Consider the following 284164-nt stretch of genomic DNA (forward strand, 5'->3'; position numbering starts at 1 on the left):
GCAGATGGAGAAATGCGCCTTCAGAGCTGCTCCTTGTCATCTGTAATACTTTTCAAACTGAGTGAACAGTGCCATCTACTGGGAAGACTGGCGAAGTCTTCAAATATCAGAAGAACAAAATGAGATCCTATTTTTAATCACTGCAAATTTGTGTCAATACTGCAGTTACATTCTCCTATTCTCCAGCCGTTCGTTGTGCTGTGATGGAAAAAAAACTAATCAGATCATTCAAATTGAAGAGGAGGAAAAACATTATGAAGGAAACAGAAAAAAAAAAAAAATAGTTGGGTTCCTCTTTACTTTGTTCTTTATTACACATTAAATAGGAGTGGTGAGATTTATGGCAAAATAGACTCATTTGAGATTAGATCACCACTCTACATTGCCCACCACAGGTATGATGTAAAGTGGTCATTCATTCACTTCCCTAAACCTGGACCCCAGTCACACTCGCTGTTCACATACAGAGAGCGGAGCGAAACTCCATTAAAGCAACATTCATGTAGACACAAATGAAATGAAGCACAATTTACAAAATATGCACCTCTCATTATCACAACTATACAAAGGTTGTTAAAATACGATCCAGGTATAAATGATACATTTCAGAAATCAGCTGTTGGCACCCATTAAAAGGAAGAGGAATATTTCAAACATTACAGTAAAACTACTTGTGAAACAGTATTGTGGACAGGAGGGTTCCATAATTAAAAATTGCATCAACAGTTATCATCTACTTCATGAAAGAAAAAGAAAAAAAGAAAGCAAAAGAGGTAATAATAAACTGGGTCAAAATCCATTAATCCTGAAAGCAAAACATCACTTTTTGTGGGAATAACAACGCTCCCCTAGAAGAGCATTTTGTGTATCTCTAGAGTACACGGGGGAAAAATAAATGATGTTTCGGCTCTTCCAACATCTATATGTAGCACCTAATGCAAAGATAAAAGGCAAATTTAAAAAACCCAGATGAGCAGTTTGTAAATACAATGGAAAATGGTGAAATTGGGGTTGACCCCAGAAGGAAACTGGACTTTTTATTATTTTTGTAATAAAGTCAGACGATTTAATCTAAGAACCAATTTTATGGCAATTATTGCCTCATTTACAAACATCCGTTCCAGTTGCATCGCCACGCTAAACACATTTTATGAGAGAAAAAAAAAAAAAAAGAGAAGAAAAATTATTTTGCTGGACAATCATTTTTGTTGAAAGGCAAGCCAACAAACAATTTCAACACTCAAGCAAAAGAATCCAAGGAGTAGGAGAGAGAAGGGAAGAAAGAAAAAAACAAAACCCTCTTCGAAAAGCTAAACAAAATCTGAAAATTTATTTGGACAACATTTTGAACAACCTCTGTGACTCCACACCAAGACAAATATTCTTGACAGCTGCGTAAAGGATTCGTTCTGCTTTCTAGCTGCTCACAAGCAAAGAAGTTAGTGCGCAAGACACCTCCGTGGCCTCTTATGTTCTGCTGCTGGACAAACCTTAAATTATGCAGTGAACCTAAACATTACGGTCAAATACGAAGTCCACAAGGAGGAGGACAGCTGTTAACAGCTGTTTTTGAGCATATATTGATGAAATGATTATTTGTCAGGATGAATCAAAACAATCCTACAGTCAAATCTTAGCCTAAAGAAAAGCAGGAAACTTTTAACCGAAGTCAAAAAAGGCAACACAAAATGACCCTCATAATGTGGCTGCTAGTCCCATCTTATTAAGACAAAAATGGGTTCAAATATATATCTTGCTTAGAATTTCTGCTTTAAAAAAAAAAAAGAAAAAAAAAAAGGCAGATTTATTTCTCACAAAAGCAAAAAACTACTTTCAAAAAAACCTGAAAAACTAGACTATGTCCAACCGAGTCAGAGTTCTTTATCGCTGGCTTCGTTTAATCCATCGACCAGAGGCAGTTTACCCATGTCTTCTAGGACATAATTCATGCAAAAAGGAAAAAAAAAAAAAATCTCTCTCACCTCATGGCAAGAACACACAGTACTAAGAAAAGACAAATTAATTAATAACTAATGAAGGTGTTAAAACATTCAGAGATGAGTAGGAGTTTGCATGCATACTTATCAGTGGCATAGCTAAGTCATACCTAGAGGTCGTTAGAGACGGGGACAAAACACGGGGGCTGGGATTGGATCTCATCTGGCTGACTGTTGGTCCTTTCTTCATATCCATATTGTCTACGTGAGCGGGATGAAAATTCATTCTTTGGCATCCCATACTTTTAAAAAGGTCATTAGAGAACATGACCTTTCAAGCAAAGAGAAAATTAACTCACGGTTTAATGAATAATTTGTTAAACATAATTTGCAATGCAATTGGCTCCCAGCTCTGTAAAATGCTCCAAATCAGCATTATCATTTAAAAAAAATAACAATCCTAAATTCATCAGGCTCTTGAACCCATATTGTGGGCAACTGGCACTAAACTGAAAATGAAGCTTATTGGTGTCCAAAGAAGCAAATAAGAAGAGAAAAAAAAAAAGAAAAGGCAGAAAATTCAGTTCAGGTTTAGTATTGTGTGGGTATGGAGAAATAGGCTAATAATTTAGTGTAATGTACAAAATGTATTACTTGAACTGTTCAACATAGTTGCATTTTTTTGTCTTAAAAGGGAATCATTATTCACATAATTGTACACTTTGTCTTGGACTTCTTTTTCTTCTTTTTGCCCTCCTTGCTCATCTTCTCCTTATGCTTCCGGATTTCTCGCACTAACGTGTAAAAGGCATCGTCGACGCCCTGGAAAACAAGCAGAGAGTGTGCACCGTTAGAGTTAAGAAGCTTTGTTCATGACTGCACTGTGTAAACTTGTCTACTAAAAGTGAATCAAAATCTCCAAATAAAAAGTCTGTCCATTTTAAATACACCGTTTTCTGATTAAGTGTACATTCTGTAAATGAGACACAATTCGGGGGATCAATCCGATTCGAACCATTTAGGACATGCTGAATAAAATGTGTTTCAGAATAAAAGTCAGTGGTGCTTCCACTGACATCAAAGACAGTGGCTGCAGTTACATGGGCTTCATTTCTCAATGTCATCAGCACAGTCTGGCACCAGTACAGGATTTAAAATGTATGTACCTGAAGTATTCATAAAATATAGTTCCAGTGGAAAAGATGCACCGCTGGGAAAAGTGCTCTCACAAGCAATGAATAAACAAATTTAAATTAGCCCTTTTAAAAAAAAAAAAAAAAAAAAAAAAAAAGAAAGAAAGAAAAGAGTTAAAGGGGTAATAAAACTTTGTTTTGTTTTTATATAAATACACCAATTTATTCTGACAGAGGTATTTAAATTAGGCTTTTATTCTCTCACAAAGATCCTATTCAGATTATTGGTGAGTAACAGGCTCCATGGAAATGCAGCAAGTGTCGTTTTAATGGCACACTGACGTAAATGTGTGATGAACATTTTGAACGGTGTGTAAATGTGACAATAATCTGTAAGGAGCAGTAGAGTAAAGAGCCTGAGGCCAATTTAAGGTTTTGACAAAGACAGCAGGAAAACAAAACAGAGTAAAGAAGAAGGGATTTATATCAGCAGGAAAAATTGCCTTAAAACCACACGCACACAATTTGTTGACGACACATCTCTGCCATTTTCTCAAAGCGCATCCTTCGCAGAAACACATTCCAGCAAATGATTCAGTCCAATGTTTGCAGTAACATCCTCTAATCACACATGATGGCTAAACCAGCCCAAAAACCCCATTGTTCATGCTGATTTCAGCCCATTAGGACACTTTCACACTGGTAGTCTGAATCTAGGAACGGTTAGCCTGGAAATCTGACTGTGTGAACACAAGTGCAGACCCCTTTCCAGGTTGACTAAAAGGAAAAGGTCTGGCTGCCAAAGTGCAGAAAGAAGGTTTCTTTCATTATAGGAAAATGTATTTCAGTAGTCGTGTTTGGATTAAAACAGGACAGAAAACAGACTCCCAGCTTTACAGTCGGAAAACAAACCCAAACCTGGTGCTGTGTTAGTTTTTATGCTCGAGTTGAGCAATAAGGTAGGCACTTGTTTGGGTTTTTTTGTAACATTTCTCACTCTATGCAGACTGTTACTTCAGTCGTGCTTTTTCTACTTACAGCGTTCAATTTTTCTGACATCTCTCAATAAGCACAGTCATCATTCATAATGGAAATAAGGGGAGAAAAAAAAATCCCCACCCCTATATGAGGAAGGCATAATGCAAATGTCCACCAGTGTGAAAGTAGACTAGCTTGCATAGATCAAAGTTCTTTAGGCTCAGTAAACCAATCCAGTGTGAAAACAAACTCAATAAAATCAACCATGATACACAGAAACACTGAAAGGACAGGAATCATCAGCTGCCTCAGCCTCATGTTAGACTCACACCACAGCCCCAATAGAAACCAGCAGGTTAGCTTTGAGAACATGTGAAGCACCAGCTCCTCACTGAGTGTCTTCTTCCATTTCCTTCACCACAATTCCCACTAACAACACACACGCAGAGCTGGTGGGTGTGCGGCTGCATACACTTACCCCTTCACATCACAACACACTTTTTAAGCTTGACACAGCGCGGAGTCTTTTCTTCCTTGCTGATCTTATTGACCCGGTACAGCCTGATCTCCCGTACCAGAGTGTAAAAGGCATCTTCCACTCTCTGCAGTATGAAACACAACTTTCCTCAATGTTGAGGAATACACAGGAGGAGGGGGGAGGACATACTATTTGGATGCATTTGTTACAAACTACAAATACGAAGGAGTAAAGCAAACTGGCGGTGCAGGTCTACTTGCAAAGTTTGCCCTGCCTAATCCTCTGCATAACACTTTATTTCAAAATCTTGGGATATGGATGAATATAAATGTTGATTTCCCCCCCCCCCTCCATATCTTTAAAAATATAATTTGAGTGTTTTTAAGGAGAGGAAATAAATATTAAGTCATTCAGAAAACAAATACTTTGATTCAGTATGTTGCCTGACCTGACTACTATTAAGCAATGATGCACTGTAGTCTCCTTACTTTTCCATCCACATTGAAACTGACAGAAGCAGTGTATTCAGCTACATCAGTCCAAAACAAGTGCAACGCATTGAGTATATGTATACAGTTGTAGTCAGAAGTTTTAATTCACTTATCATGGGCATGAATGTCCTGATAATTTTGGGCCATTATTTTTTTCTTTCAATTGATTGTACAGCATACATCTTTAAGCTTGAGCTTTGAGTTCATTTTAGTTTTCTCTAATCCACACAGGCTCAAATACAAAGACACGCCCCCACTAATATTTGGCTAAATGTCCCTTCTTGAGTTGCACCTCAACCAGACACCAGCCATCAACACGCTTCTGGCATAGTTCTGGCTGGATTGCTGACCACCCTTCTTGGCAGAATTTGTTGAGTTTGTGTAAACTTCTGACCACAACTGTAAACAGACAGTGGAGAGGTGTAATATGGTGCAGGAGTGGTTCAGAATTTTGATTACCAGTGTGGCTGCTCTTATTTTCACCTTCTGAGTACATGTATGCAAGTGTTCTGTGATGGTAAATAAGATCCCTGAGACATCTACTGTAGTGAGGACTAAGACAAGGCGGCTCTCTTTGCTTTAGCTTGTGGTTTTATATCTGCTTGTGGACAGATTGTTATGAATATGATACCTTTACAACTATGTAAGACGCAGTTAAACTTTACAGTCATAATAAAAATGTCACAATACGAATATATTTGCTTTTTTTTTTTTTTTTAAATTGCATATTTAAAAAAAAAAAAAAAAAAAAAAAAAAAAAAAAAAAAAAAAAGCAGCAAAGCTCAAGCCACCAGATTTTAATTTAGCCAATTATCCCCTCTGGCCTCTGCACCACAGCCAATTTTAGATGATTCAGTGAAAATCTCATTTTTAGCAGATGCATTTGGGAATCTGAAATGGAGTTACCATTACTTCCAGCAGAACAAGCTTAAATGCTTCTCTAGAACTTTATTTTTCAAGATGACAAATGCGGCAAGCAGGGTAAGTCGTGAGCGAGGACTGTGTTGGTGTGTCCAAAACCTCCTTCGTTATTCATGTAACGTGTGCAAGTTCCAAAACTGTATGACGTTTTAAAAACAGACACCTTCCAAGCTTGCAGTGGGCGAGTGGTAACAGTATTTGTTTGGTATCATTTAAAAATTGTATATTGTGCCCATCGTGCATTTCCAGAGAAGATTAAATTATTTAAGAGTAGCCATGAGTGGCTTCAAATAAATGTAATAGTTCCGGTTCTAATAGAAGCAGCACTGTGTGGACACTGAACTTCCCTGCACCAAAAGGAACTATGATTCACCCCAGATCAGAGAACACTAAAATGCACTTACAGATCACTCCAATAGCCAGTCTGCTACCTAAAGCCATGCCCACAACACACACACCACTGATATCACAGCAAAATCTTCCAAAACCCCAGACACAGCAACCAGTAAGCAGAATCATTAACCCTCTGATTAATTTCCGACACTTTGCCCTTTCATGCAGAGTCCCTGACACCGATTTGCTGATTATTTATAAAGCAGGATCCTTTGCAGGTGGGCTAATAATGATTTAATTCACATATCCGTGACAAAGCAGCATGCAATGATTACATTGTCACCCATTAAATTTAAATTAACCAAAAAAGATTTAATGATGCACAGCGTGTTACCTGAGACAATTTCAAGCAAGATAATCATTTAAGAAAAAAAAAAGAAAAAAAAAAAAAAAAAAAAAAAAAAAAAGGGACCAACAGAGATAGCAACACAAATCAATAATCCCTCATGATACAATCACATTCTTGTGATCCATTTCCCAAAATCATCCAGCTGTGTTACCAAAATTACCATTAGCTTACCTTTTCTGAAAAAACAATTTGATACGAAAGGAACATTTATGGAAATGACAAAACGACCAATAACCCTGAGACCACATGCACCTCCACACCATTTAACATGCTCTCCATACCTCCAGTTCAATCCCACAACAGTTTAGTGACAGAGTTGACAAATGAGCCACTTTGAGTCTTGAGGACAACACTCAGTCTGTTGTTGGGATTCTCACCTGTCTGGTTTTGGCTGAGGTCTCAATAAAGGGAATGCCGTAGCTACGTGCTAAGTCCTGAGCCTGCTTTGTGTCCACTGTCCGGGACGGGAGGTCACACTTGTTCCCCACCAGCACCATGGGGACGTCCTCAGAGTCCTTCACCCGCTTAATCTGTTCTCTACACATTCACAGCCAGAACAGAATTGCAGTTTTAGTTTCATTTTACTTGTGTAGTACTCCATTGGTTACGTAATACGATGTTAGAAAACACTGTACAAACAAACCACACTGAACACACAAAACACTTGTAGTGTACAGAATGACTTTCTATAAACTGCAAGTGTTGCTGTAGTTTTCAGAAACAAGAACATTAATGACTTAAGCTCAGCCCCTTACAGAACACTGATACACATATTCTGCTGTAGTTGTAATTCCTACAGTGTTTTTGTACATTTTAATAGAAGATCCCATATATAAACAATATTTTAGTATATCAGTAAGTTGGGGGCGGGGGGGTTGCTACAGTAAAAAAATAAATGAAACTAAATAAATAAATAGCAATGATACTGGTATCGATATTGAACCGTTCGATACAGTGCTTTCGGTTCGGTACGCATATGTATTGAACAATAAAACATTTATTTTATCAACTCTTCTTCTGACGATGCTGTCTGTGTTGAGCGCTCAGTGGATCTGTGTTCGACTACCCCGCCTAGGCTGCACTGTCGAGTGCAGATCCACTGAGCGCAGCGCAAGCTAGCAAGACAGAAGCTAAGCTCCTTGCAACATGGCAACTGCCTCAATGCTACCTGAAATTGAACCTCCCCCACCCTCATTCAGATCTGGCGTTTGGAACCATCTTGGTTTTCATGTGAAGCATGACCCTGATGGTAAGCGCGTCATGGACAAAAGTAAAACAGTATGTCGGATAGAGGTGGGAATCACCATACATCCCACGATACGATATTATTGCAATTTTTTAAAATATTTTGCAATAGTTAGATTCTGTACATAAAGGTAAACTTTATCAATATTCATTTTATCTAATATCAAAGTCTCGCACTCAGTCTTTCTCTCATTTCAGTCAGTTTTATTGTTGACAAACTGAACGGTTTGTATTACAGTCTAGTCCAACTTAACTGAATGCAACCATCTGGTACAATTATAGCTATTCTGAACTATGCAATTTGTGAAAACTATGCACCCCATTCAGCAACTGAAGAATTTGAAAGTAAATTAAAACAAAATATAATTTTACATTAAATAAAAAAAGTTTTAAACTTAATTTAAAAAAAAAAAACATGTCTTAAATTAAAATAAGTAAACAAAATATCACGATACTACACAGTATCGATTTGTTTCCCCCACCCCTAATGTCGGATGTGCCACGCAATGCTCAATTTGTGGGAACTAGTGCGTTAGCGCAGTTAGCCGTTTACGTGTTGACGCCGTCCAGCCCCACGCACGGAGCGATCCGCGGTAACTTGTTAACGGAGATTTGACGCGTTATGGTGTTAATGTCATTTTAACAAGATTAACGCTGACAGCACTAGTGGGAACAACGAATATGACTGCACATTTACACCGACATCATCCTAGTGCAAAGACAAGTGGAAGCAGGCAAAAACAACAAGCACGCATGCTACAAACTTTAGCCGAGTCATTTAGACAGCCTTTAGTACATGATTCTCCTTATGGGGACCTGATATGTTTAATATGCTGCTGAGAATATACCCCAGAAGAAGGCTATAGTATAGCTTTTATTTTGGAAAGAGCCATTTCTCTGTAATAAACTCTCTTTTCCAAAGATGAGTGATTTCTCGATCAGATAGATTTTTTTTATTTTGTTGTTTCAGCAACATTAAATTTAAAAACTGTACTTTTGAGTTAAAATATACATTTATAATTTTAATAAATTAAAAATTAAAAAGGCATGAACATTTTTTGTATCGAAAAAATATCGAACCGTGACACCAAAGTATCGAACCAAACCGTGAATTTTGCGTATCATTGCACCCCATATATATAAAAAATATACATTTTTATATATACACTTTAGTGACTTCAAAATACAGCATGTTATTTCTTAGTTTTAAGTAAACTACTACATACTGGTTACAAAGACATGAGGCAATTTCTCCCCTAGCTCACCTATAGTGGTGAATGTCTTCAAAGGACTTGGTATTGTTGATGGCAAAGACACAGAGGAAACCCTCCCCTGTCCTCATGTATTGATCCCTCATGGCGCTGTACTCCTCCTGACCTGCTGTGTCCAGGATGTCCAGTAGACATGTCTCTCCGTCAATGACTACCTGCTTTCTGTAAGAGTCCTGGAAGCAAAACACATGAGAATCCTGGAATTTAGTGGTTTTAAGAGATGTAATACAATGAGATGATAGCTTATTTAATAATTTTTAAATAGATTTTAAGTTACTCTAAATGTGTCTGCTGAGTGTGATTTACCGATGATATCGCATTTTTAATCTAATAATTACGATACTTAAAGTTATGAGATGATTTCAATAAAAGATACCACAGGGCATCTTCTGTTCACTACACCAGTAGGGCACTTCATTTTTCAGCAGACCTCATATTACAATGAGCTCATTTCTACCGTGTCGACGTACTCCAGCTTTTTATTACACTGATAACTACACTCAATCCCATCTAACACAAATAATTACTCTTTGCTCCAGTGAACAGCCATACCTTTGGATGCCATCTTCTATTTAATCTATATCAATGGTCTAACCTCCAGCAACAAATCAATAATTGATTGAAATCATGATGGGACTTAGTTTGATCACTGGCCTTTTGAGAGCTCGGGCAGGAAGACATCCATTGAAAGTTCTAGAAAACCTGTTTGGAGTCTCTCTTTAAAGCTTAAACCAGTAAAACCTGTTGCAACTCATTTTTGTGAATATATACACATATATATATATAAAAACAGGACTTACAACTTGTGCTGCCCCCTTTCATATGTCGACACATACACAAAGACACAGGAACAGAAACATTCTATATTTTTCCTTTACCTCAATGGTGGGGTCATATTCATCCACGAAGTGATTCTGGATGAGCTGAATGGTAAGTGCGCTTTTGCCAACGCCACCAGCTCCCACCACAACCAGTTTATATTCTGTCATGATTCACCTGCAAGTTAAAAAAAAACAAAAATACAACCTCATTATATGATTATCTTCAGTGAAAGTCAAATGGAAAGTATTAGTTTATCTGGTGCACAATCAATGCCTCGTGCATTTTCCACTTAAAACAATTTTACAATCTAATCGCATTCAAACATTGTCATTTCTGTACAACAACCCGTTTGTTTACTGGAAATCTGCACACTCAGGACTGGCAGAATGAGAAGATATTAATATATGAACACCACTTCCAGTGAGTAACTCAACTCGCCCTCAGCTATTCGTTTAATAACACACCTGAATCACTGGGAAATTAGATTTCACACCAAGTTTAGTTTGCTTTTCACAGAGAAAATGCCCATTTTAGTATTAACCAAGAGGCTTGTAGAAGAAGCTTGCCACAAACACAATAGATGGTTAATCTGCATGTGTTTGTATGCAAATGGAGGGTATAAACAGAAAAAACCCAAATGGATTCACAAAAAGCTGCTATATTATCAAATATTCTTTAAATAATCAATTGAAATTGCTGTCTCTGAAAATTGTCAGAAACATCAAACGTGAAATAAAATGCATAAAGATGAGATTATGCGTATATATAATTAAATGTCTAAATTCAGTAGTGTTTTCTGAGTGACAGCTCCACAACAGACGCCAACCCCAGGCAGAAATCCATGACATTACATTAAGGCTCCAAAATTGACAGGCAACTGGGAGGGTCTCTGCTGTCTGTCTGCTGTGTGGAGCGGAACACATCAATAGTAGTTGCTGGTCTTTTCAGAGGCTACAGCACAGAAAGCTCAGCTGAGCCTGCAGTCAGGGAGGAGTGCCACTAAATATTATTGCTATGTCTAGAATGCTATGCATTTGCCCAACTACTAATAAACTAGTTTGTGCTCACAACACTTTTCTTTATAAAATTGTCCCCCATTATTTCATCTACACACTAAGTGATTTACACATGTCATTGATGAGGATGCCATCTGTAAAGAAACAACCTCATCTTTAACCTGAACAGACAAGACCAATTCCAGTGTCAATGGAGATTCCTCTGAGTGTGCCACATGGCTTTCACGTCTCTATGTCTATGCTGTCACTTTGCAGCATACTAGTCAGTGAAAGTGGAAAATGAATGAATACAGCAAGCTGTCAAGCAACAAACAACAATTTAAAAATAAGGAATTTAGCTCTTGTACTCCAGTAAGAAAATATAATTTGCGTTTTAAGGATTGAGATTCTTTTTTTTAATTTTTTAATACAGTGAATGATATCTGCTTCAAACTGTGGCAAAGTTTTGAAGCTGTGGAAGGTCGATGGAAACCTTATTTCCTTAAGATAGGAGTGTGCCACTCGTGGCTGTAGCTTGCCTTAAACTGAACCCATTAATGGCATGCAGTGCATCCAACTTTATGTTGACATTCCTGAAATCAAGGACATTCCCAATAGAGGAAGAAGAAGAAAAAAAACCCCACTGAACTGAATATCACTGCGGGAGAAAAAAAAAATATCACCTATTTCACAAGAAGACTTGTCGATATTTATTAGCAAACATATCGTTATGCTAGTTTGGAACGGTTAGCCGGCTACGTGATTTAGCTTTTCAATGAAAGACCACCTATCATGCTTCAACAGGTAGAAGCATCAGTAGCATACTTAAAAGTCAACAGGGATTTTGATTTAAATTCACCGCTTTGCGACTACAGGGTTACCATAAAGGCTGTGTGAAACCGTCTGAGCACCGGGCTGCTGTGCTGCTAGCAAGCTTAGCATTGGAGCTCGCCAACAGCCTCGAAAGTAAACTCACCATGAGACCACATCAGCTAACTTAACGTATTATAAAAATGTAATTCATTAAAAGGAGCACTGGCTGCACCGCCTACCCCGACACACTCGTTATCATTCATTCAAAGGGGAAGGGTGCCAGATTTTGAAGCCGCCATTGGTAAGCTAGCTCACAGGTCTGCGTTGCAGGGCCAGACGGTAGGTTAACAATTGGGCGTAGTTAAGTTCAAAAAACCGAAAATGAATAATACCACTATAGCGGTGTTGTTTAGTGTTTAGATAGCGGGCACGGTGACCGACTAACTACATTAGTGAAAACAATGTTTCGACAAGCACTACAAAAAAAAAAGGAAAGGGGGCCCAACATGTAATAATCTCCTCCATTTGTTTTACCTTTTACTGAGTGGAGTTCCGCGTCCGAAGTAGCGACCGAGTCAAGCTGATATTCCTCTCGTTTCACACGATCTCTGCATTTCCTATTTCTCACCAAAACCCCCGCATTTAAGTTGATCTGTCGTCGGTTCACAAGCAAGAGAGAACATGCGAAAAAGTGAGCAAATTAATCGATTGAACTTTCCATTTGATCCAGCGCCCCGGCCTAGCTGCTCCGTCTGGCCTGCTTTACGCGTATATGGGCGGATACCAGGCGTACTTTTACCCATAAACCATAGCAGGATTTCAACCGGTCTGGGGCATTTATCTCTCGATGTGTGTATGTGTCGCAATATGAGTTGTAATACACTGTACTTTGTCATTTGTGTGCGCATTGCGGCTCTTTTACACAGTTTTCATTTATGACTAGATTTATATAAGCACTGATTATTCTACTAGTAGTGGAGATGTTACCTGTCTTTTTTAATTCACATATGTATGTTTTTAAAATTATTATTTTTTAACCAGAGTGAGAGGTTCATATCAATACTTTAATGATTGAAATGATTAATGATTTCATTGATATACCCACAAAGGTCACAATTTGTAGGACTTGTGCTCTGACTGCTGCTGCCTGCAGTCAACAAAGCCTAGGGGGCACTCCACGAGCTTATTTATAGGCTCTAAATATAACTGGAATGTGCAGGACGGACGTCATTCCCAGGCAGGAAAATGATTTGGCAATCCCTTGTCAGTTTTCCTACGTGTTCACAAGGGTTCCTCCTGCGCACTGCATGTGCAGGCGTTCGTAACAAAAGACGGACACAAAACCCAAACTTATGTTTAAGGATAAAAGGAAAGAACAGCATATAGCATGTTTTGTTTGTTTCTTGTTTTGTTTTGTTTTCTCTTTTAGTCATGAGGATTATTGCCCATTGTACCAGAAAGGTTGTTTTTAGTGGATTCTGTCTGGGACCTTATACTAATAACATTAAATAAATAACATGCAGCAAACATAATACGTTCTTGTACCGTAAAATAATATGACGTTGTTTTTAAAACCCAATGCATTGCTTTCACATTGTACAACAGACACGCTAGAGGGCACTATTGAGCTCTCAATTCCATGTGCTGCTGGATTTAGAGATCATCTGTGAAACAAATGTGTAAATTGAGAATATCTGAATCACTTTTTCAATTTTTAATCACTTTTTCATTACTTTAAAAGATGCCAGGTCAGAGAGGTGCAGGTAAGAGGTAACTTTACAGCTGAAAAAGACTATAATCAAATGCTCAAACGTATTAAGGTCGCATCATTCATTATACTGTGAGCAAATAACAGTAATTATCATAATCTGTGCCTGGAATTTTACATTAGTGTCAGAGAAAATGCTGCATTGTATCTACATCTCAAAAAAATATACAGTGTGTAAAACTAAGGAAGTAGTTAAAAGAGAGAACTCTTAAGTTCCCTCTTTTCAAAGTCATACACGGTTCAAATGTTAATTGAACAAAAAAAAAAAAAACCTCCTATCTACCAACGAAACTCTAACTATAGTATCACCATTGAACTACACATATCAAAGGCACTGTTATTTGCAGACATGAGAGCAAATTTTGGACAAAAAGTAATTTCCACAGTGACAGGCATGTTCCAGCCACATGTTCATCAGTAAAATCACGTCCATAAGTTTTTGGACAAAGATACAAATTTTTTAATTTTGGTGGACAATTGTCATATTAATGAAACGCTTTAATTCTTCAATAGTTAATGTCTTTTTTCTTTTTTTGCTAAGCTAAAAATCTGTACTCAAGTCACATCTTGATTGTTTGATTTAGATTCTACAGTGGTGTCACACAGGGGCAAAACTACAAAAACCAATGTGTCACTCTCCAAGTATTTAACTGCACATTAAAGAAGCTTCTGTGCTATGACACATTTTACTCAATTTGAGCACTCAAAGCACTTTTTACTTAAGTCTCGTTCACACCTCACTTTTATATATGACTAAGGAGTTCTTGTCTAACAGTCACACACACACAGTCCAACTGATACAAGGATATCTCAACACATGGACTAGAAGAGCCGGGAATCAACCAAGCGACCTTCTGATTAGTAGATGGTCTGAACTACCGCTGACCCCCACATGTAGTGTCTCATTTCTGAGAACAAAATCATCAATCCTTCTAGGGCTGGATTAAAAAAAATAATAACAACAAAAAGTGTTCCATAACTTTTTAGATCAGTATATGTTGGTCCTACAGTCAAAGTACCCTAGTACCCAAGTCCATATCAGAATTTTAGCACCTAGCCATTGATCATAGGGTTGCCTTGTGCAGCTGGTGATATATCCAATGAAAAGACACCTAATGTAGAATAAAAAGCTTGTGTACAATAATCCAAGAATATAAAGTGACTAAATATATATTTTAAAGATCACAATATATGTTGAAAATGATCTAACAGACCTTTATATATATATATCAGACATTATACTTGCTGACACAGTCCACTGTGCTTTAGTTTTGAAAGCAATTTGGCAAAGATCAAATTGGTTATTACAAAAGCGATTATGCACATCAGTAAAATAAAAATGTATACATTTATACCAAACCTCTGATGAAGTAATGTAAACCTCACCAGACGTGTTGGTTAAGAGCACTTAAACCACTGATTGCACCACTTCTCTGTCCTTAAGAATTTAAGAGGAAAGTCTGTTTTGTCACAAGAGGGCACTAAGCCTCCGTTTATACGCGGTCTCACTGCTGTAGGCTCATCTTCATCATTTGCATCAGTTTGAATGCATCTACATGCTGTGTATTTGCAAGAAACTGAGGGAATGCAGCCTACAAATTCATTCACGTGATTTCTAATATGAATATTTGACAGTGTAAATGATGTTGTTTGAAAATAAAAGTGTTCAGAGCACCAATTTGACTTTTTTTTCAGTTAGATGATACAATGATGATTTATCAGCTCTTTATGTGAGCTTGCCTTTATGGTGTCTCAACAGAACTGGAAGTAAAACACGATGGTGTTTAAATGTCTATTTTCACTCTTTTGGTGCAGTCTAACTGTAGTTCAAAGCTTTTTCGCTCTCTCACGGGCAGATTTTCAGTCACAGCCTACGCGACATCCCCCCTTATCCCAGTATTTCCTTATGTAAGAAAACCCTGCATGGTATCTTTCTTCTTCTTTTAAAAAGTCTGCGGATCTGTAAAAGTTGGCTGGAAGTCATCCTCCCCCTCACAGTGTATTGCAGCTTTAAAACAGTCCACAATGCCTTGCGGTGCGTCCCAGTTCCAATGCGACTCCAGCAGGAGTAATGAAACGGGGGAGAGGGGCTTTTTCCGCAGCTTATTGGTGAGACCGCAAAAGACTGTGTGCCTAGAGAGGACTGACACAAACTTTCGGACCGCGGATTGAAGCGACAGTTCATCTGTTTTCGGTGGGTTTCCTAAGCCTCTGTTTTTTTTCTGTTTTCGAAACGTGACTTTGTCGCAGTTCGTTGGTAGTGATTTACTGGGCAATGCTGAAAAAGGAGGACGAATTTTGCGGAATTCTCTCCTCTACCTGTGTTTTCCCTCTAAACTTCGGTCCGGACAGGAAGGACTAACTTTAATCCAGCAAAGGTAAGACCGTTACGCAACGTTGATTATTCGCAGATTGCGCCGCAGCTGAGTCCGCTGTAGTTGCGTGTAAGGCGGAGATAACGGAAACATTTCTGTAGTAGAATTTAGTTAGACTGCTCAGGACCCACTACAGCCCACTATCGCCATTTCTCGGGCTTCCTCCCACTCAACACCCACTACAGCTCGAGCTACACAAGCAGCTAGAAGGTGCTTGTTTTTGAGGTGTTTCAGCTCACAATGCTCCTTGCGTTCTTTCATGTGAATTTTAGAAATATTGTCAGTTACAATCATGTGACGTGCTCAAAGTCTATGTTTGCCCGTGTTGTGTTGGCTTGCCCCGGGTTTTTCCACAATATCGGGTAAGCTGCAGCTTCTTCTGCAAATATGTCAAGCTCGTATGGTCTCAAAAGTATGTATGCATGTTTAATAATTTAATAATCTGCATATAGAGCCACTTGGTTTATTGTGTCTAAAGCTCCAGTGCTTTAACCACTTTGACACACACACACCAAGTGCAGCAGAACCAACCTGTAGAGTTGTTGCACTTGCACAATGTCTTATTCTCTGCAGCCTTGGAGCATTACTTGGGTTTTGTAGCGGAATCGAGTCATTTGGTGGTCTTTTCTGCATTCTGTAAAGAACCATGAAGACCAGGCTGAAAACAACCACCTACAGACTGGAAAAATATATATATAATTGGCACATTTTTTTTTTCGTGGCTGCCACTTCAGTTGCTCCTGTAAAAACCATTTGAGTTCTATAAACGCATACGCAACAGTTTGACTCACAGCTGCAGCTTTGCAAACCACAGTAACATGTAAAAGAAATTGGCCAAAGGCCTCTGGTTGCCCCGCTGAGCCGCCGCTGTGCTGCCCTGCTGCAGGAGCCTGCTGCTTGGCCCTCTGGCTCTTTAAAGCTGGCTAGTGAGCAGAGAATATGGCAAGGGAACAAAGGCGGCATTATTGCTGGCTGAACGTGCTGTCCAGATGTTCCAGATTCTGCCAGCACTGACCTCCCAAATGGGGGAGGTTGCTTCAGCGCTTAATAGTTTAATATCAACCAGACAGAAAAAAAGAGAGAGGAGTAGCTCCAGGGCAAGGGGCCACTGGAGACATCCCAAGAGCTGTGGGTGCTGGGTGTAGCCTAACTGGATGGGGGTTTAATCCCAAACTCTCCTATCTTCAGAGCGAAAACACAAATTCTGAGGAAGTGCTGGAAACATTTTTGTCCTTATTTTTGGGGTTACTTTGGTGGCTTGGGGCATTTACTTAAGGCACACACATTTAAAAAGCTTCACATGTAATAAGTATGTTGAATGCAATCCATTATCTTCTGCTACGTTTTCAGCGGATTTAGTATAGGTGCAATAAATGGACAACAACCATCAATTGGGAATCCTCAGTTTGAGCCTTGCAAACGCAATTTTTCTGACCTTGTAATTATTATTATTGTAGGTTCATGTTATTTAGGTGCCATTACCTACTGTTGTACTTTCCATAGCCACCAGTATCACTATGCAAAGGACCCCATAGCTTTCTTATCTCTTAGTCATGGCCTATTGGATTCTCACAGCCCAGGAATGCATACCCTGTATGTTATCAGTTTTCACTCTCCAGGATCAAGGCTTTTCTCTGGTCCTTACCATGCTCTGTGATGTTTACAGTTGCACAGGACATTGTACACACTCTAGGCTGGCATATCTGTGAACAGGAACTTCTTTATCTGGTCATCAGTGCAAGATGGATAACTTTTAGCCACAATTGTTCCATGATGTCAGCGTGTCTTACATTAATTAAAAACTTTTGCCTCACACAAGTGATTTAAGGCCAGGGATTATACTTGTTTATGTAGTTGTAGCGCTTGACTAAAAGGGAAGCAGTAGATTACTCCTGTTTGTTCCAACCCAGTCGCCTCCACGATAAAACCATCATCTGTCTCTGGCTGCTCACAGTGATCTATTTCACAACAGGTCTGTTACCAATTACAGCAGAGTATAAATTGCTACTAATTACATGCTTCCCTGCAGGGTGTGCAATTTGAATTAAAGTTTGGTAAGTAATAGGCTGGAAGGTTTAGAGAAGACTTTTGTTGCTCCAGTCTGTAAGAAGGATGCTATTGTATTTAGTTAACAGCAGTGTGGGGGAGTTTTAAATCTCAGAAGGCTTCTGCTATAAATCTTTATTAATAAAGATGCTGAATACGAATTCCAATAATGCCTGAATGCCTGAACCTCTGCTAGTAGCATTGTTTACCACCTTGTTGAACAATGGTTAGCAAATATAGACAGGAACTGGAATTTTATAAGAACAATTTTATTTCATAGTCTTGTGTTTTGTTTTGTTTTTGCTGCTTTACAGGCCTTTTCCTTGGTGAAGCACACTGGCTTTGATGTCTCCTTGTTCAGCATACTGATAAAATGCACAATACACCTGCCAGATCGCGATGGCTGACAGACTGTAAATCCAAGACGCAGTTCCGTATTTAAGCTCTAACATTGAAACTCCTACAGTATTTCTGTATACTGTATGTTACTGAAATGTGTTGGTTGTGCTGAAACACCCACAGGAGCATATGGTAGCTTGTTTACAGCAGCAGCCAGTAGAAGCCTTTTCCCTGCCAGCTTGGTGTGCTCCTGTAGGTCTGGAGAAGTGTCATCAGCAGCCGGCCAGGCAGGCTGCTCATTTCTGCTCGTACACCTCACTACTCAAAGAAGACTACTTAACCAATACCAGACCGAAACAAATGTGAGCGGTCACTAAAGTCATTTGGGGTTGTTGTTTTTTTTTTATGCAGCTGATCATGGCTCAAATGGGCTTAAGCAGAATTTGCAGAAATTCGAGTGTTTCTCTGTCTTGTGAAATGCTTCTCTGGCAAAACACAAGCTGCCCAAATCAGCAGGCGGGCATCTCCCCAGGCTGTGGCTTTGACTGGCCAGAGGAATGGAGCTTGCAGGGCTCAGGATGGCACTCTGCCTCGCACCGCTGTGCCTGTATCATCAGTTGGGTTTTCTGGGTTAATGGTAATGAATACAAATGTTGCAAGCCTGGACTAAACCGAGTGACATTTGTAAATTCCCCTCTGAGTCTTATAGAGCTTTTGCAAAGAAGAAGCCCTGAATCAGCCAGCAGATATTTCTAATGCCAGTGAAATACAAAGTGTTCCATGCAGTGGTCTTTTTAAAATCCTTTTCAGCCAGATGCCATTAGTCTGGAAGTGTTGCTATAGTTTTTTTTTTTTTTTTTTTTTTTTTCTTTTTTTCTTCCAATCAGAATGGCTGATCACCTCTGGCTGCTCCACTATGACTGCTTTGCATCAAGACCTAATCAGTGCCTGTTACTGTTTCTACGCCCCCCTGGAAAAAGGTCTTTTGGGTGATGGCAGAAAAATCTAAGCGTCTGCATGTGTTGGCCGTTATTCATGTTCCTCTACGTCCTTCAAGCATGTAATGCCATTTAGGTTCTGTTTTAAAAGAAGGATAATAGCACTGAAACTAGATGACACTAGTGCACATACATACATAACACACACTGCAATGAAACTACCTAGGGTTTTTGCTTTTCTGCTTTTTGTATTGCAGATAGGTAGAAAATTCTTCAGTCAGTATTATGAAAATTGGAGGATTAAAAGATTTTTTTAAATTTTTTTTTTTTTTAATCCAACACTTTGACTGTTTTTAGAAATTTAAAAACAGTCAATCATTTTAAAAATATCAACTTAAATTTCTGATAGGCTTTGAGGACCATCTTTTAAAACAGTAAATATTATTAAGAAGTCTACTTCTGTTTCTCTATTCTTGCATACCATACCTTGTAGCACTGCACAACGTCTTGACCATATTTAGAAAACTATTGGCGATGGTGACTTTGTGGTTGTGGACAGGGGATATGTGGGGCGTACAGGAGGTTTAACGGCGGGGCGGGGGGTGAACAAAAGAACCTTTTGACACAGTAGTGTAGGTGCATTGAAGGTTAGATTCATGGAGAGTGATACAGGTCTGCAGAGAAAGTATGCATTCATTCGGTTGCTGTCCTTGAAGTGCATGTCGACAGATGCCTCCATGTAGATTCTTGTTTCTTGTGTGGTGTTTTGTCACTGGTTATTTACATCTTTGTGTAAGTAACCAGCTTTCATAGGCATAGCCACATAGCTGTTGGTATAAATCAGTCAATGTTAATATTAAACAAACTTCACGAGGATACATCTTTTCTTGTATTTTGCTGTATTGTTCCACAGTGGAGAATAAGGGATTCTGTCAATACGATATACATGCCACGGCCATTTTACAGAACCGTGAGCACGCATCCAAAACGAATCTCTACTCCCCTGTGTTGTAATTCTTTCTTTCCTTTGTTTTAAATTACATTTACATTCCTTCTCTGTTTCTGTCCACCCTGCTAACTGAGTTAATCTTTCTTTCGTCGCAGCTGTACAAAAGCAGGAACTGGCCTTGGGAATGTCTCCTGGCACTCTCTTCCTGCACCCCCAACAGACATGTACCTATTCATAGAGAAGAACAAAACAACAGCGTTATGGCCAGCTGGCCCTGGCATGCCAGTCTCTTTGAGTCACTCTCACTGGATTATTTCTTACCTTAACCTACTGCGAAAATAGCGCCACTCTACCTCCACATTATTATTTTTCCCTTCTCAACTGGGTTCTTGTTAACAAGTAGGAAGTATACACCTTTGGCCTTGAGTACATGCAGACTAAAGACTTCCTGTTTCCCCTTGTTCTCTCCACAGCGAATTAATCAGAGGGGCTTCCGCTGCCCTGCCATTGCCACCTTCAGTAATGTTGGGGCCAGCACGCAGCACCCGGCCCCCTTGCTTCTGACCCAGCATGGAGCTCAAGGTATGGGTGGATGGAGTCCAGAGGGTTGTCTGTGGGGTCACTGAGGCAACCACCTGCCAGGAAGTGGTGATTGCTCTGGCACAGGCCATAGGTAAATAATCCCTATTTTATGAAAGCTACAATAAGCACACCTAAAGAAGTTCATTCAAAATGATTCAAGTAGTGTGAATGTATTAGTATTGTCATGCATCAGTAAGTAACTGATTTCTGCACAAAAATGTCATCATGAAAACATGAAAGGTTACACCTGCTGTAAAAAGACACTGATAATTGGCTAATATTAATAAATTCTTTTTCTTATACATGTTGGCCCAATGGTTGAATAGTTTACAAATATTTTTTTAATACCACAAACACTGAACAGACATTAACTTTCATCAAGTGTATTTTTATGCGTTAGCCAACCCACAAAGCTTTAATCTTGGTTTAAATCCCCTAAATGCCAAGTAAGTCCTAATGAAGTGAAAAAACAGACTCTCCTGCCTACATGCTAAGTCCCTGCAGAGATGTAGTGGGTCATAGGCTTCATTGGTACTTCCTTAAATCTCAACACCCTACTCTCTCTTTCCATATGGTTCCTGCAAGAATAGGGGCACTTGAGCATACTGTATTGACATCACTCTCCACAAAGCCCAGGGTAGGAGGAGGGGGAGGAAGGAAAGTCTGACTCATCCCTCAGTCTCCTGCCAAACTGAGAAAGCAGCACTTCTGAGCCCCCTCCTTTGCTTTTTAACGCCATGTTAAGTGATCAGACATCAGTATTGATCTGGTACTTAAACCTTTTCTGTCTGCACTCTACTACTAAGTGTTGTGTCTACGTTTTCCCTAAACAGCAGAAAGCAGTTTCTTTGTTATAATCATTGAATGAAATGTACTGTGAAAGAATTGCTCATTGAGCTGAAATCGCTTAATAACACCCCAACAATGCAGATCTGTGCAGCTCGCATCCTGTTTAGGCTGAATGTTCTGTATTCCAGACAGTATTTTTACAGTATGTTCAGACTGTACTCTATAGTGTGAGACTCAATGCTCTTGCTGCAGTTATAAAAACCACTATAAGGTGTTTCAGAAACCATGTAAATAAGCTGGGTGAAATTGTTAACTGTTATTGTTAATGCAGCCAGAAAAATCATTCCAATGAGGTCATCATTCTAATCTGTGTGTGCTAATGGTTTAAAGGTTGGAAAGATTGTAAACACCAATCAATTAAAACCACTTGCATAATATTTGTAGGTCTCTCTTGTCCTGCCAGAATATGGTGTGAAAGTGGGACTCTTGGCACTGGTTTGCTGGTGGCAGGTCTTTAGGTTCATAAGGTAGTTTTTCCAGCATTTCCCACAGATACCTGATCAGAATGGGATCTCTGGAGTTTGAATGCTAGACGCACATCTTTCAGACTTTGTCGTCTCAACATCCAGTTGAATATTAGGACCCAAGTTTTCTTAGTTAATGTTTGGTGTATGTTGATCACATCACAACTGCATTTCTATGACTTTGTTTTAGAGATTTTTTTCTAGCAGCAGTTGTCACGTAAATGTAAATGTGCTATACTGTGTTGTTTTCAGGTCGCACTGGAAGATACACTCTTGTAGAAAAATGGCGCGACACTGAGCGTCACTTAGCCCCTCATGAAAGCCCCGTGGCTTCCCTGAACACTTGGGGCCAGTATGCTGGTGATGTCCAGCTGATCCTGCACCGCACAGGCCCTTCACTGACTGAAAGACCCCCCTCAGAAGGGCCCCCTCTCAGGGGGCCAGAACGCGGTTTGCATCGACAAAGCCTCCCTCCGCTTGCAAAGCTTCGTCATCCCAATGATCGCTCCCTTCGCCGCCGTGAACCCCGCCGCAAGTCTCTTACATTCACTGGTGCACCCAGAAGCCTTAGGGAGATACTGAGCGGAGGCCGGATTGGTGAAGCCGAAGCCAAACGAAGGCTTCTTCTAGGAAATGGAGGAAGTCTTCACCATGCTGGACCCACTATCGGGACCACGTCCCCCAGCCTTTGGGCCTGCCGCATGGAAGATCTTGTCAGGCTGGTCGGTCTGCAGAGAGAAACTCTCAACGTGTTGGAAAAAAAGCTTGAGGCCTATGAAGCTGAACTTCAAGTCTGGGCTGAAGGACGAGGGGGGCGAGGTGAAGGGTGCGCTGGGAACCCAGGTGTAGGTGGAGGGTTAATAGAGGAGATCCTGAGGTTGGAGAAGTACCTGAGGAAGAATGACGTGGAGATGGAGGAAGAGGAGTTTTGGGCCACTGAACTACAAATTGAGCTTGAAAGTGAGAGACAGCTGGAGGAAAGGCTGCAGGAGCTTCGTGGGCGTCTGCAGAGCTGTGAACTGGAGATTGAGGAGAAACTGGCAATGGTGCAGGTGTGTTGTATGTGGGAGCTTTTTTTGTTAGATTGGATTTGTGGGCAGAAAATACGTTTTTATCATTGTTTCAAAGGTTTTACAGACTTTCTAGTCATCTTTTCTTCCTTCCTTTTCCTGAGTAGTTTAGTTTCTTTCTTTTTCTTCCACCTTCAGGGTGTAGAGGCAGGCCTGGAAGAAGAGAAACTGCAGAGAGAGCGGCAGGAGACCCAGTGGGTCAGTGAGGCTGAGGCTCGGGCTCAGGTCCTTAGGATCAAATCAGAATTGAAGGCCCAAGAAAGACAGGCTGTCCAGCTGGAGAGCAGTTGCAAAGCTGTGGACAGGTCGCTTGGACAGAGTAGCAAGAAATTGCAGGTGACTGATTTGAATGCAGTGTGCAAACTTTCTATGAAAACACTGCTGCAGAATGATGTAATTATAACACAACTCTATCAGCAAGCTCTTCTTTAGCACTGTTCCTCTAAGCTGTGAGGAACAGTGATAGAGGAGTGCTGAGTATTACTCACTCAATTTAGAATCAATAGGAAACACTGATAACAAACCACAGATAACAAACAAGTGCTGTTGTTCTATGTGATGGTTTTTTTTTTTGTTGTTGTTGTTTTTTTTTTTTAATTAGTCAAACATTTTGAGCATTTGTCTGAACTTTTCATGGAAAAAGAAGCTGTCTGAAGCTGCTGGTAATGCTTTGCGGTCTTCTGAAAAATAATTTCTCCCACTGCTGCGTTTTTTTATTGAAGGACATGCAGCATGACCTGGAGCAGCTGACCAAGGAGCTGAGGCAGGTTAACCTGCAGCAGTTCATCAAGCAGACTGGCACCAAGGTCACTGTACTGCCAGCTGAACCTGCTGAGGAAGGAAGTACCCACAACAGCCCCGGTATAGGTATTGAAATTTTCTTCCAAACATTGAATAAGTAGCTGTTTCGGGTCTTCTGGGAAGTTTTCTTTGGAGTAAAATATGTAACTACAACTCCGTATTGCAATATGGATGCTTTTTTTTTAGCCAAAGTGTGGAGTCTGTAACAGTGGTTTCTTTGAACTAATGGTATGTCAAATTGCAGCGTGCCTTTGGTGGTTTTTCACATGCTTAACATGTGATCTTTTTTTTTTTTTTTTTTTTCTTTTAATGAAGTAAGAAAGCTGAGATTGAGTTTGCCTGTGCATTAATACAGTCAGTCTGTTCCATCAAGGTGCTCATTATTCTGCTGCCTCGTGTCTTAACAGCATGCTGAGTGAAAATGACTCTGCTGTGTGTTTAAGTGTTTGTTTTCTTTGAGCTTAATCTCATTGTAAACTGTAGGGATTGTATTCACCTTGGACCAGCAGGTAGAGACTAACTGCTGAGGGCCGAGACTTGGTTTTAGGGATTCAAATTAGATTACTGGTAGGTAGAAAAAAGTATCTCGATGGCTCTCCCTCACCTTGTCCCATCAACTGACTCGTTAAACTGGGAAGGCAAAGGCTCAAGGCAAGGTTGCTAGGGAGCTCAGTATGCCCATGTATGTTCATAGGGAGCAAGAGTGAGAGTTCTTTATTATGTAGGATAAAAGCTTAAGTGTATGTTTGCGTGAGAGAAAGAGAGAGAGATTATCCTGCTGAAAACTGTGGTAGGTAAAGGGCTCAGACCTAGTTTATTACCCCCTTCAGTGGCAGTTTTAATCTTCACATCAGTCTGGATAAAGGGAGACCTAGTATCAGTTGTTTGCTACGTTTATTTATTCTTGACTCCTTCACATCTTCAGAGGTTTCTGTGGTGGGTCATTGGACCAAAGCTATCTCATCCTACAAGAAACCGTCAGACAGCTGACACATAAATTAAGAGCACTCAGTGAGAAAGTAATGCAACAAAGGAAATGAACCATCATCCAGCTAGTTGTTAAAAACTTTACGATACCAACCCACAGTTGGATATAACTCTTAAGTTTTGCAATTCAGCCTTTGTAAAAACATTAAAAAAACAACCTCAGAACCAAATGTATAAATGCAAAGGCATAAATATGATAATAATTAAGCCTTTATTCTCATGCATAGGAATGATTTTGGTACTCCACATTCACACCTCCTTAAAAACTGAGCATTTATTTTTAAGTAAATAAAAACCTGGATTTCCGTTTATTAATACTGAATATTGAATCGCTTTATTTAAATGAAGTCATTCATCTGAATGAATTCCATTTACTGTGCATATAGTGAAGCTGGTTATATAGTTTGGTTATACTGATGGTGTAATAATGTATGCCACATTGGATTTGTGCTAATTGAATTGAACTGTTTACACCATTGGATCTCTTAGATGCACTTCATGGTAATAGTTTCTCATTATGAAAAGTAATAATGGAGGGTTGATGATGATCTTCTTGTAACCTTCAGTGCAGAGTGTAAATCAACAAAGGCTTTAGTTCCTGGCCATTAAAATTAACTGCACTGGCTGATTCTTTGCATGGCCCAATCCTGCCCCCTGGTGCCCGTTTAGCAAAATTACACTGCATTACATCATCAGCATGTGTATGTTTTTAACTAATGGTTGTCATTTGGAAATCTCACCATTAAAATTTGCATTTATTCATAAGCTTTGGGGCATTAGTTGATCATAAATCAAGTTTTCAATTAAAAAAAAAAAAAAAGCTAAATGTTAGTCTTTGATGCCGCTTGCCACAGTCCAATGCTTTTATTATTAAAATTTTGAAATGCTCTTGATAATTATTGTTTCTCATTTTGGTGATGTTTTTATATTTGTTGTTAGATTTAGTGCCCCTGTCTGGCTCGTTAAAGCGCCCTGTGTCAACCCACCCAATGCCCAATCATCTCCGGGCCCTTCACAGTCCTCTCAGCTCTGGTCTGAACCCAGAAGGGATCTATGTGTGAGACGGTTCTGCTGTGGAAGCAACACATCTTGCCCCCGTGCCAACAGCCAGTTTCACCCCAGAACAGTTTTGTAAGTTGATATTTTAGTACAGAATGCCTCCGTAGCACACTACTATGCACTGTTTTTGTTTTTTTTTTCTCAATTAAGGCAACCTTTACTTTGAAGATGTAATCTTTGACTAAAAGGCATGGAGCACTTGGTAGGAATGAGAGATGGTTAGCAGCTATGGCATGAAAAAAAAAAAATGATAACAGAACCAATAAATTACCATGTAAACATCTGGCTTTTTGTTATAAACATATCCACCTGATGTACTCTCACTTCAGTACCTGCTGAGTGATGTTTATTGTTTTCTGCATAGCATGGTGAATCAAAACTATTGCCTTTGGAATTTTGGGTATGTGAACCTATGAACCTTGTGTCTTTAAAATCAGCTGATTCTTAAATAAGTGAAGGATCTACTTAGAGTAAAATTGTGAACAATCCATCATTTTGCATATCAGAATCTATTCCTGCAATCTTTGTTCAAATTAAAACTATGCACAAATGCTTTCCTTACTGTAGAATGTTGCATTCTGTATGCACCAAAATGATGGCTTATTGTAAATATGTTTTCTTACTTTTCATCTTTATTTAGTGGATTAGTATATTTTATTACCAAGCGGTGCATTTACCGTCATACCAATGCTGTTCCTCATTCCTGCAGTAATATCTGCACACTGAAATGGTGTTATTAATCCTTTTACACTGATTTTTGTTTTTTGTTTGTTTTTTTTCTTCATTTTGTGTCCTCACACTATATTTTTGCCAAATGTGTTATGCTTGTTTTTCTTGATTATCATGTGGCCAAAGATAGGCAGGTCTTGATGCATGATTATGTTGTCCATATATGAATGTGCACAGCAACCACACTCCATTTAATCTGTTAGTTATATCTGAAAATGGAGGCATGTAGTAATAGGGTGGATAGTTCCAGCTAAGCTAGTGTGTCTATTAGAGTTTGTTTGTAACTATGCGCATCAAAATAGCCAAGGTATGAAGCCCTTATTAAGTAGTAAAGTGTGTGTGTGTGTGTGTGTGTGTGTGTGTGTGTGCACGCGTGTGTGTGTGTGTGTGTGTGCACGCGTGTGTGTGTGTGTGTGTGTGTGTGTGTGTGTGTGCACGCGTGTGTGTGTGTGTACGCGTGTGTGTGTGTGTGTGTGCACGCGAACACAAACGTGTGAACTCCTTGGGTTGTAGTCCAGCTGCTAATTACATCAAAGTGCCTTATATCAATTCCACAGTGGGTGTATTCAAATAATGTACAGTAAATCTTTAGTGGGGCCATTTAAGGAATGAGCCAGTTTAGACCAAATGTGAGTAGATATTAGTGAGAGAAGCTAAAACGGCACAGCAGCAAAGAGTATATAGTATTTTTTTTCTATAGTTGTTGTTTTTTTGTTTGTTTTGTTTTTTGTGTCCCTGTGGAAGGAAAGTACATTCGTTTTCATGCTTTTTTTCCCCTTGGTGTATTATTGTCACCATAACAGTAGTGCTGTAAAATGAAGTAAACATTAGTTTAGATTTATTACTTGTCATGCAGCACATTTATACTGTAGGTTGGATCAGTACTGTCTCATAGTTATGGTCGTTGTTTACAGCTGCATATCTTCTAGAAAAGCGTAAGATGTCGACTGTACATAACCTGTTTTTTGTTGTTGTTTTTTCTTCTTCTCTGCCTTAATATACTGCAAAGTGTTGACAGATGTATGGCTGTAACAGGTTGCTGATATGACATGGATTGCATGGTTCAATAAACCATCTGACAAAATTAAATGTGTCGCTGGTGCTTGATGTAAGTGTTAAAAACAGCCCATGGGTGTAAATGAAAAAGATTCTGTACTACGTTGTATAGTATTTCCGCTTTTCACCAGTAGGGGGAGACATTTACTTTGTAATTGAGGCAAACATGGTGGGAAATGCTCAGGAGTTGGGTATGTTTACATGCAAAAGAATGCAGTGAGGAAAAAGAATAATGTTAGAATATGAAAATGAGCTGTTTAGAAAAAGTATGTTTTTGGTGAAACTTCATTTCACCAAAAACAATCTAAACTTTCAAGGGTTTTTCTTTTTTGTACCATAATAATGACTTTTTTTGAATTTTGTTGTTGTTGGATTTGTAGTGTGGGTCTTATTCCATCAACAATGATGGAACATGTATAATGAACTTGTTTATACCGTTACCAAGATTGCTTCAAAAAAAAAAAAAGAAGGTGAGAAACTGGAATGCCATGTTAATATTAAAATGATATTGCGACAAGCCAATTAACGGCAACAACAAAGACGGGTTTTAACCTTGTTTAAAGCTTTTGACAGGTTGGAATGAGGGCCCCCTGTTTTTCTTCAGCCTGTACAGACAGACTATAATCTCACTTCATCACCCCTTTTATCACATGACTTTTGTTTAAAGCCTTGGCTTACTGTACATTCCTCTGCTGTGACCTGTCAGCTGATGTGTAGCATTACATTCCACCCATTGAACTTCTAATATTTTTATTATTCATTAATCCCATTATACTAATGCTGTCCAATATTTTGTATTGTTTCTCGTGACCTATGTTACACGTGTATGTACTTGTTGCTTATTAATAGACAATGACCGAAGCTGGATTTTATTGCACGTAAGACTGTGAAGACATGAAAAACTGGTGTAGAATAATAAGTAATCTGCAATGTTCAGATTTTGATATTTATTTTACAACTCATCAGCAATAATTTAGAACAGCATATGTGTAAAGCATTAACGAAATGTGCAACAGTTGCTCAGTTAAGTCTTTAAAAAAAATCCATAGACTTCTACAACATTGACAAAGACATGTATACTTCTTGATATATTCACAAAAACCTATTTACAAACACACATGCCACTTTATAGAACAGCTGATAACAGATCTGAGGCAAAAACCCAGCTGAGGAAAACTACAAAAGCAATGTCATGTAGGCGAAATACAATGAGAAATCTGAAAAAGCAGAACAGCACTATACTTAGTGGGAATTATTTATAAAAAAGAGGCCAGGATAAAGTTCTTAAAATGACCAGACTTTCTTTCCCAGTTTTAGACCATTTAAAAAAAACAAAAAAAAAAACAACTATGGTTTTACATGATGATAGCACAGTATCCCAGATGATGACCTGATGTGTAGTTGGGTTCAGGGTTTTCAAACTTGATTGTGATTTTAACCCCTGAAAGAGCTAGAAATCAGTTTTTTGTAAAATCTGGCAACTTGGTTAACTCCCACTTTACTGCATGGAATCATCACAAAATATCCAATATCTCTTTTCATTGATGGAACAAAATCTTTTTTTTTTTTAAATTTCAAGACAACACAATAGAAAGGTTCAAAGAGAACTATAATGATTTACTTTAATGATGAGATGACTTTTCAGGGTGGAGTGGGTAAAAGCAGAAAAAGTGCACTTAAAAGAGTAACTCAAAGAGCAATGCCATTCTACATACAAACTTTAACAGCTGGGAAAATACAGGTACATTCAATATCAAAGATCTTTAAGGTGCTATCCTACAATGTTTCCTGGAGGTACAGAAGGTCACTGCATCTCTGTGCAGAAATGCTTCAGTCAGGGGATGTACAATATGCTGGTCAAGCAAATCCTTATGAATGAAGGCTTTGTCTCTCCATTAATGGTTTTATTACATCTGTTTCTTTCTTCTTTTTATTTCTTTTTTTGCCACAAGGATACAGAAAGCAACGGAAACCAGAGTAACTTTAGTGGGAGTGAAATGAAGGAATTTATGCATAACACCTCTCCCGTGAATGTATTACAAATGTTTTATTAAAACATGAGACTTTTATATGTGTTGTGTATGATGGAGATGCTGTCTGTGTATGTTCTGAAAGGGGGATGCGTTTCAGTTCTCAGGAGGTACAGTAATGTGCCTCCCAGCTTACCCATGCAAAGTTGGGGATAGATGCACTTCCAGGACCACCCATTTTATAGGCCCCATTTAGTACACATTTACATGGTAATGAATCTTTCAGGTAATAATATTTACAGTCAGAGTCAGCCAAGTTATTAATAATCTTGGCAGAGGTCAGTTGCAACTTCATACATCCAAAGAGACTCATTGACTGGAATATTGCGCACTGCTGCAGTACTCAAAGTTTTGGCACCAATGCTGCCATGTCAAAATAGTTTATCAAAGAGGATAAAAAAACTAACTCCAGCACAACACGGCCATGTAGTGTCAATCATTGTCGATAATCATTCAGATTGTTTAATCTAGCATAAGTGCAAAAGGCACGCGCCGTCACAACTGTCCTCTCTTTCGCCAAGATATTGTACACGAGCAACTCTCCTGTGAAACCCCGTTTAAAACTAGCCTAATTATTTTAAAAAAATGAAGATACATAAACTCCTCGAGAATGCGCAGAGAGGTAACACGGACTAATTAGCTCCTCTGACACCCAGAAAACTGGTCGTGTGAGCTACTCTTGCTCTCGTGGGACGTGTCGCCTACGTCACCCTCTCCGTCGTCACTAGCGGGACTCTCCTCGCGCTCCTCAGGTGAGCCCTCGTCAGCCTCGAGTGACCCGTCGGTGTCTAGAGAGGGTGAGTCCTTGGACTGAGAAGCGGCTCCAAAGTGCGCAGACAGGCCGGGGAACGCGGCAGCAGCGGCCGCCGCCGCCGCCGCTGAGGCGTGAGCGGGATATAGCCAAGGGAAAGGGGAAGCAAGGGCGGCCGCCGCAGGGTACATGTACTTTTCAATGTTGTTCTTGTCGAAAAAAGGCATGTAAGAAGCAGCGGCTGAGGGGTTAATGAAGTAGAAAGGCATGCAAATCGGTGTCTGCTGTCCCACACTGCTTATTCCCATCAGAGAGTTCATAAACGCCACGTCGGGCCTGGTGAGGTCTGCGCCCCCTGCCCCGTTCACAGGCCAGCTCATCTTTGGTTTTTTGGCAGCCCGCTCATCTCCGAACTCTTGCTTGATTTTCACTGCCTTTGGTCCCTGCGCCTTATTGCGCTCACATTCTTTATCTTTGCCATCGCTCTTTTCTGCCTCGCCCCCGTATCCACTGTCCGTGTCTGTGTCATTCTCGTTGAGCTCTCCACCCTGGGTCCTCTGGATGACGGGGACACAGTTGGCTTGGCTGTCAGATTTCTGACCATCCTGTGCGTCCCCGGCGGGCAGCTGGTGTTGTAGTGGCTGCGCGCCGGGCTGGAACTGCGCCAGCACCTTGTGAAGGTGGTTGATCAGCTGCGCGCACCTCTGCTCCCGTGCTGTCCAGTTCTCAAACTGACTCAGGTATTGCAGGACCTCTTTGGCACAGGCCTGGAATCCGGAGTGGAACGCATCCAGATCAGCGTGAATGGAAGATTTCATCGACCGGTCTCCTGCGAAGCAAGGAGTTTGAAGAGTAACAGATCATTATTCTGTAAGATGCTCATCATAACTAGTGACGAGACGAGGCTAGCGACTCAGACAAAGTGAACAGATGCGGTATTAATAGGAAGAATCTTGAAATACACAATAAAGCATCCAAGCTGAGTCTACTCTAGCTCCTCTTTCTTCAATTCTGCTATTTTAAAAACGGAGATTAATAAAGTTTCCCCAAATCCGGTCAGTTAAATGATAAAAACCCATATCCATTTAATTATTGTCAAGAAGTGCAGTTTCTTTACAAAACTTTATGTATATGAGGATTGAGTTCGTTCATCTTACCATTCTGCAAAGCAATAATCTTCTGGTGCTGCTGCTCAGTGACAGCAGTCAGCGCGTTTAAGTGTTTCAGCGTTAACTCCAGGACGACTGCCTTCTCCAAGTGCCCGAGCGTCTGTGGAGAAAATCAGAGGTTGTGTTTGGCTGTTTACGAGGTCTCTGTCATGTAAAGCCATGTCCTGAGCACGTATAAAACTTTTCATGATTTCGTGATCTCACCGACAGCTTGAGATGTTCGGGTAACAAATCCTTCAGCTGCCCTATACATTCGTTGATTCTGTCTCTCCGCTTCTTCTCTATCAACCGGTGTGGTAACTTGTATGCGTCCTGCTGACAAAATACGAGTGTTTAATTAATCAGAACAGGAACACGCTAGTAACACTATAACACTAGTTACAGTGTGTTTCATATCATTTGTGGTATTTTTAAGGAACAACTGTGAAAACAAGCTACATATTGGAATAATAATTTTTTTTTTTAAAAAAAACAACGCGCGCACCTTCCCACCATCCTCTCGCTTTATTCCTCTTTTGGATTTACACATGTAGAGTGAGGGGTAATCCACCCTACGGACACGGGGAAAGTGTCAGATTATTCACCAGGTCATCATGACAGTTTATTAGGCATACTTTGACAGAGTTTGCCAAAAGCGATACTCACCCCAAGAAATCCGCGTGCTCCATGAACTGTCTGTCCTGTAAATGCGGTATTCGTTCATCCATCTCTCCTCTGCTGGTTCTTTGCTTCTTCTGAGCTTCTTTTGGGAATGTTTGTTATTCCAACGACCCACGCGTGGACGGCTGAGGCAGATAATGCACAGTGCGTGTCCTCCAGTGGAGCTGCGCGTCAGACTGATGTCTATAGTTCCCTGAGCTGCCACTTTGCAAAGCCGTCGGCTCTGTGGTTAGAGCGCACGCGCGCCGGTTGGGAACAGCTTCCGACTCACGTGTAGGCTGCACCAGCACAAAGTCCGGTAATTAGACCTTGTCTGTAATATTGCAGCTATCGACGCTGCTTCTATGGCGACTAAGTCCAGGCCATTTTGACCAGGCTGCTGAAACGTGATTCGTGCGCAAAATGCAAAGGAGCAGACGCAGGCGCGTGGAGCGAGGTAGAATAATGATCCTCAGATGCAGCGGTTTTGCATCTAGTTTTATGGGCTACAAAACTTCACAGCTCGTGTTTGCTGTGCAAGCGCTGAGCTGCCGGAGCGAGACACAGACTTCTAAACTGATCACGAATAGTCGCACTTCGGGAAAGAAGCCTCCGCGAGATAAAAACAAGAACCGGTCACGTAACGTGACCGAGCCTGAACAGCAGACAGGTTATTGTGGCGTAAACACGGAGCGTAAACATGGGGGTGTGAGCTTTTTAAAGTCCACAAAATGTGTGCGCTCATGCGTTTTCATGCACCCTGCACCCTCTATGTACGTTGTTGTGCGACAGGACAACCTTAGTTGTACATCAATTCCCCAAAGCTGCGTTGTCAGTAACCATGGCACCGGCCCAGCTGTGTGCTGAAACACGTGCGTCGCAGTTCTTTTATTAGTCTCGGGATAAAGTTTTATGACTTGTTAGTCCGACGTGCTGAAAATGATGAGTGATCACAGTCCCCTTCAAACACCTCGGTTTCTCGTAAGCCCGTTAGTTCTCTGTATTGACCGCGATAAACACGTGAAGCGTGAGGATAAAAAGAAATAAAAACCTTTTATATATAAATGTGTTACTGCATATTTATAGTTTAACCACATAAAGTTCATCTGTTACTGACACCTGCTCCTCCCTTGCGAACGTTAAAATGATCCAAAAACACTAAAATCTGCGCCACTGTAATGCCCTCACATGCCTTGTGATCACATTACTCGTTCCTGTAAGTCATGTGACACGTTCTGGCTGGCGGCATATGGTTGTCTTGTGTAACTGCTGACAAAGAATGAAACAGTCACTTGGCTCTTTAATGAAGTGTCACCTCCTCTGTGCTGGCTGTTCATTAACTCATACCTGCTGATCCCTCTCTGTACTTTCCCTTTTTTGTTTTTAATGTGAGTACACGATAAATCATCTTATTGTCGTAAGTTGGAATCCCCCTTTGTGTCTTCCTGCCTCCCATCCCTCCTCTTCCTTCCCTCCTCAGTATGCTGCCTGCTCTATATGTGGCACTGGAGCCGCGTTAGGATTCCAGTCCAAATGTTTTCCATATTAGTTCAGAGCCTTCTCTGATTCCAAATAGCAGCCATAGCTGTGTTTATGGTGAGAGAGGGCAGGGAGGGGAAGGGAAGGGAGGGAGACCGCAGGCGGGCTCATACACCCCAAAGAGTAAAAGTCGTGTAGAGACACAGGAAAAGAAAGTGAAGGCAGAAAGAGAAATGAGACAGACACAGAAAGATTCCTCAGACAAGAAGGAGGGCAAGAAGAAGAGAGAAGAGAGCCCAACACCAGAAGATGGCCATAAGTGCAGAGTCTGTCGTTTCCCTCTGCTCATCGCTCTGCTCCAGCTGCTGTTGGGGGTGGCTGTCACAGCCGTGGCCTTCCTTATGTTGGCTATCAGTCCCTCACTTTTGGCCAGGGAGACTCCACACTGGGCTGGGATCATTGTAAGCTGCATACTTTACGCTCTATCATCATCCGCTACACTCATTTGTTTGCATGGAACTTCCGGTTTCTGATACTTCTGCATGAGCCTCAGCAACACACCTGTGTTGTACATCTTTAGCACACTGTATGTCAACACCGGCCCCCACCAGGCTGTCTCTGCCAGACAGGCACCGTAGCCATGGGAAATCACTAATATTGTCATGTGGTAACAAATCTCCATCTGTCATATTCACCTGAATGCATACACCTGCATTTCCATTATTTCTCAGTCACATGCATCAGCTTGCACCTTCTGTTGTTCACACTGCATGTCCAAGAAATCTTAAACATCTGGACAGATGAGATGAGTCATCCAATAACAGCATGCCGCATTCCAAACTAACCCACGAACACCCACACAGTGTCAGAAGACCTCATTATTATTTGCAAATATGATGTACATCTTTTTGAGTACCTCTGCATCCTTGCCATCCGGTCTCCCCCACATATACACGCACACATCACATATAGTTTCACACAAAAGTAAACTTTTACGATGCAAACAACAAATGAAAGATAAGTTGCGTGTTTCATTTAGGTTAAGACGAGAAGTGGAATTTCAAGAGAAATTAACAAAAAGGTCACGAAAGCACTGAAAGTTTGTTAATGTTGAAGTGTAACTGACTGGGAGCATCAGTTAAACTGTAAAGCTTTGAGGTTTCAGCTCACAAAGGTGAACTTTGTTAAGAGTAACACGTAAAAAGTGGATAAACTGTAAGTTGAAGTGTTACAAATGCACGCACTTTAACTTGTATAACCAATGAGGCACAAAGTGTTCATCTTTCCTTGTGAAATGTGTAATAAAAAAGGGGGGAAGGCAAATTTACTTATTATTATAGTTTGGGCTAAGACTTCAGGTCACCTTTCAGTGATATATGTTTAAAAAAACGTGTTTTTTGTGTCTGGGCTCTACCCCAGCCTATCACAGATGCCATCTGCCTTCGAAAACATCCCTGGACATCAACATCCCGAGTTAGATCCTCACGAGATTCAGCCAAGTGAAAAACATTGAGGTCATCAAGAACTTTCCAGAGAATCCTGAGTGCTTAAGAACCTGAGAAAAACATTTAAATAAGATGCCTCACGTTAGTCACAAGACTCCAATTGCACTGAAGACACAGAGATAGAGTGTGAGTGTGTTTGTGTGCAAGAAAGAGAGAGGAGGGGAGTGAAAGGGAAAGACAGAGTAAAGTAATCAGATGGCAGCTTACTGCTGAATCATGTAATACCAGGAAACACCTCTGAAAACCTGGGGGAAAGTATTTCTTTTTCTTATTCATGGTCTAAACTGTATGTAAATGTATGATTTACAAGTCATTCATATATGCTATATATATGGATGAAATGGATCTTTGTGGCGCTTAAAAATCATGTTGTCACAAATCATGTAGATGTTTTTAATGCCTTGATGACTGAGTCTATCCAAATAATGCTAAACCCTTTTTTTCTGTTATGTTTCAGCTGTGTTTAGTTTCCATCCTGGGCTTTGTCCTGTACTGTATCACCTATGTCCCTGATGAGAGAACATCGAAGCAATTCATTGTCAAGGTGAGCTTAGCGAAAGCCTGGTGACTTAAAACATTTGCTTATTAATGCGAAAACAAGTGTCTGAAATTGTCCCACGATTTGTAGAATCAGTCAAAAGTATGACCAGGCTTAGTGTTCAGACAGAAAACCTCTGCAGAAAACATTATTTTACTCCCTGTTAAAGTACAAAGCTGGTCTCAGGGAACTGCAACTGTCAGAAGCATAGAGAGAAAAGCATTTAACAGCATTCCTGTTTAAAAGTGCTCTGCAGGAATCCGTGTGAGCGGAGGAGTGCTTTCATTAATGCGACTTGATTGTACAGCTTAATTAGCCACACAATGTATGCAGCTGGAATTTCAAAGCAATTAAAATCAGCCGATCATTGTTTCCTGGGAAGGGGCATCCTTTTTTTATGTCTGGGTCTTCTGTGCATACCAGGTTCAAATATGTAAATGATGTAAAGACAGCATACTTCAGCAGTATTTTGTATTAGAAAATGCTGCTAATTTGCAGAAAGGCTTGTTAAAAAAACAAAACAATGCTAGCATGTCTATTTTGTGTAGCTTTAAATGTCATCGATGTACCTCAGTCACCAGAAAGACACAGATTCTGATCATTTGCATTTTTAAGTTCACAAACTAGTGATATTAGCCGATCCCTAAATGAGACAGTATTGAACTTGTTGAAATTTGACTGCATTGTTCATTTATCCATTTGTCTTGCATAGCAGCAAAGTATAGTGCTGTGAAAAAGTGTTTGGCCTCTTGATACAATGAGTCTTTCACATCGCTGTGGAGGAATTTTGGTCCACTCTTCTTTGTAGAATTGTTTTAATTCAGCCACCTTGAAAGGTTTTCATTCATGAATAGTCTCAATTGGATTTGAGTCCAGACTTTGACTAGGACACTTCAAAACCTTCCTTTTTTCTTTTGAGACATTCAGAGGTGGACTTGCTGTTGTGTTTTGGGTCATCGTCCTGCTGCCCAACTCAAGCGTTCTCGAGCTTCAGAGCACAAATTGATGAACATTTAAAAATTTCTGCTGAAGAGAATTTTTTTTGATTCCATCAATTACAGCAAGTTACTCAGTTCATAAAGAAGCAAATAGCCCCAGACCATTAACCCACCATTGGTCATGATGTTCTTTTTCTGAATTGCTGTGCTAGTTTTATGCCTGATGTATCGTGACATAAACCTTCCAGAAAGTTCAACTTTTGTCTCGCCAGTCCACAGAATATTTTCCCAAAGGTCTTGGGGATCATTAACATGTTTTTTGGCAAATGTGAGACAAGTCCTTGTGTTCTTTTTGGTCAGCTTGAACTCTCCCATGGATGCCATTTTTGCCCAGTCTCTTTCTTAGTGTTGAATCATGAACACTGACTTTAACTGAGACACGTGAGGCCTGCAGGTCTTGGGTTCTTTTTTTGGCCTTCTGGAAAAGTTGTGTTGGTCTCGGATGATAATGGCTCTCATTGTGGTTCACTGGACTCCCAAAGCCTGGGAAATGGTTTTGTAACCCTTTCCAGAGTCAATGACTTTGTTTCTCAGCTGTTTCTTTTGATCATGTGTGTTTTGATATCTTTTAGCTTACTAAACTTTGTCAGTCAGGTTCTGTTTGTGCTTCTTAATTGATTCAAAGGTCTGTTGTAATCAGGCCTGGGTGGGGCTGGTGAACATAATTCATTAATCATAGTTAATTCAAGATTTTACAATGGGGGCAATTACTTTTTCAAACAGCATCAGGTAGGTTTGGATAGCTTTTTTTCCTTTAATAAGATAAGCAATCATTTAAAATCTTTGTTTTTGTTTACTCGGGTTATCTTTGTCTGATATTAAAATCTGCTTGATTATCTGAAACATGTAAGTGTGACAGTTACATAAAAAAAGAGATCAGGAAATGGGCAAATATTTTTTCACAGCACAGTATGTCCTTATGTCAGGTGTCATTTCTTGTAGTTTTTTTAGCCAAAAGTTCTATGTAGAAGAAAAAACCTCCTTGTCTGGCCTTCAAACAGCCCTCAAACCAAAACAAATGTGTTTTAATTTGTTAATTTACTTTGTCAGTGAATACGCGACTACACTGTCTCTCTTTCTGAAGAATCTGTGGCCTTGCAGTGAACTTGTTTATTAATTCCAGTTGCCCGTGGTTCAAAGAGAGAGCAAAGGGAGAGGGAGCCGTTCTCACATTAAGTGTTAACTGTGTTGTTAGATAGGGACTCATATGACCACTTTATTTCTCATTAACTGTGTAAAAACACTCGTGACTATGAGTTTTGAAGTGCTCTGTAAAAGTGGACAGCACATAGACTCTTAACAACGACGACGACAACAGCATCCTTACTTTCAACTTTGGGCTTTCCGATCACCTGTTTAGTGAAGCCCACACTGTTCAGCAGAGTGCTTGTTGATGCACTTGCTTTACATGCATCTCCCCTGTAATCATCCATACTCTCCATCTCACAGCTGTTCCAAAATTAACATAAATGCAGTTTCAAATCAAGCACCACTCATCACTTGCATAACTCTATAAGCAGCATGTAACTGAAAGCAAAATACACCAGCGAATGAGCGCTCCTTTTATATAAGCGGTGGATTAAGATGAAGGTTTAGTGTTATTGCAATCGTGCAGTTGCATAAACAGCACAAAGCCTCTGTCACATTTTGAAACTGTATTTTTAGATGCTCTCTGCAAGTATTCTCACACAGGACATCCACTAAAGGTTGGAGGTGGCTGTAGCTGCAGGTCACTGGAATATATGTGATATCTCCCCTTCGTGCTAAGAGCTGGACCAGTACCTTTAGGGTCAGAGTATTCTGGGTAATCTCTTTGAACTTAATTTGCCATAGGCACTGAGCCAGCACGTCTGTTTCTAAGCTACAGTTTTGGCACTGTGGGGTAATCATGAGACAACAGGCTAAAGTGGGAGCCGGATTAGAATATAAAAACATATTGAATAAAAGATAGAAAATGTTTTCTGATGAAAGCTTTCATAGTGTCTGGTCTCACGCTAGCTTTCTGCCCCTACAGCTCCTGTATTTTGTCCTGTGCATGATTGGCCTGGTCATCTCTGTGCTGGTCATGGCGTTTGCTGCCCACCATTACGAGCAAACCAGCAGCTTCATCTGTGAGCAAGATGTAGAAGCCTGCGTCTGCATACTCGATGAAGAAGATCTACTAGCTCGCACCTTCACTTACGAGGGAGTCAGTGACTGCGAGGTGATCACCGGTACACTCACACTTTACTTCCTGATCCAGATCTTCCTCAATCTGGCCCAAGCGCTCATCTGTGCCGTTGGTGCCTTCATCATGTGGAAGCACCGCTATCAGGTCTTCTTTGCTGGTCTTCAGATTGGCTCTCCCTCAACCCAGCAGTGGCAGAAAGTTTAATTGAAGATGGCAAAGCTCACGAGGTGCCTCTGGTCAGTCAGCTCAAGAGGGAGGTTGACTTAACTCTGGCGGACTGGAATATTTGTCTTTTTGTGTGCCTTGGCTTGTTCTCTGTCAGCCAATCACGTGGCAGCAGCTCAATGTATTTATGCTGGAAGTTGTATCAGCTTTGTAACAGCTTTTTGTATTTTATATAAGTAAAGTTCTACTTCCAGTTTCCAATTTTTAGTCCTTGAAAAGAAGTTGTAAAGTCAAAAGCAGCTTATTGTGTTTCATATTTTTGTTAGTTATGTTTTCATCTCATTCACAGAAATTTCATAACCACGACACCTAAAACACATCGAGTTCTTGTGCGATGATTCTCAATTACAGAATGAAACTGCCTCAAAAATTAAAAAAGGATTGTTCACACATTAGCAAATATTAGTAAGATGAATCTTAAACCTTAAAATGAATGCTTTATTTATTGTTACTGTTACTGCATAAAATCCCCTTTTATTAAAGCCTTGTTTTGTATTATGTGCATTTTGAGGTTCGTTTTCAGGGTTTTTTTGATGAAAATCATTTAGTTTATTAATTTTGCCACTAAACATATGCAGCTCGCTAAATACAGACTTCACTCCCCTGACAAAAAAAACGTTATCAAAGTCCTTTTCAGCTGGTACAAGTAAATGCCACACAGTTCTGAGTGCAGTAGCATAACCTGAGCAGGCTACACTTCATAAGACTGGTTTCAGACTGAACTGGGCTGTGGTGGAAGGTGGCCAGCAGCCAGCATGAGTCAAACAGCCTGTAGGAGTGGAACTGCTGCAGCCACAAAGAGAGGAGGGGTGAGACGGGGTGAGGAAAGGGGGGACTCAGACTGGCAGCTGGACTGAAGTGACCTATGGTGAATCATTTCACAGTGTTTGAGCTGTGTTAGGAAGCGGGAAAAAAAATAAATGGTGGTTTTTATTTTTAAATGAAATACGTTTCTGTGTTATTTATTACTACTCTAGCAATATTTACCTGCAATCTCAACATGCTAAGCAGGAAACGTAAGCATGAGTCAGTTTCCATATGAATGAAATGTATGCGCAGAGGAAGAGTGTAACTAGTACTGGATCAAATACACCCTACATTGTTTTGTCAGTGATAAAAGGTTAATTAACTGAAATCTTAAATTTTATGAATTAATTTCATGTGGATAAAAAAATGCCAGTAGTTACTCTTTCAAGACTGTCTTAACATATTTGGGCACAAATAGAAACCTTTTTGTCAGCTGTATGCAGTTGCAGTTTCCCTTTTTTTGTAATTACATACACAGGTACCAGGCACTTTAGGTAAAGTGTTGAGCTGCCTATTAACACAAAGGTCTAATCAGCCAATCACATGGCAGCAGTTCCACAGGTGTTGGTGTAATGGTGTGGGGGACATTTTTTGGCACACTTTGATTCGCTTAGTACCAGCTGAGCATCATTAAAATGCTGCAGCTTTCCTGAGTATTGTTGCTGCCTATGTCCATCCCATTATGACCACAGTGTACCCATCTGTTAATGGCTGCTTCTAGCAAGATAATGCACCATGTCACCATATTGTCATCTCAAACTGGTTTCTTGAACATGACAATGAATTCACTGTACTCAAATGGCTTCCACAGTCACTAGATCTTAATCCAATAGAGCACCTTTGGGATGTACAGTTGACAAATCTGCAGCTGTGTAACGCTATCATGTCAATATGGACCAATAACTGAGTCATGTTCCTAGCACTTTGTTGAAGCTATGCCATGAATATTTAAGGTAATTCTCAAGGCAAAAGGGGTCTAATCTAGTACTTGCACACTGAGCCCAATAGTGTCTAATGAGTGTATATAGATATCAAATGAAGACTGAACATTGCATTCAGAATAATTACTTGGTCTTTACATTAAAACATGTATTATTATTGCTGAAAACAGAGTAGAGTAAGCTTTACCTATGCTACCTGCAAGTTACGCCAATCTATACATCCATTCACAAGCCACAGCATATCCAGGCAGAAGGGCAGCCTATCATGATAATGTAAAACGTAAAAGCAGGCACTGAAACTTGTTGTTCGTTAACAAAATATGTAGTGATCATAATTTACATGTGACTGCTCACATGTGGCTTTCCTCAAAGACTATGGCACAACTTAAAAAATATTAACTCAGTGTGTCATTTATTGTAGGAATGATTTATTCATTCTGTTTAATGATTTATTCACACATATTGCACGATACACAACTCTGTGTGTGTGTGTGTGTGTGTGTGTGTGTGTGTGTGTGTGTGTGTGTGTGTGTGTGTGTGTGTGTGTGTGTGTGTGTGTGTGTGTGTGACGGCAAACAATATTCTCCATGTGCTTGTTTTCTGTGATATGATGTCAATGCATCATGTGACCAGAAACAACTCAACTTCACTGCCATACAAAGGAAGTCACATGCCAGTCGTCATGAGGCCATGGTTATTTATAAAAATGAGTGTGATGAGGGACCTTCCACCCACCTCTTTGGAAGGTAACAGCTTTCTGTGTGGTCAGTTTGTCTTTCCAGGCAAAACAACAACAAAAAAGCATTGTCTGATATCTGACTCTGGTGGCCACTGATGCTGCTGAGAGTCTTTAGAGAAAACTGCAGAAGACAGAAGATCAATATGTGTATTGACAAGAAGGAAAACGATGCACTCTGCATCTCTAAAATAGACTGAACAACATCAAGTGTTTTTGATCATTTTACATGCAGATGCTCTTTATATCCAGCTAAATATGGCTTGATTAATTCTGTGCATTGGTGTCAAAATGCCTTCCAGGCACAGAGGTGTCTCAGATGTTGCCTTATATTTACTGATCTGGGTGTTTTCCTACTTGCTCTAGTGAATACACAAAAGCTAAGCATGTGACTTGAAGATGATCCAAATGTGTCTGAGGTTGTGTTCATAAAGTAAACAAAACACTTCTCATGTGCATTAAAAGGGCTTTGGTAATCACCAAGGATGAAGTTAAGCAGACTGTAGAGTCTAGGCTATTAGCCATTAATAGTAAATGGACATCAAAGTTAAATGGTTTCTCTCCAGGGTCACAGCATAAATATTAGCTGATCAAATTTAGGAAGTGATGCAAGGTGAAGCGGTGGTGTTACAATATAGCATCAAGAGTTTTGCCAGACAGCAGTGATGGTCCTGATATTAGCCTCTCCCTCCTTTCCATTTCTGAGTGCAACACATTCCAGTGAAGCTGCACTTAACCCTTCTTGTCTGCGCAGTGACAGCTGCTCGCCATTATGGCACTGCGTGAACTAATTTTAATGGCTGTCACAGGCAGCAGGAGCAAATGCAGGCCTGCCAGCGTAAACACTGAACTGAAGCCAAGAAGGATGGGCTTCTCTGCAGAGGGTAAATGGCAAGACAGGATAAGAGACCAGTTTACTTTCTGAGACTTGTTAATCATTTCAAATTTCATACAGACGCACAGACAGACGCAGAGACGGGTTTGAGTTCACCACCTCCTCAAGTGATGACTGTGGAATTACCAGTGGGGATTTCCATGTGTGGAAACAAAGCTCAATGTAGCTAATGCTTCAGTTCATTAATGCCGTTAATATTTTTCTTCTTAAAACCATCACCGTTTAGCTTTTGGCGGGGTTAGTTTTTACACCAACATTTTCCAAATTACTTTTAACTATTTTTACATATCCAAGCTGAGGTGTTACAGCTTAATTTGTTAAAATAGGTGCAATTAATGAATAATTGCACCTATTTTGCTTTCCCACCACACGTTCACTGATAGTTAATTACTGCTCTAGAAATCCTGTACAATCTTTTATTTTTGTAGTTTAAAAACTATTTTTTAAGTACTGAATTAAACTTAAATAAATCTAATTAGATGGATGTGATTATTTGAAACTATTCATTAACCGATATGACGGATTGAAATGACAAGGCTATCTAATTAAACATTTGGTATCTCTGATTGCTAGACAGCTAAGCGTACAGATTCAACACCGCTCACCCATTTAATTCAGCTATTGCACATTTTGAAACTATAGATACTTAAATCCACTATTCAGGGAAATGGTTGCAAACTTTATAAGGTCAGGCAGCCATTCATCTCACACATGAAGAGCTGCAGACTTAATAAACTACTTGATAAAAATCTGATGATGATTCTGTATTGAATGAAAGGAGGCCTTATGCTTTTTTTTTTTTTTTTTTTGCCATTTTCCATCATATTTATTCATGGATACTTATATTATACATAGTCAAAGGCTCATTTAATGTAGACAACATCTTTACCAGGCGCAGACAGTCAGTGGAAAGTTAACTTAAAGGCAAAGCAAGTAAAACAGCTTGTTACAGACAGACGATGAACCACGAGGCTGCACTATACTTAGATATAAGCAAAATTAATAAAGATTATTTTGTAATTTGAATCACGCATAGCTACTCAAGTACAGCACAAGAATAAAAATACTGGGCTTGAAATGTACATAATTAGTCCCCTTTAAATACAAGGGGTGTAGCAAAGCTGGAAGAAGTAAATTTGTCATAACAGTCATGAAACTGAGCCGAAATATTAGCTCATCTAAAAGAAGACGTGACATCTTGCATCCCCCTCATGGACGAGCACAAGTAAGTTGAGACTGGTGTACAGGGGCTCACAGTGAGTACTCATCCATTTCCAACAAGAAGATTTGAACTGAACTTTACTAGAGAGTTGAAACATTTTTCTACACACTGCCTTTCAGCTAACAGTGTCTCAGGACATTGAGTGATGGAGTACGCCACAGTCTGGTGTTCATCTGTGCAACTTTAAAATAACTGCAGACTTCTCAACTGCACTTCACGAGGGACTAGTGAAAATTATTTACACTAAAAGACACTTTATAAAACAGTAGGAGATGGATGTTAGAGCAGATACAGTAAATTACAGTATTAGCTTACATCTCTATAAACACAAGGATGTTCATAACGTAACAAAAAACTGTGAGCTTACCATCTTCAGTCAAGATGTATCAATATATGATTTAAGACCATCAAGAAAGTTTTGCACAGGAAATAAGTTTATTCACATTTATATATATATGACATAGAAATCTGTAAAAGGCAACTGAAGTGGTGCGGTGAATGCGTATTTAAACAGAACAAAGCATTCAAATAATAATAATAATAATAATAATAATAATACCTCAAACCAACCTGTTACTGTTTGCAGTTAAAGGTTTTTACCCTTTTTTTTATTTTAAAAAGTGCACTTTCAGCAATCGCAATGTTCCATTTATAAAAGTTAACGAGTAAGGCAGCATGAGTCTTTTTTTTCCCAAAATGCAAAAATACTCGTCCAGTTATGAACCAACAATTTTCTCATAAATACCAACAAAAATCTAAAACGGTAAAATTCTTGATCTTAGTGTGCACACTCTTCCTCTGGAAGCCTGCGAGCCAATCATTGACCTCTGTGGGGCTGGCTGATCAGCACTATGACAGTGGTGGAGCAGAGGCCAAGACAGCTGTCCACAGGCCTGACAGCACTTAACCATTAACCTACCTTAACATTTCCCTCAGCTTCTGTCTGGCACGCTATCACTACATTGGAAGGTGTGTGCTGTGCCTGGTCAATCATTGACAGACCAGTTTTTCTGTACACAAGGGCCCTTATGGCTGAGTGGGCACAAAAGGCACACTGTCTCCAAATAAGGCCGTGTTTGTGTCACTTTGTGTCACAGAAAAGGCACTATGTCTAAAATTAAGCATCAACACTTGCTGGTCCCTTGCAAATTTTGACATCAGTAATTGTAGGTGTACATTTGAGTACAAGTGTTGTTCTCAAGGCTGCAGTTCATGTGTCTGCGTTTCTCTCTGGCTTTATAGTGAGCCAATAGCAGCGCTCAGTGAGTTGGAATGTGATGATTGGGCTGAGGAGGACCCAGGAATCCGAGCCTCTGTTTGTTCTTCCTCTGTTCTGTCATCTGTTGAGGAGAAGGGGAGGAAAACAAAAGCTGTAAGGTTTGTATATTCTGTATGTAGCACACACAGAAACTTGGTTTCTTGCCATTAATGTAGTAGTACAGTTATATATATATATATATATATATATATATATATATATATGAATGAATAAACTTGCAGTACATGTAGATTTCTCCTCCAAGAGTGAACAAACTGTTTTAGTTTAGACAAAAATCATTGAATTTGTCATTTCAGAAGTTGCACAGTTATTCTACAACATTCTTCTATCAATTTTAAATCGCCTGAGATGTAATCTTCTGCACGGCTGCATGAAAATAACCTTGTTCAACACTGCCGTTATGACTGGAAACTAAAATGTCCCTTGGAAACTTCATTAGAGGACACAGTCATGTGTGGGAGTGTGCAGAACTGTGACCTGCACAGTGGATGTATAAGAGTAAGTGCGTGTGTGTAAATGAATCAGAAATGCTGGTTCACATTTACAGTGGTTTCCAGTGTTGACGTCACAAATGGGGTCCATGGGTTCTGTGAGCCGTAAACTGTATATGCAAAATAAAGGGGGCGAAAAAAAAGCAGGCTGTGCAGAAAGCCACACTGCTAAGTAGCGACACACATAAACCTACACAGAGTCTCAGCTGTGATAGTGTGCAGAGGTCAGCAAAAGGTTGTAATGAAGGAGGAGCTGCAGGAGAACTTTCCTCCCAGTGAGAAACAGTCTTGAGTTCATATCTGGTGTGAGACCTGCAGACCTCCCTTGTGACTGCAGAGCTGTGGTTGGGCCTCACCTAACCCTCCATAAACACACTCACCTCCTGTGGCGTAAACTACACTTTCTGTTTACCATATAGGTGGAGTAGTATTCATGCTAACCCTATGATTCCTTATTAGTCAGAATAGAACCGGCAAACTTAGATTAGAATAGGTCCGCCTGCAGCTGACGCAAAACAGATTCAAAGATAATGCCTTGCCATCTTTGTTCAACCGTGCTGTAATAAAAGACATATTGAGCTGTTACTGGGGGTTACATGAGAGATCCCAGCACACAGCGAGATGTTACCAACTTTACTGCTTGCAGAGGTCGACAGTAGCTGTTCTCTTTTTTTGTTGTTTTTGTTTTTTTTAGTGAAGTGTTATTCTGCCCCATAAGGAGCTGTTTTCACACATTAGGCAGAAGAGGAACAAGGACAGGCCTGTGACTGGAATCACATGCAGAGGAGGCAGGTGATGAGAGTGATCAGTCACACTGCAGCAGCGGTGCTAGTCATCCAAACAGCCAGAGGCTCACTGGCGGCTCTCAGTCGTGTCGACTGCTGACGTGATAGTCACCTGTCGTGCTGCGTTCAGTAGCAGAATCCATCTGCATGAATAAACTGAGAGCATAGGGACTCTGCTAAAGCTATGTCTTTTATGTGACCTCCTCCCCTGTTGGTGTTACGAGGAGTCATGTGATGTGGACTTCACAGCACATGCGTGGCAGTCAGCTACCGAACAAGACGCAGTTTTACTTTGTGCTATTAAGCAGTTACAAAGAGCACAATGCTCAGAAGAGACCTTTTCCACAAGAGCATGAAAAATGCCTGAAGTAGCATTCTACCTGTTCTTTGAGCTCAGCCAGCTGGCCTGAGAGCTGAGCCACCAGATTGGCAGTGTTCTCCAGTTTCTCCTGCAGAGACCGCATCTCATTTTGCTCGTTGTCTCCCTCGCTGCTCACCAGAGACATGGCTCTCATACGAGGGAACCAGTCCAAGTTCTTCTCCTGGAGGAAAGGGGGAGAGAGATGGTATGTATGAGAAACTGAGAGAAAGGTGAAAAGAATAAACGCCTGAAATAAAGCTGACTCAATAGGTCAGAAAGATGGAAGCAACAGTATGTTGGCACACATGCAAGATTTGCATAGACACGTCAGGAGCATTACAGTGCTGAAGCCAGACTGCAGGAGGAGAGTAAACACAGAGGTAGTGGTAAGTGAAGACAGGCATGGAGGTTTAATATTAATCATTTCATCAGAATGGAAGCTGCTCTCCGTTTTGCACCTGACAGTGTAAATTTTTTTAAGCACCATTGCTGTCTCTTGGATACAGCAGATAGCAATAATACACTAAATGAACAGTAACTGGCATTTCAATTCTCACCCACTCCATAAGCACACTGTTGATGCACACAGGAGATGAGTCACTGTCGTCTATCAAGAACACAACTGGGAGTATAGTGTTACTTATGCGCTCGCGCGCGCGCGTGTGTGTGGTCACATGCAAAACGCGGATGTTTATTTTCTGTTTTTCTAACAGCGCAGCAGCAGCAGAGCAAACACTCTGCAGCAACGGTATAAGAAAACAAGGCGCATGCAAACCTATAGAATTATGTAAAGCGTGACTGTGTTTGTCTCTGTGTGGGTGTGTGTGCTGTTCATTTGCTACTGCATGGATATGTACACAGAAAGGTGTGAGCGAGCGTGTGTGTTTTACAACACGCGTGGCTCTTGTGCAACGCTGAAAGTGAGATAGGTTTCACAGCGACAGACTGCCATCGGCTTATCTTATGTAATATTCTTTAGCCAGTTCTTCTGATAAAAATTACTTAAAAGGTGCTGAGAGTGGGATTTGACTGGCACCACGTTAAGTCTGGTAGGAGGAGTGAGGTATTCTCCCACCTTCTCTTATATAAGAATAAACCGCAGGGATAGAAAGACCGATCAGAGTGCGAGACGCTGAGGACAAAGAAGAGGGCATGCCGTCTGAGGGTGGACAGGGATGTGGAGCGTGTCGGTTATTTGTTTGCATTTCCTCATGTGATCGGTTTAACCACTCTGCTAGGTGAAACATTCGTATCGTGAGTTTACTGCTTTGTCCATTCCTCATCAACAATACAAATGGAAACTCTCAGAAACTGTTCATATCAGTTTTATATATGCTCGCAGTGTCAGATTTTTAACATTCAAACACTGAAAAACTGTTGTGAATTTGACAGTTGTATACAAAATACAAATTTCTACTATATAGACTGAAATCATAATAATAGCACTGGGAATACATGAGAAACTCTTAGTTACTTCGTTACCCAAATCATAAGTGAACCTTCAAAGTAATTTCAGTTTAGCATGCACATGCACTCACCAGAGACTATTAGTTTTACCTTGCTAGCATATTGGTATCACAGCATCACACAGTTGGTGCAGATTTGTTGGCCACTCATCCACGATGAGAATTTTACCACATCCCAAAAGGTGTTCTATTGGATTCAGATCTGGCAACTGTGAAAGCCATCCAGGTGCAGCAGACTAATTTTCATGATGAAGAAACCAAAGCTTTTGTGAACTTTGGCCCCAATTTTCTTTTCCAATTCTGACAGGCGTGGCACCCGGTGTGGTCTTCAGCTGTCGTAGCCTTTCTGCTTCAAGGTTCAGGCTCAGAGATGCTCTTCTGCATACCTTGGTTTGTTGATGGGTTATTTGAGTTACTGCTACCTTCATATCAGCTCAAAGCAGTCTACCATTCTCCTCTAATCTCTGGCAATAATAAGGCATTTTCAACTAAAGAACAAACAATCTTAGCATATTACTTTACAGATGGTTTGGTGGGAAAATCCCAATAGATGATTATTTTGTGAAATACTCAGACCAGCCTGTTTGGCACCAAAAATAATTCCATGTTCAAAGTCACTAAAATCACCTTTCTTCCTCATTCTGATGCTCAGTTTGAACTTCAGCAGGTTGTCTTGGCCATGTCTGCATGTCTAATTGCTCACTGGATATTTAGCAAGCAGCTGAAAAGGTGTAGCTAACAAAGTGGCCACTGAGTGTGTACACACACACACACACACACACACACACACACACACACACAGTAAGTAAAAGCATAATATATCCACTTTAAGAGATGCATCAAACAAGCCGTTTTCTAAAGGAAATAGCTTAACTTACATTATACAGATCAGAACAATTGTACCTAATGAAGTGGCCAGTGATGTTATAAACTTTGCATTTTTAGCATTTTGCTAGGCTTTAGCTGACGCCAACATGAAGTATTAAAATTATCACATTTAACTGGTGTTATTATATAAAATCAAAACGCCTCATCTGAGGGTTAGAAACAGAGAAAAAAGGGGCCTGGTGAAGAATGGAAGTGGAGAAATATGATCAAGTACACATATTACTAAAACTGGGTTTAAAACAAGGTTGAGTCTCTTTCACTGAAGTAGATTTATGATTAGGTGCCATTTAGTTGTGCTATCACATAAGCAGACCCTCTTCGCAGAATGTCAGCTTTTATTTTAAATGAGAGGCAACAGCCACTTTAAGTAACATCACTTATCTGAATCATTGTTAGCAGGTCAGTTTAAGTTGTCAGGTTACAGTTTGCTCCATTGGCCATTTTGCAGATATCTGAGTCAGATCACTCTGTAAATAAAAAGGTCCTTTCACTCCTTTACTGTACTTTGTTTTCTATTCCTGTTTTTTCTTTTAACCAGAACAGTCTGTTCACTACTCAGTGCTGTAAAGTATGAATTAAGTCATTCTATAAGAGCTTGACTGAAGATCTTTTCTGATTTAGGCTTCTGGCATCACAGGGGACATAAAATTAAAAAAGGAAAAAAAAAAAAAAAAAAAAACCACACACAGCAAAGGCTGTGAGAGCTCAGAGACAAAGCTCCAACATCTGAGGACTATCTAAAGTTCACTCTTAACAGCTGGATTAAAAAAAAACCTCAAAAATGTGAACATAATATCATTTTGTATGTGAAGTCCCTCATGTTGCCTGAAGCATTGTTTAATTAAAGAGTTAAAGTTAAACATCCCACCAATGTTTTGTTGCTCTTTATTAGACTGTACAGTAATCCACTGTGGGCTATGCTGCACTGTCTCAATGAGTCAGGCTTTAGTGTCGCTTCATGATCAATTTAAACACATAACTGAGCGTGAATTTACAGACATTCATGTGCTTCTCACTCTGCTGCCGTCACCAGACCAGTGTGCGTTTATTTCATCCCGTACGGGTACATACTGTACATACAATCTGTAATATACTCCAGAAAAGTCAGGGTACTGATATAAAAGTGTGGGAACAACCTTAGATGTCACCAAAGACAAACAATGTATAATCAAATATCATCAACGCTCCAGGTTCCAACCACTGTGTTGTTGTTGTTGTTGTTGTTGTTTTCTTTTTAAAAACCCAGGCTTAAAGCATAGGTTTTAATCATGAACAATAATGCTATCCATGTAATTCTACAGGATTCATTAAACTTCCTGACATATCTGAAGGTATTAGACATGCTGTAAGCATGGAAACAGACATTTATATACATACAGTACAATAAAAGGACATATTCATTAAAACAGTGCAGCCTACTGGGTAAAATTAGTAGTTGAGAGTCGCTGGTTAGCTAAAAGCATCTTTCTCAAAATTTATTTTTAATTTAAAGTATCTGTGCAGTAATGATTTTACTTGCTTTACTTTAATTATCAGTTAAGTATGCAGCACATAATTATTAAAGTGCTATGAAATATGTTTTTTGTATTATGTGTCACAACTCCATGGATCCTCTACCCTACACGCTTGACTTTGAGGTTAGTCAAGCTCAGTGAGGTTAAAATAATGGAGTTCAGCCTGAATGACGTAGCTGCACAACACGTCCTTGTGATCAGCAGCCACAGAAGAGTGTCAAAGTATACAATGACACAGCACACAACAGTGCACCAGACAAGCATACACATATCACTGACACACACACACACACACACACACACGTTCTTGACTGGGACATTTAACAAAAAACCACAGCAGTACTTTCATCTCATTAAGCAAATTCTAACCTCTGTCCTCAGTTTACATCACAAATGCCGGCCCTTCGTTTGCTTCTTTTATTAAAGGCAATGCGTTGCATGTGCGTTATATCAGAAATAAAGGGTTCATGATGTGACAGTGACTGTGTACATGTGTACGTGTGTGTACGTGTGTGTGAGAGAGAGAGAGGGAGACAGAGAGAGAGAAAAAAAAGAAAGGGACAGGGGAGCACGTGCCAGGCAGGGCTGAGCTATTAGCAGGCCACTTGAGATGGGTTATGTAACGCTGTGGCTGCTGCAGTACTTGCTGGGCCTGTAGTCGCTGTCATAATTTCACACACAAACACCCGCACACTGACTCACATCCACATGCACAACACCGTCAGAACAGTCACAGTGTAACAAGATCCTACTTTTTTTCTTCTTCTTTTTTTTTGGCTTTGCACCACATCACTTTATCCTACCAGATGAAATCATTAGTCAGGAGCTGCTTGTGTGTGCCTGCATGCATGTGTGTTTGAGGTCATCAGGTTACAGCTCTGTTCCATCACTGGGAGGGCAGTTTAGTTCATACAGCAGCTGCTGCCAGTGTTACCCTAAAACTGTAGTGAAGTAGCGGAGAATAGAGTTAAAAAACAAAAAGATCCAATTAGTAAACTGGCACCAGCAGTATTTCTACCTGAACATCACATCAAGCACAACTCTGTGTTGGGATGTGGAGAACACAAACGGTGCAAGCTGCTGCAGACATCTGCATCATGAACTAGCACTTCTCTCCAATTCAGCTGCTCTTTTACAGCTTACGTCAAAACACCGACGCTTTCTCTTATCAAGACTAAGTTACTATGTGTGAGCAAGTGGAGCAATTTAATACAACATTTTAAGATGACGGGGCAGCAAAGAGACAGACTTGTTTAAAAAACAAAAAAGCAACAACGAAAAAACAAAACAAAACAGGAATCCTAATCAAGGCAGTACAGTCTGAAACATGAGTCCCATTATGCCCTAGCAGAGCAGTTTATTGCATTTTTTAATTAGATCCTTACTGTCTGGTATATGCTCACACAACTTGTGTATCTTCTGTTCAAAAAAATAAATCCAAAATAAGACTAGTTAAAAAGCTGAAGTTAAGGTAAAGTAAGCAAACAACTAATACCCTAAACATATACCAAACTTAAACTTAATGAATGTCAGAAGCTGAATGCATCAGACAGAAAAACTATTTCTGGAGATTTTAAAAATGTAAAACTCTGCTTTCAGTTCCCTGTGCAACCTGCACTTAGGTGAAACCTGCACCACCTGCACTCTGAGTACAGCACAACCTCTTTATATTTATTCTGACATGGTGGTAGGATTTTATATGAAAGATTGCAGTAAAGCATACAAGCGCTGCACAAACAAACTGTACGCAACAGGCTGTTTGTTTAGTTGTCCACGTGCGTGCGCATGTGACTGTGTGGGTTCTGCAACACTTAAGAGGTGTTAATATGTAAAACCCAAAAGAAGTTAGAAGTTCATAAAAAAAAATAAAAAAAAAGGTGATTCTTTACAAATCAATTTATTCACAATAATATTAATATTATCTCATTCTGAATTTTATGGCAGCAACATGTCTCAAAGTTCGGATAGAGGCAACAAAATGCTGGAATAGAAAGTGGTACTAAGTAGAAAGGGGTGGAACAACATGCAGCTGAACTTCTCAGAAGTAAAGATCGGTAAAGATTGCACCAATGTGCAAAAAACTACATCTAAAAACTGTGGAACAGTTTCAGAATAATGTTCCTGAATGTAAAATTGTAAAGATTTTGAACATCTCATGACCTACAATCAAAGGTTTTTTCATAATCTCTGTGTAAACGTCTGGATTCCTGTGATCTTTAGGCCCTCTGGTGTCAGTGCACTGAAAACAGGCCTAAACTGTCAAGGAAATCACTGTACAGCCTCAGAAATGCTTTAGTTCATGGTGTCATCCACAAATGCAGGTTAAAGAAAAAAGAAGAAGCCAAATGCAAACATGATCCAGAAATTCTGTTGCCTTGTCTGGGCCAAAGCTCATTTAAAATCGTCTGACGTAAAGTAGAAAACTGTGTTCTGTGATCGGACAGATCGATATTTGAAATTCTTTTTAAAGAGAGCAGGACCATCTGATGGTACGGGGGTGCATTAGTACCTATGGAATTGTCAGCTTGCACATCTGCAAAGGCACCATCAATACTGAAAGGCATACAGCATACAGATTTAAGAGGAACAGATGCAGATGATGTTGTTGTCAGAAAAAGCCTTACATATTTTTGCATATTTCAGCAAGAAAACATACTGTAGCCATTGAAACAGCATGGCTTCATAGTAGAAGAGCCAGGTGCTGGGCTGGCCTGCCTGCCTTGAAAACATTTGGTGTGTCATGAAAAGAGAAATACGACAGACGGCCCAGGACTGTTGAGCCGTTAGAATCCAGTATCAGACAGGAATGGGACAGCGTTCCTCTCCGAAAATTCCAGCACCCAGTCTCCTCAGTTCCTAAATCTTCACACGCTCTTGTTAAAAGAAAAAGGTTGCTGTGTGCGTGCAAATTCAAAATTGGCTCGTGTTTCTTCAAATGGTGCATTTTCTTAGCCTAAACATTTGATATGTTTTCCATTTTCTGTTGACAATAAATTAAGGGTTTCTGAGATTTTGTTTTTAAGTAGAATTTACACAATGTCCTCACTTTTTTTTTTTTTTTTTTTTTTTAAACTGGGTTTGTAAATTCCTGACTCATCATTGCATCATCACCCAGCAATACCTTGGCCTGGCATCAGAGAACCGACCTGTTGGAAGACCTGCTGATGCATATTAATTCAACGTCTATCACCTGTTTGTTATGCAAATTGTTCATTATAATGCCACCATTCTTATGCCCATCACGGCTGAATGTTAATCACAAAATGTGCCATTGTGCTCCAAGGCTTCATTTGAATCCATTAACCTAACAGCAACACCTTTAGTTGCCCTTACATCCTTCAACTTCTTGTCTGTGTGTCAGTGCGGCAAGTTGGTACATTGATGATAATAGACCTGGACTGGGTTTAATTACTATTTAACCACACTGTGTCCCTGCAGGTTAGGAGCTCAGTATGGTGAGGACTACCTGAGTATAGAACCCCATCTCTCTCCAGCAGCGAGGGGAAAGGAGAATAAATTGGGATGCCTGGCACAGTCCTAGGGGCTCAGTCTCATTTTTTGATCACTCGTCTGCTGTAGAGGATCACGCTTCTATAGCACACTGTGCAAGTCTGCTAACTAAAGAGGCTGTGCATCTTTAAGGCTCTAACAGGAAGACATCTGTATGCTCATCTGCTTGGTGCAGCTTGCCAACAAAATATGAATTAGGGGGTGAAATGAATGTGTTTGTTTGTCCATATGTTCCTGGAATAATAAGGAGGCTTGGGTGTGTTTATGTACCACCTTAAAAATGTGCAGTCTCAAATTCCTAAATCTTTACACTGCTGTATGTCTCTTAAACGTGATCTGTATAAAGAGAGTTAAGCTATTTTGATCAGACAACAACTTGTGAGATGTACCTGTTAAAGTGGATCTATTACGCTTTGACTTATTGTGTGTGTGCGCATATACACTAAGTGGCCACTTTGTTAGGTACATCCGAAAAATGGCTGATTAACAAGCAGCCAATCACATGGCAGCAATTCAATACATTCAAGCATGTAGATGTGTTCAAGACAACACGTTCAAACTGAATATCAGAAAGAGGAAGAAAGCTGATATAAGTGACTGAGCATGGCATGGTTATTGGTGCCATACAGATTGGTCTGAGTATTTTAGAGAAATCTGCTCACACTCACACACAGAAAAAAAAACATGGATCCATCCTGCCTTATATCATCCATTCAGGCTTCCGGTGGTGGTGTAATGGTGTGAGGATGTTTTCTTGGCACACTTTGAACCCTTTAGTACCAACTAAGAATGGTTTAAACACTAATGTAACCCTAAACACCAAAGCCTAACCGAGTACAGTTGTTATTAACCATGACCATACCTTTATGAGCACAGTCTGCCCACCTTCTGACAGCCGCTTCCAGCAGGATAACTCGACATGTTAAAGCTTAAATCATCTCAAACTGGTTTCTTGCACATGACACTGTACTCAGACAGCCTCCACAGTCACCAGATTTCAAACCAATAGAGCACATCTGGGATGTGGTGTAATGGCAGATCCTCATCATGAATGTACGGCCAACAAATCCGCAGTAAATGTGTGGTGCTATCATGTCAATATGGACCAAAATCTCTAAGCAATGGCTCCAGCATCCTTTTGAATTTATGCAATAAGAATCAAGGCAGTTATGAAGGCAATAGAGGGTCCAACACAGTACTAGCAAAGTGTAATTAATTGTGCGTGTTCATATTAAAGCTGGCCAAAGTTTCAGATAAGGTTAGCATATGAGGACGAGTAGAAATGATCCCTCTGAGCGGCTCTGTTTTTTCTACTCGTCACTGTAAAAGATCAGAGTGTGTCCGCTTAGCATCGTCATCTCAGACACAGAGCGCCGGCTGTGAGCACGGCAGCCCCAACCGCTTGCTGCTCAAATCTTCTTTTTACGAGAAGCTTTCAGTCAAGCTTTTTAAGCCCACTTAAAAAGTTTGTTTTATAAAGTGGGTGAACTGACACACTGCACCAAAGCCCAGCATAATATAAATAAGAATAATAACTGTTTTAGTAGATTCTGAGAATAAAAATATGGATGCGTAAATGAGCATAATGGGTCACATTTAAAGAACATAAATCTGCATTACAAAGATACACTGTAACCATTTCCTGTGTGTATAGTGTGTATATATTTGGCCTACTTACTGCAATCATTTTGTTTACGTAGCTCTCAGGACCAGTGTACTCGGTTGGATCCTTCACTCTCACCAGAACCATGAAGTAAAGGTAGTGCCACATGTTGTGTTCAGACTTGATATGCTCCTCAAAGGACACCGTTTTGTTATCAAATTTGTCTCTTTCCAACCCTGCAAGATTATACACATTAGCTCTGTTATGAATTCTACCTTAGACCATTTTGTCTATCATAGGCATGCTAGCTATACCACGAAGCTGTCTGTACACACCACAGATGAAACAACTGGTTTTGAGGATTTCTTCCTTCCCCTGTTTCTCACTCCTCAGGTCTGCAAAGGTGTCAATGATAACACCAAAGATGAGGTTGAGAACGATGATGATGACAACAAAGAAAAACAGAAGGTCGTAAACCACTCGAGCTGCAAATAGTGGCTCCTGGAAATATGGAAGAAACGCAGAATTTTATTTCAGGTTTTTCTTCAGACAGAACACACAATGAGAAAATGCCATTTTTCTGTATTCCCTGTATTCGTTTTCGGCTTGTCCTACCTCTTTGGAGGGTCTCCTGAGAATATCTCCCACACCACCTCCATTACGCAGGCCCTGGTTCAATACAGTGATTATACACATGAGCAGAGTGTCGCACACCCGCTCGGTCCCATCGTCTTCACCTAACAAGACGAAAACACAGAGAAAAACATGTGATGGAAGAAATGGAGAGAGAGAGAGAGAGAGAGATAGAAAACCTATAAAAAGGGAGATTTTATCAAGAGGACCTTTGGTGTCTAATGGGATAAATGTGCACCTTTAAATTTGTGTTACATCTGGTATGAAATTACACAAGATTGGACTGACACGCAATACTGTTGTTCTTTAAAAGTTCTTCTTAAAAGGTGCTTCCCTTTTCCATCATTACATTCTGCTCATTTGATAAATTGTTTTTATTAATCTCACAGTGAGAATATTTATTTTTATATTAGTCTTAATTTTATTAAACTGAGCTAGAAGAGTTGAAGAAGATTTTAGTTCATGAAATGAAAACAACATTCAAAAACAATTTGACCTAATTCAGATAAAAGTGACTGATAATAAAAACACCTCCAACTCCTACTGTAAATGAATAAAGCCACGCACAGCATGACTGCTGAGGAGAAAGAAGAGGTGAAGGATGTGGCTGAGATCACGTGTGTGCCCTTATGGCGCAGGTGATCCGTGGAGACGAAGGAGAACAAACAGGAGTAGGAGTCACCCGCCCTGCCTCATCAAGTTTCTTTGTGTGCACAAACTCAGTGTGTGTGCATGCGTACGTGCTTATGTCTCAGTATGTGTGTTAGTAACCTTTCAGGAAGTGATTACTGCTGGAAAGGTCACATACACGCCCACCACCCCAGTCAAAACACAAAATCTTAAAACTTATCCACTCCGTGACTTCCACCATGGGTAGGACATATTCAGTTTAATTTTACCCCAAAACCTACCAGGAACAGATGTGGGTGTAGAAGCAGGGCATCTCTCATTCAAACATGAGCCTGCAACCTCGCTGTTGCTCAATAAATCCCTTTTTCCTACAAGAACAACAAAAACATGGGAAGTTTGCGTCAGTGACAACAGCACTAAAAATTTCCATATGAAAGGTGACGATTAAATTATGCTCCTGCATTAAACCTTCTTCCCGCTAATTCTCATCAGCGCTGGTAGAAATCAGCAAGAAAGATATAGTCAGACATTATGTAAACTGAGGCAGCAGCTGCTGGGTGGGCGGTGAAGTGTTGCTGAAAAAACCTGAGCAAATCATTTGCACATCGGCAAAGCCCCGAGCAGCAGAGGAGCCGCACCGCCTGAGCGTGATCTGCTTGGGCAGACAGGCAGAAGAAAGAACTGTGCATCTGGACCAGAGTGTCACCAAAAGAGCTTTTTACAATGATAGTCTGGAGAACTGAGGGCAGGTGACACAGGAGGTTTAGGAAGGAGAAGAAGACGACAACTTGGCGGGACAGGGGAGCACGGGGGGGGGGGGGGGGGGGGGGGGGTGCAGGGGTCACAGCTCTAAGTTGGCAGAAGAGTGTAAAGGGTGCTCCCCAGTTTTGATGAAGCTCCCTCACGTCGTATCTCCACTCAGCCTTCAGCTAACATACAGAGAGGCGTGAGCCCAGCTGGTTACATAACCCACCACTGCTCGGCTGTGTCTGCTGTGCTCTATTCAGCAAAACACAGGATGGCGCGGCCACCAGGTTATGCAACAGGTGCACATGTGCTAGCAGGATGTCTTCCTGACCGTGGGTGCTGGAGCTCATTAACACTACCCACACTCTCCACAGTGTTTTCAAAACATGTGTCTGGGTATATAAATATATATATATATATATATATATGGCTTACTCTAGATGGTCGACAATTTCTATGGGGAGATTATACACAAGAAAATGCTGATTTGATCATTGTAATTAAGAAATTATAGATCAGATCAAAAGTGAAGGGAAAAAATGAACTCGCTGGATCAACTAGCATCCAGCAACTCCAAAATGTGAACAACTTTGTACATTCCGTTCTATGATTTACACAAATTCAGAAAACGAAAACACAGCTCACTAACAAATCACAGATGTTCATGGCTGGAAAAGATTAAAAAAGAAGAGCAAACTTGTTTCAGTTCAACTAAGGATAACTTTCACGAAAGATAACAAAACTTTCCTTTTCCTCCTTACACAGTATAGACTTGAAATGAAGTTAAGAGAGATAATACATATCACCAGATATGCAATTACTGCACATACTACTAGAAGATTTGATCTTTTTTTACATTGTAGAAATTATTATTTATTTAATTGTTTAAACATTGCCAAACTGGAGCCATCAGTGCATTTTTAAAGGTTTTTAAGTATGACACATTCATTGGAAAGGTCAGGTATAAGTACTATGACTAAAATAGATGTGGCATTCTTGCAACTGATTTCTATTGCATCACATTTCTTGCAGTTACATCTGAAGATGTTGAACATCACCCATGTCTCACTCAGTGTTTTTTCTGCTTTCCTCATAAAAGTGGAAGTGAAACTGTCACTATTTGGTGTAGTTTGTTTTAAATATCACACTAGACTGGTGATAAACATAAGCAGCATTTTTGAAGCATTATTTTCAAATGGCAATATCAAAGGATATCTTAAAGCCCAAGGAATTTACGACAGGGAGAAGACCACAGTAATGACTTAGTGTACTTTAAAAGTTAAAGTTTCTGACCTGGTGAAGGAAGGCGGTCCACCTCCATGCGGAAGTCGTCTTTGAGGAAGAGGAAGCCGATGATGGAGAAAAAGTAAACGAGAAAAACGGCCAGAACCGCTGTCAAAAAAATGGAGCGGCCATTTCTCGTCACACTCTTTATCACATTGAGCAGCGTCTCCTCTCGAATCACCAGGTCGAAAAGCTGCAAAAGGAGATCGTTATCTGTGAGCCATCAGCAAACATTCGGAGAACACTGTCACAAATCAAACGAGCTCTCTTACCAAAAAGCTGTAGAAGAACTCATGAACAAAGAGGCCCAGGACGCAGATGATGGCATACCACAAATGGTAGATAAAGAGCATGTCCATCACGACTGCTTTGTAGCCTCGAGTGAACGTCCCCTGGTTCCCCACAAAACTTACAAGAAACACCAACTTGTTGAAAAGCTGAAAATGGAATAAAAACAAAAAAAAACTCGTACGTGTGAAGAGGCAAGAACAGACACATTCTTCAAAAACAAGCCTTTGTTCACTTACATTGACAGCACCGAGCAAAAGCAGCGCAGGGCCGAGGCCCATTGTGTAGATAGCACGCAGAATAAGGGAGACCAGGAAGAACCCGATGCCTATTGGTTTAGGTAAGACGGGAAGCAGTGCGGTGAAGACTCCCAATGCCACCCACAGTAAGATATTCCAGAATGGGGATAATGTGCCTGTGTGGAAGAATAAACAATCGAACAAGGCACAAAACATCAATGCTTTAAAGCACAACATCCCTCTAATGAATTATTTATCTGAGCTAAAAGCTTAACTTAGCAAACAGTCAAAGGAAACACTTTAAAATGTCAAACAACCATCCATGGGGACAGCATCAGTCAAAACAACCAACTCTTCTTCAGCTCACTGAGTAAATCAGCAGAGTGATGCTCATGGGTCTTTTGGAAACTGCAAAGTGCTGACAATTCATTGAGGAAGTATTTATCAGAAAGCCATCTTTAACACTTCTGTACGCCACAGGAACCACGTGTACAGTAGGTTTACATTTCAACAAATCACACCAAGGCAAACCAGCAAATACAGCAAGTTCTAGTAACATTTCGCAAAACCTAAAATCAGGTAATCTAACATTGCACGTAAAGAAATGAATTTTAAAGAGTAAAATAGGATGATTATTGGGTGATTTAACTTCATCTGATTAATTAGGTCTCAGGCTGACGCCAGGCTGAGGGCAATGACATGCAGTCGTATCAACATACCGATAAAAACGATTAAAGTCCAAGTTGTCCCACCTCAAAACGATATCATGATGACGTGTGAAGGATTTCCTTTAAGCACATTTTGTACACGCCTACTGCTTCTTATCCAATTAGATACTGTATGTTAGATAAATCACCAGCATTCATGAGACTGAGTGACCAAGGTGTTTAAATAAATGCAGCATCACGTGTCACAGAACACACATTTTCAGTCATAAAAAGAAAGCAATAATCATTAATAATTAACATTCCAAAAAAAGAGAATTGTTATAAACTTACTTTACTTGAAAATTAATACATTCAAAGTGTTCTTCCATAGGTTTTTAAAATTATTAAAACTGCTTGATAAAACAGCTGTAAATAGATAATTTTTTAAAAAAGATCTGCCTGTTGCTCATTGCGTTGTAGCTGATGGTTGGTGGTTGACACTCCAGGCAGTGGTTGCACAGGTTTTCCTCATGTCACATGTCTCATGCTGTATTCACCTCATTTGCCCATCTCAAAACTGAAATTAGTTTAAATAAATGGCCCCTTTGCCAACAGTTGCTTTAAAATTTACCACATTTCTTTCTTTCTTTTCATCACATAGCCACTAGTCTCTTTAACTCTCTGTGTGTACGCCTCTTTTTTTTTTGCATGCTTGACTCCCTCATTATTTTAGTTGGATAATACTAATGAGTGTGTCTGCATTTGAATTAAAGAGATACGGCATAATTTAGCTGATATTAAGGACTTTTATTCTCCACATACATTTTCTCTAGTACATTTATGAGATGTTATTTCAGCACCAGGAGCTGTCCATACTATGCTCTATACAAATTTTACACAATGCACACAATAATTCTGTCTGCCTCATATGGTAAGTTCATCTCTACTTTGATATTGGCAGATGTATTGCAGATTAAATAGTTAATCCATGTCCAGTAGGAGCCATTTGAAGACCACTGCCTTAAAACATTGGTTTGCTTAGCAAAAGGTTTAAAAAAATGGCTTGAAATTACAAATTACAATTTGAGAAATATGCAGAAATTCTTACCCTCATCTTCATCGTCACCAAAAGGGTAGAATACAGCCACAGCAATGTTGAGCAGGAGGGCCAGGTAGAAGGAGATGCTCCCCCAAAGAGAGATGTGACGTGAGAACCAGAACAGAGCCTTATTTTCTGTGCAAACACAACAGGGAGCATAAGTACAGGCACACGAATTCAGCACACACCACATCACTGCAGGCCCTTCAGTTTACTGTGAAAATAACATAACCAGACTTGCTGGATGGGAATCGTGATTTGTCGTCCTGAAGCCTGTTCCTGCTGCCACCACCGCCGCCACAATCATTATTATTTTCCAAGAACTGGATGCCGAATGTAAGGAAGACTTACTGCGGATCTTCTTCTGCCACCTCATCTCATTGTAGAGGTTGTCAAACTGGTGGAAGAAGTCATTAACCTTGCTGCCTTGGTCATCTCTCTCAGTGGTGGTGAACACACGCATCTTTGACTCCTCAGTTAGGTACTCACAGATGTTAGGAACTGGAAACACTATCTGCTCCATGCTGCGGTCATTACGCACAATCTGATAACAAAGATTAAAGGTTTGGCTTACAGTTTTATAGTTTGACGAACGATTTAAGAGATTTTAGGATAAATGATAAATTGATGATGCGGGTTACCTCTATCTGAGCTGTGTGCTTCGCATAGTAACGGAGGGCATCATCCTTTTCCTTATCGTGGTCCATGCCTGACCCCAGACCTAACCCTGACCCAGGGGTGAGGCTCTGCTGCAAGATTTTGTTGTGCCTGGCCAACTAGGAATGAAGAAATATGATTAATATGAAGATATGATTTTGCTGCACTACACTGGATGATACTGTAACCAGTAATGAACCAAAACTAAACAAATATGGTTTACAAAATCTCCTCATGAGCGTTAATGTCATGGTCATTTTTATGGATTTTACAAGACATGACTGTGACTTTGGAAAACAAGAACTGGGTGCTGCTTTAACCTTGACTGAAATTTGAAATAGCCCATATGGACAAGAAATATTCCTTCTGGAGAAAAGTTTTATGGTCAGCGCAGACAAAGGTAGTGCCATGATGACAAGAGGTATGTTTCGCGGAGTAAAGGTGAGGCTTTCACACTAAGAACACTCAACTGCCAAGCATGGTGGTGGTAGCATTGTGCTCTGGGAAGTTTTGCTGTAGTACTGGTACACCGCACAAAGTGGATGGAATAATGAAGAAAGTTCTTTCACCTCACATTAAATTAACATCTAAATGGTTGAAAATTTGGCAAAATTGGGTTTTCCATCAGAGCAATGATCCCAAACACACATCAAAACTGGTTTTGGGATGGATAGACCAGGCTAACATTAAGCTTCTGGAATGGCCTTCCCAACTCCATGAACTCACCTCTATCGGAGGATTTTGGAGCAGGTCTAAAACCCAGGTGTGTGACAACCAATTTAAATAAATTCTGCCAAGAAGAGTGACCAAATATCTAAGCAGAATTATGCCACAAAATTGTTGATCACTATCAAAAGGTGTGTGTGTGGTCGAGATGCAACTTATTAAGAGATGTTTAATACATATATTTGATCACTGTTTATATATTTTTGAAAGTCCAAAATAAATGCAATCTTGTGCACCCGATTCTTGTTTTCTAAAGCAATTAAAGATGTAAAGTATACAATGATTCCACCCTGGAAAAAGCCCTAAATTGTTGTGAAATTCATACCCATGATGAGCCCACAACATCTGTAAGTAATGTCTATATACCGTTCAAATTCAAGCTTTATGGCCTTGTTTTATCTAATAGAGCTAAAGCTGCCATCTCCCATTAAAGGAATTGAATTATTTCACAGTTTTAAAGTGATCCAGATCCCAACCAGAAACCAGCAACAGTTTCTTTCTTTCCCCACACTCTGCAGAGGTAGTTTTTATGTATCCTTGCTGATAAAAAGACATTGAAAAGGACACCTGTGGCACAAGAATTAATAGATGAGGAAGAAACAGGTTCTGGCCTTTTTCCTTTCCTGTGTTGTTTACTTGTTTTGTGTACACTGAGGTCAACTAGAAATCTAGGTTCAGTCAACAAATTAGATTTCCTTATTTTTTTCTGCTTCTCTTTTTAGGTGAGGAAAATTTAACATGGTTTGTGGAGTTCTGAATACTTGCTGAGGTTTTCTTTTTAATTTATTATATTTTAAACATCTATTTTACTCCTTTAAAATAGGCAATTGTAGAGAAATTTATGGAGAAATGTAGAGAACCATTTAGTTTGTGCATTCTATCTATTGTTTATTTTATATTATCAATTTAATTTGTTTATTTAGACAATCAGAAAATATATTTCAAAGCTGATGCACACATTTGTGCATTCCTGTTTTAAGCTGAAAGGTTATTTTTTTAAAAGTCAAACATAAAAAAAAAAAAAACTAACAAAAAAAACAAACATGCACACTTCCTTGTCATGATGAAACTCGTCTGCTCTGTAGACCAAAATATCCTGTCTGACACTTTGCTCTAAAGAGACAGAAGTGAAAACCCACAAGACTTGGCTTGCTCTCAACAACAACAAACAGCGTAGACAAAGACTGAGACACGTCAGATGGACACACACATTTAGAACAAAAACAAATTTCTCAGGGGTACAGTACTCCTTCCTCATTCCCTCGTTCCTGATCCCTGGACAAAGCAAACCATGTGTATTTAGTTGTGCAGCGACTACCTGCCTCAGTGAAAATGCCTAAAGCCTATCTGTCAGTAGAGCCAATGTCACAACACAAAAACTCATTTCAGAAAACTGTCAGAGCAGTTCATTCAGAGAAGCACTCCTCCATCACTTGGCACTCCTGCACTGCACTGGCCCAGTGGTCATTAGACTAAAGCATCACTGCATTTCCTCTGTTTGTCTGACCACTTTAGACTAACTCAAGTTTAATCTTTTCTTTTACCTGGTGGGCCAGGATGTAAATGTTGTGTCCGACATCTTTAGGTTTGATCTCGTCTCCCATGCCGTCATCGTCGTCTTCACTCTGCAAACCCTGTTTGTAGGCGTCCTTCATGACATCCACCTGAAGCAAAAGTGTTTTAGAAGTCACCGTTTTTGCACCACACGTCAGGTGTAGTTTGTGTGCATGCATGACCACACTCACCAATTCAGTGGGTCTCATCTTGTAGAGAATCTTCTCTGCGTTCTCACTGTCATGGCAGCTCTCCATGATAGCTAGCAGGAGCTTGGAGGCATTGTTCTATGATACACGTTTCAAAATAATCAGCTTTTATATTTTGATCAGTTACACAAAGCTGAATAATTGAAAGGAAAAAAACCAACAATACTGGTCAGATGCAGTTTTTTCAGAGTGCTGTGATTCGACTAAAGGGTTGTACTACTAAAGACATCTGCAGTCAGACAGCCAGTAAACATGGGCTTTATTTGCCCCATTGCCTTTTTCATCATTGCACAATTGTTATCTATATTTAATTAATACTATGCAGCAATGCAAGTATATAATAGGGTAATGGAAATGTGTTGCCTCCCAGACCTCTCATACAACTACTGCTCACCTTGAGTTGCAGCACCAGGTCCAGGCGATCCTTACCCAGGGGGTTGATGGCGTTGACAATCAGTGCTATAATAATATCAATACCATTTGACTCATGTTTAGCTATACAGCTCTGGAAAAGAAAAAAAATGGACATGCTGTAGTCAGTGTTGGCTACATTACAAAAAGAAAATCATTAATATAATTCATCAGAAGAAAGTGTCTGTGCTTTACAGGTAAATCCAAATAAAAGATAGTTTAAGACGGCTTACTACACCACAGCTCATGATTAAAACAGCGGTGTGATCACAAAGTGACCAGGTCCACTGTAGACAGACATTTATGCTCATATTCACACCAACAGTAGATTTAGAATCACCAGATTTCCTCCTCCTTCTAATTAGAAACCAACACAGACACAGGCGTAACATCCAAACTCCATACAGAAAGGCCCCAGCTGCTCAGCTGGTTCGAAACCAGAAATTTCCTGTTTCCTGTATTCTCAACTTGACTGGACTTGAACACATGAAATAAGAAAAGCTTTTCGCTACAGGTTTAACGATACTGTATGATGCTTCACATTTAGGAAAAGATGAACAATTTTTCAAATATATTCACAGTATTAGGCTCTATTAAATAAATATGTTGACAACTTGACTATCCAATAAATCGAGCATTTTCTCTCAACTAACCAGCCACCCTCCTCCTACCTGGTTTTCATGGCAGGGCCCCTGGCAATACTCTGTAATGGTTTCCAACGTTTGGAGAATCAGATCCACATTATACTCATTTATATAAAGTCCCAGCAGCCCTAGGCCTCCAGTGGTGCTCCCACAAATGCAGTCCAAGAACTGAAGAGTCTCACACACCAGATTGTAGTTAGTCTTGTTGTTCTGACTGCGCAGAAAGTTCTGGATTCAGAGCAGGAAAAAAAAAATCAATCAGCGGTCATTTTAATGACTGGACTTAGAAGGGCAAAGTTCACAGAGCATCAGTACCTGCAGCTTTGAATTGTGGTTCTCACAGAGCAGCTGTAGGTAACGCAGGATTGGTTTCATGATAGATACAGCCGGGCTCATCTGAGTGTCTTCCGATGCCTCCTCAGTACCGATTATCTCACTGTTTTGGCCGAGGCCTTCAAGGTCAGGGTCCAGCTCTTTTCTGAAGGCTGAGAAGGCCTTTGAGGTCACTGAGGAGGCTTCTTTTAGCTGCCCTCGCATGTCGTCCCTCATGTGAAGCCCAGAATCTTTCCCTACAAAGAAAGGATTTATTGAAAAAAAAAAAAAAAACACACACACACACAAACAGACACACAACACGATTCACTGTTTAACTGCAGGGCAGGAGCAAATTGCTTCCATTCATAAGTGCGGCAATTGTATTCAAGAGAAATTGATATGTGTGTATATATATATATTTATTTATTTACAGACGTTCACTGACAAGCAGGCAACAATTTAGTGGGTTTCTGTAGCATAAAAATACTCAAACTTGATACAATGGCCTTTTGATAGGATTGCAATGTGGGCTGTCACATGCTTCAGACATGTGACTGCTTAAACTGGGAACAACAGTTTCAACAGAAGTCAGCAGAGCTACAAAAATCATTGTGGATTTATCCACTACAACTTTTTTAAACTAAACTAAACTTGTAGACCTCAAACACTGTAAAAGCATTACTTTTTTCCAGTCTGTGGCTTTTTAATTCGCTCTTTCTATGGAAATGCCTGGATGTGCTGAGGACGTGAGCCTCATGACTCAGTATTGCACTTTTAAATCCTCATCGCTAGGTACCTCTGACATTATAACAGAGGTGATTCACTTCTAATGAACTTTGCTTACTTACTTTCAGCCTCCCTTTGACATTTTGACACAGTGGTTAGCTGCATTTTGAGCTCACAAACGTTATCTGGACATTATGTGGTGTTTTTGCTCTAATAAGTCAATAATGTGAAAAAAATTAAAAATACACCATCACCGAACGGTACCTTTTTTAACCCTGATACTACTGACATCACTGTCATCGTCCCTTCTTTTGCAGGTGACTTCAAACATGTTGACTGACACGGTGGCTCGAATCTCCTGCTGGGCCAAACGCATGCGGTCGTAGAAAACCTTGAAGAACCTCTCGGACTTTTTCTGCTTGTTCAGTTGGCTGTAGAATGAGTTCTAGTTGGGAGCAAAAATGGCCATGAGTATACTTCTAAAACATGTGGAGGAGAAGTACAGGATTCGTGTATCTGTGAAGCCAACCTGTATCTGTGTGTTTCCACCCCTGAGAAGGGCAATGCCCAGCTCGATGCTCTCCTTAAACAGTCGATCATTCTTGGTGTTGACGATGAGTTCAATTACCATCTCTGTTGCCCCAACATTGTCCAAAAGACACTGAATATCCGAAACAGTGGTGGCTGGCTTGTCAGCGTCTACCATGGGAGAACCTCCTGCAATGATGTAGAAATTTAAATTCTAGCTTCTGCTTCTCATGCTCTTTCTGAGTTAGTCTCATGTATGTTGCCTGGTTATTTTTGTGCTGCTGCTCTCCCTGCCTCTGGCTTTCCATGCATGCACATACCATATATAAATAATTGTAGATAGAAATAATCTCTTTTTGAGAAATTGAACAGGAAAAACTTTACAAATGTTTGATTATTTGTTATGCTCATCTACTATATTCCACACCTGCCTGGACCGAATATTTGTGGGATGCATTATAAACCTCTTATGTCTGCCAACAATTGTCAAACAGCATACTGCCTAAGAAACAGAGCACTGTCATTTTAGTTCCTGTTGTTTCCTCGGCTGTGAGTAGTTATTGCAGCATCTACTCAGTTTATTTGGGGTTCTCGGTACCTCCAGGTGACTGCTTGACAAAGCCACCAGATGAGCTGTTTCCACTCCCGAGCTCTGACTTGGAGAGGAGCTTTTGATTTCCAAAGTAGCGTGTGAGGAGAATCTTTCTCAAGTCGTTTCCCTGTGGAGACAGAAATCATAATGTTAAATCCATTTAAAAGTCTGACTGAGTATGAGCTTTAAACTAGGAAATTCACACATATTTAATAGATTTTGATAAAGCTTTTTTCCCCCTTTACAGAAAGGGAAAGAGGAATAACTATAAAAATGATCAAAATGAAGGACAAATCTTAAGAAGGGAACATTTGTGGTAAGGTGCATTCATTGGCATGAAATCCATCCGATCATCTCTCAGAGGGCTGAGCAGATTTCATCTCATTTCACCTAATAGGAATCATCGCCATCATCCCATGACACATTTCTGCCTTGATGGAAGCAGTGGTTTGCAGTATGACAATGCTCTTATCAACAAAGAAATTGGAGCTTGAGAGAGCATGACGGTTATAATGTTGTCCAATATCTTGATCCTATCTGAGCATTTATGAGAGATTCCGAGATAGCAGCCAGGGTGTGTTTGGAGAAAAGCAACCATAAATGATGACAGATGTTACTTTTATTTTTAGTTAATATTAGTCGGCAACGAAAGTCTCCAAACAGTTCAATTTTTAAACTGACATGATGAACCGCTGATCTTACCCCAAACTTTTTGGGATGAGGCTAGTTTTCCCTCTCTTATTGTGCAAAATAGGACCACACTGTGCTTCTTTCTTACACACACACACACACACACACACACACACACACACACACACACACACACACACACACCGTGTGCACATAAGCATGCAAGTGAAGACAAGTGGAAAAAGGTTATACAGAATGTGGTCATTTGCGTGCAAGGATTACTGATGCATATGTATAAAGTAATGCATTGCACAACACCAGCTTGCCTCTAGCAGCTCATTTATTTAATAACTGCATTTATTTTCTTTCGAATAAACATCTCTCTGTGTCTGCGACATTTGACGCAGATGAGCAGAAATGAGATTAAAAGATTCACGGCGACAATCGCCCTTCAGTGGTTGTGTAATCAAAGTGTGTGATTGGCAGGTGGATGACTTGCATTGTACATTTCACCACCTATTTTTAAAGAACAACAGGGAGAGCGATGGATGGATGAAAAGAAGGAAATATAAAGGGAAGATAAAGTATGTATGAACACTACATGTGGTCAGCACCTGTTTCTATGGTAATCCAACAACGCATCAAGGCCTTGTTTCATGACACCTTACCACTGGTATTGATCAAAAGACTTCAAGAAGAGATGGGTAAGGGGTGGAGTTAAAATTAATGGGCTGTAAGCAGCCATGTATGGTTTCCATGGAAACGTGTTAGCAGGCTAGCAGAAAGGCAGGTGCCTGTCAAAATAACAACTGAATACACTTGATGTGTTACACTCTGCTTGTGCCAGGTTAGACCCCCCTTTTGCCATCAGAACTCCTAATTTTTCATGCTATAGATTCAGCAGGGTGCTGGAAACATTGTCATCATGATGCAACTCTCCTGTTCCTCCTAGTCCCAAAGGTGCTCCATGTGATTGAGATCCGGTGACTTTGGAGACTATTTGTGTACAGTGAACTAATTGTCATGTTCAAGAAACCAGTCTGAGATGATCCGAGCTCTGTGGCATGCCACATTATTCTGCTGTGAGAAGCCATCCGAAGATTGGTGCACTGTGGTCATTAAGGGATAGACATGGCTAGAAATAGTACTCGGGTAGGCTGTGGTGTTAAACAAATTGTTCCTAGAGCCTAGAGTGTGCAAAGAAAATATCCTATACTACTAGACCACTACCACAAGCCTTAACTGCTGATACAAGGCAAGATGGACCCATGCTTTCATGTTGTTTATGCCAAGCATACAATGTTTAGCCAATCTTCTATCGTCAGATTTTAGTTAACCTGTGCAAATTGTAGCCTCAGTTTCCTGTTTTTAGCTGACAGGAGTGGCACCCAGTGTGGTCTTCTGTGGCTGTAGCCCAACTGCTTCGATGTGCTTGATGTGTTTTGCGTTGTGTATAGGTTGGTTGTAGGGACACAATTTTGGCTTCCCACATTTAAACACAGACAGTCTTGAAAATGTGTTATTTAAATCGAACGCAAAGCAAAAACAAAATGAGGCACTCCCCCACCTGACTAAATCAGCGCTGAACCACATCCAATCACAACTGTTCAATGCATTACGAAGCCTGAAGCTTCCTAGACTAGTCTAGACCGATAACACAATGTAAAAAGACAGATATATTAAAAAAATCGAATGACTGACACAGTAGAAGGTGAAGAGCTTAGCAAAGCGGATTTAGGGTTAGTGACATTGACCAAGAAGAGATTATATACAAAGAGTGTTGTAGAGTTGTTTCTGTGCCACAAAGCAACACAACTAACATAACCAGCGGCCTGAAAACTTACCACCAAATAATTAGTATAATTAATGCATGAAGGACAAGAGAAGCAATGCAATGGTTGCTAACCTGAATTGCTCAACATCAACACAGACATTCATAAAAGTGAGGCTGTATGGCACACCACTTTGCTAACAAAGATGTACTGAAATCACTAACACAAAGCGTTCACTAAACATTTTTACTATTGAAAGCTTCAGGAATGCATTTGGGGGGTTTTCAAGATGGAAAAACTTGCAAAATGTTGCAGGAGAAAAAGAGATAGATCTCACAACAGTAAATTACTATGCTACATCACTCATGCAGGTCCAACAAATTTAGTTTTCTTCCAAGCGATGCACCGAATTTACGCAAACGAGGATACATTTTCTTTTGATGCAAAGATTTGTAAATGAACAGGAATGTAGCGCAACTTGGATGCAAAAACAGTGTTATGTTTAAGTGAAAGAGAAATTTTTTTTTTGCTCTGTCAGTTTTTTGTCAGTTAATTTTGACAATAATCGCACAGCCCTACTTGATTGTAATGAATCAGTATTTGTTGCCTTCCTATCAACTTGAAGCAGTCTGACCATTCTCCTCTGAGCTCTGGCATCAGCAGAACAGTCTCTGTAATCGCTCTGGGTGGTTGTGCAGAAAAAGTCACCTATATCGCCATTTCTCTCCATTCTGATGCTCCGTTTATAATAATAATGATAATACATTTTATTTATAGGCGCCTGTTGAGGATCCTCAAGGTCACCTTACATTAGTACAACAAAATAAAAACATAAGATAAAGTATGTAAGTATAAAAGCTAAGTAAGATAAAAATAGACTAAGACGGAGTCATGGTGAAGAATATGCAATTCTGAATGGATGGGTTTTAAGACACAATTTAAAAGTAGAGAGAGAGTTTGTAGTCCAGAGATCCAGTGGAAGTGCAAAGACTTCCAAAGACTCAGAAGGAAAGTCAGAAGGACGTAAGATTGAACATCGGGCAGGTTGCCATCAGGTCGCTGCCACATGACTGGCTGATGAGATATTTGCATTACCAAGCAGCTGAACAGGTGTACCTAATAGTTTTGAATATATGTGATCATTTTTAGGCTGTAATTATGCAACCTTTAGGCTATAAAATAACTAAAAGCTGAAATTGTTCATTAGGTGTTAACATTAATTAATTCAAAGTTTAAGTAAAAGTTCTGACTCCTGCTTCAATAATGTGAATATTTGGTGCGTGCTCTGAACGATTAGTAACAACCAATTTCTTTCTTTAACTGTCCTTTTAGTTTACTTATATTGTAAATCTTGTTTTATATTTGGTACTTTTAATTCTTTTTATGTAGCTTTTATGTTGAATCATCTATGAAGCACTTTGAACTGCGTCAACCTTCATGAAAGGTCCTATACAAAGAAGGATTGATTTATTCACTGACTGGCATTGTTGGTTAGACAAGTCACCTCACCTCACCTGACCTACAACCCTATAGACATTTAATGGAAATTTTTCCCATTCCATTTATCCTAATACTTGCATGAAAATAAATGCATTTCCTTTATTATACATTTCAGAATTTTGCAGTTTGTGACTGACGCACCAGCAGTTCAGCAATTGTCTGGTCTCTTTGTTCCTTTGCAAGTTTCCCTGCTGTGATTGTCACACCTCCTTTAAAGCTGACACATACAGCTAATTAGTATTCAGATGTATATGACTCATTTGTGTAGCTGCCATTGTAAGTTGTAAGTAGTTGCTTCTTATAAAATTTTGGGTGCATTTGGATGTGTCAAATGTAGTGTGGTTCATCCAAAATGAAACTGAATTATCAAGCAGAAATAATGGGATTTCTTTTTTTCTTTTTTTTTAAAAAAAAGCTCCAAACTGCAACCTTAAAAAAGAAAAGGTCTAATTATACAATATCAAGGCATCAGGCAAACGAGGTACCTCTATGTCTCATCACAGAGGCTGGCCAGATACAGTTCAGCTAAGCATCCTCAAACTAAGTGTACCGAAGAGCAAAGATGTGGATGAGCACGTGTAGCTGATGCTCCCTGTGTCAGTAAACACTCTATCTCATCTGCAGTCAGCAGAGACACTTGTCTGCCTGCACTGTCTGGCTGAGATGTCTCACAGAAACACAGACACACACCCACATAGACACACACACGCACGTACACACACACACGTGCACGCACACACTTCTTGAACTGAAGGTGAGGATCCATTGAGTCAGTGTCTCTCATTTCCACACACCACTACACAGACACAATCCCAGTGCATCTCCAACCTCAGCACTACACTCTATAAGGCAATGCATCCCACTGCATGCTCCCTTGCAAACTAAACATGTTTGACTTTCCCCTTTTCCCTCTTGTAGGGAGAAGTTGAAAGGTGGGGGTGGTGACAGGTTTTTGGGGGGATTTTTTTGTCTCCCTTCTGGGTGATGCAGTGTGCTGGCACACACTGCAGCCAGCACACTGCTAGGTCTGCAGAGAGAAAGGAGAGGATAGAGGAAGCAGGATGGCAGTAGAGAAGAGTCAGCCCTGCCTGACTCATCTGCTTGTTGCTGCATTGACAAGAAAAACTCTAGTCAGGTGATGTAAGAGCCGAGAGAGAGAGAGAGAGAGGGGGGGGGGGGAGCAAGAGAGAGAGAGAGAGAGGGAGAGGGAGAGAGAGAGAACTGACAAAAGTAAGAGGAGGGTGGCAGGAGGAGGAGGAGAGGAACAAACAAAACCTAGCAATGAGCAGACAGTCGTGGTGTTTTAAAATGTGCACCGGCACGCCACACTGCGGCTCTGGTGTCCAAGCTGAGGATGAGCTGCCGATCCCCACCTCCAGCTTCACTCCCCCCCACCACCTCTCGCAGCTCTGCTGTCTACAGATTCCTGTAACTCCGGTGAGAAGCATGGATAAAAAGACACCGCCTGTTCTGTGCTTCTTTAGGTGGTCTGAAAACTCATGCAGGCATCAGAGGGCAGTAGCAGCTGTAAACCAGGACATACACTGCCTGGATGGAGAAGTTAGAGCTGCTGAGCTCTGATAAGGTCAACTGCAGCAGCGTGTCAGGCAGTGCAGGAGGACAATGTTCCCCAAACAAGGTTGAGATGAGAGGGGTGGAAGACTAACAGTCTTACTTTTTTCCTCCACAGAGGAATCCGAGTCGGTCTTTTATGAACAGAATGACTCAAGCACACAGTGGCATAGCACAGTTTCCCCACAGGCTGTGAGAGACCAACAACTTCACCATCACAAAGCTTATGTTACTTCAGTCAATACACTGATCAGTACAGTGTCAAACTGAAAATCTACCTTCTGTTATACAAAAACTCAAAGGGAAATTCGATCTTATCATGTACAGTTTAAAAGCACGCGCTGCATGCAATCTAATAAAAATTTCTGTTGTCTCTAAGGCGAGCTTGGAGCTGAAGGAGAAATGAAAAGCTTAAAGTGGGAACCTGTCATAATAAAATCCATATCAATATGTTTTATAAAGTGTTTTCTCCAAGATATTTATTAATTTATATTTATATTTTTTAAAAAGAAAATAAATTAAAATGTATTTCATTATTTCACATTTTTCTGCTATTCTACCACAAACACAACAGGAGCGCAGATGAAAAACAAAACACGAGGGAACATAGGGTGGTGTGCAACTGCCACCCATAACTGAGATCACTGGGTTCATCATTCTTTGGTGAAATTGTGGCTGGATGAGCTCAGGATTACCTAAAACTCTTGCCATTAGTCAAGTCCATTAGGGTGAACCATGTCTGCATATTTGCATTTCATCCCATCTCTTTTACCTGCTGCTGAATATGACATGTTCAGAAGTAGCTGTGGAGCGCTGCGTGCAAGGCCAAGAGGTTACAAATGGTATCTGGAATCCTGGAAGACACACGCATCAAGTGGTGCCATTTATGATTTCAAGCTGCAGTTCCACAGCGCATGAAATGCTTTTACCCAACAAACAAGCACATCAGCAAAACAAATTAAGCCCACATGTGAGAGCAATTGGTGAGAACGATTCAGGGAAATACAAGCATAAACAAGTAAACAAGCATTCAGTAACAGGTCTGCTTTAGGGAAGGCCTGACTTTTAACCAGCGGGTTTACGGTGGACATGTTATGTGTTATTCACTAATATCATTATGTACTGATTGAGTTTATTAAGGAGACTATGATGCTGAAGATAAGCTGACTGGCAAACAAGGCTCATCTGTTTTGCCTGCCTCACTGGAACTCGGGCAATTTAGTCGACATAAAAAGGCAAGCATGGGGAAAACATAATAATTTTTGAGAGCTTATGTTTCAGCCATGAGGCTTCTGAAAAATTACATCAGCATAAAAATAAGATTACATTTGGCAGAATCACTCATGGTTCTCAGAGAGCATGGGGCCATCTGATTTTTGTGATCCACGGACTTTGAGTCTATCAATTGCAGCGGATCAAACTTTTCCCTTATTCTAAGCTGCTGGTTACTGATGACACACCCTCGAGACGCTGACGTTTATTTTTGAGAGACAGAGTAAGGAATATTGCATTTATTCCAATCAAATACGGTTCAGGTGCTCAGATCCTTCTAAGGATAAATGGTTAATAAAGCATTTTTTTGTCCACCCTGTAATAAAAGGCTTTAACAGAGGTGTGAGCACATGTGAGATACCATGACATAAGAAATGAATCAAAAACTGAAGCAGATACTGAACGCTAACTGAAACACACAGTGTTCTTCACCAGACTCTTGTTTGTCTTGAGTATTATATCATCACTGGATGGTTTGTGTCGTGTTGTCCACCAGCTATGAGCAATAAACGCAAACACAATTTCAAATTCATGTCATTCCGGCTCTTTTCTTGTCATGTGCCTCTCAGACTACAAGTGACCTAACAACACACTATGAACTTGTGAAACTCTGTTTACACTGAAAACCACTGAGATTCATAGAAACACTTAGATACCATACGTAGGTAACTCAAAACCTCAAAATTCCTGCATGCTAAAAATAAAGACAATCTCTTTTTAGAAAATCTCAAAGGTAAATAATCTCATTGCACACATAATACATTTGTTATGTTGCTCGTGTCAAGGTAAATCAGTGATTTAAAAGTAATTTTTCAGCCAGAACTAAACAAGAAAGGAGTCCGACAAATGAACGTGATGGTCTAGTTTCAAGCATCTTCAACTTGCAGATTTTATAAAGCTACACAGGGTTAAAAATAATTATCCACCCATGTTCAAGGTTTTATAAGAACAACTGGAGCAACTGAAATATTTTTGCTCAACCCACAGGAAGATTATTTCTAAGTTCAAATAAGTATAATTCAGTGTTTTAGATTCTAGAAGGATATCTTCTTGCAGTACAAGTGAAACTTTCTCTCTGTCTCTCTCTGCTTGGAACTAAAAGAGTTCAGCAGGCATCGTGCTCCAGTTCTGGAGGCATCTCTACATGGTGTACACAGACCTCCAGCGCCCAGACTAGACAAAACAACGTGTTCTAATCCCTCATCGCCATGGAAACCAAAGCATAATGCTCCCCTAACAGACACCTGGCTGATGGATCGAGGGAAGCAAGGGCAAGAGGAACTGAGTAGAACCTCCTCAGCACAAGTTCACGCAGCAAAATAAACACTTTTTTTGTATTAGATAAGTTAAACTTCACAAATCAAAACTATTTTGGTTAGACCTCTGCAATCTCCAACTTTCTGACTCAACTCAGCATGCTGTCTCAGCCAGAGTCCAGCCAAAGGTCAACCTTTACAATGTACGCATGAGCTCACGCAGCTCTCTGCCTGCCTGACCCTCTCCACCTAGAAAACCTAAAGGCATGGTCCATCATGATTCCCATCAGACAGACAAACAAGAAAAGGCCTGCAGTATGAGCTCACGCAGGGCAAGCCAGCATGACACTGCATGCCTGGGAGTGTGTGTGAGTCTGAGTCCTTGCATCTACGTGTGCGTTTGTGTGTGATGCGCTTAGCATCGAGAGGGTGGTAATCTGTAAATCTGCTTTGCCTTGGGCAGGTGGTGTGAAACTTGGCAAGCAAGACAGAATGAGAGACAGACCGACATCGTGTGAATGACAGATGAGTGTGATAGAGAGAGGAAAAAGAAACCACGTGAGAGTGGTTTAGATTATATAATTAGCTGGTTTTTTATTCCTATGTCACTTGTTTACATACTTATGCATACGTCTATATCAATTTAAAAAATATCTTAAATACAGGCTAGTAAAAGTTTAATCACAGGCTGCTAACATTTGTAACTGCAAGGATTTAAAAAAATATCTTATTGCTAACAAATCCCTGAAACCAGCAACCAGCTGATCCTATTATGAAGTATTCTCTGTGTAGCCGAAGGCGTTTACATCCTTCTCTTTCAACAGCCTCCCATTGTTGGCGAAAAAAAACTATTAAAAAACACATGAGCGTTTCCTTGCGTTGTAAATACTGGCTGGCATCAAATGTGTGCCATTAAAATCTACAGTGCTCAGCAGTTTTGGAGAATTGCTTCACTTCATTAAAGGAAAGAAAAGCGCAGATCATTAGGTTTTCTATTTATTTATTTGTTTATTTTTATAAGTAGTCCTGACTAATATCCACCTTAGAAAAGGAAAGAAAGCTAAATAAATCACTAAACTTTTTACCCCGAACAATACAACACAGACTTCCTGAGGGCAAGTGAGAGCACAAACATTTAAAGTGGCCTTTTACTGACAGCCAAAACAAGTGACATGCAGCAGCCAGAGCCAACACATCTCTGTGCAGTTACTGCAGATCTTGCCCTCTCTGATCAAGGCAAACACCTGAGCAGGGCCTGGGTGGGAGCAGGTGTGAGCGAGACAAAAAAAATAAAATTATAATACTCAGGCGGGCAGACAGACTGCCACAGACTAAGATAAAGCGTAGAGGGAGCAAAGGAGGAAGACAGAGGCAGCAAGCGGACAGGAGAGTGAGAGTAAGCAGGGAGGGAGGGAGAACGTGGTGGTACACGTGACGCTGGCTCAGCCACTGCAGGCTGTTACGTAAGCGCACCCCCTGCCCTGTCTCCTCATGGACTGAGCAGACTCTGCTTCTCTCCAATCCCTATCCCTGCAGCCGCTGCCCACTTTTTTTTCTCTTTCACTCACATGGCTCCTCACATGGCTGCTTCCCTCGCTCCCTCAATGACTCTCCCTCCATCTCTTTCACTCACTCTCCTCCACCCACTCATAGCACCCCAGGGGAGCCACCAACCTCTACTGCCTTTGCTGTCACTCTGTCTCTCTCCTTCTGTTTTTGTCTGTCTGCTTGCCTGCCTGCCTCCCTCTCTCATTATTTCCATCAATCGTTTTTCTCTCTCTCTCGTGCAGTAAGGCTGCAGCTCCACACTCAGGGCTACGCGGATATGACAAAGAGAGGCCGCAAATACATGCTCGAGCACACTCATGCACACCTACACAAACTGACATTTCACATATCGTTACCGCACTGTCTGGCTTCTCCAAGCCGCTTTTAAAAAAAAGTGACTGTTTTTCCACTTTGAATTCCTCTTATCTTGTTCCACACAACTGTTGAATCATTTGCCTTTCAAATAAAAAAAATAAAAAAAGCGCTCCAAAAAAACAAAAACAAAAAAAAAAACACATAGCTTGGCTGACTGACACACAATACAAACACAAAAAGGAAAAGCAAAACTCTGACTCCTCAAGCAGCTGGAAGTCAAACAAGTTGCCGTGTACTATATTGAGCAACGTAGTCCTGACAGTATTAGTAATACCATTATACTGAAATAGAAGGTAAAAGAACATACATTTGTTCTGCTTTAATAAGCTGTGCCTTAAGTGGACTAATAATAATCACATGCATGCATGAAACATGCAAACGTGCTTTCCTACCACTTTTCTTTAAAACAAGACAAATGGAGCTGCAAACTGAGCAAAGCAGTGGACGATTAAAACAGGCCATGTCATGTTTTTGTGCGAACTGATAAAAGGTCTTTTACAGGAACGGTGCATCCTGTGTGAACTTCAGACTGGCACCTTCTCTCGCCACACAGCTGGAGCAAGAAGTAATTACAGGCTTGATGTTTTTGTACTTTGGCCCTCACCTTCCACCCCTGTCAATGTGAACAAACATGCGCGCTCTCGCACACGTAGCCACCTCTTTGAGTCTCCTCTACACAAATTTGCGTGTCATCCTACCAACTCTAGTCATTCACTTCCCGGGCCTCTGGCTGAGAGGGAGGTGCAGCAGGACAGGGGCTCCTGTACCCCCAACTCGCTGCAGTATTGATTTGTTTGTTCAGTGCGTTCCCCCACCACCACCTCCTCCTCCTCCTTCCTTTACTTCCTCCTTCCTTTTCTCCCTCTCAGTGTGAGTGTGTCCTCAAGTGCCTCCCTGCCTTATGTAACACAGAAAGGCCCACAGCATACTGATGAAGGGGAGTCTGGGCTCTGGGCTGACAGACCTGAGAGAAAACAAGCACTACGCTGCACTGCTATAGGAGCACAGCATTGCCAACACATGAAGTTGAGGATAAATCCAAAGCAAACTTTTGGATGTTCTCACTCACGTAATGTAACTTGTATGCAAAGGTGAATGTGACATCCTAAAACCATTCACTTGGTGAACTTGTTAAAGTCACCTAAAGTGTCATGTACTCACAGATTGCTCAAAGCTTTCCTTCTTTTCAAGCATCTCTCTGAGCGTCTTCAGGATCTTCAGACACAATTTATCCTCTTTGTCCATCAGCTTCTTGGTGTGTTTGATTAGTCTGGAAGAGCGATAAGAGTTGCTGCGTCATTTTGGTTTCTGGTTAATGCACTCGCTTGCTCACAAAACAAGGCCACGCTTTAATGATCACCGCAGGTGAAATCTCCCTCTCTGTTCCCAGAGGGTGTCATAGAGAAGAAATAGTGAGAGCACCCTCAGAGGTTTGATGATGTGTCTGAGTATTTTTTACAAAATGTATTTGTCAATTCATGCAGGCCACTGCCACAAATACTGACTTTTTTGCTACCATGCTGTCATTCACTTCATTTAAAGCTGAATGTGGCTCTATGCAATGATGTTCATTTATCATTTAAAGTGTGTTTTGCAAGTTTATTCTTTTTTGACTTTTCCAGCATCTACACAGCTGATAAAAAGGTGAAAAAAACATTGTCAAAAACTGCAAATAACTCCAAATACTAACTTAGTCATGCTGCTAGTTTTCCCAATGGTCAGACAAACACTTTAAAATGTGGCCTGCAGGCTGTCTTTGTTCTAAGGACAGTTTATAGAGAGCTGCTTACTTGGACATAAAAGCTCCACCCTCACAGCGTAAACGAGCAGGCTCTGGAAACAGCAGTTCTGGGCTGTGCAGAACATCCACCAGCACAGAAAACTCTGCCTGAACCTTTGGACTGAACTGCTCCTCCAGATGGGACACAACCCCCTGCACAACACAACAGATGCATTAAAAATGCTGCAGCAGAGACTGTAGTGCTGATGAGCATGCATGTTCATACATTACGTAATTTCAAGGGATGGCAATGTCAGTTTGTCAGGCCACTACTGTGACTATTGAAACTTTCTATATACCCAGAGGATAAATTCTAACAGCTTAGCACAGTCGTTAGATCAAAATGTTCATTTGCCTAATATTCCTTCTTGAGCATGTTGCACATTATCATAGACTCAAAGCACTGCAGTGTCAGAGCTGCTAGCATAGATGTAGACTCCCAGTGTTAGAATAAAGGTTCACCTGCAGCTTCTCTATGATGTTCTTATAGTCAGGCCCACCCAGTGGCTCCTTGCGAGGTCGTGTACGTGCAGAGATCCTCCAATCTTTAGCTGCCCGCTGCACCATATTACTATGGAACTTGAGAGACAAAGTGTTGACCTGGCTGTCCAGATCAACAGGGATGGCTATGGACCGTGCCTTAGCTGAAGGAAGAACACGTAGAACATGTAGGAGATGTCATTGTGAGCTTAACTTTACAGTCATGCGAAAAGGGAGGCTTTCACAGGACTCTATGCAGCCCTATGGAAAACTAAGCACACACCAAGTACTGCTTGCAAACGTCAATGGAGTGAAGCAACACTGTAAAAAAAAAAAAAAAAAAAGAACGGGGCAAAATTCTTCCACAATGATGTCAGAGATTGTTAAAGTCATACAGAAACTAGTTACTTCAAGGTATAGCTGCTAAAAGCGGTTCCTCAAGCTACTGAGTCACAGGGTGTACTTAGTTTTTATAGGACTGCGTGGAGGTGTTGTGAAAGATCTCTTTTTCAAATATGTTTCAACCTCAAATGCAACCAAAGCCTAACTTTGGCTGATCCAGCAAAGGACAATGGAACTGTGCTGCACACGATTATGTCATATAATAAGTAAAATAAAGGACAATTGAAAAGCAACATTACAGCAATAAATATTGGTAAAAATTCAAATCAGCATATGCACTGTAAGATATGGATTAAAACTTTTTAAATATACAGTGAATGTGAAGTAATGAAACCATCTCCTATCGAGGCTGAAGAGCAAAGTTGCATCACTCACCCACATCGGACAGTGTTTTGATACAACTCTCAATATTAGCCTTCTGAGCTGAGCTGAGCCATGTGCAGTTGTAAATCCGGAAGGCTGACTGGAGGAGCTTGATGAAGATAGACTGGTTTGTCTACATGTTAAATAAAAGAAGAAGAAGAACTAGCAGGATGCTTTAACTTAAAAAGGCATAACCACAGAGAAATACAGAGGAACAATCAGATGGCATGACTTGAAAATTGAATGTCTCTGAGGTCATTACTGCATTACTGCTAAAAAAAAAATAACTCAATCTTTATTAAATATGTTCACCATAAAGTTATCCAAATCCATGACATTTGCATGCTTGTCAGGGGTGAAGAGATACCTGTAGGTTAGAGTGATTAACAGAGAACTGAGAGCTGAAGAAACCCTTGACAATGGCCATCACCGTCTCCGTCACATACTTCTCCAGGGCTAGATCTGCATGGCTACGCTCCGTTGTAGTGTTGCACACCTAAATTACAAAAATCATGAAGAGGAATATGTCTATTATCATTTCTTATGCAATAGTCTTGACACATACACAGGCTCATAAGGAAAGAAAAAGAGGTGAATGAACCTGACTTACACTGGCCATGTCCACCAGGAAATTATCAAAGAGCTTCCAGATATGGGAGGAGGTGTAGATCTCCTTCATTTCGACCTCTGTGTCCACATAGCAGTGATTCACAAAGTTCACATAAGCAGTTTTGACCTTAGGGCGAGAAATTAGAAAAAGCAATGTCCAATTAGTTTTTGAAGGCACACAGCACTGAAACATAACCAAAAATGTCTTTACAGAAGGATGGCGATATTATTTATCTTTACCCTACACCTCAATGTGTATTCTTATTGTGTCGTAAAACTATCTGGTCACTACCTCTGGTATGCAATTCACATCAGTGACAACTTTAACAATGTCATCCAGCGGCAGCAGGGAATTGCATTTCAGCTCAGTGTAGACGTTCTTTCCCTCGGTACAGGCAGCCAGCAGCTCCACGAGTGTGTTATGATATGCCAGAGCTCCATACTCATCGGCCCGCTCCCGCTCAGAGCCCATCATTTGCAACAACACCTGGAAAGACGAGCGGTCGTTGTAGAACACCAGCACGTCCTCACCAGCGTTCACCAGCTGGAAACGCAAACAGAGAACCCAAGAAGAAGAAAGGTTTAAGGAAGAGTCTCGCACACCGGCATTCATTTAAAAGTAAGCATCAAAAAAAGCCTTTCAATTTATAATTGATTCTTTGTGTAGTGCGCAAGTATTCTCATCTTCTCAAGTTCAGTGAAAACCAAACATGAAATGTTATGATTAGTAATAACAATCTGTCACATGTTAAATTTAAATAACCAGTTAGATGAGTGGCTGCAGTTATTAAGAAAAATACATGATAACTGATTTGGAGAACTTCCACATGAGTGTTTCCTGTTCATAAGATTATTTTTTCCCATTTTTCACACAAAAAACAAACAATAAAAACAAACCTCTGTCATGACTTTGTCCTGACATTTCTTTACATATTTTGTATCAGCCTTCACAATGGTTTGCAAAAACTTGAGGTACTGAACATGTCTTCCGTGCGTTTCGATGCAGTGGACAAAATGATGGACCACCCGCTCACTGATCTCATTGCACAGCTGGTAGTTGTTCATAAAGATGTGGCGCATCGTCTCAGCTTCCAGCAGCTGGAGAAAAGCAAAAGTTGTGAAGATGATAACGTTCACTTAAACGGCACACTGAATCATTCATCAAAAGAAACCATACGGCTGTCGCACTACTAGAAAGAGGACACCCAAAGGTATGCCAGCATGAGAAAAAGTGGAGCATAGTCATGTCTACACACCCCTGGAGTGAGGAAGAGGTTCAGCTGTTTATGTAGGAGAACTTGATTCTGATGGTTTCCTTTGCAAAAGTTTTGGAGAAATGTATGTGCCAGGGTCATGATGTCATTCATCTTGTCATCACTCTGTGAGAACATGGCACCGGGGAAATAAAAGATGATTAGAGAATCAGGAAGACATCCAGTAACTATGCTGCACACAGAGTGAAGCAGAAAATCATTGAACTGGCTGTTGTGTACACGGCTTACCTTCTCATAAGGGATCTGCAGCAGGTCCAGCACCACTGTATGAGCTCCCATGTTCTTCAGCAGCCTCTGCTGCTGCACGCGACTCTTCTTGTTGCCGTAACACAGCTTACTGAGCCGCAGCAGGATCTATAGATGAGACCCACAAATTTTTTTCTCAGATGCACAAGAGCCCAAAAGACATTTTACAGGAACACACTTGAGATAAGGATGTGCAGCGCACCTCTTTTACTATTTTATAGTTGTTTGCCTTGTTACCGTCAATCTGAGGTTTACTTTCCCCATCCTGCACTGGGCTCAGAACAGCCTCCTGAGAGAGACATGAGACATGTGAAAACAGTTGTGCTCAATGTCCACTTTAAAACAGGTCTGTTTTTAATATGAAACAATCTTATCCCATCTCAGTGAGTTATTAAAGTGTGTTCAAAGACTTCCAGCACTCACGGAGATGCTCTAAAAATAACAGTAAAAATAAAAATTTGTCACACACAAGTGCCTAAATGCAGTTCCCTGTGAAGTCAGACATTTTTTACTAATTAAGCTAACAGAACAGTTGGACTTTTTCATTAGCTGTGAAGAAAAAACAACAATCATCGAAACCATTTACAGTGCAGAAGAATTACTGATGGCCCATTTAACACAAACAGTAATTTCTGAGAGAGCTGAAAATGTCATATCCAATTCTAAAACGTTACTTTTAGATGTTGCTTCTAGATGCTTTACTTTTAAATACAAGCACAGCACCTCAGTGTTTGGCTCTTTGGCCATCTTGGCAGCAAGTTCTTCACCGGTGTAGACTACACTCTTCTCCACCCACAGCTCTGACTTCTCAACGGTCAGACGCAGCTGGTCCAGATCCGACTTGATCTGCTTGTAGTTCTCTACATCCTGCTCTGACACGAGCAGCTGCACCTAAGACACACACGCGCACAATGAAGAGTCAGTCAGGGATATTCCTAAAATATGTATAACCAAAAGAAATTTCTATCTTCTAATAAGTCTCTGTGTACCACTTTGGAGTCAAACTGGCTCTGAGGCAGTTTTTTTTTCATCTGAGGAATCTCTTAGTGATGCATTTTAGAGCTGTTGGCTCTTTAGAGAACACTCCTCCTCCAAACTGATTACATCAACCAGTACTGAAAAAAATAATCGCTTAACTCAGAAAGTGCAACTGCTTTGTTGTTACCTGTTTGAAGGCCTCCAGCACCTCAGATCTCTGACTGAAGTGTTTAAAGAGGAGCTGCAGAGACCCAGATACCAGTGGGGGGTAATCTTGCATGATGAGATAGATCAGAACCCTCAAAAATGTCCGGCCATCCTCACCGTCCAGCTCCACCGCGCTCCACTCAGAGCTGAAGTCAGAGCTGTGCATATTTAAATTTTAATTTGCTTTATCTGAATGTTTGAAAGCATATTAAAAAACACTGGCATACATTTCCTGTCTGTCTCTACTGTCAATCTAATAAAGGCATAAATGCCCTAACAAATCATGCGGAGTCAATAAATAGGCACATGTTCACCTACCTTTCTACAAACATGCTCTCTGCTTTTTGTACAATCTCATCTATGTCAGGTTCACAAGCTGAAGACAAAAATAAAATGAAAGAAAAAGTGACGTGAGCAGACTGCAGTAATTAACACAGGATAATGTAATAAATAACTTTTCTGCATTTGCACGGTAAGAGAGGAAAGTCTCACGTGTTATTGGAGGCACATCGGCCAAAGACATCGAGCTGTCAGTTAAGGCCCTGTCCCCAAACGCTTTCTTGTAGATCGACAGTAAGTATGTGATCCTGTAATCCAACCTCACACTCAAGATGAACTGTCAGAAAAAAACAAAGTTCACAAAAAAAGTGTCAAGCACTGGAAAAAGAAAATGCAGCAGTGATGGTAAGCAGAACATATAGAAGTGCCACTGACTTGCAGGATCTCGATGATCTTTAGTTTTGTGTCCATCACCATCAAATCCTCATTTTCAGGCAGGAAGAGCACCTTCCCATAGCGTAGAGAAGGAGGAGAGTCAGGGAGGATGTGTGGCACACCTCGACTCATCACCATCTGAGTCATCATTTCACCAACACCGTGGATCGTTCGCAGGACATTGTTGCCTAAAGAAAATAAGATTTATACATGTCTCATTATGTGTTTGTGTGTGTCAAGTCAATTGAAGTTAGATTACGTTCATTAAAAGCTAGGAAAGTCAAGAGAAACAAAATGCTACACAGCTATGAAAAAGTATTTGCCTCTTCTTGATTTCTTAGTGTTTTCAGCATATTTGTCACATTTCACATCATAAAACTTTAAGCTATCCAAACCTACCTGCCCCATGTGAAAAAGTAATGAATAATAAATGAATTACTTTTTCACATATAGTCACATTAATGACAAATCATGAATCATGAATTAACTGTGATAAACCCCTTTTTTTTTTGGCAGGTATCGCAAACACTTGATTGCAGCTCTTGTTGCAAAGAGTGGCAAAACCAGTTATTAGGCTTAGGTGGCAATTGCTTTTTCACACAGGGCAGGTGGGTTTGGATATCTTTTTCTCCCCTCAGTTAATTAAAATCATAATTTAAAAACTGCATTTTCTATTTAAACTGGTTATCTTTGCGTGATTTTACAAGTTGTTTAAAATATAAGGGGTGACAGATATTCTGAAAACCTATGAAAAAAGGAAAGGGGCAAAAACTTTTTCACAGCATCGTAGATGACCCAGATGTTTCTCCAGCTGAAGAAAAGTTAATATATAGTTAGTGTTTTCATGTCATTAAACCTCAACACCATTTGTATCTACCAGTCTGTTCACCAATCTTAAAAGTTTTAATTTTTGTTTAAATTCTATCTGCATTGCATGAGCAGATCTGTCATTTCCTCTGTTCTCTGCATTTTTTAAATTTAGATTAAAAAAAAAAATTCAAAGACACACATACAGTAATTTAAACACATAACTGCACTAACCGCCAGCCTCTGGGCCTTTGCTGAGCTTGTTCAAGGGGCTGGCCGGGTACTGGACAAAATCCAAGATGGACAGCAGAGTGCGCGTGAGGCGCAGCAACTCACTAAAGCTATAAAAACCAAAGTAAACCAGATTTCGAGCCAGGTTCACCACCTGAAAGAGAAATCAAACATGATCCATCATTAAAACAACCCAATAAAACCAGTAAATGAAAAAAAAAACATGCCAAAGTTATATCTGAAGTTTTGTTTATCCTACCTCCAATGTGAGTTCATTCTTAGCTTTTTCCTCAAAAGGATGAGCCTGGTTTAGCACATCCTTAAGATATTCTTCCACAAACTCCATAGTTGGAGCAAACTTCTTCTTCATTTCCTCCGTTGAGCTGTCAGTTGACTCATACTCAAACCTGTTGAAGCCATTAAAATCTACATGTAGTCACTCACAAATTGTACTTGTAAACACATATAACCCAACACGTAGATGCTCACTCATTAATGTTGATCTTGGAGGGGATCTCGGTCCAGAGGCGGGCATAGCGCACAGGAACCACGGACTCCTGTGGGTCACGATCCACATGCATATGCAACATGAGGCGGCAAAAGGAGGCTCTGAGGTTGTAGGGCAGGCAGTCGTCATACATGCACCGCAGGAGCAGATCCACAGATAGCTGACTGGAGATCTGGTTGATGGCTAGGTACTGTCGGTCCAGACACATTTTAGCAAACAGGTTTAACTGGTATCTGTGGAGTAGAAGAAGAAATTGTCAGAAAAAGGGGAAAATGGTTTCTGTGCACGCATTTGTGGAACTGAATGTTAAAGAGACCTGTAGTAGGTAATGATCTCGGCATCACACTTGTGGCTGGCCTTAGCATCCTGGGCCATGTGGCGGATGGATTTGCCATGAGGCTCCTTGTTGCTGTCGATCCAATAGAGCCAAACCTCCTCCTCCTCCCCCTCTTCTTGTATCAGAGAGGACTCCAGGTTGCTGGACTCTATGTTTGAGATTAGTCTTGGAAGGATAAAGGAGCGAGTGAGACATTAAGTAGTAGCTAGAAAAACTGCTCACTTTACACACTGACGTAGAGCTGCTGCTGCTGAAAATATACATTTCACAAGAGGTAGATGCTCTGGAGGAAACGGCAGTCTCGCACGCTGTGCAAAGGCATCACATATTGGAATTTTTTTTTTTTTTTTTAATGGTTCGGGACATTTTAAAATATAACAATCACCAGGTGTGACTCACTTGGTCTGGATGAGGATATCTGCATTGGAAGGATTCAGCATGAATTTACAGATAAGCTCTTGTGTGATGGGGATGGCCGTCTTGTTGGACACACAAAGATCAGACAAATAGTCCAGAAATCTGTGCAAAGCAGAGCAGACATGAAATGCCGAGGTTTGTTCAAATATATATTTACATTTAAGATTAACCAGTATATATAAAAATAGAAGAAATAAAAGATATCAAGTAAGTAAGCAGCAGCTGGAAGAAAGATTTGAACTAATTTAACACTTTTCCAGCATTTTTTCCCTCCATGTAATTGTTCCCTGGGGTTGTCTAATATTTGGGAGGTCTGCTTGACTGACCTGGGTTCTCTGTTGCGCCTCAGCAGGTTGACAAAGGTCTCAATCTCTCTGGCTGTAATGTGTTTTTCCAGCAGCTTGCGGTTGTTGTGCACCAGTGCAGTGATCGTGTCTTCAGCCAGAATCTCATACCCGATCTGAGACTGCATGATTGTGAATTTTTTGGCTATATATTCCTGCATGAGGAAACAAACATGCGTTTATCAGCACTCGTAATGCAGAACGTGGTGAAATAAAAGTGTGTGTGTATATATATGTGTGGGTGAGACTCACCAAAGGACTTTTGTTTTATTAAAATAAATAATAATAAATAAAAAACTGGATTTGCAATAAAATTAAAGAAGGGAATGTTTTCATACATTTTGCTGTTTTGATCATCATAGCACAATTGTTGACTGAATGTTGCCATGTATTTTCTTTTTGAGACCTACTACTTCGATTGCGACCATTAACACATCAGTTGGGGTCCCCAATAGATTTTTTCAGACCATCTGGCAGAATCTATACTGGTTTCAGTCAAAAGCCACCTCTATCCTTAGCTACCTCACATCTTATTGACACTGTTAATGACCCTGATGACAACTCAATGAAAACTCAATATCAGCTTGTATGGAGGCCAGGGAACAACTTTCCTGGCCTGAAAAAAATAAAAATAAAAAAAATAAATCAACAAAGTGCCAGAGACTTTGTTGCTACATGATTTTATTATTTTATTATTTTCCCCGCACTGGTTAGCTGATCAAACCCAAAAACAGCAACTTATATACAGCATGACAACATACCTGGTTCTTGCGATAGTCCTGTTGGGAGTGGCGTAGGATCCTGTAGCACAGGCTGAACATATACTTGTAGTGAGCATAGCGCTGGTCTCCCAGTTCCTCCAACCTTAGCATTGGCCCGTCGCCACTATCTGTAAATGAAGCCTTCAGGATGCCAAATATCTAGACAAGCAAAAACCACAATGCACTGATAAAGAACGGAACACAAAATGTTTTTATTGTAATTTAGCTGTATCATTCGTTGCAGTAGACTTTTGCACCGGGGCCTTTTTTAATACTTAGTACCAATCAGCACCTGTGTTTACATATTCCTGACCTGGGCAAGGATGTTTTGTTCCCGCATGAGTTTCTGCCGCTCCCGGTTGGGCGTGGATGTGACCACAGACAGAACGTCCTCTCCGTTGTTGGGCACCACACACACAAAGTAAACCAGGTCCTCCAAAAGCTTAGTCACAAACCTGAAATATGCACGAATGAAATATTACATCAGAACATGAAGTACGCACATCATCTGGTGTTACGTGTGTCGCGGTGCTTGCTTTTCTATACCTCCTCTCATTTTGAGTAATACTGGCGTTGAAACACTTCTTCACAGTGGACTCCAAGACTTTGTTTGCATCATTAGCAAAGTCCAAGTCTCTGACCTCTGATAGGGGAACAGACACAATGGCGAACGCTTCTTTGTCCTCTTTAGTAGAACAGGTGCCAATCTATTGTGACAGCCAAAAAAATATGTTAAGTAATCTATCCAGGGTTAGTGCGAGTGTGTGAGTGTGGCCATATTCAGACCTTGAGCATAACTGGACGCTCCTCATCTGCATCAATGGGGACGTTGGTGCTGGTCACCCAGGTGTTGGTGCACAGGTGTCTAAGTCTTACATAGGAGTTTCTGAGGAAGGACAATTTATTCACAGCATGAATGTCAGTTAATTATTTATCTGCGGTAAAATAATTAAAAGTGATCCATCCAGTAAAGTCAATTAACCTACATCCATTCTTAAATTGTTATTTTTAGCAGCAGCAAGACTTTGGGATACTGAAAGTCACAAATTCCCATTACAAAGCTAAAATTTCTGTTTTTTAACAGCTATTCCAACTTTTACTCCAATGGTTTGTGATTGATTTTTTTTTTTTACAATTTACAGACATTAACCTAGAATGTGTTCCACTTATTGTGAACTGGAATAACCTTTAATAACGCTGTTTTACTCCATCCCCCATGAGTCACTATAATTATTACTAACAACAAAATTTAAGTAATCTCAAGAAAAAGGGTCAGAAGTTAGAATTAGAAATGGAAGATTTTCTGACATGAGCTACTGTGAGCCTCCTGTGGAAGTTAAAGCTGTGACCTATTTTCTTTAGCGTTGCCTCGCGTGGGAATAACTGACCTGGGCACGAGACAGTCGGCACGCTGCAGAGTGGTGGCATCCAGCTCAAACAGAGATGAAATGTCATTCCCATGAGGAACAGAAACCAAGGTGAAAGCAATCCTTTCTGCTGCTTGATTCTTCTTCTTCGAGTACACAATATCGGTCTCATTCTGAAGCGTACACACGCACATACACACCCACAAAAACAAAGGAAGTAAACATTTGTGTGTGCAGTTTAAAAGCTTATATGGCACAGGCAAGTTACTCGTCAGTCAGAGTCTGTTTCAACTATCAGACTCAACACAGCACAGCAAGCGCAGAGTCGATGCTGGTTTAACTTGAGAAAAAAAAGAATCTCTCTGCAGAGCTCGGCTACGCAAATGGGTCAATTGAAGAAAGTCGTACAGAGTGCAACTCATTAATACACAGGTTAACGGGGTTATTGTGCAAATTATCCTCCTGAACCATTGCATCAAAATGCTTATTTTTGTTGCTCAAACGTCTAAAAGTCAAAAGAAAATTGACTGAAAAGTTTTAAACTTTTAGTGACTCAAATTGTTCAAGTTTTTTTGGTTTGCTTGTTTTTTGGGTTAATGCTAGTTCCAGCTACTCATGATTGCTTTTAAATACAGCATGTAATATTGCATACATACAGTGGAGTTGCACAGGAAAGAAAAACTGTTTTTTTATGACATTATACACAAAGTAATTAACAGGCTAACAGGCTCTGGATCGGACTGGTAACTCTCAATTGTATTGAGTGACTTCATGTATGTAAATCACGATGTTCTCCAAAAGTTGATTTTGTTCATCTGGACGTAGCGTTTTGTGGGAGAAACGTTTCGTCACTCATCCAAGTGACTTCTTCAGTCTCAGCTGACTGCAGGTTTCCCCAAATCTTATAAACAGTACATTTGCACAATGACTGAAACCAGCCCACTGAAGGAACAATGGGCTGGGAGGTCAGTTCCTTAATCTGAAGAAGTCACTTGGATGAGTGACGAAACGTTTCTCCCACAAAACGCTACGTCCGGATGAACTGAATCAACTTTTGGAGATTTACCTACCTGGATGATTGAGCATGCATCAAATCACAATGTTATTTTTATCCTGCTTTCCTGCACTTTCCTATTTTTTCTACACTTCACTACCATTCAAAGTCATTATCTTTAACTACTACTTCTTTCAGTTGCTCCTTTTTTAGGGGTCGCCACAGTGGATCATTTGCCTCCATATCACAACATCTCTAGCATCCTCCTCTGTTACACCAACCCTTTGCATGTCTTGCTTCACTACATCCATGAACCTCCTCTTTTCCTCTTGCCTGGCAGCTCCATATTCATCTCAGCGTCACCTCTGTAACCAGACCCGCCCCTCCAAAATACTAATTTCTAATCCTCTTACTCCCGTTCATCACCAGAGGAAAAAATCTTAGCATTTTTAAGTCTACTACCTCATGCTCAGCCTCCTGTTTTTTTGTTAGTGTCACATCTCTAAGTCATACATCATAGCAGGTCTCACTATATGTTGAAAACCTTCCCTTTCACTATCCTTCTGTCACAAATCTCCCTGTACACTTATTTCCACCTTTTCACCCTCCTCCGCACCCTTTTCTTCACCTCTCTTGTTCGCTGTAATTTCAGGAATTTAAACTAATCCACCTTCACTACTTCCACTCCTCAAATCTTTATCATTCCCTTATCTCCCCCCATCTCATTCACACCCATGTGTTTCATTCCTCTTCTCGCCAGTGCATTCCTCCACCTGCTACATACTCCGACTGCAGCTCACGTCCTCTGCAAACATAGTTCACTGGGAACCTAAATTAAACGAAAACCTAAAGTGTGAGTGCAAAAAAGGTAGTCTGGTTTTGTGAAAATAGCGATGAGAAAAAACAAATCAATGACAGTAATTCAGATTATTTCAATAAAAAAAAATCTTCTTTTCTGTAGCTGCACTCAAAAAAACTTCGGATTACAAGATTAAACAGAAAGTTTGATTCAAGCGTTTCGTTGACTCTACAATTTTTCCACCCATGTAAAAACTTTTGATTGATCTGATAAACAGTTTAGCACTGAAGGCAGTAAAAAACTTTTTGTTGTTCTCCTCATGTGCAATCTAGCAAATCTACCAACATCCCAAGGCAATAATTCAAATTGTACTCGCATACCCAATGGAAAAAAGATCCAGTACATCCGGCTGCACAGTAAATATTCAGCCACGCTGAAATAAAATTGTAAGTATTGGCTCTGCACTGACATACCTAGTGTCAAGTTGTTGTGTTTTTCCATGCATACACCTAAATAAGACCTAATGTTGATTAATTGAGTACAAATTACACCGAAAACACAAAGAGCCGGGACTTCTCCGTGTGTTGTGTCAGACACTGCAGTACTTAGGCTCCTAAAGAGCGCAGATACTGCAGATAATGGTGAGGGTTAATTTCTCCCACTGTTCTCTGCATGTCAATGGGAAGCTCCCCGGAGCTGCCTCCATGCCTCAGCTTCTCCATCCTCCCACTCTCCTCCTCCCCTCCTCCACCTCCCCCTCCGCTCTGCTAGTGACTCACCCCACCAGCTTAGCACAGCCGAGTGGAGCAGAGCAGACAGCACGTCTGCCTCCCCTCCATCCCCTCTCGCAGGGCACCCCCACACACCCAGACGTTATGTAAGGAGCCCCCCGTGTGTCTGAAATTCAGCATGTGCATGAGAAAGTGTGCGAGACTGAGAGAGTTGGTGTGCATGCTCCTTGCATTGCCAGAATACAAATGTGCAAGCTCGCTAAGAGCTGAAAGAAATGTCTAGATATAGATTTGGAGTTTGGCAGAGTTTGTGTGTGTGCGAGAGAGAAAGAGAGAAAGGAACTGGTGGTATTGCATAACCAAATAATGGGGAGACAGAGAAGTTTGAAGTTGCAACGCATTTACCTTAAAAACACAGTTTGAAGTTTCTCTCGTGTTAATTAACTCGTCTTATTTCAGTTGAATTTAGAAAAAAGAACAAGAATTAAACGTGCTCTAAAATTCATTAATACTGACAGTGCCTTAGTATTAAGAATATATAAGCAAAATTAAAGTAAGCCACAGTCTGATGTCAAGGGGGTGTGATAATACATGTAAATCAGCTTGTTTACCTGATTCACATCTCCTTTGGTCTCCACAGTTTTGGGTATGAATTCAGGGTTTACCTGCAGAGAGACGATGACCCGTCAGTGGCCTCAGATCTAGAAAGCTCTGATGACAGAGTCATTATCATCATCAACACCTAAAACAATCTATTCAACAGCAACGCACGGGTGATAGTGGGCATAACAATGGGAACACTGCCACCTACAGCACATCATCTAAAATCCTCTTCAGCTGTGCTCACTCAAAACTGAAAAGCAGGTGCACTCAGCTTGAACAATAAACACCATATGATTATTAATGTCAGCTGATTTTTAAAAGCAGGTAACATAAAAAAAAACCTCAGCTGCCAGGTAATTTCCAGTCGCCAGGTGTTTGAAGCGGAAGAGACTGTTCCACTGTCCAGCTCCGCTCCGACAGGGGTCATAGTGCACAACCTGACATAAGGACACAAAATAAGAAGCTTTAGTTGTTTTTTTTTATCAGAGATTAGCATGTTTTCAACAGTATCACTCCAAAGAATGTATTTCAGTGTCCAGCAGTTGAGAGGAGCTTTAATTATCTTGCTCACAGCTTGTATGTGAATTAGAGTACTGCACATATATTTAGACATATATCTGCACATTTAAAAAAAAAAAAAAAAGACAGCTGGTGTAAAAGCATTGAGATTAATTCGCTGAATGTAACACCGTGCGGTTACATGACCTGGAAGATTATGAACTAAAAGTCACACTGGCATAAATGCCTTGATTTTAAAGCTTTTGGTACGCCAACATCATTTTGCACCGCAGTATCAGAATGAGTCAGCGTCATCTCTTACACACTGGCAAGAACACAAGAATATTTTGTTTTCCGCAGACTGTTGCAACAACATGTCAGACACTGATACAGTAAGAGAAGTACATCCTGGCACAAACAGAGGGACAACAGGAACTTCAACTAACTGCAAGCTGATAAAGAGGAACATGCAGCACAACAGACGGGTTTATACAGAACTAAAGACGAGCACATGTCTTACATAAAGGGGAAATAATGTCATAAAGTCATGATTGAATGATCTTTTTTCATGGCAATTTTAATATCTGCTTATCCAAATTGTGCTGAGCACAGTTTACAAGTCAGGATTTTACTCTGTTAAAGCCGTGCCTGGCAGTTACTTAGAAGGAGAAACTGCCCCCTGAATGCCAAGTTACCCCGGGGCTGAATTCACCAAACATACTACGGTCACATCTTCAGTCTGTTCTATGCTTTACCTCAATCTCCCACAGAGCCTTGGAGCTGGTAGCAGAGGTGGCAGACTGCCGCAGTGTGGTCCTGAGAAAAACGTACTGATGATCCTTGTACTCGTCACAGGTTAGAAACTTCTCCTGCTCAGCATGAAACAACCTCACAACGTCTCCCTGACAGAGGACAGCAAACAAAAACATGAGTGCTACATAGCAGAAAACTGCATGTTACACATTTTAAGACGCATATAATGAATGTGGTTCCATTAAAAATAATGGCTAACAAGAATATAAAGAAAGAGGGGAGGAGACGGGGGAGAAAAAAAAAGCATACTCCTTTTAGGACATCGTCCCTGTAGTCACTAAACTTCATGAACAAGGTGACTTTCCAGCTGGTGTTGCAGTTAACAGCATTGACCTAGGGCATGCACACAAGTAGAAGACAATCGGATAAATAAGAGTCATCTGCCGAAATCACTATGATGATATAGTAATAATGTGACATCCTCCTTTTAATACCCCGGTGCTGATGAAAAACAATCCAAGTGCACTAGTCTCACCTCTTTGCAGCCAAGGTTATCCAAAAGCTCAATGTTACTGGCGTGAAGCGGCTGTCCGGCGTTCACTGGCATCAGCACCACTTTGTCTCCAACCACCACCTTGAAACCAATAGAACAGTCAAATTACCAAAAGAGACCCTGTTTTGTCAATTTCTTGCAGTTTTCCAATAGCTTAACAGGAAAGTAAGAATGCATCCATGCAAAGGGTTTTTCAAACATCCCCATTTTTTTTTCTGGTCAAGGGTGCAGCAGCAAAACAGGCTGGGCTTCACTTGAGAGAGTGGTCGAGCCGTTCACAGCAAACAGATTTATTCATACCATGGCCAGAGGATGTGAATGCAGCATTCAAAAGACACGAGGACTTAAAAGTGCACTTCCCTTTGCTTACTTAACACATGCTTTCTAGTCCATAAAATAGAAAGCTGTAACAGACTCTACACGGTCAACTGTTTCTCCTCTTAAGCATCCACACACAAGCACGCTGTGGTATCAGAAACAGGTGGCCTGTGCTGTTCTGGAGTATTTGACAATATTTCAGCAGTGGCAAACAGCAGATAAAAAGCAAACCAGCTGACTAGATTTTTAACCTCAACCTGACAGTCTACGTGCATTCGAAATGGTGTTGCATCCATGCTTTTCCACAGTATTTTGTGTCAGACCTAACACATGTACACACATCATGCACAATCAGAAGCAATACCTTTAACCATAGGATGCTAAAGCCAAAGGAGAAGGACAAAATCAGAAATGTTACTTGAACAGGACAAACAATGAACTGACAGTCTAGACAGAGGGAATGTCAAGTTTTTGTACAGTACTTCATGTCTACAAAGAGCTGATGCCAAGGAGACAGAAACCTACATTGTCTCCTTCGCTGCGGAGCTTCCAGAAGGGCTGAATATAGAACCAGGAGCCCTCATTTCCAGCCGGGTCCAAAGAAACCCGCATGGCATTCTTCTCAAGCAAAGCAGGGAGTCGCTTATTCACCGTCAGGTACTTATTACTCTTTATGTGCAGGAGCTGAGACAGAAAAATTAGGCAGTTTAGACACTGGGAGAGCAGTGGAGGAGGATGTATTCAGACCATTTATCTATCATTGTTAGGGGGGGGGGGGGAAATGAGTGTGAAGAAAAAAGTCCTGCTTTGAAAATGTTCCCAAGTAAACGTAGGCAGGGATATGCAGTGAAATGGTCTCAAGGTTTGCATCATAGTTACACAGAGAAAATGCTTCTTATGTTCAACCAGCAGGTGACTAAAACAACATAAACACAACATAAAAAATGTATGTAAAAATTATTCATATGATTCAGAAGAAAGAAAAACCCAGAAAATGCTAAAACCATGAAATATTTAACATTTTTGCTCAACAAATCTAAGTTATAATCTGAATAATCATCTGGCAAAATGTGTATACTGCAGGTGCAATTTCTGATGATGCTTCAGAGAACAGTGCTGCTTTAGGTCTGCCATCTCGTCTTTTTGTCCTCCACCCTGCACACCACGCTGATATTAGATTCAACTAAAGAAAAGTGGACAAATGATGTGTTTTTGAGAGCCTGCAAGTAACAAGGTGCCTTCATAGGTCTGTGTGTGTTAACAATAAGCAAAAACATTCCTCTGAAAATGCTCAGGTACAAGGACTGGACTGAATGAGCCATCCGCTCATTTGTAGGATACACGAGCTACTCCACTATGTTATTTAATTTGACTTCATTTGGAGACATTTCCTGAATTCACTGAACAAACGAGGTTCTAAATTAGCCCGTGCTTTGAGTCAATACAGACAAATTGCTTATCCATAAGGCGAGTTAACTAAGGTAAGGGAACAATGGCCGGTACCTTTCACAACAGCAGTTAAATGTGTGGTTTCCCAATCCAACCATGCAGGCAAGAGTTCAGCAATGAGTGAAATCAAATACCAGCATTGTTTTTTAGAAACCTGCCTGAGGTGTCAGGGGTTAGATGACAGTAACAGAAGCTGGGTAAACAATAAAACAAAATGTAGGCTCAGCACACAACAGAGTGTAACACCATAGTTTAAGAGATTATCTCTACCTGGATAACACTGCTGTACTTGACAACTTCTCCAAGAAGTTTCTTGTTCTCTGAATCGTTCTGCTTCTGCTCCAGTTCTGCTGCATGCTGCGTAACGAAGCAGACGATTGTTAAAAAGGTATTACATACACATCCTTCCTCATTCCACATTTTGTTTACAAACGGAAAGGTTGTCCACACAAGATCAACGACCAACCCTACGCTACCATTTTTAAAAAAATATGCTGGATGGTCATAATAAACTGAAGTATGCTCTCTTAACCTCTCTGCTCTGCTTCGTGTGTCACTGGTCAAGCAGAGGAGACCCCCGCGGTGAATCAGAGAGCAACGGAAAGAAAATAGTTCAACTGACAGCAAAACACAGTAGAGGCTCTCACGCTGAGGTCTAAAGAAAAATTGTATTTTACAGTTAAATTAGCAAAGTGATGTTAAACTCAATAATGATGTTGGCTTACTCATAACACATTGCGTCTTATCCTCACGTTGACAAATAAAGCTTAATAATTTAACACTCAGAGTCCAGATATCTGTACTAGATGGAAAAACTGGATTGGTGCATCCCTGATTTAAACTGTAATTAGGCATAAATTCATGCATAATTGCTTCCCGATTGTCATTTGAGCTCATGTGCCCAACGGCGGTTCAGAGTACCCGGTCTTCTCGGCGTCCCTGGTTTGAGTTCTTGAAAGTACCCCTGCTGAGGGACTTCATTGCTTACATGGGCAACAACAGTGTGACCTAGAGGGCTGTGACTGGGAGGGGCGGCCTGTCCACTATAAACCCAATTAGTGTTTTCTGCTACAAACAGTCTGTCCACAGCAAACTCCATGTTCAAGAACAACAGGGTTTATAAGCGCACTTGGTACAAGGACATCCTAGGTCACACTCTGGTCAGGTTTTGTAATCATATCATTACATCTGTGGCCATGTTTCTTCTGTCTGTTCTCTGCTAATAGCCCCATTACAAGCAGAAAGAAAACAACTGCATACAAGTTAAAAAGTTCTGTAGAACTTTTAAGGCTTTGAAATGCTCATAAAATTAAAAATCCTCATACCTGTAACTTTTTAAAGAGTTCTCCTTGTGTGTTGTTGTTTCCTTGTTTCCCTTGTTTTGCCTTCCAGAACTGTTTCTGGGCCGAGTATCTGTTCATGGGACATACCTTGAAGAGGCAATCTGCAGAAGAGAAAAAAAGAAAAAGCAGTGAGGCTCACAGGACTCACCTGAGCCAGATAAAATGACACTCTAGCGTCTACATGTAGAGCTTGAAGCCTTGAAGTCATTTCAACACATCAAAGCTTATTTGTAACCCATAATGCAGTCTCAGAAAAGTCCAAGTTCACGTGTGTGCCCGCCCATGTGTGTGTGTATGACCAGAAACCAGTGTGACCAGTAAAATCCTACACACCTCTGAACTTTTTGGGTGGGTTGTTCAGGTCTCCAGCTTCAGGCTGGACAACACACCTATCATCGACAAGCCTGCAGAGAAGGACAAACATGAAATTGCATCAACATGATTACTATAGGTGTGTTATTACGGACTTAAACTCCTTTGAGAGCATTTTAATAAGCAGTAAACCACTCTATTATTGTGAGTGTGATATACTATAAGGTATATCACACTCACATGCAAATACATAAGGCAGAATCTCAAACTACAAATAATACCATGATTCGAATAGACAGTTTATAGCACTCCATGGGAAGAAAAGCTTTACTGTCTCTCTTCTCCATCACATCCATTTAATCCAAGGCAGTCCCAGTATCTGGATGTGTTTCTGGGTGGGGTTCATCCACGTTGGCAGTGCTTTGATCTCTGCTTTCCTGACCAACATAGGTAATGTGGTGTTGTGCTGAGATAAAAGAACTAGAATAAACTGACGTCAAAGTTTCTATGACTTTTACATGGGTCCGATTAAAACTGTAAAATAAATAGTGTCAGGATAATTTAAAATAAAGCTGTGAGACTGCACATTGAATTGGTCACGGAAGATCAGGCCTCTCTGTGAAGTCTTTTGTAGCTCATAAAGTGCACACTGAGCCACCTCCACCTGGGGAAACCATGTGGTTTCTGTTCAGAGTGGATGAGGGGGCTTTCAATAGGTGTCATCCAGTTAACTGTCTTGTTCCCCCATATCCTCGCCTTTTATTTGCCACACACTAGACACGTTTCACTGAAAGGGTTAAGGGACACAGCAGGTCAGCAAAACTCGCCTTTCTGACACATCTGACGAGCACAGAGTTAAAGCTATGAAGTTGATGATGGCTGATAACTAAGGAAACAGAACCCAGTTCAGATTGAAAAAAAAGTATTAAGGAAAGAACAATTATAAGAATGCACATTCATCAACAGCCATTTAAAGTTATCTGATGCCATGAAGTGTATTCATTATGTACTATGGTGTCCTAAACTGGTTTAAATTGGTCCAGAAGCAGATCTTTGGCAGGCAAAAGCAGTGATCCCTTTTATTAAAAGTGTCCTTCTGCACACATCGTCTTTAAACTGCAAAATTTGGGCAACCTTTGTTAGCAGCCAGCACAGAGAGAGCTGAGGCTGAAGGTGCTTGTAAAAACCTTAATGGCTAAGAGCCCATTATTGAATCGGTGGGAAAAAAGCAAGCAGCGACAGAAAAAGAGCATCATTAAATAATGAAGGCTTATAACATTTCAGTGATTGTGGAGTTACAGGTTTTTCTTTTATGACTAAAATGCAACTTTAAGTTCCAGCTGTGAATTTCTTTGCCTCTTGTTGTGTACATAACATAACTGTTGTGTACATAACTCTGATATTTGATCTTACCAAACTACTGAACTAGTTACTTTATCTAAATCCGTATCCTGCCCATTGTTTGTTTTTATATATAGTGCCTTAAAACTATAAAGTGAAATTCCATTTCTTGCTGGGCAAAGGCACCAGAACATTCTGCAGAAGCAAAACTGAGACATGTGGAGAAAAAGGCCCTTTTGAGGCAAGAAGAATTCATGTAAAGTAAGCCTGTAAGGGAAATTATCACACTACCAAAGATGGTTTTTTTGCAGTATTTGTAGCATGCATACAGCTTTCACTTTCCCCGAAGAGAAATGCTAGCATTTTTTCTGCAGGCAATGACACCAGCTAATGAATTTCTAAAGACTCCATAATCATCCCATTCCATTTATCTCCTCTGCACCACATTTTGAGTTGCACAAGTGCATCCATTCATTCCGTCCGGTGGGGAGAAACATAATGCAATGCACAATTCCTCCAATTCATACAAAGCTGGCAGCTTTGCTAAAGAGAGCTGAGCCATTTCCCTTTTTAAGTCACGGCAGTCAATCAGTCAATCTACAGGCTGTGTATTGCTTCCTTCAACACTGTATCAAAGTTACAGCTAAATGAGAAACAATAGAGCCCAACAGGAAGAATTATCACAAGGCTAACTGGCTAAAGAGAAGGGCTCTCTGGGAAAGCTCATAAATAAGGAGGGCCGCAGAGAGCTGGGCGTTAGTACAAACAGAAAGACTCTGACAGTGCCTGACACTCTGTAACCAAGTTAAACATGAACCAAAGATAAATCTAGCAGGCTGGACACAGGGGAGCTAATTATAGCTATTGCCTGTGTTTAGTCGACTGAGAAAATAACACAGACAAAAAAACGAAATAGAGAGCATGTAATGCAAAGCAGCAAGTCTATGTAACTGCTGTTAAATGTTTTAAAGAACAGCGACGGGCAACAGAACAATGACTCATCTGCAAGAAAAGTGGATGCATGTGAACAATTTCAACACGAATGCATGTTTCAACTTGCTGATACCACGGTACTCTAAATGAGTCACACACATACTGATTAAACAGACTCTTCCAATGAATTCACTTTTGGTAAAAAGGTATGAATGTGAAAATGTTTGGGTTTTTTGGTGTTGCATCTATGCATCAGTTTCTACTGTTAGTTGCAACAAACTGGACTGATTGTTACGACACATTAAAATATGGGAAATCTGCCAGTTAAACTGCAAGACTTAAAAGGTCAGGTTGGTGATGTCACTTGGAGGTTAGCCAGCTTTTGAGAGTTTGCAATGACAGGTGTGGAACTAACAGATTTGATGTTATTTTATGCAAACATGGACACGGTTGGGTAGATCAGGTTTAATTGCATTGACAGGGGTTGCAGCTCTGGGAGGATCTTGAAGGCTCTTTGCTTTACTTGCTGCTTCTCTTTGGGCCTGAGTGAGCTCTGGCACAGCAGCGTCCTTGATAAAATTCTCAGGGCACCAGTCAAACTACGTGAGCTATTGAAAGCACCTTGGTGGTTCAGCTACCCAATTTCGCTGTGCAAGAAACTGCACAATGACAATATAAAGCTCTAAGTCTCTAAGTCTCTAAGAAAGGCTGATAAGAATTTAATTATTTTCCCTTTGCAACAATAGCAGGCGTGAACAATCGTTGCTGTGCACTTTTGCTTTTTTGAAACTTACAGCCTCTGTGTACCATGTAGGGTGCCGTCACTTCGATTTGCATTACCACACGCCTTAACAGTTATGGGAGCTTTTCATTTAAAAGTAAAATATCGCAGCTTAGTTCACACCAGCAGATAAGTCAGGAAACAGCATTGCATTCAAGGGTTACACACAGTTCGGCTTCTATTTGCTCCAAAACTCTACAGATTATTTGAGCATCTGATGTGAGGTACCTGTTGGCAGGAATGACTTAAAGCAGGACAAAGGAGAGAGAAGAAGAGTTGGGGAAAAGGAGAGAACATGGGTGGGGCAGAGCCATTCCTCAGGGCCAATCAGTGTTTCCACACTCGTTCAGCAGGCTCAGAGGCCAGAGTGTAACCCGGAACCACCGAGGCATTTCACCTTGCACTGAAGCTCTCAGCTCATGAGGGGCGACAACCAAACAAACTGTGTGTGCAGCTTCTTCTTTTTCTGCACTGCTTTCCAAAGAAAAGCTGTTTTATTTTCACCAAGTAAAACTGATAAGTAATCTACTGAGTGCAAGTGCTACAACATAGGAAGGAGTCAAAACCAATGGTTTCCTCATTTTAAAAAAATTATCCTGAATATCATTATAATGACACAATAAACACAATTAACAATAAATGACAAGAGCAAACGGGAATCAGTGAAAAGGTTTTAAATATCTAATGTGACTTTAGAACGTTTTTCTTCTTTTTAGCCCCCACATTCACCTTGCACCCTCTCATGTTTATCTTGCAATCCACCAGATTCGTTTTCAATCTGTACATGGACTGCAAAGAGATGACTTCAAAGCATGTGCAACATATAGAGCACACTCATTCCTTCACCTAAACAGGAAGAGTCTAGTCCTTTATTTAAGTGAACACTATAAATATTTGAACATCATCCAAATAAGAGGTAGCCTAGAGCTTCACTCGGTGTCAATTTATTTTGTTAGACGTGGTCTATTTAACAGGAGGAGTGGCATTCAGGGTCATTGGACATTTCTTATCGTAACGTCAAATGAATGAACAACTACTCTTCCCTCAATCTGGTCACCCTGACACCTCCTCGTGCCTCTCTCTGGGCCCCTGAACCATATGTTGGTGACCACAGTAACAAGAATCCGCTCGCAGCCTCTCGCGAAGCGTACCTGGGCAACACGCTGGTTTGCATTCCTGTTAGATTTGCGTAAACGTGAAGAATTTCCTGAGAAGGAGCAGTTTACGCGCCGATGGGCCTTGACCGCAGGTCGCACTTTAGGTTTTCACTTGTTGGATTTGCATAAAACATACATTTGAAGAAGTTCATGCCTGATGTAAAGTGAAAGCAGTTTTTAAGCGTGCATACGGGAGGGTTAAGTCATGGACTCTTGAGTGATTAGAAATTGAGATAGAAAGGAGGAACGTACCCCAAAGTACTGATGAAGCCATTCACCGAGCCTTCCGCGTACAGAGACACAATGTCTCCAATGTGAAGAAAACTGGATCTGTGCTCTGGCATTTTCACCGAAGATATGTTTCACACTCGTTGTTGCTTTTCCATTTATGAACAAATCCACACGTTACAGCGCCTCCAGTTTGGCATCAGCCATCAGATTCGCCGTCATTCTTCCAGATCTGCCGCTCGGCAAAGTCGATCGAGTAAGGTGAAAGCGCAAGAGGAAAAACAAGCAGGCGAGTTTGAGAAAAGCGCTGTGTTTTTGCACTTAATCAACTTCTTCCTGTATGTCAGAGAGACCCGCAGTCTTCACATCCACTCTTCGGGGGGAGGAGACTGCCGCTGTCACGGCTGTGAGCAAATTCCGTTCAATGACAAGTTTTTTGGTTTTTGCTCAGAGCAGGCGCACTGAAAACACAAGTCATTAAATGGCGTTTTACAAGGAAAGACACCTGTAAACATGTATCATAGCAGACACGGGGGAAAGTAATTCAAATATATTAAAATTATAAACTGGGCACAAGCCATGAGTATGTTTGTGCAGCTGGACAAAGATCCCACATTATAAATCACAAACTATCAGACTGTCGGATCTACCCGTCATCTCTGTTATCTTGATCAAAACTATTCATTTCCGTGTAAATATTCATATTGGTCTCAACACAGTGCAAACTTCTGACTGCTCAGCACTGTAATGGACAAACATGGTACTGCACTCTTTTGTAACCTATACAATTTTTGTGTGATTTCACAAAACTTCACAGTTTGACTCATTTGTGTTGAAGTATCTGCTCCTTCACTCATAAAGACTCGCATCTTCAGCAGCTTCTTGTTTTTACACATTTTTTTTTCAAATGAGCTTATAAAAGCCAAACGACAATGTCCTTTATTGTCATTGTACATGTACAACAAAATTGTGGTTACGTATAACTTTTGGTGATGGTAATAACACACAAAAAAAACAACTAAAAGCAGCAAAAACTGCATTTATAAAACGAGTGGGGGAGTAGAAATTACGACCCAGCTACTCCAAAAAATGCTACTGTGAGCTATTTTTTTCTATCGAGCTACACTGGTATCAGTCAGCAGAAAAACCATCCAGAGTGACAGATGGTAAAAAAAATTATAATAATAGTTTATCCTAATTGAGCTTTTATGTTCACTAAAACAGAAGAAAGGAAAAAAAGCTCTGCAGATATTTTGAGAACCTGGTATGAAACTTGCTCATTTGTTTCTTCCTTGTGACTGCGAGCTTCACAAGGTCAGAGCCATCTAAAAGATCACATTCAGAAGATTTCAGACATTTCTGCAGCTGTTCTCTCTAAAACAACCCAACTGTCACTAAACTGATTTAGATGGATCAACTGCACTGTAGATGAGAGAAAATATAGGCATGTAATTATGGGGTAAAGTACACCTTTAAAGCAGTTGTTCCCAAATTTAAAAAAAATAATAAAAACTTTCTGGCTTGTGTCTTTTTACTTGTTAGCAGTTCCATTAATTAGATGTTTCTCCTCCAAACTTTGAGGATAAAAATGTAAAATTACAAAATATTTAACCAAAAAAAGACATATATTTTAAAGAATCATATAAACTTGTGCTTGTTGTTCCTTTTTGTTCACCCTTTCTTATGCCATAACTATTTACATTTGGTTAAGAACCACTGAACTAAACCACCATGGTGCTGTTAAAACATAGTTATGTATCAGTACTAATAACGTAATAACATACACAATTATGTCATTCACAACTCAAAAAGGATACATTACACTCGATCCATCCAGCTGTCCTAGAGTTAGAGTTAGAAATAATCCGTGCTTTTATTTTATTGAGAGTAACTTCTTACAATGACTAAAATTATTATGACCATAGTGTTAAATTAAATTTAATCAATACTGAATGTACGATCATTATGGCACATGAATGTGAAATGGCTTAAAATGAAAGTGTCATTTGCCCATTTTATTGGGAAAGTTAAATCAGCAGCAGGAAATCAGCTGCAGTGGAAGAGTGGCAGGAGCTCACGAGGAAGAAAAGTTGTGGCGGTTTCATGTACTACCCATTCTTTTACACCAGGGGGCGCGCAAGACCCAATCTTAAAGAGTTCCTCCGGAAACGTCGCTCATGCAGCTCAGATGATTCACTCTGCATCGCCCCGTAGTGTTCACTTCATTGAACCAACAGGTGATTCAGCTGTTCCACTTTCTCTGTGTTAAATATAAACACCACCGACTGCTGTTTCATACTGGTTTCAATAACTGGTTCCTCATGGTGATTCAGTGCAATACAAAGCTAACTAATAACTAAAATAATAATGGTAATAACACAAAAAAATTATGAAGATTATTTCTGAAACTAGAAGAAATGAGTGGGTTGCATAATGTTAGGCTTTCCTTAATTTGATGCTGGCACACAGACAGTGACAGGCTAACAGCCTAAACTGAATAAACATAATTGGGAGCAGCACTTTATGCTGACAAATTTTTATTCCACCGACTGGGGAAAAAAATCCTGGACTTTTTTTTATCAAAAGCAGTGGTTTTAAAAAATGTAGCATCAGAAAAAAACAAACTAAATTATATTTTAAATATTACACTATTTTAAATATACATAGACCTAAAACTAGTGTCTCTAATGGAAATTAATATGATATTAATTTCTGATACTTGCTCACAATAATACATCCACAGTTGTGGTCTATATCCTTACACTTACCAAAAAGTTGAGGCATCTGAATGAACTGCGCATGTTACAGAGGTAGGTGGCAATAATTTAACATGAGGTGTACTAGTGAGGCAAACACTGACCGGGTGGCTTCGTGTAACTTGTGTGTGACATACTGGGCTGGAGAGAGAGAGAGAGAGCAGAGCAGAGCAGAGCAGAGCAGTCGCACCTTTCACAGCTCTGAACAATGAAACGCTCCACTCCTTCCTTCACTTCTCTCTACACGGACCAGCAGTAGGAGCTCCACTCTGGAGGAACAAATAAGAAATAACTTAATATTCGGCCTTGTATCCAGACATCCAGCAGGACTCCCCTCGGTCAGCCTTCACCGCGAGCTGTCGGTCCGAGTGGTCGCGAGGCACCGGAGGATGAAAGTAAACCAGGCTTGTTAATTTTTTCCCTCTTTCGGCGCATGTGCAGTCTCTCTCTTCACGTTAACGCGTTTATTTATTATTAAGACAAATCGTTGATGTGGTTAAATCGATACTTTTTTTTGTCTTTATTCCCTTAACCTTTGTCCGCTCGTGGATGTGCCGAGTTAACTGCTCTTTCGGCTTTGAGTAAACAGTGAAAGGCAGTGTTGTAGTACATTAGGACAACGAAATAGTAAAAAGGAGAAAAGGCTACATCAATATGCAAAAGCAGGAGCAGATGGTAACCTGAGTCAGTAGAGGTAGTGCAAGGTGCATGGCCTCTTTAGCGCCACATTGCCAAGACCTCTATTGCCACACTGTGCTGTGACTCTGCTGTTGGATATGTGAGCTACTCCATCTGTATCATAAACTATATAAACACACGATGTATATTCAGGGCTTCTTTAGTGCCAGCTGACCTTTTAAAACTCATTTTTTGGATATAGGCTTGTGCCTGGTTTCATTTGCTTTTTTCTGATGGCTAACTCTCATCTTTTCCCAGCAGAATCAGGAGAAGTAAAGCGATGTGAACGGTGACTGGAATGTAGGATTATCATCTGAGCTCGAGTGGAAGGAGAAAAAAAATCAGACTATAAGATTACACATTTCCTGATCTATGCAGCCCTACAATGCCTTTGAGGTTGCAATGTCTTCTCTACAGCACGTTATTCTGCAGGATAAGGACACGGACACTGAAAAGAAGCTGGACTGGAGCTACATCGAATGGGCTGAAAATGAAGTTGTCACAACAGGTGTGGCGGATGCTGAGACGCAAACGGACTCGCCATCTTTTGAGCACAAAGAGAGCCAGACCAGTAACCCAGTCATAATGCACATAGATCTCAAACGGACACACTCCAAAATGAGACATTTGTCTTTGGTAAACCCAGACAACTCGGCTCCACCTTTCTTTCAGTTTGACCGCCAGGCTCCTGGACGTATCTCCACATCTCCCACCTTGAGGAGGATGAGGAGCACCCGACGTCCTCAGATAGATTTTAGAGAGCCTCACAGGATGGGGAGCACTCAGGAAGAGCAATCATCTGCAAGCACGGGATCCCCCATAAGTCCCCTGTCACCAGGACACCGAGTAGATTCACCTCTTGCAGCGAGCCCACTCTCTGACGGGGAGGCCGATCATCAGCCAGTGTCATCCTCAGGCCAACAGCGAAGCAGATCGCATAGATCAAAGACTTTTGACAACAGTATCACTTCTGTGGAACAAGAATGTCACAGTGCTCATCCTTTTCTTATTAAAGACAATGGATTTCCTGAGGATGAAGTTCAGGTGAGCTTTTACCACGTATTTGTAAATTTAGTGTTTGCATATTTACTCAGGAAAAAGACAATTTTTCATAACCTTCACACCAACCTCTTCCCCATCACCACACATAAATTTCCTGTAATCTACTGCAGATTTTTTTTCTTTTTTGGCAAAGTCTAAAAATTAAATGGTTGCACATTCCTTCCTTGAGGAAAACCTTCATTCCCTCAATTGGCCTTGCCTCCCGCAGTGGTCACTCACAATGCAAGCTTTTGACAGCAAATGAATCAGCAGTTACATGCACTGACAGCTCTGACCAAGCCCACTGCCTGGAGAGCCCTGGGAAGTGCTCTCCTCGGGCCCCTATTCACCGCAGTCAGCAGTCACCTAATAATGGAGGGGTCAGTGAGCGATGGAAAAAGATAATGGGGAGATCTATTCATCAGCTCACGGTATTCAAGCGAGCCGATCCTCAATAGAGCACCGGCATTCTCCTCCAATATCAGAGGCTTTTGAATGCAAGCGACCACTTAAAATACAGATTCAAATTTGAATGTCTTTGAAAGTGATATAGTGGTGTTGTTAGCGGCAGGAGGTCTGTGAACCCTCTGCTTGGTCCTGACTGTGGAGCGAGACAGTGTCGATGTGGCGTGTAGTATAACTGCTGATTTGGAAAGATGAGGTCACTAACAAAGTTCTTTTTTCTTACAGGAGAAGGAATCCTGCCATGATAGGTAAGTGTACCTTGGACTGTTTTGCATGTTGTCTGTGTTACCCTATCGTAAAACTCTTCCTGGAACGGATACAGCTGTCACATATGGTTTCTTTTTTTATTTTTGTCCTTCTGTTTCACCTGCTCACAAAAACAACCCAAAATCCGAGCTACAACATGTCAGAGTGCCTCTGAGTTGTGTGCTCTCTTGGTGCTTGAGAGCAAGCGAGGATGATTGGACCTTTGCTTTGAGGATCCCTGTTGTGCACTCATTGTCACTCGTGTCTTTGTTAATGCTTCATAAGCTTGGTGGGTTAAGTTTTGAGAGTCCTATGGTTATGTATGGGCTCATTAAGGCTGTTTTCCCTTACTGCCGCCCACACCCCTCCTAATAGGCGTCCAGGCTCTTCCCCTCACCGGATAATTAGGCAGCTATTGTCCCTGTAATTACACCCTGGCACTGTGCCTCTTACAGTGACCGGGCCTTTGCGAGCCTTGGTTGGGACAGTCTTGTTTGGGAGCATCATTATTTCTCTTGTTATGCATGAACAAAGCGGCCATTTTTACAAGTGCTCTCTGTAGCAGAGAGGCGGACAAAGAGAAAGCTTTCTGAGCTGCCACAAACCAACAGGATGTCATTGTGAGGATGCTGTGGAATGAACTGCAAGGCGACACTGGCCTGGTATGAAGAGGTAATCGTACCTTTCGTGCCACATGTCCCCTCAGGTGCTACTGCCGACTGTTATCTGTCTCTCTGTTCAGCATCTTTACATTGATCTGGACGTGGGTGTCGTATCAGTTTACCAGGAAGAAAACGGCCCATCCAGTGAGAGCGAAGAACAGTTGGTGCTTTCACAGTTGAACAAAAGTGTCCTAGAGGAAAAACGTACCAGGTTACCCCCGCTCAGTTGTAGACTGACTTATCCTCCAAGTGTATGAGTTGGCCCTGCAGCTATGTGGCCTACATGTGCACTCGAATTAGTCTCGTAGGGTACTTTTGCAACTGTGCAGCCACAGCAGCAAGAATGCAGGTCCTGTGTGAGGGGATGTGTTGCACCGTGAGGGGAAGAACACTTCCTCCTTCAATCTAATGAAGAAGTTTTACATAAATTGTTCCTGCATTTTCTTCCCCTTGCTTTTACTTCTGCTCCACTGTATTGTATTGTCAATCTAAACAGGGGCAGTAGCCCTCATCTGTCAGTCACACTTCCTTATGGTTTTTAGCCACATTGTGTGTTGCTGTTATCTGCCCTTAATTTGTTACTTTCATCACTACTGATTCCTGCTTAAATTCTCCTTTTTGAAGTCAAAGGCACTAAAATATTTAAAAGCCAAACCGCAGAGTGTTGACGTGGGTCACTGACCGCTTGTCGATCAGTGTCAGCGTGTTCAAAGTGAGCCTTAGCTTTAGCAGAACCAGCTCGTCTGGCTACTTTGCGTCCTTTTTTATGGCTGTATGCAGTCATGTTTAACGACTGCAGTTGTCTATTTAGCATTGGGACGGTTTAATGTCATGCTGTCACCAATCAAGTTCCTCCTTTTGGGCTTTTACAACAAATGAAAACATTTCCATGGCCGTGCCCTTTCTGGATATTTAGCCTGCATATTCCAGGGTCAGCTTCCATTGCTTATGAAGATTTATCACTGGGCTTTTAATTTTTAATTTCAACATGTGAACGTCCATTTTTGCTTTCAGCAATAATCCCAGAAGTGCAGCAGCAGCAGAGGATAAGTCAAAACACTTGAGAACAGTGGCCGTTTAAGCCCTGCCTGAGGCTGAGAGGCAGGCCTGTGTTTTTCCAGCCACAGCCATGCCTCAGTTACTAGCTATGAAAAGCAGACCAAGCGGATTATAACTGGCACACACTGACAGCTTGCCTCCTTCCACACAAATAGGGCGATCCATTAACAAGCATCTATCCACGGATAACCAGACACATAACACTTATCCTATGTTAATCGCCGGGTTGCTGCACAATGCGGATGGTATTTCAGTGGTATCCCAACAATGTAAAACCACAAATAGGAATTCTGTAATTTCCTGTTGCTTGTATGATTTCCATTCTTTTAGAATATAATACACTTACAATGGAGTAATAATCATTGAACTGTACATTTCTGATGTCTGATGAGCTTTTCTTCTTAGTATGAAGAACTCGTTTTTGTTTTTTTTGGTTGTTTTGTCTTTTCTTTGTTTGCGTATTTGGATTTTTTTCCATCTTAAATTGTCCACCTGTCCGCTTTTGTGTCCTCAGGCTTTATCAGAGGAGACGGAGCTCCGTCGTCGTGAGTTTGCCCGGCTTGGATGTTTCTCCAGGAGATCTTTTCGTGTCCAATGGAGCAGCTGACTTACTAAATGACTCAAACTTCGCAGGTACCTCTGTCAGTCCCAGCAGATTGCAGTCTGCCCTCTGTTTAGGTGATGCTTGCTCATGAACTAGTATGGGTCTGTTATTGAGTCAATATGTCTATTGTTGTAATGCTTCACAGCAAAATGAACTTCCTGCTTCCTGCTTGGTTGTATCGTGTCCTTTCTTGTTGTTATGGTGATCGACTCAAATGTGTGTACAACAGCTAGATTTTTTTTTTCAGTTTACTTTATGAATTTCCATGAACTTTTTATTTTTAGACGTGGGACTCACCAGGCACGCCACCATACAATATCATCGCAATTTTTAGGCATGCGATATCCTGAGTATCTGCTAATTACATCCGTACCTGTTTTATCCAGTAACACAAAGATAAAGTTATCTCACTTCACTTATGTTTTTTGGCTGCAAAATGAGGTTGCTAAGCATACCAACACCATCAATAAAACCTCCCATAAATGTTACCCTAATGCAGAGTCAATCTGCTAATCACTTTGATATCAATTAAGTTTGCTCGGCTAACGTTATGTCAGATGATGGTGCATGAGATGAGCCTTCCTGTTTATAGTATTCTCAGACTATTTAAATTTATGACTAAATTATATTTATTTGGTATTCCTGTTTAGATGCAAGTAAAAATACTACAAAAATACTGCAAAATGTTTTTTCCCCACCATTATTGATTATTGAAATACTTGAAAGCTACTTTGACTAAATGTTTAATTTAGTACTTTAATAAAAGTTTGTTTTTTTAGCTGAATTTCAAACCTCAAACTAAGTTCATTAATGATTATAATTACTTTTTTATAATGAAGGTAATGGTTTTATAGCATTAAATTTATTCAAAGTCAAGATTATTGTAAGTTATATCTTATTTTATTATTACATCTTTACTAAAAGTGTGGTTTATAACTTTATCTACACACCTATAAAACAGACAGACTAGAGATAATCTGTAGAAAGTGCTATATAGAGTTATGAGTAGACATCAGTCTAGTGTTGTTGTGTCGTAAAGGGAGCATTATTTGTATTTCTAGAATTTAAAAAAAGCAAAAGGACAGAACTTGTGGTGGTCACTTTACAAAAAACAAAAGATTTTTTTGACATTTTCAGCAAGCTGTGATTGGCACTGTCATGTGCGTATAACTTAAAATGCTCACGCTTCTTTTCACTGTCACAACTTTTACAGATACCAAGAAGTCAAAGTGGCCTTTTTCGAGGCGTAGTACGGTAAGTGCATTTGTATTTCTGCTAGTCATCGATGTGTGTGACTGGTGCCAGTGGCATGCTTGTAATTTGTTTTGATGTACTTTGTTTTAGGAGTGAGCAATTGGCTTGGACATTGTTCTCTGACCCACTTCCCAAAGCAGATTAGTGTGTTTCCTCTTATCCCTTTTGGCCCACACAGCTTTTTGTAATTGGTCAACACTTGAAATGCAGAACTTGAGCCAAACTTGTTAATTTAGTTTTGAAACTGCTGGGTTGTTATGTGAACAGATATTAACAACAATTAGGCACACACCCTTTTTTCTTGGCTAGTGCACAGCCCTAAAAATCTGCCTAATGTGTTGCCTAATTTTTTTTTCCCTTTCAGAGTAAAGGCAAGCCGCAGACATGCACGGTGTCAGATATTGAGAAATATCTCTCAACTGCACAGATTCAAGACTGGAGAAACTTGGAGCTTCAGAGATATAAGGCAAGAAATGAGCGCTATTAGCTGCTGTTTGTTTTGTAAATCATCGTGTTGGTTCTGTACGTTCACTGACTTTGTGATCCAGGCTTAGCCATCCAGATTCCCAAGTCAAATACAACTCAGTGTTTGCCAGATGACTCAGAAATGAGAAGCTGACAGTTACATGGAAGCTCCTACAATGTTTGAATGACACAGACTGTGTAAGAACCAGAATTTCTAGGCAGTGACTACACAAGTCGACCTGTATATGTACACAAACAAACACTGATGTACTCCTGAATCTATAATAGTGGCAGATGGAAATTTACAGCCATAAAATAAACACGTTTGCTGAGATTTCTGTGGAGGATGCAGCCTTTACTTTGAGTTATAGCTTCTTGTCTTTTTGTGTATCTGTGAGCAGGACTACTCTCTGGCTGAGTTCCTGCAAGACCAGTCTTCCCAGGTCAGTGCTTCCTCTGACCCGCAGGGCTTCAAGAGACAAGAGACCATCTGGGAGCTCTTCACCAGCGAGTGTGTTTACTTCATGGATCAACTCATGGTTCTCAAAGAGGTGACTCTTTCCCTACAGAGCCTCACAATGCACACATACACACAATCACAAAAACACACACAGGATCACAAATAAATAGACCAAACCCAAATGCAACTGAACACCTGCTTCTTTGTATTCTTCTCACTGAATTCCCGCCTTTGGAGTTCGTGTAAAAGTCTCTTTGGATTTTCCCGTCTTTCCACCAGTGGATTTGAAATTTAATGCTGGCATGAGAGAGACCTTGAACCTATTCTCTTTCTGCTTTCTTTGTGCCTCTCAGGTGTTTTCGGCTACGCTCACAAACCTGCAGGTGACCAACTGCCTGACTGATATTGACTCATGGAGGCTGTTTGCGAATCTCAATGAGCTTTGCCTGGTGAGAAATGATGCAAATCATTTGCATGAGGAGTTTGTGTAAATCATTTTTAACAACAGTTGCTTTCATATCCTTAAAACAACATGGTTTGGTGTCACATCAACATAAAGTTACTATGAAAGGGCTAATGATGAGTCGTTACAGCTGTATTATTTTAAAATGCTAGCTTTTTATTTAAAGCTTATTTAATGGTCAGCAAAAAATAATGTGGTGTAAAAAACCTTTGTTAACAATTATCTTAACATAATACCTCGGTGATATTATAAAAATGTCACATGGCCCTGTGGTGACATTTGACACTGTTTTCTGCTCCAGGTGAGCTCAGGTTTCCTAAACAGCCTCCTCCGCGTTATCAAGAACATGTTGGAGATTACTGAGGGTGGCAGTCCCACCCTGCTGGATCTGCTGGGGAAGGCAAGTTTGATTCACATTTGGACTCTGTGACAGCAGTGTTCACTAGCCCGCTGATAAGACAATCAAAATAGATAGAAAAAGTATGAATGATATGCTCATCTGGATTAATTATTATATAATCCTTAAAGTATTTTCATAAACAGCTTTTTTTTTCAAAGACTTGAAAAATAGCTGCATAGTTTGAATTTATTAACCTTAAGCTCTTATTTGGGAAGCATTCTTATTTTCTTCTAGCTATTAAGGATCAGCTGGACTTGATATAATGTGCAGAAAAGCCAAAATGTAATATTCTCGTACAGTTGAGGTCAAACATTTAAGTATACTGATCATTTTTTGGTAATTTTTTATGATTTCTTTGGACTGTTCATTTTCCAGGGTAGGCTGATTGTATAGCATATATCTTTAATGACTTCAAAAAACAAGAACTGGGTACACAAGTTGGACTTTATTTTGGATTTTCTCTAATCCACACGGGATTAAAAATGCACATACAGGTATTTAATCGCTCGTTAGGGTGGAATTTGAGTTCATTTAAATTGCTTGGTTTGTTGGCACATACCTGGCCTTTAAGCATAGCCACATGAGAGGAATTTGTTTAGGATGTTCAAGAACAACTTAGGAACCACCGAGGCTCCAGCCTGCTATGAACTGGTAACTGCACAAGCGTTTTACATCACCATGGACTGAGAGAAGCTCCTGCTCTAAAATCGACAGCTTCAAGCTGGACTAGATTTCTAGCTGCCCACATGGACAAAACACATTCCACAGAGTCTTATAGCCCAATAATCAAGTGTGATAACTAGTGCCCGGGAAAGTGTCCCCTTAATGCAGATGTTTTTTATGAGAACACAAATACACAGCTGAATTTACTTTCTTTCTTTCACGATGCTCTCACTGACCAAATTTAGCATGCTTGCATTTAAACTGTACTTTGAAATCTACGTATGTGCTTTGTTATTATCTGTTCCATCTTCCTTTCTCTCATGACAAGAGTGTGTTGAAAATATGGCATCTTCAAAGCTCGCTGAGAAGGGAAAAGGTTACCTAACTCTAGTTACAATTACATAAAATTATTAAAAGTTTAACAGAAACATCACAGGACAATCTTAGACGCATGTATGCCATTACAAACACACACTGGACATTTTTGTGCGTGCATGTGTGCATGCGGCATCCTCTTTGTGCTTTTTTACGATATGTTTATCTGCAGCTTAACAGCTGATGCGACCCAGCAGCCTGTATCCCAGTGTTTGTCTAACACTACTGTCTGCTGGCAGGCTTTCCAGGAGAGCATATGCCACTGCCTGCAGACGTATTGCCTCAACTACTCCACGGCTCTTCTGTATCTGGACAGTCTGAAGCCCAGAGAGGACTTTGGGACTTACGTGAAGGTACAGGAGAGGTCTTACTGGTGTGTGTCTGTGTGTGTGTGAGCGTGCCAGTCAGCACAGTGGGAAGGACGCTGTGTACCATGACAATGCAGCAGGTGTTGTGTGCCAATGTGAGAGAGGACTCACAGGAGCATTGGTGCCCAAATAGCAAACAATCAGTTCAGTGTCACAGCAGCCTGCCAATGGGAGGAATGTCACCGTTTGTACCTTGTGTAACTTTCCCTGTCATCATGCTGGCGTGTTTGCTGGAACTGTCACTGTGTTTGGTCTTACATATAATTTCTTCTCACAGGCATTTCACTGCCCATCCTCTCCCTCCTTCCCTACAAAGTCAAGTCCTTTCAAACATTTGACCTCACTCGTTCTGTCACTGTACCCATTCTTTGTCCCTCCTTTTTTCTCCTCAGTGGTGTGAGAGGAGCAAGCAGTGCCGAAGGCTTCACCTGCGTGACCTGCTGGTGGCACCGCTGCAGAGGCTAACTCGATACCCGCTGCTGTTGCGGAATATCGCAAAGAGATGCCAGAAGGAGGACGAAGCCCGAGGGCTGGAACTTATAGCAGAACAAGTGGATAAATCGATATGTGAGCACTGAATTCGAAAATTCCCTTCTGTTATCAAAATGCTCTCCTTTTGATTTCGGCTGACCTCATTAGGAGACTCTGCTTGGCTAAATTTGCTTTTACTGTTTCAGTCCTGCTAAATTAAAGCGCCTGCATAGGTCTCGTCACCTTGCAAAATGAATGTTTTGAGTCAGGCGTCTGAGTAATGTTAATCAGCTGATCAGGTGTTTCTTCAGCACGACGTGTTTGCCTCCTGGTGGTTTACAAACATATCTAGATAGAAGGGCTTTTTAAGTGGACGTAAGTCTGTCAACATAAACAGGCCAGCTAGTATCAGTGCCTGTCAGCACACAGGTTGCATGCTTTGGATATCAGCCAGGAGGCCTTGACCATTTATTTTTCACTGCAAGCCTCTGCTTGCAGACCTGTTTTGGCGGTTTATTATATAACTGGAAGGACAGGCTGTGGGAAATGTTCTACAGCCGTTCAACTCAATGTCATGTTGCCGCGTTGAACAAATAACCGTACCAAACGAAACTGCTCAGGGTTCAGAAATCTTTAATTAAACCTTGTCCCATAACCATTAAAAAGGTGTGTTTTACCACACCTTTTAAAAGGTTATGATTGTGTAAAGCGTAGGTGACAATGAGTATTGTAATCACAGCTAGGATGTGTAGACCAAAGTCCTCTGTGGGTGTGGGGGATATTTACTGTAAAAGCAGAGACAGCTGAAATCTCTCACGATATGGTCACGCCCATGTATGGCATCACTGTATAGCATTATAAATGAATGTAATCATTATGCACTTTGGTACATTATAAAATGCATATTTTACATAGGTATATGTTACGTAAAATAAAAGGCATAGGAAATGTAGCAGGAGTTTTGTGTGATGTGTCAGACATGAATGAAGTTGTCAGTGACCAATTTGAGTCTGAGGACCTGTTTTTGTCCTTAATGACATTCAGTCTCCTGTCCTCTCTGTTTACAGGTGATTTAGAAGGAAAGGTCAAATGGCTGGATAACTACCAGAAAGTGAAACAGTTGAGAGATGCCCTGGTTTGGCTGCCTGTATGGGAGAGGGACAAGCGTGCTTTCATCCCTGAGGTCTGTCCTGTGTTTGTGTATATATTGCTATTTGGGTGTGTTTGTGTCTTCAGGAACTGTGTTGAAAGAGCAACGTGTCACACAGATGTGCCAACACTTTATCCTCCAGTGCCTGATGATCATCAGATAAACTGATCAAATTATCAGAAAATCAGATCTGAAAGCAATGAATAGCAGTATTTAGAGTTTTACAGTGTCATTTGATAATAGTTCAGTTTCACATCTTTAAATATTAGCTTCAATTTGAATGGGAGGATGACAGCGGCACTATTCTTCTTCTTCTTCTTTTTTCCAAGAGAGTCTTTCTTCCCTGTCATTGTAGGTGGATTAACACTTCTGTTTGTATTCTCTTCATCTGTAGTTATTTTATCTTCACTTTCTCTCTGCCGTACATGTGGCAAGGGAATGGGCTTTGCATACAGAGCGAAATAGAAAGAGCAGCAAACACTTGGTGTAAGTGAGAGCAGTGAAAGGAAGACAGTTAATGAATAGCTTGATTTCATAGCACTTATACTAAGGTAATAAGTCTGTCATCCAGGTGCAGAGCACGCTGTGAAACAGAAAGACTCAGACACCAGAGGAGAGAAACTTGCATGTGTGTAAATGCACTTATTTTTTTCCCTTTTGTTTTAATGGGACCAGCCCACCCAACAGTTGTATGGGGAAAGAGCTTCTACTGTGAAACCACCTCCCAGTTTGTATTTGGAAGACAGATACCTTCTAAACTGATTAAAACATTCCTTTTTGAAAAGTTAACTTATAGTTGCTGCTATAGTTTTGCTGCTACAGGCTTCTGGGAGATTTCCTGTCATACACTGTGACACACATTCTCTTCCGAAATTTGTGTTTTGTCCTGTCAGATTTTTTTTTCTCTTCTCTTTCTCCTCACCATGAACCAGTTCCTTGAAAGCTGCCCCTCAGTGAGCCTGGTTCTGATCCGGAGGTTTCTTCTTGTTAAAAGAAAGCTTTTCCCAAGTGCCTGCTCATAGGGGGACTGTATAATTGTTGTAGTCTTTGCTTTTACATTGCAAGTTATATAGTAAAGCATAAATTGCCTTGAGGAGGACTATTGTGATATGGTGCTATATAAACAAACCTGAACTGAAGTGAACACAGATAGCAGTGGTAGAGAGTTGCGATGTGTAAGTCTTACATGTAAATGACTTGTTGCTGTAAATGACCTCATTAATATTTGGTAAAGTGTTTTGTAAACTTATGAGTGGCTATTATATTGTTGGAGTGAATGCTTTTATTTTGAAAGTCACAGAGCGACAAGGTGCCGTAAATCAAGTGGCGTAAACCATATGGCAGAAGCGCGAGTTTTAATGCACAGAGAGAAGGTGTGCTCTATGGTTAATGGACGGGAATGGGAAAAAGAACGGCTATTAAGGTGCAACACTGAGTCGAAAGCAGTTTCAACCGGGGATGCTACAGTAAGAGCTTGACCCCAGCTGAGAAGAGCTCCATCCCACGCTCAGCATCGAGGTCCCAGTTCCACAGCTCCACACAAAGTCTTCTGGGATCTGATGGTCAACTAAATTGCCCCGTCCTCAGCATGGAAGCATCTGAAGAAGAGACAGAGTTTGCGGAGGATCCCAAGGCCAATGAGGAAGAGGAGCCTCCACACTCTGTTCGTCGAAGGAGGCCTACTGAAAAAATGCAAGCGTATCAGGAGGAGGAGGCCCACAAGAAAGAAAAACGGCTTCTCAAAGTTTATGATGAATGGAAAAAACAAGTATGTAAAACACGAGAGCAATTAAAAGGAGACTTAACAAACAATCAAATTGCTTCACTCATGGACATGTTAGAGAATGAAAAGGAGAATGTCATAAAGTTGTATATGGAAATTAGAGAAAACATTACTCCCTCGAGTGGCACAAGGCGACTCATAGACGCATGTGAAGCAGTCACCAGAGACATTATCAAGATTGCTCATGAAAGACTCTCAGGCATAGATGACTATGATAGGGACAAGGTAAAGATACGTCTCCGTGAGCTTCTTGAGCCAGACTATGCTCAGTCCATTTACAGTTCCTCAGTCACGCACTCAAGTAAAAACTCTTCTGCCAGTAAGTCATACTCTGCAATGTCAGTAGTAGCTGTTAAAAGAGCAGAGGCTGCAGCAGAGTTAGCAGCCAAAGAAGCAGAGTATGAGGTGTTATTAGAGGAGGAAAAACAAAAGAAAAAGATTCAGCTTTTAGAAGAAAGGCAAAGAAAGGAGCTCGAATCTCAAAGGCGTGAGCTAGAGAAACTGAAGGCTGAAAAGGAGTTAAAGGCTGCACGAGCTAGACTAAGGACCTATGACACTGAGATAAAGAGTGAAATCAGTGCCTCTGATGTTGACTATAGTAACACTGCTCAGAAAGCCCCCACAGTTTCTAATCTCAGTAAAGTCCCTGACAACAATGTAGTGTCTACCTCACTTCCACAAACAGATGTCCTCTACTTAGCACAAGCAGTACTGGATAGTGTTGCATTGAACAGACTGCCAGTGCCAGAGCCCTCCACGTTCACAGGTGACCCAATACAATTCATAGAGTGGAAAGCTTCCTTTACTGCTCTCATTGATAAAAGGAACATCTCACCTGCTGACAAACTGCACTACTTAAAGAAATACATAGGAGGTCCAGTTCGACAAACGCTTGATGGCATCTTCTATAGAAACGACAGTGAAGCATACAGAGATGCATGGGAGCGTCTCAACCACAGGTATGGACATCCATTTGTGGTACAGAGGGCTTTCAGAGAAAGACTGGCAAAATGGCCAAAGATCCAAACAAATGACTCCACAGGATTCAGGGCATTTGCTGATTTCATTCAAACATGTCACGAGGCCATGCCCCACATTGAAGGCTTAAGCATTCTCAACGATTGTGAGGAGAACCAAAAACTCGTTCAAAAGTTACCAAACTGGGCGGCTGCAAGTTGGAATCGTCAGGCCACTCAGTTTATGAAAGAAAGTGGGAAGTTTCCAGGTTTAAAGGACTTTGCCAAGTTCATGTCTTCTGAAGCAGAGATCATGTGCAACCCGATTACATCATTTCAGGCTCTCCACTCTGTAAACTTCACCACAGACACTGGTAAGGGCTGCCAAAAGGACAAAAGGCCCACCTCTAGTGTTCTCCATACCCAGGCGATAACTGAGACTGAAAATAAAGGTCCAAATGTTAAGGCCCCATGCATGTTCTGTCAAAACAACGGACATAAACTTCACAGTTGTCCACAGTTCAATGGAATATTGCTTGAGGAACGAAGGAAATATATAAAGGAGAAAAAACTCTGTTATGGTTGTCTTAAACCCGGACACAGCGCAAAGAACTGTAATTACAGACTTGTATGTGAAGTGTGTAAGAAAAAACATCCTACCTGTCTGCACGACTTCAACTATAACAATGATAAATCAGCCTCAAACCAGCCACAAACTCAGATCAGCACAGAACAGGCTGCAACCACCCTGTCTCTGAATGCAGAAGCCAGTGAACAGTGCGTGAGCACCTCCATGATTCTACCAGTATGGGTTTCTTCAGAGCAACATCCAGGTACAGAAAGGCTTGTTTATGCCCTCCTAGACACGCAAAGTGACACCGTGTTCATTGACCAAGATGTGTCTAATAACCTCCAAGCTAAGGCTACCCCAATAAGGTTGAAGCTCACTACACTGCTTGGTAAGGATGTTGTTGTGCCAAGCGAACGCATCTCAGGTCTCAAGGTAAGAGGCTATAACTCCTCAGAAATGATTGAACTTCCTCCTGCTTACACTAAAGAATGTATACCAGTTAACCGCTCTCACATTCCTACCTGTGAAACGGCAAGGCGGTGGAATCATCTCAAGGAAATAAGGAACGAGATTCCTCCACAGCTAGAATGTGAAGTCGGCCTTTTAATTGGCTACAGTTGCTCTAAGGCACTAGCTCCAAAGCAGGTAATCTTAGGAGGCGAGAACGAACCCTATGCAGTTCGCACAGCATTGGGCTGGAGTATTGTAGGCCCGACATCATCTTATGGTGACTCTTCTAGCATGTCTACTGTGTGTCACAGAGTTGCAGTTAAAGAGCTTCCCCTAGTGACTCCAGCTGATGTAATCAAGGTCCTTGACTCTGACTTTAAGGATAACGACAAGGATAACAAGTCAGTGTCTCAAGATGACATTCTCTTTCTGAACATGTTAAAGGAAGGAATTTACAAAAACACTGAAGGCCATTATGAAATGCCACTTCCATTTAAGGAAATACCTCCACCTGCTGACATCGACATGAACATACCGCTTGGAGACCCAGAGGTTAAGAAGGTGCAGGCACTGAACACGCTCAAAACAGAGAAAAAAGGTTTATCAGACAAGTTAACAAAGTTTTCCTCATGGTACAAAGCCACCCAAGCCATAGCTCGACTCATTCGCTGTGCCAAGGGAGACAAAACAACAGGCCACAGTACAGTACAAGAAAGACAAAATGCACAATGTGTTATTCTAAGAGACACACAAGCAAGTGAATATGCAGAGGAGATAAGGTTGCTAAAGAACGGGAAACCACTTCCACACAAAAGTAAACTGTTTCAGATGGACACTTTTCTTGATACTGATGGACTCCTTAAGGTGGGAGGAAGACTTAAAGATGCTTCATTCTCCTCAATACTGAAACACCCAGTGATAGTTCCAAAAGGTCACCATGTCACTCAACTAATAATAGATCATTTCCACAGTAAGGTGCAGCACCAAGGGAAAGGTTTTACAATCAATGAGATCAGAGTGAATGGATTTTGGATTCCAGGCATCAACAAGGGCGTAGCAAATTTTATAGTGTCAGCATGTAACCGTAGTTAAATGTGACCACAGTTTTGAACATTTAGTTCTTTCCGCCATTGTCATCTGTTTATGTGAACGTGTTTGTTTTTGTGTGCTACCTGTTTGCAGCAGCTACCTGTAGCCCTCACACAGACAGCTCATCTGCATTTGAAATACCAAAGATGCATCTTAAATTAGACACGAGTGACTTGCTCTTTCGCTATCATGCGCATACCTATTTATTAATCCAATAGTATGCAGTTAAGACGTGCTATGCTTAAAGTGATATGTACATGTTACTAGTAGAGGGCCAGGGTGCTCATTCAGAAGCCAACATGCTGAGTTGCTGTCAGATTAATGGAAAGACCGATGTGTCTGAAAAGCGCTAAAAGGTGAAAATGTTTTCTAATGTGACTTTCTTTCTTTTAGAATCTGAAACATCTTCTGAAGGCTGTCACATTGGATAATCTGATTTCTCACAGGAGTCTGCTGCACGAAGGGAAACTCGTCCTCACAGGTGTGTCAGCTGGCATAAATCCAACACATTTCACACGCTTCCTGCTTCGAATTGACTAAAAACTTTACGTCGTCTTTCTGTGGTTAATTCCCAGAGAACGCAAAGCTCATAGACGTCTATATGTTCCTCTTTGATGAATTCTTGCTGATTACAAAGATGAAGAGAAACAAGAAGGTGGGTCACTCATTAACCTTTGCTCACTCTAACCTAGGCTAGTGATAGATATTTAGTGCAAGGATGCCTTAACTACATATCCCTCATAACTTCATATATATGTCCTGACATCCTGTGCAGAGGTCCATAGGTCCAGAGCAGAATCCTCTGAAAAACCTGGAGCTGGATCAGATGCTGAAGGAGGGATGCACCTTCACGGTTCTCGACCAGCCAATCTCTCTAGATCGACTCCAACTTAGAAACATCGATCAACTTAATGCCTCCTGTAAGTAAAATTTTTAAGATTCAACTAATTGAGTTTTCTAGCTCTAAACCCATTTTTTATAAAATACATGTTTGTAGCACATCGTAGCAAAGCAGTCAACAGAATCAAAATATCCTTCAGGGTCACGTCTCTCTGTTTATGTTTGCATGCCATGTGGTGCATTGGTGTTATTAAATGAAAGCATTTGTACTTTCTCGACAGCATCGGGGTTGCCTCATTCTTTCATAGTAATGCACCAGAACCGCTACCAACAGTGTATTGGTGCATTCATCCTGCAAGCTGCGTCAGAGGCTGTCAAGGTAGATCAATTCAACTGTGAATACCTGAAATGTTTCCAAAGAGAGCATGCAGGACACAGATCACATTATGTTCAGAAGAACAATGTGTCATAAGTTTATCCAAACATTTCTGCCTTGTGCAAAACATCATTGCAAGATGTGAACTCTACAGAGGCCTGAAAGTGAAGCTAAAATATTTTAAATGATTTCTAAATTCAGTTTGTATGCATGTCTGTTCAGATTTATTTATAGTAAAAAATTCATAGCTATACATTTAATCTTTTTAAAGGTTTCTGTTATTTTGGTTTAGATGAACAATGTATAGGAAAATAAAAATAAATTGCTGTATTGTTTAATCTTACTTGTGTGAAGCTGTTTAGGACAGCTTACAGCAACAAACATTACAAAGAAATAATAAACTATACAATTTATAATATTATCAGTTAATCAAACTGGTAAATCTGATATTTCTCTTTCTAAACATTTTTTCCCCACCAGAGAGTATGGATGTCAAAGATAGAGGGCGCAGTGACGGCGCTGCTGAAGCAGGACTCTCAGCAGGCACGAGTAAAGAGCTCCTCGCTGTGGCTGGAGTCTTCGCAGATATGACCCATCAAGCAGAACTAGAAGCCATGTGAAAAAGTTTCTACTGTTAATGTGCACTTCACTGCCCCCTGATGTCTTGTAAATGACTGCACTAGCACTAGGATGATTTTGTAAACGGTTTGACTGTGAAGGCAGCTGCTACAGTAGTGTGAAATAAACATCTCATCATGTAGTAAAACGTTGGTTTTAGCGTTCCACACATCATTTCATGCAGTTTTTAAATTGTCTGTGAGCTATTGATCACTTCTGATGTTTTATAGTGCTTCATACAGTACTGTGCAAAAGTCTTCAGCCACCCCTAATTATTTAATATTTTAAAAATAGGATATAGGTGCATTCTAAAGAGCTTGAAAGTTTAGTATGACCACTGCAGCTTGATCTCTTAGGCATGCTTTTTGTAACTTCTTACAGTCCTTCAGGAACAGTTCTCCAGGCTTCTTGAAAGACATTCAAGGCTCTTCTTTTGATGTTTCTCACTTTTGTTTCATTTTCTGTGCAGACGATCCCACACTGCTTTAGTAATGTTGAGGTCCAGGTTTGTTTTTATATCCAGGTATGGTTTTACTGCACTGACAGTATGTATCATTGTCATGCTGAAAAATGAAGCCGTTGCCAATTAGATGCTTTCCAGGTGTTATTGCATAGCAGATGGTGGTGATGGTATTTTCCTGCATTTATAATACATGTACGATTAATTCTGACAAGATCTCAGACACCACTGGCTGAAATGCAGCCTCCACCGTGGTTTACAGATGGCTGTGGACCTTCACTGCCGCTCCTCTCTCCTGAGCTCCTTTCAAATTGTCATCAATACGTATAAACTAAAAGAAAATTTGGATTCAAGACCCGTTACCACTCATTTTCTATCTGTTTGCCTTCCTTAATAATGGCTTCTTGACAGCCACCCTTCACCAGTGCCAGATCCAGTATTTGCTGGATTTTCCATCTGTTCTTCTTTTGTCATCCACTCATCTTTTTAAGGACATACTGCACAGCATCCAAGATATGCCAAGTTCCAAGTAGTCTGCTAGCTGTAGATACTACACTGGTTCAGCCCTTTTTATGGTTGAATGATTCATAGCACACTCTTAAGTTCCTTAACAAAAAAAAAAATTGTCTGAATTGTCAGGTTCAAGGATAGGACTGAAAATTAGGAAAACTTTGAAAGACCTCCAGAAAGCCTGGAAGAGGAAGAATATTAATTATATTAGCAAAATATAAAGAAATGAGGGGTGGTTTCAGACTTTCTGTATTTTATCACAGCATGGATTCGATATTTGAGACAGCATGGAAGAACATCCAGAATTCATTTAAAAAACTACTTGATTAATCAGTGTAGTGGGAAATGTTCACTGAATGAACATCGGGTTCAGATGTGATTTGCTCTTTCAGTCATTTGCTGTTTGTTGGTGCTGTGTGCATTTCTCAAACTTCAGCGCTTTTAGAGGCTTCGAGAATCATTCCTGCAAAGCGACAAAAACATGACACGGTAAGATACAAACATACTGCAGGTTTTATTTTACGTTTGCCATGACAATTAGAAAAATCATCTGGTGCATGTGAACATAAATCACTTCCCTCATCCAGCTTCAGTGAGCCAAAGTCACGTCGACGCTGCTAAAGGCGAGCGGTGACGTGCAGGATGTTTGCGTGAAAACACACTTTCACAACCGCCAAATATGATGACTAAACAATGGAGAAACGTGTGAGCCACAGGCCAGTAAAGTCATCATGCATGATAAGTGAGAGCAACACAAAGCAAGCCACAATTCAGTGTCTTCACGTTTGTGGTGCCGTTTGGTAAAAATGAGTAAGACGCCGATGAATCCACACAGTTTCACCGTTATCATGTTTCTACACCCACGAGTGTTATATAGATTTTATTTTTCTCTTTCATTACAAACATTTACAAAGATGACAGCCTTAGTATTAATGAGCAGTTGAGTACAGCGGTGCTAGAAATGCCGAAGCCTGTATAAAGTCGGTGGTCCTATGTTTGTAGCTGAGCTCTCATACGAACAAGCCCAGAATACGATAAGGTGCAAATCATCTCTGTAGAGTTTCGGGTCTGTACACTATAATAGATCAGTCACAAAATCCCTCATCGAATGCAGGCAGAGATACAACATTTGTGATGTCTATCATTTAGAAATAGTGCTTTTCCTGGGCCAATCTGAGGTAGACATAACAAAACCACTGAAGCAAAAAGACTGGTGTTTTTGAAAGATGGCAACTGAGACAGACATTCTTTTGTAATGAGCATACAAGCATAAGAGCTAACGTAGTAAGTCTGAAGCAAGCTGCTTGTTACATCGTGACCTTCTCCAGTCTACTGACAACTGCACAAAAGATCTTACCAGGAGCGATCAACAATTATAAATTAAACAAAGCAGGAATCAACTTTGACATTGTCCTCAGCAGCAGACACGTTGGACAGAGAGCCGTCAGCAACCGCTGCTCCTGAAAGCAGCACCGAAGCCCCCAAGAGCAACATGCCGGAGAGAAGCTGAGATTCTGAGCAGCCGACATTCATACAGTGCATTTCAGCATACACAGCAGGCCTAACACTAAAATACACACTCTGTTACAGCAACTTCACACACACACACGCGCCTCCACAGTTATTGCTTGAAAGCAGAACACGCATACAAAAACACACAACTCCAGCCAGTAGGTCAGTGCTGCTGAGTGGAGACAAGCAGCAAGGAACAAAAAAAAGTTAACATGCAGGCACCTTTAAGTCTGCAGAAAGCACCACGATTTGAAGAAAATAACACGTTAAGAGTAATGTGGCACAGGACACAACAAAACAAAAACACGACTTCACGTAAAAAAAAAAGCCTCTCAGATTGCCACATATGCCGTTTTCAAGATAAAAATATGCAACCCCGTGACTTAAAAATGACGACACGTCGAAAAATACTGATAAATGAAACAAAGTCAGGGCTTAGACCTCGGCTGTATTCCTGCTGCACACATTCTTTGGTCATGAATACATTAAATCCAACAGACTCACAAACGCTCTGCCGCACAAAGGAAACGCGCAGTAACTGATCCGAAGGTCTGTACAGAAACACGCTGGTGCACGAGTCTTTTGACGGAGGGTTTTTCTGATTTTTAAGATTAAAAATCCCTAGAAGGATGTTTAATCATTTCCACTGCACAGTGTTGCAGACAACTTTTTTTTTATAGATTGCTGAAATCCTGAACCCAACAGGGTTTCACAGCCTCGTTTTGCCAGCAACTAAGTGTGTGCGTGTTTTTTTTTACACTTTGAGAGGTGACGTATAAAAAAATGCAAGATCGCTTAAGTTTTTAAGAGTTTTCTTGCAACAAAATTAGAACTCACATATCTTTGTGATGGGCCTGCTGCAGAGCTTTGTAGCGATAAAAAGCAAATACTAGTTAACTGCATTTACCTTTGCAGGGCAGATTACAACATCACTTTTACAATACTCACTTTTGCAGTGTCTTAACAAATATGATGCCAAACATTTCACAACGTATGCCTTATAACTTACTAGTGGGATACGAACTTAAAAGAAATGGTAGGTGTTTTGATTTTCACTGTCTCCGCTCTCTGGCAGTCCACAGGAGTAGCAAAGGCACAAAAACAGATACAGACAATCCCAACCAGTCCTACCCCGACCCATCGCACGGCTCCGGTGTTTCCTCAGCAAAAATTCTTTCCTCGTTACCCTCCACACCAGAGTCAGAGGTCACATTCAGGTGGGAGTCTTTGCACAGCGTCTGTCCTTTATAGTGCACATTAAAAATGACAAAGACATGCCTTCTTCTGCCCATTGGAATAGAAAGGGTAGGGTAGGGATGAAGGGAAGGGTAGGGTAGGGATGGGGGGGAGGTAGGAGTGGGCGGGTAAGTAGGGTTAAAGAAATGAGAGGGGGGAAAACAAAAGAAAATCAGCCTTGGAGCTCCTCGAAGCATGTCTCACACACGCGTACTGGCTTTTTAGAGGATGGAGTGAGGGCGTTCCTTGACGAACACTCGGCACAGAAGATGTTTCCACAATGTCTGCAGTGGTGCTGGACATTCAGAGAGAAGAAGAGAGGCTCAGGGTAAGGAACGACTCAAACGTGCTCTCTTATGGGTTAAAAACAAAAATAATACCCACCTTCCTGACTGTGACGGTGAAGCCTTTCCCACAGGCCATGCAGTTCTGCACTTCATGATCCTCAGCCCACTTTCTGGTCAGACTCTGTGACTGTTTGATCTAAAAGGATCAACAGAAGCTGGCACAATCAGACAACGTCTAACTTTATCGCTATGATAAAGAGCCTCCTTTTTCATCATCTCATTATTTTAGAATTTCTGAGTTTTGGTGCTGACCTGAAGCGACTGGTTCTCTCTGCCGAGCTCCTGCATGGCAGCCGTCGTGTCATCCAGTTTCCTCCTTAGCTCCACCACTTTGGCCTGGAGCTTCTCGATCTCACCTTCACCCTTCACGCACCTGAAACACAACCGTAGAGTGACGTCATCTTATTTAATGGTTTAAGCTTCAAAATGCATTTCCTAAATGGGTAAGATGATTTCATTTGTTAGGAGGTGTGACAGTTTTTTATAACTACATCATCACATGAATATAAAACGCTTTTAAACATCATTTAAAGTTTTCTACTATAAGCTAAGTTTAGCATTCAGTTCCTGATGGGCCCAATTACATGTTTTCATTTGTAAGGCATGACTGAAGCTCGTGATGGTCACATCCACAGCCACGCAGCTGATCTGCTACCTGTCTGCTGCTCCAGCCTGTGGGTGGCTTGGGAGTGGAAATGGTTTAAGTGCAGAGACCAACCAAATCGAATTAACCATCTGCTGTGACGCCATGAGAAGGATTGTTTTTTTATTTACACTTTTTCTTAAAATAGCCTATTTTCATGGTTATGTTTCTTGGATATTATCTGCATCTTTTTGGGGGCATAATAAAACCTGCATTTTAGAAAGTGTGCCTGTGCCTGTACATCCTTGGTTGTTTGGCTCCTGACAGCTACTGAATTTTACTTGGAAATGAGGCGTATCAGCTTTTCATAGTGTGGAGTTTTATTCAGTCCAGCTCAACAATCTTTCTGTTGTTATAACTGCATTTTCACCCTGAAACTGATCTGTAGGCAATTTAACAAAGACAAGCTCTCGGTGTATTAAAAAAAAAAAACATTATAGAAAGTGGATATATTTCGACTTGCACCTGCTGGCTGATATTTATTTTGTTCATTATTTTTTTCCTTTTAGAGAATTTCCCACTTATTTTTGATTTGCTGTGCATAAAAAAACATTGAGCCAATTTAAACTTATGGAGTTTAAAGAGTTTATAAAGCACTGAGGATGGTAACATATACAGTATTATTTCTTTTTTCTTGGAACTGAATATATGACCAATAAAATACTGTGAATGGTTCTAAAAGCAGTGAATTTTCAAGGCGGTCAAGGATATTTCATACCTTTTCAGGTTTTATAGCATCTCTGCTAAGCAAAGTGTCAAAGGTCAAAGAGAAGTAATATCAATTCACCTTTCCAAAAGAGCCCGTCGCTCGTCCTGGTTGTTCTGCACGGTGGCCTCCAGCACAGCGATTTCTCCTCTCAGCTCATCCGTCTGTTTCTCGAGTTCGCTGACTCTCCGCTGGCTGCCCTGCCATTCCCTCTTCAACGTGGCCACGTTTTCATTCAGGGCTGTCACCTGCAAACCCATCTTAGCTTCTGCCTCCTCCCCACGTTTCACCTGCTCTTGCCATCTCTTCTTCTCTGCTGCCTTTTGATGGAAGAATTGACCGTGTCAGAGAAAGGAATAAGAAGGGAAGCGCCTAATACTGTATTTCTTGGGATTTGGGAGCCTACCAGCTGATCCTGAGCGTCCCTGATTTGAGCTAGGAGCTGCTCCTCCCTCTCACTCCTGCCGTCCTTGGTGGTCTGGTGCTCCTTCTGCTCCTGCTTGAGAGCACCCTGTGCTGCCTCCACCTGAGCCTGCAGCTCAAGTTTCTGCTGGATCAACAGCTGTTTGGCTTCCTGCAATTCGCCGAGCTCCTGAGAAGACACAGTTATGGGCATCGAATTGGTCAAGTTTCAGTGACAAAAGAAGCAATAACTCATCTGTGATCTCTTCACAGCTATGATGTCAAATTGCTGGCTAGAATGCTGCCTTGCGGCATCCCTGACACACCAACATGAGAAATATCAGTATGAGATATATCAATATCTAATATCTTAAATCTTAAGACAAACACTGCTGCTTGTTAAGCAGCGTGACTGACCTTCTCGCTCTTCTCTGTTAGCGTTTTTAACTCTGAAGTCAGCCTGCTGTTGTTCTTCTCCAGGACACTCTTTGCTTTGTTCAGCTCCTCCACATTGCTCTTCTCCTTGTCCAGCTCCTCCTTAACTTGACCCTGAATCAGTTGGCACGGTTTAGATTAAATGAATTGATAACTGTGAACATTTAGGTGTTAATAGTTTCCCAGACCTTTTGCTTCTGCAACTCCTTCAGGGTTTGCTCCTTCTGTTGGAGCTTCTCGTCCCGTTTGGCAAGCTCCTGCTCCAGCGAGCTACGGGCTGATTTCAAGTCCTGGATCTGGGACTCTAAGCCTGACTGATGGGTTTGATTAGCAGCCAGCTCCTCCTGAGCCACGCTCAGTTTCTGCTCAGACGCCTGCACACAGAAGAAGTTTGAAAGTCACTTAGAATCACTCACTGCAAAATCCGTGAGTATAATTTAATACATTTCAATCTGAGACTGAGAATCACCTGAAGCTGCACTATAACAGCCTCGTCTCGCTTGCATTAATGTACCTTGAGATCCTGACGGAGGGCAGAAACCTCAGAGTCTTTTCCGTACACGTCAGACTGAAGCTTACTGATGTTTTCCTTGCTTTGCTCCAAGGCCTTCTGCAGCTCTGCTGTCCGGCTCTTCTCGGAGGTCAGCTCCTGGCCGAGCCCTGACACCTGTGCCCTCAGCTTATTTTCTTCTTGTGCCTGGAGATAACAGTTAAAGTAACAGACTGTGATGGATTGTCCACTGTTACAAAGCTCAACTCATTGAGAATGACTTGTTTCAGTATAGAAACACTGACCACAATGTTAATGAGGAGATGTACAACGCTTGTCTCTTTTCTTAGTTTAAAGACAGTACTTACTTTCTTGACACCAGCTTCCTTTAGCTCTGTCACTTGGCCATTCAGTTTCTTAATCTCTTCTTCCAAAGATCCCTGGGTCATCTTCAGTTGCGTCCGCAGTTTTTCCAGCTCGTTCTCCTTTTCCCTCAGTGTCTCCCGAGTCTTTGTGTGCTGCTGTTCTAATGAGGTCAGCTGCACTTTCAGCTGCTTCTCTGACTGACAGTTTCAGAAACAACAGATGTTTATGTGTTGGATTTTAAAGTCTATAACATTTGATATTGCATTTTCTTTTTAGACGCTTACCTCTCTCATCTGCTCCAGCTGTTCTTTGGATTCCTTCATTGCCTTTGTGATGGACTCATTATTTTTCAGAAGCTCCTGTCTTGCTTTTTCATTAGACTTATCCTGGGGAGAGATGGAATCATGTGAGTAATTGTTTCCTAGAATTTCTCACAGGCTGCAGATTAACCAAACCTACCTTCTCCTCTATAGCTGATTTATGGTTCTTCCTCTCAGTGTCCAGTTGACTCTGACTCTCTTTCAGTGCCTTGTTAGCCTTTCCGAGACTCTCCTGAGTAGCTGCAAGCTCCTTTTGTTGAGCCTTTTTTCCCTCTTGGGCCTTTTGTAACTCTGCTGCCAGACTCTGAGCTTTTTTATCCAGCTCTGCATGCTGAGACTTTCCCTCCTGGGTCACCTTTTCCAGGTTTGCCTTCAAAGTAGCAATCCCCTGCTCGGATTGTGCTAGCTTCTGTTGGACATCACTCAAGGTACCTGCCTTTTTCTTTAATTCCTCCTGCAGACTTGTAGCACTTGGCAGAGGAAAGACAGGAGGTTATTCAATAAAACACAGAAAAATCAGTAAAATACAGTTACTCTGAAAACTAAAAAGCACAATCTCTCACCCTGCTTTCTCAGTCTCCAGCGAGCGTTGTAGCTCCTTGGCTTTCTTTTTAACTTCCGAACTTTCCTTCTGCAGCTGCTGCAGTTCCTGCTGCGCCTGATCCCGTGCAGCCTGCATCTCCCCTACCTGTGACTCCAATTTCTATTAGAATAAAAAAACCACGTTAACTTATAAAAGCAATACATGGATTCACTTTCTAGGTGTTACATCATTCAGATCAAAAATAAATCTCTTAAACCGAGAACTCAACGCAGACCTTGCCGAGTCCCTCCAGCTGCTCTATCCGCTGCTCTGAGGCCAGTAGCTTGTCTTTGCATTCCTTCAGACTGCTTTCTAGTTGTGTGCACTGCTCTTGTCTCTCTTTGAGCCTTTGGCCATGATCCTCCAGGTTCTTCTGAACCTTATTCAGCTCCTAAAAGGGACAGCAAGGCAGAGTGAAGGACAGCAGCAATAAAAAGTTGAGCAGAGGTGGAACAGACAAAAAAAAAAGAAGCACAAAGTCAAATGAAACTGTGAAAACTGTGTTTCACTGTTTTGGTCTTCAAAGGAAAGAAATATGACACATTACAAAGGAAGCAGTGGGGCGCTTTAGCCAAATTTTAACACCAGTGGTACAGAGAGGAAGCTAACCTGCTGCTTGTCCTGTAGTGCATGTTGGGCAGACTCCAGGCTGTTCTCGAGGTTTGCTTTCTGTGCAGCCTTAGCTGCCTCTGCAGAGAGCAACAACTCTGTCTTTGCCTTCAGCTGCAGAAAAACAATCTGTTATTCTCACTATTTAAACTAAAGACACAACGTAGTGTGCTTGGATCAGTTAAGCAGCACGTGTGCAACACACCTATATCAATATCAACACATTACAGTCAGACACGTTTATCAGAGGCTTACCTGAGTATCCAACTGGGCCACTTTCTCCTTGCTCTCCGTGAGCTGGGTGGTGAGTTCAGTGACTGAAGTCTCCAGGGTATGAGCTCGGTCCTGGGCCGAGCGGAGCAGAGTCTTCTGCTCCTGGACCTGCTTGTGTAGATTATCTTGTGCTTGCTTGTTGCTCTCTGATTGGTTCTTGAGCTTGTCTGTCAACTGCGTTACCTTTAAATCCCACACATGAAAAAAAGTTATAAACTCGGGGAATGACTAAGAGCTCAATGCTGGTCTTTCTATATGATGCAATGTTTTTTTTCCTTCTATACAACAGTAAAGGACATGAGGTGAGGCAATCTAGAAGAGTGTGTGTGTGTGTGTGTGTGTGTGCCCACTTGTTCTTGTAGTGCATGGTTTTTCTCTTTAAGCTGGTTAAGGACAGCTGTCTCTCCTTCCCCGGCCTGGATTTTGGCACACAGGTCCTCTCTCTCAGCTTCCAGCTGGCTCACTGTGTCTTTACTCTTCTGAAGCAGAGCTTCCAGGTTCTGTATCTTCTGGTCTTTATCTCCGATTTGACGCAACACCTGCTCCAGGTCATTCTAAATGACAAGACAAACAAGACTTTTGATATTTCGTTCATTTTTTTAAAACTGTAAATCCTTTATTTCATTGGGGTTGTGATGTGATACACATGGAAAAATGTTGACTTGAGCTGAATCTTTCCGTAAATAAAATCTTATTCCATCATGATGAAATTAAATGTGATTTCAGTTAAATACTCAAATTAATAAATCTTAAACACAGCTGTCTTTTTATGCTTTGTGCTTACTGACGATATAATAAATGTCTGAGGTGAGAGGTTACAGAGGAGCCTTACCTGCGCCTCGCGGAGTTTGCCGTTGGTGTTTTGCTGCAGTGCCTGCAGTTCCTGGTGCTGCTGCTTGGCTTTCTCCAGCTGGTGCTGCAGGTCTGTGCTCTTACTGGCACTCTCCTTCAACTGAGGCAAAAACAAATGAGCATCATTACTAACTTTATTGCTTTCACACTGTTTTTTGCCTATACACCTAACATCAGGTAAATTTGTTAACCATTTGTTAACCAATACTCTAAATTATACACCACCTTTCTAACTCTTTCATCAAGATTTGTGTGTGGGCTTTTTTCTTTTGTTTTTTGGGGGGGTATTTTGTCCTGTCCATCACTGATTCCTTCCTGAATTTTAGTCAAATAAACAAATCAAAAGTATATTTGACTATTTTTCAGTGCACAAAACTCTATCTGCAGATATTCTGATGTTCGCTCTTTCCAATTCCCAATTTCCCTACAAGAATCATTAAAGCTCCAGCAGATGCCCACCTGTTCCTCTGCACGGGAGAGTTTGAGCTGCAGGTCGGCTGCTTGTTGCTCGCGGTCCTTGAGTTTCTCCCCCGACAGCTGCCTCTGTTCTTTCAATCGACCTTGCACCTCACCCAGCTGCCTCTCTGCCTCCAACAGTTTGGCATGCAGCTAGAAAAGCGCAGAGACGATAGTAAAGAGTAAAGTAGATAACAAAGGATGACAAAGTCCAAGAGCAAGAAATACCAGATATTTAGATGTGGAAAATCAACTCTACTGTGTTCGTTTTTTTATTCATGTTTTTTGCTGCACTTTAAACCAATATTATGGTTTAAGTCTGTTTTTTTCACCCTCCCAGCCAAAATATTTGACACGATATTATGTGTGTAACTGAAATGTAAGTAGCAAATTATATTCAGTGTATTTTTTTATACTAATTTGCAACAACGTTCATCTAAAAGCACTTCATGTTTTGAAGAGACGTTTTAGACAATGTATGCAAAAGCACATTTTCAAGAGCCTCTGATGTTTTCTTCTCCAACTCTTTCTAACAACAGAAGCATTTGTGACTTCTTTGCCTGCCTGACTCACCTGACTGATCTCAGTCTGCTGCTGAGCACCTTGGCTTTCCTTTTCTTCCCGCTGCTGTTCCAGCTGTTTCCTCTCAACCTTTAACTCTGCATGCTTCACCTCTAGCTCTGTAATCTCACTCTTCAACTTTGCCACCTCCTCAGCCCTCTCTGAGACCTCCATCTGGGCTTTGTGCAGGGACGCCTCAGCCCCTGTGGCCCGAGCCTGCAGCTCTTGCACTTCTAATTCCCTTTCCCTCAGGCTTTCTTGGACTTCCTTCTTGGAAGCTTTCTCAGCCCCTAGATGCTCCTCCAGATCTTGATACTCCTTCTCCTTGCGTGCAAGCTTTTCAGACAGGCTCTGCAAGTATAACAGAAGACAACATCAGTCAGTTATGCGATCTATGCCAAGACATTTGGCCTTTATGGTGGTGAAGTTTTTCCATAAATTGAACAAAACTTGTGAATGACAAAACAAGAGCAAGCAAAAATGACTGCCTTGTGTTACTTCTTGGCAGTGAGCAGGGTCTTATTGAAAAAGACTGATAATGTTACAGCCGCTAATTAAGTCACAGCGGAACATGAACCATTTGTCTTTTCTAAATTAAAACCGTTAGCGTGATAGGAGTTGCACCACGTCATGAACACACCCCGCCCCGCACGACCTCATGTGCTACGAGCAATGGAAAAGAACAGTGGCCTGTCAAGAGTCAAGAATAAAGTGAGGTATGCCATTTCTAGAGGATGGTTTACAACACAGAGCTGCACAGCACTTGCTCCGGCTGCAAACTTGGCAACAGGGCGACAAAGAAAAATAATGTTGTTAATAGTGAAGCATGCCGCTAACTAGGAAGAGTGACAGGGGATCTGGATTTCACAGACATCCAAGAACCCTCGTTAGATTTTTGACCCCCACTCTGCATTTATGCATTTCCTTCCTTCTCCGTGTTTTTGCTTTTCTCCTCTTGCTCCCCACTTCCTGTCTCTCACCATCTGCTCAACCTTTTTTTTGCCCCTTTTTATTCTCATGAGACAAATATCTGTATCAGGTCTCGGGTGTCCTGTTGTTAGGAGAAGCACAGGGCAGTGGCAACGTGCTGGAGATCCACTTCTCTAATCCCCTTCTTACCAGAAGGCTGGAGGACTGCTGTTGAGAATTTAATCTCTGGCCACGTTTCCCCAGTTCCCGTTGCAGCAGTGCTGTTACCTGTGACTGCATTTCACCCCTGCAGTGCAGCGCTGGTTTAATTATAGTGCCGCGTGTAAGTTTTGCCAACATATCTGGGTTGTCAAAGACAGTTGGTGACAGCAGGGTATTGTGATGAGACCTGATGCTGAGCAACAGAGGAAGGTTTACAGCAGCTGCTGAGACTGAGTAATGTTACTGTGGGAAAAAGTAAATCCTACACATTCTTGCAGTGCAACAGATGTAAAAGTAGACACGTTTGCACCTGTGCTTATTCGTCCAGAATAGCTACAACAGCTGTAGCTGTTTGGTTCTGGTGTGGTGAGCGTGTGTTACCTGACTTTGCTGCTGCAAGTTATTCAAATTGCTCTGCAACTCATGAATCTGTTGCGTGTAGACGGCTGCTTCCTGAGGACCCTTCTCCAGCTCTGCCTTCAGTTGGGATATGGTCATCTGCAGTCCAGTAAAAAGGACACGTTAGACTCTTTCTCAAAGACAAATGTATATTGACGAAACAGACGCAGCACTGTAAAGGACTGGCATAAAATAAAACACAGACTAGTAATGAACAGGCTTCACTTCCACAAAAGCTAATGAGTAAATAAAATAAATTCACAGACTAATAAAAGTAAAGAAACCTCAGACAAAAACGAAACAAAGCTCCAAAGAAATGAAACTAAATTTGGGGGCCAACTTGTTTACCTCCAGTTTACGAATCTTGAGTATTGTGAGTGTTGCGGAGGGGTGCAGTGTGTGAGAAGCAGAAGGAAGAAAGGGAAAAAGACAGAGGGACAAAAGTGAGTCACGAAACAACAGCAAGCAGCAGCACAGAGCTGCTGAGCTGAGAGAATAAAAATCTGAATATTTCACACAAACGTGTTTAATATACTAAAACGACAGCGAGTTGGAGACAGCTGGCAAATTCCTAACAGCGCTCCTCGTCAACTATATCTGACAGCTATTATATAATTAAAACCCAGACCTCTAAATATTCTCAAAATCTGCTTTTTTCAGTGTGTAAAAAAATATGAGTAGGTCTTTAAGATCATTTGCAGAAGGAGAGGTTCAGGGCCCGCGGCTACCTGATAGAGCTCTAAAGATAGTCCTCTCCTTCTGGGAGAAAAATGCAGGAAATAGGGCTGAATTATTCACCATGCATTAATTAAAGGCTGAATTAGGCACAAAGCCCAAAGAACATCTGAACTTTTTCAGAACTTATTACAAAACTGTTTCTTGTCTTTGGTGAACTGTGAAAAGTAAGTCAAATTAAACTTTTTCAAATATTTACACAGACAATGAAAACAATCGTTTTTATGTGACTGTGACAGTCAAGAGCGTCAAACACAACAGGTGTTTCGGCGTTCTAACCTCTGAGGTAGTGTAATTAGCCTGCAGTTGCTCATAATGGTTTTTGAGGCGCTCTGACTCTTCCTCCCTCTCACGGGTCATGTTGTCCATCAGTGTTTGCACCTGGACCAGCTCCTTCTGCAGGACCTCGACATCCTCAACGCCCGGTCGCTGCAGCTAGGGGGCAGAGAAAAAAAACACTATGTTTTAAAAAAAAGAAAAAAGGACCGGGTCACAACAAGTCCAGCAAGAGACAAAAGCTATGTGAAATTCACCAGGCGTGCACACTTTAAAATGCTTTTGAACAGCACCAGTACGATGTTCTGACTTCAGTAAATCCAAGAGTCTACAGCTCAGTGGTTTTAGGATTAAATTTACTGTTAGTTCCATTAGTGGATAGCTGATTTTAAATTGTCAATATGTGACTGAAGTGCAGCCATACATGCACATGCCATACCACTGTGCCCACCATGTTTGAGAGCAATTGTTTGCTTCACATCGTGACCTGTATCGCCCATCTCCAAACTTTTCTCTTCCCATCATTCAGTTTTCATCAGGCCGAAGATTTGTTTGGATTTTTTTAAGAGCAGTCTACTCCGGTCTTCCTGGTCCTGAGCGTAACCAGTGGTTTGCACCTTGTTGTAAACATTCTGCGTTTATACTCCTGAAGGCATCACTTGATTGTAGACTCTGACAATGATACTCCTACCTCCTCGAGAATGTTTTGACTTGGTTAGATGTTGCCAAGTTTTGGTTTTTTTTAAACTAAGAATGAATTTGCGATCATCAGCTTTAGCTATCTTCTGTGGTCTTTCAGGCACTTTGAGCTGGCTAGTGTGTTTCTTCTTTTCTTCTTAAGAATGTACCAGATTGTTGATTTGGTCACTTTTAAAAGTTTTACTCTCGCTCTAATGTTTTTATCTGGGTTTTTAAACCTAATTATAGCCTCCCTCACTTGCGCCAAAATCTCTATGGACCTGATATTGAGAGTTCGAATGAAAAGCTATCAAAGCTAAGATCAATGCCTGAAATCAACTCGAGATTCTTTACTTGCTTAGTTTGTCGTGGAATAATCAGAGAACCATGAAGCTGGTTATCAATTTTCCAATTGTTCTGATCTTATGAAAATGGGGGAATATGAATAAAAATGGCCGTCATTGCTAAACAGGTAATGCAAATTTTTCATTAAGCCCTTTAAATTAAAGCTGTAAGTCTCACTTATATCACATATTGATAGTTTGATTTAAAATCCAACGAAATGATGTAGAGACGCAAAAAAAAGGACCTAGCTGCATTTTTGGGTGAAGCTTCCATAAACCAGTTGGAACAGTTAACACCTGTTCAGGCCAGACGGCACAGGAATATGAGCATAATTGTACGTTTGAACCACACGACTCTATTGCTGAGGCCAGTTCACTTTTTTTGGTGATAAAAGTTTTTTAAGATTCCATTTTTCTCAACATGTCTTTGACAAATGTGTGGACAGGGCCTGTGTTGATCCTTCAGGAACACAGCTCAGAGTCAAACTGAAATCACTGTGGAGGTCAAACTCTAAAGAAAACATTTACTCGAGAGAACAGAATAAATAACAAAAGACACTTGGAGCGTGTTCTTGTACCAGCTCTGTTTGGAGTCGCTCGTTCTCCTCCTTCGCTTCCTGCAGTTGTTCGTTCAACTTGGCTAATCTCTGGTCAGCAGCCTCCCTGAGGCTTTTCTCCTCATCGTAACGGGACTTCAAATCTGTTGGATTCAGTGATGGAAAAAATGGGAAAAAAAAGAAAAAATTTAATCAGATTTATCCCGGAAAATACTCATTCCTTGAGGCTGGGTTGAAAAACGAAAAAATTCTGAATAAGGTCAAATGGATTTGTAAAAGGAAAATAAATAAATGATGATGCAGACCCACAGACACAGGCCTCCCAGTTGTCCGGCCGAACACTAACCTACTATCTCTGTGGCCAGCTGGGCAGCCTTCTGCTCAAACAGGTCTTTCATCTGTTTGATGTTGAACTTCTCTGTCTCAGCTTCATTCAGCTTCCTTTCAAGTACTGAAAAACAGCATGACATATTAGCGACTGATGATCTGCTGTGTAGTTACACGTGCACTTTAAGGGTCCCCTACCTGAATCATCCGCGCTCATCTGCCCATCGTTCTGCGGATGTGAGCGAATGAGAGAAACACTGCATTAGCATCATGTTTTATATTCACAAAGTCACCTCTTCATTAAAACATGTTTTTTTTTTATCTTGAAGCATTTACCTGCTTCAGGTGTCCTTGGACTTTGTCTAACTCCTTTTTTAGCTCACCAGAGAACCATCTTTCCTCCTAACCATGAAAAACACACTCATAAATCAAGTTTGCAGAATCATTTACACCGCTCGCTAACAGGTACAGTTTAAACGCAGCTATACCTTGAGAGAAGTGTGCAGGTCCTGGACCTCCTGCCGCAGCATTGTGAGGTCTTCCCTAAAAGAGAAAAAAAATACCATGTTGATTAAAAAAAACAAACACTAAATTAAACACTGCCACAAACGTACTGAGGTCAGTCTCTATGCTTTGATCAGAAACGCTAATCTCACCTAGTGGGGGCCACGTGAGCAGGGAGGTCTCCGGTATCATGGAACAGCTCATAGTGCTTGAACAGCTCCTCTGCAGAGTTGTGAGACTTCATGCACTGAGGACAGATGAAGCCCTGCACACAGAAGTATGCCATTAATGAAAACTGCTTCAGTTAAAAAAAACATAAAAACAGCAAAAACTAAAAGAAAAAACAAAAGTAGAAGTTCTCAGTTAAAAGCAAAGTGCATCCACATTACCTCAGATGTCTGATCGTGGTTAAGGTCGGTGCTGGGCTGCTCTGACTCTGCATTCTGAGACCCTCCCTTCCCGGGAGTCTGGTGAACAGAAAATAAGACTTTTATGTTGAAGCTCAATACCTCAACGCGACAAAATTAAAAGTCCATAACTTATAAGCATTAACAACACCATTTGTTTTAAGATTTAAAATATAACTGAGATGACTCGTGTTTCTCTTCATCTGTAATATTTATAGTAGTTAATAATCTCTGGCAAAGGCACATATCTGTCTATGTAAAGTCTGACATATTAAAGAACCTAAAGTCACATTTACCCATACATTCATTCAGTAAGTTCTTCTATGCACTTCTAAGCGAATTATCTTCATCAGTTCCACAGCCAAGCTAACATTCATGTCTTTTGAGTGTAGGAGGAACATGCAAACTCCACATAGGAAGGTCCCAGCCAACCAGGAGATTCAAACCCTGAATTTTCTTACTGTGTAACAGTGCTTACCAGTGCATAACCTGACCATGTGGAACTAAAACACCCTACAGAGCCTGGATCTAGGATTGTGTTAAGGCACAGATCTGGAGCTTCGACACTTCTTCAAGGGAAGATTTTTAGAACGCCAAGAGTCATTCTAGCCCTAACTGCTAAGGCCAAACTAAGCTATCGGGCACCTGGGCTTCATGATAAAGAGGCAAGGCAGAGGCCTTTCTAGCAAGAGACACATGAAAGCTGCCTGGAGTTACGAAAAGAAAGGACCTCGACTGTGAGAAACAACATCCACTAACCAAGCAGGAACTATTTGATCTCAATGCTAAGTGTCATGTCAGGAGCACACTTTGTAATCTGGCTAGGAAATATTTTTAAAATTTCCCCAAGACTGACTTTCCTTGTACAGTTCCTATCAGTGCTTCCAGCATTTCACATATATGACGCTGTGGTGCTAGTGTGGCTATGCTTCGGTCACAGATTCAGTTTTAAAAGCAGCAATGATTTACCTAGACTATCTGCCTTTCCTGTGTTATTGCATATCAATAACTATTTAACATATGTGTTTACAAATTTTCTGTGACTTCATGAAATGTGCAAGGCTTTAGCCCACTGGCCTGAAAAACAAACACATTAGCTAGATGTTCCGCAGGTTTTCCATTCACAAAAAGGATTTATTGGTGCAGGTGACATGAATGAAAGAGGTCAAAATTAGTGTTTGTGCAAATTGGGCATTCAGCAAAGACTGACCTAAGTTTGTTTAAAGGCTGACAAAACACTTAAGGGTTGGGTTGCATTACGGAGCAACCTTTAACCCTAGTTCAACAAATAGTGTGTGTGTGTGTGTGTGTGTGTGTGTGTGTGTGTGTTATGTAATATTACTAGCCTCAAAAATAAATATACATACATTAAAAATATACAAAACTGTATTATACTACAGGCCTTCTTCAATAATAGCAACTGCATTACCAGTGGGATTATTATTGTACATTGTTTTGAAATGGACTGGAAATGCAATATTTGTCATCTTTTAAACTGCTGTTAAAATCTGTTGAAATCCCTTTAAGGTCAAGGGTGGTGTTGCAACTGTGATATGGCAAAGGTATAAAATGAACTGCAATCAGTATCTTGTGGCCTGATAAGTATTTGAACCTATCAAATTACCTGAGTGTCTAATCACTCTGTAAATAAGGTGGTTCAAAAGCAACTTCTCTTATATAAAAAGGGGTGAGATGTGAGCTGTCTTCTCTAAACAGAGCATGTCTCCCTTTAGTCCTATTAACCCATAATAATAGCCAAAAGGTGGTGACGGTTACAAAGCTGCTACTTCTTATTTTGGCTGCTCCCTTTAGGACTTGCCATAGGGGATCATCTACCTTCATCTTACCCTATCCATACTATCCCCTCTGTTGCACCAACCCCCTGCATGTATTCAACATATCCAAACTATATCAGCCTTTCCTCTCTAACTTTGTCTCCAAACCACTCAACCTGGCCTTTTTGTCAGTCCCACTGTCTCTTATTACCATCTTATAATAGGACTTTTCAGTCTTCCTGCCATGCTTCTGTCTCAAATCAGCCCTGACACTTATCTAGACCTCTCTGTTCACGATCTCCAGGTATGTTTAACCTCTTCTGCCTTCACAATTTCCCGTCCTTGCAGCTTCGCTGTTAATAATTACAAGGCTACAGATAATGTGTAAAAACACAGAACAAAACAGTACTAAGCGCTTTAAAAATGTACCGACCTAAATAAAAACGGAATGGGTATTGTGATCTAACTAATGTATACAAACTAACGCGAGGAGCGATGCCTTGTGGTAAATGTAGTCTTCTAAGAAGCTAGCCAAGTAGCTGACCTCTGCTCTTTACTCTCACAATTAACTTTAAAGACAAGCAGCCAGTTTAATTAACCCTGCCAGCATGAACAGTTTTGTGTTTACTTGGTTAAAACGCGTGTTTCTACGTTGTGGTGAGCCAGATGACAACACTTCCCAACACTAGTAGGTAGCTAACGTCACTGTTAGCATGTGACGAGAAGACGATGAATTAACCTACCTACTCCTGTAACATAGCTAGCTAACGGAAAGTACGAATAGAAACTGTGTCAATGACTAAATATATCAGATTTTAAAGCTCTCCCATAATGGAATAACCCTTAAGAGGTATAAAATTTAAGTATATTATAATCCACAGACTAGTTTCATTCCTGTCCACTTTAGCATGCTCGTTTTATCCAAGTTAGCATTTAATGGTTAGCTGTGTCAGCCCAACGCAAGGAGCGCTCGATGTATTCACTCCGACCTGCAGGAACTTTTTCAGCCTACCAGTTCTCACTAGCTAAACGTAAACCCGCCCATCAGCGATACGTTTTGTATCAAAACATTCGTCTCCACCACGAAACCAGACATAGACAGGCCTGTGTCTTCTGAGGAAAACATCTCCAGTTGCCTAAACAAAAATCGATCCCGATGATTGCTTTGTCCCCCGGATAGCTTACCATTTGCAGTATCCGTCTGAGCATAGCCTCGATTGTGTTTTGTCCCGTCAAGAAATCCTGACAGTTTTCAAAATGCCAAGTTTACGTCTGTGAACGGCGAACACCTGACCGGACTCAGGGAACAGCAGCGACGGATGGGCGGGTCATGGAGAGGATGGCTCAGCACCAGGAGGATACACAACCTGGTGATATTCAGGATTACATACAAGAGCCGTCGTGCTCTGCAGCACTCAATAAAAATCTGTCACAATAGTAATTATCTTTAAACGGTGTTTATTTAAATATTTTGCACACAATAGAATACCCCAGTCACACATGGACAATGAGGAAAGATGTTAGATGGGCTTTCCTGCCAATGGTAGCCTAGGAAGTTGAATTATGACCATATTTGAGCTTTTTTCCCCTAGGTGTTAAAGGACTTCCATGCACAATACAACGCTTTGAAGCAAGCACCATCAAAAAATAATCACATAAAGAAACGGATTTCCACGATCCACAGTTTATTTCTCCAAAAATAAACGACTCTCAGTTTGATTTTTAACTGTGCACGTTTGGGGGTTTGCTTCAGTTTTTTTCCTTCTTTGCATACTTAATTTTCCATTTCTATGCTTTGTGCTTGTGGTTGGACTGTACCATTGCCACCAGGGGGAGTAGTCTACAGCCTGGTATTAATGGTATAGTCCAAACACTAAGACTAACAATAAATAAAAACAATAATATTAACTTGTGAAGAAACTGGATTAAAGTTTAAAGCAAAGCATCAAATAGAATCAGGCGACCATAATTCCTGTCATACTTTTCGGTCCATGTTTCCCAGCGGAACATAAATTCAGTCACTGTGCACCCTCTGTCGTAAAAGCAAACCCACATTTTTCTTAATGTCCTATGGAGCCCAGCTTCCAAAAACTGGGTTGTTTTGACAGCATGTATAAGGCTTGATTTGTTCTGTTCATTTACTTTGTGTTTATGAAGGCACTTAATGGGAGACTTTGTGCAGCATTTGTCAGACTCTTCTAAGGCATCTCTGCAGATACACTATATAAAACATTTGCTATAATGCACTAGATTATAGTTTTTCTGAGGATATGTGCCATTTCATGTTTGATTCAGTTCACTATATAGAAGTTTTTCTCTAATTTACTCAGTTTTCACTCACATTGACAGCATTCAAATATATACACACATGATTTAAGGCTTGTTCAGTGTCACTAGTGCTTAGAGATGATACTGTGTGCGCTGAGGAAGTAATAACAATGCTGTCCACGCTTGCTGCAGAATTTAGCAGAATTCCTTACAAACTTCCCAAGGTAGCAGTTTGTAAAGTCCATCCATAGACTTGCAGCTACTCTTTTTCAAACATCTTGCACATTGTTTGGCACTGAGTCACTGTGGGAATAAGGCTTCCTCCAGGAGCCAACACTTCCCCATACCGCCTCCAGGAAATCACCAGCACACAGTGTGTGCCGCCAGTCAAATATACAACATCTAAGACTAAACAGGCCTTTATATTGCATAATCAGTGCACTGCAGTCTGCCTAAAGTTGAAAAGGAAATGCTTTACAGGAATTAAAAAAATAATAATACATTAAAAAAAGTCTTAAATACATTTGAAAAACCTTTTTCAGTGTCACTTCAAATCAGTCTCAAGAAGTTCAGCTGAAAATTCATTTCCTCTCAGAAGACCTGCTCTCTGCCATTATGGCTCCTATCTGCTGACTAGGTCTGAGCAGTGTGTGGAGCAAACAACATAGTGGGGTGCGTCATCATCTGTCATGTGGGAGCTCAGGCCATTGCCGTTAGCTGGGCCACACATGGGAGTGCAGGTGGGATTACAGGTGCCCTTAAGTCTGTGTAGGTACTCTGCATGGACAGGCTTGTGGCTCTGCAGCACCCTTATGGCTTCATCGACCTTGAACCACTTCCTCTTCCTTCCTGTGAAGAGATTCAAGTAAAGTTGAATTGTTTGCATGTGGCTCACACAATCAGTGTTGTGCTTAATGACACTTCAATACAATGTGTGGGAAATTGTTTTAAGTCCGTAACACGTCCATCCTGATAGATGCATAACTGCTAATATGATATTGATAAATATTCGTAAAAGATCACAATAAGGTCTTGATTAAGGTAATCTAAACAAGGAACAAGAAACAAAACATTTCTCAGCATATGATTACAACATTTCAGATATTAGGTCACAGGAAACCATAAGCTCGTCCATCCCTTCTGCTCATTTCTCAGTTGGCACATCCTCGATTCCTTTCCTCATCTCCTTGCATCTTGGTCCCTCCCATCAGAAATGTGATCACAGGAGGAGAGGAAGAAAGTTGAGGAGAGAGATGAGGCAACAGGCTGTTAGCAAAATGACACATCTTTGTTTCACAACTGTCATTTTAAGGCAGTTGATATCATGTTATGATCTTGGTGAGCTATATACTTTTAAAAAATATTAAAGAACACTCTGAAAACACATCAGAGAAAAAAAAAATCATGCCGCACATCTATACTGATATGGACTGGGTAATGTGTTAGGAACGAAAGCATGCCATATCGTTTGATGGAAATGAAAATTATCAACGTACAGAGGGCTCAATTCAAGACACCCCCACATCAAAGTGAAAAGATTCTACAGCATGCTAGTCTATTTTCCCGAAATGTCACTGCAGCAACTCAAAATAGAACTCCGTAATTTGTATGGCCCCCACATGCTTGTATGCATGCCTGATAATGTGTGCACAACAGATGGTGTCCAGGGGGATCTTCTCACAAGTTGGACCAGCACATCACTGAGCTCCTGCACAGTCTGAGATGCAACCTGGCAGCATCGGATGGACTGAAACATAATGTCCCACAAGTGTTCGAGTGGATTTAGGTCAGACAAGCATGGGGCCCAGTAACATGTTCCTTCGTCCACCAGGAACTGCCTGCATACTCTTACTATTACACCATGAGGAACCCTGACCCGCTGCACCAGCATTGGGTTTGACAATGAATATAATCCCGATATCTAATGGTCAGGGTGCTGTTGCCTACCCCATAGAGCTCTGTGTGTCCCTCCATGGATAAGCCTCTCCACACTTTCACTAACCCACCACTAAATCAATCATGTTAAACAATGTTAAAGGTAGCATAACGCTCTCCACAGCTTCTGCAGACCTGGTGGACCAGCCAATTCTTGTAAATGCCAGTTGGGCTCCACAATGGCAGGCAGTGAGCGCAGGGTCCACTAGACAATGTTGAAGTCTGTTTCTGATTGTTTAGTCAAAGGTATTTACACCAGTCACCTGCTGGAAGTCAGGTAAAGCTCCATCCTGTTCATAAAGGAACAGATACTGGTCCTGCTGATGGGATCTCCCTCTAGGAGATTTGGACTACATGGGAAACTTCTGTAGAGTCCGAGTCCAGGCATCACCGCATGCTGCCGGTAGTGATACTGACCCTAGCCAATGGAGGGAAAGAATGTGGATCATTCCTGTTTTGTTAGTTGTCTCATTGTTGCCCCTCTAGTTTACCTCTAGTTATTAATTTCAATAACACCAAAGCAGCAGAGTGGCTGTAGCTCAGGAGGTAGAGCACCTACTGATCGGAAGGTTGGTGGTTCGATCCCTGGCTCCTCCAAGTCTGCATGCCAAGTATCCTTGGGCAAGATACTAACCTCAAGTTGCTCTCCGATGCATCCATCGAAGTGTGAATGTAGTTAGAAAGCACTAAGTATAGAGAAAGTGCTTGTGAGAATGGATGTGTATGGGTGAATGTGGCATGTTGTATAGAGCGCTTTGAAGAATCCATTTACTTAACTGACCAGATCAATACCCCAGAAGTTTAACTGGTAGCAGGTAAAAACTCTTCAGAGAAAGATACACAATGATACACCGGTGAATCCTAGATAATTGCTCCTCAGACAAACCTCCTCTCTTCCGTGTCCTTCAAATGCATTTAAGCAACTAAAACATTTCTTAGGGCAATACAGTGAAAATAACTTGCACAGTGGAGAAGATGAGGTGCAAATCAGAAAGAAAAAAAAAGATAAAAGGCCCATAATGAAGCTCTTGATTTGAGCACTATGGGTCGTACACAGGAAATAAGCGTAACAAACAAATCCAAAAAAGGCACAAGGCAGAAAACAGGAAAGGGCAAAGTATCCAACATACAAACAAGGCAGAGTTAGCAGGAACTAGCTGTGGCAAAGATTAAGGAAAGGAGTGTGCGTACTGCAAAGACTCAGTGTTTAGATGATTAGGGTCAGGTAGTGCTCAAAATGCATGAGATTGAAAATGAAGGAGACTCAGACTGGACCCAGTCCATAGGTGCAAACATAGAAATATAATAGTATTTTTAAACTTAGCAAAGACTTCTTGAACAAATTTTGGATACTAATATCCACAAAGCAAACCACACTGTGTGTTAATTGTATTTAAAATGCTCCAAAGGGCATGCCACCATTAAGCAAACATTGTATAATTTGTCACAGAGAGCCTGAATAAGCGCTGAGTGAGACTGCTGAATGAAAGGATGACAAAAGGATCATTTTATTCACCACACACAAAAATAAACTGTGCATGTCATGGCACCAGTGGGTGTCGGTGTGGACATGGGCATACTTCAGACAGCCCTAAACCCTAAAAAAAGTATCTTCCATAAAAATGATCTGTCCAGCAAAGCGACAGCTGGAAGTTATTTATACTTTATTCAAACTCATCTCCTCCCATTCAATTCTAGCACTTTGCTAAAGGGATTTGCCATGCTCTGTGATAACTGGAGCCTGGTGTGATAATGAGGAGGAGGATGCCTTCACTTCATGTTGGCACCCTGAAGAGTGCCACCACTACCAGCATTTAAGGAGGCGAGGGAGTCAATTCAACCTGTAGTAGTAAACCCTGTCTGTTCAGTCGCAACCCTCGTGTAGGGCAAAAGAGGACAAGTAAGGGGGGCTGCTGTGGTCAGTGATGATAACTGGAAAACAGCTGGGCACAGCAAACACTCCTCCCCCTTATGAACAGGCTGAACTCTTACTTCTGTGGGTGAAGGGAGTAAACGGCCACAACCACATTTTCCAGTCCAGTTAGAAATAGTTTACAAGTTACTCAATCCCGGGAAATGGTATTCCATTTAAAATATCAGACAGTGAAAACATCCATGAAAACATATCTAAACATGTACATCCACCTTATATGCGTTACAGTTTAGAAAAACATTCTATGTTAACTTAAAGTCAACATAGATATTGGCGACGTGTAACGAACCGCTTGCTATATTAGAGATCTCCATTCGAGCATACTTAATGTCTGACCTACATGTAATCACAACATACACCCACCAGCAACTTTATCAGTCACACCAGGCTAGTACCAGGCTGGACCCCCTTTGTCTTCAGAACTGCCTAAACCCTTTGTGGCATTGATTCAAACGATGCTCAGTTGGTATCAAGGGGTAAACGTGATGAGGAAATAGCTCCCACACATTTACACCACCAGCAGCAGCTTGAACTGCTGACACAAGGTAGAATGGATCAGTGCTTTCAAGGCGTTCATGTCAAATTTTGACCCTGCTGCCCGCAGAAATTAAGACTCATCAGACCAGATGTTTTTCCAATCTCATGTTGTCTACTTTTGGTGAACCTGAGTGAATTGTAGCCTTTTCTGTTCTTAGCTGACTGGCTGAGTGCCACTTTTTAGCTGTAAAGTCTAGAGATGGCTGTGTGGAACAATCCCAGCAGATCAGCAGCTTCTGAAATACTCAGATCCACCTGACACCAACAACCACGATACATTAAAAAAAAAATCACGTTAGCTCCCTATTCTGATGCTCGGTTTGAACTTCAGCAGGTCATCCTGACCATGCCCACGTGCCTAAATGCACTTGGTTGCTGCCATCTGATTGGTTGATTAGATGAGCATTAATGAGCAGTTGAACAGGTATGCTAATATAAATCAATTTAAACCAGTTTATTTACAATTCAGGCTGAATTTGTGAAAAAATAAAAATAAAATCTACAGCTAAATGAAGTGTTGAACTGCACTGCGGAAAGTTATGAGCACAGTTGCATGTCATTTTATTTTGACAATCAGCCAACACAGGATGAAGGAAGAGGCAAAAAGACAATACAGCCATTGTGAAAGACATAATCTGGGAAACTGCTACTCAGTTCATGAATCTGTTATTCATGTTTTCCATAAAACAGACACATGGGCAGACATGTTCAATTGTCCAATTGTTCTGTTAAGAATTTTAGATCAGGGGTGTCAAACCGAATGCCCGGGAGCCAGAATCGGCCGGGTAAGGATTTCAATCCAGCCCACTTGATGGTTTTGGAAAATGTGAAGGATGGCTTCAACTGTGGACTATTATCTGCTTTACTTTATTTCCTACTGAAAAAGACCTGCTCCCATGCCATTCATATTACACCAAAGTAAAAGATAATTAATCGAAAAGTACCTGTTTTTATCTACAATAGAAATTTCTGTTTTGTTTTTTTACAATGGGTCCACAGTAACAGAAACATTTCTTCATCTCAGTTCTTTCTAAACGACAAACTTTTGAAATTGCACTTCTTTTTTAGTATTAAGACATCTGAGGGATTTAAATTGTAGTTAAACTTCCTTAAGTGGATTGGAAGTAGGGGTTTCAGTCTTCCGCCCCATTCCAGATCAAAGCTGTATGTGGCCCTCGGTGTAAAATGAGTTTGCCATCCCTGATTTAGATCAAATGAATCAGTGGAGCTGTTACACATTCCTCGTTGTGTTTTGTTCCTCTTCATTCTGCTTATGGAGTCATCTTATGTGTGCCACCTTCAAAGGCAGTAGATTATCTGAAGACTAATGCTATGTATGAGTTTATAATCCCTTTCACATTTATGCGAATCAAAATGTGTAACCTAAGCACTTAGTTGAGGCATGTTTAATGTGAGCAAGTGATTCTGGTAAAAAACAAAAAAAAACAAAAAAAAAAACCTTGCCAATGCACGATCTTAAGCCAAGATCTTGAACTAAGAGACTGAAAGCCCTGAAACTCAACCCTGAAATAGAACATGTAATGCAAAAAGTTGCTAAAACCTTTTGCTTGCTTTTGTTTTTTTGTTTTTTTTAATAAACCACAGGATCTCAAAAAACATGCATATGAGGGATGCCCGTAAAAAGGAGAACACAAAAAAACCCCTCAAAAATCTTGTTACCACAGGAATATTTTTCACTCTTTTCCCCTTGGCTGCTAGAATAAGATACTATAATAAGACAAAGAGGGACACAGAGGCATACCAATGTTCACAGAGTCTTCCCAGTCTTCCAGCATCTCCGTCACCACGAGGGTGTAGACATAAGTCCTGTGCTTTCTGTCTTGATTGTGCTGCAAAGGTTTACATGAAGAGAAAATGAATTTATGTTTTTCTGACAAACCACCAACGCAGTGCGTGCAAAGCCTTCATTAAAAAAGGCAAAAACTGTGATTAGCCGTACCATTTCTTTTATAGAAACTCCATGAACTAAACAAGTTGATTGTCTGACCACAGACATACAAAAACGCTAGGTGCGGCAGTAGGATGATTTTATACAGCACTATGTATCGCGACATGATTACAAATTACAATTTTTCATAACATACCTCGAATATCCCAAGCAGTCTGCCGAGCTTTCCCTTTACACCAGCCTGCACACATAAATCAGAGTCATTATTAAAAGTGATTGTCCACAAGTCATAATCTAAAATATTCAGGTGAAACTGTCCTTTCAACACACTGTGCAGCGAGATCACTTGGATTCGCGTCATATATGATCCCAGGTAGACATAAACATAGTCTAAATGACAGAAACACGAGACAGGGGGCTTAGCTCAAGTATAGTACACAGTTAGGACACAGCTATCATTTACAGTATCAAACCATAACAGACATCCCGGTCATTGCTGTAATGTCTTCCAGACTTCTTTAAAAAAGCACACTAAAATGCACACAACGGCCTACAAGGCTTTACAAATTTATGCACAAATAAAAATTAACAAATGAGGCTCAATCCGCTTTGAATCGCCTTTATCCTGATCTGCGTCAGCTCCGTGAGGCGCAGGATGTGGGCAACTGGAACCCCTTCCTAAATGTCACTGCCATACTTCAAAGCTGTCAGCACACTGCTATCCATGTCAGAAGCTCACAGCTCACTTTGCTGTGAACAATCTGGCCAGCCACCAGCAGCCTCCTTTCTTAAACCACAGCATGATAAGCTGGCTATCCATGCATCCTTGCCACATATTTCTACTTCTGTTCTGGATTTTTGGCTGGTAGAACAACAGGAGCGACTTGTACTGTGAACAGCGATGACACTTCTGACAAAGATTTACTGATTTCACTTTCAGTTTAATGTGTCTGTCCTTTGAGCCCATGATGCATACATTGCAATCAGAATATATGATACTGAGATGGAAATTAGCCCCCCAGTGTTCAAAGTCATGAAATGTCATGATTTTTTTTATTTATCTTCCACTTAAATAATGAGATAATTCCTTGGAAAACCAATAAACATTATCAGCTGACAACTGATAAAATTCCCTATACTTATTACTTTTTAACACTATGGTAACTTTGTGTCACTTCCAGTATTAATGGAGCCAAAAATGGTTACTAATCTCAAGGAAACTTCGGAATGCTGCTTTTTATATTGTGCTCTGCATGAAAAATAACACTGTCTCCGTGAGAGGTGATTATGGAAAAGTCTGGAGCCACCTCTCATTTCTTTACATTTTGATTCCCAAGTACTAAAAAGTGGTTTTGACCAATAGTTCTCCAGGCTTTATTCAAAGGATTCTTTGTTTGTTTGTTTGGACATTAGTTGCTTTTTTACTCATTTTAAGTCAGCTTCTTGTACCTCATAATTTTCATATGAAAGTTTTTGGTTTTGTTAAGGCAAACCTGTGAATAATTCAAGCATAGAAAAGGCAAATAGCAGGCAACTTAGCAAAGATCCCATTTTTAATTGTATCTTTAGCCACTTCGTGTCCTTTTGCAAAAACAAAATCATTTGTATGCATTTCTTTAGTTTATGAAAAATGATAGCACAGCTTGAAAAATACAAAACAGCCTTTTTTACACCTAAAAAAATGTATCTACAGCAGTTAGTGGCAATCTGTTTAACATGGTAGATTCACCATGTAATACATGACATGAAAATGAACCCAAACATACTGCCAGTGCAGTAAAATCATACCTGGATATGAAAACAAACAATGAAATTCCATCAGTCATGGATTTGCCCCCTCAGAGCCCGGACTTCAACATTATTAAAGCAGTGTAAGATCATCTTGACAGAGAACGGTATGAACGGCAGTCAACATCCAAGATGAGCTTTAAATGTCCTTCAACAAAAACACGTATTCCCACATACGTTTCAATAAGTCACTGCACCTATTTCCTATTTTCATTGCAAAATATAAAGAAATGGGGTGTCGTTCATCACTTTGCGCAGTACTGTATAGATCCTAGGCTTTAACCAACAATGCATGCAAACAATAGAAACGTCTTTATGGGTTTAATTAATGAACAATCAATTCACCTCTTCATACACCTCCCTGACAGCAGCTCCACAGGGCTCCTCATCAGGCTCCATTCCCCCTCCTGGCACGATCCACTGGTCTGGATGGCGACTGCTGCTCACCAACAGCACCTGCCAAGGAGAGAGAGCCCTCCGTCAGGCCTCTGCTACTGAGGTTGGGGTGCAAAAAGCACAGCAACAGCATGCCCGAGTTCAGCGTCCGTCAGCACGGACGCGGTGGCCAAACGAACTGCTCGTCATTCAGCAGACGCATGTCGAACATCTCGCATATCATTCCAGTCATTCACTTCATTTACTTAATGCAACATGAGCGCTGTGCGAATGATGCTGATCTGCGTGTCACAGTCTTTGGCACATAATTTAAATAGACGAATGAGAACAACTAATGTAATGATTCATGTATCGGCCTGTTTTTAGTTGTCAGTGGATTTAATGAAAGATAATTCATAATCTGGAATCTATTAACAGTACGGCCAGCTTTAGCGTTTTGAGTAGTACCAACATCAAATGTTATATTTAATCCCACTGCGTTTGAAGAAGTACAAATCAACGTTCTAACCCAAAGAAATATCCTAAAGCTGCACACTATTTTTAACTGCCATCCAGCCAATGCAGTTTGATGTTTTGATGACGAAGTTACTTGACCTTAAACCCAGTCCAGCATCACTGACCCACATTGAGTTCATGTAGGACTGCCTTCTGAAACCTTAACACTGGGCAACCAACTCACTCTCCAGTCAGGCTAACACTCACCTGTGTTAAAAACGCCAGTCGAATAAACCCTTTCCACATTAAACACAGCTGTCACAGCAGAGGTTTCCCTTCTGTAAGATCTTTCTGCTCACGCTCCAAAATGGAAGCAACTTTGTGAAGCGCCTAATGGTAACATCTTCATATCATCAAAGCTGATCTCTTTGGGTAATAAATGCTTAATGTCATTTATCACCCAATATATATGGGTGATATATACCCAGTGTATATGAGTGTAACACTTTCTCACTCTGCTCCTTTATTTACAAACTCTCTAGAAACCATGTGATTTATTTTTAACAGTGCAACTCTGTCCATATCTATGAGTGAATAAAATACTAAGTTATTAAGGTAAAAGTCACTTCAATGTCCAAGTTCATACTCTTCCACAGCAGACACATCTCTCTACGCATTTACTCTGCTCAGTGAGCTAATTTATTTAGCCATGGCATTGCCAAAATCTTAGTTAAAATCAAATGTATGTGTTTACTCCACATCATGGCTTCTACTTTCTATGGCTACTCACATTAAGCCACAAAGAGGAAGGCCAATTATTTTAGCTGGTTTTGTATTCCAGGTGACACATCTCATCTTAAACGAATCCGCGCAGGGTCCAGGGGACTGTAGAAACACCGCAAGTTGCCTCAGTGACACAAATCCACACAACGTACACATGCATGCGCAATTTCACACAAACGGCATGTGAAGCACGTAGGCACTTGTACAGACACAGCTACTCGCACCCAGACAACAGGCTTTCCAAAAACCACCAGATCAGCAGTTACCTCTCTGTATCAAAACAAAGAGCTTAGGAGAGGAGGTTAATGACCCCGACAGGCACCAAACACGATCGGGGGAAAGTGAGGAAGCGTTTGAAGTGGGCAGAACCCCGACATCTTTACAGTCTGATCCCAGTCCGGCCAAACTCTACGGGCTGAACGATGTGTTAATGCCTTTCAAAAGAAGCTAAATTTAAAAGGCAACCTTTGTCTCAGTAAATGCCTTAATTAAGGATTCACTGCTTGTAAAATACTTACATTGGTGTCTAAAAATAACAATTTATCAGCAAATAATAATAAGAATACATTTTATCTATAGGCACCTTTTCAAGTAGGAAGCAGAAACTTAAAATTAATGTGATTAAAGGGAAACCAGGGAAACTGTTGAAAGACAGGAGTGATATGTTCTGTGGAAAGGGTTCGGGTAATGACAAGAGGAGCAGTATTTTGGACCAGCTGAACTCTAGAGGGAAGCCTGTGTGGATACAATTACAATAATCAATACCAGATGCAACCGGTCAAAATAAAAACTTTGACAGACCTTCAGAAAGCCTGGAGAACTTTTTCTCAAGACAAGGCAGGCTTTGTGGAATATAATATAAGGAAATCAGTTACGGATCAAGACTTTTCCACAGAAATGTGTGGTTACATAGCTGTGGACATGTAAAAATAAGTAAATGAATAAATATATGACGTATCAATATGTTGTGAAACCATACATCAGGTGCCACTGAGTGGGGGTGGGGGGATGTCCCCGGACAGATAACTGGTGCATCTCCCCACTGTACCTCTATCCAATAAAAATGTATATACAAATTTCAATTTAAAAGTCAACTCCATTCTGATAAGTGATAAGCTGCTTCTGCTCAGCTCTGCTGTTTCACTAAAGCGATGGTTGGGGCTTTAAGTCAGTCACTTAAAACAGATTATTATGGATTTCCAACTCTTGTTTGGTTTTTATATGTACCCATTTTCAGTTATCTCAACTATAAAAGCAGGAAACTAACTAGGCATATAATTCTTTTCTTTCTCTCTTTGCCAGCCATATTTTTCAAGTAACCTATATTTGAAAACAGCAAAATAAAACTGGAAATTCTGTAGTGTGCCACCCCAATATTTTTGGTGACCTCCATACGGCTACCCCTATGAAAAAATTCTGGAGGCGCCCCTGGTAGGGGCCCAGGCACAAGGAGCAGGAAAGGAAATCTGTCAGGGAGTAGCAAGTGGCTGTACCTTGTTTCTATAAATTGCAACTCATGGGTCACTTGGAGTTTAGCACACTGTAACAGCCACTCAGCCCCCTACTCATCATATCACATGTGGCCCAGAGTTAGTCTGCGTCACTAGGCAGACACATTTAGACCCAGCACAAAACAACGGTAATATTAACAAACTTAAAAGTTTCTTATCCAAACTGGCGCATCACTGAATAATAATTTGTGTTTCAGTCAATGTCTGTGCTTGTTATATGACATACATCACTACGTACACGTGCTGTATACTTACACATTTCCACGAATGACAAAATAATAGGCGACTGATTACACGTAACACGTTAAAACCTCATATTCAGCTCTCTAATTTAAAGACAAACATTTCTTTCACGTGAGTAAAATGGCTGAGAACATTTGCTTTATGGTTGCGTCATCATTTGAATCAAAAAGTAGAACCAACTGGCCTCAGGAGTAGCAGGTATCTCAGCAAAATTAGATTTAGTAAAACCGCATCAGCTGATGTGTTGGAAAACAAACTCTGCACTACTTTATTTATGACAGGAGGTGTTTATGGGCCCATAGCTGTGAAATATATGCAGAGACTGCTCTGCGTTAGAGATAACTGGGACGATTTTATGAGCAATCTGGATGTCCTTCTTGGCAAGAACGTGAAAAACGATGATCTCCTGTTGAGTGCCAGCTGCAGCCACACACCCTGTAACAGGTCAAATATTTGCCCCCCTCCAACCTTCACCTCTGCCCAGCACCTCAATTAAAGACGAGCCACGTGAACGCGCTCCCCACACACTGAAAGTCAGCCAGACGCGCGATAAAGCAGGCTGCTGTACTGTCAGGCACAGCGGTTAATTTGGGACTGTGTCAAAAATAGAGCGTGTTAATAAAAGCCCTCTCCTCCTACAAATGGTTTAACTTCACAGCTTACCTCGTCCTCTGTTTCGTTTTTGAAACACAGACACGCCGCTCTCCTCTTGAACCCTTCGACGTCGTACGTCCTGGTCTGGTTGGGCTTAAACTTCATCATATAGAGGCCTTTTTTTCCGGAGGCAGGGAAGTGTTGGGAAATCGGGCTTCAACCAGTCGCTGATTAAAGTGCTTTCAGTAATATCCAACAATATCGCAGCTTGGCTTCTTCAGACACTTCCAGACAAACCATGCAGCTGGTCCATTCATTCCTGCGCTCCGAGCGCGCGTCAGGCTGCATCTGGTGTTGTGCTCTGCTGCTTTAGTGCCGCTGTCAACACGCAGACTGGCTCACATCACGCTGTGGTGGCTGAGCTGCGACCAGCTGACCTGAGAGCTGCGCAGCAACAAGCCCGTCAGTCCCCACCTTACATCCGTGTTTATCACTGCGACGCACAGGCCGAACAGAAACGAGTCTCCTTTATGGAAGAGAAAAGGTGACTGAGCTGCGAGATGGAGTTGCTGTTAAAACTCTCCAAATCCAGCCAGGATGGACTTGAAGAGCGTGTTAATGCCCACGATAATAAGTGCACTGACTCATTTTTAATGCAGAAAACCGAACAGATCCAAACATTTCATGTCACAAATAACACAGAAAAGGTCAATTATTTTTTAAAGGCTTAATGGCACACAGATGATTTTATTCATTGTGATTTATTTATTTATTGCACGAGCACGTGAGTAAAACGCTTACCTGTTGCGTCTTGATTCTTGAGATAGTCAAATTTTCCCTTTAAACGAACAAAACTAAAAAATGCAGGCTTGCGTAAAACTTTCAAAGCTTGGGGTGCCCTCTAGTGGAAGTAGGCAGTCCTTATTTACCTGTATTCACTTGAGGAAGCAATGTGTTTAAAGAAAAAAGAGGGAAAAAAAAGGTTGGGGTGTTTGTATTATTAGTGACTGTCCAAATCAGAACCAATGATAACTGGCAGCCGTTTCTGTTTGAAAGCGCTTAAGCTAAACAAATAGTCTTGATTATTATGAATGAGCCTAACATACATCCAAAGTTGCACTGACTCACACAAGGATTAAAAGGGTTTGTGAAAAGTTAAGAACTGAACCATGTTTTGCAAACACAGGTATTAAAAATCAGGAGTACAGTGTGGCAGCTGAAGTTTTCCAGGTCAGATGAAACAACTCGCAATACAGAGATCCAAGCCACATCCATGTGGCAAGTGGCAATCACTGAAGATTTTAGGCACCATGATTTTCTGTAGTTTGAAATTACTGCTTTTAACCCTGACTGGAATTCTGAATAATGCCAGTAACAGCTATAAGAACGTCATGAATTTGATTTTGTGTGGACTAAACTAGCAAATAAATGTTAATATTAAGATCTTCTTGTAGTGAACTTGAGTAGCAGGGTTTCTGCATGGTTTTAAAAATCAATAATAATGCATTTTAAGGTCTTATTGTGCAATATATTTTGCCACAACTGCAAGATGAGCATACAATTCCTTCTGATTTTCTTTGGACATTGGCTGCTATGTAACTCCTTTTCAGTCCAGTTCTTGTACCTGGCCACTTTCAGAAGAATGTTTTTGTTTCTTGAGCCACATAACACTAAGCGATCATTATTCAAGCATTTTAAGATTTAGGGAAAAAAAATCCAGCAAAGACCTGAAATAGAACTGGACAGATCCAATTTGACTTTTCGTTGATCCATTAATGTTCACTGAAATGGTCTTAGTGGAGAGGTGGCTGTCAACAAATCTTTAAGGAAGAGAAAGAGGGAGAAAAGGCTGAGGCATCCCAAATTACACAGGACCGTAAAGCAGTGGCAACAGGTTTGACGGAGGGATGAATCCTAATGTGAAATTTCGGGTTCAAACTGTCTTCAGAGGTGGTGATGAGAGAGGTACAACAGTGCTTACAGCTTTCTGCAAAACACGACAGAGGTTCTGTCATGGTTTGGGGCTCCATTTCAGTTTAGTGGTGTTCAGGATCTTGTCAAAATGATGGAATCGTGAATGCAGATTTTTATCCATGCAATACCATCTGGAAAGATCTGCCATGATTGTCAGGAGCTTCATTTTTGCCATGACAATGATCCAAAACATACTGCCAATACATTAAAAGCATACATGACAAAAAAAACCTACATTGAACATCTTCAGTCACGGTTTGGTTTGCCAGACTTCAACATTACTGCGTGGAATCATCTTAACAGAGACAAGAACAAAAAACAACCAGCATTCAAAGCAAAGCTCTGCGTGTCCTTTAAGAAGCCTGGAGAACTATTCCTGAAGACTACTTAAAGAAAATACAAGAAAGGTTCCTGAGAGAGTTCAGGCTGTGTTGAAGAATAAAGGTGGTCAGATCAAATATTCAGTCGAGCTTTTTAGAATTGTACAAACTCAGTTTTTGCCTTATGTACTGTATTTACATGTACGTTTGCATTATCCAATAAATTTCCCACTTTCCTAGCAAACTAAAAAGAAATGAGAGAAGGCCCAAGACATTTGCCCAGTACTGTAGAGTACTGAAAAAAAGATTGCCATCATGCATTGAAAGCAGTTCCAATACTAAGTATTATCTGGTAAGTATGAATGCCATTCTAGTGACAAATATCTAATACCAGCTCAAAAAAAAACAAAAAAGTGGTGGCTGATAAAACTCGCTCTTAAGTTTGCAATTTTTCATTTCACTTGGATTCCAGTTACCTTTTTTGTCGTATAAATATTTAACATCCCAAAGTGTTACTATGGTTCCAGTCCTTTTATTACAGATTGGAAGAAGTATAAAAACACCCTGGATTGTTTTTGTTGACCTAAGAAGTACGCAACATGCCGCTAAAGATAATGAAAGGCTGCATTTTGCAGATATATAAAGCAGTTACTGTCTTTGTGTTAGTCAGCACATTGCTGGTATGCCTGCCTCCATTTGTGTTTGCACATTTCTATAAATCACTGCATTGTTTTTCCATTTTCCTAAAATGTAAAGAGGAAGTTGGGTCTATAATCTGTCTCTCCCCGTTTGCCCTGTAATGGCTTTTCGCCTTATGATAGATATATAGGGTTAGACTCCACCCCCGTCCCCCTTGAACGGTGAACTGTCCGTAACTGTGTGTGTACAAATTACAAACCAACTTGGACACAATGTACCACATGTCCTATTAAGAATCACAGTCAGGTATTTATTAATCAACAGAATTTATTTACAGAACATAAAAGTTTGTAGTTGGACTGTTTCATATCATTCTGAGAGCAGGAAAACATTTCACCTTCAGATTAACAAAGAATGAATTTACACAAAGTGAAATGAATACAGACTTTACAGCCAAAGCCCAGTCACAACAGTCAAGAGTCAAAGCCTTCATTGTACTTTTGGTGTGATCTCCTCCACAATGCAGCATCTCTTCTCACACACCAATCACAACACCCCAGTTCCCGCTTTCATCAACTGACTGTTCAAATGTAACCGCACTGCTTTTTGAAATAAATGCCAGTGAGAGCAGGTAAACCACAGAGTTTTGCAGAATTAAACTGATGACGTAAGGGGCCGAAAAACAAGAGCAGTTAGTATGCTAACAGCAAGAAAAGATTCACATGTAAAAGACAAGATATGGTAACAACACATACTGTATGTGCTAAAACTAAAGAAAGGTCCACAATGTCCACTGAACCCACCACACACACTCTCATGCCATCCACAAAAGTACTGTACATCCAAGTCCACACTGAGAGTGGCTGGAAAAGTTAATGTGACAGTGGCAGGCTCAGTTTGGTTCTCAGTCATCTCAGTTTATATTTAACAAATCCAGATTGACTCGAAGAAGCAGCACAGCGATGATTGTTTATGCGTCCTACTGGGCAAACCTACACAGGACTAAACCTTCTCCAGGCGAGCGCCTACAAAAACAGTGGGCTAGTAGAGTTAGCTGCTTTTAATGAACAGCAACACGATAAAACAAAGTTAAAAGAAACATAAAAAGCATATCATGTTATCCACATCTAAGCCAGTCTCTAACTCAGCTTATTCCCCTGCTCCAAAATTGTGCCCCCTCCCCCCTGGAAAAAAAAAAACGTGTGATGCAAGACACCTTTTCCCCTCAGTGGACAAAGAAAGCTAGATGAGTAGATCTAAAACCTCTGCCCATGCATTTGAATAGTAGTGAGTCAGGACAAAGACAGCTCGTAATTTCTAGTGTGCATTTAAATCACCAAATGTCAGCAGTATATATATATATATATTTTGTGTGTGTACTTTTAGTGTGTATACATATATAAGAAAATCTGACATGTATATACACTAAAAGATGGTGTCCTTTAAATGCAAATAAAGCAGGAGGTGGTCTTGGCAGCACATGAGTTGTGTTCATACAATTTGCTTCCACTTCTGTCTCCAAGAGGCTGCTTTACACTTCATTTTTGTTTCCAGCATAAAGCCTGGTCCATGTCTTGGCTGCAAAGTAAAATAAAAAATACATCAATTTTAAAGGAAAACATAACTTAAAAGAAAAATATTCCATATTAATTGTGTGTGATATAAGTGACTTGTTTATATACAGAGATGAAGTGGCACGATTATGGGTAATGCTCCTGCATTATCATCATCATGCCATAATTTTAGTCAAGGATCAACATCACAACTGCCCAATCACATTGTTGTGATGTCATAACATTGCAATGTGGGGAGGGGGGAAAGAAAAAAAAAGGTCACAGCTTATATAAAACTCTCTTTGATAACGAATGGTAAGCATTTCAAGTGTTCTCTTTAATAATCTTTAATTTCGAGACTATAATAACTTTATTATCAAATCAGGATTGCTGTTACCTAAATTTGGTTAGTCATGGTGGTTTGCCTGTGATAGTTTTTAAAAAGCATTTGCTAACTTCTTCATAACTGCAATGTTGATTGTGGACCAAGATTATCATAACAACGTAGGAGCATCAAACTGGCTAACAACATCATGAATAATGAGGTAAATCTTATCTTTACACCACGCCAGATCATGGCTCTCACCGGTTTCTATGGCTTCAGCTTCACTGCTCTTCCACTTCTCTGCAACATCATTTGCTAGGGGATCGTCAGGGTTGGGTGCACTTAGTAAAGCCTGGATTGAGAGCAGCACTGTACGAATCTGCAGAGCTGGTGACCATTTATCTATTAAAAAATAAAAATAAAAACAAAGACAAGTGTAGTCAAATAAAAAAATGCATACAGGCAAAACACATGAAAAGTGACCAATGATCCTGTTTAGGAAGAGACTTTTAATAAGAGACAATATATTCTTTGTCTCTGATATGATGGTGAAAGGCATGATTAATATTCTCATAGATTTTTAAGCTACAATACTGGCTTACCTTTCAAAATGTCAAGACATATTCTTCCCAACTTGTCAACGTTTGGATGATAAATTTTGGTCATAAAACGTACTTTAGGAGCTGCCATGGGATATTCCTCTGGTAAAAAGAGTTCAAGTCTAAATGTGCCTCCTTCGAAAGGTGAGTCCTGAGGTCCAGCGATGACCACGTGAAAGTAGCGGGCATTGGCTTCATCTGGCTCTGCCTTGATGCCTGGGACAGGCTCTGCAAGCAAGCGCTGAGTTTCCTGGAAAAATAAAGAAAGCGGAAACAAAGGAAGGAGAAGGAATTAGATAAATTAGAATACCAAGTCCATAAAGGTCATTTTGGGGAACTGCTTTTGAATGTTGTATTAAAGACATCTGATAATACCGGGCAATCACAGGTATGATGGTTTCAGATAATATGGTTCCAGATTTGTGCCAACAGGAAATTTTCTAAAAACCTAAATATAACATAAAATAAGACGTTACACATTCCTTACATGGTCTGGCCAGTAGAGTGACTGGAAGTCCATTTATTGTGCTTCTACAGTCTGCAGCATTTGTAGCTGAATAAAGGCAATGTGCAGTCTTCATATACAGGTGCAAAGTAGTTTATAAAATACATCACTGGAAGTCGATAATAGTAATATATATTTCAATATTCTTAAGAATAAGTGACACTAATAATTTATCTTTTCATATCAGCTGATATATTGATTCTGGGTCATTAACGGCGTTTCCGGTGATATCTCGTAGAGCTAGTCAGATGGCCTCATATTTGACTCTAGAATACATTGATATACAGAGGAGTGCATGGTCCACTCAATGACAGCAAGGTACCCAAGTCCTGTGGCTTCAAAACAAGGCAAAATCATCACCCTACCACCACTGTGCTTGACATTTGGCATGAGGTGTTTGTGCTGATATGTTGTGTTCACTTAGGTCTCCTCTGTCCAAAGGATCCCCCAACCCACAAGTCTTAGTCAAAAAAAAAAGGGGGGGGGGGGGGCAATTTAACAGCTCCTAACAAAGCACTCTGCAAAATGTGCAAGAAAACTGTTCTTACAGAAGGTGTAAAAAGGCTCCAAAAGATAAGATACCAGCAGCTCGTGATGTGTGACCCCTACTTAAATGACACAACCAAACACAGCTGAAGCACTCAATATGACAGGAAGCGCAAATGCAAATTTGCGATCTGATTGCATAATACGAAGGCACGTTTTTAAGCAGCTGGTTAGCAAGCTCAACACAAAATACATCTCAATTTCCTTGAGTTATCATGATTTATCTTTAAAGGTTTGGCTTACATGCAACTTTGCAAACCTAAGTGGCGCTGCCTTGTTCTTTTTAGGAGGAGACTTTCTCCTGGAAACACTTTCAAACAACACATACTAGTTCAATCTCTTTCTAACTGTGTTTTAAAGAACTTTAAAATTCCAACAGCGGCCTGCAGAGTTGGAGATTTAGCTCTTGGGGTTTTTTTGCAGTTTCTTTGAGCATTGCACAATCCGAACTTGAGGGAAATTTGCTGGGATGCCCACTCCTGTGAGATTGTGCCTAAATGCCCCAAAGTGGCAAAACCTGCCAATCAATTAATCATGTGCATTTGATTAGCAGCACCTGGCTGCTATCTGCATTCTTGATTCCCAATGAAGCAGTAAGGATAAACTTGGTTTTCACAGGACTCAAGTATTTACTGTTGAATAAGTTGAACAAAACTGTTTCGTTATTTTCTCAGTTTTAAAAATGATAGTCTCTTCTTTTGCTGTTTGAAATGCACAACTGACTCCAACAAAACAAACTTTACAGTATTCAAAATATAATTGAATAAATGTTCCAACAACCACCACACTCGTCTTTTACACTCGTTTCCTCCATGCAACTGCGAGTGAGATTCCTGAAATGTTTCAGATAACCCACAGACAAAACCATGCAGTGAAAACACAGACAGTAGAGGGGCTCCCAGTCCCAGTCACACGCTCTCAGGGCTCAAGGGCTCGTCCCATCAAGTACTGTTCCCAGCCCTTCCACCTTTTCCCACCAAGTCTGTGCTGTGGCCTGCTTCCTCACACACCTGGACACTACACGTGTCCAGGTGTAGTGTCCAGCATAGATAAAGGCTGGAACCCACCAAATCAATTGTACTGTATTGGTTTTAACATTCACTCAATTATTTTTGCACACATTTCTGTATAATAAGGTAACGAACGTGGATAGTCAACCACAAAAAGTCCCCTTTTTATTGATGTGTGTGCTAATAAAAAGCTTGTGTCTGCAACAACAGATCTAGAAGGAAACAAAAGTGAGGAATCAACTACATTTGGAAAGCTTGGTTGAGAAAATGCACACTCAGGAAAACACAGAAAAATGGGAAAATGACACATTACCCTGCTAAGAAGGCAAACGAGTGAAAATGTATTTTAATCATTGAACGGTGACCCTAAACGTAACATAACAAATACAACAAGCAGTCACACTCGTTCTAAAAACATGGACCCCTCGCCCAAAAAAAAATCGTCAGGTTGAGTGTAACGCAGGTGTGGATTTTTGATTTGGGGTGGCGTACAGAAAAGGAAACTCTAAAGGCCTTAAATATGTCAACTTAACAACAGTTTTACAAATCATTAAGCTCGTTAAGTAAATTAGCAAGTCATAATGTTATCAGAAAGTCATTCGCCTTGTTGAAGTAACCACAGTGGGAGCGATTTCATTCATCCAATTTGTGCAGTTTTTAAAACACGTTTTAATTACCTTACTAACCTTTAACTCCCAATGGTTGCCAAAAATAAAAATAAATAACGAAAAAAAAAATAAAACGGGTGTGTGATTTTAAGTTATTGCAGTATACAGTAAAGGCACGAGGCTTGCAGTGTCGGGCTTTATTAAAATACAAGCAATGCTAAACAACTAGCCGGCGTTAGCATTTTTAGCTAGCCAGCCTTTCTGACAGCACTACAAGCAACTTGAGAACACCAGAAAAATATATTTAGACAAGTATATTTAGAAAAGGTAAGGACTTTTATCCGCCATCGTTACAGCACGGTGGTGTATTTTTAACCCGCCGTGTCTCGGCGTATGTGGGTGCAGAAACGAAGCGGAAGTTACTTTAACAAACAACCCGTTAGCCAGCGAGATGCTAATGTTAGCACACAAAACTGCTCGCCGGGCGCACCACCAGAGCGTTTAGGAGTTTGTGGCTGTGATTGTGGCATTTTTGCCGTTACTACGAAAGGCATGCTGTTGCTTGAGGCCTGATTTTTTTTTCTTTTTACCTTAATGATCCTGCGGGGCAGTCCTGCCATCTTGTCTTAAATGCGGGCTTTTTAGCTCTCAGTGCCTTCTTTCTGTCGTTGGCATTGACAGCAAACACACGTCTTCCGGGTTCTCTGCGTCACGGTGATAGTGAATGGAGGGACGTGAACGTGACTTACACAGCAGCTGCTTGTCTAACACACTCACGATGCAAACATGTTTCTCGAATGGTTAAAAAATATTATTCCAAGTAAAGGTAACGTCTTCTTAAGGTAAGCCCTAATGGAAAACAATAAATATGGGTAACGTGGACTGGCCTGTACGTTTAATTTTTAATAGCATAACATGAAAAAAAAAAGAAGAAGCGAACAGTTACTGGCAAGTTTAAAAAAAATTCAACTAAGAAAAAACAGATTTATGAGATTTATGTGACATGAGTGATATTTATAGTGATATATATTTATGCATCCAAAATTGAGCTTGACCAATATCTGCAGTGGCTCATATGGACAAGCCAAATGGCTTCCAGAGAAAAGTTTTATGTTCAGACAAAATAAACAATTAGCTATTTGGCCACAATGACACAAGGTAATGCCTTTAAGCTGAAGGAGACTGTACTAACTATCTAGCATGGTGGTGGTAGCACCATTTCCTAAGGCTGTTCCGCTGTCATTAGTTCTGGTACATTGCACAAAATAGATGTGATAATAAAAAGGGGGGATTAACTTCAAATTCTTCAGTGATTCTTGACAGTGATCTGATATCCACATCAAAAGCGGTTTTGGAATGGATAACGCATACTAACATTAAACTTCTCAAATGGCCATCCCAAATCCCCAAACTTAATCCTACTTAAAAATTTGTGGGCTGCATTTAAAAGCTGTGTCCATTCAAGGAAACCAACCAATTTAAATGAACTCTACCAATTCTGCCAAGAAGAGTGTTCAGATATTCATCCAGTTCCATCCAGTAAATGTTGCACCAACATTTATCAGAATCAGAATCAGAATACTTTATTAATCCCGAAGGAAATTAGGGTTACAGCAGGCAGCACGCTAATAGCGCATGCGCACTTACAAAGGAACCTTCTGACCAACTTTACACAAACATCACATTGGGGAGACATGTCAGAAAGGTAGGCTGATAGGAAAAAAACAACGAAAATACATAACATGAGGTAAGAGGAGGAGAAAAAAAACTCCACTCAGACTGAGCTCCTAGTGGGAGAACAGTTTGATAACAGAAAAAACACCTCAGCACAAAAAGCACATGACTATCAATACACCATAGAAACACAAGACAAGCAACAGGGGCGGGTAAAGGGTAAGAGAGAGCCGGTGTAGACAGCGCATCCGGTCCTGCAGCATGTCTGCACTGGTTCAGTCGACTGCCATCTTCCCTGGTAGGGCACAAGCATCGAAGCCGTTTGGAACGGGAGGGGGGATCAGTGTGTGCATATCAGTGTATGTGTGTGTGTGTGTGTGTGTGTGTCCAGAGTTCAGCTGAGACGGTGTCCTTCGCCCCGCCAGGCTAAGTAAACAGTCTTCCAGCCAACCCAGGTGGCCTTGCATGGAATGGGGGGAACAGTCTAAACACAGTCGTTATCAGGGTGTTTTGTTCAGCTCCAGCCTTGAGACCGCAGCTGGCGCCGAAGGGGTCTCCGCATGAAGTGATGGTGGTTTTTACTTTAGTGCAAACAACTCATATGAATTTCAGAGCTGTTCTAACAGTCCAACACTGGTCTCTCAATCTCCCGTTGGAGAGCCGCGAGCTTTCTATGATGTTATCCAAACTTACGTTCCGTGATGTTGTCGTTCTTTTTGCTTAAAGAGCAGGTTCTGAGAACTCACGACCGCAGTGCACTTCCCAAGATGTGATCCAATTTGCGCTCAAAGGTGTTATTCAAGATAGCCCCTCCAGATGTAATCCAGTTTTTCACTCAGAGGTCTTGTTCTGAGTATTCACGGCAGCCGTGCATTCTCCAAGATCTTATCCGTGCTGCACTCAATGAGCCCATTTTGAGAAACTCACACCTCGTCCCATCATTTCAATCCCAGCGGGCAGCCTTGTGGGGGTTTGAACAGCCGGTTCCGCTTCCTTAATTCTTCGATAAGCCAGGGCCAAGCCAGCTCCGATCAGCAAGAACCCTGTTATCATGGCATTTAACCCAGTATCACTGCGCTTGTATGCATATGTTTTCTACTTTGTACACCTAACATACAGTGCAATAGTATAGCATCAACTTAATTTCATAAGAGGAATAGAGATTAAAGCTGTTAATATATATAAAAGTATATCCATCCATCCATTCACTTCCGCTTATCCTTTTCAGGGTCGCAGGGGGCGCTGGAGCCTATCCCAGCTGTCATAGGGCGAGAGGCGGGGTACACCCTGGACAGGTCGCCAGTCTGTCGCAGGGCCAACACACAGGGACAGACAACCATTCGCACTCACATTCACTCGCACCTTCACACCAATTTGGATTATCCAATTAACCTATCTCCACAAGCTGCATGTCTTTGGACGGTTGACATCTTACTTTGACCCAGAAATCAGTTCGGGCTAATAAAAATGAGAAATAAAAATTACTTTATCAAACTCATAAACAATAATCATCATGTAATAAAATGAGCAGTGACCAACTGCCTTGTTATCAGCACCACAGTTCAAAAGTCAGCATGCATGTTCATATTGGAGGGGACAGAAGCAGATTAGTGCGTGTGTCTCAAGAAGGAAGTCACCTGGATTTTCAAATGTATACCATGTGCATCTACTAGGAGGCTGAGGGGTAGCACTGGCAGCATCAGTATTTTTTGCACTGCAGAAGCTGTAGTAGAATAGTTACTATTAAAATCAACATGGCTGTTTTTTTGTCATTTGGCAACACCTTTTTTTCTACATGTGCTTCCCAGCTGTGCTTGTTCCTGAAGCAGAAGTTGTTCAGAGGTTACCACAGTGCCTGATGTTGTCTTTCCCAGTGTTAGACAACTCAGCGCATTTCTTAGACTGAACATCTCCAAGGTCCAATAAACCTGCAGAGTCCTGTTGAATTTTGGGATATTTTTTGTCTCATGGATGAATAAGAAGAATATATTGGAGGGGGTTTGGAGCTCCTCCTCCTCCTCTCATATCCGAATGGACAAAAGCTTTTCCCCTTTGGGTGTCAGGCCTATAATGTGGACATTAGCAGTGCAACAACTTTCACCATGCGGTTTCTGCCCCATTGTAGCTCCACAGGTGCGTTTTTATGTCTCTTATGGATAGATTACGTTTTAATGCAAGCACTGTGTTTGAATGAGTGTGAGTTCTTTTTTTTATTATGCCGTTTGTCATAAATGTATTTCTGTGACTTAGTTTATGTATTTTGTATGTATTTACACTCTGTGTTACTGCTATATAAATGTAAGTACTTACTTTAAATAATGCAACAAATGCAAGATTGTTTTAAATGGTTAAAATTAGGTTTTGAAAACTTAATTTCAACTAGATAGCAAGAGTTTTTGGATTTGGTTAAGACAGCTCGTGCTCAGAGTTACATATTTAACTATCATCAGACAGATCTGACCTTGTAGTATTTAAAATGTATTTTTTATGCATGTACGTACACAGTATTAGATTTTGTGAAGGATTAGAAATTTTAGGATCATAAATTTCTGTCTGTGTAGGTTTGTGCTCACAAATGTGTGTGACGGTAAAATTTAATAAGTTATGCTTGTAAAAAACATTTTTTTTATATTCATGATAATATGGTAATAATAATAGCTGATTTATGTCAACCTGTGCACTTATAAAATGACGTTTCCTAAATTGTTTTGCTCTCATATCTTTTAGCATTTTGTTCTGCTTCACCTCCACAGCCATTTGAAATTTTCCATTGTTCAAGGCACAGAGGAACAGATGAACCAGCACCTAATGCAGCCCTTCCGTCAGTGCACAGAGAGAACAGACAATACCAGCCATATTACAGGGGCTGCTGCTCACACCGAGGGCTTAATTCAAGTAGAAAGATTTATGTTAACAGAGAGCAGCCATACTTCCCAGGCCTAAATGAAGTGTACTTCACTTTGCTGCCAGCCTTTTGGTTTTAAGTGACCTTTAAAGCTTTACCTGATGGATATAGATATGTGCTGTGAGCAGTTCAGTTAAACACTGATTTTTAGTCTAGGTATCTTAGAGAAGCACTCATAGAGCCCTTAGAAAACTTAAAGAAAGTGATTTGGATTTAAAATGTAACCAAAATTTATAATAATATGTAATATGAAGCTATAACTTGGTTAGCATGATATCTTAAAGGTGAAATTCATTGGTTCCCTCCAACAGAAACAATATATACACCACAGGTATATACGTACCTGTGCTTTGAGTGACTGATATCTCATTATGTAATTTCACAGGTATTTCTGTCTTGTTTTCAGATCAGTGGAGCACACACTGCTACGTGCTATGTTTGTTCCTCCTCATCAACTGCTTTGGAGCAGCTTCTCCCCTTTATGCTCCTCCCGCGCCAACAGGTCTCCTCTCTGCTTTCTCTGCCACGCAAACCAGTAGCGTGGTGGGAGGCAAGCAGAAGGCAGTGACCTTCAACAGGCTCGTGGTCAACATCGGACGGGATTTCAATCCAGACACTGGCCACTTCCGCTGTCGCATCCCCGGGGCTTACTATTTCTCCTTCTCTGTGGGGAAATTTCCCAAAAAAATGCTTTCTGTCATCCTGGTGAAGAACGGAGAGGAGGTGCAGGCTATAGCTTATGACGACTTCCGCAAGAAAGGGAGAAAAGTTCAGAGCCAAAGTCTTATGATCGGTTTGAAGAAAATGGACATAGTGTGGTTGCGCTTGCAGCCTAGCCCCCAGTATGCTTTGTACAGCAACGCTGGGCCTTACATCACCTTCTCAGGTTACCTGGTCTATCCTGATGCCATGGCAACCAGCTACATCAGCAACCACTTGTCTACACCTGCTCTACCCTACCCAAACTGTCCACCTCAGGTCAGAGGCCAGAGAGAGCAGCCGCGGTCTGCCTTCTCAGTAGCACGGACATCAACCCTCTTGGGTCACAGCAGCTGGACACAAGAAAAGCCACCAATCACCTTTGATGTAGAATATGTCAACATAGGGGGCCATTTCAACAAAACCTCTGGCCGCTTCACCTGCCACTTCCCAGGGGTCTACTTCTTCGCCTTCACTGTGGGGAAACACCCTCGTAGGGCTGTTTCAGTGAAGCTGATGACCGGGAAGGGTGAGGTGCAGGCGATGGTGTTTGATGATGACACATCAAAGAGAAGGGAAATGCAGAGTCAGAGTTTGTTGCTGTCTCTCAGCAGGGACGACAGCGTGTGGCTGTACAGTCAACAGGATGAGCGCTTTGCTGTTTACAGCAACCAGGGCAGGTACACCACGTTCTCAGGCTTCATGGTTTATCCAGATACAGAAACACCTGCCACCAGCCAGGAGGACAGAGGTCACCTATAAATGTCTTAAGGTTGTAGCTGTTTTTTGTTCCCAGCCTGCAGTTTATCTCCACGTCAATGAGTCAGGTAGAATATTTAAACTGTGGTCAGCATAGTTTAACAGATTCCTCTCTCTCTTTCTTTTTGTAACATTTTGTTTGTTTTTATTAAACAGTGTTATTCCAAAAGGTAACATTTGTTGCCACCAGATGGTGCTATGATACAGCTAAGTGCAATGTTCTCTTAGAAAATCTGTGATACAGTTTGGGTTTAGGTGCACAGATACAACTATCTGAGAATTTTCATTTTAAAAAAGTGAACATTGCATGACAAAAAAAAACGTTGTAAATGATGTAAAGTTTATTCGAATTTATGTACTACAAAATGTAGACTTAGAGTTGCACCATGTTAAAGTTATTTAACTTTTATTTGTAGAAAGATCTGATTAAATGATTTGTGTGCATTTTGGGAAAATGATAAATAAATTTCCTTAAATGAGTTTTACATATGTTCTTTTTTTTTCTTCTAAATCAAACAAATGCTGGTTTGTGGATGAAAATAAACCTAAGATAAACCTAGAGATTAGACACGGGGCGATATTGGCTCAAGAGTTGGCATTTCGTCTTGTAATCGGAAGGTTGCCGGTTCGAGACCCGGCTCCGACAGTTTCCATCGTCGTGTCCTTCACCAAGACACTTGTGGTGGTGGTCAGAGGGCCCAGTGGCACCAGTGTCCGGCAGCCTCGCCTCTGTCATTGTGCCCCAGGGCAGCTGTGGCTACAATGTAGCTTGCCATCACCAGTGTGTGGATGACTGAATGTAGTGTATAGTGCTTTTGGGTCCTTAGGGATTAAGCCCTATACAAATACAGGCCATTTACCATTTAATTAAGGATTTTTATAACATATTATAACACGGGACTCAACATCTGATAAATCTCTTTCCAAACATGAATCCCTAAATGTTGCCATTTCTACTTAAGCTCTTAAAGCTTCTAATTCACAGCACCATTACCACCAGAAAGAGAAAAAGAGCCAAACATTTATCTTAAATAATCTTTATTGGCAATTAGAAAATTGGTTAAAACATGCAAAAAAAAAAAAAATCCCTCAGTCACGGCCCTCTAATTGAGACGCCTTTGTTTGGCCAGATGGCTACCTACAGGCATAAATAAGGAATAAAAAGTCAATGTTTCTGGAAGATGTAAAAGTGAAAGATTATACAAATATGATCAAGCAGAAAAGGTGACAATGTTTGTTTGTTTTTTGGTTTTGCTTACTCTTTATTGAATAACTGCATCCCAGATGTTGTGACTAACTATTATAAAAACTATTTCCAGGTAAACCCTTTTTTTCTTGAAAATATTTATTCAGGCAGATCGTAGGATTCACCCATTATCACACTTAATCTAAGCCTTCCACTTCTTAGGAGCACACCGTGGCTTTCCAGTGTTTGTACTTGTTTGACTAATCAAAGTTTTGCATGATATACACAGTAAAAAAAAAAAAGGTTGGCCAAATCACAATATTTGAACAGGAGCCTCTTTGTCTGTGAATGGTTAAAAATAATAGAGTAATCCATGAGAAAGGCACAAGCAGCACTCTAAACCAATCACTACATGACTAATGCCAATGTCATGGCTTCACAACAGAGGCTGGGAAAGGACTGTATGTTTGAGCTATGATGTTGTCTTGTAAGTTAATGTCCACATTATCACCCCTGTGTTACCGCCTTCTTCTCTCGTCCTGGCCCGTCACTGCACATCCCAGATCTCACAGAGCAGCGGGGTAAATTTGTGGTCATCCGTTCTCCAGGATGTGAGCATCTCCGCGTGGAAGTGGTTGAGCGTTCTCAGCTCTGTCAGACGGCCCAGGAGACGAGCGAAGTACTGCGGCTCCTGCGGATGCTGCAGGGCGCACAGCTTCCTCAGCACATCCAGCATGGGCTCCTGAAGTCTCTCAACAGCCTGCTGATCTTTGACATAAGGCCGATCTGGAGAGGAATAGAGTGGATAGTGATCATCATCTTCACAGAAATCAAAATTTGAATCAAATATTACTTTAGGAAACAATGCCGTCAATGCCGTTAACACTATTTTTGGGGGGGCTCACCTGGTGTCAGGATGGTTACGGCAGTAAGGAGAGCTTGTTCCTCCTGTGCCATGTGGAGTTCGCTGATGCTTTTGTAAAAGTTGAACATGGGTGTAATGAAGTCTTGTGATATACCTGCAGAAAAAGAAAGCAACATATTTTTTTCTAATAAAATAGAAAGTTTTATATATAAAGTCAGTGAATAGTAAATAAACAAGTCCTCAAAGTAAGAAGCCATCTCTTAAGCTTTGGTTTAATTACTTAGAGTAATTCAATTTCTGTTATTGTTGTTGTTCATGTTGTGGAAGAGCCAATAAACATGTTTATACTGACTGGAAGTGCTCTAAACACAGTAAACTGACCTTCCCAAATTAATAATAAAAAGTCTTTGATCTGCAGCTCTATGCAGACAATGTTAGTCTGTGCACTAACTTGATGGATAATAAAGGATTGTCGATGCTGCTGAAAGCTGGCGAGGTTTTATAGTTTTAAGATGCACAGAGACGGCCTGTTTTATGTAACAGCCTGTACTTTGACCAGGATAATCTATAACGTTGTATTATACTATTCATTTTATTTATTTAAAAGATGCTGTAAAGTTTTTCATGTAAAATACATTCAGTTTTAAGCTTTTACAGCTAATATGATCAAAGACTGGAGTCTCTCAAAGTTAAATCAAAAACACATATACAGGGTCTGAGGTGGATGTGCTCTGCTGCATTGTGGTGAGAAGAGTGGGGAGGAGGTGGATGAAGGTGTGAGAGAAGCGAGGCAAAGGAGAGAGCGAAGAAAGAGTTTTTTATGAGTGAATTGTATTCAGTATGTGAAGCCATCAGAAATTACGACACAATTATTTGCAGTTAATCATAGATCTTATCCTTATCCTAGCCCTGTGTCAGATTGGTGACCTGTCCACAGTGTGCCCCGCCTCTTGCCCTATGGTAGCTGGGATAGGCTCCAGCCTATATGAATAAACATATTTCATATACATATTTCAAACTACTCTCTATATTATTTAAAAGTTTTTGTTTAGTATGCTCTTGCACGTTGGCAGCATTTCCTGATATTAAAGCTCTTCAGCTAGCAGAGGGTGCCTGTCTGCTCGGGCACATTATCGAGCTTTCAGAAATGCCAGCGGGGCTCAGAGGGAGAGAAGTGGACAATAGCACTTCTGATGTTTTGATAAGAAACAATGGCCTCCTCAGACAGCTTTGACCACTTATTCTCCCAGACTGGCCTTTACTGTGAATATCTCTTATAGGCACTATTCACACCACAGCAGCACTGAGGGACCCAGTGATGCGCACACACGCCTGCCATCACCGCTGCTGTCTGTCTAACTGTCCAACCTGGTTGACATAATGACACCCCACATTAATATAAATGATTTTTTCTTTTAAAGGGGACAACACAGGGGACGTGAGCAAAAATCTATAGGTTTGGATTAAAACAGCAGAAGAAACTCATGCGCTGTAATAAATCAATCCCAGAAAAGCCCCTCTCCTTTAATCTGCAAGCATGGATGCACATGTAGCGCCGAACGGAGTGAAACAATAGCCAGTGAAGGTGTGTGCTCATGCGTAATCTATACCCAGCCAGAGATCAACAGGTCAGCATATGTAACCGACACAGATCAAATATTAATCAAGGACCTGAAAGACTTAGCTGCTTGGCTGCAGAAGACCAAGACTGCTGAAGGTCATGAAGCAAGAGCTGCACACATAAAAACCTGCATCTGCTATAACTGCTGAATATCTGCACTGACACATTTATAGGTGCTGCTGTAGACTCACCACTCTTCCGTATCCTCTCCTCTAAAAGTTGCGCGTATCCAGTGGGCATCTTTTTGCTGAAAATCTGAGCTGAGCGCAGATATGTGGCTTCCACAGCTGAACCCTTCAGCAGAGCAATCTGATCTTCGTGATCCAGAGACAGAAACCCTATGACAGTCATAACACTTGTCATTACAACAGGGAAGATACTGTGTTTTTACTTTACGTACTCTCCCAGCATCTGTCATGCCTCTGTCCATGACCTTAAGATAACACTGCAGTGTGCTCCACAGGATTGGTAAAAAGAAAAAAGAATTACCTGGAATACTTTTTGTAAACTCCACCAAAACTTGAACTTGACTTGTTGCCACTTCTGTCAGTAGAAGAAAGTTTTCATCTGCGCTGTACTGTTCTTGTAGCTTGAGGAAAAAACAGCGGGAAAAACAGATCAGAGGGAAGAGGGAGCAAACAGCAAAAACTCCACAAAGCAAACGAATAAAACAGTCTCGGCGGCATGTAGTCATGCAAACATTATTTCACCCAACAAGCTGGTGCTGCTTGTCTGATGTCTGTGCATACAGGTTTTATTTTCTTAGCTGCATTCCCAGCAGCCAGTTTTTATCAGCACTGTTCGCCTGGTTATTTAATATCAATATTTCTGTTTCGTACCAGCTTTTTAGCAAAATCTTGAGGAATCTGATGTTTGTTATAAGCATCCACGATGAGTTTCATGAGTGCCTGCTGCTCTTTGGTGAGTTCAACTTTTTCCTGGATTTAAAGAGAAAATCAAAAACAGCCCATCATTGACGTCTTCTGTGCCTGTTTGAGAGCATCAGCGAGCTCTGAGGACATCTGCAGATGTTGAGGTTACCTTTGACAGTCTGGTGGTGGAGGTGACCTGCTTGTTGTCGACATTCTCTGGCCCCTCCGTCTCATCCCCAGTCGACTGTCCTGGGGAGGCCTTGGTGTTCTTCCGCAGCCTTTTAGATTTACACTGGATCTCTGTCAGCAGGCCTGTCAGTAGCGACGAAGGATTCACTTTGCGTGTTAAATACCTTGCAGGTTTTTAATGCAGCGGCAGTGCTGAATGTTTATTTTCATCTATGATGGCTTTGGTCAAACTAATTACTATCTATGTGCAACAAGCAGGCAGATTACTGCAACTCTTGCTGTTTACTATTTTAACATCACATCATAATGTGAACTGCACTCTACTAAATGTGATTCCTTTTCTACCTTATTCCTTCCCCAAAACACTGCAACTGCCTCTACTTTAGATTTCTCTGATCAATTGCATAATAAGTTTACACTTAAGATAGTGCTGAGAAGAGAAGCATTCTCAGTAACCATCTGTCTTCTCACATTTTGATCAAAAATCTAACTCACTAGTCTCTTGTTGAGGCAGCAGATAGAGAGTCGTGAATGACTTTCACCCTGCATTATTCATCACATCTTCTCTGTACTATTTATGAGCAACAGGAGTCCAGCCTCTCATTCTTCTCTTTTCAGCTGACAGCTCTATAATAGACCCCAATAATCCTCCAATACCCAGTTTCAGAAAAGTGGGTGCTCCTATTTACAGATTTTGCCTTCAGTTTGAGGTAAGCTCAGCATTTGAAACTATAGAGACAACTGAGAAACATCAACTTAAGGCAAAAATCACTTTAGCAAATGTGTCATGTTCTTATTTTTTTAATGCAGCTTAAACAGATAAACAAATGTTTGTACTGTGTGATATGTACTGACATGTAATCCCCCATTAAAATCCAACAGCCCATGTCAGAATGGAAAATGTACACTTATATTTAGCAGTCTCTCTTAATCATAATAAGTAGATGTTACTGTGGGAACACGTTAACGCTCTTTAAAAAAATAATCCCTGTTTCAGCATCCTCGAATGCAGCGATACTCACATTCTGCCAGCATGCCCATCTCCTTGCACTTTCTCAGCCGGCACTCCTGGCATTTCCGGCGCATGTACATGTCCATCTCACAGTTTCCGCCACTCTTGCATTTGTACACAGCGTTTTTGGTGATGCTCCGTCTGAAGAATCCTGAACGTGGTAAAAATAAAAATGTATTAACAACAAGGGACGCCGATATGTTATGATCTTTAATGCGCACATGAGTGTTTGCCAGTTAATCACTGGATTTTTAGGGAATTTGACACAACGTTCCTAAACCCCCAACCTCACCCTGAAAGGTCGTGGTGGATCAATGCACCTGTCTAAGCCTGGTTGTGCTGGAGAGCTTTTTTTTTCCTGTTAAAAAGGAAGTTTTTCCTTCCTACTGTCACCAAGTGCTTGCTCATAGGGCGTCATGTAATTGTTGGGGGTTTTTTTTAATATCGTTATCATCATTGTAATATAAAGCTCCTTGAGGTGATGGATGTTGTAAATTTGCACTATATCAGTTGAACTGAATGTTCAGAATCTACCTTTATACTACATAAGCCTAAAAAAGAGCTGATTAAACAATTATCATTCCTTAAAGTTATTTTTGTGTTATCTTAATCCTTTACAGTGTCATTTAGACTGTGAACATTTAGCAACTCACGGAAAGAAAGGAAAGGCTAGATAAAGGCAACTAAGCGCTATTAAAAATCTTGGAAGCTCGTTTAAATTACAGGAGAAAAAAATCATCCATGACTGAAAATTTCAGGTAATTATCTCATAACTTAGAGTTTGTTCAGAATTTTGACATGCCTAACTCAGATTCTTGATTAACCCAACAAGTTCTGACTGGCATTTTTTTTCCACTGGCAGAAACAAAGCTTCCATAATCTGCATCGATAAATTGTGTGAGTTATTAATCTCTGGCTCTCTTCCACAGTGCGTCTTTTGTCCTGTCTCCCTCCCCTTATCCCCAACCAGTCTTGTCAGATGGCTGTCCCTCGCTGAGCTTGGTTCTCCCGGAAGTTTCTTACTGTTAAAAGGAAAATTTTCCTTCCCACTGTCACCAAGCTCTTGCTCAGAGGAGGTCTTCTGATTGTCAGAGTTTTCTCTGTATTGCAATTTAAAGCACTTTATTGTTGTAGTGATTTGGCGCTATACAAGTAGAACGCAACTGAACTGAGATGAACTGAAGTGAATGGAGAGACGAATGCTGTGGCGTTTGTTACTCTGACTGGCAAAAATGAAAAAAATAAAAGTTATGTTACAGCTTCTGTATCAGGTCGTGACATAAGTTATGTTATTTTAAACATAAATGTCAATGCCATAATGTGTGTGTCATTACTTTTGCTTATGCTGAATACTTTTGTTTTGTTTTTTTGTGGTATTGGTACTTAGAAAGTAAATAAAGGATCAGCTCCAGATTCCAGCTTTCTATAAATGATAGTGTTACTATACTCGGAAAAAACTCGAGTTACTGCTTCACTAACTGTTCTAATTTAGTTGTATATTGAACCCAACTGGGTTTAATCCAAACACCACACTAATAAGTTATACCCGGAGTACTGACATGCACTCACACACACTCACACACACGCTCAGAATAACCGTGGAACAGTTAGCAGACATTCTGACATCATTAAGCACAATGGCATGCAGTAGAGTAACTGAGCTCAGGTTGCTCGTGCATTGTACAGCCGAAAGCTGAGAAGGAACCCAATCTGGTGGCAGTACCAGGTAGACCTGAGCCTATTCTCAGTCAAATGGCAGGACAGGTCAGCAGCCACACTCCTGGCATTGTCCCACTTCACAGTGTGGAATTACACTTATATCGTTTCACCCTGTTGTTTGGCAGGATCCACACCAAATCAACAGCGTCATAAAGACATGGTGACAGCAGAGTGGTGGCCTTCAGCAGTTCATCCCCAAGTTAATGATTTGTAAAAGGGACAAAAAGAGTTGTAAAGTCCTTGCTCTTACTGTAAGATTGCCTAATTTTATTGTTTTTTGTTACCTTAAAATCAGCTTCAAACCCTTCAGTGTATGATTGCGTAGTTAACCTCCTGTCCCTGAAGGGTTATTAAATACGAAATAAATGGTATTTTGTTCTCAGTGTACAGCAGCTGTAAAGGATAACAGATTTAAAAAACAGTTTTTACAGGAACTGAGTAAGGTATCAGGTCCAGCATTGGAGCCGCTTACACAGGCATTTCAAACTGTTGAAGACATCTGGAATTAACAAGATTGTAAAAGCATGTTTTCTCTTCTCCATTTGTTTGAACTGTAGATTTAAACACATCGTCATCATGGTTAGACCCCTTAAAGTCAACAGCTAAACACAATAACATGATGTTGGAATTTGGGGCAAATGTCATTCAGCTCGTTATTATGCAGTTGCATCCTAGACACAGTCAGTCTTAGATGAAAACATTGTAAAAGATTTTTTTAAAGTGGAGATATTCTTGTTCGTGTTGCTGTTCTTATGTTTGACACCCCTGCACTAAAGCATTGTGAAGCCACTGCAGAAGTACCTTTACTTCTTTCTAATGGCTAGCAGGGGCAACTCCTCCAGGTACAATAAGAAACATGACTGTATTGAAAAGCTGGTAATTTTATCATTAGTTTATGGTCTCAATTTCAATAGAAGATTAATCAACCACAATATGCTTTAGGATAAGCCAACCTTTTCATTACCAGGTCGCTCCCATATGAGTATGCAGATTCCATCAGTTCCCACCCCTTACTCATGACATCCGGTTTGAGTCACCGAGGCCATGACATTGAAATTGCTCTGCTTAGGCCTTTGTAACAGGACATCGCGGACCAACGCCTCTGTCAGTGCGACCCAGGGTGGCTGTGGCTACAATGTAGCTTGCCATCACCAGTGTGTGAATGTGTGTGTGAATGGGTGGATGACTGGATGTGTAAAGCGCTTTGGGGTCCTTGGGGACTAGTAAAGCCCTATACAAATACAGGCCATTTACCATTTTACCATTTACCAACTGATGATGTCACCCTGGTTACGTATTATTTTTTAGGCTGTCTGTGCTTTCACTAAAGTAAAGGATTTTATTGCTTTATTCTCCACTGTATTCAACCCTGTTTTTATTCTATCAAAGTTTTTCATTTCCCACGAGGCCCACCCATGTCATCCTTGATAAGTCACCACATTTAGAAAATCCCTAAATTGCTAGTGTCTTTCAGCTCCACCAATTGCTCTTATCATTACACTGTAAAGAAGACAGGCTATTTAGAGTAACAGTTACAGTTAAGGATCACACTGCTGTTTCCTGTTCTACGTCTCACCTTTACATCCCTCACAAGTGAGAGCATTATAGTGGTATCCAGAGGCCTTGTCTCCACATACAACACACAGTTCCTCCCCTTTAACCCTTCCAGCTTGTGACAGGTGCCGGCTTCTCTTGCACACAGCCGGCACAACAGAGGAGCCCTCCTCCATCTCCGCCTCATAGCTGCCCTCGAGGGGTCCTTTCCTCAGTTCATATATCCCTGTGTGTGAATACCATTCGTCTCCATTATACTGTGGGTAGTAGTTCTGAGTGGAATAGTATGGAGTGGAAGACACTGTTGGCTCCATGAATTGATACTGCATGCTGGGATAGCTGGTGAAGGGTAAGATGTCAGGATCCTGCAGGAGAGGGCTGCCTTGATCTGTGAGGATATCTAAGAGAAGAAGAGAAATGACATGTGGCTTCATCTTAGTCAAATGTAATCAGAGACGCAGTACAGTTGTTGCAGTTTTAATATGAACAAGTTACTTGAATAATAAAGTTCCTTGAAAAGCTAAAGTGTCAAAGTGTTAAAATATTAAAAGAAAAGCTTTGCAACGGTTGACTCCTGCCTTTAAACTAGCTTTACTAAAGGCAAGGTAAAAAAAAATTCCAACCATAGAGAATTAGTAGACTCTTACATGACAGTAACACCGGGACGACCAACAGATTACATGACAAAAGATAAGCACAGACACGGAGGACAATCAGGGGACGTGAACAGATTGAGATAATCAGCCAGGAGAGGGAAGTAGAAGCAGACACATGATACAAGAGGCAACTATTGTAAAAAAAAATAATACAATACAATAAAACAGGAAGTAGGAACAACACCTAAGGAGAGAAACACAGACACATAAGGCCATTTACCATAAATAAATTTGACACAGAGGAACTGGCACGGGAGAGTAAACAGAAAATACTGAGGCAACAACGTAACTAAATAAGTTAGGGAGCGGATGAAGAACTGAAGGCTCAAAATACAAAAGTATATACATCAAGATAAAGCTACAAGCTAAAATCCAAGAAAAGAATATCAAATAAACCGTCGTATAGAAATCCAAAATTCAAAACTCTGCTTCCAAGAATTGTAAACCGTGACGGTTAAACAAAGTTGAAGGTTTAACTACTTTCTTATAACTATAAACTATAAACCCATAAATGATTAACAACCTGCTTACACGGAGGACATTGTGGCCTTTAGAATTAGATTTAACAGCACAACGAACAAAATTACACATTTGCAAGTGATATCCAGTCGAAGAATGTTAACAGGATCGTACTTTTGGTTCATTATTACATACTGATGAATTTTATAACCTTCATATGCAACTTATCAGGGATGACTATTGACAAGACAACACAATGCAATCATCTCTTGACTAAAGTGACTGTGAAATGTTAAATTTTGCTTTTAAAGCCATCAGACCACCTAATACTAGCAGAATATCAGTATAGTATAATGTAACACTGACCTCTTGAAGACTTAGTCTGGACCATGGCCATTTCCGTGAGCCCAAACACACAGATTATTTTGAAACTTTGCTCTCTGATCCACACTGTCCAGCTGTGCTCTGTTCAAGTCTATCTTTCCTTTTATTAACCAAAACAGTCATCTTCAATTTCTTCCTTTCGATCGGCGTGCTTTTCCCAAAAGATCTGAGTACAGTACCTACTGTAGCAACTTGGCACTTGCTTGAGTAATCCCAGAAAGAGCAAAGGTTGTCACAGCTACTTATTAACCACATAGTCACATTTCTTCACACTGCAAGTAGCCAGCTGATATCAGAAGTCATTTCCAGATGTGGACACAGGTACAAGCTGACTGCTACTGTTCAGTGAGCTTGAATTTGTGGACAGGTCAGATGGTCATGCAATTGTTCGGAGGAATTTGAGCATCCATAAATGCTTTACAGGTGCTGGATGAGAGTCACCTATTGTTAGTTGATATTTTCATTCAAAATTAAGATCTGATTTCTAAAGTAGGCGATAGCAGATGTGCAGAGTGTACTTTTTACTTTAAAAAATAATTTTGTTCAGCTTGTTAGTGGAAGATTGGCGTTCTGTTGCCACTCACTCAGAGTTGTTACAGACCCTTAGTCACTGGCAGATAACTGACTATTGTGACAGATAAATGCCACAAAGTAGCCTCAAACTATTAAACGTATGTTTGTTTACAGGTGACTGTGAATTAGTAATAAATCATCAATAAATTATATCTTTGCAAATGGTCTAATATTCAGTTCTTGCTGAAACCCTGACTAGTGGCTGAGAGCATCGCTTTGGTTAAATCAGTTCACTGATACTCATGGTTGTGTTTGTACTGTCTGCGCTCATGGCTCCTTCATCTGTACATAAAAACCTGTACAGAAACTTCTGTTCTAAAAATGTGCTAAAGAGTAGGGTGAAGGTTAAGGCTAAGACTGGGTTTTTATGGTGAATGCATGACTCATCTATTAATGTGTATTTATTCCAACGTTGTCTTTACTAGAACTTAGCTTGAGTGATATCCTACTATTTCTCTTGTTACTTAGCACTAATTAGCAGGGATCCCCGTCTTTGAACTGCACTCAATGATTCTGTCAATGCAGCCTGCCAATTAATCTTTCTACTGTTAGAACTGGAATTCAGCACTGCCCTCCTCTCATACAAACTTGATCACTTGTAGCTCCTAAAATCAAACCTGCAACAATTTCAAGCTTCAAAATAGTTCACAGACCCATGCATGGGTGATGCCAGGGTGGCTACAACCATCTTTTATATATGGTTTCTTGTTTTATTGTTCTAAACACTAGTACAAGTTAAATGCAGCGATGATTTCCCCATGCTTGTACTGATTATAATTGCAAAGAATGTTGTCACTTGCTCAGTTTTGATTTTGTCTTTCTGTAAACTTACCATAAAAGTGGGAACTCTCTAAGATGGAGAATTCATCGTTGGGTGGGAGCTGCAGTGGTCCCACCACATTGATGTCGGGGCCCATCCACTCATTCATTCAGGAGCGTTGTCTGTCACCGCCTCAGAAAACACAGGTTGGACTGGGCTGGAAAGCAGTCACACGCTTTGAATTTGGGGAGCTCTGTAACAAGCATGAAAAAGTGATTTGTCAACCGAGATGAAGCAACGCAAGTCCCTTAGACGTCTGCGCCCCGCTGGAATTAAAAATCATCTTGGGAGTCTCCACATCATTGCACCTGACAGGTCTCTCCCACGCTGGGAAGAGATGTTCGGTACTTCCCTACAGAGAGGTGGAGGATGAAGGTCAGATGACCAGACTGCCGCAGGAAGACCAAGTCATGGAAAGAGGTCTGTTTTTTCTTTCTGTTATTGCCTGTCCCGTTACAGATTCATGTAAGACTGTGTCATTAGTATGACAAGATCATTGTCTCTGTTAATTTGATTTCACTGAACATATATGGAGGCCTCACCTGTTAGCAAACAGCACTGCTTATTAAATCTTATATTAAAATCTGGACAGCTGAGGAGATTGAAAGCATCGCGTACAATATCTTAATACCAGTTCTCAAATGTGTCAGAGGGCTTTCTGCTGCTAGGGACAAAATATGTTCCCATGTGAGACATGACTTTTATAGACCTCACCAGCCACATTTTTAATTAACTAGGTGTAATTTCCCTTGAGTCTAAAGCTACCCACAAGAATTCAGAAACCCGCTGCCCACACTTCAACCAAATCTTCAAACAATGCCACACCACAGCCTTAATAATAAGTCACCAGTAAATTAGAAATATGTTCGTTCTCAAGCTCACAATTCTTACCTTCTCTTTGGCAGCTGAGGTTGAGTTCCTTCTTGCTGAATTTTTCCTTCCTGTGACTTTTTCTTTTCTTTTTCTTTTTTTGGTTTGGGAGGGGGGAATATCCACGCTGTGAGCTACAACTCCATCAATACTTTCTAATGAACATTAAGCTGCTGGTGCCTGGACATCATTGAGACCATGTGTGACTAAGTTGGGGTCAGGGAGAAATGGAGGGTGGTTATTAATTAACCCTCCTCCCTATCCAAGCCAAATCCCTCTTTATCTGAATAAGACAACAGGCTACCGCATGAATTCCCACCCACATACACAAACATCACACACATGGAGCCATATCCAGTCATTAGCATGACACAAAAACTGGTATGAGTGGGAGCCCGCCGAGTATAAGCCATGTCTGTTAAAATCATCTAACAGTTCACTTGTAATAATGAAAGCCGGGGAGAGCTGTGGATTTTGAGCGATATGTTTGTTTTCCTTTACAATATTTTCATGAGTGCAAAAAAAATTGAGGTATAATGGAAAGCTTCTGAAAGCAAAGTGTGGCAATAGCTCCTATCTGTCCTTGAACTGATTCTACCCATTTTATCATGTCATTGGAGTATGCAGTACCAGTCTACACCAGATTTGTTTGTTCTGGCACTCCGCAGACCCCAGGGTACCTGCCCTATTGTCTGTGTACATTCTAAGACGAGCATGCACACTGGAAAATGTTCTTCTCTTTATAATTCTTAGTTTTCCCCAAAACAAGTTTAATCATTGATGGGTTGTTGCTCCATCCAAAGAGGCCCTTCTGAGTCAACAGACAGTCTCTTTGAAATAAACAGAACCTTTGCCATTGGCTGCTGACTGTTTGTGGACTATCTGCTCTGTGTTTAAGAGCATGTGAAGAATGAGCCAGCAGCTATGACTGTAAATGGCTGGAAACAACTCCACTAAACATAAGTTGCATATGTCTGTAATATTCAGAGCTCTCATAAGTATGGGCAATGTTACTTTAAAATGATTAAAGTTTATAATATGCCAACAGATATTAGGCTTTGTCATTCCTTATGGTGTTTTGTTCTTTATTCCAGATGGACTGTGTCATTATGGCTGGCATGCAATAATGTAACAGAGGCACACCTTGGTGTCATACGTGACATAACAGGCCGCATATTCACCAGCGCTTTGGATTCCTGTACAGCTGACCAGCAACAAAGTCCACAGTCCTTGAAATGTCTTATCACCATGTGAAAGGTAATAATCATTGGACTTTTTGAAGGCAAATCACACATAGCATTAATTAAGTCTTATAAAAGAGGGAATAGCTCGTACAAGAGAGGCTAACATGCTGGCAATGAACATCCTGTCCAGCAATTATGTTTGGGGGTGTAAATAAAGCAAGCGGAGAGATAAGACAAAGGATGTTTACAGTGAGATGGAACGCAGACCCATCTTAGGGATACTCAAAAATGTCTCATTTGAGCAAGCTGACATAAACGAGCACCATAAGGAACAGCATATTCTGTCAAAAAATGAGAATCAAAATACAGAGACAGCACACTTTGCTAATGATAATAATTAAAGAATAATTAGTCAAGGAGCTGGGTAGACACAAATTGAACTAAACCTAACGATATAGAGTTAACATGAAGTTAAAAGAGGCGAAAATATGTTTGGGTATTATCTACTATCAGCACTTCCAAGTAGTCTGTTGACTTTGGTGATTACATCACTTTCCCTCGAGTGCCACTACCAGTTGTGTTGTGATTAAAATGTAAAATATTTTTAGTTTCAAGTCCCTCTCTGGTTAATTTGTGATTCATTACATTTTTAAAGTGTTTTAGGTTTTAGTAAAAAGAAAAAACAAACAAACAAACAATGTTAAAATGCCTAGATTTATTAAAAACAAACATACTGACAGTATGCTTTGTTTTGTTTTAATTTAATCTGAAATTAAACTTCAGCAAATTCAAGTAGCTAAATTTGATTCCTTGTCTGTGTTTGCAGTGTTATTGTGTTTTAATGCAATTATCTGAGAAAGGGAAAGACTTTCCATGACATCAAGTGACTAAGGGTAGAAAAACAGCTGGCATTTCCAGGCAAGCAATTGAAACTGCCTTCATTCTTATAACTATCTTATCATAATGATGAATATTGTTGATTTACCTACTATATTTAGCACCTTGGAATGTCTGTTGTTGTGAGTTGACACTATATAAATTGGACTAAATTTAACTGAATTAAATTGACCTGATAGTAAATAAATTAGAGAGTTACCTAGGGAACCTGGAATGACTGCCAGCTTCCAGCGTGTACGAAAGGTTAGCTTGTAGTAATTAGCAGGTACCACTACAGCTAGGTAGCATTAACTGTTAACTTAGCTCTCCACCCTTTTGTGTAAACACATACTTCTGGTTTTGTCACAGCCAAGCTAAAGGTTTGAAAAGTTGTCTACAGGCCAATGGGTGATCTCATATTAGCTATGCCCATTTCTTTTTATATATACAATGCACTGTCAACATTTAGCTAGCTTGGCTAATCATCCTTATAGACTGTATTACCAGTATGTTGGCTAGGTTGTTCAACATTTTTATGTTTAGCATGAATGCATGCAAGTATCATGAAATGTTAAAGAAATTCATGCTATTTTTGCATATACAGTAATCTCAACACTGAATAGAAATGTAGTTTATTGCATGTCAGGTCTGTTTGTGTGTGAATGACGTGTATTCTCTCAAACAATAAGATAATCATTTACTATACAAAACAGGGTTTTTCGTTCTCTTTTAGGAGTAATAATGATGAACAGCAAGTGCAAATTTTCCATATAGTTTTAGGATTAAAGTGAATTCTTACTGCACATTGTTAGAAACAAACTTGGGTCTCCATTTATCAAACACTGAGAAACTGCAAAATGCCAAAACATCAGAAGAACAAAGTCACGAAACTGAACTCACCACCTATTTTCTCCCATTATGAGCTCAGAGCTTCATAAATAATGAAGCTGATATATTAGTGCATCACAAACAGATGGTGAACTAAGACTGTTTCAGACAAAGAGAGCGAGTAAAGCGGTGACACGGTGCAGTCATTCAGCAACAGCAAATACATACAAGCAACAAAAACAGTGAGACTCGGTACATTAACTATGATCTTCTGTCAAACCCATCGATACATTCTGGCAGTGCACCTCTTTTCGCATTGCATAGCTGACACAAAACCCTTCACATATCAAAGTAAACTACATAAGCTGAGTCATGGTTTGCACAGATGGATTTGCAAGGAAAGGATCGGGACAGGGTGCAGGAGGGATAGAAGCTGATATGTGTATTTAATGTTCCTTTAACACAGCACTAGTTGAGCCATTGGTTTTGATCTGTGGTTTCTATGGTTTACTAAGCTTATTACTTTATAATACATGTCATGACAGAGTCACTTTATCAGCAGATATTTATTGATGGTTCATTTTGTGTCAGCTGGTTTGAGATTTAAAAATCTAAAAAGTTTTAGTTTAGCAGTTTGCAAATTTCTTTTTAAATGAATCTTCATATATCACAGTTGAATGGATGTGCTGACCAAGGATGAAAAAAAAGAGGATGGTGTCTTGAGGTACATATGATGCTGCTGCTTCTGACACAGATCAGTTTTGTAAAATTTAAGTCCTTTGTCCCTCGTGCCGTCTCACTGGTACCGCTCCTGGTAGTCCCCGTTCTCATAATGCTCCTCCTCCTCTTGCATGGTAACTCCTCTCTTCTTTTTCCAGCCCTGTTTTCGACCGGACGAATTGTCTGTTGTTCCGTAAGTCTTTTTGGGAGCCACCATGTTCTCGCAAGTGAGCTCTGACTCCTCAGCCAGCTCGTCCTCATCAATAATGCCACATTTATCCTCACTTGTGCTCTCAGGGTTGGCCCATTCCTGCTCCTCTCCTGAAGCGAAGATAGCGTAAAAGATGACCCCTGAGTAATGCACCATGGCTGCAATAATAAAGACATTCTGCCACTCCAGACGAGTCTGTAGGGAGATGAAGAGAGTCAATGAATTTTCTGTCAGAGGAAGAATTACTGATATTTCACTGATGTACCACTGAGGTAATGCTGTAAATCAGCTCCCTTACTGATGGCACTGAAAGTCCTACAGTTGCAATGTGTATAATAAATTTAACATTGCCATAAATTTTTAACATCCTTTGATAGGTGCAAGATTACATACAGCAATTCAATGAGCCACAAAACACTCATTCCTCATATCATTTATATACGAAATGGGAAGAAACATGTCAGTGCGTCTTGTAATGTTCTGTGTATATATTTTAGAATAGGGGACAAAGAAAAACAAAAACTATATTGTTAAAGGAGGGAAAAATACCTTGTGTTTAGTCATAGCGCCAACAATTAGCGGGCACACCATTCCAGACAGCGTTCCCACCCCATTGGAAATACCCATCAGGATGCTGGCGTAGCGAGGAGCAATATCCAGATGATTGACATTGAAACCTGACAAGACAGTGCACACAGTGTAAACATACTTATAACACAAATTTTCATTTTTACGGCATTTGAATACTTTGTGTGCCTAAACCTCCTTCAGACTCACATTATTGGTCAAAAAACACAAATCTTTAGAGCTTTATTTTGACCCCAGCCATAAATCTCTAAGGTTTATCGTGCATGCTTGTTTTGTTTTACTGCTATGAAATTGACCATATCTGTTAACAGATATGATCACAAGGTAAAAACAATACCAGCTTTCCTGCTGTGGCTGGTAAAGATGTAATAACTTTTTGAAAGGTCTTTCAGAATCTAGAAAAAGCAATATAAAACACAAGACAAATAAAGATCTGCAACATCCTGCACACCTTTGTGCACCTTTATCATTTATGCAGTCAAGCTCAAAGTCTTAAATTAAAAGCAAAACACTAAACGTCAAATACCTGAGATGGCAAATCCACTAAAGCCTACAGCCAACACAAGGAAGGAGATGGCGACACCTCGAGTGTGAGAAAACCCGACCACCAACAGTAGCGTAGCCTCCATACCGAACCCTGTGAGAAAAAGTTCTTTATTAATTAATCACATTATGTACTAGACAACACCAGGTCTTTGTAAGAAATGTATCCCCAGCTTCCCAACCTACTGACCTAATGGAAAAAATGGGAATGCTAGAGGGAATGCCAGTGACACCATTCAAGTAGATATACTGGAAAACATAGAAACATGTTCGGCATACGGTGGTCTAAAGGGTATGTTAGTTGCTTTCCTAAATCAAAATGAAAGGAACTAGTAATTAAATGATTTTTCATACTATTTTTTTTCCAGTAATTTACTCACATTGTTGCAGTGTTATAGGCTAACAATTTTAAAAGTTGGATCAGTCCTGGATCTAGCGTGCACAATGTTTTATTTGTAATATAATTATTTTATATTAATATTATTCACAGTGCTTAACAAGACCACCATACGTGTTTTATACGTGTTGGCTTTTTTGCCCCTGAAAAAAACCTAAACAATAATACATTTTTAAGCAATGTTTTGTTTTGTTTTTAAATGCCAGCAAATATGGTGCAAATTAAAAGTCATGTATGAAAATTTATTTTTAAACAAATATGTTTAAATATTTGTTTAAATTCACTTTTTTTCTTTTTCTTTTTCTTTAAAGTGAATTTTCTGGCATTTTCAAAAAAATATTTCAGGCTTTACAAGGTTCAAAAATGTAGGAATGACCAAACAGTAAATCATTACAGAAAATGACTTTCTTCTATGTTATTTTTGTGTTTAGTACAAAATGCCAAAATCTGATCGTTGGGATTAACAGAAAAACGATGTGTTTACACTGATGTACCTCCACAGTTCATGAGTTTCCTCACGTTAGTGGTAGACATGATTTTGTTGCTGCGTAAGAAGTCAGCCAGCTGTCCTCCAATAGGAACAACAATTGTCATCACCATGTGGGGGACAGCAGACAGGATCCCCACCTGTACGTAATTAAGGTTAGAATATTTTGAACCTAAGAAATATTGAATGGATCTTTGTGGACATTTTCTGTAACTGTGGTTGTTATTGTAAGGCCAACCTTGCTGATGGGGAATCCAAATACTTCCTCAAAATACGCTGGCTGGCTGATGAGAAGCAGGTAGAAGGTCCAGCTCCGGCAGAAGTTGGCCACAATGATCGCATAGACAGGCATGGAGGTGAAAAAGCGACGCCACGGAGTTTTGAATTTCTATAACCGGAGATAAGGAGTCAGTGTGTACTGCATATAGACGGTCAGCTCACTAAATTTTTGGACACTGATACAGCTTTTGTAGTTTCTCCTCTGTGCACCACCACGTTGGATTTTAAATCAAACAAGATGTGATCAAAATTCAGAGTTTCAGCTTTAATTAATAGGGTTCAGCCATTCTGTTGTGTGTGGATGTGTGTGTCAGTATAGATGCAGTAGACACACCTCGGTTACACTCAGTTTGTGCATTGTTTCACCGATGGTGGACTCTATGTACGTCCTCTCTTCGTCTGTGATTGTAGGATGGTCAGCAGGACTTCCATAAGCTAGCAGGAGCCACAGCGTGTACCATAATATCCCAAAAACACCTTTTCACAAAACAACAGTGGCAACAGGTGAATTCACGCATTCGTACACATGTACCCTTAGAGAAGCTTATCTTGGCAGTCAAAGACTTTGTAAAGTATGAAAGAGTAGCTTGAGGGCAGGACAGATTAATTACTCCAAGTCCAGACCTCATTTGGACCACAAGAATTTCTCATTATTAAAAAATGAAACAAGTGTGAGACATACAGCCCAGACAGGAAAATGTTAATTTACATCAATAAATCATGAGATGGTATCACATCAGAACCAGAGTAGCTCTTTTATTAAAACACGTTTGCCAAAGTGTGAATTTAATGTGAGTGCTAATCATTCCAATCAAACTCAAAAGCAGAGCAGATAAGGCTTATTGTGCAATGCATAAAAACGCCAGAGAACAGTGTGACAGTCGAGGATGTTTAAAGCCACTTTTCGTGACATTAAGTTGTGCTTTCAACATTTCATTTACAGTCTATCCAGCCATTCATTTAATTCATATAGACCTAATAATGTCTAACTAACAGCATATTACTATTGTCACACCTTTCATCTGCTCTAATAATCTACCTATGAATATTGGTAACCATTTAATAATGAAGACTTTCTCATTTTCATTTGAGTTTGCAGTGAATCATGTTCATACATTAACATTAATTAATAGATTTTTAGATTTTAGATTCTGTTCGATATAAAGTAACAATCTGGCAGCTCCAAAGTCTGATTTTTACAACTTTTAGAAAGGGTGAGCAGTTCTTTCAGATCACTGCTGATTGCTTTCCTCCTTGGCGTTGTGTGAAAACACACACCTGAATGCTCCAGACCAGCACAGTGCCAAAGCATCAGTTAATCGAGCGCTGGCAGCTACTTACCCACTGATTAGTTTTTTGTTTTTCACACACCGTTTCTGTAGTGCTACATGATGGGGTTTTTATGTGTAAAAACCTTAAACCTTAGAACTGACAGAGGAGGTACTTTCTTTTTCTTCAAGCATTTCTGAAGCATTTCTTATTTTTTACTTACTCTTACATTGATCAAACATCAGCCTTACCATAAACATAGAAGACCGAAGACCAGCCGACGTACTGAACGAGCACTCCGGCTAAAGGCATGGCAATCACTGCTCCTGCATAGGATCCTGGGAACAATGGATGTCAGATGTCATTGCCAGTGTATTATCATTCCAGCTGTGATATTCAAATATGATGTTTGATGTTGCTTCTTGCACATTTTTTCCCTTACGCAATCTTAAACAAGGCCTAACCTAAATCGTTATGTTGCTGCAATGACTCTAACACAACAAAACTACCCTGCACAGTGAAGATGTGTCAACAAAAACATCAAAGAAACACATTAGTTTCATTGAATAAATGCTGTCAAAATCAGTCATTAACACTGCCATTACAGAGAGGGTGTTTTAGTGCATTTTCTATTATCTGACAGATTCATGAACGCTGTTGTTTTGAATAGAGCCAGGAGCGTGAGAGTGCTTTTGGACAGTGAGCAAGGTGACACTTCATTTAGGTGAATAGAGGGAGAAGCTCCTTCAGATTACGCAGATGAGCTGTGCTCATTTGCAGACAATGTCAAGAGTGTTTTGATGCATGGGTTGTCATGGTACCAATTTAAAGTGCAACATGGTGATTTAATTTCAGCAGACACAACAAGGGGACCGGATCTGCGAAACAAAAAAATGAGCTCTCTCACGTCCATTTGCTGGCCGATTGTGTGACACGTGTAGCACAAATAGAATCCGCAGACAATTTTCACAAGAAGAATCACAGGCATCACCCACCACAGAATGAAGTTGTTGCCAGTCGACTTCGTTCAAGAGGAGGCGCCCATTTGGACCACATCCCATGACATGCTGGGTAGGTAACACCCTAGCAGGGACATGGTGTGGGAGTTGGGAAAGATCAAAGACTGATAAGGTGGAAATGCTTCAGAGCAATAGTTTGACATTTTGGGTAACATTCTCTGTTTTCTTGCAGTGAGTTTGATCATTTCATTGATAATCTTCTTTAAATATGTACGGTAAATAAAAAGCCAGAAACTGGTTAAATGCTTAGTGTAATTCCTCTAAAGATGACAGATGATAGATTTTAACTTGGGTTAGTGCAAAAACCAAGAGTATTAGGGTCGTTGAAGTAATACTTTGGGGTTATTTTTTCTCAGAATTTTTACTTTTGTCCGATAACTGTGATAAAAGTCAGATTTCTGACGTTTTTTGCAAAAAAAAGGTCATAAGTTATTTTCTTTTTTTACCCCATTGGCTCAAATCTTCTTCTGTATACAACAGAAAGCTCCACAGTTGAAAATAAACCCAAGGTAGAAAACTCTACCCACACACTCACATATGAAAAGCTCACAGTTGTCATTTAGTCGTTTAACTGGACCTCTCAATTCTATTTTTGTGTTGGTGCCAGTTGGAGCATTTCTAACTGAGTCATTTGGAGTGCATTTTGCTAACATAGCCAAAAAGTCCAGATGTTAAATTACAGCATTTAATGTAATTTTACTGAGCACCGTATATCTATGTGATATACCCATTAGAGCCTATGGCTAGACCAATGCTCCCCTATTTTGCTAGTGGTTGCTTATGGTTGCACCCCCCCCAATTTAAACATGCCTACTTCTAGTGCCAGCAACGCGAGATAGTTCAGCCTCAATGCTGATGAATAAAAATGCAAAGAGTCTGCACCTCACATAAGCATCTGGTACATTTTGTTTTCCCCATACCAAAACAGGCAAGCTGCGACAAAACAAATATTCAGATTTTTACAAATGTCAAACTACTCATTGTTTTCCCTCACATTTGGTCCCCCCCTCTTCTTACCTCCACTAAGCCCTGAAGGATGCGAACAAACATGACGCAGCCGTAGTGCGTTCTGGCTGCAGATGGGATGAACATATTGAGCAGTGATGTCAGGAAAATGGCAGCTCCGAACACCCTGCAGAAAAACTGGAATGTCATCATTTTGTACCATTGGTGAAAAGGAGTAAGTCTGGATAACTTAATCTTCGTAATAATCAAACACACTTTCCAGGAATTGTACTTTTTCGATACAACCAGCAAAGCTTTGGATAAGTTTAAAATAAAGATGTGAAGCAGAGAATGAGCCAGGTTGCTTGGAAAATCAGTTTAAAATGAGAAATACATTTCACAGACAAGTTTCCAAACTTTAACCCTGTATTTTCATACAGTCTGTTTTTAATATATAAGAGAAAACCGTGGATCCAATTAAGGTCCACAAGGTCTGTGAAGCATAAAAACAAAACAAAGACTTGCAACCCAGTGTTTGCAAAGCTGCTGCAGATGCCTGATATTGGCAGGCAGTATGTCTCCACACTAACTGGCGGTCAAAGCATCTCAGTCGGCTTTATAATGAGACATATCTCGCACCTCTGTCTTTCACTGCCTCAGATAAAGACATCCCATTCAATCCACAAGTTTCTGCTTTATCGCCACAGTGCCGCTTATAGCTCCCCCTCTCTTTTCTCCTTCGCCCCCCCTTCTCTGTTTCCAAAACAGTGTGTAAGTGACACTTGTAATATTCCAGCGGCTGGTGTTTCAGAAAGAAATCAGAGGCAGGATCTTTCATTATTAACTCTGTCAGTGGCGTGTCCTCTTTTCCTGTGAAGCTTTTATTACAGGACTGCTATCTGCTCCATCAACACCGCTCACCACACCGTACAGCGTTAACCCTTTATCCACACGGACTGAGGAGGATCCTGAATAAAAATACTGGATTTTTGGGATTTTTTCTTTGTGATCCTGTCTTAAAGGGGACCTGTTATGCTCACTTGGAATTCTATATTTTTATTCTTGGACTCTTCTAGCATAATTTTGTATGATTTGTGATTGTTTACAATAATACGTATTTACTTTATCGGCCTGGGGCAGTTCCTAAGTGCATCCAGTCTATTAAATAAGCTGTTTTATTTTGCTTACTCGTCACTTAAAGCCACATTTCTTCTGATTGGCTGTCCTTCATAAACAGCAGTGCACCTGAGAGGACTGTATTAGGCACATCCTCTGTCCCTGACATCATAGAGTGCCAAACAATAGAAAAACAACCTAAAAAGGAGCATTTAGAGCAGTCTAAGTAGTTTTTCATTCAAAAGGATTTCTTCTATACACAATAAAGGTATAATAAATACCTTTAACAATTAGGGCTGCAGCAAGTTCATCTTCATTATAAACAGCATAGTTTTTCCCCATAATGCACTGTGGTCAACAACCCAAAGTTATTTTTGGTACTCTTTAATTCACAAGTGCTCCAAAGTAGTATAATGAAACTGCTTGTTCTCTAAAATGACCAAAAGTGTAAAATCGAGTAATGATGTGAAGCAGGGACTGCAATGTTGCTGTGAAACTAGAGACTAGTCATGAAGTGTATTCGACCTGTTGGCGGACAGCTTGTTGGAGATGAAACCACCGGGGATTTGAGTGACGATGTAGCCCCAGAAGAAGGAGCCGTGGATCAGCCCCACCGTCTCTGGGTCCCAGTTAAACTGAGCTTTCTGCAAAGAGGGGAAAATGCAACAGGGAGGTTTTATAAATTAATCTTTTTATGAAAGACACATCACTATCATTTTCTTAAAATTCAGTGGTGAACTCATAAACAATAATGCACCCGTACTCCATTCAAGAGATAAAGGGTTTTTCTGCGGTCTTGATCAATTTTCAGATATGTTTCAGTTTGGTGCTTTGAATTTTTTTCAATTATTATTGCTTCAGTTCTGAAGCAAGATCTAACAGTGTCTCAAGACACTGGCAATATCACAGACAAGCCCATAAAGGCGTGAATCAAACTGGTAAACAGCAGTTTTGTCAATGTTGTCAGGGGTGGAATGGAGAGATACGGAGATCTTCTACCTGAAGCACCGGGGTCCCATTTATATAGACGGTGTTGTTGTTAACCATCTCCACGATGGCCACACCAAGATTGCATCGAATGCCGAAGGAGATGCAGAAGCCCAGGCCGCTGAGGATGGCGATGATATAACGCTTAGGCAGGCCGCCACAGCTGCAGTCCAGCAGCGGCGCGGGGCGTGGCGTTGATGCCACCGGTCTCCCATCCTCTGTCAGCTCAATATTCCCCTCTTCTTCCACATTACTGCCATCTATTTTCCTGCAGAGCAAAAATCAGTCAGAAGTTGTGTGTTCAAAATATCATCTTCAAAAATATATTTCTTTAGCTCCACAGTCTTCTTATAATTTTAGTGTCTCGTGGACTCGACACGATGGGAATCTTTTAAAGTTTAATTTGTTTGAGACGAGATTACACAGAATGCGGCTTTGTGTGTGGACTTTCTTGGTAACTCGTGTGATGACAAAAGTAGATCAGTAACAAAGCCACATCCTGCAGAGGAAAAAGGAGAAGAAAGCCAGCAAACTGCTTTTTTCAAATGCATCCCCTCTGCTTGTTCCGCCACCCAGGATCCACCGTTTCAGTGCCCCCTCCTCTCATCTGCCTGCAGAAGATTTATTATTTAGTGCAGTTCTCCTCCAGCGAGAAACAACCAAGACTGTACGAATGTATGAGGCTGGAGATCTACATGTATTCACAAACTATAGGCCTATTTCACCACTCGCGCAATGCTCTAAGATACATTAAAAAAAATCTTAAAGGATTATATAAATTTATCACAAATAACAATGACAATATTAATTTAGACCTAACAGAACTACAACATGCACTAATAGAGACTGCTGAGTAACTGAATATAAGGAATATGCCATTTGGGTATTTAGAGATTTAGAGAAGTCCGTTGAGATCATTGATAATAAATGACTATTATTTATTAATAAATTTAAATAGATACAATCTATCTATCCTCACTGCTGTCTGTGTTTGTGATTGAGGAGCTACAGTGATGACAGCTGGTGTGTACAGTCACTGAGGAATATCTCAAGGAATAACATTTTTTAAAGTGTTCTAAGTTTTGCCATATTGAAATATAATGAATTAGATGTGTTATTTGCGACACTGCAAAATTGCATTTGAAGTCCTGAAATGAAAATGTTGCAAAAGCAAAAGGAAGTCATTGTCAGGAAAACATGAAAGTACTCAAAAAATGTCCCCCTGACTCATTCTACTTATAAATATTATATGAGCACGTTATTGTAACCATGCATTTATTTCACAACTGAATTTTGGTGTTGCAGGTGGTTTTGGGTAGAGCTCAATTATATGACCAACTAAAACTAATTCTTATTATCTGTTTTATAATATGGATTAATATGTTCTATATTATTCACCAAACATTACTGCCATATATGGACTTCCACTTTTTAAAATTGTGTGGAGCCTGTCATGTATATCTTTTGTGGTTTTTTGCTTGTTTTGTTTTTTTTAAATTAAGACATTACTGAAACTAATTCAGATGTTTATCTCATTGTCACAGACTTAGATAATTCTGTGTATTGTTGTGTGTATTGTCTAGAAATTTAGAATCTTTTTTTAAAAAAGTGAAGAATGTCCCTTTTCCACAAGTTCATAATATCTGTCACTTTGACACAAGAAAAAAAAGACTTTAAAGGAAATGTATTTAAATTTTCCTAAAATGCCTTTAATCTTCCTTATTCATGAAGATTCCTTCATCATACACAGACACACAGAGTCCTCTGTGAAATATGTATCAGATATGAAATATGCATTAATATCTTAAAATAAAATCTGTGATTACATCATCAACATTGCTTGGGAAGCAAAAGAATAAAATATTTATTTATCGTCAGAATCTGGGGAGAACACGCCGGGCTTAATGTGCTCGCTCACAGTGTTGCATCCCTTTTACTGCAGATGCTTTATTCTTCTTATTTGAGCATTTTCACAAAGTCTCCACAGTTTCTTTATGCATGCAGTGCAGATTGCAGCTTATAAAGCATGCACAGACACTTCATGCCTTCTTCCCACCACTCGCCATTCAAACTCCACTCACCTTTGCAGTTTTCCCAGAGAGTCTCCCACTGTGTTTTTCACCTCTTCCTTCCCTGGTTTAAACACCTGCTCCTTCAACCCTGCTAAACCAAAAGGCATTGTTGTTCTCCGGGGGGTTTTCTCCTCACCTTTTATCCCAAAATAGAGTCTTGATACCTCAAGAGGTACCCTTTGTTCTGAGCAGGGACACAAAAATCCACTAAAAGCTGTTCCTCATTCCTTGAGTTTGTGGCACTGAGGATTGGCTCCACCTTTCAGTGGTACCAGGAGTCCCTCAGAGGTAAGAAGGAGTTTTGGTATGGGATACTAAAGTATTCATCAGTTACCAAAGCACCGTTTGGTCAGAGCATCTGGAACTTGTTTCATCTCTGAGAGATCCATCCAGGACTGACCAGAGAGGCAGGAAGCAAATGAAAGGGTAGAATCCAGTTTTTAGTTTCTAGGCATTGTGGTCTCTTTTTTGTCTGCAGCTGAACTGAATGAGCTGCTTAGATCTCCTCTCCATCTCATAACCTATCCATTCCTGATGAGGAGGGGCAGGTGCAGCTGGTTTTCAAAACCCAGCCCCTCGCTTTTACACATCATCATCTTCAACATCACCTCCCTGTGCCACCCCTTGAAGCTACTTGGGTTCATCTGATAGTAGGCCAGTGGACAAACTATTAAATATGAATGAGCTTGACATGTTGCACTGAGGAGAGACAGGAGTAACTGGACGTGTGTGGTGTAAAGTGGGAGCAGCTGAAACCTAAGACAGAGCCATCGAGGATCAGGTTTTATATCCTGTTCTCTGCCGGTTTTGTGCCTAAATTTAGTAGGAAAGGAAAGGAAATAAGAACTGCTGCAACAAGGCTGGTGCCAGCAACAGTACCATATTTCTAACCCATTGGACACTAATGGGCATTTCTGTGAAATACTTACTGTGTGAGAGTGAATTTTCTTCTTTGCCCGTCATTAAATATGCAGCATTTTAAAAACAAATACATTGAGATTTTAAAATTTAAACAGCAGACTGGTGGGTGTTGGCCTGAACCCAGAGAGTCTGTCATAACTCTTGAAAAGTGACTGAACAGGGTAATTCTGGCACTCGTGCCATTTATTTACTGCATACACAGAGTAAGAGCTCAGCCCCCAGTGAAATTCTTTCAACAAATAATGTTCCTTTTACTAGAAATGTCGCAGCTCCTAGTTTCAGATTTCTTATGTTTTTATTAACATTTTATGATGCAATTTTAGGTTGATTGATGATATAATAATCTTTATTAGTCTCACTACATTTTTTTTTGTTACAACTCAATCTAAAGAAATAATAATAATAAAGAAATAAGATATGCATAATAGATGGGGTGACTACAACAGAATATTCCAAACATAATATCTGTAAAAATATCTAAACTCTCAGATTAAACTGGATACTGTAGATTCATCTTGGATGTAAGAAAGAAATTTCTGAATATGAAGGCTTCTCTTCATTTCTAAACAAGTAATTCCTGCCACCTAGTGGCCAGAATGGGGAACTGACGTGAGACAAAAGTAACGTATATGTTTACACCGATGAGTTGAATGTGAGATCAATGTTATACGTAATTTTCTTCAGGGATTGCTGAATTTACATCCCAATATGCTTATGTTCACATAAAAGGGAAAAAAACTTTTTAGTCCTGCCCCTGCAACACTGAAAAACATCGCAGATTCCCGGAAGCTTGCAACTGATTTTAGTCCAAAGTTGTAAATCTGACAAGTCCATTACTTGTCAGAAACAAACTACTAGTCAGTGGCTGATGATTAAATTCCATTTGTCACATCTGACCTCTTGCAGGCATGCAGCTGGACCTCCTGCAGTTCACTTACTGTCCTGAAATTAGGAAGGATGATGCATTCATTTACCTCCTGTATGGATTCCAGAATCCTGGAAGCACTGTAAAGGTGGTATTTTTTGACTTTTTCAATTTCTTCAGCAAAATTCAGCTGGCACTGCTGAGGGACAAGCTGGAAGGAGCAGGAGTTGATGTTGATGTTACTGCATGAGCAATTGACTACATCATCAAGAGACCACAGTATGTGAGGCTTCCGAATTGTGTGTCTGAAGTGGTGGTATGTAGCACGGGGATCCTCAGGTGATGGTGCTCTCTTCCTTCCTCTTTACGCTCTTTACACTGGACCATGTATGTATAAATCCACCTAAAGTTCGATGATACAGCCATTGTTGGATTTGTATCTCAGGGTAACAATGTAGAGAACAGGAGGGTCATCACTGAATGACCAAGTACAGTGTTTTGGCAGTAAACTATTTTTTTTGTTTTTTTGTTTTTTAATTTCCAATATATCTCTAATTGACTTTTCTCCCTGTCCCTTGTGCTGCTCCAACAAGTGAATTCCCACTGAGGGAGTAATAAAGTTTATGTCTACAGCCAGCACAGTGCCAATAAGTAACAAGAAGAACAAGAAGATTGACAATGGAGTGTCATAATTGTATTACTTCACCACTATCTAATCCAAGTCTTTAATCTCAAATTTTATTTCAGTTGTGGATTGTTTTTTGCCATGAACCAACATAAAGCCAATGGACAGGATGTGGTTCAGGATGGTTTACAGTTAAGTGAGAGAAACACCTGAGCCTAGAAGTGACATCTCATTTACTGATGACTCCTCCACACCTGGATCACCTGTCAATATGCTTGGAAATCTTTTGCCATGTCATCATCATTTCAAAGAATAATAAGCAAGCTTCTACCTCAATCTTGTTTTTATGGATTTTAAATGTTTTGACAAATGTGAAGCTAGAGACACCAGCAACCATATTGAAATGTCTTCAGAGGCCAGTGCAGGTGACACAGAGGGAAATGTAAAACTGCTGGCTAAGGATAAACATAATTTCTGTAAAATAATAATTCACATTGGCAGCAATGATACCCAGAGGTCACTAAAATTAATTGAATCGGTGTGTAACTTTGCCAAAAACAATGTCATACTCTGTAGTTTTCTCTGGTCCCCTCCCCAAAACTGACCAGGGGTGACATGTTTAGGCCCATATTCTCCTTAAATTGCTGTCTGAGTGGTGTCCAATAAAATGATGTGGGCTTTATAGATAATTGGGAAACTTTCTGGAGGAAACCTGGTCTTGTTAAGAGACACAGCATCCATCCCACTTTAGATGACGCAGCAGTCATTTCTTAAAATCATGACCAGAGATAAAGGCCCAGGAACTGGACTAATGTCCTCCAGCATGTCCACGTTGCCGCAACAGCAGCGGGCGAGCACCCCCAGATATCCAGACTACCCGGAAGCAGAGTTGTAGACTTACACGCCAGACATGTTTATGTAAATGGAGAGTCCTCCTCAAACATTAAGTCTCATTATGCAGTTCCATAGGGTTCTGTGCTAGGACCAATTCTGCTTGCTTCCCTTAGACAGTATCATTAGAAGGTATAGCATACATTTTCACTGCTAAGTAGATGACACCCAACTGTATCTATGCAGTGGCTGCGCAGGACATGCAGGAGCGACAACCTCCAGCTCGTGCTAAGCAGGTCCTGATGGTGCGCAGACCTGTGGCTGAGATGTGACTAGCTGGGGCTGCAGAGGTCTCACAGCAGGCTCAGAGAATGGATGTCCTTCAGGGGAAACGGGACCCACTGGCTTGGTCTCAGAAGCTGGTGTGGAGGTCGCAGGTGGCTGAATTGGCTCTCCCAAGCCCCTAGCCCCCCTGTATTTATTTGGTATCGGATTGATACCAAAATGAGCAGTGACTGTTTACCTCCTGTTCTTCTCCAAAATCGACCACAATGCAGCCCCAGGCATCGTGTGAACAGTTCTTTGATTGCTTTGCTAATCCAACCAGAGGTAGACCTTTGTCCAAACACCTGCTGTCTCACTGGATTATAGAAGCTTACTCACTGGCATATAGCACCAAGGGTCTTCAGCCAAGACACATAGGGTGTAATATACCATGCTATACGTGTTGTACCTTGTTTCTTTTCTTCAGGGAACCTAAGTTACAGACATATAACTGACATAATAGCTGGCTGTTTCTGATAACGATTGAAGCAAAATTCTCTGGTATTTCATAATCTGCTCCAATCTATATTAATGTAAATTGTGGAGGAAAATGGTTTTTTTGTATATTTAATTGGGGGTGCGGAAACTGTCTCTGCTTGCCTTTCTGTAAAACCACTGGTTTATGCATCATCGCTCCCACTGCAATTTATGGACACATAAAAAAAAAAAATCTATGTAATCATTTGTACACAGTATAGTATTTTGGACGATTTATACACTATTTTCCCCCTTTTTTTCCCAATGTTTATCTCTAATTCACTTTCTTTTCCTGTCCCATGTGCTGATGTAACAAGTGAATTTCCCTGATGTGGGAGTAATAATCAAATCAAATCAAATCACTTTTATTGTCACATCACATGTGCAGGTACATTGGTACAGCACATGTGAGTGAAATTCTTGTGTGCGAGCTTCACAAGCAACAGAGTTGTGCAAATACAATAATGTAAACAAGCAAAATACAAGAATGGCTACATCTAAAACTAATAAATATATGTACAATATATAATAGTATATGCATTTCTATTATACATATTATACATAGACCTAATAAAGTCTTAGGTCTATGTTTACAGCCAGAATGGGTCCAATAAATAACAAGAGTATTGATCAATTGATCCAAGTATGTTATATTTTATTTTATTTGTTAATTGTTTTCTGAACTAATGTAAAGACAAAGGAAAGGATGTGGTGGATGTAGCGCAGGAGGTAGAGCAGGTCACTCACTAATCAGAAGGTTGGTCCCTGGCTATCCCAGTCTGCATGCCAGGTATCCTTGTGCAAGATACTAACCCCACATTTATCTCTGATGCACCCATATGAGTGTGAATGCCTAGATAGAAAGATAGAAAGCACTTAAAGCATAGAAGAAAGTGCTTGTGTGAATGGGTAAATGTGGCATGTTGTTTAAAGCACTTTGAATGCAATAATAATAATTATTGTAATAATAAATATGAAGTATTATTAATAAGAGGAACTATCGGGGTAATGGCTAAATCTCATTATCTCATTAAATTAGGTAACTAAACATACTTTAAAACCAACTTTGAGAAAAGTTTGAGATTTTGATATTGTTAGGATCCTCGAGTATTGTCTCAAAAACTTGTTCCTTTTGTTTTTCTGTGTCACTCTGACAGGCATGCACGGCTGCTTTGAGATTTTTGATCTCTTTTGGGGGCTCTATCAGACACTTTATTAATAAGCTTTTCTTTATGCTCATTTTCTATTAAGATTTCTTTTCCGAACCCCCTCCCTTAAACTTGGAATTTTAACTAATTAACTGTCCCAGGATTTGTCAGGATAAATAAGTGCTTTTAATTATTATTTTTATTATTATTTTATTATTATATGGTTATTGGGATAACCAATCAGCCATTTTGACGGGAGGTCGGTGAAGCTACAGCGGTGATTCTGGTTGTGAACCGGTAGGAGGAGACTGTGCTCTGTCTTCCGTGTTTCCCTACTATGTCCTAATTGCACTTCGCTCTAGTACCTTTGTGCACGTTTCGATGCCCTCCCTCTGCTTTTAAATCTTCATTAGCGATAAACAAGCGGGTTTTAGAATATTTTTGCTCGTTTTGTGCCCCCCTCTCGCAGCGTCTTCACTAACAAACACTATCTGGTAGGAGTCGACTGCTTCATCCATGCATTGGAGTCCCGGGCCCCAGCGTACCGGCTCCGGCTCCAGCCATGTCGGCCAGGAATGCAACGGCTACCGGCGGTGACAGAGCGGTAGGCGAACCGGCAGGTAATTCAAACATGTTAAAGCTATTATCACTTTGAATAATAGGGGTGAAATTCAAATGTCTCCGCGGCACTGACATTTAGGAGAAATAGAAAAGAGAAGCGATGTTTTTCCGGCAGTTCTTTTGTTGCTCGTTGACTGTAACTTTGCGCTATTCCAAAAACTAGGTCAGTAGATCAGTAGACCAAGCTCGCCCTCTAACGCTATGCCATTTATGTAAGACAACACGACGCTGTTAAGCGATACCACTCTGCGAATTGCGCTAAATATCCGCCTTGCGTGTTTATCAGTTAAGGATAAGGGTTTTTATATGTAAATTGTGTGTTTTAATGCCTGTTAATGCTAACTCGAAAGATTAAACCACGTAAATGTTAGCTTAGCAGCGGCACCGAGGCGAGGCCGGGGCTACACACTCGGCTAAGATGAGTCTGTTAGAGGAGGTGCTGTCATAGCCAAGGACAGATCGTTCTTGCCGATATTTCTGACGCTTATGTTCTGTTTTCTGATGAAAGTGGTGTTTAATCAGCGTCAGTGCTTGCTGCTATTTTGGCCCAACTAAGGTCGGTGCCTCTATCCGTTGACTCAGCTCGGCCATTTGTCTTACATTAGCTTGGATGAAGCAGACATTTCTGTAAGTTCATTTTAATGCTCCGCGGTCTCTTTACACAGTGTAAAATATACTCGGAACCCTTTAGTTAGTTGATTTTAGTACAAACTAAAGACCAGTGCCCATAAAAATAAACATAACTGTATATAGTGTAATTTGGTGAGTCAAAGCCAACATTTGTAAAGAATATCATTCGTAAATGGTAGTTTATAAATTCCGATAATAAGAACTGAAGTCATGTATGTATGTACATATATGTACGTACATACGTGTGTGTGTGTGTGTGTGTGTGTGTGTGTGTGTGTATATATATATATATATATATATATACATACGTGTATATATATGTATATACATGTATGTAAGTACATACATGTATACATATGTATGTACATACATACATGTATGTATATATGTATGTACATGTATGTATATATGTATGTACATACATGCATGTGTGTATAAATATGTATGTACATGCATACATGTGTGTATAAATATGTATGTACATACATACATGTGTGTGTATATGTATGTGCAACATGTCATGTGAGCGTAATCTAGGTCAAATAGCATGATCACCTTCAGCTATTGCTTATTGTTATATTCCCTCAAATATGCTTCATTGGGATAAAAATCTTGCATTAAAGAATACACTTAAACACACAATCTTTAATGTTATGGTAAAGTAAGGAATAGTATATAGGAAATGAGTAGTTAGTAAAGCAGCTGGAACCATAAAAGAAAAGGGTGCTCGAGATGATTTAAGAATTGGACACCTTTTTACTATAAATAACACTCTTTCAAATTCATTTTCCATTAAGTGAGGGTCTCATATTCAAAGATTCATACTCTGAAACTAAAGCTATTGATTATATAGTGGTAGAAAGTGTGTGTGTGTAATAAAAGAGATAATAGCCTCCTCTGCTCTGCTGTATTGAAAGCTCCCAGTAACTGAGTACTGCTTGCCACATAACTACTGCCATTTTGAATCCATGACATGCGCAATATAAACAGTTAACTGTCCAGTAAAGGCATAATATCAAATTGAAAACTGCCCATGGGGCCCTTATCCAGCAAGAGTGAGTGAGCTCAAACTGAACTTGTTGCTACTGGCCTAGGTTAAATTTTTGTTCACACTGCTCAATTTGCAATTTGAGACAACTTTTAGGATGTAAACTGTACTGGTGTTCAGGTTGTAGTAATAATAATGGATTGGATTTATATAGCGCTTTTCAAGGCACCCAAAGCGCTTTACAATACCACTATTCATTCACTCTCACATTCATACACTGGTGGAGGCAGCTACAGTTGTAGCCACAGCTGCCCTGGGTCAGACTGACAGAAGCGAGGCTGCCATATCGCGCCATCGGCCCCTCTGGCCAACACCAGTAGGCAAGTAGGGTAAAGTGTCTTGCCCAAGGACACAACGACCAGGACAGAGAGCCCAGGGATCGAACCGGCAACCTTCCGGTCGCCACTGTCGCCCATAACCAATATTATTTTGTAGTAATACATATACAAAATAATATTGAGCCAATGTGTTTTTTGTTTTTGTTTTTTTACTGTAAATACTTTGCAAAAGGTGGCCTGAAACGCAGCAGTTACATTTATTTACATGTGCCTTTTGCAAATATTTGACACTCATTATCATACTATAATGATTGTAGCTTTGTGTGTGTGTGTGTGTGTGTGTGTGTGTGTGTGTGTGTGTGTCTGTATGTTACCTATCATCTTCTTCTGGACAAGTGGACCAATGTTGATAAAGCTTTATATCAACATTGCCTAGGTCACTGTGAGTGCCATAATCTATAGTGCGTATACAAATCCCACAATTGTATATATTTTTACATTTAACAGTTCAGTTGAGCACTGAATGGAATGGGATGTCATAGAACCTTAATAATCTGCATTTATTAAGGCTGTTGTGTTTTAAACATGATTTAATGCTTTGTACCTTGCTATATTTAATCTGAACAAGGTGTGTGTCGTCCCCCCCCCCAGAAAAAAAAAAGTCAGTGATCATTGCCGACCTCTCTTGGTTTTTATTGCCACTATAAGCACGTTTTAAAGCTCAGTTTTTAAAACCTTACGATGTAACTACTGCCCAGACCATGCAGCAGTATATTAATGACTAACCTTGTATTGTGGATGGATTACACAGGTCTGCAAAAATGATCTCCATTTCCCCCCATCATGTACAGTTTTTTGTTTGTTTGCTGTTGTTCTTTTTTTGGGGGGGGGGGGGGGGGGGGGGGTTGAAAATGTGTTTGTTTTTTGTTTGTTTTTTTCAGTTTAAAAAGGGAAATTGTATGCTTAATTCAACTAAAAATGTGAGTTTTGCAAGAAAACCTGACAAGATGCAGTTTTTAAAATATTTTTCTTGGTTTCAGTGAGTAAAAATCTATAAGACACAATCAAAAAAATCGTATGCAGTTTTTTGGTTGCAGACTTGTGTTATCTCAGTTGTTCTCCTGACTGAAGCTTTGTCCGTTTACAGTATCCTGCCATGCAATTGTAATTCTGTTTGGCAGTCTAATTAGAAGAACACCTTCAAAGTAATCTTATAAATGTAAATGGACTAGTTCTTATATAGCACTTTTTACTCAGCTTGAGCACTCAAAGCACTTTACACAACAGGACTCATTCACCAATTCACAATCTTTCATACAAGCACTTTATTTCTATGGTTTTTCTTTATAAGTGAAACATTTCTACACACTCTGGTGAATGCACTGGAGAGCCACTTGCAGTTCAGTATCTTGCCCAAGGATACTTTGTTATGCAGGGATCTAGCTACTAGCCTTCCAATTAGTAGACCTGGTCTACCGCCTCAACTATAGCCAGTCTAACATTCAACATGAAACATTAGGACTTATAAAGTGCTGTGAAAAAGTGTGTGCCTACTTCCTGATTTCTTAGGCTGATTGCATTTTTAATATTCAACATAGTAGAAAAGTCAAAAAACAGAACAGAACCTTGAACAGAACCTGTCTAACAAAGTGAAGTAGGCTAAAAGATCTCAAAAGCAACAAATCATGCCGGAATCTAAAGAAATGTCTGAGATGCAAAGTTACTGACATCAAGCAGTTTTGCAAGACTTTGGGAGTCCAACAACAGTTTATTCATTTTGTAATTTGGAACATTGGTGAACCGTTCCAGAAGTGGCTGGCCTACGAAAATTACTCCCAAGAGCAAATCGACAACTCATCCAGAGTAGCACCTAAAGAACTGCATAACTCACTCATCTCAGTTAAGGTCAGCGTTCACAATTCAACAATAAAAAAGGGGCTGGGCGAGACTGTGAACAGAAACAAACCTGCCAGTCCGCCTCTTAATCGCTCAAACAAGCAAAGTGAAGGTTTTGGAGTAGTCGTGTCATGCTTTGGCATGTCTTTAAACAGTGTGGAGGATTTTCCTAGCATGAACAATCTGGCTGAATTAAAACGGTTCTGCAAGAAAGAATGGCCCAAAATTCCTGATTGTCAAATGTCTCATTGTCAGTCATCACAGTCGTTTGAATGCAGTTATTGCTGCCAAAGGTGGCACAACCAGTTTTTTGGTTTAGGGAGCAATTTACACAGGGCGAGGTAAGTTTGGATAACTCTTTTTCCATTTTAATAAGTAAAATCATCATTTAAAAACTGCATTTTGACTCTGGGTATTTTTATGTAGCATTAAATTAGTTTGTGGCATATATGCAAAAACAAAAATTAAGAATAGGGAAAATACTTTTATCACAGCATTGCATATAAGCAAGTGTAAATAAGAACGTTTACTAGTCTACATTTAGCATCTTAATAAAAGAAGGCATGAAGGAATATGAGTAGCAATTTATTTTTTATTAAGTGCAATATAGCGCTGACCTGAGAACAGTAAAATAAATTGGCTGAAGAAAACATGCTCATACCATTTACTTTCTTAACCATGTGTTTCTTCAGAATTAAAATCAGGTCTGGACTCACCAATCTTGGTGAAGCTTTTAACAATGCCATTACGTCTGCTCCTGTCTTTTGGGACAACCCATCAAACCAACATGTAAAAGAAAATGTTAAATTCCATACAATATTTTATATTAAAAATAATCAAATATTGGAGATCATCTTCTGCATCAAGAATTGTCCACCATGTTGGATGTGATCGAGTTAGTGGTTGGTAGGGAAGTGTGTATTCACCAACTAGTTGACAGTGGTCCCTGGAGGCTTCTGACAACCACTCTCTAGGTCTGTTTGACTGGTGCTTTTATTTAATCCTATAAGGTCGCCAGGGTCTGTATTAGAGATGGACCGATCCGATATTACGTATCGGTATCGGTCCGATACTGACGTAAATTACTGGATCAGATATCGGATAGAAATAAAAAATGTAATCCGATCCATTAAATATCAAAAAAGCACCTCACAAAACTTGCAACATGCTGTAACTCGGCTCATAACCGTAGCACCTCGGAGCAGTGTGCTCACGTGATAGAGCGGCTGTGTGTATTTGTAGCCTCGCTACCAAACCAGCATTTCATCTCCGAGGAAGTGATCCCAGAGAGAAGTAAATCAAGAGTGTAAGTTCATCTCTGAATGTTTGTAAAGCCTTCCAGCGTTAAGCTTAACAACCGATATATGGAGTGACTGCCTCTTCTCTCTCCTGTTGCTACTTCAATCGTGAAACTGATCAGTGATCAGCTGATCGGCTTTTCTGTCGCGAGTCCGTCTCTCTTCTTTGTTTTTGGCCCACTTTGCACCAGAAAGAGGAAACCAGCGGCTGAACAACAGCAGCACATTTAAGCTTGATAAGCTGTTGTTAGAATTTATTTAATATTACTTTCTAGAGCTATACTACTTTTTCCTTTGGGAAGGTACCATCTGTGCAGTCTGCAATTCTGTTGAAAAAAGATGTTGAATCTGTTTAATTATTCTTGAAAAATAATTTATTTCTGTGCATTTTTTTTTTCACACTGCATCAAATTAAAGTTGATTACGTCGATTAAGCATCATGAGGTGGGGGGTGCTTCCCTATTGTTTTTTTGCTGGGAGTTTGCAACCCTATTAGTTGGGTTGCTTAATATTTCTAAGTACTCTTTAAAATACCAGAATGGGAAGGCTTGAGTAGGTTTAAGTTTATTAGATTGATCAGTATTGCTGAACTATGAAATATTTTGGGTGCAGTGTATTTTTTACATACAGGTATAACAGAATAGCTTCAGTGGGGTTTTTTTTTGGTTTTTTAACTTGAGTATGAACTTATACAAAATGCAGCAAGATATTAAAAAAACAGTTTTACTGTTTAACAAACACACTATATCGGATTCATATCGGTATCGGCAGATATCCAAATTTATGATATCGGTATCGGACATAAAAAAGTGGTATCGTGCCATCTCTAGTCTGTAAAAATGATACAAACAGGGACACATCTCAAGTTGTTACTCGGGTATGATTCACAGTTTCTGTGCTGTTATTGGGAGTAGCTCAAAATGCCACAGTTTACTAACTAAACTTTATCTGCTGGGCAAATAAAGCAAAATCCAATAATCCTATATTGAAATAAATATCACCTTATTGTTTTATAAGTTTCTTCTCTATGGAACATGTATATCTATGCTTTCCTTTGCACAGTCATCATGCAGTTAACTGCGTGCCTTATAAATGTTTGACCAGAAGTTGGGCCTTATCATTTAAGCTATTGAGCTGGTAATGACTGAAGAATGCAAACTTACTGGGCAGACCCGGGGTGTATGTGTGAGCAGGGTGGAACAGAGTATCCTATGACCTATTTTGATCAGACTGTTTGCCTTTATGTTCCACTCTTGCACATCTGTTCCCATTTCTCTGTTTTTGTTGTTGTTCTATAAATGAAAACACTCACCATTTAATGTTCAGTGGCAGCTGTTGCAACATTGTTGAAAGTATAACTTAAAGTTAATGAGAAACAAGTCATTTCTCATGTTGTTGCCATTGTGTGAGCACAGGGTGTAGGGTGAGTTGGGTGCAGCAGATGCTCATTCAGGTGTTGAGTGAATGAGCAAATTAATGGGCACGTGACCTTAAGAGAGGGATTGTGGGAGTTGACAGGGGGATGCTTGTATGGCCTGATGTCCATTCAAGTACTCGCCTTCTCTGTAATCCAACAGAATCTGATGAGGAGAGCGGGATTAAAAGTTAAGCTTCAGTCAATCTGTTAACAACTCTTTGGGTCACAGACAGTGTGAAACTGTTAAAACTAGGTGCCATGGATATCAGCCACATTTTGGCTATTTCTTGCCATTGTATCAATTTCTCACACGCGTACAAACTTGAGTGCCTCGGAGGCCATGTGTACATCAGTCATGGCAGCTCATGTTATACCACAATAGATTATACAGTGTAGAGATGTAGAGCTATTAGTTAGTGGTGTCTGAACAGCTCTACTAAAGCAGTTTGTGCATTATAAGTCTCTGTTAGCACACGTTGGCCTCAGTTCAAATACATCCCTGTGGGAGCTATGATCAGGCATTAAGAGCATGCTGTTTTCTCTCTGAAGGCTGGTTAATGGCCAAGTCTTTGAGCCGTAGGAACATAATGAGCTGGATTCATTAACATCTGAAGGTTCACCGGCAAATATTATTGGAAACCCACTTCACCTTTAGGGAGATGACCTTACCAATAGGATCCAGTAATATGAAAACTGTGAGGCTTTTTTTTTTTTTAAAAAAAAGCTTCATTTTTGTTATTTTGGGCTAATGTTCAAGGTGCTTGTGTTAATTTCCAGCTCCGTATTTGTATTCCTGCACTTCACTAGAATAGCTTTGCATGATTCACAGTTCAAAATTATTCTCAGACATTTGATGCAGTGACCACCTGAAGCTAGTTTTTTTAGCTCCATTATTCTACTTTAAAGACAACCTTCTGCTGATTCTCTGCCTCTTGTAAATGTAACTTTTGAACAGCAGGTGGGTGGGTCTGGCTCTTTTTTTTTTTTTTTGAATATCTGCTTTTACTGGCATCATTTAAAGCCATCAGTAGCAGGGAAAATGGCTGCAATTGAGTGTTTTGCATAGTCTAAAACACGAGCTTTTGGCTTAATAAAAGTGGCTCTAAAAATAAATCCTCTCAAATAAAAATGCAACTTCTTATGTTCGAGATAACAAAGATTACCACAAGTCAAGTTAGAGCAGCTACACTTGAACAACCCTTTTTCTGTGGTGTTGTCCATTGTTGTGGGGGCACCTGGCTAAGTGCATCCTTCAGTTACGACATGACATAGAATTGTTATTTGCATTGTATTCAATAGTAATGTATCATTCATTCACACATTCTTTTAAACTGCCTTTATATTTTGCCCCTGGTTGTCCACTAACCCACTTCCATAGCACTGGGCCTACCTGACAGTTTGAGAACCAGTTATTACGTCCCTATTAAATCACACAATGTATCTGTATGTGTAACTTCTGTATCAAGTATTTAAAATTGTTTTTAAAGCCAGAAGGTAGTATTGATTGATTGATCATACTTTATTCATCCCGAGGGAAATTGAGTTAAGGCTGCCAGCCGTGCCAGCGCCATTGCATATGCATATATTTGGCATCTTTATTATATATTAGCTCAGCATAAACAGGTGGAGCAATCTGTTGCAGTAGTGCATGGTCTCTTATATTGTATTGGAAAATTATATCGATTCCTCATGTTTTATGACCAGGTACACTTCTGTTGCATTTCAGATGATGTGCTGGTTGAGGAAGAACAAAGTACTTCTGTGTCTCTGCCCAGCCTGATGACCCCACCCTCAGCTGCTGGTATGTCCCTGAGCGTGGAGTTAACCCGAAAGCGCAAGGGCAGCGTGGACAACCAGTACGTATGGGACTGCTTGCTTCAGGAAAATCTAAATCTTAAGACCCACACTAATATTTGTTGTTAATACAGGCACCGCTGTTTTTCTTTCTAGGGATTCAAAATGTGTTTCAGTCCCTGATGTAGATATGGAAGATGACCAAAACAGGTACAGTTTAACTGATAAATGACACAATGTGATGCAGAGGAATGCTACATGAAGCTTTAGACCTACTTTTTAGAGATGGTAGTATTTAAACCTCAGTTTCAAGCCTAGAAAATTAGCATTCCCCAACTAGTTGTGAGCATTTGTTGGCAGTCGCTATGAAATTGTGTTGATGAGCCCTGGTCAGTGACCTCTGGTAACCACAGGTCGCTTTGGGAAAAGTGTGTATTCCCCAGCTGGATGGCAAGTGGTTGGCTGTCGCTAGAAGAAATTGGTCTCAAAGAGGTATACCATTCTGTACCAAGGACCTCCTTGTGATTGCTTTGATCGCTTGCAAATTGCTGCAGTCACCAGGACTTTGCATGGAAGACGCTGACTTGTCTGCAAACACTTGCTGACTACTCATTACTCAATACGGTACTGAAAGTGTGAAAATCCAAACTGGAAATGGAGATAGTTTGCCTTCAAAGTTTCAGTACAGATGGGTGGTTGGGTAGTGAGCATTTGCAGTTGACTGTTTTCACTCTTCACTGACCAACAGACTCAAGCAGCCACTCGCCACCTGGTGAGGAAATACTCTGCAGCAATCTGCTAGTGATCAGAGGTTGCCTGGGGGTCACTGGCTGGTTTCTAAGCCTGTGTAACTGAGGCCTTAGTATGTTACTTGCTGGTGTATTGCTTTTCATGGAATTTGTTGAGAAGAAATTTTCTGAAGTCCTAAAGGATTTTCTTCAGGTGCTAACACCTCTTTATACCTTTTTTGTATGCTTTTAATCAGCATTAAACCATTTCAGATTTGTTTTACTTGCAGGTCAGATGGAGAGGACCAACATGTCAAAGTTAAATGCTTCAGGTAGAGTATGACTTAACTGATAAAACTTTACCAGAAATGTTACAAGATCATGGGAATCTTAAAAGGCCAGCAAGTTTTGCAATATACTGCAAGTCTGTAAAGGCAAAGCAGAAAAGTTGTTTCTATTTTTGTGGCATTATTTCTGAATTCATGTGTCTGCAGGGAGCCACATAGCCAAATTGAGAAGAGGAGACGGGACAAAATGAACAATCTGATTGACAAGCTCTCAGCCATGATCCCCACCTGTAACCCCATGTCTCGTAAGCTGGACAAACTCACTGTGCTTCGAATGGCAGTACAGCACCTCAAGTCTCTCAAAGGTACCAACTCAATGTTTTTTTTGTTTTTTTTTAATTTGTTCAATTAATCTACTCTGACTCTGTTGTTACTGGTGGTAACTGCCAGTTATTTAGATTATTGGCATTGTGCTGGAGTGTTACTTATATCCCTGAGCTGTGAAAGGCTGATGGGGGATTGTCAACACAATAACTGAAGAAGGATGTTGTCAAGGATTTTCAAATTCATACCATAGGTGCATCGACTAGGAAGCTGAGCAGAACTGGCAGTCGTCGGTATTCTTTTTAATTATCATTATTTTTTATTTGTGTAACTTTGTGTAATATCTGTATATTTTCAGGTTCAGCAAGTTCTTTTTCTGAAGCCAACTATAAACCGTCATTCCTTCCTGATGAGGAGCTCAAACACCTTGTTCTCAAGGTAAATGCAGAAGTGACAAATCTAACGGTTTCTCTGGTATGAAGTGTAACCTGCAAGTCCCTTTGGAGATGTTTTAACCTTTCCTTAAAAAGCAGAACAACACTCTGTAGAGTCCACATATGCTGCAGATTATTATTTTGTTATTTTTTCAAATAACAATGCCAAGCTTCTCATCTTTTTTTCTTTTTTTTTTTTTTTATTCATGTAATTTTATTATAAAGAAAAGTCTGAACATGGCTCAAAGTTTCTGTCTTTGCAGACACACAACAGTGTAACAAAGTAGTTAAAATGTTGCCAATAAACTACATTACTACTGTAAAAAAAAATATTTTTTTAAATAACAAACTCTTGCTATTTTTTTCTAGAACATTTCATCACTTTGGCTCCCCTTTTCTCCCCTTTGTTTCCTTATCGTGCAGGCTGCAGATGGGTTCCTGTTTGTAGTGGGCTGTGATCGTGGGAAAATAGTTTTTGTCTCAGAGTCTGTCACGAAGATATTAAATTATAGCCGGGTAAAACTTTTACATTTGTTACTGTTTCTGCAGTGTCTTTTGTTATGAAAACCTGGGACACACCAGATGGCTTTTGTTATCTTGTAACTAATGTAAATAGATTTGAATCCACAACCATCAGGTGACTCTGTAGTGAGATGTTTGAGTGCACAGCATTTGTTATGTATTGTAGTACTCAATAGAAATGGAAATGTCATCTAAATCTATCGTTATGTTGGTCCTAATAGTTAGTGCACAATAGTCTGTTGCAGGACAAGTGATTACTGGAAAGATGCCATACACTCACCAGCCACTTCATTGGGTACACCATGCTAGTACCTCAGATGGATCTCTTTGTGCATTTACAACTGACTTAATTCTATATGGCACTGATTCAACAAGGTGCTGGAAACATTCCTCAGAGGTTTTGATCCATATTGATACAACATAATCACACAGTTTTTGCAGCTTTACTGGCTGCATATCCATGATGCCAATCCCCTGTTGGACCACATCCCAGTGGTGCTCTTATTGGATTGAGATCTGGTGATTGTTGAGGCCACTGAGTGAAATTATTGTCATGATTTGAGATTTGTGACACAGTGTTCTCATGTATCCAAGAAAATGTCCCTCACACCATTACAGCACCAGTTGCAGCCTCAGCTGTTGACACAAGGCAGGATGGATCCATGTTTTCACGTTGTTTATGCCAGTTTCTAATCCTACCATCCAAATGTTGCAGGAGAAATAGACTCCTCAGGGCACTGGATATTTTCTCTCTTTCGGACCATAGCTTTGTAAACCATAGAAATGGCAGTTTCTGGTGAGCCCATCTGGCACCAACAACCTTCCAACATTCAGTTTCTTAAATCACCCTTTCTTCCATTGTGATGCTCAGTTTGAACTTCAGCATGCTTTCTTGACCACCTAAATGCATCAAGTTGCTGCTGATTGATTAGCTGATGAGTTTTTAATGACCAATTGAACAGCTGTACTTAACAAAGTGGCTTTTGAGTGTATTCGTGTGCTTGTTGATAGACTATAAAATAATGATCAAAATAACACTATAGTCCTAAGCTGTCATTTAAGCCATCTGTGCTCCACACAGTGTCTGGTGTGCTCCAATGGTCACAGTTAACCATCAGTGTTTTGGGTTTTTTGGGGGGGGTTTTCATCATAAGGAGTAATTGCCTTAGGTCTTTTTTTTTATATACGCCATAGGAGCCTTGCTTAGGTCAGTTTGATGAGCTGTTTGTTTTCCTCTAGGCGGAGCTGATTGGGCAGAGCCTGTTTGATTACATACACCCAAAGGACATGGGAAAAGTGAAGGAGCAGCTGTCCGCTTCTGAATTATATCCTCGTGAACGGCTAATAGATGCTAAAAGTAAAGCAAATATTCTTGTCTCTGTTTTTGTGTGTAAGAGATTACGGTTAACGTTTCTCTCGTGTCTTTAGCCGGTCTGCAGGTTCAGGCTGACCTTCCAATCGGTGCAGCACGGTTGTGTTCGGGTGCTCGTCGTTCATTCTTCTGTCGCATGAAGTATAACAAAATTTCTATCAAAGTGGAAGAGAAGGAATCCCAGGGAAATGTCTCCAAAAAGAAAGGTGGAGATGTTACACAGCAGGTTTTATTAGGTCTAAATTCAAAAAAAGCTTTTTAATGAGTATGTTAATTGTGTTCTGCTTTTGATTTGTATCTGCATCTGCTTTTAGAGTCGCAGAAGTACTGCACAGTCCACTGTACAGGCTACATGCGCAGCTGGCCGACCAGTCAGCTGGGAGCAGAAGGGGAGGGTGAAGTGGACAAGCAGGAAAGCTCCCACTTCAGCTGTCTAGTGGCGGTGGGACGCGTCCACAACCACTCATCTCCCCAGGTTAATGGAGAAGTCCGAGTTAAACCCACAGAGTTCATCACGCGCTATGCCATGGATGGCAAGTTCACCTTTGTTGATCAAAGGTAAAACTGGGGTTTATTGTCAAAGTGTGGCAGTTGTGGTGATTTTTACTTTTAAAATAACTATTGATTTTCAATCTGGCCTAATGTTTAAAAGTCCCAGAGAGTCCAGCGCACATTATTAATGTACAACTGGTTAGCATTTGTTATAAAGCTAATTGGTTAGCTTATTGGTTTTTTCTTTCCTCATTTGTAGTTCATGTCATAAATAATAGTGTTCATCAACAACTAGCTTGTGTATCTATAGCAACATAAGAAAAGTGGTAGGTAAAACATTCAGTTAACAGATTAAAAATGTTTCTGTTCTTGCTCTGTCTGAAATGTTTATGTTGTATGAATTTTTCCATTTTAAAGGAAATCTTAGTTGATGTAATAGGATATTTGGATCTCTCTTAATTATATTTCAATTTTCTTTGACAGAGCGACGACCATTCTAGGTTATCTTCCCCAAGAATTGCTCGGGACATCGTGCTACGAATACTTCCATCAAGATGACTTACCCCATTTAGCAGACAGACATCGAAAAGGTGCAGTTTTTATTTATGTATGGGGGTTTTTTTCCTCTATTTTGGATATGTTTAAAGCCATTTCCATGTTTAACAAATGGCTTCATTCTTAGGTTTAATATAGGTCAGATAGATACCTAATTAACACAGAACTGCCAGGAATGTGGGTGTTTGTTTGTTTGTTTTATTTTTAACTCCATCCTGCAGAAACTGCAGTAAAATTTTAAGTTTTTTAAATTTACAAATGATTTTAAATCAAAATTATTACAGTTAATTAACAAACAAATACTAAGTAGTATATCTCCATTCATCCATTCTCTTCCACTTATCCAATTCATGGTTATGGGGGGAGGGGTGGGGGGTCAAACACATTATATTAAATTAATTACTGTAAAAGTAAAACTGACAGTTTAGCACACCATCCACACTGCTCCACCTCAGGCTGCAGCGCTTCATCTCCTCAAGCATGAAACCCATTTGACATGGCAGCTCTGCTCTGAATTTCTACTCTAGTTTTTACTCTGTTGTCCATGTGTTCACTCCGACCTGTTGTACCCCAGTATTACATTCCATTGATGCAGAACGCGTCAATCCTTTATGCAACTATATATAAATCCATTTTACAAAATGCCATGAAATTAGCTGATGCTTTTAGTATAAGTCAGGCTTGACCAACTTTAGGCCTCGAGGGCCGGTGCCCTGCAGGTTCTAGATCTCACCCTGGGTCTACACACCTGAATCAGATGATTTGTTCATTACCAGGCCTCTGGAGAAGTTCAAGACATGTTGAAGAGGTAATTTAGCCATTTTAAATGAGCTGTGATGGATCAAGGACACATCTAAAACCTGCAGGACACTGGCCCTTGAGGCCTGATTTTGGACACCACTGGTTTAAGTTATCTGATTTTAAAAGCAAGGGGATCAATATGTCCCTGTTGGCGGTTCTAGTGTTAAATGTCTGTATTTTGTGATCACTGATGTACTTTTAGGTTACAGCGTTATCTAAAGATTCTGTTTTCTAGTGTTTCTCTGACTTGTCCTCTTGCTGTTTTTCTTCCACAGTGCTGCGGAGTAAAGAAAAAATAGAGACAAACTGCTACAAATTCAAAACAAAATACGGCTCTTTTGTCACTCTGCAAAGTCAGTGGTTTAGTTTTGTAAATCCGTGGACCAAAGAACTAGAATATATTGTGTCAACTAACACAGTCATCTCGTGAGTATATGGTTCAGTGGATTTGTACATTTGCTTATGTATCTGTGAGTGCGTCTGTATATATGTGTGTTAGTTTGAATTTTTCTCTTTGCTCATCCTATGACCAGATATGATCCCAGTCGAGCAGGTCGGTCAGGAAATAAATCTGAACAGTCGAGCAATCCCAAGGCTTCTGAAGGTCTTTATAAAATTATTCTATCAACACATTATTTGGTTGTAGGGGGCCTCCCCCCCCCTCACTTATTTAACTCTTCTGCTCTGTCTTATTTTTTCCCTGTCAGACTGTAAAAAGTCCCCTCCTATTATACCGGGCATTTCCAGCACACCTGGGACTATGATATATGCCGGAAGCATAGGAACCCAGATTGCCAATGAGCTGCTGGATTTCAACAGGTATGTACTGGATATAATTACTTTAAAAACACACAAGTCCAGCATCGGCATCTATGCTCTGGTTACTTGGTGTTGTTGTAGATGAGGATACTGCTGTTTTAAGTTGTTCTGTGTGGGTTTCCTTTAGGACGAACTCATCACCTTCCAGTGGTAATGTCAGTCCCTTCAGTCTGCCACAGGACAAGTCCCCACAAATTCACAATCAAATCAGCAACAGCGTGAGTCATGCCGGCTGTTTATCCAATCAATCCAATCAACTTCATGCATCCTTAATGCATGAAGGAGCATTTCCACAGGTCCTTCTTCCCTGCAGCTGTCAGACTGTACAATCAAAACTGCTCCCAACAAACATAGAGGTTTACATCAGCGCTGTAACTTGCACTATTTTATCAACCGATTCACACTATAACCAGGGTTTGCCTCTTATCTGTATTTAATTTTATTTAATTTAATAACGGTACAGTACTCTGTTTTTGGTAACCATTGTCCTTGATGTAAATATGTAAAAACTGTGTATGTTTCAGTTCTGTGTCTTGTGTACTGTTTGTTTGTATATGTGTCTTTCTTGCTGCCGTTACACCCAGATTTCCCCTTGTGGGACAATTAAAGGATTATTCTATTCTATTCTGGCTCACATAAAACATTTTTAGAAGCTGAACTATGTCTAAGATGTGATGTGAGGGTTATAGTGTGCTCCCTTTTGGTCTTCAGGTCCCAAATGGAGAAACATCAGACATGGAAATACCAGGAAAGTCCAGCTCGGAGAGTGAGCCTCAAGGTGCTGCATTCTCAGGAGGAGAGACTCTTATGGGTACTTCCACTCATCGTGTCTATAAACTTTGTTATAATAAACTGAGTCACTTGCTGTATTTATTTCTTCCCTATTGCAACCTGGTAACTTTTCCTTTTTGTTTTCACTCCACCTTACCCCAGGAGAAAATTCCCAGTTGGATTTGGAGAGCGTGGTTGGACCAGGCCTGAATAGCCTCAGCAGTGATGAAGCAGCTATGGCAGTGATCTGGAGCCTTTTGGAGACGGACACAAACTTGGGAGAAGCTGTGGACTTTGAAGAGATGCACTGGTCCTTATAGAATCTGCATTACAGTGTGAAACGGCACGCTGGAAAACACCCGGATCCTCATTTTGATGATGGCAGAAACTGCTTGAAGCTTACTCAAAGGAGCAGCATTCTGTTTTTGTTTTTTGTTTTGTTTTGTTCTGTTAAAATTTAATATATTAGTTACTCTTCTCCACATAAGCTGTCTAGTTTTTGGGTGGCTGCTCAAACAGGAGCAGAATCGGCGACATTAAGGGACACCTGCTTTCCCTCTTCAGAAAGAGGATGTGCCTCTTAAACGTTGCAGCTGCCCACCCACTCACCTTGAAACCCTGTTCCTCTCCTCCCTGCTTTCTTAAATCTGCCGTCAGCCTCAGAAAGGTTGAAGAAGCCGTGAACGCACAGAAGAGTGATATGGTGTACATCATGATGGCTCTGGATCCTTGCTTCTATTTCTCTCCACCTACATTTAAACAAAGGTTGGGAGTGGTGACGCAAAAAACAATTGCACTGAATTGATTTCTTTTTTCTTTTGTTTTTAAAGTTGTAATTTCATTAGGTACTGTATGCTTGACTAAAATGCAAGAGGACACCCTAAAAAACTGGCCAAGCTTTGCAACCCTTCCCTCAGGATCCAAAACCGTGGGTTTAAAGCTTACCGCGGCAGACCACACTTCCATAACCTCTACTCTCTTTGAGAGTCACCTAAAGACGTGGCGCTCTGAGATTTTCTCTTGTCAGTATCTGAACATTTTTCTCACAAACGGTGTAGTAACCTCTTCTCTTGTATGCTAACATATGTCGCTGTTTATATGTGGGGTCGATATGATATCAAACACCATGTCTTCAGGCCACATGTGTCTTAAAGGGATAGGTTGCATAAAAAGCCTCAATTTACTAGTTCCACCTTCAAAAAATTTTAGTTGATGAGCTGCCAGTTTTGATGGCTGGTCATTTATGAGCACTACAGTACAACTTCATGCAAATCAGAAGGGCACTTTAGAAGTGCTGATATTAAGGGTTGGTAGTGATGGCTGAAGAGCGAACCCATTTCACATCTTCTCAGTACGTGTTTGAGACTGATGCGAGTCAGGGAGTTATCAACTTTTAAGATTTTACACACTTCCCTGCATACTGTACAAGTAGTATCAGTACTTGTTCACCTCTGAATCTTTGTTCTTATTGTTGTCTCTATAGTCGTGCAGGTAAGCCATACCTTCTATCGTTTCTTCTTTTTATGCACTGACAGTCTGAGAACATGTTTATGTGCTTGTTATGTGGCACACAGGGTTGAAATGGATATGTTTGTTAAGGGATTGTGCTATGCAGAAGTGTCATTCCAAACTTTTTTTCCCCCCTCCCCTTTATTTCCTCTTGTGTAATAGCCACGTGCATGACTCCTGAGTGTAGAACATTTGCAGAGCTGTGGTGTGACATTTGTGAGAACTTGAATGGTCCACGGAGCAGTATGGATCCCATTGCCATTTACCTCATGTAGAGTTTAGGATTGGCCATGCTTTCAGTTGCACATTCTAGCTTTTTACTAAAGTAATGAAACCTCTGATAGCCATGATTTGATGATCTATTTGTTAGTGATCCACTGCTGAGCGTGGCCATGAGTGGCTCTTAGTTATGGAGTTACCAAAGTTGTCGTATGCTAAATTAAAGGGTGTCGGCTTGAGATCCTGGTGAGACCAGATAATGTAGAAATTTACTTTATAGGTCCATTAAAGTAAAGTTATTGCATTTGGCTGTTTTTTTGTTTTTGTTTTTTTTGTTCTTTGTTTTTATAAGAAATTTAACAACTTGAGTATATACATCCCCTGTTATAAGTTACTTAAAAATAAATCCTCTATGTCTAAACGTTTAGTGATTACACATTCTTTTAACTGAAATCTTTAACTTTAAGGAGATTTTTTTAAAATTAAAACATGAACTACTGAAATCCAGCAAAATCATTTGGTTTGTGGCACATGGATTTTTATACCGTGCGTGTGTGTGTGTGTGTGTGTGTGTGTGTGTGTGTGTGCGTGCGTGCGTGTGAGATATACCAGTTGTCCACATATACCAGTGTTGTCCACTGAGCTTTCGGGGTCAAAAAGGCTGCACGTCTATGTGTTATCTTCACATAATCGTTATAATGAAACGGTGCAGTCTTAAAAAAAAAAAAGTTCCTGTTTGCTTCTTGGGAATACTTTTTCCCCCCTCATTTCTTGAAGGCCACGTCAAGATTTTTCAACAAGAACTCGTATTTCGAGGCTGGAAAAGCTTGTTGTGGATCATGCAGAAAATTGTCTGTTATATCTAATGCTTGAATTTTTAAGGAGCCGGTTGATGGAGCAGCTGAACTCTCAAGAGGACTCCTCCTTACTTGTGTCCGGTCTGAAGTGCCTTTGGACACAAAATGAACCTCTACTGCTTTTTGGAAACGGTCTCCGACGTGGCGCCTCTGCAGACTTTAAAAGGAGGGCTGAAACGTATCACTGAATAAGCTTGATGAAACGTGGCATGCTGTGCACATCAGAGATGAAACTGGAGCTGCACGTAGTTGCATCAGTGCTCTCTTTGTAACCGAACATGTAGAGCTATGAAGCTGTGCCATAGATGCAGACTGGTCCTTTTGAAAGGCAAAAAGTCAGTATTTTTTTTCATCCTGTGTATTGTGGATGTCATTGCATTCTTGTGAACGCCACTTTCCCAGAAAACTAACGCATCAGCTTATGTGGTTTATTAGTGATGAACCTTTTTAAAGAGGTGTATGTTTTGCTTCTGTCTGTTCAGAATAAAATAGTTTTTGTAAGGTAGGGAATGTTTTATTTCATGTCCGTGTCTGTGTGTAGCTGCATGTTGCTTTGGTTTTACTGATTTAATTTTTAAAAACAATTGCATTATTTGAAATGGAAAGCCAAGACTTGAGCGCCAGTTGCTCCACCAGAGGCAGGACCTGAACTCTTGGGGTTATATTTTCCAGGCTATTTGCCAGTTTGCTACTGCCGCTGTCCATACCGGTTTCTGCCACAAGTATAGTCATGTTCGATATTCAGGCTCCAGACGATGTTGTCTGATGGATTATTGCTGCTATTATCAACATGTCTGGGCCGTCTTCCCAGGTTGTGAATAAATATTAGTTTACTGAAACTTCAGCTGAAACTTTGGTTGATTATTTATTTTTAAATGATTTCTTGGCTCTGATAGAAACACCCTTCAGTCTGCATGGCCCTTGGTGATGTGCACTGTCTTGAGTAATTACATTGTTCTCTTTGTCCCCCCACCTCCCCTCATGTGAGGAGATTAGCTCAGAGTAATTTGTCAGATGTGATAAGGCAGTGCTTGGAGCAACTAAGAAAGCATAGCGTAAGCTGGGATTTCTGCAAAGTAAAGTCAGTGGTGAGTGCGGAGCTGCTTTGTCTTTACAGTATGGGCCAAGCCGCTGTCCGGACTTGTGGAAGAAGCAAGTCATATGTTACAGAGCTGTATGAATGGTTCAGGTAAGCTTTTGAATTTGTCTTAAATTTTTACAGGAAGTTGAAAACAGATGCAGATTTTCTTTAGCCTTAAATTGATTATTACGTTCATGCCCAGAACGGAACAGACATGGCATGGTGGTGCAGTGGTTAGTACTGAAGACTCAAAGCAAGTTGGTTCTTTGTTTGAACCTGCTAGCTGGGTGGAGCCTTTCTGTGTGGAGGTTGCATGGTTTCCCTGTTCCTGCGTGGGTTCTTTTTAGGTAATCCAGCTTTCTCTCACAGTCCCAAGATGTCCTTGTTAGGTGAAGTCCTGAAACCAGATTGACCATGGGCGTAAATATAAGCTGAGTGATTGCCTCTGCGTTGCCCTGAGTTAGACTGGGTGACCTGTCCATGTTTTATCCAGCTGCTCAACACAGGGGTGAAAATGAATGAAATTTATAGAACAACTTAAAGAGATTTTTTGTTCAAAACAATCCTTGCACATCTATTATCCTGGACTTCAATTCATTCTCTGACTGAAACAAGCAGTTTTGCCTCCTGAGCCAACTTTGCTTTGATTGGCTGCCCCTCCAAACAACAGGTATAAACAGCAGCTGAATGGGAACTTTTGACCACATTAGGAAATCTGCTCTCACTGACATCATCCAGAGACAAGAGTATTACAAAAATCTGAAATGTAGTTTTTAGAGCAATCTGGCGCTCATTGTAATTACTTGCGCATGTGCTAATTTCATGGTTAAATAATGTTTGAGCATATTTAAAATAAGCATCCATCAGCGCGAGAGTGTACTTGAATTTGGGATCAATACATTTATTTTTACTCTTATTGATTTTAGCATTGTAGGAATTTCCAGTGTATTTAGCCAGATTAGAATTTGTTGTTTTTGCAGGCAAATCTGCAAAACTAACAGCATCAGCAACAAAGTAAAGTATTATCTCCTGTGGACTGATCAGCTTCACTCTGCCATGATGTCATTTGGCCTAATTATCTTGGCACTTGTGCCGCACTCTGTAAATAAGCTTTCAAACACATGTAATCCACACAGGTTGGGGATGGGTTGACCTTAATTCCACTGATTCTCAATTTAAGACACATTTTCTCTCAAATCAGACCCCTCTCTCAAACTCCCCTTGTTTTCCAAATCCTTTGGTGTATTAAAACACAAACTGTTGTTTTTATCTGTGGCAGAAAGTTTGTTATCGAGTGTCCAAGTGGGCTAATCGCTCTTCACGAGTTTCAAAGGCATTTCTGTGATGGAACTGTGGGCAGTGAGTCAGCAGAGTATGCAGAACAGATTTTCCGCACGCTCGACAGCAATGGGGTAAGCATGACTCTATAGAGTAGGTCTATACAGTACAGGAGTCTTGGAAAAAGTATTGAGTCACCACTCACTTCTTTATATTTTTGCCTCCATGAAATCCAGAATTGCAAAGTTTTAACCTCCTAAGACCTTAACTCTTTCATGGCATGCATTTTTAATTTCTCTTTGCTATTTGGGCTGATTGGGACCTGATGAATGTAAAAACAGTGAATTATGTGATTTTTTTTTTTTTTAACCTAATTTTTGTTTCTAAGAAAAATGAGATCCACATATGAGGACATTGGCTTTAAATTTCAATAGAACAGTGGCAGTATAATATCCCTGTAAGTGGATATCAGGCCCTTGTAGAGCAAAATGTAGTATTCTGGTCTAAAACAACCCAAAATGTGATATCCACATATGTGGACGCCAGGTCCTAGGAGGTTAAAGTAAACCTGAGTAATAATTATCCAGGTCTTCCAAAAAAGTATTCATAGAAAAACACACTTTTTTTTCACTCTTTGTGCCTGAAATATTTTAGAGGAATTATTTTTTTCACTTAACACTGAATCATTCAGGCAATAAAAGGGCACCTAATTCAAGGGATGAACCAGTGTTGTCTTCACATAAGTTTAACGAATAGCCCATTTAAAATTGTATCTGTAGGAAGCCTGGGAGCCAGTCTCAAGAGTACATAATTTGTTCCAATATCTTTGGATTCAAAGAGATTCAAGATTCAAAGCGTTTATTGTCATTTAATCTATGAAAAGTGCCAAAAATTAGATATTTTGACAGGCATAAATTTGTGGTAGTTTTGCTCAGAGATGCATCTGGGCCTTCAGTTGATCCATGTATTAGATTATCATGCTGAAGCTTAACCTCCTAGGACCTGGTGTCCACAAATGTGGACATCACATTTTGGGTTATTTAGACATAAATACTCAATTTTGCTCTACAAGCGCCTGATATCCACTTACGAGGACATTATACTGCTACTGTTCTATCGAAACGAATATCCTCATATGTGGCTCTCATTTTTCTTAGAAACAAAAATTAGGTAAAAAAAAAAAAAAATCTGGTAATTCTTTGTTTTTACATTCATCAGGTCCCAATCAGCCCAAATATCAAAGAGAAACTAAAAGCGCATGCCGTGGAAGAGTTCAGGTCTTTGGAGGTTAAAGAGAAATGGTCTCGTGGAAGGGTGTCTGTGAAGAAACCATTCATATAGAATGGAAACAGGAAGAAAAGGCTGAGGAATGAAAATTACACAAGATCTGGACTGAAAATCAGCTAAAACAGGTCTGGTGGCGAGATGAATCCAAATGTGAAATGTTTAAATGATTGTCAGAATGTAGGGGTCATGTCAGGGGATGGGTACAACAGTGAGTGTGTAGAGCCATTTTCTAAAACGCAATGGAGGCTCTGTAGGGGGCGGCCAGTGGTGGTGGGGATCTTGTCAAAATTGATTAAATTAAGAGTGGAAAAATTACAATCAAATTTTGATCCATCATACAATACCATCTGGAAAGACACTAATTAGCAACAGCTTCGTTTCTCAGCATGATGGTGATCCCAAACACACTGCCAGTGAATTAAAGGCGTATCTGTGAGATCATCTTGACAGAACTGAACAAAAGGCAGCAAACATCCAAAAATCTTTGAATATCCTTCAGAAATAGTTCTCCAGGCATATTGAAGACAACTAAAAGAAAGGACATGCTTTCATAGTCATGCATCACAAAACTGAAACAAAACATTAACTGTGTGGTGCTTTTTTTTTTTTTTTTTTTCAGGATGGGGTGGTTGACTTCAGAGAGTATGTCATGGCCATCAGCATGCTTATTGAAGGTTCAGCTGTTGAGAAACTGCGCTGGTCATTCAAGCTCTATGACAAAGACCGAGACGGAGCCATCACAAAGGAGGAAATGCTGGAGATCATGCAGGTGTACAGGCTCTGTGTCGTGGTATATAAAACAGAAGATGTGCCAGATGTTGCAGTTCGACTGATGTGCGTTTCTTTGTTCGGACAGGCTGTTTATAAGATGAACGTGGCTGCTGGTTTAACCAAACCGAACCCACTTACAGCTGAAGAATGCACCAGCAGGATATTTGTGAGATTAGATAAAGACAATAACGGTGAGGAAAGGTGGCGACTTTTCCCTCCTTTTTGCGTGTAATCATACTGCAATGTTATTTCTATGTGTATCAAAGTTGATTATATATGTTTCTATAGAAAAGGTAAACAATCCAATTTAAAAAAATAAATAAATCCACCACTAAAATGTGGTTTGTTTTTAAAAGTATCTTTAGTAACAACTTTAAACAATAAAAACATCCTTGAAGCCTAATAAGGCTAATTGAAGACAAAACTGTAGCATGTTTGATGCTGATTAAAAATAACAAAATGCAAATGGATTGCTCAACCCACAAAATAAGTAAGAGGCAAAAATGTTAATCTAAAAGATATGATTTGCTCTTTTCCATTTTGATATAATTAAAGACAACCAATACTCTGGATAATATACAGAGGCATATTTTACTGACGGTGGTTCCCCAAATTTAGCCCCAAAACTTTCCATTCACTAGTATCAACCCTCACAGACAGATTATTAACAGTCAGTCCAGTGGTGTTTGTCTAATCGGTGCCCGTCCTTGCAGCAATCATCAGTCTGGAAGAGTTCATAGAGGGAGCGCTGGATGACAATTGGATCAGAGAGATGCTGGAATGTGACCCGAGCACCGTGAAGGTGGGGAGGCCGCTGAAGAGGGACACCACTTTGGAAAACCCACGGTTAATTTGAAGTGGTTCACTATTTAGGCACACTGGACCAGCCAGTGTTTGGGCTAAAAATTCAATGAATTAAATTCTATCTTCATCTATTGGATAACTTTGTCGTAGCTGCTTTAGAGTGCTGTAACATTTGGAGCTTATTTTATCAAGCTTCCACAAGCTGAAATGCCGTGTTTGTGTTTTTATGTATTGCTCTGTTCTGGGTTATTAATGTTACTCAAACATACCAGATTTTAGAAAAAGTATGAATTTACATATGTAAATCCATAATGTACACATGACACATGTGAGTGAAAAAAGAAAAAAAAGAACTGTTATTATAAATTCTGCACTTGTGGACAGATTAACTTGCACAAAGTAATGGACCCTAATAACATTATCAGAATCAGAATCAGAAAGGGTTTTATTGCCAAATGTTGAGCAGGTTTACAACATTAGGAAATTGCTGCGGTGCTTAGTGCAAACATACTGTCATAAACGCTTAAATAGATATAAAAATAAAAATAAGAATAAGAATTAAAAGTGCTAAGTAGATAGATATATACATGAGTGCAGGTGGTGATCAAAGTTAAGAAGCTCTTCTCTGGTGTAAGAATATCCAGAGGAGTGCCCAGACACAGAAGTTATGCACAAAAACAAAACAGAAAGAAGACATCTCCACTAATGAGGCCTCACCAATGGGTATTCATGCTACATCAAAGTAATTGGGTAATAGACTAATAAAAATTAAAGAAAAGTTACTATTTTTTTACTACTACATTATTTATTTATTTTTACAGTAGATATATAGTGTTAAAACGTTTTCTGTGGAAAAAAACCACCATTTTAAACATGTATTTTTGAAATTACAGGACAGTAAATGACCAATGTGATTTTTAAAAAATGTAATTTTTACACATCTATTTCTTAAAATTTACGCTCGGAGAATCATGCTATTATTATTTTATTTTATTCTATTTTATTTATGTATTTATTTATTTTTTCGTCACTGACGCTTTAACACCACTTGGTGTCGCCTGTACTTCTTTAAAGCTCACTAGCCACAAAAGTAAGGCTTCCAAGAATTTAAGGAATACGTCTCTTCCCCGATCCAGGAAAACATGGGGAATTTCACTTTTGCGTTACTTAGCTCGACGGACCGCTGTGTGTGAAAGCTGCTGTTGGTTGTGACTATTCCTACATCAAGATGACAATAAAAATTTTTGTTTTGTTTTTTTCAAACAGTTTCTGGTTTCTCTGAATCATTTCCCGTACCGGAGATGACTGAATCTCCCGCAGAAAACTCACAGCTCCTATGTTAGGCACGTTACAGTGAACGCACCAGGACTCCCATTTAAATTCCAGGCCAATCCAAGCCTGTAGCAGGGGTGGGATTTTTCAGCCATGACATGCAAAGTTTTTCAGCGACCCTGTCACTTCGACATCATGGCGTAGCGATGTGCACGGACGGCAGGGTCGTACTGGTGGGCACGGAGAAGTTCAGAACACAACTTTTGTGGATTTTTCTCAGAAAAAACGAGAAGACGAAACTACGGAAGCGCTGAAATTCTTCGAGAAGAGTTTGGGTACGCGTCCTTCTTGAGGCTACAGCTGTGATTTATTGTTGTAGTCTGCTAAAGTTACCGTTTAGTCCGAACAAGCTGCCGCCGTTGAGGCTCGCGCAGATGCGCGCGCATGGCTCACAAAGCTACCGTTTTATGGTCACTTTTCTAACTTTTTATAACCAGCAGGTCCCCGAGCTGTTAGGTTTTGTCTGGTTAGTGAAATCTGACTCGTGTTAGTGAAATCTGACTCGTTAACACTGTAAGAAACGAATGACGCAAAGTGTCCTAAATACCCGACTGTAGACAAAACGTTAATGTTTCAGCTTTACGTTAAATATGTAACAGAAGCTAACTGGAAGAAGTCTGTTTATGACCTGCCACATATCTAATCTCTGCACTGTGCCATTGTTTTCCATCGCCTGAGGCTGCTCTTACCCTCTTTCCCCCTCTGTGTTTTTATCTGTATCTAAAGTAACATTCATTTGGCTTCATTTGCCTTGCCCTAGGTGCTGAATTAGTGGGATTTAGCTTTAGTAGTGATCGTGAACTGCCCCCGAATGTGAAGTAGACTTTCTGGAGTTCCTCTAAGAGACGTAAAACTTAATCAGTTGTTGTTATAGTTTGGCCTTTTTGTTTCTTTAAAAAAGCTCTTGAAAGCAGCACACTTGTCTGGAAACCAGATGTTGCCAACAGTAATTTTGGGTGCTTTTCCTTGAATTCATTGATTTACTAACTTAATCCCCTTTTTAATGCTAATTGAAAGCAGTTTAGGTCTTCGCTCTTTGTTATTCACACACTCCCAGGGGTCACTTTTCAGCATCTTCCTGTCTTCACCGCATTGCAGCCAAAAAAGGAAATGCAAGGAGTTTATATTAAGGAAAAGTCCCCAAAAAACAAGCCTACTGTTGTTCGCAGCAGCATAACCAATCTTCTGTATGGCATGTATATTATTCAGTGTTGTATTTCATTGCATGTGCATGAAGATGAAGGACTTCTTAGTCAAGTTAAGACACAAGTTGTGCATTTGTGAGTAATATGAAAAGAATGTGTGATTCCATCCAACACAAATGAACTTCTGCCACGACTGTGCACATACATGCAGGCAGGAAACGCTCTTGGAAGCCCTTCTCACATGAAACACTTTATCTTAAAAACTACATTTCCACCTTTTGGAAGCTGTGTTTACATTGCTACATCACTAATTGCTTGAATACCATTAAGGTTTTTCATGATTTTATTTTCCAGCCAGTCTAAAGATGGAGGAAAATTCCCTGTCCCCTTTTCAAACCTCTTGCCGGGAGGTATAAAAGTAAAGACAGGCATCCAGGTATTCAGCCATGTTGGAAATAGCTGCAGGTTATTCCTGCAGGTAGCTGATGAATACTCTAAATGTGTCCACACATACACCAAATCCCTGCAGGCACAGGAGTTTACTGCCTATGGCTAAGTAAAGCAACATCAATAAAACCCCACTTTTATTCAGGAAAAACATTGGGAATTTCTTTTGCCTCTTGTGTATGATAAATATCTTAGATACTCTTCTGATTTCTAAATTAAAAGCAGTGAGTTGATTCCTTATTTTGTGCTAAATATACTGTTTTCTGTCTGTGGTAGAAAAGGAGTTTGGCTTTTGTCATAGAAAAACTGTGTAAAGGTGAAGAATGAGTCAAGGCCTGCATGAGTCAAAACATATAAAGTGTTATTATGTGGGCCTATGCTGTCATGTCCACGGAAATTGCCACGTAACTTGGATAAAAACAGACTAAGTAAAACAAACTGTGGTGTGATTTTTGGCCTGGTTTGTCTTTTCTAGTCTTTTCTAACATGACAGCTATTCATCTCAGTACAGACTGCTATCAGTTTTTACAGGCACATGCAACTATCTGTGAAAGAAAATGAGCCAGAGGCTTCTGTTTTGTTGTGTGCTGCCGCTGCATGTGCTGAAGCATAGTTCGCTGGTCACGTGTAACTCAGGAATTAAGATATTCTTTATTTTCTTTCAATACCACGAGTACCGGAGCTCTTAGGGGAGCACCCAGTGAAGTAGGTTTATGTTGCCTAAAGGGACCTGAGCTGCAGGATTTGAAAAGCAATTATAGTGGTCCACTCTCCCTCCTGTATTCATTGTTCTCTGCATGTCTCTGTGAATTACATGGCTGATTTCACCAAGGGGCAAAGCTGCTTTTGCATGTTCTTTCAGTTTACTTTTGAGGCTCTTTTTAGTCTGAAAAGAGTATGCAGGCAGGTGTCAACTGTAGCATTGCAATGCCGTTTTTTTTCCCCCTCCCTCCCAGCCTTTGTGTGCTTATGCAGCTCAGTCAAAACAAACCACTATGATGAACAATAGAGCTCTCTGTTTTGTCTTATGGCTGGTGTAAGTGGTGCTTATAGACAGGCAGACAGAGGGACTCTGTTTGAGAGCGATGCTTGCTCATTGGGAATTTTGAGATGTCTCCTTTGATGGCAGTCTTGGACAGATGCTTAACATGCATCATAAAGGAAAAGTGCCTTATAAATCTAGGTTTATAAGGCTTTGTTACAGTTTGTCATATATAATATGTACCTGTCTCTTTCAAATGTGGAAAATTATGACATTTAATGAACACTTATTTTGTAATTCAAAACAATCACTTGTCCCAGAGCTTTAAAAAAAACGGGACAGACTGTTACCTTGGCTGCTTTCTAGACAACCATCTTATGTTTACACATAACTAAAGCAACATGGAGGCTTCCTGGGACTTGAGGAAAGAGTGCATGTCCCTGTAATTAGGAATTCTTTTTGCTGTGTCCATCCTACATCCAGGATGAAGCTGTGGAAGTGCTCAGAAGGCTGTTTGCACTTATTAGCAGGTTTCAGAGCAGCATGTCTGGTCTTGAGCTGCTGTTTGAAGTATGTTTGCTAAAGGCCATGTGCTAACCCATATTTGCTTTTCTGCTGTGATAGAAAAGCTGACTCAGGCTTTTGAAGGGGATGCCCTGCAGGTCTGGATTCCAGTTTTGTCTCATCATGATCCAAACTCTGTGCTGGCTGCTGTGAAATGCTGAGATATCGCCTCAATAAAAGCCTTCCCTCAATCTGTTTGTAGTTTATGCATTTCAAGCAGTGCTGGCAGGATGTCCTTTTTCTTTTCTCAAGTTGCACAAACCTCACCAATAGCACACATGCCCATAAAACTGTAATGAGCCTGGAATCAAACAGCAGACCAGCAGCCAGGTAAACATTTCCGTATAATAAAATAATTTCATCTATATTTGCTTTAGCCCAGAGAACTTCATAAAAACAAGCTCAAAGAGCGAGCCAAGCTGCTGCAGTACACAAACAGTCAGATTAGACAATAACTTTATTTTTTTATTTTTTTATTCATTTTTTTACCACCAGTTTGCAGGTAATTTTTATTGGCTCTTCGCAGAACTCTTTTGGTTATCATATCCCTGAGATGAGGATTCAAGCGTCAGAAACTGTTAAGGGAGCACTCGGCACTGGCAGTAGATATGGGCAGATGTTGTCCCATTGTTTCCGGTTTCACATCATGATGCTAACAGCATTCACATTATCAGCAGACTCTTAACATCTGAGATTTTACTTTTCTGTTTTTAATGACTAAAATATTGAAAAGCTGTTCTAATTTATTAATTTCTAAACTGCTTTTCTGCCTGCAAAAGCAAAGTGAGTGAAATCCAACTTTGTCAAAGTGTTAATTGAGCAGCTTAACCATGCACTGCTATGAACAGCAGCCGAAACAAAGCTTGCAAGGATGTTAACCAAGGATCCAAAGATGGCTCTGATGTTATAATTGTGTTAACAAGAGAGTGTAATTAAAATAAATGTACATTAGTACCCCTGCACACTACTGTAGCTGATATTATGGCAACTGTTTCTTAGTTATAGCTTCTAAATTATATTGACTTTTGAATTTGTGCTGCTTATTAGCAAACCAAATTCTTATATAAACTAGCATGATATATGTGCAGAAATATTTGTATACCAGCCCTCGTCCTTCCATGGAAACATTGTAAAATGCTCGAATTCTGCCCTGCCTTTTCTAAATGTCAGGTCTTTTGCAAAATGTGTAGTAAGCAGCTACTGTTGTTACTGAGAGAAGCATTTTTACACACTCAGGATTTTACTGTTGGAAACCACCCAGCACTTTACTGTGGACCAGTGGCATGCTGGGTGCTCATCTCCTCTCAGTCTGCTGTGTGTTGTGTCGAGTCTTGTGTTTTAGTACATGCTTCTTTTACACATAATGGAAACTGTGACCACAGAAATGCTTAAATAACAGTGCTCAGTCTGTGGGTGGTTTCCATAAAGTCTGAAACTGGTGGAACGTCCCAGTGCTGGGCACTCCCAGGATTGAAGGTAGCTGAATAAAGGAAGAGGTGTCAGTGGATGTTTGTGTGCACATGAACATCTCTATTTGCATGCTTAAACATGTACAAATATACAGCAGGGTCTTTCGAACATCAGAGGAGAAAGGGACTGCTGTGTTATTTGGGCAAATCTCCAAGACTGGGACACGAAAATGCATCTTTATTTCAATCCAAACAAAGTTCCCACTGTCCTCTTGATAGGACATTCAGAACACCAGTGTTTTAGATATTGGTTTAATTTAATATTATGTGTGGCATTCATTAGTTTTAGAAAATATACATGAGAACTCTTCAGCACAGAGTTAAACAACAGGAAGTTAAAGAAACTCAACAAATCACCTGATTTTGTTTGTTTTTTGTCTTGTTTTTTTAAGCTGCCAGAGATGCCTTGCTATCATATAACCATGCAAAAACTGACTTATTTTTATACAGTCAAACCCTACTCAGAATTATGTTGTTTTACCAGCTGTTAAAGACTCGAAACTCATGGCTCAAAGAAACCCAACAGTATTGCAGCTGAATTAATGTTTAATGATACACAAAATTACTTCTTAAAAAACCCAGAGAAGGCCTTGATCCAAGCAGGCAGTGTGTTATCAGATTTAGCCGCCTCCTCATAACACAACGCATGTGTAAAAGTGATTTGGCTGCAGTTTAAAAAAAAAAAAATACAAAAATTTCATTTATCTTTTTTTTTTTAAGTTGTGAAAAATGAATGTGGTTAGCTGTGACAGAAACAACTGGCATATCAAAATATGCATAACATCAGATCAAAATTCTTAGCAAAACACAATTTTTATCTTCCAGCACCACAGTGCGCTAAGTTTCTGCCACTTTGCTGCCATCCATAAGTCACAATTTGTAATCATTATCCCAACTGGGTATCTCACAATTTTGATTTGCCTCTGCTAATCAGGAAATTTTATTTTGTTTCGTTTTGTTTTTTGTGGCTTAAACAAGTTTTTAAAAATGTATGCCTGGTTAAAGCTGTAACATTTAAAAAAATCATCCTGTTCAACAGTGAACTGGAAATGCATAACAATAAGTTTCTTTTATGTTCATGAGCAGGCATGTTTGAAAAAATAAAATCTGTAACCTGTAAGTTGAAATGTGAACTGAACTGTAGTTTAAAAAATAGTTTTAAAACATTTACTGTGTTTTGGGGCTAACCCTTTAAACTGGTTTTATTGGTCTTTATAGGTTTGTCAGTGACTGAAGATGATGTCTGATGCCAGCGACATGTTGGCTGCTGCTCTTGAGCAGATGGATGGAATTATAGCAGGTAAACCTCTCCCATTAAAAAGCATCAGCGCAATATTTTACCATGACTTTTAGTACTCGTGAAAGCCTAAAGCAACAAAAGTCTCTGCGGGTCTTCCAGGTTGAGTCAACATTGATAAGCCCTTATCTGGTGTCTTGTTATGGCTTGTTGCACAGCTGACATTCAAGCTGTCATGTGATATCTTGTGCTCTATCTAGCCTTTATTCTTTGCACTTTGAGTCTGTGTAACTCTAAACCAGTGGTTCTTAAACTTTTTCTACCCCTTTTAAAAGCTGGGAAAAGTTAATGCCCCACCCCACGTATTTAACAATAAAAGAATCCAAGTGAAAAAGGTCAATCTGATAGCATCATTAAACTTTTTTTTTTTTTTTGGGGGGGGGGGTCCTTTTTTATTTATTTATTTTTTTACCTATATAAATCTCATCCAGTCACCTATATGCATTACATTTCTCTCCATATCCCTTCCCCCCGCAGTGGGTCTATGCCCAGATAGTGCGGTGTTATAATTTTTAGAAATGTGATACCTATAGTGTGCACAACTGTATTTCCAAAAGGTGGTGTCACTGTCTAAATTCTGAATAAAAACAAATCTCAGGAAGTCATTCATGTTATCACTAATTTAACACAAATGACTTGGCATGACATCATTTGACATGAACTGGTGAAAAGTCGAGAGGAAAAAAAAAAGTTCTTTAGTCTGATCAATCAGTATTGATGTGATGGGGTGTATTAGTGCTTGTGACATGGGTAACATGCAATTCTGTAAAGGTGCTATTGATGCTGCAGCTTAATTGTAATGTATTCTGCCATCCAGACAATGTCTTTAAGATCTTTGATTATGTTAGCAAGATTATGCCAAACCAGATTCTACTTTAATTAAAGTAGCAAAGGTCTATAAGGAGGGTCCAGAAAATCTGTCAAAGAGAGCCCAACCTGTTGTAAGGATGGAACATTTGTGACTTTGCCAGCCTTTTGTCCTCATCAGAAGGCTTAAAATGTTGCTAGAAAAAGAGGTGATGCAACACAGTGGTAAACATGCCTGTTCCAACCTTTATGAAATAACTTTTTTTTTTTAAACATACACTTTGACAGTTATTCCGTTTCAGCATTTTTTATAAATTGTGTATTCAGTGTTGGCTTTAAATAATGTGATTACATTTTACACAGCATCCCAACATTTTGGAAAATTATATTGTGCTCTTCAATTACTGTTAGTGCCTGAGCCACAAAATGATTGATGTCCTCTGTAATCTAGCAGATGAGAACTTTTACTCACTAAAGCTTGTCAACAAACATCACATGCAGCATAAGATGACACTGCAGTCTGTCTCTGGACTAATTTTATCCTCATATTTATTCCTGTTGTGATTCTTTTGTCTCAGGTTCCAAAGCTATAGACTACTCCAATGGTTTGTTTGACTGCCAGTCGCCTACGTCACCTTTTATGGGTAGTTTGCGAGCGCTTCACCTTTTGGAAGACCTAAGAAGTGTCCTAGAGTTGATGGACTCGGAGGAAAGGGAGAGTCTACGATGCCAGATCCCCGACTCCACAGCTGACAGCCTTGTTGAGTGGCTCCACGGTCACATGGTAAGACCCTTACTTGTGGATGTTAGAAATATCAGTTGGATTCATGGAAAGAGATAAAGTTTATTAGCAGGTCTTTAGAAATTGAAGCAAACAGACCACTTTTTGCTCTTCTGCCATCCAGAAAAGTGTAGCCTCAGGGTAAACCGTTGTAGCGCTCGTGTTGCATTTTCTGTTTTTGAAATCAGTGCAAGTTGTGTAATCTTGCCAGGTCTCGCTTGGAAATGAGATTTTTAATCTCAATGAGATTTTTTTACTTGGATAAATAAAGGACTAATAATAAAAAAAAATCATGGAAGGAGTTTCTCCTGGGATGGCTGGGCATGAAGTCCTTCAAACAAACTGTAGCACAGCTGGTTTGATTCTGATTGTTGCGTGTGCCAAATTAAAGCTGTATTAATACAGAACAGTGTGGCCAAACAGTCTTGTATCCAAGTCCACAAATGGCTTGTTTGCTAAGCGAAAAAACGCAGAACAATTGTCCTGTTCTGCTGAGTTCCCATGGAATCCAAGATGGATTAGCTGTGTTGGTGTCACAGTTGATGTGCATGCAGCAAGAAACGCACAGACTTCTTGGGAATCAGAGCAGTGACTGGCTGCAGGCCAGTGAGAGTTTTTGTGTAATGCTGTAACCCACTCTGTGTACAGCAGTCTGAATGTGAGCTCTCCATTTCAACCATGTAAGGTTTTATTTGTGCTGGGTGAAGTGGTGTAGCTGCTCAGGCACTTTGAATTTCAGCTGAGAACATTAGTAGACATCAAAGACTTGAGGTTTTGTCTTTAAAGCGTAGGAATACATTATCATACCCTTGCAAATGGCTCAGTAGAGTTCTTCTAATAATTTATTTTTCTCTCCCCAGTCTAACGGACACATTTCATTGGGTGGAGGTGACCATTACCAGGAGAGGCTTTCACGACTAGAGAGTGATAAGGAGTCTCTTGTGCTTCAGGTACCTGCCTAGCAGTAATTCCATAATTTTACCATCTCCTCCACCGTCTATTTTCTGTAAAACTCCTGTGAAGCTCATTAATGTTACTTGTCCCTCTCATCGACCAGTCAAAAACAAGAAAGGGCAGGACTTGTGTTATCAACACTGTAAACAATGGCGGGGGAGAAATCATTTTTGTAACCTAGCAACATCAAGCATTGAAAGAATGCTTGAAGCTCTAAAAATTAGGTCAGGGGTTTGACACACAAAAAACACTTACTGATAAATATTGTTTTATTTAAGAAAATACTTAAACCAACACAGAGTTAAAAGGTGAAAATGGAGCACAGCCTGACGTCCTTAACAAACTCAATAAATCTGCTGCAGCTCTGAAAACTTCAAGAAACTGTGAATTTCTGAATAATAGTTCACATAATGTTTTATTATTGAATTCATTTTTGTTTGTTGATTTTTAATGAATTTCCCTGGGGTGGCAAATGGTTACTAATGTAATTATTAGTCAGTGTTTGTATAATTTATCCAGCTACGGGTGGACTCTCCAGGATCTGGAAAGGAACTGAAACATTGTAAAACCTAACTGGAGGTTTCAAAGCTTGCTTGTGTTTGTGCCCCACATGCAAAAGTTTTATTGCACTTGAACTGTGATCAGATTTGTTTAGTTCTCGCCCTCAATGTTTTTAGGAGCAGGGTATCTGTATATGTTGATTGCATGATTCTACAGCTGCCGCCACCCCTGACGCACTAAGAGAGATTTCTCTTCTGACTTAAAACTCTTAAAAATCTATAATAGTACAAAGAGTGGAACGGATAACTTTGGCTCATCATGTTCTTTAATAACTTGGCCCTTGGTTTGTTTAATATCAGGCTTTGCTGTCCTTTCTAAAATGTGTTACCTTGTGTTCATGCAGGTGAGTGTACTGACAGACCAGGTTGAGGCTCAGGGGGAGAAGATTCGTGATCTGGACTTGTGTTTGGATGAGCACAGGGAGAAGCTCAACGCCACAGAGGAGATGCTGCAACAGGTCTGTGTGTGTTTGTGTGTTTGTCTTACACTCTGAGGACGGGAAGGCTATTCCCAAACCAAAGCCCCCCAGTAGTGAAAGGTGCAAATGGACATATGGTGCAGATGTGTTTGGGTGGTACTGACTCTCAACTGGAAGAGCTGAGTTCACGCCCTCCTGTCAAGTAAACATCTACTGTGTGCACTGCTGTGCTAAGTTTATAAGTGGGTGTAACAGGGGCGTCTTGTTAAAACTGTTAATCATTGAGGTTTTGCAGATGACTTTTTTGTGTCTCCACTTTTACACAATAATGCCTGTACTACCAGTGTTGTTTACACAGATTGTTTGTTTGCTATTACAGGAGCTTCTGTGTAGAACTGCTCTGGAGACTCAGAAGCTTGAGCTTATGTCTGAAGTGTCCAACCTTAAGCTGAAACTCAACAGTATGAAAAACGAGAGGCTTGACTTTGATGACGGATTTAGGGACAGTGAGGTGAACTAATCCTCTTTGTTTCTGAATGTTTCTTTTCTATCTCACTTAACGCACACAGACACACACAGACTCAACAATAATGAAACACTCATTTATTTTGTCTTAAACCTGGGGGAGAGAGGATCCCGTCTTATTATCAGTCTCAAAGTCATTTTTATTTCTTGTTGTTAGTGTTTGCTAAACTAGCCATTGACGGTATACCCACATTATTGTAATATTAATTGGATTTTTTTTTTGTTACTTTATTAGACAAGATTTTTATAAAGATGTTGTCAGTCATTTGTTTACTAGAGATGGGAAGGTCTCTGCTTCCCAGATAGACTGAGCAGAATGTCTGGAAAGCTTTCAAACACGTCATGGTCTTGTTGTAGCAGCGCGGCCATCTCTTCCACCCCGCTGGAACAAAAAGCTGCTGTCTGTGTTCCGCCTCACAGCACATAAATCACTTCTTTTCTACAAGCAGCTTCCTCTCATTTTATCACTGCTGCTGCTTGGAAGCACTGATTTGCTGCTTTCAAATGCATTTGTAGTCACTTTATAGAACTTTGTGCTGATACAAGTCACATTTGCAAGATGGGAGCAGTTAATGAGATGTTAAAATTATTCACTTAAATTTCATTTTGGAATCTTAGAGTTAAAATTTTATCTAGAGGACAAAAATTATCCTTCAGTATTTAAGGTGTGACCTGTTCTTTTTTTCTTTTTCTTTTGTCAGGATTTGATTCTTGAAATTAATGAGCTGCGGTACAGACTGACTGAACTGGAGACTGAAAAACTACAGTATGAAAAGAAACTTAAATCCACTAAGGTGAGTCATCCCAGAGCACTTTACTGGCTGTTTATGTATCTTAAAGACTAGTTTTACCCTTTTTTTTTTTTTTTAAACAGCCAAAATCCACCATTCTGTTTAAAGTCAATACTTAACGGCTGTTCTTTTGTTCTTTTATGCCCTTTAAAAAATATATAATATCTGTACATCTCTTGTTACCTGGATAAAGTTATTCATGCAACCATTTCAGCTGCTATTTGTATAGTATTATGGTGTAGTCACAGTAGGGAAAGCAGTGGTTTGAGACCACAGCACAGCCAGAATTTTTGCAACTATGCAATGAGCTTGGGATCTTGTTGCCTTGGAAATGGTTCCTTTGCAGATGTGGACGAGGACTGTAATCAGTCACAGTCAGTTGGCATTTGCAGAGCGGCTTTGATGGATCAAAATGGTGATAATACAGTGTCGGTTTTAAATTGAAATGAGGTTGAGTTGGCATTTACAACCCCAATTCCTAAAAAGTTCAGATGCTGTGTAAAATCTGAAGGGGAGGGGGGAAACTGAATGCAATCTATTCATCCATCTATATGTTTTCTTTCGTTTATCCGGGGCTCTGTTACACTATTGGAGCAGCAGCCTAAGCAGAGAAGCCCAGACCTCCCTCTCCCTGGCTAACTCCTCCAGCCTTTTCAGGGAAATACCAAGGTGTTGCCAGGCCAGCTGAGAGATATGTCTCCAGCATGTCCTGCATCTGCCCTGGGACCTCCTCCAGGTGGCGGATGGCTCACCCAGGAGGCGCCCAAGAGAGATCCTAGTAAGATGCCCAAGCCACCTCAACTGGCTCCTTTCAACATGGAGGAGCAGCGGCTCTAATCTAAGTGTCTCCCGGATGGCTGAACTCCTCACCTTATCTCTAAGAAGAGGCCAGCCACTCAGTAAAAGCTAATTTTTCTGCCCCTTGTATCTGCGATCTCGTTCTTTCAGTCACTACCCAAAGCTTGTGACCATAGGTAAATTGAGAGCTTTACATTCATGCTCAGCTCTCTCTTCACCACGATGGACCCGCACAGCATCCGTGTCACTGCACCCAGAGCACCAATCTATCTGTCGATCTCCCACTCAATTCTCTCCTTCCTCGTGAACAAGACCCCGAGATACTTAAACTCCCCCTTTGGGGCAGGAATTCATCCCTGACCCGGAGTGGGCATTCCACCCTTTTCCGCCTGAGGACAATGGCCTCAGATTTGGAAGTGCTGCTTCTCATTCCCACTGCTTCACACTCTGCTCCAAACTGCTCTAGTGTGAGCTGGAGGCCATCATCTGATAAAGCCAGCTTAATCACATCATCTTTGAAAAGCAGAGAGGAGATTCTGAGACCACTGAAGCGAAAAGCTTCTGCCACTTCTACACCTCCTATGGACTTTCTGTCCATAGGAGTTCTGACTTTTTGAAATTGTTTTGTACTTGCAATGTGTTTGTGATTAATCTGCAAAAATTGCAAATCTGTTGACATATGTGGCCAATCTGTTGCTGTCTACGTACACAGAATTTTACATCAAAAAATTTATTTATATTCAGGGTCCAGCCAGAACATCATAAATTTGAAACAGAAATTTCATAGTTCCTCCACAAATGGTGCCACACTGCTGCAGGATGGTGATTCAGCTTCTTCAAAATGACATTGGTGGTCAGCAGCCTTCCTTTTTATGTGGGATATAACCACAATGCAACCATTGACTTGAGTCCTCTATTGCAAAAAGGCTCATCGTAGATGATTTGCACTCACTGGAACAGTGACTCTGATTGATTGCAGTGTAATGGGGTGTTATGAATTAGATGACATATTGACAAACCTTTACCAAATTGTCTGAGAAGGACTGCAGTTATTTGGAGTATAGTTGCCTTCTGCCAGGTAACTGATGCAATTGCTTTGAAGGTGGTCAGTCAGAGGCTGGGGGGTTACTAACCACCATGTTTTTGTTTTTTGTTTGGTTTTTTTCCCCTCTCTCCTGGTCACAAAGAGTTTGTCACCCTTTTGCTTCTTAATCCAATTCCATTAACAACATCTGAGATTTCTTCATGTTTTTTAGGATTTTTTTTTCCTTCTCATTCAGAGATTCTCGTGGCTGTTTGAATGCTGTGAATTTAGGTTTTGGTTGCAAAATGAAACAAGTTCAAATATCAAATGGACCCTTAATTGTTACAACACAGACAAGAAAATTGTTTGTTTTACAGTTTGAAAAGAGAAGTTAACCAAGAACACAAAAAGCTAAACTAAACTAGGTGAAGGCCAGCTGACTATCAGACTGCCACCACCCTTTTATATGCTGAAGTTAGAAAAGGTGAAGGAGTGACTCTGCTTACTAGAATTTTCCAGATGATTGCTTTGGATGTTTTCTATCTTATGCTTCTTGAACTGCATGTAGTAACTGCGTGTTGTTTGGGGGTTTTGTTGTTTGTTGCGGCGCCTACTTTTAATCTGCTTTAGTGGTCATTTTCCTGGAAATTTAGATATTCAACATTTCTTGATCTCTTTTTATCTTCTCTCCTTCCCATTTCTGTTTTCTTCTTCTTTCCGTGGCTTGTCTCTTTACTGCTAGTTACTAATGGCCAAGCTTTCTAGCCTGAAAATCAAAATGGGCCAGATGCAGTATGAGAAACAGAGGAAAGAGCACAAACTCCAGGCGATGAAGGTCGGCTTTTCCCAGGATGACTGTTGTGCTTGCTGTATGATTATGGTTTTTTGACCTCTCCCTTTGGCACCTCTTCTTCTTCTTCTTCTTCTTCTTCTTCTTTTTTAATTTTTGAGGCATAAAACGATTAAATCTGGTTAGATTCTGTTTTCACGCTCAAAAATGTATGTATTTTTGCAAATAATTTACTTAACCACGCATCACTGCATTTTTCTATAATGCATGGTTAAGTCAAGTGCAATCAGAAACACCACTTCCTTAAGTCTGCATTTACTAGGCACCAATTTTAGCAAATGCTAATTTTTAAACCACAAGTATGCTTTAATTCTGGGCTTTTGTTGAGTTGGCAGAGTTCTTCTTTCCTGTCCCTCTCTACAATTGTCCCACTCATTTCCTTTTTTTTTTAATCCACTCTATTATAACATGTACAAGATATATCTCTGTGCTTGACTCCTGCTTTGGTCATTTAAACATGTTGGTGTTTTCTTTTTGGAAATGGCTTGCATATTTAATAATATCCAAACACTTCCAGAGATCAGTGCTTATCACCCTCCTCATACTCGTTACCCTCCTGCAGCCTGTGTGCCATGTCATCCTCTGTGAACCCCTGTATTGTGGTTTGTTTGGACTGGGAGTGGGGGAGGTGGTAAAATCTTCTCACTGTTGTCCCCTGGTGAACAGGAGGAGCTAGCCATACTGAGGCGGCAGCTGGAGGGCAAAGACGGAGAGATGAGGAGACTGCAGGACGAGACGGGCTTCAAGGCCATCGGCTTGAACGGTGCAGAGCCCACAGACAGAGGTGGGGAAACCAGACAGATCACACGCCTCGCTGAAGATCAGCATTCCTGATGTTTATTTGGAGCAAGTTTTTACTTTATAATTTCTTGTCCTGTTTAGTCTCTCATCCAGATGAAACTCTTAGAAAGAGGCTGAAAGAAAAACGTAAGGGGGGTTTTTATGTCTGTGATTTTATTATTGCACTCACCTCCACCCCTATTTGCATGAACGAGCATGAGCCATCTGAACTCTGCTTGTCCATTATAACCAGTTCCAGTGCTAGTACCCGACCACAGCGCGCCACATCTCAACTTTTTTTTTTTAATGGCACGAATCTTGTCACTGATTTTTTTATGCCCGGCTACAACAGCAACGAGAACAGTTTGCCTTGTGTTTTTTAGCAGGAATGAAGAATGAACTGTTTGTTGTGACCATTCAGACTGCTTACTCCACCTTCTGACTCATGTCTTCCAACGTTAATCACCTACCTCTCTTCACCAGCAACCTGTGTGTGTGCGCACCCTGCTAACCTGTCCTGCTGTTGTGCTTTTCAGTATCTTTCATGTACAGCTGTCTTAATAAATGTCCACTTTCCCATCAGTTATATATACTATACTCTACATTCATCTGTATAGAACAGTTTCATTTTTCATGCACAGCACACACTCTCCATGATTCTCTATATTGAAGTACAAATTACAAGTGTCCATTTTAAGAATCCTATTGACTAAAGCAAAAACACAAGCTACCTTCATGTCTTGAGCATACCTTTTAAACATTTACAGTGCAGGTGAGGAAAAATAAGCGAGGCCCCTGAGTTTAATAACTAGTCAAACTTTTCTTGGGTAGAAGTAACCTTGAATAAACATTTGTAGCTGTAGACCAGACCAGTGTAATGTTTAACAGGCATGGGTTTTTTTTGACAGTTTATCCTTAGGACTGCTTCTGCTCAGCCAGATTCTCAAAATGTTTCAGTATGAATGAGTTTCTTGAGGTCATTCTGCAGCTTTTCTATTAGGTTCACTCCAGAAGAAGGATTTTCTTTGTAGTCATCCTTGAGTAGATTTATTTCAAAGTTTTGGCCTTTTGTTTCACTGCCAACAATAACAGTTTGAGAGATATAAGCATAATTTGCAGTGTGAACTTAAAAAGAAAAATGAGGAAACTGAACAAGTGGAGGACAAAAAAAGTTCTGTTCATCCATCTGTTTTCTGAAGTATCAGAAATGTTCTAGGTGAAAGGGTGGCTGTGAAGAAAGAAGGGAAACTGGTAGAAAAGGCTGAGGTATGCCAAAATACACAAGCACTGAAAGGGACCGCTAACAGAGTGTGTATCAGTGTGTTGAAAAGTGGAAATGTTTGAGCAAAGGTTAACATGTGAAACACCCGCTCACACCAACACTGTGTGTACGTTTGGTTTCTAAAAAGCAGTGTGGCCGTGATGTTGCTGGACTGACAGCCTGTAATGTTGCATCCTGTATGTTAAATTTTACATATCCTCACATTTTAACACCCCCAGACTTCACACCAGGAACTCTTTCAGTAATCTTTTTCTCCCTCTCTAGATGTGGAAGTCCAGAGGATGAAGAAGGCAGTGGAGTCTTTGATGGCAGCAAATGAAGAAAAGGTACATGTGACCAACTAGGACAGGGGTGTCAAACTCAAATACACAGTGGGCCAAAATTCAAAACTGGAACAAAGTCGCGGGCTAACATTAATATTTATTGAAAAAAAAAAAATCTTCCTCCAGATATAAGAATGAATCTTTTCTTACGGACTCAAACAAGTTTTGCTGAAAAACTGAATATGGAACAAGCAAAGCTTAATACTAAACAATATATATATTAGCTGTATAATACCAGTAAGCCAGCTCTAATAGTAATTTGGTATGGCTTCGTGGGCCAAATGTGGGCCAAATTTGGTTTGGCCCACAGAGTTTGACACCTATGAACTAGGATTCACCTTGTATCACATCCCAGCTACCCAAAGCTGCTCCGGGGGGGAAAAACTGACCTCATTTTTCTTTTTCTTTACCTTTTCCTTTGCAGGATCGTAAAATTGAAGAACTGAAACAGTCACTGCTGCGGTACAAGAAAGTTCAAGACATGGTGATGTCCGTGCAGGGAAAGAAAGGTTAGACTCAGACTTACAATCTAAAAATTTAAGTATTTTGACAAATTTACATAAAATTTGATTCACAGGATTTAAAAACTGACATTAATGATGTGCTAAAATAATGCATTTTAAGCTTTAGCTGCCACACAGACCCTTCATCTATCCCTGGGTTGCTTGCCTTTTCCCCTTGTTGTTTGTATAGTCTTGTGTGTGAAAACTTTTGACCTACTTCCTACATCTTGTAAACAGGATCATGTGTTAAATAATTTGATTTTATATTTTGGTCCATTACAGAAACAAAGACAAATGATAATGAGCACATTGAGAGTTCTGGTGATGGATGCACCACAGTCCCAGCTAGCTCTCCGTCTGTGGAGTCAGAAAAACAAGAAGGCACAGATGCTGAACAACTGAGAGGGAAAAGCCCAGATGAGGTTTGTGGAGAGGGAGAGGAGATGCTGCAAAGGGCCACGGGTCGGTCTCAAACTTGGTCGGTGCGTCTCAGTCATGTGGCATGCGGTTGCCTGTTCACCCACTAAGCTAAACTGGCACCCATGGTATCACTATTTAAATAGCAGAGAACATGAGATATTTTTAATTTTACTTTTACTGTTTTTCCTCCCCTGGAGCGACTTCACATATCATTAAACTCTAAAGTGCTCAGTAAAACACTCACTCTCACAAAAACTTCACATTAATTTCACTCCTTTGGAAATGAGTGTTGAAGAGCTGGACAACCAATTAGTTGAATAACATCTTTTGTCAGATCTCTGTATGCAGATTTAGACTGTTCTCAGGGACTCTGTAGAGTTTTTAAGTCACAGTTTTATTGCATTTAAATCTTCTTTTGTCTTTCTGACCCTGACTCAGATGGAAAGCCCCAGTAGACTAAGTGAAGAGCCCTCGCCTTCACCCAGCCCGTCTGATCCAGAGAGAGTGTCAGAATCTGAACCGGCAGATGCAGAAAGGTAAAGATTTTATGTGTTATACATGACTTTGTTTTTATTTTAACAATATTTTTAATTTACAAATTAAAAAACAAATAACCGGAGAACACTAGACACCAAAGAACCAAACAAACAGCAAATCCAAACATGGAAAACCACCAATCCTAGTGGAATCTCTTTCATATTCTTCACTGACAAACACAGTGAAATGGTGCTCATTCTGCCTGCATGTGTCTTGTATTTATATTACAATGCTGTAACTTGCCAGGAATGACATATTTTCACATTAAAATCTCAGAGTATTGGAAGCTCTCACTGCAATTTACGCTATAAATAAAGTGTAAATTTACACTGTAAATTGTGGTAAGAGCAGTGAAGCATGCTGTTTAATGTGCGTATATATTTAAATGATCCGGGGCAGTCCATGTGGCGTTGCACCACGTGTTTGACGTGTCACTGAGTGCTTGTTCTCATCTAATTTCCTGTCACACTCCACTGCAAAATGAACACAATGGAGCATTTAATAAGTATAAGACATGGTATTGTGCATTCAAGGAAGGAGAAAGGAGTGTGATTATTGTTAAGGATTGGTCATCTCCTTAGTATTATTTATTTTATTGTGAATGCATGTTTGCATGCTTGTTAGTACAGAAGTATAAAGACATAACATATTAGGATCGACTAAACCATTCACTTGACAGATGCTGCTGTAGTCCTGACACATGTTTTGTCCATTTCCTGCAGATGGTGTGTCGGGAAGTATCTACGTGTGGTTAATAATGTCCTGTAGACTCGCACTGCTAAGTAAAGTATAATGTTTAAAGTGATTTGCGTTGTGCTTTCAGCAGTCAAGAGAACACAAAGACTGTGACTCAGGATCACCTGGATGGGAGCAAAACTGAGCAGGTATGGGCAGAAATGACGTTGGCTAAAAACTGAAGACTGATTCTGTCTATTGTGATTTTTTTTTTTTTTTTTTTTCTCCCCCACTAATTTACCTCAAACTGCTTTTTCCAGCCTTACCCATTTTTTTCCTTTCACATTTGAATTGTCTTTCATTTTAGTTTTTCTGGCATTTAGTATATGGAAGTACAGAATCTGTATACAAGCAATGTTTTTGTACTCTCAGAAGACAAGTGAGGAGATCGGTAGCATCAGTGAAAAGCCACCCATAAATCCTTCAGCCACCTTACCTGCCACCGTAGAGGACGATCCCTTTGGCTCGAGAAAGGCTCGGTCGTCTTTTGGAAAAGGTTTCTTCAAGATCCGCGGAGGCAAGAAGACGACCAGTAGTCCAAGCCTTGGTGAGTGCAAACGGAATGATTTGAGATCATGGAGTTAGTGGAAATGTGCTTTGTTCAGCTTTTAACCCACTACATGGTGAGAGTTTCTTCACATTTTTTCTCCCCCCCAAGACACACCCATGGAGTACACTATGGACCAAGACCATAATTTACAGCCCACAGGCTGTGGTCCCAGTTTAATTATGGAACTGTGTTTCTGGGCTGGTGTTTGTCCTTCGTCCTGTCTATGTGCTTTTTATATTTTTTTTTTGTGTGTGTGTGTGTGTGTGTGTGTGTGTGTGTGTGTTGTACACTTGTATATCTGCATCCCATCTCCCCAATCCCATTATTATTTCACTCATAATTTCTGGCCTCTTGTTCTTTTCTGTTGGACCCTGTCCTGTGTGTTGTGCTCTTTGTAACACATGAAGACCGCAGCAGGAGTGCGAGTGCGCCTATGCTAGGTACAGTATAGATCACAAGTCACGGTAGAGTTGCACTAGTTGTCCAGAGAAAGCAAACTGCTGAATATTTCTGTCTGCAATTTCTGATCTCATCCATTCACTTCACTGACATCTTTTTTTAGTTTAATAGCTCCAGTACTTTGTCTCTGTTCTTTGTTGCACAAACTTCTGTACCTGTGTATGTTGAGTGTGCTGTAGTGTACGTAGATTTTGCCATGTTCCTGCATGTTTTTGCCTACACTCCTTTGTTTCTTTTAAAGCTTTCCCCGAGCACAAAGCTGTGCTGAGATCCAGATTATTCGATAAAATAATTTAAACGGCTCTCAAAGACCTTCCAACTAAATCTAAAACAAAGTAACAATCCTTTTCTCAGGCAGTGAACAGTGTCTGCATGCATGCCATTCTAGAGAGCGTATCGCTTTGCTCACAGTGACCTCTCCGGAGTCCTCATGTGCCTGTCTCAGTGTATTCTGGCTCTTTGCACTGACCCTGTGCAGCAGCTCTGTCTGCCTTATCCTCATGATGCTGATGCTGATCTGCTGGCATTTGTTTGCACAGCTGAAACAGAACGACAGGGTACGGACCATCTCGATCTGGCAGGGCTGCCACAGAGGTCGAATAACAGTGACAGCACACACACGCTCCCCACTACTCCAGAAAGCAGAAAAAAATCCAAAGGAATAAAAAAGCTCTTTGGGAAGTGAGTAGAAAACCTGTAAACATCCTCCCTCTGAGTGTTCTTTTTTTAAGTATTTAACTTTAATGTCTTATTGTTCAGGTTAAAAAGGAGCCAGTCTACCACATTTAACTTGGATGACAATCTACCAGAGGGTGAGTTCAAGCGAGGAGGAGTGCGTGCCACAGCAGGACCCAGACTGGGTTGGTCTCGTGATCTTCAAAGGGTCAACAAGTGAGTCAGTGCATTCAGCATGAATAATGAAAGTCACAATGTGGTTTCCTTGTTTTGAATCTGTGTTGTACAGTGAATGTAGTGTTTGTTTGAATAATAAAGATGTAACAAGTGCATGTACTACAACTGATCTACGTCCACAGGGGCGTGTCTGCATGCCTATTTCATTGTTGACTCTTCTCTTTTCTTGTGTAGTGACGTAGACGCTCCCTTTGCACGCTGGCCGAAGGATCAGGTGTGCGACTGGCTGCAGGAGCAGGGTCTTGGTCTTTATGTAAACATGGCTCGCGCGTGGATCTCCTCTGGACAGACGCTGCTACAGGCCTCGCAGCTGGACCTGGAGAGGGTGCGATGAAGCAGAAGAATTTAATAAGTTTACCAACACTGGAAGAAAAGCAAAGTATTCCTGCCCTCAACTTCCTGTGTAGTAACTGGGGAATGTTGTATGTTTAATCCAAACTTGTGGATGTTTAGGAGCTGGGCATCAAACACCCGCTGCACAGAAAGAAGCTCCAGCTGGCTCTTCAGGCCCTCGGCTCAGAGGAGGAGGACAATAAGGGAAAGCTGGACTACAACTGGGTGACAAGTAAGTACCAGCTGCTAGTTGAAGATATGAGTCGGTTGGTCAGTTTTTTATGTTTGTGATGTTTTACTTGATGTTCTACTCGAGTTAATAATTGATGTAATTCTCTCTGCCTCTTCTCAGGATGGCTGGATGACATCGGCCTGCCTCAGTATAAGACCCAGTTTGATGAGGGAAGAGTGGACGGTCGCATGCTGCACTACATGACTGTGGTGAGTGCCGATAGGAGACATTCACTCCCCTCACAGACCCTGTGGATAAGCTGGGCTGATGACTCTAGTGTCACCTCATGTTAGTGTTACTGCACAGAGCTCCAGTGGTGATGGAAGCCTCACTACAAAGCAAGTTTAATAAACCAGGAATATGTTTTTATTAGGAGGATTAAAGAAGTCTAATTTATTTTACATAGACCCTGAGCACTTACACCAGTGGATGGAGAGGTCAATAGCAACAATACTTCTTTGCATACATACATTTCTTTTCATATCACGTTATGGAAAAAAAGACCAAGAGAATTTCTCTTCCAACTCTTCTGTTTTGCCTCACAGCGGACTAAACCCTCCTTACGTTCACAAACAACAGCTCGTTTCACAACATTTAACAGCCAAATAATTAAAAGCTTGAAAAGGAAAAATGTCCATACAAAATGTAGTCAACTTCTGAAAAGAACAGTGCAGACGCAAACTAAAAATGTTTGGTTTGTGCATTTTCTCACTTGGCCCTCATGGTGCTCCCTCAAGGTAAGTAAGCTTTAATACTCATTCTTAAATGTACCCTCTTCTTATGGCACATTTTTAGTCTCACTCTTTAATCCTGGTGTTGAAAAAAGCCTAATCTTTGCCATTGGTAAGTCAAAAATTCAAGTTAACAACTTCAAATTTCAAGTTAGTTTCTCAATTTTCAGTTATTTTCTCAGAAGTTTGAGGAGCTTCCATAACCTTGGCCTTAAGTAAAGAACATTTACAGCAAATAGCGCCTCAGTGCTCTGGGAAAGGCAGTAAGACCCCCTTTACAGTGTGTTAACTGAACTTCATGGCATCTATTTTAATTATTCTCCCAGAGAACTGATTGGTTGGTATGCTCTGCTCTTAGAAAGCTCTGATCTGTTATTTCAAACAATGTTTCACAGGAACAGGTAAGATGTGCAGCATGAGTTAGCTCTGATGTATCAGTCAGAAGTGACCTGGCATGATAAAAATAAAGTTTCCTCTCTAATCCCAGATTCACCCTCTCAGGTATTTGTATTTCAGCACTGGCTCTCTGATCCTCTTTAAGCTCTGATGTCTTGTGTTTTTAAGGATAACAATCACAGTTTAGTCAATCTTAGAGCAAATCACTGATATCTTTTTTTGTCCAACAGGATGACCTGCTTTCCCTGAAGGTGGGCAGCGTTCTGCATCACCTCAGCATCAAGAGAGCTATTCAAGTCCTCCGACTCAACAACTATGAGCCTAACTGCCTCCGTCGCCGGCCGTCAGACGAGGTGTGCTCGCTTTAACAGCCTGTTCTGCTGCTCGGCCCACTGACTTTACATACTCATAGCTATGTGTGAACACACTGTGCTTGTGGTTTGTACTTTGTGTCTGTAGAACAACATTTCACCGGCAGAGATTTCCCAGTGGACCAACCACAGGGTGATGGAGTGGCTGAGGTCTGTGGATCTCGCTGAATATGCTCCCAACCTGAGAGGCAGCGGCGTCCATGGGGGCCTGATGGTGAGAGAGTTAGTTGCTAATTTCCCTGGAAGAGCAGACGCTGTCCTGGGTTGTGTCCGCTCCTAATACACCAAATTCCCGCTCAGGTTCTGGAGCCACGGTTCAATGTGGAGACGATGGCTTTGCTGCTGAACATCCCCCCCAACAAGACTCTGCTGCGGCGCCACCTTGCCACACATTTCAACCTGCTCATTGGTTCAGAGGCCCAGCAGCTCAAACAGGAGTGTCTCGAAAACCCAGACTACACTTTGCTTACTGCAACCACTAAGGTCAAGGTAAAGCACGAGTTCCCACAGACAGACCGTCCTCTCTTACTACAAGTACTACAATTACTTCTCAGAGTACTTACAAGGAAAATATGTTGGAAATGCTTTTTCCTGTGTATTCTCTTTAAATGGGTAACAAGTTGAGAGATTTGATTTGACAAAGTGATATTAAAGTTTAGTTTCTCATGGAAATTAAATGTGCCTACACATTAATTTAAAGGAATTTTAAGTCACTAAAACTGGCATCAAAACCTTGTAACCATAAAATCATTGCCAGAAAATTCAACAAAGTTTTTGTTTGTTTTGTTTAAATCTTGTGATATCAGTTTATATCAGTTTGCATATGATTTTTAGTTCGTATCCTTTTTGCTCCATCTGGCATTTTTGTGCAACATATTACTTAAAATTTTATTGTGCAATTTATTCCAGGAGGAAAAATGACACTGATGATGCAGAGGTCTCAAAAACTCACTGATCAAATATGATGACCTTTTTGTGTTTTTTCTAAATCAGAGGTTGGTATGTGTGCGTTCCTGTGCGAATGTATGTAGTACTTACCTGTCCTCTCTCTCTGGTTCACACCAGCCAAAGAAACTATCATTCGGTAATTTTGGCAGTCTGAGGAAGAAAAAGCAGGAAGAGAACGAGGAGTATGTGTGTCCGATGGACGTGGAGATGCCAAAGGGTCGGAGCTTCCAAAAAGGCTTCGAGCTCCAAATCTATGAAGATGACCTCGACCGGCTAGAACAGGTGAGCATATTCTTCAGCATTCATTAATGATTTGCTTAATTAAAAAAAAAAAAGTCATATTAAATTTGTGCTCTATTGCTTTCTGCTCACAGATGGAGGACTCTGAGGGAACCGTGAGACAGATTGGTGCTTTCTCTGAGGGCATTCAGAATCTGACGGTGAGAACCAGGAACAATTACTCACTGATTATTGTTTCCACGGCTTCTGATAGTAAACTTAATGCTTTTCTCTCATTTACCAGAGCATGCTGAAAGACGACGAACTCTTCAAAGAGATCTCCAATTCTCCGAACCCCAGCGTAACCGACGACGACTCCAACGCATGAGGCTGTCAGCATCAGACCTGATCCTGCTGTGAATGAAACTCTGTGCCAACCCTCTCCACTTGCACACACACGTCTCAACAAAAAAACAAGAATGCTCCCACATTTTCCTCATTTTTAGTGTTACATTCAAAGAAGAGCCAAAAGTATTAGCGTCGTGTCTTTCTAGTTGATTTTTAAATGTTGAAGCCTTCGGTCCAGAGGCCACTTTCACTCCTGAACTTAGTCTTCATTACTCCCGACTGATGTCAGAGGGAACATGTAGGATAACACCACTGTTTGCCTGCCAGCTGGTTTCTGGAGATATTATTTCTGTGTTCTATTCGGGTACCTTCCTGTTTTAACTGAAGTGAAAACCAGCAAAAAATAAAAAACATCTAGAAAATGCCTATATAGATTTAATATATGACTTTTAAATTGCCTTTTGACTGTGGCAATGCTAGAAGAAAGAGTTGGACTAGAAGTGATGTGTTGAGACTGTTTCCATTTTGAAGTTATAAAGAAAAAAACCCTCAAACAGCTGCTATGTTTTCTACACAACTGAACCCTGCTAAAGAAATGAGAACAGTCTTTAAATATTATTCTGTCACTTATACATTTACAAATGTGCATATACAGTATAAAGCAAGAATCTCGCTGCATGTTTTGAAACTGCAACACAGTCATATAAGAACTCATCATTGTTTTTACCAAAAAAGGATTTTTAATGGAAACCTGCAGTTATTTCTGGGGAAATGTTGTGCTGCAAGGAAACGTCTGGTTTTCTCAAAGCGATAATGCCCTCTGCAGCTCTCCACCTTCCCTGAAAAGATGTCCTTTTTGTACACTTATGCAATTAATAAATCAATAAAGTAATTTAAATATGTTTGTTTTCTTTGAAGAAATTAAATCCACACCTGTCACAATGTCAGATTTTTTTCAAGCGTCGGGGACGCAAGAACCCTCTAATGTTGGTCGATAATGTTGACCGATAATTGGAGATGACAAAATGTGCTCTACACAACTCAGAATCAGAAAGGGTTTTATTGCCAAATGTTGAGCAGGTTTACAACATTAGGAAATTGCTGCTCTGTAATCAGGATTTCTGTGTTTTGTTCAACAATTAAATCCTCCACAAAGACTTTTATTTATTAAGCCTCAATTCTATTGTCACAAAGAGACGGAGAATGGTTGTTCCCCTTTAGCACTCGGTTCTGGAGTTTACCCTTTACAGCATCCAGGCCTGACATTAATTGTTTATCGCTGTGAGGTGGCACAGAATCTGAATGCTGCTGAGTTTAGATGTGTGAACTGCTGTGGCGCTAAATGACAGAACACTCACTAAACTTATGAGATGTGTCTTCTGTGTGTAATCGAGAACTCGAAGTCTCGAACTCTCTTTTATTTCTGCTTCTTTTTTTCAGTCTTTCTCAGATTTATTTCTTTTGTCTAGTCTGTCTGGCTCTCCTCTCATTTCTTCCTGTCATGTCTCCACACGTTCATACATGCACAGTACAGCCTTTCTACAGTTCTGCACAAAAGTCTGTGTTCAGTGGTGAGATGCACCCATCGGCCCCTGCTGACACCTCTGTACTGGTGATATACATCACACCACTACAATGTAACCTACTATAATAATGCTGTTGACATGTGGTCACTCTACAGGACATGCTGACATAGTTAACAAATATGCATGCTCCTGCTCTGAGGTAAACCAGGACAGCTACATTTTTCCATAAAGCTAAATTTAATCTAGGCCGTTAACTTTTAATATTAGCATCTTGGTGAATTTTAAAGCACAGAGGCTTTCATTTCTGAGAAAACATTTTCTGCTGTTTGACAGCTCAGTACACCCCCCTTGTGTTCAAGTCACAGACCACTGCCTTTCCCCAGATTTACATTTCACCTTACATTTGCACAGCCTACTTTACCTACTCATTGAATAATGAGTCTACCCTTCTCTTATCCCCCTTTACACTGAAACAATACATGAAAAACCTTTCACTGAGACTCTGGATAGGACTTTTGTGAAATTGAATCATGTGTGTGATGGTTTATAAGCTAAGTTGTATAAAAAATAAAAATTAAAACCACCTGAAGCTGCATCGCTGTATCACTTCTTTAGTAAAAGTTCATGCAAAACTATAGAGAGAGGCTGTGCCCTGAAACGAGGCGCCATCTGGTGGTTAAAAGTGGGTCTCAGTCTCAGAAAGGCCCCTGCAAGATTGGGTGGAGGCTGGACCTTTAGACAGACAGGCTGTGTGTGAGTCCTCTGCTGCAGTCCAGGCTGAAACAGTGGACACTTTCATTTGGCGTCATGTCTGCGAGGTTTGTATTTTTATTTACTGACTGAAGATTTGTTTGTTTACGTTGTTGCACAGGCAGCTGAATACAGGTCAGAACTTTGCTGCTTTTCCCATGTATAAAATATGTTTTCACATCTGTTATGTGCAGGTTGTTCTGTGGATTTCTGCTCCTTGCAGTGTTCCTCAGTGGACTGAATGGATCAAGGTACAGTGGTATAAACCAAACTCTGCTGATGTTTCCTCTATTTGCGTGTGCATCTGCCAGATGTTTGCATAGCCTGTCTGACACTTTCTATAACAGACCAGCTGTAAACCAGGAGCTCTCCACTATTTTCAATGAGCTGTGGAGTTTGGATGTGAATCGCATGACACCTGTGATAGACTACACGATCTCTATTCAGGTGAGAAATCTTTTCTAGTTTATTTAGCGCCTGCTATGTAGTGATGGGTCGTTCGCGAACGAAATGGCTCTTAGAGCCGGCTCTTTGACGTGAACGACGCGAGCCGGCTCCTTATCGCGAGCCGTCACGTGGGTTTTTTTTTTTCTTTCTCTCAGCCTCTCTCTCGCACTTTTTTTCCGTTTCACTCTGCACGCGAGCCTTGTGCTTTACGCTGGGCAGAGGGGGGAGGGGCGGTAGTTACACTCAGTAGCACAGGAACAGAGCCAGAGAGAGAGAAAGAGAGGCAGGGACAACAACATTAGAAAGGTATAGTAATCATCCACAACTATTTTCGGTTGCAGATGATAAAGGATTGAGAAAGTTTATTCATGCAGGTCCATATGACAGAGAATATGCATGTTCTTTTAGTTTTCATATTATAATTTATATTTAATTGTGTTGTGGTTTGCAGTGTTTTGTGTTCTTTTCACTTTAAATTTGTGAAAGGAAAAAGCTGAAAATTTAAATAGTTAAAAGTTGAAATGTGAATAGTTGATTTTTGTATTATATGATTTATTTATTACATTTTATGTGGAGTGAATAAATAAAAGTATATTTACGGTGGCCCCTAGAGACAAAGCACATACAAACTTCAAATCACGTACGAACTCTGAAGCATGTACAAACTCCAAAACACGTAAAAACACGTACAAACTCCAAAACACGTAAAAACTCCAAAACACGTAAAAACACGTACAAACTCCGAAGCACGTAAAAACTCAGAAGCATATAAAAACTCAGAAGCACATAAAAACTCAAAACACGTACAAAAGACAACAGAAGTGCTCCAGGATGCTGGGCGCAGTGTTGAGCCTTTGTTATCTTGTGGCTACACAAGCCAGCAAGTACCAACGACCGGATTTGGTGTGTGGTAATAACAGGTAAATGAACTTTTTTTTAAATTATTTGAATATATATATGAGTGCCTGTGTATAAATACACAAACAATACACACATGCTTTCAATTGTGTAATTTAAGTGATCTAGTAGCTCTGCTTTGGAAGTTCAGTTAATGCTAGAAATGTGTTTTGGAGTTTGTACGTGTTTTGTCTCTAGGGGCCACCGCATATATTTATATATAAACATATATAAATAAAACCACTTGTTTTTACGTTAGTAATTCCTTTTGTGCATAATTTTATATTATTGTTAATAATAAATTAATTAAAGCAACAAAACAACCTGAAGAGCCGGTTCGGAGCCGAAAGAGCCGGCTCTTTTTAGTGAGCCGAACCGAAAGAGCCGGATCTCTAAAAAGAGCCGGAAATCCCATCACTACTGCTATGTCTTGTGTTTGTACAAAGAAGTGTTCTGTGTTTGAATTGCCTAGGGTAGAGCAAGCTTTGTAAGTCAGGGCATCCACACGGTGCAGGATCAAGCCTCGCAGCCGCTCTTCTCCAACGTTAATGAGAGCAAACTGAGAAATATAACCACTTTCTCTAGTAAGTGTGTAGTTGTGAGCACTCTGAGCTTAAACATTCAGATCGTGTTTGCAGTCATCACTGTAATAAATGGGATTTGTGGGCTCACAGGCTTTATGACACTGCTGGACAACTATGAGCGGTCTACTGGCGTGACGGAACAAGTCACCACAGAGGAGCTCACAGAGATGGATCTCTTCTTGGACGCCGTCTTAGAGACAAAAGTCATGAAGGTATGCGTCACAACAAGCTCTGTCGAGCAGAAAGTTTACATTTGAGCACTTCAGTTACTCCATTCTGTTGGAGAAACCTGGTAGTTTCAGTCTGAATGTCTCCTCACAGCAACAAGACAATTGTTTTTGGTATTGCACAACTTTCTATTGTTTCCTACAGTTCATGGTTTTGAGGCTGCAGCTGAACTCTAGAAGGAGTTTTATGTTCTTCCTGTTGCACTGCTGCTCTGCACACATTACTTCAAGACATTACAGAGGCAAAATAACATCTGTGTGCAGCTGTGGAATGTCGCTCTGGCCTCAGCGGTCTCCCAGAAGGGGATCACTGCAGGAATGTGGACATGATGTACTTTTTGTAGGTGGAAGAAACCCCACGCTTTTCAGTGATCTCAGCGGGGGGACATGAGACAAATTCCTCACAATAACCCCTCCAACAGCGGAGATGCTGTGCTTTTCTCTTCAGAAATAGCACAGCATCTCCTCCTCTCCTCTGGGCACACTCAGGTTTGCAACCATGAAGAAGCCAGAAAGGAAATGGAGGAGGATGTCAGATATTAGAGGATTTCTTTTCACAAAGTTTAAATGAGAAATCAAAAAAAAGAATCTTTAATAACACAGCTAAAGTGAGATTCTGCAACACTATAATTTAATATGCATTTCTTTGGTAAGAAGTATGTGTGTTTCTGTTCTTAAATTGATCATCACCAGCCTGGACTCCAGTGGATTTGAACATGTGTTTGTTGGCGAGACAAAATCAGGAACAGAAATCATTGGTTTTCACAACTGGGTCCAGTTCTACCTGCAAGAGAAAAACCAACACTTGGACTACAAAGGATATAAAGCCAGGGAGCATGATTTGGTAAGAATAACAGTTCACCAGACAGAAGAGATTCATTTCCTTCGCTGGTAACATAAACATTCATGCTTTTGTCACAGCCTGATCAAGATGACCACGTTCTCAACCTCCAGTTCAGCTGGCACGGTGTGGTGAAGCCCGTTGGCAGCGCCTTCATCGGCACCAGCCCCGAGTTTGAGATGGCCGTCTTCCTCATGAACACGGAGAGAAGCACCACAGTTGTAGTCAACATTGACCAGTGTCAGATGGAGCTGGTGGTGATCAGACACGGGCGCTCACTCGGGACGGCGTACCCCAAACTGCTCAGCAGCAACAGCAGACATGTCAGGCAGCACGCGCACTGATGTGATCCATCATTTTATTCACTTCTGATAAAAACTAATCTTTGTTCAGCAATACGTGGCCTCATTGATAAGGAACTGACCTGCCTAATGTACTGCAAAGGACATTTACATGTATTTCAAGATCACTGTGACCTCAGTAGCTTTAAATAAAATGTTATTTTGGAGTTCAACATTTTTATTTTGCACAGGTTTTTTTTTTTTTTAGAAAACAAGTCTTTCAAGGCATTTACATTTATTCAATGTAATATATATAGAACTGTGGCATGACCCTTGTGGGGACAGTAAAAGCGAACAAAAGCGAGATCCCGCAAGTGATGAAAAGTAAAGAAAATCATGTGTCCTTCCTCCCTGATGAGGCTTCAAAAAAGAAGGTTGTCCTGCTCCTGTCATCCATGCACATACAACCAAGCATAGGACCCACTGAAAACCTGAAATTATTGGATTTTAAAACCAAGCAAAGGTGGTGTTGATACTTTTAACCAGATGTGCACTCATATGGCTGTGGAAGAAAAAACAAGAAATGGCCCCTTTGCGTCTTCTATGGCATGATCATTGTTGGTGTGAACTCGTGGATCATTCACAATAAGAATGCAGTGAAGAGAGGTGACAACCAAATGCAGAGGAGGCATTATATGCAGGCTTTGGCACCGGCACTTATCAAACCATTGGCAGAGGCTTATGGCGTTATTTTTGTGCCACTATTCTGAGCGCACGTAAAAAAAGTTTGCAGGTGCAAGTGTTGCATTTTGAGGAGAAATTTATTTTGAGCGAAGAAAAGCTGAATTTGAGTGAACAAAATTCATTGCTGCATGCAAAAAATGTATATCCATGTTTGCTATTATCCATATACACACGCACAATAGCAGCCCCTCTCGCTCAGTTTTTGTATTTGCGCTCGCAATGTGTCGCTCACGCTCTCAACATTTCTGCCCGTGCACGCTCAACTCTTTCTGTACACCGTTATATTTGTGCCACAAAACCAGCCAATCACAGACTTGGATGCAAAAAAATCTGATTGGCTGTTTTTGTCTCCAATCAGCTCGAAAGGACGAAATGCAATATCCCAGAATCCATTTCGTCCAAAGCTCAAACGAGGCAGTGGCGGAGGAACACAGAGTGGCGGAGTTTGAAATATTACTCTTTCTGGGACACAAAATAAACTTTTAAGATATTTTCATGTTAGAATGTAGCTGTGTGAACTTCAAATATCTGCTCGATTTATCAAGACATCACATATTTGCATAAGTGCTCCAACGTTTTCGGAGATGCCTGTTACCCACCAGCTGACCGGGTGGGAACTCGGGTTAAACATAATATATAAGGCTGAACTGACAAAAAAATCACCGACTACACCACCAGGTATTATTGGAAAAACCATAAAGCCTTTGAACGAAAACAAACGCTGTTGTGACAGTGATGTACACTGTTTTGTTGGTATATATGTATGATTTGTATCACCTTCATGTTTCCAGCTTTACAGCTGTGGCTCCAGCAAACATCAGCTGATACTAGAAATTAATTTTAAATAAATTCTAACAACAGCTGATCAATTTTGAACGTGCTGCTGTTGTTGTTTAGCGCAACATCCGCTGGTTTCCTGTTTCTGGCGCAAAGTGGGAGATAAACAAACAAGAGAGACGATCAGCTGATCATTGATCAGTTTCATGATTGAAGTAGCAACAGGAGAGGGAGGGAGAATGAGGAGAGAAGAGGCAGCTAAGACACAGAATAACTCCAGCTTTGTGTCTTTTTTATTCTCGCTGAAGTCTTTTCCCCTCAATACGGATGTATTGTAATTGGTCCAGCCCAGAGTTGATTATTACCAGCTGGCTAATCCACCACCTTTCATTGTTTATACCATTACAAAAACAAACAAACTAACATAAAAATGAAAAATCACCATTGGCCCACCGGGCAAATGCCGGGTAAATGCCCAATGGCCAGTCCAGGTATTCGGTCAGCTGGTGGGTAACGGGCATCTCCAAAAACGTTAGAGCACTTATGCAAATATGTGATGTCTTGATAAATCGAGCAGATATTAGAAGTTTACACAGCACCATTCTCGCATGAAAATATCTTAAAAGTTTATTTTGTGACCCACAAAGAGTAATATTTCAAACTCTGCCACTCTGTGTTCCTCCGCCACTGCCTCGTTTGAGTTTTGGACGAAATGGATTCTGGGATATTGCATTTCGTCATTTCGAGCTGGTTGGAGACGAAAACAGCCAATCAGATTTTTTTTGCATCCAAGTCTGTGATTGGCTGGTTTTGTGGCACAAATATAACGGTGTACAGAACGAGTTGAGCGCGCACGGGCTGAAATGTTGAGAGCGCGAGCGACACATTGCGAGCGAGCGCAAGTGCAAAAACTGAGCGAGAGGGGCTGCTATTGTGTGTGTGGATAATAGCAAACACTGAAATACATTTTTTGCACGCAGCAATGAATTTTGTTCACTCAAATTCAGCTTTTCTTCACTCAAAATAAATTTCTCCTCAAAATGCAACACTTGCACCTGCAATTTTTTTTTACGTGCGCTCAGAATAGTGGCACAAAAATAACGCCATAGAGGCTTCCCTCTTCAAATCTGACACGTCAACTCACAGTCCTGATCTGTAGCATCCTCGACATCCCTACCCTTGTCACTCTTGCAGGTAAGGCAGGACCAGCAGTAGAAGAAAGTAGTATTCCCTTAGTGAGGTGTGCTGACTGCCCCGCAGGCTTGGACAGGAAGTGTGTCCATGCCATTATTACCCTGCGTGTACTGACAGCATGTAAGGAATGGCTAAGTAAGAGTGGTCCTAGAATTTGCATGTTATCCTTATTTAGGGCAGTGCTTATGGATAAATATCACAAAGTGGTGATTACCAGGGGAATTCATAGGGTGAAGAAAATATTTTAGTCAATTGATCATTTTCACCCACTCAAAAATGCCATTTCTTGTTTCTCTCTCCTGCAGCTGTTCGCATGTAGAACAGCTGTGCCTTCACCAGGGAAGTCTCAAATGTCCCTGGAAGGGCAGGTCAAACCCCAACTTTCCAGTGTCATTATTTTTTGTTTAGGAATTTTTTATTCTCATATTCCTAATTTTTCAGTAACTTTGGAGCATTTCTTTAGGGTCCCCCCATGACATTTGTTTTGTTAGACATGTTCAAAATACCACAGTTGAAAACAAAAGAAGACCACTCTAATTTTTTGTCATAATTTGATATATTTCTGATGTTAGTGATGGTGTTACTCTTTATAGTGACAGTGTTCTAGGGTTAAACATGACAGTGAGTTCAGCACACCGTTACTGTATACCCATTAGTTTCTCCCATACTTGAAACACATTTTAATCAAGAAGCATTAAAATTTATCAGAGTGTGTAAGGGCTGGTGTGTTCTGTTACCTTCAGGAGGGCAACAACTTCCATTTTTCCAGTTAAAAAGGGAAAACAAACAAATAAACAGCAAGTTTGTTTTTATTCATAAATCATGGAAAACTATTTGCACTGGGTGCATGTTTATGCACGGTCTCCAAATTGAACACTAGAAAAAACAATATGTCAGAAATGACAAACTGGGACAGCACGTTCCCCTTCACTCTGCAACTCTCTGTAAGCGAACAGCCTGCACACCTTTACAATGTTTTCTTTCTTCCTTATTGGAGTTATTTCTGAACCAGCTGCCTAATCCAGATCTTATTTCACCTAACTTCATATTTACTCTATCTCTCTATCGCTCTCCTGTTTTCTTTAATGAACTGCTTTGATGAAATTTTCAATTCCATTTTTTTTATATAGTGACAAATTACAACCTTTGACTTTGGAGGGTTGTACTTGGCCTGCTACGCTGGATGTAAGAAGCTCTTCTCTCAACTGATCAACATTCCCAAGGCCACAAGGTGGTCTAGTACATTGGCTGTTGCCTTTTCTGTGTACTGAAATGAGGGGATGCAGATAAATGCAATTGCTGTCGGACTATCCAGTCTTTGAGTGATGACGTGATGAATCCTGTTTCTGGGCCCAAAGTGGTCTGCATTTAATAAAGCTGATGTGTTTTTATCATGTTTTAATGCTTTCTATCTTGTTCTATTTAATCTCAACAAGCCTCTAAAACAGTCAGTGATCACTGTTGGCTTCTCTCAGTTTTTATTAGGCTACTACTAATCATTTTAAAGCTCAGTTTTTAAACCCTTAAGATGTAACTACAGCCCAGCCCATGCAGCAGTATATTAATGACTAACCTCGTATTGTGGATGGATTATCTCAGTGGTTTTCCTGTTTGGTCCATTTACAGCATCCTGCCATGGGATTGCATTTGCCCCTAATCATTGGGAACCCTCACATTAACTTTTATCGAGTGGGAAAAAAGGTTTCCGTTCGTTAGCGTTCCTCCTCCAGCTTTACTGTTTATGTTATGTTAATATAGCTTTGTTGCGCTAGCGATAACGTAGCACATCATTATATACCAGCTAGCCCAACCTCAGTAGCCCTACAAATGTCGCTGCTGTTTAGTTTTCTGTCTTCATTTATGTTGGAAGTGATAGCAGAGCTGTACGTTTTAATTTGTTTCATAAATTGCTCAGTCAGAACATGGTATATTATATTTAGATGGCCGCTAGCGAGCTAACTCCCTGCTAACTTCTAACTCCGTTAAATATCATAAATTGTGTTTTCATGGATGTCTGGATGTTAAACTTAATTGTTACACCTGGTAGAACAGCCACACTGATCATTTTATTACAGATGAGAGAATTTAGACAGTTTCTAACTCTCAGTAATGCTGCAGTGATCATTTGACTAAGGGACTTGCAGCGGAGTTTGGGCCCAGACATGGGCAATGACGTCAGACTTAAAGACCGGATAGGAAAACCCGGACATTTTTATCAATCTCAAAAATCACCCCAGACGCTCCGGATGGAACGTGAAAAGTGGACATGTCCGGGGAAAAGAGGACGGTTGGTCACCCTAATCAACTTACCTATGTCACTATACTTAAATATGTAGTATTCTAATACCTGGGAATACCTTAAACCTAGCTGTGGGCTGCACAGGGTTCTCAGGGAGAGCAATATTGAGAGACCAACAAAAGCACCACAAGAGAATAAGAAAACAATCCATAATGCAAAAACACACCAAAACATAACAACTCAAAATACTGGCTCAAACTGACCCAGAACCGTGACAGGTAAGGAGATGTCATTTCAGGACTTAAACCAGACTCTAAGAAATTGCTGTGTCTAATTTTGCGATGCTGCGAGTAACAAACTGGGTTCCGTCTGGAGGTTGAAGAGGAACTCTCCCTCGCCAGGCCGACAGCCGTCTGTGCCACAGTTTATCTCATCTCAGTTTATCTCATGGAGTGCAGGGCTAAATTTAAAATTATTAGATATTTAAGACAATGTATATATTCTTCTATGACAAAAAATACAAGTGTTCATTTAAGCAAATAAACAGAGCCGTAAGAGATGTTTTTCAGAAATTGTTGTCTTTATTTTGATTTGCAACTAACAAATTTTTTTAAAATTTGTAGTTTTTGTTGTGCTCTCTATTATGTGAACCCCTCACCTAATTTGTTATGTTTTTTAACAAATTAAACCCCAACAATCAAATGATCCCCTGTGAGCAAGCACTAGGCACAGTGGAAAGGAAAAACTCCCTTTAAACAGGAAGAAACCTTTGACAGAACCAGGCTCAGGAAGGGGCAGCCATCTGTCGCGACTGGTTGGGGGGTGAGAGGCAAAAGAAAAGAAAAATGAGAGCACAAGTTAGCTAAATGTTGCGCACGTTGTCTAACATGAACAACGTATGGTTTTCTGGACTGTGGATGAAAAGCAGTCCATCATTACTAGTCTTTAAAAGGGAACTAATCCATCACCAAGGTGGCAATATGGCTCAAGGAGGCCATAGACAGAGTTAAATAGGCAATCACTGTTAAGCATTGAAAAGCCCCAGTAAGCTGCAGGTATAATAAGGCCTACTGCGGCAACACCTAAACCTATTTTAAGTAGGCGTTTGGCACCATGACGCCATGAACCACTAGTCGGAGCCACGTCAGGAGATGGTTCTGAGACAGGACAATCAAGCTCTTCAGGTTGAAGACCAAGATTCTCCTGTGTCGGGACCACATCAGGAGGTGGTTCCAAGGCAGGAAAAAAAAGCTCCTCGGGTTCAGGAGCAAGATTCTCCAGCTGCAGAGGTTCACCAGTGATGTTGTGAACAGCAGCTAATATTTCTTCTTCCTCCTCCCTTCTCAGCTCATCCTGAAGATTATTAATTATTTCTCTTTTCATTTTAAGATGTTCATAAAGTTCATCTATGAGATCTTCGTTATGAACAATCTTGAAATTTTGCTCTTTGACTTTTTCTTTCAGCCAAAATATTTGCAGTGTCAGACTTTCTGTTGTCTTTTCTTGATACTCAAGATTTTGTAAACGTTTCTTGAGATTTGTGTTCGCTGTTTTTAATTTGTTTATCTCAGCAGCAATGCTGCTGTTCTGTCTAAGGAGATATTCTTCCTTTTCCTGAAAGTCACAGTGCATCATTTGAACGGCTTTAACCTGTTCCTGCAATTTAGCCTCCAGAGATTCCACCTGTGACTGTTTGTCATCCAGAGCCTGTCTCACCCGACGCTGAAGAGTACAGATTTCTTTTTTCAGCTCAACTATCTGTTCAGTCTTGTGATCTATTTCTCTATTCTGTTTTTCTATTATCTCTTCTTTTTTTGATATTTTATGGTGAGCTTCTCCCACTTGGTGCTCAAGTCTCACTAACGCTTCCTTGAGATGTGCGTTCTCTTTCTTCTGTTCATTTCTCTCCCTTTCAATCTGAGACAACTCAGCAACAATGTTGCTGTTCTGCTCAAGCAGAGATGCTTCCTTTTCCTGAAATTCATGGAGCATCATCCGAAAGGTTCTAACCTCTGCTTGCAAATTTTTATTCTCTGCAACAATTAGAGCTTGGATGTTATCTGACTGTTGAGTCACTTCTTCAAGCTCAACCATGCTTTCCCTAAAGTGGACATTCCTGTCATGCACATCTCTACTCATTTGTTCACGCTCATTTTTAAAGCGATAGTAATTCTTTTTGTAATATTTCTTTTTGCGCTTTAGGGTGCTTAACTCCAACTGGAGTTCTTGTATTTTCATTTGAAGGTCCCTAGGCTCCGATATTTCTCTCTCCACTAACCCACATAGTTCGATTGATTCCGCTGGAATCGCTCTGTCAGACTGTGAATTATTGACTATTTCTCGTGACATTTCTTTAAAAGCTTAATGCAACGTGTCGAAAGAAAAATACGTGTGCTTAATTATTTAACTTTAAAATAGTCCCTTTCTGAAAGGTTTCTGGTTTGCTAAACACAACTCGCTGTTTCTGAAAATGTTCCAAGTAAAACTGTGTTTGCAACGGTGAAGAGGGGGTATTTATAGACTTTCGTGGCTGCGAATTTGACGTCAGCGCTCTTTGAGCCTTTGATATTTTGTTTCTCTCTCCTGCAACTGTTCGCATGTAGAACACCAACTTTCCAGTGTCATTATATTTTGTTTAGGAATTTTTTATTCTCATATTCCTAATTTTTCAGTAATTTTGGAGCATTTCTTTAGGGTCCCCCCATGACATTTGTTTTGTTAGACATGTTGAAAATACCACAGTTGAAGACAAAAGAAGACCACTCTAATTTTTTGTCATAATTTGATATATTTCTGATGTTAGTGATGGTGGTACTCTTTATACAGGGAGTGCAGAATTATTAGGCAAGTTGTATTTTTGAGGAATAATTTTATTATTGAACAACAACCATGTTCTCAATGAACCCAAAAAACTCATTAACATCAAAGCTGAATGTTTTTGGAAGTTGTTTTTAGTTTGTGAGGAGAAAGGCAAAGGAACTCAGACTCAAGATATCTTTTACATGTGCACACATGGACGATCCCCCCTCATCCCCCGATCCATCCTGCAGCAACGTGTGCAGGACAGAATGAGACAGAGGAAAGACCGCCCAGGGCTTTCAGAGCTCTCTTTATTTATACTCAAAACAGTTTCCAAGGAAGTAGGAGTGGCATGTATGGAATTGATAATTTTCCTTAAAAGGAGAATATTATATGATTTATTTATTACATTTTATGTGGAGTGAAAAAATAAAAGTATATGTACAGTGACCCCTACAGACAAAGCACATACAAACTTCAAATCACGTACGAACTCTGAAGCACGTACAAACTCCAAAACACGTAAAAACACGTACAAACTCCAAAACACGTACACCCTTTTTGGCTCCTACCTCAAAGCACACTGTGTTCTGTTGATCTTATGTGCTGCACAATAATGTTTAATATTTAGTATTTACTGTCATATTCCCATATATCATTGTGATGTTGTTTATTATATTACTCTTGTTTTCTTCTGCTTGTTCTCTTTTTTTCTTTCTCAACAGGTGATCCAGGTGATCGATATATGCATTTTTTTTTCTGCCCATGCTGTTGGTTTTTGTTTTTTGCCCTTTTCCCCCGTCCCTCTTCTCAGCTGTTTCTCTTTCCCTCTTTCTTTCTCCCTTTCTTTCCCCCAGTCAAGTCTGTCCCGTATTCAGCAAGTGAAAATAAAATAAACAATAAAAGGAGAAGGAATCCACTGTGATGAAGGAAAAATATGAGAAACTAACTGCAGAGCTCAAAAGCCTCCAGCAAGAGATAGACCAGGACAAGCTCACACTGAGCAACCTCAAGTTTGAAATTCAGGACTTGAAGTTTCAAAGGGAAAAGGACCAGTCAAAACTGGAGCACAAGGATGAGGCTATTCATCAGATATACTTGCAGTTGAATCAATTAGTGATGGGTCGTTCGCGAACGAAATGGCTCTTAGAGCCGGCTCTTTGACGTGAACGACGCGAGCCGGCTCCTTATCGCGAGCCGTCACGTGGGGGTTTTTTTTTTTCTTTCTCTCAGCCTCTCTCTCGCACTTTTTTTCCGCTTCACTCTGCACGCGAGCCTTGTGCTTTACGCTGGGCAGAGGGGGGAGGGGCGGTAGTTACACTCCATAGGACAGGAACAGAGCCAGATAGAGAGAAAGAGAGGCAGGGACAACAACATTAGAAAGGTATAGTAATCATCCACAACTATTTTCGGTTGCAGATGATAAAGGATTGAGAAAGTTTATTCATGCAGGTCCATATGACAGAGAATGTGCATGTTCTTTTAGTTTTCATATTATAATTTATATTTAATTGTGTTGTGGTTTGCAGTGTTTTGTGTTCTTTTCACTTTAAATTTGTGAAAGGAAAAAGCTGAAAATTTAAATAGTTAAAAGTTGAAATGTGAATAGTTGATTTTTGTATTATATGATTTATTTATTACATTTTATGTGGAGTGAATAAATAAAAGTATATTTACGGTGGCTCCTAGAGACAAAGCACATACAAACTTCAAATCACGCACGAACTCTGAAGCATGTACAAACTCCAAAACACGTAAAAACACGTACAAACTCCAAAACATGTAAAAACACGTACAAACTCCGAAGCACGTAAAAACTCAGAAGCATATAAAAACTCAGAAGCACATAAAAACTCAAAACACGTACAAAAGACAACAGAAGTGCTCCAGGATGCTGGGCGCAGTGTTGAGCCTTTGTTATCTTGTGGCTACACAAGCCAGCAAGTACCAACGACCGGATTTGGTGTGTGGTAATAACAGGTAAATGAACTTTTTTTTAAATTATTTGAATATATATATGAGTGCCTGTGTATAAATACACAAACAATACACACATGCTTTCAATTGTGTAATTTAAGTGATCTAGTAGCTCTGCTTTGGAAGTTCAGTTCATGCTAGAAATGTGTTTTGGAGTTTGTACATGTTTTGTCTCTAGGGGCCACCGCATATATTTATATATAAACATATATAAATAAAACCACTTGTTTTTATGTTAGTAATTCCTTTTGTGCATAATTTTATATTATTGTTAATAATAAATTAATTAAAGAAACAAAACAACCTGAAGAGCCGGTTCGGAGCCGAAAGAGCCGGCTCTTTTTAGTGAGCCGAACCGAAAGAGCCGGATCTCTAAAAAGAGCCGGAAATCCCATCACTAGAATCAATTAAATGAAACTGTGGACCAGATGTGCACTCATATGGCTGTGGAAGAAAAACCAAGAAATGGCCCCTTTGCGTCTTCTATGGCATGATCATTGTTGGTGTGAACTCGTGGATCATTCACAATAAGAATGCAGTGAACAGAGGTGACAACCAAATGCAGCGGAGGCATTATAAGAGGCTCCCTTCTGCAAATCTGACACGTCGACTTACAGTCCTGATCTGTAGCATGCTCGACATCCCTACCCTTGTCACTCTTGCAGGTAAGGCAGGACCAGCAGTAGAAGAAAGTAGCATTCCCTTAGTGAGGTGTGCTGACTGCCCCGCAGGCTTGGACAGGAAGTGTGTCCATGCCATTATTACCCTGCGTGTACTGACAGCATATAAGGAATGGGTAAGTAAGAGTGGTCCTAGAATTTGCATGTTATCCTTATTGAGGGCAGTGCTTATGGATAAATATCACAAAGTGGTGATTACCAGGGGAATTCATAGAGTGAAGAAAATATTTTAGTAAATTGATCATTTTCACCCACTCAAAAATGCCATGTTTTGTTTCTCTCTCCTGCAGCTGTTCGCATGTAGAACACCAACTTTCCAGTGTCATTATGTTTTGTTTAGGAATTTTTTATTCTCATATTCCTAATTTTTCAGTAATTTTGGAGCATTTCTTTAGGGTCCCCCCATGACATTTGTTTTGTTAGACATGTTGAAAATACCACAGTTGAAGACAAAAGAAGACCACTCTAATTTTTTGTCATAATTTGATATATTTCTGATGTTAGTGATGGTGTTACTCTTTATACAGGGAGTGCAGAATTATTAGGCAAGTTGTATTTTTGAGGAATAATTTTATTATTGAACAACAACCATGTTCTCAATGAACCCAAAAAACTCATTAATATCAAAGCTGAATGTTTTTGGAGGTTGTTTTTAGTTTGTGAGGAGAAAGGCAAAGGAACTCAGACTCAAGATATCTTTTACATGTGCACACATGGACGATCCCCCCTCATCCCCCGATCCATCCTGCAGCAACGTGTGCAGGACAGAATGAGACAGAGGAAAGACCGCCCAGGGCTTTCAGAGCTCTCTTTATTTATACTCAAAACAGTTTCCAAGGAAGTAGGAGTGGCATGTATGGAATTGATAATTTTCCTTAAAAGGAGAATATTATATGATTTATTTATTACATTTTATGTGGAGTGAAAAAATAAAAGTATATGTACAGTGACCCCTACAGACAAAGCACATACAAACTTCAAATCACGTACGTTCTCTGAAGCACGTACAAACTCCAAAACACGTAAAAACACGTACAAACTCCAAAACACGTACACCCTTTTTGGCTCCTACCTCAAAGCACACTGTGTTCTGTTGATCTTATGTGCTGCACAATAATGTTTAATATTTAGTATTTACTGTCATATTCCCATATATCATTGTGATGTTGTTTATTATATTACTCTTGTTTTCTTCTGCTTGTTCTCTTTTTTTCTTTCTCAACAGGTGATCCAGGTGATCGATATATGCATTTTTTTTTCTGCCCATGCTGTTGGTTTTTGTTTTTTGCCCTTTTCCCCCGTCCCTCTTCTCAGCTGTTTCTCTTTCCCTCTTTCTTTCTCCCTTTCTTTCCCCCAGTCAAGTCTGTCCCGTATTCAGCAAGTGAAAATAAAATAAACAATAAAAGGAGAAGGAATCACTGTGATGAAGGAAAAATATGAGAAACTAACTGCAGAGCTCAAAAGCCTCCAGCAAGAGATAGACCAGGACAAGCTCACACTGAGCAACCTCAAGTTTGAAATTCAGGACTTGAAGTTTCAAAGGGAAAAGGACCAGTCAAAACTGGAGCACAAGGATGAGGCTATTCATCAGATATACTTGCAGTTGAATCAATTAGTGATGGGTCGTTCGCGAACGAAATGGCTCTTAGAGCCGGCTCTTTGACGTGAACGACGCGAGCCGGCTCCTTATCGCGAGCCGTCACGTGGGTTTTGTTTTTTTTTTTCTTTCTCTCAGCCTCTCTCTCGCACTTTTTTTCCGCTTCACTCTGCACGCGAGCCTTGTGCTTTACGCTGGGCAGAGGGGGGAGGGGCGGTAGTTACACTCAGTAGCACAGGAACAGAGCCAGAGAGAGAGAAAGAGAGGCAGGGACAACAACATTAGAAAGGTATAGTAATCATCCACAACTATTTTCGGTTGCAGATGATAAAGGATTGAGAAAGTTTATTCATGCAGGTCCATATGACAGAGAATGTGCATGTTCTTTTAGTTTTCATATTATAATTTATATTTAATTGTGTTGTGGTTTGCAGTGTTTTGTGTTCTTTTCACTTTAAATTTGTGAAAGGAAAAAGCTGAAAATTTAAATAGTTAAAAGTTGAAATGTGAATAGTTGATTTTTGTATTATATGATTTATTTATTACATTTTATGTGGAGTGAATAAATAAAAGTATATTTACGGTGGCTCCTAGAGACAAAGCACATACAAACTTCAAATCACGCACGAACTCTGAAGCATGTACAAACTCCAAAACACGTAAAAACACGTACAAACTCCAAAACACGTAAAAACACGTACAAACTCCGAAGCACGTAAAAACTCAGAAGCATATAAAAACTCAGAAGCACATAAAAACTCAAAACACGTACAAAAGACAACAGAAGTGCTCCAGGATGCTGGGCGCAGTGTTGAGCCTTTGTTATCTTGTGGCTACACAAGCCAGCAAGTACCAACGACCGGATTTGGTGTGTGGTAATAACAGGTAAATGAACTTTTTTTTAAATTATTTGAATATATATATGAGTGCCTGTGTATAAATACACAAACAATACACACATGCTTTCAATTGTGTAATTTAAGTGATCTAGTAGCTCTGCTTTGGAAGTTCAGTTAATGCTAGAAATGTGTTTTGGAGTTTGTACGTGTTTTGTCTCTAGGGGCCACCGCATATATTTATATATAAACATATATAAATAAAACCACTTGTTTTTATGTTAGTAATTCCTTTTGTGCATAATTTTATATTATTGTTAATAATAAATTAATTAAAGCAACAAAACAACCTGAAGAGCCGGTTCGGAGCCGAAAGAGCCGGCTCTTTTTAGTGAGCCGAACCGAAAGAGCCGGATCTCTAAAAAGAGCCGGAAATCCCATCACTAGAATCAATTAAATGAAACTGTGGACCAGATGTGCACTCATATGGCTGTGGAAGAAAAACCAAGAAATGGCCCCTTTGCGTCTTCTATGGCATGATCATTGTTGGTGTGAACTCGTGGATCATTCACAATAAGAATGCAGTGAACAGAGGTGACAACCAAATGCAGAGGAGTCATTATAAGAGGCTCCCTTCTTCAAATCTGACACGTCAACTTACAGTCCTGATCTGTAGCATGCTCGACATCCCTACCCTTGTCACTCTTGCAGGTAAGGCAGGACCAGCAGTAGAAGAAAGTAGCATTCCCTTAGTGAGGTGTGCTGACTGCCCCGCAGGCTTGGACAGGAAGTGTGTCCATGCCATTATTACCCTGCGTGTACTGACAGCATATAAGGAATGGGTAAGTAAGAGTGGTCCTAGAATTTGCATGTTATCCTTATTGAGGGCAGTGCTTATGGATAAATATCACAAAGTGGTGATTACCAGGGGAATTCATAGAGTGAAGAAAATATTTTAGTAAATTGATCATTTTCACCCACTCAAAAATGCCATGTTTTGTTTCTCTCTCCTGCAGCTGTTCGCATGTAGAACACCAACTTTCCAGTGTCATTATGTTTTGTTTAGGAATTTTTAATTCTCATATTCCTAATTTTTCAGTAATTTTGGAGCATTTCTTTAGGGTCCCCCCATGACATTTGTTTTGTTAGACATGTTGAAAATACCACAGTTGAAAAAAAAAGAAGACCACTCTAATTTTTTGTCATAATTTGATATATTTCTGATGTTAGTGATGGTGTTACTCTTTATACAGGGAGTGCAGAATTATTAGGCAAGTTGTATTTTTGAGGAATAATTTTATTATTGAACAACAACCATGTTCTCAATGAACCCAAAAAACTCATTAATATCAAAGCTGAATGTTTTTGGAAGTTGTTTTTAGTTTGTGAGGAGAAAGGCAAAGGAACTCAGACTCAAGATATCTTTTACATGTGCACACATGGACGATCCCCCCTCATCCCCCGATCCATCCTGCAGCAACGTGTGCAGGACAGATTGAGACAGAGGAAAGACCGCCCATGGCTTTCAGAGCTCTCTTTATTTATACTCAAAACAGTTTCCAAGGAAGTAGGAGTGGCATGTATGGAATTGATAATTTTCCTTAAAAGGAGAAACTGTTCGCTTGTCAGCTGAAACAGGAGATAACTTTGTATGTGTAGAAATGCAGACATTCTCCATAAAAAGAGAGAAAGAGAGGGGGAGCGCCAGTCTGTCTGTTTAAAACCGGATGTCACCACATTCCTTTTACACATATGGCTTCAATTCCTCTCTCCCTGTGTTGGCTCCAATTCACAACCTCTTCTTCCTTAAATAAAGCTACAACTAAGCATAAAAACAAAATTAAAAATCTTTCATCATTCCCTCCTGTTTGTAGCTGAAATTAAAGAGATACATCCCCCATCACACTGAACACTGGTGCTCCACAGGGGTGTGTACTGAGCCCTCTCCTGTACTCACTCTACACCTACGACTGCACAGCCACTAACAGCTCCAACATCATTGTGAAGTTTGCGGACGACACTACAGTGGTGGGTCTTATCACCAACGGTGATGAGACGGCTTACAGGGAGGAGGTCAGCGCCCTGACCCACTGGTGTCAAGACAACCATCTCACCCTCAACGTCGCAAAGACAAAGGAGTTGATAGTGGACTTCCGGAGGTGCAGAGAAGTACACACCCCCATCACCATCAACGGCGCTGCTGTGGAGAGAGTGAGCAGCTTCCGGTTCCTTGACGTACACCTGGCTGAGGATCTTACGTGGTCAGTACACACAAACAAAACAGTGAAGAAGGCGCAGCAGCGCCTCTTCTTTCTCAGGAGACTGAAAAGATTCGGCATGAGCCCCCGCATCCTCAGGACCTTCTATCGCTGTGCCATTGAGAGCATCCTCACTGGATGCATCACCACCTGGTATGGCAACAGCACCGCCTACAACTGCAAAGCTCTCCAGCGAGTAGTGCGGTGCTCTGAACGGATAATTGGAGGTGAGCTTCCCTCCCTCCAAGACATCTACAGGAAGCGGTGCCTGAGGAAAGCGGGGAGGATCATCAAGGACTCCAGTCACCCCAGCCATAAACTGTTCAGACTGCTTCCATCAGGAAGGAGGTTCTGCAGCATCCGGTCCCGTACCAGCAGACTGAGAGACAGCTTTTTCCATCAGGCCATCAGACTGCTGAACACGTCATAGACACCTCAGCTTCACTACTGGAACTTCAACATTATGCACTTCACACTGTATATAAATGCCACTTGTTTTGCACATATTCAACTCTGTATATTTTATATATTTTATTATTATTATTATTATTTTATTTTATTTTTTTACTATTTAATTTGTAAAAATGTGTATACACACACACACACACACACACACACGTAGGAAAATATTTAGTATACACATCCAGAAATGCATACACTATTATATATTGTACATATATTTATTAGTTTCAGGTTGGCCATTCTTGTATTTTGCTCGTTTGTGTTGTTGTGTTTGCACATCTCTGTTGCTTGTGGGGCTCGCACACAAGAATTTCACTCGCATGTGCTGTGCCAGTGTGCCTGCACATGTGATGTGACAATAAAAAGTGATTTGATTTGACATCAATGTGTTTCAGACACAGACCCTACATTTTGAGTGCTTTCGGTCTGGTCGTCATAAAATGTGTATCATTCAAACACAATCATTCATTACATTAGTTTCATACTCATCGTCTTTTCCTTCCTCCTCGTCTGGCACAGTGACATATGCAACGAGAGATTAGGATATCATTCTTGATACCATTCCTCTTTCACAGGGGATAATGCATGTAGTAAAGATACAAAACATGATAAGTATTAGGCCAAAAAACATCAAAACCTTAAACATCAATGTTTTCCATGAGCCGCTCATAAACCAATCCCACCAATTGCTTTGTGAATTTGCCCAATCGGTTACCTGTGCCTGTTGGACATTTCTAAGTAATTGTAGAGCATTTGTCATATTATCAGAATGCACATTGTCTGGAATATATGTGCAACAAGTTGTATTGAACAAAACACACAGTCTGCCCTTTTCTGCCAAGATCATGTCCAGGGCAACTCGGTGTTGCATAACAGTCATTCTTATGGCATCAATTTCCTGATTTTGCTCGTTGTTGATGGTGGTCGATGCATTTAAAAACAGCCCAAAATGATAGTCCAATAGTCAGGGGGTCGCTGTGGTTTAGGACAATTCCTGAATATTGATAATCTGGACTGGCAAAGCTTGTTGTAGTAGGCATGTGTGAGCATATATAACAATTTTTGCCTTCTGTGCGATTATATATATATCTATATCAGGCGTTGTGCATCCAGGGATGGATGTGGTCCTGTGTCACTTCGACCAGGTGTGAGTTGTCATATGTCCATGTCCTTCTATGCAAGTTGGCTTCTTGATCCATTAAGTGCATCAGAGTCCATGCTGTAAGCAGCAGGGCCAAGGTGGTAAACAGAATAATCTTCATGATGACCAGACACACCGATTTACTCTGGTGAGTAGACTACAGGCGAGAAGTAGAAGGCGGGATATACCCAATCAGCCCTCCCTTCACCTGTAGATCACCAAAGAGTCGGGGTGGTGGTGTCTTTAGGTTGTGCTGTCACTCACTTCCACTTTTTTGCAATGGCTCTAGTGGATCCAAGAGGGCCTCTCAGCGATTTTGCAAGCTGTTAAGAGTACTTGGCATGGACCTTATCACCTGGGTTTAATCTGCAAGAGACTTGAGAAGCGTCGCACAGCAGTTCAAAACAATATCCCTATTTTCTACTAAAGTTGTCTCTCTAACAGATTTATCTATTGGTTCACTTGCATTTTCACTGAGGTCTGATTCAAACTATCTTACTACTGATTCTTTCCAAAAATAATTTCACATGTAACAATTTATATATGTGTGTTTTCTATTTTTTATTTACCTCTTTGTTGTGTTCTGGTGGACATCTCTAAACACCATCATGAGTTCAGGCTTCAATTTCAACCCAATTATACTCCTCTGGGCTTCACCTTCCCACTGGCCCCTGTACCCTTCTCAAAGTTCCCTTCTCTTCAAGCTACACAGCCTTGCACATGCAGGCAGGCCTGACGCAACAGAGTCTCATTTACACGAGTCTAAGTTTCACCAGGAATGTTAATGAGCATTGTTTTCCTCCAAACGCCTGTGTCATCACAGCTTTCATATAACCTGCTCCTCTATCTACACGTAAGTAGAAAGGCTTATCACAGTCAGGCAATGCTAAAACTGTATCTGTCTGTAATGCCTATTTTTAAATAACTGAATGCTTCTTCTTCTTTTTTCTTCTCTATAGATGCAACATTACATTTTCACTTAAGGCATTTTTAGATAATTTGTAGTTTTTCAAAGAATTCACACATCTCACACATCTTACATATTTCAAACTTTGAAGTTAGGGTTTTGTTTTGTTTATATATATATATATATATATATATATATTAAACTTTGCATTGCTCACAGTTCATAGCTTACAGCTCTAAAAACTAGGCATTTGTAAATCATATGCCTAATCACTGTGTCACTGTGATCCACAAGTATGGTCACAAATTTGTTTCCAAACCAACAAAATAAAATAATCAAACAAACCCAAAAACATACATGAGTCAGGACACAAAAAGAAAAATGCTGCTACTGAAACAGCAGAAGTGTGAGGGAAAACAACTGTCACAAACCTGGGGGTCAAAGTGGACTGTGATCTGAAGTTTGATAATCAAATTAAGGCAGTGGTAAAATCTAGCTTCTTTCACCTCAGGCAGCTGCAAAAATAAAGCCAATTCTTTCGCGGCAGCACTTTGAGACAGTGATCCACGATCCCTTTATATTGGGGTCATCACGGTCATCATATATTAGTCATCTACAGAGGGTCCAAAATGCCGCAGCTTGTCTTTTAACTGGCACTCGAAAGCTTGAGCACATTTCCCCTGTTTTAGTTTCACTTTACTGGCTGCCCATTTCTTTTAGGATTCATTTTAAAATTCTTTTTTTTACTTTTAAAGCTCTCCATGGCCTAGCTCCATCTTATCTCTCTGAGCTGCTACAGCCTCATACACCCACCTGCTCTCTCAGGTCAGCTGCTCCTGAAGATACCCAGGACTGGGCGTAAACTTAGAGGAGATCGTGCTTTTGCTGTAGCAGCTCCAAAACTGTGGAACGAGCTTCCTTTAGAGATTAGACAGGCCAGTTCTTTATCTGTTTTTAAGTCACTCTTGAAAACCCACCTCTTTACCCTGGCCTTTGACACCACATGAGATGTTGGTTTTATACTTTTTATTTTAGTTGTTTTTAGGTGATTCGATGCTGTTTTATCTTGTTTTTGTTTTAATATAGGGCTGTTTTATTTTTATGTTTTATGTGTTTTATTTATTTATTTTGCTGTTTTCTGTTATTCTATTGTTTTAACTTATTTTCTGTACAGCACTTTGTTCCTGTGCTGGGTAATTTAAAGTACTTTATAAATAAAATTGGATTGGATATCCAATGTATATGACCGACCCAATTCATGTATGTTTTGTATTTCCTCTACAATGGTCTGAATGGTAGAAGCAGGTAGCAGAAACTGTCCTTGGAATTTCAAGTAGAATAAACTTACATTTCTGAGGAAAAGATCTGTAAAATCTTCGGATAATTCAGAATCAACCTCTATTGGGACTAGGGTTGCCAACTCCCTGAAAAATAAATAAGGGACACCTCGTGGCAACCCAGTTCACCCTTCCCAGTGTGGTGAATTTTGTAGCTCTTTTTTTTGTGTGTGAAATTATTTTTTAACCATTTGACTTGAATTTGATTTAAGCAGATGCATATTCTTTGTGATATGACCATATGGGAAAGAAATGATCATTTAGCCATTTATTTTTAGCTCAAAATGACAACATTAACACAGTAAAACAGGTCTCTTTCTTAAACAGAAGCCTGTCATGCTTAACTTTTGAGAATATAAATAAATTTTTCTTTAAAAGAACTCTGTCCTGCTTAACTTAAAATTATATAAATTAATAGAAAACAATAGAATGAAAAATATTCTTGTAACAGTGCACATATAGTGCATTTAGTACAATTGGCTTCAGTTGAGGTATTATTTCAGCTTTTCTAATGCTAATCAGCTGCTCCTGTTTGTAAACCCACTTGCTCCCATGATTACGCATCATAACTCATCGTCATTATTAATCTATGTATTACTTTTATGTATTAGTGATCTATTTGTTGTAATCATCTATCCTTGCAGTTGTTTATTACACAAAATAAATTATATTATCACACTTTTGGCCACATAGCGCTGATATTCACTGCACATGCCCATATTAACCTTAACCAGAGGGTTTAAAAAACAAACCAGTGTTTACATACCATATCTGCTTCTGCCATGGCCTGGTGGACAAAAACTTGGTTAAGGGTTCCCCGAGGTTTCACGCCCCTCATGTTCTTCATGTGCCCACCACTAGAAGCATGCCTATGGAAAAAGTGCACCGGCACACAGTGCAGCGCTTTAAAGGTGTTATCGTGCATTTTCCCAGACAGGTGTTTTCCTTTTCCCATTCCTCCCTGTACTTGACCATCTGCAAAGGTTTTATGTTTCCGTGACATGTGGGCAGTAAAATATGATTTGACTGTGAAAACACGTGTGCGCCCTTTTAGTGGACAAGTAACCTCATGTCCTTCCTCAATGTGGTCCTTCAAGTGAGCTATTAGAACTTTTAAGTCTGTAAACTGACATTCACACAATGCCACAGCGCATTTAAAAGTGCTAAGCGTAATCTTGTCGGTAACAGGAGTGGGAGAAATGTGCTTTCGATAAAAATGCGCCTTGAAAGCCCCATACTGGACAAATGTCTGCCTGCAGTCGGCTCCAAAACATTTAAATGTACATCGCGGCTCATTTCGATGAAGTTTGCAATGAAGTACATAACCCTTCAGTGTCCTCACGGACTTGCCACAAAAATCACAACGTGGCATTGTCTTTAGCTGTTTCTCGTCAATTAAACTGGTGTGTGTTTCGCAGTAAAGCTAGCTAAAATCTTAAACATGCTGCATTAGCACGAACTTTCCAGAAAACTAAATACAACTTAAGGCAAAGCCTGTGACTGAGGAATGCTTTCGACGCAACAAGAAAACTGGCCATGCGAACTATGGTTAAAGTTGAATTTCATGTTTAATGGTACACTTACAATGAAATAGAAAGTTGACAGTTCTGCGACGGTTGCTCTTGACGCTCTCTTGCTGAGCTGAGTCTGGAAGGTTAGAAGTGGCGCTATCTTCTTCTTTGTTGGTTTGGTGGATTACACGCTTCCAAGTAGTATTGCTGCCCTCTGCCGTTGCAGTAACTGAAAGTCAGACACAGCAATCTGTCTGAGACAACAATAATACCCTCCTCATCTGATTTTTTTTTCAATCGGTATAACGGTTCAGTCACGTGACATTGTAAGATTCCCCTAACCCCCCGAATTAAACCAGGTCTAAATAAAAAGGAGTGAGTATCACTACAAAGGTTAACTCAGTGGTCCTAATGCTACAGTTTGATATCAGCAAACACCGAGCGCATACATTGATGTGACACCACAGCCATGCTATCATTGCAAACACTGATAACAGCATAAATTGAATTAAATCGGGATTTGATGAGACCTTCTGAGTATCACTAGAAATATTATAAACAGTCGTCTCCGTACCACAGTTTGCTATCAGTAAACACCGAGAGCATTCACTGTTAGCATAGCACATCCATGTTAGCAGTGTATAAATGGATGGTTTAGCATATATTAGCACAGGTATCAATAAAGGACTACCGTATTAAATACTTTTACTAACCTCAGGCAGATGGACAGGCGCTCTGCAGGTGGGATTGAGCGCCTGTAATTGGTGTCTAGGCGGGCGATGCTGGGACCGACGAGGGAAAGCAGGTCCTCAAACTGGCCAAGTGAAAAAAAAACTGGCCAAGTGAAAGGAAATGGAATCGGCCGTCATCCAGGCGCAGCTCCTGGAGCAAATGGTGAAACTCACCAAACTGCTCACGCCTCTGAAGGACCTGATGGACCCAGGTATGGCGAAGACGTCTCTAACGCCGCTGCTCTGCTCTCCACAGTACATAGAGAAGGGAGACTCTCTCTTCAAGCGCTAGCTCGACAGCTGCCATCTTGCAAAGATACCGGTCTGGCACAACTTCCTCCCACATTTCCGGTTCACGCGCATCAAAATATGATATTTTGAGGCGCTATGGATTTTTCTTGGACACGCGTTGAGGTGCGAATGTGCACGCGTCAAATTAGGGGCGTTTTGTTTGCGTCCATCGCGTTCGGTGTGAACACACCGTAAGAGCCATTTCGTTCGCGACCAACCCATCACTAATACTTTGGAGTGTGTACGTGTTTTTTGAGTTTGTACGTGTTTTGGAATTTGTACATGCTTTTGAGTTTGTAGATGTTTTGGAGTTTGTACGTGCTTTTAGGAGTTTGTACGTGTTTTGGAATTTGTACATGCTTTTCAGTTTGTAGATGATTTGGAGTTTGTACGTGCTTTTAGGAGTTTGTACGTGTTTTTGAGTTTGTACGTGGTTTGGAATTTGTACGTGTTTTAGAGTCTGTACGTGCTTTGGAGTTTGTAGGTATTTTAGAATTTATACATGCGTTTTGGAGTTTGTACGTGCTTTTTGGTAGTGATGTGCGATACCACTGATTTCCTTTCCGATCCGATCCCAAGTAAAATTCAGGGTGGTATCGACGATACTGATCCGATACCGATACTTTGTACAAAAACGTATTTCAGTTATTGTATCTCAAATTATAGGGTCATAATGATTACAGGACATCGGATTACTTGTTCTTATCGCTTAATAATGCACAGTTGTCATATAGAAATAAAAAAAACTGAAGTTGTGCGCTATTTGAACACATTGCCTGCCTGCAGCACTAAAGGACTCCGTGAGAGACGTCTGTCTCGCCCTTGCAGCACCTGTCCCTGTCCACTCCTCTTCAGTTCACCTCAACATCATGTTCTGTGATATGATTTACTCTGAAGTGCTTGATGAGGTTAGTAGTGTTGCCACAACACCTCCCTTTCTTGCCACATGTATTGCAAACTACGTCTCAACCGTTTGTGGAAGTAAAATACGTCTGCACATGACTCCATTTATGCTCAGCCATTGTTGTGAGTGTGCACAACAAGGGGCTGGACACATTTATACAAACGTACGTCACACATGACTATGACAGGTGGAAGACTAAGTAGTTCCTTCCAATGTAGACAATCCAAATGATATAGTTTATTTGCACTCTGTTCCTGTTAATGATAACCTACAAATTTACCCTAAATTACTAAAATATCGATATTTTAATATGAGTATCGATTCTAGAACATAAATGACTGGTATTGGAGGAATCAATATTTCAGTATCGATCCGCACATCACTACTTTTTGGAGTTTAAATGTGTTTTCAAGTTTGTACGTGCTTTGGAGTTTGTGCATGCGTTTTGGAGTTTGGAGAAGCACGTACAAACTCCAAAACACATACAAACTCAAAAACACGTACACACTCCAAAGTATTAGTGATGGTTTGGTCGCGAACGAAATGGCTCTTAGAGCCGGATCTTTGACGTGAACAACGGAGCTTTTTTTTTCTTTCTTTCTTTCTCTCACCCTCTCTCTCTCGCACTTTTCCCCTCCTTCACTCAGCATGCGAGCCTTGTGCTTTGCGCTGGGCAGGGGGGGAGGGTCGGTAGTTACACTCAGTAGCACAGGAACAGAGCAGGAGGGAGAGAGAGAGAAAGAGAGCCAGGGACAACAACGTCACATTAGAAAGGTATCCGGTTGTTCAGTCTGACGTCACTAGCCGTGTCTGGACCTAAAATCCGCTGCAGGTCCATATATCAAACGATCACTATGGCATTACTGAGAGTTGAAAAACTGTCTAAAGTCTTTCATCTTTAATAAAATGATCAGCGTTCTGCTCTACATCCAGGCATCCATGAAAACGGAATTTATGACATTTTATGGAGTTAGAAGTTAGCAGGGAGTTAGCTCGCTAGCTTCTATCTAAATACAATATAGCATGTCCTGACTGCTGGGTTTTGGAAACAAATTAAAACGTACAGCTCTGTTATCACTTCCAGCATAAATGAAGACAGAAAACTAAACAGCAGTGACGTTTGTAGGGTTACTGAAGTTGGGCTAGCTGGTATATAATGATGTGCTACGTGACCGCTAGCGACACAGCTATGTTAGCATAATATAAACAAGCTAACTTTTTTCCACTCGATAAAAGTTAACGTGAGTGTTCTCGGTGGTCAGGAACAAATGTAATTGCATGGCAGGATGCTGTAAAAGGACCAAACTTCAGCCAGGAGAACAACTGAGATAATCCATCCACAATACGAGGTTAGTCATTCACATACTGCTGCATGGGATGGGCTGTAGTTGCATCCTAAGGTTTTAAAAACTGAGCCTTAAATAAATGATTAGCGGTAATAAAAGCCGAGGGAGGTCAACAGTGATCACTGACTGTTTTAGGAGCTTTTTGAGATTAAATAGAAGAAAATACATAACATTAAACATGTTAACAACACAACTCCGAAGCAGGTATAAATTCCAAAGCACGTAAAAATTCTGAAGCACGTACAAACTGCAAAGCATGTACAAACTCAAAAACACGTACAAACTGAAAAACGCATAAAAATTCTGAAGCACGTACAAACTGCAAAGCATGTACAAATTCAAAAACACGTACAAACTGAAAAACGCGTACAAATTCTGAAGCACGTACAAACTGCAAAGCACGTACAAATTCCAAAGCACATATTTTGCAGTTTGTACATGATTCGGAATTTATACGTGTTTTGGAGTTTGCATGTGCTTTGTCTCTAGGGGCCACTGTAGAAGATGTCCTTTTGCCATTAATTATGCCAGAATTTTAGTTTTCATTGTGAATACTTGTGTTTTATACTAGGTGATACTGTAGAACTAAAAATTATATACATATTTTTTATTTGCAGTAACTGACCATATTTACTACTAAGATATACTGTTTTATTAAGCAGCTGGATTGCCTTTATTTATTTATTTTTTACCGTAGTTTTAAAAGTACTGTATGTTTTTGGTGATTAACATACAGTTGTAGATTGTAAATTCAAATGATAATAGCAGAAAAGACTGTTATGCATACAGAATTATTACGTAAGTTATAGGGTGATTAATTGTAAATAATGCTGCAAATTTTTCTTGTTGTTTTCAAAGACAATGGGCCATATTACTGTACATTAATGTACTTTAAACATTTTAGCAGTGCAAAAATTAAAGCAATTTACCATTTTTCAATTTACAGTGATTCAACATAAATATTACAATTATCTACTTTTTTGGATTTAATGGTAATTTACCGTTGCCATTTCGCAGTTATTTACTGTAATTTTTATGTACATTTCTTACAGTGTAAGATTATTATCAGGGGTGCACATAAGTGGTCCGCAGGTGCACATGCGCTGTCAAAATAAAAGACGCGCACCAGCTAAGAAGTTGCAACACGCAAGATAAGGAAGATAAGGTGAGATCTTCTCAAGATGTGGAAGATTCTCGGAAAAGTGGTTGCAGGAGGTGAGCTGGCTTCAAACAAATGATTTTCACAGCATACTCTGCACCACATCTCTGAGCATTCATCATTTGTTTGAAGCCAGCTCACCTCCTACATCCACTTTTCCGAGAATCTTCCACATCTTGAGGAGATCTAAACAAACTCTGTCCTCCTCCAGAAAATCTTATGTCTTATCTTATGGGTCTCCACAGTTTCCTTGAGTTCTGCATTGTCTTTTCTAAGCTGTGCGTTCTCCTGCATGAGTTTATCTACCTTACTTTTGACCTCGCACAGCTCAGCACGAAGGCTCCTTATCTCCTTAAGGTGACCATCTTCCTTTATCTGAGCCCTTGTAATCAATGTCTGCATTACTTGATCCACTGTACCACTCAGTCTGTTAAATTGCTCATCAATGTTTGGTACAGAGCATGTCGGAGTCCCGTTCGTTATCGGAATTAACCAGACAGATCGCTCCACCAACTAAGAACGGCCATGCACCACCACCCACAGAATCGAGAAAGAGCTATCAATCTGTCAATCCTTTCCGTGTCCGGGCCGGGTGAGGTTTCCCGTGTTGAGTCAAATTAAGCCGCAGGCTCCACTCCTGGTGGTGCCCTTCCGTCAATTCCTTTAAGTTTCAGCTTTGCAACCATACTCCCCCCGGAACCCAAAGACTTTGGTTTCCCGGACGCTGCCCGGCGGGTCATGGGAATAACGCCGCCGGATCGCTAGTTGGCATCGTTTATGTCCGACCATTTTTTTTTTAAATTGACAGCACAGTGTCACAGTGTATTAGCTTTTTGAAAGGTTCCTGGTTTCTGAAAATGCTCCAAAGTAAACTGTGTTAAACGAGCTCTTTTATTTAAGGACTATGGACACTGTGACGTCATATTCTTAGCCACCTGTCCTGGAGTTAAATAGGCAATCACTGTTAAGCATTGAAAAGCCCCAGTAAGCTGCAGCTATAATAAGGCCTACTGCGGCAACACCTAAACCTATTTTAAGTAGGCGTTTAGCACCATGACGCCATGAACCACTAGTCGGAACCACATCAGTAGATGGTTCTGAGACAGGAGAAACAAGCTCCTCGGGTTCAGGAGCAAGATTCTCCAGCTGCAGAGGTTCACCAGTGATGTTGTGAACAGCAGCTAATATTTCTTCTTCCTCCTCCCTTCTCAGCTCATCCTTAAGATTATTAATTATTTCTCTTTTCATTTTAAGATGTTCATAAAGTTCATCTATGAGATCTTCGTTATGAACAATCTTGAAATTTTGCTTTTTGACTTTTTCTTCCAGCCAAAATATTTGCAGTGTCAGACTTTCTGTTGTCTTTTCTTGATGCTCAAGATTTTGTAAACATTTCTTGAGAGTTGTGTTCGCTGTTTTTAATTTGTTTATCTCAGCAGCAATGCTGCTGTTCTCCTTAAGGAAATATTCTTCTTTTTCGTGAAAGTCACGGCACATCCTCTGAATGGTGCTAACCTGCTCCTGCATTTTAGCCTCCAGAGATTCCACCTGTGACTGCTTTTCATCCAGTGTCTGTCTCACCCGGCGCTGAAGAGTACAAATTTCTCTTTTCAGCTCAACTGTGAGTTCTGTCTTCCGAAATATTTCCCTATATTGTTTTTCTATTATCTCTTCTTTTTTTATTGTTTTATGGTGAGCTTCTCCCACTTGCTGCTCAAGTGTCTCTAAAGAGTCCTTGAGATCTGCGTTCTCTTTTTTTTGCTCGTTTCTCTCACGTTCAATCTGAGACAACTGAGCAGCAATGCTGCTGTTCTGCTCAGTGAGAGATTCCGTCTTTTCCAAAAAGTCATGGTGCATTGTCTGAACGTTCTTTTCCTGTTCCTGGAGTTTAGCCTCCAGAGATTCCACCTGTGTCTGATTTATTTTTTTAGCCTGAGCCTTCATGTGTTTAAGCTCATCTCTTGACTGATGGAAATTATCTTTATAATAATTCTTTTTGAGCTTTAGGGTGCTCAACTCCAACTGGAGTTGTTGAATTTTCATTTGAAGCTCCATAGGGTCAGGTATTTGTCTCTCCATCAACCCTCGAATCTCTCCGTCAGACTGTGAATTATTAAATGCTTCGTTAATGCTTCGGGAACTAATCGATCACCAAGGTGGCAATATGGCTCAAGGAGGCCATAGACAGAGTTAAATAGGCAATCACTGTTAAGCATTGAAAAGCCCCAGTAAGCTGCAGCTATAATAAGGCCTACTGCGACAACACCTAAACCTATTTTAAGTAGGCGTTTGGCACCATGACGCCATGAACCACTACTAGTCGGAACCACGTCAGGAGATGGTTCTGAGACTGGAGAAACAAGCTCCTCGGGTTCAGGAGCAAGATTCTCCTGTGTCGGGACCACATCAGGAGATGCTTCTGAGGCAGGAGAAACAAGCTCCTCGGGTTCAGGAGCAAAATTCTCCTGTGTCGGGACCAAATCAGGAGATGGTTCTGAGACAGGAGAAACAAGCTCCTCAGGTTCAGGAGCAAAATTCTCCTGTGTCGGGACCACATCAGGAGGTGGTTCCAAGGCAGGAAAAAAAAGCTCCTCAGGTTCAGGAGCAAAATTCTCCAGCTGCAGAGCCTCCAGAGATTCCACCTGTGACTGTTGTTCTTGGTACTCAAGAGGCTCTAAAGTTTTCTTGAGTTCGTCTCTCTCCCTTTCAATAAGTGACAACTGAGCAGCAATGCTGCTGTTCTGTCTAAGGAGATATTCTTCCTTTTCCAGAAAGTCACGGTGCATCATTTGAACGGTGTTAACCTGTTCCTGCAATTTAGCCTCCAGAGATTCCACCCTTGACTGTTTTTCATCCAGAGCCTGTCTCATCCGACGCTGAAGAACACATATTTCTTTTTTCAGCTCAATTATTTGTTCAGTCTTGTGATCTATTTCTCTATTCTGTTTTTCTATTATCTCTTCTTTTTTTGTTATTTTGTGGTGAGCTTCTCCCACTTGGTGCTCAAGTCTCTCTAACTCTTCCTTGACATCACGGTGCATCGTACTAATTTGTTCTTGTATTTTCATTTGAAGGTCTCTAGGCTCCGATATTTCTCTCTCCACTAACCCATATAGTTCGTTTGATTCCGCTGGAATCGCTCTGTCAGACTGTGAATTATTGACTATTTCTCGTGACATTTCTTTAAAAGCTTAATGCAACGTGTCGAAAGAAAAATACGTGTGCTTAATTATTTAACTTTAAAATAGTCCCTTTCTGAAAGGTTTCTGGTTTGCTAAACACAACTCGCTGTTTCTGAAAATGTTCCAAGTAAAACTGTGTTTGCAAAGGTGAAGAGGGGGTATTTATAGACTTTCGTGGCTTCGAATTTGACGTCAACGCTCTTCGAGCCTTTGATCCTTTGTTCGATCACAGGATCACATGACAGGAGATGTTCACGTGCGTCCAAACTGCAAATGAATCGCGCACGAGCAAAGCCGCCGCTCCCGCACTGACTGTAACGCAGTCATTTCTTCTTTTACTGTTATGCTGTTTTGTGGATCACAAGGTTTAAAACTACTTGTAAACACACACACAGTAACTCCACCCTAACCTGCAGCTGCAGCGCAAATAACAACGAAAATTGTTTGTAAACGTGTCCTGGAGTTTACAGGTGCAGACAGTGCAACAGCTTCCAGGTCATTTATTCTGCCAATATGGCAAGAAGGTCATAACTGCTTCAAGCAATACTAAGTGCAATAATCCTTTTTGTCATCGTTGTATTTTTACTCAGTTGTATATAGTATTTGTATTTGTATTCTATTTTTATCTTATTGTATATTTATTTTGTTCTACTGTATATAGTATTTTATTTTATTCTATTCTGTACAGTTGTGTACTGTATTTATTCTTATTGTATTCTAATTTTTGCCTCATAACTTTTGCACTGTCCACTTCCTACTGTGACAAAACAAATTTCCCACGTGTGGGACTAATAAAGGTTATCTTATCTTATCTTATCTTAAGCACTGTCTATATCAGGGGTAGGCAACGCCAGGCTTCGAGGGCCGGTGTCTATGGGCTCAAAATGTGGTCATAAATATTTTGTACTTGTAAAAAAGATTTGTACTTGTAAAAAAGATTTGTATGTGTAAAAAAAATTTGTGCGTGCGTAAAAAAGATTTGTATGTGTAACAAAGATTTGTGCGTGCGTAAAAAAGATTTGTATGTGTAAAAAAGATTTGTGCGTGCGTAAAAAAGATTTGTATGTGTAAAAAAAGATTTGTGCGTGCGTAAAAAAGATTTGTATGTGTAAAAAAGATTTGTGCGTGCGTAAAAAAGATTTGTATGTGTGAAAAAGATTTGTGCGTGTGTGAAAAAGATTTGTGTGTGGACTTAGAAAAAAAAACCCTGCAAGTTACAAGTACGAATTTTGACCCTATTTTTCTTCCTTTAAGCTGATTGGTCAATGTCATGTCAATCACAAATTAAACAATCCAATCAGAGAACAGATGGGTTTGGCTGTCGGGGGGATGCTTTACGGACCTTCAGGTCCTGGAAGGGTTGCAGATTGAAGATGGAGGACAGCGGTGCCGCTTCTGCGGCGCAGGTAAGCT

At 40.4% G+C, this 284164-nt stretch overlaps 19 protein-coding genes across 40 annotated transcripts in view; 9 read left to right on the forward strand and 10 right to left on the reverse strand.

The window, feature by feature from the left end:
• Positions 1-284: 284 nt before the first annotated feature.
• kras (v-Ki-ras2 Kirsten rat sarcoma viral oncogene homolog) lies at positions 285-12619 on the reverse strand. Of its 3 annotated transcripts, none has more exons than XM_085281819.1 (6): positions 12361-12619; positions 10075-10192; positions 9191-9369; positions 7058-7217; positions 4535-4650; positions 285-2760 (listed from the first exon to the last, which is right to left on the reverse strand). In XM_085281819.1, the coding sequence occupies exons 2-6, from the start codon at positions 10183-10185 to the stop codon at positions 2643-2645; spliced, it is 684 nt and encodes a 227-aa protein (XP_085137945.1). In that variant the 5' UTR covers positions 10186-10192; positions 12361-12619; the 3' UTR covers positions 285-2642. The 3 variants fall into 3 exon arrangements, with proteins under 3 accessions (XP_085137945.1, XP_085137943.1, XP_085137944.1); XM_085281817.1 differs by having other exon boundaries at positions 285-2759; positions 4527-4650; positions 12361-12616; XM_085281818.1 differs by lacking the exon at positions 4535-4650 and having other exon boundaries at positions 285-2759; positions 12361-12614.
• A 3010-nt stretch (positions 12620-15629) lies between these two features.
• rassf8a (Ras association domain family member 8a) lies at positions 15630-27871 on the forward strand. Of its 2 annotated transcripts, none has more exons than XM_085281814.1 (6): positions 15630-15788; positions 20715-20914; positions 22389-23188; positions 23345-23542; positions 23929-24073; positions 25934-27871. In XM_085281814.1, the coding sequence occupies exons 2-6, from the start codon at positions 20812-20814 to the stop codon at positions 26053-26055; spliced, it is 1368 nt and encodes a 455-aa protein (XP_085137940.1). In that variant the 5' UTR covers positions 15630-15788; positions 20715-20811; the 3' UTR covers positions 26056-27871. The 2 variants fall into 2 exon arrangements, with proteins under 2 accessions (XP_085137940.1, XP_085137939.1); XM_085281813.1 differs by having other exon boundaries at positions 15631-15972.
• Positions 27872-28770: 899 nt separating this feature from the next.
• bhlhe41 (basic helix-loop-helix family, member e41) lies at positions 28771-33518 on the reverse strand. Its single transcript, XM_085281815.1, has 5 exons — positions 32434-33518; positions 32273-32339; positions 31993-32100; positions 31777-31888; positions 28771-31448 (listed from the first exon to the last, which is right to left on the reverse strand). Exons 1-5 carry the CDS (start codon positions 32493-32495, stop codon positions 30505-30507), a joined length of 1293 nt encoding a protein of 430 aa, XP_085137941.1. The 5' UTR covers positions 32496-33518; the 3' UTR covers positions 28771-30504.
• Positions 33519-33955: 437 nt separating this feature from the next.
• sspn (sarcospan (Kras oncogene-associated gene)) lies at positions 33956-40288 on the forward strand. The gene is made up of 3 exons (XM_085281816.1): positions 33956-34367; positions 35869-35955; positions 38962-40288. The coding sequence occupies exons 1-3, from the start codon at positions 34140-34142 to the stop codon at positions 39319-39321; spliced, it is 675 nt and encodes a 224-aa protein (XP_085137942.1). The 5' UTR covers positions 33956-34139; the 3' UTR covers positions 39322-40288.
• A 4071-nt stretch (positions 40289-44359) lies between these two features.
• itpr2 (inositol 1,4,5-trisphosphate receptor, type 2) lies at positions 44360-102673 on the reverse strand. The gene is made up of 57 exons (XM_085281820.1): positions 102337-102673; positions 97894-97964; positions 97543-97661; positions 96488-96574; positions 95294-95452; positions 94433-94531; positions 94207-94290; positions 93900-94046; positions 92988-93083; positions 92655-92708; positions 89541-89692; positions 88939-89038; positions 88699-88859; positions 88466-88607; positions 88153-88311; positions 87374-87546; positions 87030-87149; positions 86610-86795; positions 86275-86526; positions 86045-86192; positions 85789-85939; positions 84748-84935; positions 84526-84649; positions 84352-84409; positions 84014-84191; positions 83572-83739; positions 83051-83137; positions 82831-82956; positions 82585-82707; positions 82226-82426; positions 81621-81872; positions 81330-81455; positions 81087-81215; positions 80732-80852; positions 79937-80118; positions 79485-79627; positions 78856-78964; positions 67776-67896; positions 67179-67366; positions 66914-67094; positions 65924-66177; positions 65636-65836; positions 64948-65058; positions 64536-64631; positions 64335-64454; positions 62049-62183; positions 61759-61951; positions 61417-61542; positions 59662-59837; positions 59407-59571; positions 59144-59327; positions 57385-57471; positions 56456-56577; positions 56176-56341; positions 55916-56076; positions 46879-47040; positions 44360-45283 (listed from the first exon to the last, which is right to left on the reverse strand). Exons 1-57 carry the CDS (start codon positions 102426-102428, stop codon positions 45203-45205), a joined length of 8097 nt encoding a protein of 2698 aa, XP_085137946.1. The 5' UTR covers positions 102429-102673; the 3' UTR covers positions 44360-45202.
• A 2544-nt stretch (positions 102674-105217) lies between these two features.
• Positions 105218-123152, forward strand: plekhg7 (pleckstrin homology domain containing, family G (with RhoGef domain) member 7). Of its 3 annotated transcripts, none has more exons than XM_085281823.1 (17): positions 105218-105472; positions 106008-106790; positions 107478-107500; positions 109734-109852; positions 111037-111077; positions 111442-111543; positions 111944-112093; positions 112356-112451; positions 112767-112865; positions 114143-114256; positions 114664-114838; positions 115810-115925; positions 121135-121222; positions 121317-121396; positions 121517-121661; positions 121863-121960; positions 122438-123152. In XM_085281823.1, the coding sequence occupies exons 2-17, from the start codon at positions 106119-106121 to the stop codon at positions 122546-122548; spliced, it is 2229 nt and encodes a 742-aa protein (XP_085137949.1). In that variant the 5' UTR covers positions 105218-105472; positions 106008-106118; the 3' UTR covers positions 122549-123152. The 3 variants fall into 3 exon arrangements, with proteins under 3 accessions (XP_085137949.1, XP_085137948.1, XP_085137947.1); XM_085281822.1 differs by having other exon boundaries at positions 105218-105463; positions 106005-106790; XM_085281821.1 differs by having other exon boundaries at positions 105218-105463.
• Positions 123153-124394: 1242 nt separating this feature from the next.
• Positions 124395-141791, reverse strand: eea1 (early endosome antigen 1). Of its 2 annotated transcripts, XM_085281824.1 has the most exons (30): positions 141655-141791; positions 138677-138754; positions 138440-138552; positions 138272-138326; positions 138120-138185; positions 137982-138012; positions 137803-137907; positions 137478-137599; positions 135881-136036; positions 135215-135229; positions 134849-134965; positions 133349-133687; positions 132779-132928; positions 132300-132419; positions 131818-132021; positions 131450-131650; positions 131195-131308; positions 130821-130976; positions 130566-130705; positions 130142-130472; positions 129967-130068; positions 129685-129879; positions 129341-129523; positions 129015-129200; positions 128809-128940; positions 128396-128581; positions 128071-128309; positions 126893-127013; positions 126678-126776; positions 124395-126588 (listed from the first exon to the last, which is right to left on the reverse strand). In XM_085281824.1, the coding sequence occupies exons 1-30, from the start codon at positions 141676-141678 to the stop codon at positions 126466-126468; spliced, it is 4203 nt and encodes a 1400-aa protein (XP_085137950.1). In that variant the 5' UTR covers positions 141679-141791; the 3' UTR covers positions 124395-126465. The 2 variants fall into 2 exon arrangements, with proteins under 2 accessions (XP_085137950.1, XP_085137951.1); XM_085281825.1 differs by lacking the exon at positions 135215-135229.
• Positions 141792-141925: 134 nt separating this feature from the next.
• On the reverse strand, positions 141926-155198 carry nudt4a (nudix (nucleoside diphosphate linked moiety X)-type motif 4a). Its single transcript, XM_085281826.1, has 5 exons — positions 154871-155198; positions 151185-151295; positions 149248-149292; positions 148905-148992; positions 141926-143586 (listed from the first exon to the last, which is right to left on the reverse strand). The coding sequence occupies exons 1-5, from the start codon at positions 154967-154969 to the stop codon at positions 143360-143362; spliced, it is 570 nt and encodes a 189-aa protein (XP_085137952.1). The 5' UTR covers positions 154970-155198; the 3' UTR covers positions 141926-143359.
• A 2845-nt stretch (positions 155199-158043) lies between these two features.
• ube2na (ubiquitin-conjugating enzyme E2Na) lies at positions 158044-163626 on the reverse strand. The gene is made up of 4 exons (XM_085281828.1): positions 163471-163626; positions 160215-160461; positions 159874-160014; positions 158044-159312 (listed from the first exon to the last, which is right to left on the reverse strand). Exons 1-4 carry the CDS (start codon positions 163498-163500, stop codon positions 159266-159268), a joined length of 465 nt encoding a protein of 154 aa, XP_085137954.1. The 5' UTR covers positions 163501-163626; the 3' UTR covers positions 158044-159265.
• A 2996-nt stretch (positions 163627-166622) lies between these two features.
• c1qtnf13 (C1q and TNF related 13) lies at positions 166623-169351 on the forward strand. Its single transcript, XM_085281827.1, has 2 exons — positions 166623-166687; positions 167866-169351. Exons 1-2 carry the CDS (start codon positions 166657-166659, stop codon positions 168918-168920), a joined length of 1086 nt encoding a protein of 361 aa, XP_085137953.1. The 5' UTR covers positions 166623-166656; the 3' UTR covers positions 168921-169351.
• A 543-nt stretch (positions 169352-169894) lies between these two features.
• nr1h4 (nuclear receptor subfamily 1, group H, member 4) lies at positions 169895-181908 on the reverse strand. Of its 2 annotated transcripts, XM_085281829.1 has the most exons (10): positions 181719-181908; positions 180840-181020; positions 177958-178335; positions 174673-174813; positions 173631-173773; positions 173429-173527; positions 173079-173178; positions 172781-172927; positions 171009-171122; positions 169895-170889 (listed from the first exon to the last, which is right to left on the reverse strand). In XM_085281829.1, the coding sequence occupies exons 2-10, from the start codon at positions 180934-180936 to the stop codon at positions 170651-170653; spliced, it is 1458 nt and encodes a 485-aa protein (XP_085137955.1). In that variant the 5' UTR covers positions 180937-181020; positions 181719-181908; the 3' UTR covers positions 169895-170650. The 2 variants fall into 2 exon arrangements, with proteins under 2 accessions (XP_085137955.1, XP_085137956.1); XM_085281830.1 differs by lacking the exons at positions 180840-181020; positions 181719-181908 and adding an exon at positions 179417-179637.
• A 1609-nt stretch (positions 181909-183517) lies between these two features.
• Positions 183518-195705, reverse strand: slc17a8 (solute carrier family 17 member 8). The gene is made up of 12 exons (XM_085281831.1): positions 195228-195705; positions 193159-193414; positions 192685-192803; positions 191116-191230; positions 190075-190162; positions 189331-189417; positions 188145-188287; positions 187770-187919; positions 187539-187671; positions 186631-186741; positions 186066-186193; positions 183518-185711 (listed from the first exon to the last, which is right to left on the reverse strand). The coding sequence occupies exons 1-12, from the start codon at positions 195323-195325 to the stop codon at positions 185382-185384; spliced, it is 1758 nt and encodes a 585-aa protein (XP_085137957.1). The 5' UTR covers positions 195326-195705; the 3' UTR covers positions 183518-185381.
• A 5019-nt stretch (positions 195706-200724) lies between these two features.
• bmal2 (basic helix-loop-helix ARNT like 2) lies at positions 200725-219887 on the forward strand. 2 transcript variants are annotated; one of them, XM_085281832.1, is made up of 17 exons: positions 200725-201029; positions 209324-209453; positions 209548-209601; positions 210410-210451; positions 210614-210771; positions 211089-211168; positions 211588-211680; positions 212926-213043; positions 213115-213264; positions 213373-213616; positions 214034-214140; positions 215182-215332; positions 215440-215510; positions 215614-215725; positions 215853-215943; positions 216437-216536; positions 216659-219887. In XM_085281832.1, exons 1-17 carry the CDS (start codon positions 200972-200974, stop codon positions 216814-216816), a joined length of 1917 nt encoding a protein of 638 aa, XP_085137958.1. In that variant the 5' UTR covers positions 200725-200971; the 3' UTR covers positions 216817-219887. The 2 variants fall into 2 exon arrangements, with proteins under 2 accessions (XP_085137958.1, XP_085137959.1); XM_085281833.1 differs by lacking the exon at positions 211588-211680.
• A 175-nt stretch (positions 219888-220062) lies between these two features.
• Positions 220063-225565, forward strand: LOC146569497 (guanylyl cyclase inhibitory protein). Of its 2 annotated transcripts, none has more exons than XM_085281847.1 (4): positions 220063-220270; positions 221442-221574; positions 223347-223689; positions 224212-225565. In XM_085281847.1, exons 1-4 carry the CDS (start codon positions 220200-220202, stop codon positions 224352-224354), a joined length of 690 nt encoding a protein of 229 aa, XP_085137973.1. In that variant the 5' UTR covers positions 220063-220199; the 3' UTR covers positions 224355-225565. The 2 variants fall into 2 exon arrangements, with proteins under 2 accessions (XP_085137973.1, XP_085137974.1); XM_085281848.1 differs by having other exon boundaries at positions 220140-220270; positions 221446-221574.
• Positions 225566-225753: 188 nt separating this feature from the next.
• ppfibp1b (PPFIA binding protein 1b) lies at positions 225754-250028 on the forward strand. 13 transcript variants are annotated; one of them, XM_085281834.1, is made up of 28 exons: positions 225754-225909; positions 231460-231541; positions 232924-233129; positions 233987-234076; positions 234985-235098; positions 235439-235570; positions 236286-236378; positions 238940-239032; positions 239714-239831; positions 239930-239974; positions 241374-241435; positions 241857-241941; positions 242218-242417; positions 242794-242891; positions 243716-243776; positions 244000-244174; positions 244585-244617; positions 245176-245317; positions 245396-245527; positions 245723-245873; positions 246002-246113; positions 246234-246322; positions 247471-247593; positions 247700-247825; positions 247912-248100; positions 248677-248841; positions 248934-248999; positions 249083-250028. In XM_085281834.1, the coding sequence occupies exons 2-28, from the start codon at positions 231478-231480 to the stop codon at positions 249164-249166; spliced, it is 3048 nt and encodes a 1015-aa protein (XP_085137960.1). In that variant the 5' UTR covers positions 225754-225909; positions 231460-231477; the 3' UTR covers positions 249167-250028. The 13 variants fall into 13 exon arrangements, with proteins under 13 accessions (XP_085137960.1, XP_085137961.1, XP_085137962.1 ...); XM_085281835.1 differs by having other exon boundaries at positions 244003-244174; XM_085281836.1 differs by having other exon boundaries at positions 243719-243776.
• A 1390-nt stretch (positions 250029-251418) lies between these two features.
• endouc (endonuclease, polyU-specific C) lies at positions 251419-254916 on the forward strand. Its single transcript, XM_085281849.1, has 7 exons — positions 251419-251470; positions 251597-251653; positions 251750-251849; positions 253219-253330; positions 253421-253542; positions 254171-254401; positions 254479-254916. Exons 1-7 carry the CDS (start codon positions 251460-251462, stop codon positions 254740-254742), a joined length of 897 nt encoding a protein of 298 aa, XP_085137975.1. The 5' UTR covers positions 251419-251459; the 3' UTR covers positions 254743-254916.
• Positions 254917-260213: 5297 nt separating this feature from the next.
• LOC146569500 (uncharacterized) lies at positions 260214-262209 on the reverse strand. The gene has a single exon (XM_085281851.1). It carries the CDS (start codon positions 261980-261982, stop codon positions 260579-260581), a length of 1404 nt encoding a protein of 467 aa, XP_085137977.1. The 5' UTR covers positions 261983-262209; the 3' UTR covers positions 260214-260578.
• An 18035-nt stretch (positions 262210-280244) lies between these two features.
• Positions 280245-282439, reverse strand: LOC146569501 (uncharacterized). Its single transcript, XM_085281366.1, has 2 exons — positions 281874-282439; positions 280245-281709 (listed from the first exon to the last, which is right to left on the reverse strand). Exons 1-2 carry the CDS (start codon positions 282437-282439, stop codon positions 280497-280499), a joined length of 1779 nt encoding a protein of 592 aa, XP_085137492.1. The 3' UTR covers positions 280245-280496.
• A 1349-nt stretch (positions 282440-283788) lies between these two features.
• Positions 283789-284164, forward strand: part of LOC146569502 (uncharacterized) — a 3077-nt gene continuing 2701 nt past the window's right edge. The window contains exon 1 of the mRNA XM_085281854.1: positions 283789-284157. Within this exon, the coding sequence (XP_085137980.1) occupies positions 284017-284157 (141 nt within the window). The 5' untranslated portion in view covers positions 283789-284016. The remainder of the gene's footprint in view (positions 284158-284164) is intronic.

Source organism: Mchenga conophoros, linkage group LG7 (assembly GCF_057382185.1).
Source record: "Mchenga conophoros isolate Kocher_MC1m ecotype Shallow Benthic linkage group LG7, M_conophoros_male_GT1.1, whole genome shotgun sequence".
Classification (NCBI taxonomy): Eukaryota; Metazoa; Chordata; class Actinopteri; order Cichliformes; family Cichlidae; genus Mchenga; species Mchenga conophoros.

Excerpts from the sequence above, each read along its gene's own strand:
- LOC146569497 (XM_085281847.1), top strand. The coding sequence starts at position 220,200 with ATGGGCCAAGCCGCTGTCCGGACTTGTGGAAGAAGCAAGTCATATGTT. Across the intron at positions 221,575-223,346 it reads GCACGCTCGACAGCAATGGG|GATGGGGTGGTTGACTTCAG; the intron begins GTAAGCATGACT and ends TTTTTTTTTCAG. Across the intron at positions 223,690-224,211 it reads ATTAGATAAAGACAATAACG|CAATCATCAGTCTGGAAGAG; the intron begins GTGAGGAAAGGT and ends CCGTCCTTGCAG.
- bmal2 (XM_085281832.1), top strand. The coding sequence starts at position 200,972 with ATGTCGGCCAGGAATGCAACGGCTACCGGCGGTGACAGAGCGGTAGGC. Across the intron at positions 211,169-211,587 it reads TCAAACACCTTGTTCTCAAG|GCTGCAGATGGGTTCCTGTT; the intron begins GTAAATGCAGAA and ends CTTATCGTGCAG. Across the intron at positions 214,141-215,181 it reads AGCAGACAGACATCGAAAAG|TGCTGCGGAGTAAAGAAAAA; the intron begins GTGCAGTTTTTA and ends TTTCTTCCACAG.
- nudt4a (XM_085281826.1), bottom strand. The coding sequence starts at position 154,969 with ATGATGAAGTTTAAGCCCAACCAGACCAGGACGTACGACGTCGAAGGG. Across the intron at positions 149,293-151,184 it reads TCAGGGAGGTGTATGAAGAG|GCTGGTGTAAAGGGAAAGCT; the intron begins GTGAATTGATTG and ends TTATGTGTGCAG. Across the intron at positions 143,587-148,904 it reads GGAAGACTCTGTGAACATTG|GAAGGAAGAGGAAGTGGTTC; the intron begins GTATGCCTCTGT and ends ATCTCTTCACAG.
- slc17a8 (XM_085281831.1), bottom strand. The coding sequence starts at position 195,325 with ATGCCTTTTGGTTTAGCAGGGTTGAAGGAGCAGGTGTTTAAACCAGGG. Across the intron at positions 187,672-187,769 it reads TTGGATTCCCCATCAGCAAG|GTGGGGATCCTGTCTGCTGT; the intron begins GTTGGCCTTACA and ends AATTACGTACAG. Across the intron at positions 186,194-186,630 it reads TAGTGGATTTGCCATCTCAG|GTTTCAATGTCAATCATCTG; the intron begins GTATTTGACGTT and ends CTGTCTTGTCAG.
- rassf8a (XM_085281814.1), top strand. The coding sequence starts at position 20,812 with ATGGAGCTCAAGGTATGGGTGGATGGAGTCCAGAGGGTTGTCTGTGGG. Across the intron at positions 20,915-22,388 it reads TGCTCTGGCACAGGCCATAG|GTCGCACTGGAAGATACACT; the intron begins GTAAATAATCCC and ends TGTTGTTTTCAG. Across the intron at positions 23,543-23,928 it reads AGAGTAGCAAGAAATTGCAG|GACATGCAGCATGACCTGGA; the intron begins GTGACTGATTTG and ends TTTTTATTGAAG.
- ube2na (XM_085281828.1), bottom strand. The coding sequence starts at position 163,500 with ATGGCAGGACTGCCCCGCAGGATCATTAAG. Across the intron at positions 160,015-160,214 it reads ATGTCTTGACATTTTGAAAG|ATAAATGGTCACCAGCTCTG; the intron begins GTAAGCCAGTAT and ends ATTTTTTAATAG. Across the intron at positions 159,313-159,873 it reads AGCTGAAGCCATAGAAACCG|CCAAGACATGGACCAGGCTT; the intron begins GTGAGAGCCATG and ends TTTACTTTGCAG.
- eea1 (XM_085281824.1), bottom strand. The coding sequence starts at position 141,678 with ATGCTCAGACGGATACTGCAAATG. Across the intron at positions 132,022-132,299 it reads GCAAACTCCGCGAGGCGCAG|AATGACCTGGAGCAGGTGTT; the intron begins GTAAGGCTCCTC and ends CTTGTCATTTAG. Across the intron at positions 129,880-129,966 it reads AGCTGGAGCAGATGAGAGAG|TCAGAGAAGCAGCTGAAAGT; the intron begins GTAAGCGTCTAA and ends TGAAACTGTCAG.
- bhlhe41 (XM_085281815.1), bottom strand. The coding sequence starts at position 32,495 with ATGGATGAACGAATACCGCATTTACAGGACAGACAGTTCATGGAGCAC. Across the intron at positions 32,340-32,433 it reads GAGCACGCGGATTTCTTGGG|GGTGGATTACCCCTCACTCT; the intron begins GTGAGTATCGCT and ends CCGTGTCCGTAG. Across the intron at positions 31,889-31,992 it reads CCGAACATCTCAAGCTGTCG|ACGCTCGGGCACTTGGAGAA; the intron begins GTGAGATCACGA and ends TTTTCTCCACAG.
- itpr2 (XM_085281820.1), bottom strand. The coding sequence starts at position 102,428 with ATGCCAGAGCACAGATCCAGTTTTCTTCACATTGGAGACATTGTGTCT. Across the intron at positions 88,608-88,698 it reads ATTACTCAAAATGAGAGGAG|GTTTGTGACTAAGCTTTTGG; the intron begins GTATAGAAAAGC and ends TGCATATTTCAG. Across the intron at positions 64,455-64,535 it reads AGATGAGACCCACTGAATTG|GTGGATGTCATGAAGGACGC; the intron begins GTGAGTGTGGTC and ends CTTTTGCTTCAG.
- c1qtnf13 (XM_085281827.1), top strand. The coding sequence starts at position 166,657 with ATGCGGTTTCTGCCCCATTGTAGCTCCACAG. Across the intron at positions 166,688-167,865 it reads GCCCCATTGTAGCTCCACAG|ATCAGTGGAGCACACACTGC; the intron begins GTGCGTTTTTAT and ends TCTTGTTTTCAG.
- ppfibp1b (XM_085281834.1), top strand. The coding sequence starts at position 231,478 with ATGATGTCTGATGCCAGCGACATGTTGGCTGCTGCTCTTGAGCAGATG. Across the intron at positions 234,077-234,984 it reads AGGAGTCTCTTGTGCTTCAG|GTGAGTGTACTGACAGACCA; the intron begins GTACCTGCCTAG and ends GTGTTCATGCAG. Across the intron at positions 246,114-246,233 it reads GGACTACAACTGGGTGACAA|GATGGCTGGATGACATCGGC; the intron begins GTAAGTACCAGC and ends GCCTCTTCTCAG.
- plekhg7 (XM_085281823.1), top strand. The coding sequence starts at position 106,119 with ATGCAGCCCTACAATGCCTTTGAGGTTGCAATGTCTTCTCTACAGCAC. Across the intron at positions 111,078-111,441 it reads CTTTTTCGAGGCGTAGTACG|AGTAAAGGCAAGCCGCAGAC; the intron begins GTAAGTGCATTT and ends TTTCCCTTTCAG. Across the intron at positions 112,094-112,355 it reads AACTCATGGTTCTCAAAGAG|GTGTTTTCGGCTACGCTCAC; the intron begins GTGACTCTTTCC and ends TGTGCCTCTCAG.
- LOC146569501 (XM_085281366.1), bottom strand. The coding sequence starts at position 282,439 with ATGAGACAGGCTCTGGATGAAAAACAGTCAAGGGTGGAATCTCTGGAG. Across the intron at positions 281,710-281,873 it reads CCGACTAGTAGTGGTTCATG|TTCCCGAAGCATTAACGAAG; the intron begins GCGTCATGGTGC and ends GTGATCGATTAG.
- kras (XM_085281819.1), bottom strand. The coding sequence starts at position 10,185 with ATGACAGAATATAAACTGGTTGTGGTGGGAGCTGGTGGCGTTGGCAAA. Across the intron at positions 9,370-10,074 it reads AATATGACCCCACCATTGAG|GACTCTTACAGAAAGCAGGT; the intron begins GTAAAGGAAAAA and ends TTTTGCTTCCAG. Across the intron at positions 4,651-7,057 it reads CCTCAGCCAAAACCAGACAG|AGAGTGGAAGATGCCTTTTA; the intron begins GTGAGAATCCCA and ends TTCATACTGCAG.
- nr1h4 (XM_085281829.1), bottom strand. The coding sequence starts at position 180,936 with ATGAATGAGTGGATGGGCCCCGACATCAATGTGGTGGGACCACTGCAG. Across the intron at positions 178,336-180,839 it reads AGAGAGTTCCCACTTTTATG|ATATCCTCACAGATCAAGGC; the intron begins GTAAGTTTACAG and ends TTCTTCTCTTAG. Across the intron at positions 171,123-172,780 it reads GGAGAGGATACGGAAGAGTG|GTATATCACAAGACTTCATT; the intron begins GTGAGTCTACAG and ends CTTTTTCTGCAG.
- endouc (XM_085281849.1), top strand. Across the intron at positions 251,850-253,218 it reads ACTACACGATCTCTATTCAG|GGTAGAGCAAGCTTTGTAAG; the intron begins GTGAGAAATCTT and ends TGAATTGCCTAG. Across the intron at positions 254,402-254,478 it reads AAGCCAGGGAGCATGATTTG|CCTGATCAAGATGACCACGT; the intron begins GTAAGAATAACA and ends CTTTTGTCACAG.
- sspn (XM_085281816.1), top strand. The coding sequence starts at position 34,140 with ATGAGACAGACACAGAAAGATTCCTCAGACAAGAAGGAGGGCAAGAAG. Across the intron at positions 34,368-35,868 it reads CACACTGGGCTGGGATCATT|CTGTGTTTAGTTTCCATCCT; the intron begins GTAAGCTGCATA and ends GTTATGTTTCAG. Across the intron at positions 35,956-38,961 it reads CGAAGCAATTCATTGTCAAG|CTCCTGTATTTTGTCCTGTG; the intron begins GTGAGCTTAGCG and ends CTGCCCCTACAG.
- LOC146569500 (XM_085281851.1), bottom strand. The coding sequence starts at position 261,982 with ATGTCACGAGAAATAGTCAATAATTCACAGTCTGACAGAGCGATTCCA.